Source organism: Jaculus jaculus, chromosome 3 (genome assembly GCF_020740685.1).
Source record: "Jaculus jaculus isolate mJacJac1 chromosome 3, mJacJac1.mat.Y.cur, whole genome shotgun sequence".
Taxonomy (NCBI): domain Eukaryota; kingdom Metazoa; phylum Chordata; class Mammalia; order Rodentia; family Dipodidae; genus Jaculus; species Jaculus jaculus.
The window spans coordinates 153078155-153366512 of NC_059104.1; the positions used below are offsets into that span (position 1 = coordinate 153078155).

Below are 288358 nucleotides of genomic sequence, written 5' to 3' on the forward strand. Positions count from 1 at the left end.
CTGCAGTGCTGCTAAGCCACCTTTGAGCCCCTCCCTATGTGGCCAACCTCTCCTGTGACCCCCCCCCACACCAAACCCCGGTTTCCCCAGAGAAAACATAGTCTCTGGCTAGGATTTCTCACCTACTTTATGTTTTCAAACCAAAGAGGACACAGGCCAAGCTGAGATATGATGAGGGCTTGCCTTAGCTCAGCAGAGGAGGTGCAGAGAGTGGGTCCAGCTAAAGGAAGGGAATGGTAAGGGAGGGCCGGGGTGGAATCTGACGGTGCTGGGCCTGGAGCAGCCCCACCCTCAGAGCTCACCCTCTTTAGTGAGAACAAGAGCACAGAGGAAAAGCCACAGCTTGGAACAGCTGCTTTCCCTGTCTCTCTCTGGGCTTCAGTAGCTGTCAACAGCTGGCAGAAGGTGATTCTAGAGGATCTCCAATTCCAAACATTTAACCCACATAATCAGGCAGCCTCTCTGATGAGCAGGCCCAAATGCTGTGTGGAGTTTCTGGTGAGCTAAGACTGGACAGTGCCAATCAAATAAAATGTCACATGGTTTCTACAAAGACTGGCCCTTTGGTCCTGGACACTGAGGAATTTGTGACAGTAGAGAATCCTCCAGGCTCCTGTTTATTTGTGTCCCAGCTTCTCTTGTGTGTCCCTGCAGAATCTGATTTGGGCTGGTGGCAATCCCTCTTGTTGCTGCTGGAGTAAATCACGCCTCCAGTTGGCTAGATCCCGCCTCAGGGTTTCCGCCACAACAGGGCTAAAGTTTGGATATAAGGCTCCATTACAGCCTTAATATGAGTGAGGAATTTACAAGACCTTTGTCCATCTAGGTTGTATCTGCCATTATGTTATACATTTGAATTGAGATTGGGAATCTAATATAAACTATTCTTGTTACAAATAGCAATGATGACATGACATGTTAATATTATTATTTTATGAAGGATAGCTAGATTTTCAAAACAAAAGAATACTGAAAGAACAATGTCATTTTCCATTTGTTGGAAATCCCTTTCATGTCAGCCTAGGAAATGCTCTCATCAGCTTCTGCACGTTTCCCTCACAGTAGCCTTGTACTTGACTAGAGAGAATCATAAGTGATACGGGCCATGTGGGGGCGGCTCAAAGATGGCCCCTAAAACTGCCACAGCCAGTGTCTGCAGCTGTACCCCCCCACAAGACTGACATAAAAAAACAAACAAATGAAAAAATACATACACTCCTGAGTGTGCAGAGATGAGAGCATATCATGTCTTCCTAGTGGTAGAATCTTGACTTTCCTGACCCCTTGAAAGAGCCAAAGATGCCCTGGGAATTCCTGACCTTTTTGAGTGAAATCCAGCCTCTCAGTGGACAGATATACAGGCATCCGCGTCCATCCCGCCCAGGGTGAACTCACCAGTGTGTTTGCAGGAACATCCCTTCTTGGGTGGGGAGGAGGGACTCCCCCACTGCCCCGGGGACCAGGGGCACAGAAAATGTTCCCTGGAGGACAGTCTACCCGCCTGAATAATCGAGTCCAGAGGGGCCCCTGGGTGCTGAGGCCAGAGTGGGACTGGTTACGATCAGTGTGTCCTGGCCACTGCTGCCTGGCCAGCATTTCTCCTCAGTGTGTGCGCTGCCGGATGCCTCTGAGTTCACAGCTAACCCAGCTCTGCTGTCCTTCCCCAGGGAGCCCAGCAAGACCAACCTGGTCTCGTACTTCCAGACAGACCTGAGCGGCTACCTCCCGCAGAGTGTGGTGGACTCCTTCTTCCCACGCAGCATGGCCGGGTTTTATGCAAACCTTCAGAAGGCAGTGAGGACATTCCATGGATAAGGCTGTCACCTAATGGCAAGGAACACGCATGACCCGGCGGGAACTCTGGTTGTTGGATGTGGGAGGACGTGGAGCTACTGTGGCCCTTGGGATGCCAACGTTGAACAGCAAGCCTGAGCGTGCCAACCCGGACAGCAAGCCCCCTTCCTCACTTCCCCCCTCAGCTTTGGCATGGGAGGAGCTGTCCATTGCCTGTGGTGCTCACACACCGCCGTCAGGGCAGACTCAGCTGTGGCCGCCTGACGAGAACTCTGCTCAGGCTCTGTGGTCCCAAGCCCCATGTGCTGTCCTGGAGAACCACCACCCCCGGTTCTGGTCACCAAGTCCCGCTGCCTCTGGCCTCTAGAGCTCTCAGCCCTTTGCCGCAGACACTTGTATGCATTTTTTCTGATCCTGTTTTTATACTTTTTTTTTTTTACACTGTACATGATTTTTCCTCTTACAAAGATGTCATACTGGGACATAATGTTTTTTAAATCATAGAATAATCCTTATGGAAAAAGCACTTTGAATCATCCATCTGAATTGTATTCTTAACCTTTCCCCGCTTGTATTAACTTTCGTGTCCCATGAAACCAGAATGAATCTGTCCCAGGCACATTGCATCCTTAGGGGTGGGAGTTCTTTTTGTAGTGGTTATACATGGAACCATCTGCTCCTTCATGCCCGCGGGCCTCTGGAGAGGAAACCTCCATTGCCTTGGGCATCTGGGTTATGGGGCGAATGGAGAACTGCTCTGGCTTCGAGACCTTATCATGTCGTGTTACCATTGGAAAGGATGGGAGAGTAGGCCTCCCCCTTGGGTATCATCCAGGGTGAACTTCCATGTCTGCCCTTCCAAGATTCAGACCTTCATTGGGGGTCTTACCAAGTGGCCCTGATGCAGTCCACTCTCCCAACTGCCCTCCTCCCCCAGCCACACACAAATTGTTGATGGACTGTGTAATCCTGTAGTGACCATCATCAGGGCCTGGGAGAATAGCTTCATTGCCTGAAGAAGCTTGGTGGAAAGTGGCACAATTTCTTTCTCCTCTTTCTAATCAAAGGTAAACCGCCAGAGTGGTCCTCTAGCATTCCCCAATTCCCTGGCAATGTCTGTAATGTGAGCCACACCTCAGCTAGCAGCCCGTGTGTGTGTGTGTGTGTGTGTGTGTGTGTGTGTTCCCAAAAGCCCTTCATGTGGCAGCTTATTCCAGTCACACTGCCCATGCAGGAAACATTCCACAGCTCCCTCCACCCTTGCGTGATAGCATATTTCTCCACCTTGGTGGCCTGGGGTGACTCCTGAGCGTGCTAAGATGTGAGCTTTACAACACAGCAGCTCAGTGTTGAGCGGGAAAATGCTCACTGTATCAACTACCAATCCTAGCCACGCCACAGCGAGCTTCCTTGTCTCAGCGAGAAATCCTCCGCACGCTCCACATTTGCTTCCATCTTGTTCATTTACCTAGGAGGGACTCAGCAGGGCCTTACTCTGCTAAGCACGCTTCTGTGTCCACTCCTAGGAAGAGATGATGTCTTTCCTGAGTCTAGCCGACCTTGCAGTGTCATCCAGGGTGAACATCCATGTCTGCCCTTCCAAAATTCAGACCTTCAGTGGGTGGTCTTACCAAGACAGGGCCACCTGTTCAGCCCTGTCTAGATTGGTGCCACTTGTACAGCGCCTGTCGAGATGGCTGGAAGACCAGCTGCTGTCAAGTCCCTTGGACCCATAGGATGCACTGTGGCTGTTCTGTTGTCACAGACATATTCTGGTACAGGTTAATCTGGTGTAAACCCTAGATAAAGAGTCAAAAAAATTATGTCTGCTTTGGCTTAACAGAAAATCTAGAGGTCTGGGTACTGATCCCTGCGTGATGTGCTCCTTGAGCTTGGCACAAACAAGATATTCTTAGTAAGGTACTGCAAAGCATTGAGCCAGGGATGCCTGGAGAGGTCCAGTGATGGAGGACTTGGGGATCCAATATGGGTCCCCCAAAATTTGCAAATCCCATGTTTGGGTTCTGTAAGTTTAAATTAGGAGTTAGTAAGTTTATTTTGGGATAAATTGCAACTTATGGGGTCTTAGGGAAGTTGTAATTTAGGAAGAGGCTAGAGCAGAGTCACAAGCAAGTGGGAAGCAAGAAATACACACTCATGTGGAAAACAGCATAGTCTGAGATTCACAAGAGAAACTGAGGGCTTTTAGGAAAGATTAGAGCCACCACCACATGAGTTCATAAAGCTAATTCAATAGATATTGAAGGTTGTAGGAAAGACTGGAGTAGAGCCATGCACATAGACCCTAGAGCTTAGGTGTGTATGTAGAGAGATTTAGAAGAAACAAAGCGTTTGCCTGTGCTTCCTTGCTGCAGTGAGGTTTGCATTGCTGGCAGAAATCATCCGACCAAGAGCAGCTTTGGGGGGAAAAGGAATTTATTTTGACTTACAGACTCAAGGAGAAGTTTCATGACGGCAGGGGAATACGATGGCATGAGCAGAGGATGGACATCACTTCATGGCCAACATCAGGTGGACAACAGCAGGACATTGTGCCAAAGGGAGATTGTGGCATGGGGAAACTGGCTATAACACCCATAAGCCCACCCCCAACAATGCATTCCCTCCAGAAGGCATTAATTCCCAAATCTCCATCAGCCTTAACCTAGCATTCAGAACACCTAAGTTTATGGGGGACACCTGAATCAAATCAGCACATTCCCCATGGAAGGACATTAAGAGGAAAGACAGTGGGAGATTAAAGGAAAATAGCAGAGGGAAAACATCAAAGCAGAGAGTTAAATATAGATGAGAAATGAGTAGTAAAGAGAGTTACACCCATGGCTACCCTGAGTTTAGAGAAGTTCCACAGGTAATAGGCCCAGAGTTAAAGAAGGCACCCACGTGGTAGATCTGGAGTGTAAGGGAAATATGTATGTGGTAGATTCAGAGACCAGAGGAAATTGTACGTGTTTTTAAAGTGAGAAGTTATCCCAAGGTATAAAATTGAGACAGAGAATTATACAGACCAAGAAATAGTACTATGCTCTCCCTCAGCCTTTATAGCAATTGAAAATGCATTCTTTCATCAGGCTCAAGTATGTGAAGGGAAAGCTCTACTGGTTTGTAGATTTGGAGGACAGACCCCAGAGGACAGCCCACCCAGCTACAATGCTAAGCTGTGCAAGCAGCAGGGACTATAGCCAGTTGTAGATGTCAAGGAGGGTTGGCATGGGGGGCAGTAGATCTTGGTTTTCTCTGGGTCTCAATTTCAAATGGAAACTGTCTAAAAGAAGCTAGCTTTCTTCTATTTATCCTTCGCTAATGTGAATTCTTCACAGAGAATGGTCCAGCCATGATGTTTTGGAAGATGGCTGGGAATATTGTTTCAGCGGCTCTGGTTTTATCTCCCATGTGAATGTTGTTTCCAAAGACGTTGGCTGAGGAGGGGAAGCCTCAGATATGAGTCCTGGTGTGACTGAGCCCAATGAGTGGACTTTTGATTTAGGACATTTAGCAGCGATTTCTGCCCCACAGGCCTGCTCCACCCAAAGACAGGAATCTCAGAACTGGGGTGTCCTCTGTGGCCCTTCCTCAACTGGAGGTGGGGGATGTAAGAACATGAAGTAGTTACCTTGAGTCCCCCTGCTGTCTGTGACCAAGAGTTCTCCCCCTAAATATTTACCTGTGGGCACCCTTCAAACAGACAGGAAGAGCAGCGGGTGGCCATGGGGTCACCTGACAAATCGGAGTTCCAGTCCCCGTGCCACCCTCGGTCACACCCACTCACTTTCACGGTGTCTCATCTCCCAACGTGTGTCTCGGGCCCATTCAGGTTACGCCTGTTCTTGTCTTTACCCTCCTTTCTCCTTCACAGAGCTGGTCCAGATCCATCCCTTGGCTGCCAGTAGCTGGTTACAGGAAGCGGTACTATGCACGAGGGTGAAACTCTGCAGGCCAGAATATGCCCTCTGTGCTGCGGGGTTCCTTACAGCCCTGCGGAGGGGTCTGGTTGGGGGAGCATGGATGGTTTACTGAGTCACACTTCTCATTGTGAGACTTAATTCTCCTTCAGTGTTTGTATTAAATCTACAAGGTTGACAGACATGGTATCTCACTTCTTTGTCTACTTGCTTGTCTACTGAGGACAGAGTTCAGAACAGGATGGAAAAGGAAACAGGACAACACAAATAACCCGCCTGTGACTCCTCAGAACAAGTGGAACATAGAGACAAGCTAGAGTCACCAAAAGGCTTTACATGAAGAGGAAGAACCTAGCTGGGGTTTCTGATTCTACCATCAGAACCCATTCGGGTTACACTAATGAGCTCCCACTGGGAATGGCCTGGGAGGAAATGCCCTTTGCTATTTGGCCTGTGGTCCTTGCCTGACCTTCCTCCTACATCATTTCTTCATGGGAGCAGGGTCTGGGAAGGAGCTGAAACCCTGGCCCACACCTTGTTAGACTACTCTGGCTGTGACTAATTCAGAATCATACTGACTTGTCTGCCTTGAGTTTGGTGACCAAATATGCAGAGATGGCTAAGTCAGTATCCCATCGTGCTAGCACGTCCTTGGTCTTCTTCTTTCTGATGTGCTGCAATCAAAAGCACCTGGACTTGAGCTGGAGAGATGGCTGAGTAATTAAGGTACTTGCCTGCAAAGCCAGAGGACCCAGGTTCAGTTCCCCAGGACCCACATAAAGCCAGATGCACAAGGTGGTGCATGTCTGGAGTTCGTTTACAGTGGCTAGAAGCCCTGGCCCATTCTGTCTCCCTCTTTTCCTTTCTCTCTCTCTCTCTCTCTCTCTCTATCTATCTATCTATATATTAAAAAGCTCTTGGGCTTGTCTACAAAATCACAGAAGGACTAATTCAATCTGAACGTACTCCAGCTGCTCGAGTCGTTTACTGCACAGTGCCCTGTAGTACGTAGGCACAGAATCCCCCACTCAAGATTGCTGTTTATCATCAAGCATAGCACCTCACATGTGACAGGTATATGGTAGCAATTTTTATGATATGTTCACGACCTTATCCTGGTTCACCTGTGCGCATGCTTATCCAGACCTTGACATTCATCTGGATGCCTCTGCTTATGGCCGGTGTCACCTGACACCATCCTTGCTTTAGATCCCATCTCCAAGCCAACCAAAACCAGTTTTGCAAGTGTTCTGTGTGGCAGACTGTACTTCCAAAAATTGCCCTGGCAGTATTTCCCTGCCCTTTAAACCGGGGCAGGTTGGTGCCATCTCTTGTTAAAGACTACAGTGAAAGCATAATCTGAGACTTCTGAGGCAGAGCACAGAAAAGGTGCAGCTTCCGCCTCCTCTGGAACGCCGCACACGGCAGCCATAGATGCCATGGGACAGAAGCACAGGCCACGGTGACACATACCTAGCCACCAGTCAATAGCGATACCCAGGGGTGTGAGTAGTGACTCCACCCAGGCCTAAAGTGCTCCAGCTGATGCCAAGTGGGGCAGCAGAAAGGAGCTGTCCTCTGAGCTCTGCCCACACTGCAGATTCATGAGAAAAACAAAGCCGCTGCCACAGGGTGGATCTTGTGAGATTGTACAAAGCAGGACACAGGCTTCATGGCAAACTGTAATATGTAGAATTTATTCGGGCACCAAAACATAGTCACTAAGCTCTCTATATACAGTCTACAGTTTGCATCACCCTCCCCAGTATTGTCCCTTTCCTGATGTGTAGGACAGCCCTCTTGGTGGGAAGTTGTACTAGAAGGTCCAGGTCTATCAGCCATTGGAAGCACACTGAGTTTTGCCCAGCCAGGGTGAGGTGGGCAGCAGAGACCCTGAGAATCAGCAGCTATGGGAAGTTCGTGCTGTTGCTTGGTCTGTAGGGTTGGCGGCCTGCCTAGGAATCCCCAGCGGTGGTTGTCTTCTTGGGTTGGAGGCCTTTCCTCCTGATGACGATGGCGACAGGTCCATCTGGTAATGCTTTGATGACATTCCAGGCTTCAAAACGGGTGAGGCCTTGCATAGCAGTGCCCGCCAGCTGCAAGATTTCGTCACCTGGCTGGACTGTCTCGCTCTGTTCCGCCCCTGAAAGGAAGAGGAAGAAGATGATGGTCGCAGGCCTCACAGGTGACAAGGGAACAATGAGCGGTTCCTTCTCCCTTTGCTCTTTAAGGAGCCAGGACTTCTCGGAAAAGACCAACACACCCATCTCTGGAGCCGTTCTAAGGTGAAGGGCCTCACATGATGGGAGCTTGGAGCTTCCACACTAGGCTAAGCTCTCTGTGACCTTGGAAAGCCTAGCCCCGTGTAGCTCTAAGCCAGAGCCTGGTTAAACAGTTCCTAGAGGACTCTGAGCCCGTTGATCCCACCCTGTTCACAATGGTTCTTCCTGATGTCATCAGTACTCAGTGTGAAGGGGAACGAGCTGCCGAGATGATCATGAAGCAATCTTCACAAGGTCTTCGTCTCTGACCAGCTTGGAGAACACTTCTCTGACCACTAAGGACATAATCCTGTAAGGCTCCCACTCTACCAAAGCTGCATGCAGAAACCATGCCTTAAAGCACAAACGAGCCTGTGCTTCCACAGGGTGGATGACGGGAGCACAGGGGACAGCCAGGATACACCAGTACGTCAAGAACAGAGAACAGATTGTCTACCAGGAGATGGTCATCCTGCCTCATCCGCCTGAACCCAGAAGTCATTGCAGGGGAAGAGGTGACTGAATGGCTAGCCTGAAAACTAGTTCCAGGGGAGATGGCAGCAGGCACTGTGGTCACTCAAACCTCATCAAAACAGAAATCCAGAGGCTACAGAGAAAACAGCATGAATTCAAATTCCTATTTTTCTCACCAAAGTTCAGGGAACACTTCAGAAGGGGGGAGGGAAGACTGCAAGGGCCTCGGGGTAGGTGGGAATAGCCGGAGGCACCATGCCTCCCTCTCCAGAGACTGAGGCCTCATGGTCCCCCCAGTGCGTCCCAATAACTCTACCAAAGAGAAGCCACAGCAGAGCTGGGGTGGGGGTGAGAGGGTCTAAGAGTACAATTCTTTTAAATTAAAAAAAAATCAACTAAGTCGGGCATGGTGGTACACGCTTTTAATCCCAGCACTCAGGAGGCAGAGGTAGGAGGATTTCCATGAGTTCGAGGCCACCCTGAGACTACATACTGAATTCCAGGTCAGCCTGAGCTACAGTGAAACCCTACCTTGAAAAAACAACAAAAAAAAAATCAACTAATAATAGTAATAACAACAATAATAAAAACTAGCCAGCATGGGGGTGCACACACACCTTTATTCCCAGCACTCTAGGGGCAGAGGCAAGATTGCTATGAATTCAAGGCCAGCCTGGGACTACAGAGTGAGTTCCAGGTCAGCCTGGGCTAGAGTGAGACCCTGCCTAGGGAAAAAATAAGAACAAGAGAACAAGATCTGTTTGTACAGAGGGAACATCTCTCACCCACTTCATACAATGACGATCTTCTCCGTAGCGAATGAGCCTAAATCGTGCATCGGACGAGCTCTGCACCAAGCGCTGTGCTCATGCGCCGATGCTCTGCGCTGGCGACAGCAGCACTCTGGGCCATGCGTGCACCGCGACCATTCCATTCCCGTGTGTGTGACAATCAGAGATGCAGAAAGTCACTCAGAGACTGAGAGCTGCTCAGTGGTAGGCCTGGGTTTGAACCCAGCCTTTCTGGCCACGGTGTCCGCCATCCTGTGGTGGGCGCCACACTGCCTAGAGGCTGGAGGCTCATCCCCATGTGAGCAAATGGGTCCAGGACGAAGGAGCCTGCCTGCATTCACGCCACTGCACGGGCGGACCTCACGCTGGAATCCAAGTCTTCCAGCTTTGCATCCCATGTTCATTCTAAATCAACCCTCAAGAACTAAAGCCATCTTTCTAAGAATTAACAGTTAACACGGAGATGTGTGGGGCAGGGATGACGGACTTCCTCGGTCTACCCACTGGGTTCCACGGCTGCTGTGCACCTTCCTCTAACAGTCAGATGGTCACAAGGGACCACGAGGATAAAGGACAGAGCTGGGAGGCCCTTTGGGTCACAGTGCTAAGATGTCCCCACCCAGACATACTCCCACACTCTTGACCTCTTTTACTGAATAAGGAGCCTCTGGCTGGAAAGCAGTAGTCACCCAGCTACTTAGAGGGAGAGCAGGGTTAGACCCCAGGGCTTGACTCTTGCCTAGTTCTTTGTCTCCATCCTTTGATCCCTAGCCCAAGTGCTTCCAATTGAGGAACAGCAAGGAATAAGGTGGATTCTTGAAATGGCTATAGGCCATAAATAATTTTTCATATACACACACAAAAAATTCACACAGTAGCTGGATATGGGGGCATACGCCTTTAATCCCAGCACTTGGGAGATGGAGGTAGGAGGATCACCATGAGTCCAACGCCACTCTGAGAATACATAGGGAATTACAGAGCAGCTTGGGCTAGAGTGAAACTCTACCTCAAAAAAAAAAAAAAAAAATCCCCACAGGAGGGACTATCTTGTGCCTCAATCCATGATGAAAAAGGCATTAAAATGGAAAATAAAAGCGGGAGTTGATGAGTCCTGGACTAAGGTAAAACCAGCCAGGCTGAGTCAGGCAAGTGTAATGTCACTCTCCAATTTTTCTGATTTTATTTTAAACTTTGATATTTTCTTCATTATGGATTCTTTTGGAGATGACACAGAGTCTGTAGCCCATGCTATCCATAAATCCGCTAGGTCACAAAGGAGTGCCTTGAACCATGATCCTCCTTGACTACCTCCTGAGGGCTGAGAGTAAGCTCTACCACCACATCCAGATCATCGTGGATTTTTAAGATTGATTTTGAATTTTAGGAATAGTTCATTGGAATGGCATTGGTCTGATCCAATGCATCTTCTGGCACCCCTTCAACTCATGTCTCAGGCCAGTGCCTCACCTTCCTTACCCTAATCTGGGCCCTGCCAAGCTGAACCAAGCCCAGGGCTCAGTCGCATATAAGAATCCAGTAACAAGCGGGACTAAGGGCACATCTGAGTAAGGGAGACAAGAGTGAAAAAGGAGAACTGAGTCCTCTCAAGTGGGCACGGGGTTGTGGGAAACCAGCATGACCCAGAAGATTTTCAGAAGTTGTACAGGACCTCAACAAATTGTCACAACTGGAGAGAATACAGACATCCAAGATGCATACCCCACCTTTGAAAAGTCTGTTGATGGTGAGTGGCTTGTCTCCATGCAGAGAGCCCTTCCCTCCCTCCAGGCTGAAGCCCAGGCCAGCAGAGGTCTTCTCCAGGGTCACTGTGCAGATGATGACATCAGCTGCAAGGGAGACACAAGGAGTTAGTGACCACTCCTCCCTCAGACCCCTGCCCTGGTTCATACTGCCTGCTTAGCCATGTCCACATGGAAACCCAGCCTCACACTCATGCAGTATTACTGGAGAGGTGTTGGGGCCACGGATCACCGAGCACCACCACCAACTTTGGATCCAAATGTCCACAGGTAGTATGACCCACGGGGCTTGTCTGAGTTGGGAGAACTTACTAGATTCTACAGAAGCATCTCCGGCTGTGGAAACTGATGCTGCAGAATCTGTGGAGGAATCCAGGTCATGTGTGGTCTCTGGAGTAGACCTCCTGGTGACGATCACAGCTTGCCTCGGGTCTCGAGCTTGGCGGAGGATGGCCAGGGCATCGTTGTGGGTGGCCCCTTTGAGTGACTTGCCATTGATGGAAAGAACCTCGTTGCCCTTCTGAATGGTGCCTTCCTGAGAGGCCAGCCCATTTGGAAACACTCTGTGAACCTGAGCAAGACAAGGGGTCAGGATCTACAAAACGAAATCAGGGTTGCAACTGTGCTGGGGGAGGAGCCTCAACCAGACTGTTCACCAACCCAAGGAGTTTGGGTCCAAGACAACAGACACTTGCCCCAGCTCGGAGCTGCTAGCCCCTGGCCTGCATTCATGCCTACCTGCTCTACCCAGAGCAGGGATCAGCAGCAATGACAAATCCTTATCTGCAGGGACAGCTTTTGCCTTACTTGCCCTAGATTACATTTCTAAAAGTGATTTCCTGGTAGCACTAATTCCACGGCATATTAATGGGTGATGCCGAAGAACAGGTTTCTAAAATCAAAGAAACTTGGGGAATAGTGGATTAAACAAAAGCTTTGAAGGATTAGAGAGATGGCCTGGTGGGTAAGGTGCTAGCTGGGCAAGCAGAAGGACCTGAGGGCAGATCATCCCCAGCAACCATGTAGAACACCCAGCATTGTGGGGCAAGCCTGCAATCCTAGCGCTGGGGAATCCCTGGAGCTCACTGGCTAGCTAGTCTAATTGAATCAGTGAGCTCCAGGTTCAGCAAAAGACTCTGTGTGGGACTGCAGAGATGGCTTAGTGGTTAAGGTACTTGCCTGCAAAGCCTAAGGGCCCAGGTTCAATTTCCTAGTACCTACATAAGCCAGATGCACGAGGGGAGCACATACATTTAGAGTTCCTTTACAGTGGCTGGGGGCCCTGGCATGCCCATTTTCTCTCTCTCTCTCTCTCTCAAAAAAAAAAAAAAAAAAAAAATATATATATATATATATATAAATATATATATATATATTTTTTTTTTTTTTAAGACCCCATGTTAAGGAATACCAGTAGAAAGCAATCAAGAAAGACTCCTAACACCGACCTCTGGCCTTCACACACACATGCACACATGCAAACACACACATATGAACATGTGTACACATCCGCATGCAAAAAAAAAGGGTCTACTTGACTAAAGACATTAGAAACTCTACAGCCAGCATACATCCCAGATCAGGCAACGTAACAATATTGTGACGCCAGTGTTTCAGTGAAGCCTTCCCAGCTTCTTCCTCAGGAAGCACTTAAGGTACACGAGCCTAGGCTGCCATGACATTTAAAAATACTTATTTACTTGAGAGGGAGAGAGAGAAAGTGGCGGGCGCGGGGGAGGAAGAGTGAATATACGCACGCACCATTTTGTACATCTGGCCTTATGTGGGTAACTGGGGAATCAAACCCTGGCTGTGAGACTTTTGCAAGCAAGCATCTTTAACCACTGGGAAATCCCTCCAGCCCTGCCTAGGCATTGTTGAGGCTCCTCCCCTAGACGTTCCTGTTCTTTAGCACATCTCATCCCTTCCTGTATGGGCCACGGGATTTGCACAATCTCGGGTTCCGTCTCCTTAGTGACAAGGATGGTGATGAAGAGCACTACAAGACAACCCACGGGCCACCGCCGGAACCTGCTCTGTGCTCCTCTACTTCTGTGATGGGAACAAGGCTCTACGTCTCTCTAATTTATTTTAGTCTTAGAAAAATTCTGACTTCTACTTACTTTTTAAAAATGTTTTATTTTTATTGATTTGTTTATTTGATGGATAAAGAGGTAGGGGGAGAGAGAGAGAGGGAGGGAGAGAGAGAGAAAGGGTGCGCCAGGGCCTCCAGCCACTGCAAACGAACTCCAGATGCGTTCGCCCCTTTGTGCATCTGGCTAACGTGGGTCCTGGGGAATCAAACTTGGGTCCTTTGGCTTATCAGGCAAATGCCTTAACCACTAAGCCATCCCTCCAGCCCACTTCTGCTTAAGTTTGTGGTACTGGGAATTGAACCTAGGGCCTTGCATATGCTAGGCATGTGCTCTACCACTGAGCTACAAATTCCCAGCCCTTCAAAAAATTAGTCCGAGGCAGGGTCTTGATAAGTTTACCAGGCTGACCTTGAACATGACCTTGAACAGACATGCACTTCAGGCCCAGTAGAAAAAACTTCTGTCATGTGACCAGACATGGTTAGAATCTCTGGGCCATAAGACACAAGCAGGAAGCAGAGCTTCCACTGTGAACTATGAGTCCCTCCTCTACAAAGGAAGCAGAAATGCTGTATACTCCTCAACACGAGGTACGGGACATTAATGTAGGCCACAGGTCACTGAAGGCCAAGCACGCAGTGTGGTCAGGGCGAGGGCTCTGTTAGTTCCCCTTTAAGGCATCTGGAGAGGAATAGGAAGGGGCCACTGGGACACCGGGCAGAGACTGGGCCCTGCGTGTGGCTGCAGAGTTTGGGTGTGGTGGCTCCAACGCAGTGAAAAGAAACTGCAGCCCAGGGACCGAGCAGGCTCAGAAAGCTCGGCCTGCAGCTGTGTTACTCTGTTCCTCAAACTGGAAGTGAACTACATCGTCATGAGCCCTTTGGTAACTCTGCTACAGGCTTAGAAACAGACACCAGTACTTAGTTGATTTATAGGCTCTTTTGAGGTAGAGAGTTCATAAAGAGATCAAGAGTGCTCATTCAGGGCTGACTCGGGCCTCAGGTGACCAACAGCAGTGTGCCAAGTTACCATTGCCGGCAGGGGGTGGGGGGGAAGGCTGTGGTTAAGTTCAATGCAGGCTGATACCAGGAGCGGGACATTTTGTTGTCAGCTGGCCAAAAGCATTTGGAAGAGCCCAGCACAGCCACCCTGAGACAGATTCGCTGCAGGTAACAGCATTGCACTAGCTTTAGTAGCATAGAACTGATAGGCCACACACAGCCTGGGCTCTGAAGATCTGGGTAGGGGCCTGGTGACTGAAAGCCACGGGCAGCGGACAGTGGCCAACACTGATCAGATTGCTTAGGCCAGAATGATGGGACTCACAGGGCAATATACCTGGGATACAGTTCTGTTGCCCTCCTCATACTTCCTCAGGCTCCAGTAGGTCCTGGATGAGTGAGTGCTGGGCCATGAGCTCTGCAGCGCCTGGCTGAGCCCTGCGGAGCTGTCTGTGAGCAGCCGCAGTGACTCTTCTTCCTCTCCTCCGCATCCCATGATTCCTAGCCGGCCAGCAGGTCAGCTTCTCAACTGCCCAAGTGAACATCCTGACCCTCCAAGTGGACAAGAGCAAAGCAGCTCTCCTTTACAGGACTCTGCCTTCCCAGCATCCCTTTCCCGCCAGGTGAACTAAGCTATATTGCACTGCAGCCAGGTCTTCCTTCTGCCCTGGTGTGCAGCCGTCCAAACGTTCCCTGTGGCCATCGGTCATTCCTGTATGAGTCCCAGTAACCACCAGTGCTGTAACTCCAAAGGAAGAGATGTGACCATGGAACCAAAGTTGGTCTCGATTTTTAAAGTGTTTTCCAAGCATCTTCAAAACTACAGTCACTAGGGCTTCATCTTTGCCAAATTCTGATCAGGATGTTTTGGTGTGGATTGCACGCACACGCACACACACACACACACACACACACACACACACAATTTTTTGAGCTTGTTTTGGTGCACGGATATTGGATTTATTAAAAGAAGGCTAATGCTGATGGTTAACTCTGGGTCTGATGGGAGACCGCACTGTGGTTTTTGGAGGGTACAGTCCTAAAGACTGCCCTTTAAATTCCTGTTCTGACCCCCTGTCCAGCAGCCTGGTATGACACTTTCCTCAGTTCCCCTGCACAAGGCCCCTTTCCTGGCAAGTTTGCCTCCTACTTCCCACTCATCCACTCTGGCTCCCATATGCCCCATCACTGAATCTCTTACCGTGATCATCTTGTTCTCAAGATCCGCTCCTCCTGCCAAGCTGAACCCAAGGCCAGCACCTTCCTCCTTGTGTAAGACAGTTACGTGAATGCTGTCTAATTGCTGTGGGAGAAAATGCATACAAACATTTTACTGAGGCAGTGTGAGCAGTTTAACCAGTGCTTTCTTAAATACCAGCCCTGGGCCAGTTCCACCACCTCCCCAGGCCTCAGTTTCTGTTTTGTCATACTGAGAAGACGGTGCTGACAGGAGTTAAAGGAAGTACGCCCACAAGGCCTGCACTGTTCCGAGTCTGTAAACACTTTGACAAAGAGGACAGAGAGAGACAACAAAACAGAGGAAGGACTACCCTGAAGGAGGAGGGTTCTCAGTGGAATGGGGGTGGAAGACAGGGAACAAGAGGGAACATGATGGGAACATGCCAAATTACAGTATATTCATTTGTTAATGTTCCTAATAAAAACTGAAAAGGAGGAGGAGGAGGAGGAGGAGAGATGATGTGTGTACAGCAGCAGCAAGCCCAGCTCGTTTCCTCTCTTGCTCACCCATCACGCCCACGCTCACATACACTGGGATGTGGGCTACAAAGTGAACTAGAACCTGCCGCAGGCTGGGTGGCACAGCTCTCCCTTAGCACTGCAGGAGGGCGGGCTGCAGGGTTTGGGTCCAGGGCCCAGGAGCCAGGGTCATTTCTCAGGGATGAGCTGCTTCCTCCTGCTTCTCCTTCACGGGGTACAGCCACAGCGGCAGGGGGGGCCCAGCTGCCCTCTTGCTCTGCGTGCATGCACACCCATGTGCACACACACCAATATGCACAACACCTCCCAGCCAGGAGCCAGGACAATCTCCCTGCACTTTCCAAAGGCAGAAAGTCCCATTCTATTCTACAATCTAGGACTGGAGAGGTGGTTTAGCAGTTTAGGTGCTTGTCTGCAATGCCTAAGGACCCATGTTCAACTCTCCAGATTCCACGTAAGCCAGGCGCACAAAAGTGAGGCAAGTGCAAGGGTTGCACATGTCCACTAGGTGGCGCAAGCATCTGGAGCTGTGGCTGAGGCCCTGGCATGCCAACTCTCTCTCTCTCTCTTTAAGATAAAAAAGAAAAAGAAAAAAAACTTTTAAAAGCTAGGGTCTAGGGCTATAATGTCCACAGGAGCCAGGTAGATCACTAAAGTGGGCAAGATGGGCAGACGTGAGTGATAGAAATGCAGAGGGCCAAACACACCTGCTCACAAGGATCGGATGCCAGAGGAAGGCAGACTCCATGCTACCCAATCACTGTCTTTAAAGAAAAAGTCAGAAATCCAGGTTTTGATGTAGAAAGTTTTTCATATCTAAAATTTGATCACTCTCAAAAAACATCATTGTTCAAATGAAGGAAAATATCTCACGGCTCCACTTGACTTGTGGGCCACCATTTTGTACGTGGGTGCTGAGAAACACGCTGAAGGGTTCATTTGCTCAGCCCCTGACTTGGAGTGGGCTCTGTGATCCTTTCATGGGCAGGATCAAAATGCGTGGCTCAGCAGTGGCTCACACTCTGAGGTAATTCAGGTTATTTGCCCTGTAGGCAGCCACCATGTTAGAAAATAAATGCGCTACCATACCAGTAACACCCTAGGCAGAACAGCTCTGTGTTTACAAGATTTTGCCTCTGTTATTTCATTTCAGCTGAATAAAGCCCTGGAGGCTGATGAACTGCCCCAGCTACAGAGGATGTATGAAAGGCACACAGGAGGAACCAAGGCAAGGAAGATAATGGGTTAGTCAGTCTTGACCACACCCTTGACCTTGGAAGGGCAGCTGTGAGGCTTCCTATTAAAAAAAAATAAAAAAGAGGTTCCTCCCTTCCAGCTTGCATAACTCCATTGCAGGGGTCCTGTGTGGACCCTGGGGAGCCATGAGGGACAGTGTGCAGGAGCCCACACTCTTGCCTGTGCCTCCAACTCTGCTCAGACACTTCCTCTTTGCACACCTTCGACTGTACTCAGGAACCACCTGGGAAGTGGGACTTTCAGAATGACGTGGCCAGAGCATGGAGCCTTTGGGAGCTCACCCCTAGCTGTGCAGCAAAGGTAGTGAAAGCTGAGGCTTTGCTTACAACGGCCAGCATGCTTCTCAATGGACGCTCATGCCAGATCAGAAGCTGTGGGCTCAACAGTGAACATGAGCTTGAAACACAGAAGCAAGGCTCTGTGACCTTGAAACTTATCATTCTCGTTTGTAAAATGGCAAAAAGATGCACAAAATCCTCATATCAAAAGGGTTTCTGGCTGGTGAGATTGCTTAGTGGTTAAGGTGCTTGCTTGCAAAGCCAAAAGACCCAGGTTCAATTTCATAGGACCCACGTAAGCCAGATGCAGAAGGTGGTTGCACATGCATCTGGAGTTCATTTGCAGTGGCTGGAGGCCCTGCCACACTCATTCTCTCTCTCTGTTTCTATCTTAAATAAATAAATAAATAATAATAATAATAAAGTGTTTCACATGCTGCAAAGCTTCCTTCAAGGAGAGATCCTTACTGTGGCTAGGTGACACAGTGCCCTCCTGCTATGGACAGGTCAGAAAGACTTGGCTTTCCTCTACTGTAAGCATGACAAAGCCTGGGCCTGGTGTCAGCTCTGAGAGCTGCCTTCTCAAGCCTCGAGGCCAGTGGGCTTCTTGAGTCCTTCCCCTCTGGCCCAATCAAGGTGGCCACCCAGCCCACAGAAAGCCCGTGTCACGGGAGATGTGCACACGGAAGCCTACCTTCAACGTCGCTTCATCCAGAACTCGCACTTCCTCGATGAGCTTTTTCAGTTCTTCTGAGCTCAGCAGGGAGATAACTGATTGGCCAGGTTGACAGGAACAGTGGTCTCTGTCCTCTGCTTCTCTGGGCTCGGTGAGGCCTTCTGAGTACTCTCTCAGCTCTGAAAGGCTTTTCCAGGCAGAAGCAGCAAAGTGTGAGAAACAGGACTCCCGAGAGTGGGCATCTGCCCTGTCTACTCTATTCCATGTGGTGCTTCACGCTTACCTCATTCCAGTACTTGATAGGCTCATCCCTTTTCCATAGGAACAAACACTAAACAGGAGCAGAGCTCACTCAAAAGGAAAGACCGAGCCCTAGCCCTGCAGCAGAAGCCCCTAAGGGACCCCTCTACTGATGACTCACAGGCCCATGAATCAGGTCTTGTTCACCTCTTAATTTCAGCTAACATGGAAACCAGGGTGAGCATGGATGGAACAAGTCCATGGTCAGTGCCCGAGCTGGGGACGGGACCAGGTATTCTACTTCCCTGCTGAGCCACTGGGCCAGCTTCCAGAGCACAACGGGCTCCTACTGGGAAGCAACATGGACTCCCAAGGAAGCACCTCTTGACCTCATCCTTTTCCCTAAGTCAAGAGCAAACCTTGCATATATGGGTCAGCCTTGCACATCCCCATGGGCTGGCCCTGAGTCCTACTTCCCATCTCTCCCAAGGCCAGAGGCTGCGGAACTCCTTGAGAACACTGGAAGGCAGGGGTGTATTGCACGTGTATACATGTGTGCAAATGCACACAAGGAGATGGAAAGATCTTTTAACTGGTTTATCTGAGCGATGTCTAAGCGATATATTGGATTCTAAAAGAGAAAACCGAGAAAGAGAAACAGTGGCTGCAGACACTCACTTGAGAGAGAACCCTGTGTCAGTGGCAGCCACTTCAGTGGGGCCCTCTGCAGCTGAGTCAGCGTGGGAAGGTGGCTTTGGAGATGCCCTCCCTTTGGAGACGCAGGTGATCTGGCCACAGGAGACCGAAGATGGAAGGCACAGCAGGGATTTCATGACAGCTGACGACACCTGGCTGCTTATGGAGTAGAGCTTACTGGTCTTTTCATCCAGCAGCTTCGTCTCACAAGACTTGGTCCTGGTCAAGGGGAAGCTCCGTGCCCGCTGGCCTGGCATCTTGACGGCTGGGCCCAGACTGTCCTCAGTCTGTGTGGTCAGCAGCCTCACGAGAGGGTCCAGGTCTGAAGAGAGGGCTTTCTGGCCTGGTGGAGGGGACTCAGACACACCTGGGTCACCGGCCTCTGAGGTGGCAGGGACACCCGTCGAGAGCTGCTCTCTATTTCCTTGCCTGGGCTTAGCAGAGACTGGTGCCTCTCGCCCCAGGAGGCCAGAAAACTGTCCTCCCTCTTGCTTCACTGGAGGCGTTGGGGCTCCTCCAGAGCTGGGCTGTAGGCTCAGTCTCTGGGCTCCTCTGTCAGGCAGTTGGGAGGCTCCCAGGTTTTCAAAGGAGCTGATTCTCTGCTTGATGGAAGAGGAGGAGGAGACCCGTGAGTGTGGCTCCAAGGCCTCCCTGGAAGTGGGTGTCGACTGGGTGGATGGGGCTGCTTCGGGCAATCTTCTTGAGTCTGGGACACGATTCCTCAAACCTTTCAAGCTTTGGCGAAACCAGGCTGGCTTGGGGGCCACAGGGGGCCCCTTCTTCACAGCACTGCTGTCTAATGACTTGTAAACTTTGGGAGCACCGTTACCAGCATCCAGCTTTGAAAGGGCCACCTCTGGGTGTCCCCGTGTCCTGTCTTCTTCACCCAGGCTGATGTTAGGCCGAAGTGGCATGTGGCCATGGTTCTCACTCATGATGGGGCTAAATAAGTTTTTGATGCAGTCTGAAATTCTAACCCAAGGGTCTTCAGCTGTGGTATCAAAGCTATTGTCCATCCGCGCCTGCCTCTTCAGCAGCGGGTGCTTTACTGGGGATACTTGGGTCACTGGGGACAGAAACACAGCCAGACATGTGCATTATGTCTTGCCGGGATAGTTCTTCCTAAAGTCTAGTTGCAAAGCTCAAGGGCTCTGGGGCAAAAGCAGTGGACACTGAGTTGAACCAGCTCCAGATGCTTTTACCCGACTGAGGTGCCAAGAGGCAGGCCTGGAGAGCAGGAGGGGGGTTCCCTTCCTGGCATCCTAACATCTTTTCACTGTGAGTATTTTCAGGCAGTATCTGTTCCAGGATCTGGCAACTTACATGTGAGGAATCCAACATTCAAGAAGGGTGAGAGGGCTGGAGAGATGGCTTAGCGGTTAAGCACTTGCCTGTGAAGCCTAAGGACCTTGGTTCGAGGCTCGACTCTCTAGGACCCACGTTAGCCAGATGCACAAGGGGGTGCAAGCATCTGGAGTTCGTTTGCAGAGGCTGGAAGCCCTGGTGCGCCCATTCTCTCTGTCTACCTGCCTATTTCTGTATCTCTCTCTCTCTCTCAAATAAATAAATAAAAATAAAATATTTAAAAAAAAAAAAGAAGGGTGAGAGGTGTCACTGATTGCAGAGCTGAACAAGATACCACATTTCCTCAATGCCCCCACTCCCGTTCCCTTTTCACTGTCCAGATAAACCAAAGCCATTCTCTTGTGTCTTAACCTTTGCCACTCTACAAGTCACATGTTTGTCACCATATTTGTTTTAGATGATTCATGTCATGTGAAAACGAGGTGAGTGAGGATGTCTACAGATGGGGTGCATCCTGCCTGTGTGCTCCATCTCACCCCATAAGCATTTCACACATCTCTGCACCTGTCTGCCCATGACATCCTGAAGGTGGGTGAATGTGTTCCTTTGCCCTCACTCAGGTCATTCATCAGCTTGCTTAACAAAGGAGTGTTTGTCCAGTTGAAAGAACTGATTAAAATAAAACTCCAGATAGAGAAGAGCTATGTGACATTAATTCTGGACTTTGACTGCACACTGGAAACTGAAGGGTACACTTCGCAGTTCTGTGTTGATATATCTGGGGTGTGGCCCAAGCACTGGGAATGCAGTGTGCCACACAGCATGCTCCACTGTGCCATGTCTGGGGGCAGCCCAGGAGAGAAACCAGCATTGAATTTTCATCTACTTTCATAAATGCAGGAGACTGTCCTCAACTCCCTTTCCTAGGGACGGGTGTAGCTGGGCCTTGAACCCTGGCAGCTAAGAGGCCAAGTCACTCTGTAGCTCCCTGTGTTCCCCATATGTTACCTTTTAAAACTAAGCTGCTTGGATTCCATGATTTTTAGAGGGGGGCTGCTTTATATAAGAATGTACCCACACTTACGGGGCACTCAACTCTCCTTTTTCTAATCTCACTGCCCAGCCTCAAGGAAAGCACTGATCTCAGACACCAAAGACAAGCTGTGCATGATTCTGAGTGAGGACCAGTGACCCCAGGACCTCAGCAGGTGAGCCTGGCCCTCCCAGTGCATCCATGCAATTCTAGATTCAGCAGCAAGGAGCTTCTACACTAAGAACTGAGAGCCAAAGGTTTGGTAGGCAAGCCCTTCTTTATCAAGGGGAAGGGCCACCATACTCCCTGGTCATGTGCTCCTTTAGAATGATTAAGGGAAGGGAGGATGAAGGTGTGGAGCCTCCATTGGTAGGGCACAAGCTGTGAGATAAAAATGTGCTAGATCTTTCCATTCATAATGTCACTTAACTCTCCAGGGGCCTGTAGTGTTCTTAGGCATATGGCTTGTAGCACCCACATTTATTTCTCTGTCATAATTGGTGGCTTCTGAAAGCAGGAATAGGCTGTTTCACCTCTTCTTTCCTCCTCTCCCCCAGCAGGAAGCACTGCCTTACATGCCCACCACTCAGTGCATCTAGTATGCACCTGCACCGAGTCATGCACTGGAGTTCTATGGGATCTTCTATGCCTTGCTGACCAGTAAATGAGGCCTGCAAACGCAAGGCAAGTGGCTCAGATCATAGTTAATGATGGTTAAGTATAGGATTTCCTGGCTCCACATGCCCCCTCTTTTCTTTTTAATATTTATATTAATTAATTAATTTATTTATTTATTTGGCAGAGAAAGAGGGAGAGAGAGAGAAAGAATGAGTGCACCCGGGCCTCCAGCCACTGCCAATGAAGTCCAGACACATGCACCCTCGCCTTGTGCATCTGGCTAACGTGGGTCCTGGGGAACTGAACCTGGATCTTTTGGCTTTGCGGGCAAAGGCCTTCACTGATAAGCCATCCGTCCAGGCCATCCTCCCCTCTTTGTAGCAGCTGCTAGGTACTCAAGCCACATCTTTGCACTGACATGTGTATCACACAGACCTTTGCCATCTGCGTCCTGAAGGAAGTGACCACCAACGAACCCTACTGGGACTTTCTCCACACTGCTCCTCAGACCTGGGAGTGCTGACTAGGGTCCCGCATGCTGACACCCTAGAGGCAGCTGCACAGGGGAGCTGGATTAAATCCACCCGGACAGTCAGGACCGGCCTGCGTGCTCACTGCCACCCCTGCAGCATGGCTGCTCTCCCCGGGAAGTGCCTTGCTGAGCAGCACCTCCACTGCCCTCCCACCTCCGCGCCTAGGACTCCTGACCATCCATCAGGCCAAGTTACCGGCTGTATCAGTGCAAGACCCTGACCTCAGACCAAAGTCCAGTCCTACCTGATCCTGGCCCTGTCTCTGTCAGTTCCTGACAGTGGCTCACCTGGGCTGGCTCTCCTCCTTGGAGCGCCCTCAGAAGGGGTCACAGTCTGTCTGCTAACTGCTGGTCCCGGGCAGCAGGCGGCAGCGCAGGGGGTCTTCCCCGCTGTGTCTTCCTGTGGCAGCGGGGTTGGCAGCAGCTCTCTGGCTTCCTGTGGTGTAAACAGGAAGTGAGACTGTGTCAAAACTGTAGCCTCCCGCTGTGAGAAGGTAAGGCACACTTTCACTAGGACTTGAGCGTGAATATGGAGACACTTCTGTGGGAAAGCCACTGGCGCCTTAGAAAGAGGGTCCTTTCCTTCACTGGGCTGTTTTGGCACATTCAGTCCAAGGGCATCCCTGGCCTCCAGCGATCTGGTGTGCCAAATATATAGGCTCAAGCTGCAGACACGGGAAGTTCCTGCCTCTCTGTGATGGGGCACGAGGCTAGGTTGTGGAAGATGCTGGCATTACTTGGTTCATAACAGCATGCTGGCCAACTACCTACGTCAAAAAGGTACAGAGGGGACAAAGAAACTGCTTTGTAGTGTTCTTTAAGTTAAAAGCCTTAGACCGCTCAGGAAGATCATGTTCATTGCTTTCTACATGGTGGGTTTGTTTTTTTTTCCTGCTTTTTGTTTGAGATAGGGTCTCACGTAGCACAGGCTTGTCTTGAGCTTCCTATGTAGCTGAAGACGACCTTGAACTCCCGATCCTGCTGCCTTTGCCTACAGAGTGTTGAGATTATAGATGCGATACCACCACGCCTGGTTTATGAAGTGCTGGGGATCAAGCCCAGGGCTTTTCCACCTAGGCAAGCACTCTGCTAACCCTCCTCCCCACGGTCTTTGTTAAACATAGCGAGCATGCTGCAAAGATGACAAATACTCAGCAAGTGTGCCCTGCAGCACCTAGGGTGACAGCCCCAATTGACTGCAGAATTGTTTCCCTGTGAAGAAGGAAGCAGTCCCAGAGCCCCTCCTAAGATAGCCCAGGGAGGAGACGGACCCGGCACCAGAAATCTCTGTGACTGATCCTCGGGCAGAGCTAACCACACCGCATGAGTGACACGCGGGACCAAAGGCTGCACCGGGCACACGCTCTGCCCTGGAAGGCGGAAGGCTTTGCAAGAGAAGAGATTCGTTTCTGGTTCTAGAAAGCAAAGTAAGAATTTTGCAGGCAATCAGGCGTGATGCCCTCCAGAAGGGAAGAATGCAAAGTCAGACCTCAGCAAAACGATGCCTAGAATATGTGTGTAAGACAGGTATTTTGCTTGGCTGGAGGAGCCCTCGTTTTCTGTTCCTTCCAGAATCAAGTTATGAAGGGCTGAGTGACAAGGCTGCTGGCTTCCCTGTAGAGGAAGGAAAAGAAGCAGCAACACATCCATCATTAGGTCCAAAAGAGAAACGCCAGCTATCCCGGGTCTCAGATTTAAACCCACGTGGACGGCAGGCATTCTTTGCAAAGGAAAGGTCAGTAAAGGCTAGAAAGGTGTTCACAAGGCATTGCTTCATCCCCAGGCCCTGTTGGAGGACTGAGATTTAAGAGAATATTTTTGCAATATTGAGGGCTCAGTCAATCCAAAGAGTCCTTCTGGCTTCTTTTATTTATTTATTTATTTATTTATTTATTTATTTATTTATTTATTTGAGAGCGACGGACACAGAGAGAAAGACAGATAGAGGGAGAGAGAATGGGTGCGCCAGGGCTTCCAGCCTCTGCAAACGAACTCCAGACGCGTGCGCCCCCTTGTGCATCTGGCTAACGTGGGACCTGGGGAACCGAGCCTCGAACCGGGGTCCTTAGGCTTCACAGGCAAGCGCTTAACCGCTAAGCCATCTCTCCAGCCCTCCTCCTGGCTTCTTGAACTAGTCCTTTGAGACAATGAGGTTTGGCTGTGCCATGAGATGCTTAAAATATGAACCCAGAGCTCTCTAAATTTTGTTTCACCCAATGAGGAGCTCTAGAAGGTGACATTTATAGTCATGAGCTGTTGGGCACATTTGCAGACAGCCACCTCTGATACCAACCATTGTCATCTTGGGAAAGACACGGTGTGTTTTATTGTTTAATCTATGTATCTGGCGTTATATTCCCTTTGTGAGAAGTCTTTAAAATTCGTGCCTGAAATTGCTTTGATCTCATACAATTTTTTTTTTCTCAGAGAAATGTTTCCTGGCCCTATACCGGGTGGATGATGGATGGAAACAAAGAGTAAATGACCCAGATTTGGCAGAGGGGAGAGAAAGGGTCGTTCTCTAATGCAGGCAATGTTTGGAGAGGATCTGTAAAAGTGGGTAGAATTGGTATTTTGTTTAGGAAAAGATCTGAAATGTCATTTTGGTCGACGAAGTAAGGTCTCTTTCAGTTAAAGGGAAAGACTTTGGGAATGTGATTCATAGCTACTTGAGAAGGGTCTGTGACTCTGGAAAGAAAACAGTACAGAGCAAGGGGAGAGAGGAAGACAGTGAGGAAGAAAGGACAGGAAGATGAAGAGAGAAAGACAGAGGCTGTACAAGAGGCCACAGAGGAACGGCCAAGGACATGCTAGAAGAATGATGTAATCAATTGCTTCCTGTTTTCTGCAGGGATATAATCCTGCCTTTATAACACCAACCCCCAGAACAAGTCTGTTGTGTTAGTTGTGTGCTTTCAGAAATAAGTTCTAGAAGGGTCTGCTGGCCATGTGAGACAACGCAAAGGCCAAAGAACAGCTATGGATTGGCCTTTGTGCCAATGGGGACAGAGTTGCTGGTGGAGGAGGGAAAAAGGACATGGATGCTGACGAGCTAGGACAAGGTGCCCATGTTGGGGAATGCTGCATCTGAGAATGCGTGTGTGTACAAGTACATGCATGTTTACAGCCGTGTGTGAAGGCACGCGTGTGTGTGTGCATGATTGTGTGCGTTCACACACACGTTCCTTGCCTGGCCTTCCCTGCAGAAAACTTGCTTTCTCCTCTGGCCACCTTACTGGGTAGCGCTCCTGGCCCAGCATGTGGCCCCGCCTGGTCAGGTCACCTGCTCTCTCCTTTCCTGGGTATCCAGGAGGAAGGCAAAAAGCCTGAACTCTTACCCACCCACTTCTTACTGGTCTTTCTGGGTTCAGTGTTGGCCCTAAAGAGAATGAAGTCCTTGCTGAAAGGAGGGGAGGAGCCACACACGCCTCTGGGAAGCCAGTCAGTATTGTTAGGCTGCCCTGTCTGTCAGCTGTTTGTGATGCTGCACCTCCTTCCCAGTAACCTGACTTTCTCCTGCTCCCCTGCACAGACTCAGGCCCTCCCTGCTCCTACCAGCTCATTCAGGAGGGAGCCACTAAGTGACAACCAAGGGCACTTGGGCCTTATGTGAGAGGCCAGGTCACTCCGATGCACCCCCACCTAAGAAAGGCAAAGCGAACAAGGAGAAAGGGGCTAGATTTTTCCACAGCGACCTGTCTTCACTTTCAAAAAGGCGCTTCATTTTTGGCTCCTTTTAATTACTTAAGTGATAACGTCCCCACAAGCAGAGCACCTGAGGCTGCTGAGCTCAGCCGCCTCACCGTCTGCTGATCTTTCATGACACAAGACAAATGAGCCCCATGGACAGAACCTTCTTGGACATCAGCAACCACCAAGCAGGACCGGGACTTTACTTCCAGGCCTACCGAGCTTCACACCTCTGTCCACAGTGTGCCTAAGAAGCGTGAAGGGATGGAGCTCCTCCCGCCACATCAAGGGAGATCTACAGACAGACTGATGGGCCTGGATAGCCACGCGCCACCGCCACCACGCCCATCCTCATACCTGACCGCAGGTGGGCAAGATGGGCCGGGAGGAGTCTGTAGCATTCTCTTTCTCTTCCGGACTCTTCTGAGGCTCGCTGTCACTTTTAAAGTATTTTCTGGGTGGAGGCTTAGGCTTGGAGGATGTTGGCTTTCTCACCAAAATCTCAAAGGATTTTTTCACTCTCAGTGGCGGGTGGCTGACCCTGTCCAGGTTCTCGGGGAGGGGCGGGCTGTCCTGGAGCGGCCTGGGTGGAACCCCAGGACCCGGGCTTTGCTCCTGTGCTAGGGCCAGGCAGGGACTGCGCCTGCCGCCTTCGCGCTCCGAGGGCCGCGGCTCGGCGCCAACGCTGCAGGGACTGCTGCCCGGCGAGCCAGACATGTAGCTGCTGTCGCTGCTCGAACGGACCATGACCTTCTGGGCTCTGCGGTGCGGAGGGGCCGAGTGCTTCTCACGTTCCTTCTCCAAGGTGGGCCGCCCATGCCAGCTGCTCTCCAGCCTTTTGACGCCTACGTGGGAACCACAGGGGGGACCCTTCAGCGGAGACGGGACACGGCTGGCCTTGCCCATCACTGCTGAAGGTGGTGAGACCCTATAGGAGACAGGCAGTTTCCTTAGCTGGGCACCGAGGTAGGGAAAAGGGTAAGTGACTGTATTCGAACCCAGGATGGTGAAGAGGGTAAACCCACTTCCTCCTTCTTCCCCGGCCTAAGTGGGGCGCGCCTGCCTCCGGGTGGACTGGCTTGGCAGGCTTTCTGGGGACCTGTGCGGTAATGGATGCAGCCAGAACCTTCACCTCCGTTTAAACCGACCAATCACGGACCCGGGATGGGCGGGAAAAGTCCGACTCCCACTGGGGCAGGTGGATTTTCCAGCTCTGGAATCCCATCCTCACCCTGAGGAGGCTGTTGTCTCTGCTTCCTTTTCTTCTTACTTTACATTAAGCTTTCGTCTTTTAAAGCCTTTCCTGCCTTTTAACTCTTTAATCAGTAGAGAAAATGAACTCCACGCCCCCACATGGTATCAGCGGCACCCCGCAGGCCCTTCTGTCTGCTGCTCTGAGGAGGCGTTTTTTTTGGATACGGAACTTGGCAGTCATCCAGGCTTTTTGAGCCAGCAAGTGATGGACACAGAAGTGCATTACTTGAAGCACCCATTATGTGAGAACTTGGTACCCCAGCTGCCAGGAGACTGGTGGCAGAAGCTTTCAGCTGGGAGACTCTCCAGGGACTAGCAGCTGCAGTTAGCTGACCTGCTCAGGGCATAGCTCAGTGTGAGGCTGTGGTGGAGGGGGATTACCCAGGACCAGCATTCCTGCCGGCTCCGGCCAATTTGAGTGGGCCGTGGTAGCTGCGCAGTCCCAAGGCTGGCTGTTCCACTTGTCCCTCCACCAATCCTTGCTCCTGCCCGGCCCTCCATAAATGAAGTGCCTCACATCGCTGGGACGAACTTCCCAACCAGGCACAGTTATGGGAAGAAGGGATTTACTGAAGCTTACAGATAGAGGGGAAGTTCCATAATGGCAGGAGAAGCTGGCCCACTTTCACAGGCCCAGGTAGAGAGAGAGGAAGACAAAACAAAAAGGCAAAAGCAACCACCACCAGCACAAGCAAGCAAGCTTCAGGAACTCCAGGCAAAGCTCAAGCACTCTGCACTCTTTACACTGGCATTGCTGATCTGCCCCTAGCAACACACACCTTAGGGCTGGACCCCAGGATCCACACAGTGGTCCCCTCCTAGAGCCAAGTGGCTAGAGATCTAAACTACAAGCTTTAATAAACTTCTGAAAGTACTGGAGGGGGGTATCCATTCAAACTATCACACCTCCTAAGAAAATATTGTGTGCTAAACTCTATCGCTGTTACCTTCAAGAGACATTCAGCCTCTAATGCTCCAATTCTGCATCTGTGAAAGGAGACAGTAATTCTCAGGTTGCTAGGTGTCGTGATTTGAATGGAGAAAAAGTCCCCCATAGCCTCATGGGTTTGTGATTAACCCCCTGCAGACGGAACCTTTGGGAGGTAGAACCTTGCTGGAAGAGGTGTGTCACTGGGGGAAGTGGGCCTCAAGGTGTTATAATCCAGCCAACTCTTGCCAGTGCTAGTGAGCTCACTGCTGTTGCTTTTCTCTGCTGCTGTGGTAAGATATGATGCCCTGGTTATCTCTTCACTGCCATGATGAACTTTCCTGTCAAAACTGTAAATAAACCCCTTCCTTCTACCAGCTGCTTCTGGTCGAGCATTTCACCCCAGCAATGAGAAGGTTACTACTGCACTTGGCTTTGAGGGTCCATAGCAAAGGAAGAATATGTCGAAGTGAAGGAGAATAGGAGAAAGCTAGCTTCTTTTAGGTGGTTTCAGTTAGAAATTGAGGCCCAGAGAAAACCAGGAGATGCCACCCCACATGCCACCTTGTCCTGGTACAAGAATGGAACCCTTGGCAGGAATGGAACTCGTGTCTGATCTACAGAGCCCCCTGATGTCCACAGTCCAGCCCACTACCTAGATAGATGGCCCAGGTGGGCGGGCCCTGGGGTCCACCCTGCAAATCTACAAACCAGTGGGGTTTTTCTTCCCTTTTATGTACCTGGATCCAGTGAAAGAATATATTTCAATCAACTATAAATGCTACTCCAGCTCTTCCTTTACTCTCCCTGGATCCTCCCTCTGCCTTCCTGTCCTAATTCAGGGCCACAGGGATGCACGTGATTCTGGCCCGTACCTCCACCCAACCAGGCTGCATGGGGGGATGGGAGAGCAGAATACTGTTTCATGATCTGGAGGAACTTTTCTGCTTACCTCTGCTTTATAGTTTGGGGTAACCGCTCACTTTAATTACATGTATGGCTTTTCTCTGGTTTCTAAATCTACCACGTGTGTATTTCCCTTACACCCCAGATCTACCACCTGGATGCTTTCCCTAGCTCTAGGCCTGCTACCTGTGTCTCTAAATTCAGGGTAACCATGGGCACAACTCTCTTCCTTAAGATGTCTCATCTGGATTCCTTACTCTCTGCTTTTATATTTTCCCTCTGCTATTCTTTTAAGGTTTCACTATAACCCAGGCTGACCTGGCATTTACTATGTAGTCTCAGGGTGGCCTCGAACTCATGGCGATCCTCCTACTTCTGCCTCCCAAGTGCTGGGATTAAAGGGGTGCACCACCACACCCATTCTTCCTTAAGGCCCACCATTTGCTCTCGTCACATCCTCCCATGGGTAACCAGTCATAAGGGAGATACTGTGTGTGTTTCTTCGAAGTCTCCCTATACAAGCTCCTAGATTCTATCCTCCATGTGCTCATGGCTCTGTCCCTAAAAACCTCAAATTTTCTTTACTGCTAAACTACACAGTGTTTTCCACATGACAGTGTGTTTCTTACTTCCCACATATTCATGAGTCTGCTCTAGCTTTCTTCCTAAATCCCAACCTCCCTTGAATAAACTCCACAATTTGTGATTTCTCCCTAAATTAACTTAATAATTCACAATTTATCCTTCATGAGTTTCATTTTTATCAAGTATTTGTTAAAATAGAACAGGCATGTATCTGGAGTTCATTTGCAGTGGCTAGAGGCCCTGGCATGCCCATATTCTCTCTCTCTCTCTCTCTCTCTCGCTCGTTTCTCTGTCTCTCTCTCTCTCACACACACACAAATAAATAAAGAAATAAAGAACAGGACCCAGAATTGGAATTCATAAATTTGGGGGCTCCCCCAAACCCAAAAATCCTGCATCAGAAGCACTTTGAACCAGCATCTGTGCTAATGCTGTGTGCTGTTGTATTCTATGGGAATTCTGCGGTGACTTGGCCAAAGGCTGGGACAGAGCAGCCTTGTCAGCCAGATCCTTGAGGACTTCTTCCACGTATAGTGGGAGGTCTTTGAGGAGGGAGTCTTGCTTATTCCTAAAACAATGTGCGTAAGAGTTAGCTGTGATGATTAATAAAATAATACATGAACTGAGATCAATTACTAATTCTCAATATGCTTTTATGACAGAATAGGAATTGCAAATTGAAGGCCTGCAGGGGCAGTGTGTAGGCAAGGAATGGAGGTTACTGCTGAGTACCTGCCATCTTCAAAGCAACCGAAATGCTGAAATTTTGAAAATCTTGTGTCTTCCATACAAAGCAAAAATGTAAGCCAAATCTAACTGGTAGGTCCGACCACCACCTAGAATCATGCCTGTTGTGACTGCTCTCTCCTTTTCCAGAGCTAGAGGGGGCGAATGACTGAAGTCTGATCGTTCTCAGAAGGTGAATAATATGTTTCTGGATCAAGTTCACCACTCCCCTTACCTTCCAAGCTCCACTGGTGTCTCTCCTTTCCAAACTTTAGGCTCTCCATAGCTTGAGCCACAGCTTCCTTGAGTTGCTGCTCAGAAACCTGAAAAATAGCAACCAGTCTCTCCAGTAAACAGTACGAACACCTGCATCAGGCTCCCAGGGCTGTCCTGCATCAGGTTCCCTGGGTGTCCCTACATCAGGCTCCCGGGGCTGTTCCCGCATTAGGCACCCAGGGCTGCCCTGCATCAGGTTCCCTGGGTGTCCCTACATCAGGCTCCCAGGGCTGCATCAGGCTCCCAGGGATGTCCCTGCATCAGGTTCCCTGGGCTGTCCCTGCCAAAGGACCCAGGTTCAATTCCCCAGGACTGACATAAGCCAGATGCACATGGTGACACATGCTCCTGGAGTTCATTTGCAGTGGCTGAAGGCCCTGGCATGCCCATTGTCTCTCTCTCTCTGTGTGTGCCTCTTTTTCTCTAAAATAAATAAAATAAGATATTTTTAAAGGTCTTTTATGTTTTTAAGACTAATATAAGAATTAAGGGCTGGAGAGATGGCATAGTGGTTAAGGTGCTTGCCTGTGAAGCCTAAGAACCTATGTTTGACTCTCCAGGTCCCACATAAGCCAGACACACAAGGTGATGCAAGGTCGTATATGTGCACAAAGTGGAGTGTGTGTCTGGAGTTCAATTGCAGTGGCTGGAGGCCTTGGGGTGCCAATTCTCTCTCTCATGAAAAATTAATTAGAAAAATCAAAAAGTGTGTCTTAGGAGACATAATTGGGTGAAAATACAACTCTCATAATGGGAAAAAGTATTTGAAAATCATATATCTGATAAAAAGTTAAAATTCAGAATTATATGAAGAACTGCTACAATTCAACAATGAAAACAAAAACTTGATTAAAAACTTAGCAAAGGTCCAGGCACAGCGTCGCATGCCTTTAATCCCAGCTCTTGGGAGGCCTAGGTAGGAGGCTCAAGGCTACCCTGGGAGCTACATAGTGAAGTCCAGGTCAGCCTGGGCTAGAGCCAGACCCTACTTTGGAAAAAAAAAATTTTAACACCAACTTAGCGAAGGACTTAAACGGACATTGCTGCACAGGGATATACAATTTCAGCACCATTAACCAGCGGGGGTGCAACTGTCAGTCACGGAGAACCACCACCTCATGCCCACCAGCACAACAACTATAGCACAAACCAACCAGCAAACATGTTGGCAAGGGTGATGAGAAGGTAGAACCCTGGTGCACTAGTGATGAAAACATACGGCGCAGCCTCTGTGGACCACAGGCGTCAATACTCCTCGAAGCCTTAAGAGTTGACTTAGCAGGTGACCGAGCAGGTCCACAGTTGCACATATACACAAAATAACTGAAAATGGAGCCATGTGTGGCAGCTCGTGTCTGTAATCCCAGCACTTGGTAAAACGCAGACGGGGGACTCGCTTGCAGAATGAGCCAGTGCCACAAGCTTGAGCTGTCTAGTGAGCTCCAGACCAGTCTGAGAGAGTGTGACACTCTGACTCAACACACAGACAAACAAACAAAACTATCTCAAAACAAAGTCTGCACCCATTTGTTTTAGCATTGCCATAATAGTCAAAAAGTAGAAGCAGGGCTGGAGAGATGGCTTAGCGGTTAAGCGCTTGCCTGTGAAGCCTAAGGACCCTGGTTCGAGGCTCGGTTCCCCAGGTCCCACGTTAGCCAGATGCACAAGGGGGCGCACGCGTCTGGAGTTCGTTTGCAGAGGCTGGAAGCCCTGGCGCGCCCATTCTCTCTCTCTCCCTCTATCTGTCTTTCTCTCTGTGTCTGTCGCTCTCAAATAAACAAATTAAAAAATTTAAAAAAAAAAATTAAAGAAAAGTAGAAGCAGCCTACAGTTGAGTGCATAATTAAAGGTGGCAAATGGTGCACAACAGGGTATTAGCTGACCTTAGGAAGAAGAGGAATTCTGAGAGAGGCCCTAACATGGATATACTCTGAGGACGGTATGCTAAATGGAATCCAGTCATATCAGAGGCATAAACGTGGTACAGTTTTACTTCTGTGAGGCATGTGAGGTAGTCAAACCATAGGAATGGAAAGCAGAAGGGGATTACAAGGGCTGGGAGCAAGAAATAGGAAGGTGGTTAGTGGGTAGAGGTTAAGTTTTGTGAGGCAACACAGGGCTGTCGTGATTGTACAACTGTGAGTGTTTCTCAACTGCACACACAGGAGTGTAAGTTTTAGCCTGGTGTGGTGGTGCACGCCTGTAAGTCCAGCACTGGGGATGCTGAGGCAGGAGGACGGTGAGCTCCACACCGCCCTGAGCTATCTGCTTAGACCTTGTCTCAAAAGAAAAGTCAGGTTTTATGATGTGTGCATTTAACCACATTAGAGGAATAAGTGAGAGAAAGTACTAAGTGTAATGGCGGACGGAAGGGCAACTCAACACATCTCATCGACAGCCTTGCTAGTTCAAGAGCATGCGCTCATGTCAGACTTACGGAACCAAGGCTTCTGAGACATCAAGTGAACTGCCCAAGGTCATCGTAGGTAGCAGTCTGTGTGGGATGTTCTGTGCTCAACCAGGTTGTCCCTGCACCTGCTGCCCTCTGGTCTGGCTCCCTCACCTCAGCGTCTGAGCCCTGATGATGTCATCTCCAGGCCCCTAGATCTTGTGAGCTGTGTGTGTCCACCCCATGTGTCCAACTCCCCACAGCCAGGGCCACAGAGTCACCCGCATCCCGAGCCTTTTCTGCAGTTCCCGCTGTAGCCCTCACACCACAAGAGGCACCCACAAAGGAATGGCGACTCCTTTGTTCCATCCATTTCTACAAGATTCCATCTAGTCATTTATTTGCTTTAAATAAGAGGTCTGTTTTTTTTTTTTTTCCTTTTTTTCTGTGTGTTTGATCTCAGTGCCCATGCGTGGAATAGAGGCGACTGAATCTCACCCCTATGTGCTGATTTTCTATATGATTCTGCTCTGTTTTGGAACGGATGTATTTACAAGCCTTGGCTTTTATCAGTTTATTACACTTCACCATTGGTCAGGTCCCTTTTTGTTTCTAAGCCCATTTCTTGTGAGTTGGTAGGGAACAACACACCAACTTCAGAGAGTTGCATAACTACTCAATGCATCTGTGTGTAAGTCACATCATGAGCAAACACGCCTGGCACACACTAAGAAAGAAAGAAATAGTGGGGGTGACAATCACCAAGTTCTCGAAAGCTGCCTCACCTGTGCCATAGTGTCGACTCTCAAGCCTAGCTCCAACCTCGACCTCTTGGCCACAGAACACTGCCGGCCTCCTGTGTGAATGCCTACTGGGTGTCTCTACCTGTGCACCCCCAGACGCCGCAGCCCCACCATTCACTTCTGTCCCAAGCTACATCCTTCTTTTATCTCCCATTCCAGGGGTGGTGTTACGGCCATCCCATCTAAAAATGCTCAAATCATTTTGGAATTATCTCTCTTAGCCCAGAGCGAGCCAGCCAGCCAGCAGCAACCATTGATTCTTTCCAAGTTGTTCTTCCTTCTTCTCTGCTCTCTTCCCATCTCTTTCATTTAGTTCAGGGCCTCCCCATCTGCTCCTTTCCTCTAACACATTCTGCCCTCCACCCACTCTACCGTTTCAAAGGTTGAAACAACAAATCCTGAACACAGTACATCTATAGCTACTGACCTGTAGTTTCTCACTATACCCAGAATACAACACACTTTCTTTAGTTACGACTTTAAGTTCCATTACTGACTCAAAGGTGTCACCAATCAACCTCAATTCTCACTCACTCTCAAACCCTAGATCACAGTTCCCCAAACTTACCACTCTCCTGTCATAACTACCTCTCAAAATTGAACTTTGTGTTTCCACTCTGCCTGGAGAAAATGAACCAGTGGCATTCCTTGATTGAGTGAACCTTCCTTTCCTTTATGGAGACTGTGTGAGTTTTTCAGGACTGTGTGTGGAAAACTTGCCTCTCTCTGCACCCTCAGTGCTGAGCTCCAGATCACCCCACCGTGGGTACCCACCAGGTGCATGTGTGAATGGAACTCAGGCTTCTGCTAACTTTCTACCTTGTTTCTATGGGAACTTGGAATTCAGCTGCAAGACTTCTCCAGATCTGATGCCAGTTGCTTCTGATGTCTGGAGTTTGCTGGTGGACCTCTACTGAAGAGATTTGTTCCCACAGAAAGTGAGGACACGTTCTGGGGAAGTCAGGTTTAATCCTAGCCAATGACATTTCCATTTCCTCCCTTTTTGTGTTCTGACTTTGGTAGTGAACGTGTGAGCCTGGGCAGAGAGGTATTACCTGTGGGTCCGGATGCCGGCTGACAATGATGGGCACTGGGCCAGGCTCACAGTGGCTCAGGATGGTATAGACTTCATTGAGGGTCATGCAGTGCACGGGTGAATCGTTGATTTCCACGATCTCGTCACCACACCTGCAAAGGCACCGACGGGAAGCTGTCAGCAAGCTGAGGAATGCGCCAGCTGGAGAATCACCTCCCTGGAACCCACTCCTGGCCAGGCCATTCATGAGATCTAAAACTCATCACAGTAAGTAAACTTCTGTCATCACCTACCCCAAACCGAGGGCAGGGCAGACAGCAGCACCCTCCCCTAACCCTGTGGGACCACCAAGAGGCTAATGTTTCACACCAGAGTAGTTCACCATGGACATATACCTAATCAAGACTGAGGGTGTGGGAGGCTGGGATGGCTCAGTGGGTAAGAACACTTGTTCTACAGCCATGAGTGCCTGAGAAGGCCAGAGTTCAACTCCCAGCACTTACATAAAAATCAGAGCGCGATCCCACGTGCCTAGAATACTAATCCTGGAGATGCAGTAGCGTGTGTTGAGGGGAGGGGTAATGACCAGAAAGTCACTAGGACTGGCTGGCCAACTGGTCTGACAGAAAAGACCAATTCCAGGCTCAGTGAGAGACTTCATTTGTAGGGATGAAAGCAGAAGAACCATAGAGAAGAACGTGTGATGCTCTCCTCTGGCCTCCGCACATGTGCACACGGGGCATGTGCATGTGTTACACATGCATACATTACACCCACTCTGCACCACACACATTACACACATACACATGGCCGGGGGTGTGGTCTAACCCATCTAACTGATCCTCCATGACAACTGTTAGCCATCACTTCCTCTCGCCGGGCCTCGGTGCTCCCATAAGTAGAGCGTTTGAGAGGAAGGGCTGGGTGACGTGTGCTAAAAGGCAAAGAAGAAATAACTGGCAGAGAGTATAGCTTGTCAAGAAAAAAATAAGGAGAAGAGAGGATGGAACTCATTTCAATTGGATTTTTTTTATATGAGAGACAGCAAGAGAGAGAGAGAGAGAGACAAAAAGAGAGAGAGAGAGAGAGAAAACTGGAGTACCAGGTCCTCCAGGCATTGTAGTCAAACTCCAGATGTGTGAGCCACCTTGTGCACATGTGTGACCTTGTGCATCTGGCTTACATGGGATCTGGGGTGTTGAACATGGGTCCTTAAGTTTTGCAGGCAAGCGCTTTAACCACTAAACCATCTCTCCGGCCCTCACTTTAATTTTTTAAAAATCTTTTTAAAATTTATTTGTATTTATTTTGATGTTTTTCACAATTTTTATTAACATTTTCCATGATTATAAAAAATATCCCATGGTAATACCCTTCCTCCCCCCCATACTTTCCCCTTTGAAATTCCATTCTCTATCATATTACCTCCCCATCTCAATCATTGTAGTTCTCACTTTAATTTTAAAGTAGGACATGAGTTCCTGGCAACTGCTGTGCTGTATACAAGTGCCACCCAAAGGTCCTTGGACTGAAGGCTGAATCACTGATTGGTGCTATTGGGAGGAGGTAAAAATTTTAGTAGCTCAGCTTATTGGGAGCTCTTCTTGTTACAGGGGACATGCTTTTTTTAGGGACAGTGGGACTCTCCCCTTTCATTTCTACTTGGCATCCCAGCCATGAGGTAAGCTCAGCAGGGCAATCAGACATGGATGGATCTCCAGAACTGTGAGCTTTCATTCTTGTAAGTTCATTAGCTCAGACATTTGTTAGAGTAACAGAAGCAAGCTAAACAGAAAAGGAACTAAAGTAGAAAGGTGGGGTTTTATTGACACAAGGAGGAATTGTACCATCCATCCCCCCATCACCTCACACATGGAGAAACTGAGGCACAAAAGCTGAAATAAATTTCCTGCTGTAACCTATAACAGGGATGGACTAATTTTTTTATAAAGGGCCTATGATATATATCTCAGATTTGCAGGCCATGCCAATTCTATCACAAATGCTCAAGTCTGCCATTGCAGGTTACTGCTGTAGCCATACACATCACGTGGGTCCAAGCGCATTGCTTTGTTCCAGTGAAACTTCATTGAAAACAGCAGGTTGCGGATGAAGTTTGCTGGTTATCAGCGGGGCTCATGTGGGAACTTGTGTCTCCTGATACCGCTGCGCCTGCCGTGGTCCACTGCTTCCTGCTGCACTTCTGCAGAACTGGACCCTCCCCTTGCCAAGAAGTTTCCCGTGTGATCACGTGATAGCTTTAACTGAAAGCCACCGACACGCAGTTGCGTATGACAGGGAAAGTGGAAGCTTCCTAGACAGCCCCTGCCCCACTGCCGACCATGGTTAGAGGGTAGCAGGATTAAAACCATCACCTCCTCCCTGCGACTGGATCACTAGACCCCACAGCTTGGCCCCAGCCCTGCAGTTGAACAGCTTGAACATACTATAGCTGGAACCCCTGTTGCCGCAGCTGGGTTCCCAGGCCTGCAGTTGAGGTCCAAGGACCAGCGCAGCAGACCAACACGGCAGCAGTCGCGTCTTACTACAGTCACAATGCCGATCTGCTTCGAGCTCGGAACCTCTGTCAAGACACTGCCTGAGGCTGGCTTACCTTCCTCACACTGCGATTCCGGAGAAACTGAAAAGCAGAGGCAAACCTGCCTGGCTGAGTAAAGCTGAGTCCCAGGGAAAGGTGTTTTGCACTGTATGCAAATGGTGAGTGAGTCTAAACGACCGGAGCACGTTAAATTGAGAGAAAATGTTTCTACCCAAATGAGATTACTTATTGAACTTAGAAGTTCTTTGTAAAGAAATGCGCCTGGAGTGTCTGAAGTTATTTTGGGCATGCCAGCATGGAACTCTACAATTACATCTGTCTTTATTAGAGAGCTGTTTCCTTCAGGTTTTCTGTTGCAGACTGGTACTCGCTGAGGCTGTGCTCCCTCTGCTCCTCCTCCTCCTCCTTCTTTTTTCTCATTCTCTTTCTCTCTCGTGTATGTCTGCTGTGTATGAGGATGCACATACCCCAGGTATATACTACTGAGGCCACAAGAAGGCATCCAAACTTCCTGTATTTCTCTTCTGCCGTATTCCCCTGAAACAGAGTTTCACACTGAACCTGCAGCCCCCTGCTCTTCAGTCACTCTGGCTGAACAGGGGCCCCAGAAACCCTCCTGTTTCGGCCCCTCCCAGTGGCGGCCACGTTCAGCTTTTTATGTCGTTTATGTAGGGGAAGACACAGAATCTTAGAGATCCCATCCCAGACATTCTGTTGGGCAACTAAGCTATGCTGAGATCATTCAAAACGTTCTCTTATCCCCACATCAGCCTCAGACGTTCTAAGGGATACCTCCCCTGTTGGAAGCCCGAGGTCCATTCAGAAACCAAAGCACGACCCACCGCAACCGTCCATCCAGGTGTGCCACGGATCCCGGAGACAGCGTGTGCACGAAGATCCCCGAGATGCACTGGAAGTAAGGGATGCTGCACAGACCGATTCCCAGGCCAACGCCAGCCTCTGCAAGACAGAGCCAGGGTGAGGGTGGGGAGACATGAGCTTTCCCAGCCAGGCACAAGCCTGTTAGCTATCCCAGATACCTGACATCACAGGCCAGTCCGTATCCCCCTATCATGAGAGCGTACATCCCATCCTGTGGGGGGGGGGGTCCACTGTGCACCAGTGCTGCTTAGTGTCCAAGCAATGACTGAGGCAGACAAGGCATCATAAGGTTACATGGGGAAAGATTGGAAAAGAAGGAGAGATAGGAGGAAGGAGGGAGGAGGGGAGAGGGAAGGAGGGATCAGACAGTGATAAGTATTTTGCAGAGAATTAGTAATGAAAGGATGGCCAATTCGGGCCTCAGTGTTGACAACATTTAGGTTCAAACTATGGATGGCAAGGAGCCAAGATGCGGAGATGGAGCAGCAGAGACGGCCTGCGCAGAGGTGAGAACGGCGCGCCATGTCACAGGTCCAGGAAGACCAGTGTGGACAAAACGCCTGAATGCAGTCAGACACGGGGAAGCAGGAAGAGGTGACGAAGGGACCAAGAGCCAGATTTAACTGGCCTTGAAAGCATGCCCTTGTCAGTGAACCCAGTGAACCGGTACTGTTTTAACTGAGAGGAATGAGGAAGTGGCAGGGTCTAACTTCCCTCTTTACAAATATGCTTGAATGTCCTGAGGAGAAAAAACTATAGATAATCAAGAAAGGAAAAACAGTTAAAGGCACTTGCTTGCAAAACCTGATGGCCTAAGTATGATTTTCCAGTACCTATGTAATGCCAGATGCACAAAGTGGTGCATATGTCTAGAGTTTATGTAGAGTGGTATGAGGCCCTGGCATGCCCACTTTTTCTCTCTCTCAAACAAATGCATATTTAAGTAAAGAGAGTAAACACAGCAGCCAGTGGATAAGCACTGTGGGCGGAGAGAATTACAGTTTAGACTCCTGTGCAGAGAGAGAGAGAGAGAGGGAGAGGGAGAAAGTGAGAGAAATATGTGTGGGACATATTTTGAGGGGACAAAATGAAGGGATTTGACTTATGACATATTTCAGAGGTATTTTCATCTTGAGCAATGTTGTACTTAGGTTCACATTGTTGGTAGAAATCAACCAACCAAGAGCAGCTTATGGGAAAAGGCTTTATTTTGGCTTATAGTCTTGAGGGGAAGCTTAATGATGGCTGGGGAAAACGATGGCATGAGCAGAGAGTGGACATCACCCCCTGGCCCATATCAGGTGGACAACAGGAACAGGAGAGTGTGCCAAACATCAGCAAGAGGAAACTGGTTTTAACACCCGTAAGCCCGCCCCAACAATACACTGTCTCCTGGAGGTGTTAATTCCCAAATCTCCATCAGCTGGGAATCTAGCATTCAGAACACCTAAGTTTACAGGGGACACCTGAATCAAACCGCCATAAGTAGCTAGGGGTAACGATGCCATTACCAAGCAGGAGATTGGACAGAGCGAGGCTGGGAGGATGAGGATGAGGCGTTGAGCGCTGCTGCATGCATGCTCCCACGATGCCCGCGAGGGACTTGGATAAAGGTGGACAGGCGGTTGCATGAAGCCCCATGCAGGCAGCGGGATGGAAATTATAAATTTGTACCAGAGGACGAGGATGTTAGAGTTGCGGAGACCCCCCCCCCCCTGCAGGATGTGAGGGGGTAGGCAAGGGGCTTGTCAGCCTGGAAAGAAGAATCAACAGGCGAGAAGGTACTAGAAGGAGAGGCCAGGGGAAGGAAGGGGGAGCTAGCTTCTTGCACTGTGTTTCAGGCACACTGGATTACAGGGCACTTTGGTAAAGTTTCCCCTTTTGATGTTGGTTCTCCCAACTGGCCCCTGAGAGATGGATGCTTTGAGCCATTGCTGGTAACACTGTCCTATGCATGAAGAGCACGGACTGTGGCATGTTCAGGAACAGAGGGCAGAGCCCGTCCTGCCATCCAGATCTCTTAACCAAAGCAGAAGCTCTGCAGCCTACCAGGCACCCATGGCCCCAAGCACGTATGTGAAATGTGAGTCCCTTGGCAGCCGTCTCTGGAGGCTGAGGCTAAGGAGCTGCTATGAGAGGAAAGCAAATGTAAACCTCTGAGAGGTCATTCAGAGCCAGGGGTCAGAGGAAAACTACCCCAACGCCACGCTTCGCCCAAACTCCACACCTGCTCCCCAAGCTCACTGCAGGAGCCCTGCGGGCAGTGTGTCATCATAAACCACCTAGTGTTTGTGCCAAGCTCCATGCCAGGCCAGGAGGACACAGAAGTTTCTGAGGGCTCGGGGGTTTACAGCCCATCAGGGGAGCTATGAGGAGTGCCAAGGCAGGGATGCCCTGCCCATCCCTGTGCTCCATGTCCACAGCGCATCTCTGCTCCTCAGGGCTGACCATCTCCAAGTCGTTCCTGAGCCTCTGCTTTGAAACCCAGGAGACATTGTTTGAAACAGGAATGGGTACCCTCCCGCCCCCCACTTAGAAATTCTTAAATAGCACCCAATTGTAATTAGAAGAGACTTCGGTTGCCAAGTCACACAAGACATCTCTCTGTTTCTCCCCTCTCTCTTTCTATCTCTCCAGGCTCCAAGTTATCACCACTCCTTTGCTCACCTTGCTCCTTGGCTCAGCCGTGCTGACCAGCACCCCATCCCTAGAATACATGCTGACTATGCTGGAGCCCAGCTCTGTGCCAAGCTGCAAGTCTCTCGCTTTCCAGTCTCAGCTCAGCTGCCCATTGGCAGAGAGGGCCTCTCAAGCTCTCAGGAATAAACTGTCCACCTGGAGTCACAAAGCACAGGGCAATGGACCCTCAAGTGTCGGAGCTAACAAGAACCTCTGTTCTCCTGCACAGGGAAGGACACGGGCCCAGAGAGGGTTAGTGAGCTGCCCGAAGTCTCAGCACACTGACCACACAGCCATGGCTCCTGGACCCTTGCCTCACTGCATGCATGTGCATACATACCTCTGGTGTTTGTTCTTGGTGTTTTATTTATTTAGTTTTTTTTTTTTTTTTTTTTTCTAGCCCAGGCTGCCTGACAGTCATTCTGTAGTCCCAGGCTGGCCTCGAACTTGCAGCAATCCTCCTATCTCCGCCTCCTGAGTGCTGGGATTAATGGCGTGCCCCACCCCACCTGGTTTACTTTGTTTTCCTTTAACCACCGCATCAGAGAGCATTGCCTAGGTCTGGATGTCATGGCTCGAGCTTCTAGAAATAGGACGAGACCTGGCTGCCGGGTTCGGCCCAATTACAGGCGTAGCATCTGCTAGTTGACAAGCCCCTGCCCTGTGCTGCTTCCAGACAAGGCAGCAGCTCTGCCAGTGGAAGGTGAGCCCAGCAGGAGGGTGGCAAAGGCTCGTGGGGCACTCCTACCTTTCTTCAGAGAAACCTCCACCATGATTCTGTAGTTGGGTTTGGTGGTGTTGGCAGGGGACGCTGGCCTTTCCAAGGAGAAGAGGCTGCTGTCCTGGGCGCCACACGTGCTGGAACTCAGGGAGCGGCAGAGCGGGGGTGACAGGTGGCTGCCCAGGGCAGGGGGTGCTGTGAGGCGGGTGCGCACGGTCAGGGTCAGCAGGCCCTTCTTGGCTTGCTGAGAAGAAAGAAGGACAGCATCTATGGCAACTCCAGGACAGAGGACAAAGGATGGGTTATAAGGAACACAAACAAAGTACTTCCTAAGGGAATGCAGGCATGTGTGTGTGAGTGTAGTATCTGAATATATAATATATGACATATAGCACATACATATACATACATCCACATTACACATACTATACTATAGGCAACATGTCTGTGTGGGCCACAGACTCTTTTTTATTTTTTGTTTATTTTTATTTATTTGAGAGCGACAGAGAGAGAAAGAGGCAGATATATAGAGAGAATGGGCACGCCAGGGCCTCCAGCCACTGCAAACGAACTCCAGATGCATGCATCCCTCGTGCATCTGGCTTACATGGGTCCTGGGGAATTGAGCCTCGAACCAGTGTCCTCAGGCTTCACAGGCAAGCGCTTAACCACCAAGCCATCTCTCCAGCCCCAGACTCTTTTTTAAAAATATATTTTATTAAGTAGAAACTTTGAATGGGCACATCATGTATTGGTACCAACATTTCCCTCCTCCCTGCCCCTATTCCACCGAGGAACTTCCTCAGTGGGGTTGCTGGTGTTCACGGTGGGGTTGTGGGTTTTGAGTGTGAGAGCAGCAGTCAGTCATTGTGAGGGAGGGCAACGCCTCTGGAGATTCCCTCCCACCCTGTGGCTCTGACAATCTTTCTGCCCCTCTTCCACATTTCCCTGAGCCTTGGTGGGCGTGTTTTAAGTCCGCCTTAGTGGTGTGCTCTTGGCAGCTTCTGGATTTCTGCTTTGGTGCAGTTTGAGTGTTCCGTGTCTGTCTCCTTCACCCTGGCCCAGGTCCACATAGACTCTCAAAGTAAACTGACTAGATAGAGACTCAAAACATCTTTTAGCAATGGCTTAAAAATTCAAGATGTTGGGGCCGGAGAGATGGCTTAGCATTTAAGGCACTTGCCTGTGAAGCCTAAGGACACAGGTTCAGTTCCCCAGTATCCACATAAACCAAATGCAAAAGGTGACACATGTGTCTGGAGTTCATTTGCAGTGGCTTGAGCTGCTGGCACGCCCATTTAAAAAAAAAAATTCAAAGTGTCTATAAATCTATTAGTGTAAAGGTCTGAATTTTTAAAGATAGGTTTATAACTCTAAGGTAGTTAAATGTTCTCTAATAGCAGCTCTGATTACATTATTGTTGTCTGAGAAAGTTCTTTTTGTCTGTGTGTGGGTACATGTGTGCAGACGCACATGAATACTCACTAGTATGCATGCATGGTGTGCATGTGTGTGTGGAGGCCAAAGGAGAACACCAGGTATCTTCCTGAATTGTTCTCCACCTTAAGTTTTGTTTTTCTTTTGCAGCAAGGTCTCTCACTGGCCCAGGAGCTCAGATTTGACCACACTAACTAGCCAGGTTGCCCTGGGGCTCTCCCTGTCCCTACCTCCCCAGTGCTGGGATGACAGGTGCCCCCTGTCGTGCCAAGCATTTATTGTTTGTTTGTTTGTTTTTTTGAGGTAGGGTCTCTCTCTAGCCCAGGATGACCTGGAATTCACTATGGAGTCTCAGGATGGCCTTGAACTCATGGCGATCCTCCTACCTCTGCGTCCTGAGTGGAGTGCTGGGATTAAAGGCGTGCGCCACCACACTCGGGTGGTGCCAAGCATTTTACATGGGTGCTTGGGAATGGAACTCAGCTCCTCACGCTTGTGCAACAAGCACTTCACCCAGTGATCCATCTCCCTAGCTCCGGAAATTTGTCTTTCATGCTCTGTTCAAGACCGGCCTCAGCTAAGCATCCTATGAGACCTCTCACTTTCAGTTTTGTGGGTTTGGGTGAAGGAGGTGATTCTGAGCCTTGGTCTGAAGGCTACTAAGTGTGACCAGATGCTGATAAGGTACACTCACCTTGAACTTTTGCAAAGCATCCTGGTGTGTTAGTCCAGCCATTGATTCACCATTGAGTTCCAAAATTTCATCACCTGTTGAGAAAGGGAGGAACAGTCACTAAGAATAGTGCTGTCCCACCAGGGGTGACTGGATCCCCCACCTTCCCAGCCTATCTTTTTAGCCAAACGACATTAACAGCTTCCTCCATGGGTTTCATGACCTCCTCAGCTGTAAGTTTTAGATTGTTTTCAGTACCAGGCACGAATTCCCTTCTGTGGAGCAGGCCTCAAACACAATCAGAGAGCAGTTGGTTTCCCCCATAACAGAAATGCCACTGTTGTACCAGTTGGCACATTTTGCCTAGCTGACCAGCAGCCATATAGCATGCAGGGCCCACTGCTGGTTAAGACCATTGATGACTTTACTTCCCCAGCAGGCTGTGTAGCACTATCTAGCATTGTGACAGATAGTCAAGAGGGAGAAGGCTTCCAGCTCAGCTCCCACTTGATTTCTCAGTGTCCTGTAGCCCAGGCATGTGGAGTCTTCAGACATAGAGCCCTTTTCTAATTCTAGTAAGAGCCTTGGAAATAGCCTGTAACATTTTGGTGGCATCAACTGACCAGCAACTCACTGCAATGTATTCCACCCCTCTGCCCAACCTTTCTCATAGTACCCAAAGCTCTGGAGTAACACTTCCTCCCATATTATTCCCCTAGGAGGCTTTCTCTGCCATCGAACATCTTCCAGGCTGAGGTCAGGATCTGACCTCCTAGACCCTCTTGGCTTCACCTCTACCCTCTCATCATCGTTGCTCCACGAGATAGTTTCTGTTGCAACACACTCTATGTTTTCCGCAGCGGTCTGTGCAGTTAAATGCCTGTCCATGCCATGTTCTCAACTGGAGCACACTTCTCTTGCCTGTGTCATTCATGTCTTCCTTATCACCTTGGTGTTCACAACACCCCTCACCCTGGTGGTGATCGGTGACCTGTGAAAGTCCCACACTGGCCAGGCTGACTGCTTTTTGAGGAAGAGGAATTTGTCATGATAGAGTTTATGTGCACAAGGCTGATTCTGGACAAGGTCTACAGTCTATGGCCATACCACCCTTAACACACCCGATCTCTTCTGGGTAAGCTCTACAAAGTGCTCAATGATGTGGACTGCATATGACATTTCCAGAATGCTATTCAGGCTCTGTTTGTTTGCAAAGTCCCATAGCACATGGTAAAAAAAGATTAACTTTTTTTATTGACTTCCATAAATATAAACATATATAATATATAAATGTACCATGATCATAACCCCCTCCCACCACTTTTTCCCCCTCCCCAAATTGCTGCTTCATTGAATCTCATCTTCTTTCCTACTAGTCTCTCTACTATTTTTGATGTCATCATTTTTCCTCCTATGATGAAGGTCTGTGTAGATAGTAATGGATATTTTAACTTCAGGATTTTTTTTTCTTCATAATGCTATACTCCTCAGAGAATCAATTTTCTGTTTATCCAGGAGACCATTTTTATACAGTTGGAAAACCACTATCTGCTTTTCATTTGGTATACTGCATATCCTGCATATGCAAGCAGGAGGGCTCCCTCTCTCTCCCTCTCTGTCTCTCTCTCTTTCTCTCTATCTCTCTAGCACTATTTTATTTTATTTTATTTATTTATTTATTTATTTATTTTTGGTTTTTCGAGGTAGGGTCTCGCTCTAGCCCAGGCTGACCTGGAATTCACTATGGAGTCTCAGGGTGGCCTCGAACTTATGGCAATCCTCCTACCTCTGCCTCCCGAGTGCTGGGATTAAAGGTGTGCGCCACCACGCCCGGCTACTAGCACTATTTTAATGCTGACTACTGCACTGATGGCTCCTAATGAGTCTGGTGCCATCTAACTACACTTCCGGTGTGTTCAATGCGTTCTTCTTCTTAGTCTCCAATTGCGTTTCAGATTTTCAAACTTCTTCATCTTCAGTATCCTGCACCAGTGTGCACTCAGGTGTAAAGAAACTGCATTTACTTGAACTATAGCTTAATGCCTTCAAGCAAATCTGCAAAGTGGAGAACTTCCAGGTCACTACCTCTTCTCATAGCTGCATATATTCTGCCATCTAATCTGTCCATTGAGCTTTTATCTCAATGTCCATGTTTTAAAAATTCCAGGAGCTACTTTTTTTTCACATTCACCTATTTTTTCATTTATCCTATTATTTCCTTATATCACTTTTATCATTAAAAATGATTTTAAACAACTGGGTATGGTGGCACACACCTTTAATCTCAGCACTCGGGAGGTAGAGGTAGGAGGAGCACCCTGAGCTTGAGGCCACCCTGAGACTCCACAGTGAATTCCAGGTCAGCCTGGGCTAGAATGAAACCCTACCTCAAGAAACCAAAAAAAAAAAAAAAAAAAAAAAAAAAAAAAAGATTTTAAACATCAGAACTCATTAATGTCTTTTATAATTTAAAATGTTTAGTTAGTTAGTTGCAAGCAGAGAGTCAGAGAGAGAGAGAAGGAATGGGCATGCCAGGGCCTCCAGCCACTGTAAACAAGTTCCAGATACATGCCACTTCGTGCATCTGGCTTTATGTGTGTCCTGGGGAACTGAAGCTGGACCTGTGGGCTTTGCAACAAGGGTCTTAACCACTGAGCAACCTCTCCATCTCTTCATTACTGTCTTTTATATTGTTGCACTTCCTTGAGCTTTTGCAGGCCTGTATTCTTCTGTTATCTCTGCTTCGTAGTGGATATTGCCTCATTTTGTGACCTAAATTTCATGGTATTTCTGCTTCCTGATGGGATGTACTTATGCCCCACATATAACTAGTTTCTCTTTTATTCCCACTAGGCACCCCAAGAGTTTCGCTGACTTAGAACTGGTTTGATATTGATTTTTGTGGCTTGAGGGTTCATATACTCTGTAGCGTGGCCTACTTGCCCATATATGACTAAGCTTTGATATTCATTTTCTTGTGAAAAAAAAATGTTTCCCACATTTACAAGTCACAACCAAAGGCGAATTTCCATGTTGCTACCATGAGTCCCGCTGGCCTTTCATGGAAGGCATCTCTGTTACTATTAAGCTTTGCATAACACAAAAGCATGTCCCCTGTCACTATGTGTGCCTTTGAATCTTAGCCCCCGCCCCTTAGAGTCCACCACAGGCCAGCAACCCCTGGGCCTTTGCATCATCAACTGCTAAGGGGTAAATGTGCCCTTGTTTTCTTGTAGCCATCTCCATTGTTTTGAGTTTAGACATCTTGGGTTACTTTTCTGCATGTATTTGTGTGTACTATGTGTGCATACATGTTCATATGTCTATCTATGGATGGATGTGTGAGTGGACATGCATACATATAGAGGCCAGAGGTTGATGTTGGGGTCACGGTCTTCTTCAGTTTTTAGCCAATTTATTTTTTGAGAAAGTCTCTTGCTTAACCTAAAACTCACTGATTTAGCTAGACTAGCTATCTAGAAAGCCCCAAGAATTCCCTGTCTCTGCCTCTCCAGCTCTGGGATTACAGACACATACCACCACCACGTCTAGTGTTCTGTGTAGATTCTAGGGATCCAATCTCAGGTCCTTGTGCTTATGTGGAGAGCACTTTACCCACTGAGCTATCTCTCCTGCCTAACATTTGCTGTTTTATTCTACATGTCTATATGTTGGAAACTGAGGCTACAGCTTAGAGGACTTCTGGAATCAAATAGAACAATGAAAAGGCCCAGTTCTTCATGAGAGACTCCATCTAGGAGTAAAATCACACAGATTAAGAATATTCAAAATATTCCAGGCATAGGGGTGCATCACTGGCTCCAATCCCAATACCCAGAGGCAGGGGATTCATTGCAAGTTTGAGGCCAGCCTAGTTTATATAGTAAGTTGCAGGTCAGCCAGGCTGCACAGTGAGACTCTTTCTAAAAACAAAACCAAAATATGATTAAGTGCATGCCAAGAAAAGGATAAAGAAAAGTTTCACAATGTTCTTAATTCCACAAGGAGCTAATCTTCAAGTTATTAAAACATTAATTCCAAAGGGGCCACATGACCCAGTTCTGGGCTTTTATGTGGTCTCCTTATTTGGCCACTTCTGGTGAACACTGATGGACCTAGGTTTTGCCAAATACAATCATTTTTGGAAGGGGAATGAAAGTAATCTCCAGTAGCTTTGATCTGTGCCACAAAAAAAAGTTTGTTGTAAGCAAACTTTCCCCTATGAGTAAATTCAATAGTCTCACTTATGAAAAACAATTTGGTAATTATTTTTTTTAATATTTTTTTAAATTTTATTTATTTATTTATTTATTTGAGAGTGACAGACACAGAGAGAAGGACAGATAGAGGGAGAGAGAGAGAATAGGCACGCCAGGCTTCCAGCCTCTGCAAACGAACTCCAGACGCGTGCGCCCCCTTGTGCATCTGGCTAATGTGGGACCTGGGGAACCGAGCCTCGAACCGGGATCCTTAGGCTTCACAGGCAAGCGTTTAACCGCTAAGCCGTCTCTCCAGCCCCAATTTGGTAATTATTCAAGGCTAGAACCAGAAATTGGTTGATTAGAATTATTATTTTTATGATTGCTATTAACTAAGGGAGACAAATACCCCAGAAAAGTACAAAAGGTAATGAAACAATGGCAAACTCTCTGGATGCTGACCCCTCCTTTCTTCCTTTCACTCTTCCTGCCTCTTGGCCTAGCTGTTTCTCTAGAATTGTGTCTCATCTCTCTCACCTTCTCCTCTTCCTTTCTTCCTTCCTTCCTTCACTCTTTCAGCTGTTTCCCAAACAACTACACTTAAAAGTCAAGGAAGTTTCCATGGGCCTGCCGGACAGCGCCACCTAGTGCTCTTCTGAGCACATCACCCTCCTTTGGGCAGCTAGCCCCTAAACATTCATTTGTCATCCTTTTCCTCCCCTGTCCAATGCCTCTCCAAGTAATGCATCGTCTTTCTCCTGTTGATTAAGACCAGAAACTTTCATATTTCTCCGACCTGCCCGCCAATTACTTCCTCTGCATTGCCTTTCCTCTTCTGGTCTTGCTTCCTGAATTACACAAAGCCTCCATAGCTGATCCTCCCCTGTGATAAACACTTAGACTCCCACTGCCCACAGGATACAATCCTTACAACTAATGCAGATGGTACATCTTTTAGCCTTTGTGAGCCATGCTGTCTCTGTTACAACGATTCAAAGGGATCAGGGACAGAACATTTTAACCACTTAGAAAACCACTTAGAAACTTCCTTGATTCCTGGACAATATAAAACTAGGCAGTGAGCTCCATTGGGCTTCTGGGCTGTAGTGTGTAGTGGGCTCAGGCTGTTAAGGATGGTTGGGTTGCCAGCCTGATTTATAAACACTTAGCCAGCCAGTGGGCAAACCAGTCCCTGGCCTGCAGTCACCTCTGCTAGTGACTACCCACCCTTGAACTTCATTCTCTTGCCTGATTCCTGGACGTCTCTTGGTGTCAAGCCTATTACCCAATAATCTAAACATGGCCCTGAGATGGAGTTGTGGTATGATGTTTGACCCTCCAGGACAAGAAATCAGGCAGCTCTATTCCCCTGATTCCTCACTTTTGGGATTTCTAGGGACTTCTGTCCCATGGATAGATGAAAGAGCTGAGAGGAGACAGTTGGGGAGAAAGGGCAGGCCAGGGGAAGGGCTGCTAGCTGACAGGCCATTAGTTTTTAAAGAGGGGTCTCATGTGGTTCTTCATGACAACTGAAGGTCGCTGACAAAGTCACACGTGTACTGAAGATGCTGTAGACTGACTGACTGATTAGAACTGGCTTACTGTGAAGAGTTGGAATGTTGCAAGCAGAGAACCCAAATTATCTTAAGCTCTCTTTAGTCTCCTTAATAACTTTTATCACCCATCTCTGTGTTAGAACCAGCATCCTTTGTGTCACTCGAGACCATCTTCTTTAACATATTTACTTAGCATATCATTTGCCTCCAGCAACACAGACAGCTAGGAATCATCCGGCAGCATCATCTGAAAACCGCAGCACAAATGTCCCTGAGGAGGGTGAAGGAAGGCACAGAGAACGAAGGGAAACAACCGCATGAGGACACTGGAAAGAAAGGGATGGCAACAGAGAAGGGCAAAAGAGGGGAGACAGCCTGGCTGCCATCCCAGGCTGGTAGCAGGATGCATGGGGAAGCAATGGAGTTAGGGACGGGTGGGGTGGGGAAGTGGTGATAGGTCCCTCGTGGGAGAAGCCCTCTGGCTACAGACCCCATGGCTCCCAGAAGCAAACTCCCAAAGCTCAAGAAACATTTTACATTCCCAGTGTCTCCCGTGGCCCTGTGATTCAGATTCCGTGTCTGGCTTCTTAACCACATTCTGATGAGGGGAGGGAAACCCACCTTCCTGGAGTCTTCCATCTGCTGCTGCTGCTCCCCCCGCAAAGATGGTTTTGACATAAATCCCAATGGGTCCGTAAATGCTGTCCTTTCCCCCAACAATGCTGAAGCCCAGGCCCTAGGAAGGAAGAGGACACAGGTGGATTTAGGCACAGTCTGGTTATTTCTTGGGTTGATGTTTCCGCAGGCCTGCTTTTGAGGGGCCAGAGCTTGACCAAGGAAGGAGAGTAGCAAACCACCAGCCTGGGCCCTGAGTGTCTGGGGTGTTTTGCAAGCATCTGACACTCCCCACGCAGAGGGGAGGCTGGTTGAACACTCGCAGCCTGGCTTTATCTCTCCAGGTAGCATATGCCTACAATCATTTCCTCCAGTCCCAATTTCCCTCATGTAAAGTGATGATGATGTAACTCAATTCACAGGGTTGTGTTTGAAACTAAGATAAGACACTCGGCAACAATGAAAACATCAACAACAACAATAATACAGCTTCCAACACGGAAAGCATCGGTTCTGCTACCAAAAGGCCCTTTCACTTGCCTTCTGGTGTTGTGTGTCCTCTGCTCACAGACATCACTCCAAACATGTGCTCTCCCCCTGCTGGTCCTCCCTGTCATTGTTCTAGGTTATTCATAGACATTGACAAACACATCCTAGGATTGTGCAGGTGGCGCTGGGGGGGAAAGCTGGAGGGGGGTGCTCAGCAGACAGTCTCTGCTGTGGACAGCAGACAGGCAACAGAGAGAAGGTCCAATGTCGAGGCACCAAGTGAAAGGTCAGAATGGAGTCTACAGAGGAAGAGAAGGGGGAGAGGGCCTGGCTTCCGCTGCCGACCTCTCCCTGGGTGGGCGGAATGGTCGGACACAGAGAGCAGCAAAGGAAAGACCCGCAGCTGCTTCTTCCAGTCTGCTGAGGACAGGGAGCCTATGCTTCCCAGACGGGGGTAGCTCCGGCCTCAGCGAACTGCCCTCTACACTGACAACTTCCAGAAGACGGTGAACACATCTCAGTTTTCAGCGTCTGGCCTCTAGCAGGTGCTGAAGACTGAACACATTGTTGTGGCATAAAACCAGGTCTTTCGATTGCACTCTCAGACATCTCTAGGGTTAAGTAGGAGCCACCAGCTCGGTTCCTGGACAGACTTTTAAGGTGATGGTTGTCATTGCTAGTTGTGGACATGTTAGGTCAGGCCAGTGGCTCTTGGAGCTCATGAGGCGCATCAGCCCTGTAATACAGAGATGGCAGCCTGTCAGCCATCTTCAGGTGCCCCAGGGAGAGAGGTGAGTAAGTGCCAAGGAGGAAGGCCATGTGGGCAAGGTACCAAGGTTCTGGTGAAGGTGCCTGTCATTGCAGGATGACAGGCACAAAAAGACCAGGAGGGCAATTACCTATATGTAGCAGATAATATATGTGTACTAAGAAATTCATACATGAAAAAAAAAATGTCCATGAATCTGGCTTTGAGAGGTAGATGTGCCTTCAGGGGTTTTCCATGTGCCTCATCTTCTCTGGATCCAACCTCTCCCTGAGCCTGCTGAGACCGGATGCCATAAGGGTTAAGAATAAGGTCCAGGTTTCAGGTAGACTGGAATCTTTGTTTGATCAGATGTTCACTAATGGGGGAACTTGGCCAGTCCTGTAACCTCCCACACCTTTGGTCTCTCCACCTGTAAAAGGGTGGTGACAAGAGCAAATGTCTGGCTCTGGAGAGCCGGCTTAATTAACTTGGTTTTGGCTCCATGCCAACACCTGCTGACCCTTCCAGCTCCTCCCCAGCCTGACCTCAGACTCAGCCTCATCCCTCTCTCTCACTTGTCCCGGTAAAGAGGAGGCCTTACATGTGTCGATTTCATCTGTTGGCTGATAGAAGACTTCACGTCTGAGATCATTTCTTCTGGTTTGTATGCCAGGCTTTCCTGTGCCACGTGACACATCCCATTCCCATGCCCGAGCCTCATTAAGCTCATTTACTGAATGTACATTGAATACACACCAAGATAACCTAAACCATAAGGGATCATCTAGTGAGATTTGGTGCTCTGTCCCACTTTCTTTTATTCTGAGTGTTGCAAAAGAACAATTAGCTATCAGTTCTTGTGCTGTTGCGTATGTGTATATGCCTGTCTGTGGTGCATATACGTATGGGCGTGTTCGTGACAGAGTGTGTGTGCGGAGGTCAGAGGACAACCTCGGGGCATCTATCAGCTGTCACCTTCTTACCACGTCTGCCATGTTATGTTGCCACTACAAGTGCCAAGCCACCTGGCTCACAAGCTCTGGGATTCTCCTGACTCCACCCCCACCGTTGCCGTAGGCATGTTGGGGTTCCATGTATGTATTGCTTGTGCCTGAATTTAGCTGGGTTGTAAACATCTGAACTCAGGTCAACAGGCTTTCATCCCCCAAAAATATGGACATTAATTTTTTTAAATAAACCTCCATATAAATTCAAGGTTGTTTTTTTTTTTTTAAGCACTGTGACTTATTAGTCAGAAAGTGTTGTCAGGCATGGTGGCGCACACCTTTAATCCCAGCACTCAGGGAGGCTAAGGTAGGAGGGTTGCTTGTGAGTTTGAGGCCACCCTGAGACTGCATAAGGAGTTCCAGGTCAGCGTGGGCTAGAGCGAGACCCTACCTCAAAAAGCAAAAACAAAACCAAAAAGAAAGTGAGACTGCCCTCAAACACTTAACTCTCATTTTTCACACCTGACTTCTCTTTATTCCCTGCTGGATTCCCAGGAATGGGAAAGAATGGGAGGCTTAGGAAAGATGACCCCTTTAGGAAGATCAAAGGAACAATTAAGTCCTTACCTAACACCACACCACAATGTCACTACATAGATCAAATCAGCCAGCTGATCGTGACTTCAGTAGCTGGCTGGCTAGGGGCGGTTTGAGAAGCTACTGTAGCTGTATCGATTCCAGTTACTTTACACATGTGAGTCTGTGATGACTTGAGTATAACTGCTTGAAAATGTGGTCCCCAGCTGGTGGGGCTGTTTTGGGAGGGTGTGGTACCTTTAGTAGGTGGGACCTACCTGGAGGAAATAAATCACTGGAAGGTTGTTCTAAGGGTTTACAACCCGTATCATTCATATATATATATATATAATATATATATATATATATATACATATGTGATTTTGATTTGAATCCAGCTTTCTTCTAACAGTATCTGAATACAAAGGTGAAATTGGGCTATATAAATCTTTACAAGTGATTTGGATTTATGTATCAGGCAAAATTGACTCCCAGAGAATATCGTGTCAGGCAGGAACTAGGGAACAATCCTGAAGAATGCTGAGACAGTTGGCAGGGAATGGTGTCCCTAGAGAGAAAAATTATTACTTGGCTGAATCAGAATTAGTTTTTGTTAATATTTTATTTATTTATTTATTTGAGAGAGAAAGAGGTAGAGAGAGTGTGTGTGTGTATGTGTGTGAGAGAGAGAGAGAGAAAGAGAGAGAGAGAATGGGCGCACCAGGGCCTCCAGCTACTGCAAACAAACTCCAGACGCGTGCGCCCCCTTGTGCATCTGGCTTATGTGGGTCCTGGAGAATCGAACCAGAGTCCTTTGGCTTCGCAGGCAAACTCCTTAATCACTAAGCCATCTCTCCAGCCCCCAGAATTAGTTTTTCTGAGCTTGAAAGACCCAACTTTCTTGCTTTTGCTTCTGCTGTATCTGGGTGCGCCATGCCCTGTCCCCACCTTCCCTGGAAGCCCCAGCTTCTTGGAAGCTTACCTAGAACTTCTGTGAGGCCACGCTCCTCACTTACCTTCGCCTGGCCCTTCATCAACACAATGTTGGAGATGACGGAAGCCTGCAGGCCCCCAGATGGCTGCCCAAGCTGAGCTGTGCTCAGCGATCGAGTTGGTTTGGAAGCGCCCTGTAATGAGGAACCAGGGTGGGTGGGGATGAATCCCTTGGGATATCAGCCAGGGAGAAGAGCCCAGTCCCCTCTCTCCCAAGGACCCACAGCCAACAGACTAGAATGCGGAGAGTGGGGTGTGCATAGGCCTCTGTTGAGGAGGGCTGGCTGTGGTGGCCTCGGAGGAGCTTTGCTCAGCGCAATACCCCCGCAGACCAGCGGCGAGGGCTCACAAAGGCTTCTGAAGGAAGTAGGTCAGAGGACATGTGTGCCACCTGTGCCTGACTTTATGTTTGTTCTTGCTGTTTAATCAAAGACCGTGCTACCCCACGATAAGTCCCAGAAGCCGAGGCCTTCAGCAGGGTTTGAGATGTCAGCTGGCAAGAATGCCCTCCACAGTTCAGGGCACATTTGCCAAGAATTCTGCTGTGCCATGTGTGAGGAAGTCCATGGAAAGGCAGGGATCTATAGACTCCAAGGGAGAAATGGGGTTGAACAGATGGCTTAGCAGTTAAGGTGCTTGCGTGCAAACCCTAAGGATTCAAGTTCGATTCCCCAGGACCCATGTAAGCCAGATGCACAAGGTGGTGCATGCATCTGGAGTTTGTTAGCAGTGGCTGGAGATCCTGGAACACCCATTCTCTCTCTCAAATCAATAAATACATGATTTTTTTTTTAAAAAAAAAAGAGATAAATGAGGGCTGGAGGGATGGCTTAGTGGTTAAGGCGTTTGCCTGCAAAGCAAAGACCCTGGTTTGATTCCCCAGGACCCATGTAAGCCAGATGCACAAGGTAGCACATGCATCTGGACTTCACTTGCAGTAGCTGGAGGCCCTGGTGCACCCATTCTCTCTCTCTCTTTCTGTCTGTCTCTGCCTCTCTCTCTCGGAGTCTCTCAGATAAATAAAAAACATTTAAAAAAATTCAAACAACAAAAAAGTAGAGAAATGAAACCAGGGGAGGCTGGCGGTGGTAAACTACCCGCTTTGGAGAAGCAAAAGTGACCAAAGAGATGCCCACGGTGTGTCACAGCGCCCCAGCGAGGGGCGGCATGCCCTGGGGAAAGTGCTGACACTTCAGAGGCCCTCCTCTTCCCGGGTTCTTTTCCTGACTCTGCCTCTTATCAGCTGGTGACCTTGGGGAAGTAGTGACTTTGTCCCTAAGGGCCTCAGTTCTTCCGATACAAGATCATAGTTCTAATGATGTCTACTTGTAAGTGTGGCTTTGAGGACAACTATGCGAGCGCTTAGCCTGGGGCCTGGCCCATAGAAAGTGCCTATCAACTTTCCTGTTGCTACCTGCTACTTTAACAGTCTGACTTGGGAAGACTCTGGGGGCTTCCTGCCTGTCCACCGAGCCACCACTCCAGCTGTGAGGGCATCTGGTGGCGGCACGGTCCCCACTCACTAAGATCTGGTGGGACCAGGCATCCAGGCTGCCAACCCTCAAGCAAACACTGTGGCCAAAATGCCTGTATTCACACCATGCTTTCACACCGCCTACCCACTACAGGACCCTGGGAAGGTCACTTGGGCTCTGTGAGCCCCAATTTCCTCACCTGGAAACGCTGCCTATTAAAAGCACTTTACCCCTTTGCATTGTGCTCTCCTTGTCGAAGATTACTTTGGGTGACATGGGAGAATTCACACATGCACACGCACACCCATGACCTCCCTTTCCTGGGTAAACAGCTCTTCCCCTTTCTCTTCTCTCTTCCTCTTGCTGCCCCACAGCTGGTCATATGTGTTTTGGTGGTCTCCCCAAAGGTATCCTCAAAATACCCCAGATCCTGTATCCCTAAGGCCTTCTCAAGGCTGTCCATCCACTGGGCATCCAACTCTCCCTCTCTTCCATCTAGAAGTAACCCATTGTGGGCCATGCCTTCTCTCTACCTCCCTTGGAAGTCCCGATGAGGAGGCCGTGCACGGGTATCAGTGATGATTAACTTTGTGTTGAAACTTGCCTGGACTGTGGGGTGCCAAGATATTTAGTCAAGCATTATTCTTTTTCAAGTATTTTATTTATTAGAGAGATAGGGAGAGGGAAAGAAGGAGAGAGAGCACACATGCATGGACACACCAGGACCTCCAGCCACTGCAAATGAATTCCAGACACATGTGCCATTTTTGATTTGGTTTACTTGGGGAATCGAACCTGGGACCTTAGGCTTTTCAGGCAAGTGCCTTTACTGCTAAGTCATATCTCCAACTCTAGTCAAGCATTATTCTGTATGTGTCCATGAGGGTGCTTTTGAATGAGATTAACATTTAAACCAGTAGGCAAGACTTGGAGGATGGCTCAGCAGGTGAAATACTTGCTTACCTTGTAAGCATGAGTGTGGATCCCCAGAACATGTGTACAAAAATACTCTGGAGTAGTGATAAGAACCTATAATCCCAGAGCTGGGAAAGTGGAGATAGGGAAACCTTAGAACTGACTGGCTTGTTAGTCTAGCTGAGTCAGGGAGAGAGACCCTCACTGTCTCAAAGAATAAAGAGGAGAGAAGTTGAGGAAGACACCTGACATTGCTCTGGTCCCCACACGCACAAACGTGCATATGCACATGCACACACACACCACACAGAAAGGAAAAATAAACAGGGGCTGGAAAGATGGCTTAGTGGTTAAGTGCTTGCTTATGAAGCCTAAGGATCCTGGTTCAAGGCTCGATTCACCAGTACCCACGTAAGCCAGGTGCACAAGGTGCATCTGGTATTCATTTGCAGTGGCTAGAAGCCCAAATAAAATAAAATAAACCAGTAGGTAAAGCACATTGCCCTTGATTGACATGGGTGGGCCTCATCTGAACAACTGAAGACTCGAACAAAACAACATGGCTGACCTACAAGGACAAGAGAATCCTTCCTGCCAGAATGCCTGCAGATGGGCATCAGCTTTGCTCCTGCCTTCATACTCCATCTGAGATGTCCGCTCTTCCTGGGTCTCAAGTCTGTAGGCCACCAGACAGAATCTACAGCACGAACCCTGTGGTTCTGAGTTCCGCACCTGCACTAGAACTAAACCATTAACTCCCTTGGGTCTCCAGCTTGCTAATTCACCTCAAAGATCTTGATATTGGCCAGCTCCAAAATCACATAAGCCAATTTCTTAAAGTCAACTCCTTCCCCTCTTTTCCTCTTCTTCCTCACTCTTTCCTTCCTCCCTTCCTTCCTTCCCTCCTCCTCCTCCTCTCTATCTATGTGTCTCAGTATCCCAAGGAGGATTAGTTCCTCCCAGAAGGGTGAGACGGGGTTTCCAGACATAGAGCTAGGAAAAGAAGGGGCAGGCCATGACAGACAAGGGCACTGGTGTTAGGAGTGGCAGAGGAGGCTCTAAGAAGGGCAGCGCCGGCTGGGAGTCATTGGCAGGCTGGGGTGACATGCAGGTGACATGGTGCTTTGTGTCTGCTTAGCTGCAGACAGGTGTGCTGACGTCCTGGGTGTGTCGACGTCCTGTGGTGAGAAGCACACACACTGGGGAGCTCCCTGGGGTTCAGATCAAATTCGGGTTCCGTAGGTGTGAAGATACATAAGCTCAAGTGGCTGCTCGTCTCACGGGAGCCCCTTTGCTCACTGTAGAATGGGACTCAAGACCCTTCCTAAGTCGTTTTGAGACTGGGTGGAACGTTGGTAAGGAAAGTTCCCAAAGCCTACAGAAATGCCTGCAGCTTTGGGAGTCATAAAGACCCAACTTCAAGATAATTCTGATACTAGCAATATAAGTGTGAGTAAACTCTTTAACTTGTCCAAGCCCCAGTTACATAGTCCACCTACTAGGTTACTGTGCAGATGAAATAAAGTTTTAATATCTTTTTCCATATTTACCTGTTTATGATGGGGGGGATGGAAAGACAGAGAATGGTGGGTCAGGGCCCCCTGCCACTGCCAACTAACTCCAGACACATGTGCCAATTTGTGCATCTGGCTTTACTTATGTACTAGAGAATTGAACACAGGTCAGAAGCTTTGCTAGCAAGTGCCTTTAACTGCTAAGCTATCTCTCCAACCCTAAAATAAAGCTTCAGTTCACAACCTGCACCTGGAGACTTCCTCTTCTCCTAGTTATCATAGGATTGGCAGCATTTGCACATGCCTGGCACAAGGGGGCACTCGATAGTTGAATCTTCCGTAGTAACTTCGGGTGGAGTGATGCTTTTGCCCACTAAGCAAGCCCTCTGTAATCTGTGGACTGAACATTACTGGGAAGGCTTCCCCGGCCACTGCTAGAGTTGGACCCCCGCCCTCCCTCCCAGATCGCCAGGTCTCCCCTCATTCTTACCATAGCTGGACAGTCCAGTTGTTGAGACAGGGACTTCCTGTTGCTACAGAGAGAATATGGCTGTCTGTCCGTGGGAGCTGCAGATTTCTTGGACATTGGAAAATCAATTTCTCCTGTGCAATAGGGATTAACACCTAAACCAAGAATGGAGGGGGGGGGGAGAAAGAAATTACGTGTGTGCTCTTAAATACCAAGCTATAATAGGTATAAAATCAGTTGTCATCAACTGTCATCCCCTCTTTAGGAGCCACTACAGTCTGAAATCATTCAGTGCCTTGGGTGCCTGGTGGGGACATGAGGCTATGGAAAATGTATTTTAACCCTCCCTGATCTCATTCAGTGCAGCCAGGCCAATGGGACCTTTCCAAGCACCAGAGTGGGCTCCAGCCTTGCCTGGGTCCTATTCAGCAAGAGCTGGCAGACATCCCCTGCGTGTCCTGCAGGGAGAAGTGAGGAAACCACACAGCCACATCAATAGAAGCCCTGGCTGCCAGGGAGTTTTCAACCCCAACTAAGGACACAGAGAGGAGGGCAGTGCAGAAGTTCTGAGGGACAGGGACAGGGAGAAGTGACCCAGCACCCCCACAGGGGGATCTGGGGCCTGCATGGGGAAATGCCAGTAACCATGCAGGGGAGACCAAACAGGGAGAGGGTGAGGCCACATCAGACTGCCTCTCACACACTCAGAGAGCTTGGCACAAACACACAACTCTTGTTTTTTTGTGGGGGGGGGCATGGGAAATTTAAAATGTCAGCTTCCTCTTCAGTGTGGGAATCCCAGGCTTCCGATTATCCACACAGAAGCACTCCCAGCTCATCCACAGCACGGAGCTTGAGGGAACCTTCTGAGACATCTGACTGACCCTACCACGTGCCGGAGCAGTGCTTCTATCTGAATTAAGTGCTAGCCACGCAGGCGGCTTGAAATTTTCTGGTTTTATGAAAAAGTAACAAAAGAGCTATCCATGATGATGCATGCCTGTAATCTCGCACTTGGGTGGCAGAGACAGGCACATCACTAGTTCAAGATCCTTCTCAGATGCATATCGAGCTCAAGGCCAAGGAGAGCTACGTGAGTCCCTGTCTCACAATAAAGAAAAAAAAAATCAAGAGAGAGTATGGTGGTTTGATTCAGATGTCCCTCATAAACTTAGGTGTTCTGACTGCTAGGTTCCCAACTAATGGGAGATTTGGGAATTAATGCATCCTGGAGGCAGTGTATTGTTGGTGGTGGGCTTATGGGTGTTAATAGCCAGTGTCCCCTTGCCAGTGTTGGGCACACTCTCCTGTTCCTGTTGTCCACCATCTGTGGGCCAGGGGGTGATGTCCACCCTCTGCTCATGCCATCATTGTCCCCTGCCATCATGCACCTTCCCTGTAAGCCAAAATAAAACTCTTTTACCCACAAGCTGCTCTTGGTTGGGTGATTTCTACCAGCAATGTGAACCTGACTGCCACAGAGAGCAAGAGATTGTTCCAGACGAATCAGACCCATAGAATGAGGGCCTGAGTCAAAGAACCAAAACCAAAACAAAAAGGTAAAAAAAAGTGTGGATGATTTATTATAATATTTTATTCTGTTCAGTACATCTGAGCTATTGTCCTTTCAATAACACCAATGAGACTTTCATGTCCTATTTTTCCTTGCTCTTAGTGTTCAAATGAGTATGTCTTCCAGACTTCCTGGTCTCTCCATGGGGGCAGCCCAGCTCCACAGGCCCAGGGAAGGGTGGGGTTTTCCCATCAGCCATCAGAGTGAGTAGTGGACAGGCTTCTGTGGAAAGTTCCCCTGTCACCCTCCACACACACCCATCAGAAAATGTGGTGATGGTTAAGAGGAAACACAGGCTGGATCAAGGCTTGGGGGTTCTTTCTGGGGGGCATAGGAAAGACCATAGCTTGTTTATAGAATTGAAGGAAGGCAGTGACTAACCCCGGGGAGATTTGAGGATGAGGATGCCTGCAGATGTGAGTGAGATGCCTACGATGGAAGGAAGACAGGGAAGAGGTGCAGAGGAAAGGGGGAGGTTTTGTCCTCCAGGGGTGGCTGGGGAAACTTCTTCCTGCCAGGACAGCCAGTGGCTTCCAGCAGCTGCCTCAGCGAAAGTTGGTGGTCTTTCTGACTTACACGGGCCAATTGCTCCCAGATGGACCAGGAGGGAGACGCAGCCAGAAGAGTTAGAAAGCCCAGCCTGAGCAAAACGGGACGTAGAACCACAGGTCAGAGCTTGGAGGAGAGGCAGGAAATGGGTCCTAATCTGACCCTGCATGGTCTTCGTTGTTGTGGGGGCTTAGCAGGACTGCAGATTCCATATGGGCCGGAGCCACTCATTCTGGCCGCACTGGTGGGTCTAGGGCAACTGCGTGCCAGTGGGCTCTAACGGTGATGCAGCCAGCCTACACTGGTTCTTTAGGGAGCTCAACCCATCTGGTTCTTACTCTTTAGGGAGAAATGAAGGCTCAGAGAATTCTTGAGAAGTGACCAAAGGAGTCTAGGGCATGACCCAGGCTTCCCCAGATTCCGCCCATCGTCTGCACCGGAGGCTGACTTTCTGGAGTTGGTGCCAGAGCAGACCAAGCGCAGAGCCACGGGCAGGCCCGGCGCTGGTGGCTGAGGTGAGGCCCAGCTAGGTTCTGCCCTTCCTGACCCAGACAACTTTTCTGTTTTGGGGTGCTCTGCTCCCTCTGTGGTCTCAGGTATGCACACATAGGAGGCTGGAAGAAGAAGAGTTCTTCAAAGCTCTAGCAGTTTTGGTCCTTCCTCCACTCTACCTGAAAATTACTTCTGGATGCACTCCAGCCAACCGAGAAATGCATCAAAATTATCATCTCCAATGAAGGGAAGTTAAAACCAGTTAAATCTATAGCCCTGAGTGCATTGGCTGCAAGTGCAATTATAAAAGCCAATGTAGAAGCCAGATGGCTTATTCAAAGGGAAGCTATAGGTTTAAGTGAATACACGGGCATCTTAATGAGCTTATAATGTAAGGCCAAGTCAAATTATGAAATGGGAAAGCTAACTGGAAAAGGAACTAAAATGAATCACTATTTTAGCAGCTCCTCATGTCTCATAAGAGGAATACTTTAGAAAATTAATGTCAAGTATTTATTACTTAATAAGATCTAATTGATTAATTGACTAATTTAAACTTAAAGAAAATCTAAAACTGAAGTGGAATTGAGTAAAGCTTACAGACTGCAAAAATGGCTCACAAACAAGATATAGCAAGAGACAAAACAAATAGCAGCTTATCATGGAGACATAAGTGATTGCCATTTGTAACAGAAAGGCAGAACAAACAAAAAAGGTATTTAAAAGGATGGGCAGGAATTCATTATCACAAATGATGCTAGCCATTAGCTGATTATTTATTTGAAAATATACATATATGCTTTGTTCATATAAAACACCAAAAATAAATTACAGATATAGCAAGTTTGTAGGAAAAAAGACAAATCATTTACATATTAGAAGAAACTACAAATAGCGATTTAATAGTTCTTTCACTGTGGGAATAACTTTCACATTAGAAGAAAAAGATCATAAGTTTGATTATATAAAAGTTAAAACATTCTCAACTTAAAAAACAAATTAACAAACTGACAAAAGGGGTATTTTCTTAAAAGAAACATGACTTTGAATTATTAATTTAACCAGAAGCGTTTTGTAAATTAATGATAAGACGAGGATCATCCCAATATAAAAGAAAACAAACTCACCAGAAACAAAATAAGTAACTGAAAAACCCTTTCAGTTTACCTGAAGAGGCCCATTTTCGAGCAGTTTTGTAAGCCAGTGGCTTAGTCACTGTTTAAGCAAGAAGCAGAGGGCACACTCAGGAAGAGTCACTTGCCCAAGGCCCGAAAGGCGCATGGAGGAAAGGATGTCAGCAGAGCCCAGTGAGCTGCAGCCAGGTCATTTGGATGATTTATAGTCACCAGAGGGTCGCATCCTTTCCCAGGGCTGAGTGCCCAACAAAGGACAGGAGAACAACACCCCGTGCCCCTCTCTCACCGCCAGTCTCCCGCTGATGGCTCTCAGTGACTGAACTCAGGCAGACCCCAGAAGGTTGAGAGCCAGGTGACAGTGGCTGAGAGGTCAACCCCCAGGGCACCACCATAGCTGGCTCCATGGGCGTGTAACCTGTGAGGTCGCCGTGGCGTGTAGTCAGAGAGGCCCAGTTTGGCTGAATACAGTTTTGAAAGCCTTAATAATTTTAAATAGGGCTCTCTCTTGTGGTTTCACTTTAGACAGAGCCCCACAAAGTAGGTAATTTGTCCTGGGCATATAGCAAGGCAGAGAAGCGGAAAATGTGGAAGATAGAGAAGCCTGTTTGGCAATTTTCTTTTAAATTATGTCAGTATGAAGAAATCAGTGGTCATGTACAATGCTGAAGGAATATTAGCTGCTGACAACTGGCAGTATGGTCAAAATCCTCAATCTATGCTAGCTTTCTGACCTAAAATTCCATTCCTAGGAAATTATGTTAGCCATAAAAAACTAAAAGTTAAAATAAATGCCTCCAATTGGGACATCGCTGATTTAAGGTTGGTGCATTGTGCTACAAAATGTGAGATTTAGAGATTCAAGAAACTTGGCCAAAGCCATACAGGTAAATACATGTGGGCGCCACATCCAAATTCAAATACACTGGCTTTCAAGTATGCTCACCTTTGTTTTGAGACAGGGTCTCATGTAGCTCAAGCTGACCTCAGACTCATTATATAGTGGAGGTGGGCCTTGAACTCTTGATCCTCCTGCCTCTACCCTCCCCCCATATGGTGGGAGCACAGGTGTTCTTCACCACACTTTAAAAATATTTTATTTTTATTTATTTATTAGAGAGAGAGAGAATGGGTACCCAGGGCCTCCAGCCACTGCAAACAAACTCCAGATGCATGTGTCACCATGTACATCTGGCTTACATGGGATCTGGAGAATCAAACCTGGGTCCCTTAAATTCCCCAATACCCATGTAAAGCCAGATGTACAAGGTGGCATATGCATCTGGAGTTTGTTTGCAGTGGCTAGAGGCCCTCGTGTATCCATTCTCTCTCTTTTCTCTCTTCTTCTTTGTCTCTCATAAATAAAATAAATAAATAGTAATAAAAAGGTAATTGTTTGCCAAAAAAAAAAAAAAAAAAACACCTGGGTCCTTAGGCTTCGCTGGAAAGTGCCTTAACCACTAAGCCAGCTCTCCAGCCCACCCCATTCGTTCCTAATCTTGCACCAGCTCACTTCCTCCTACTTGGTTGTCCCTCTCTGTCCACAGAGAGTGATTGTTTCTAAGAACCCCCATAGAGACCAGACTCAGTGGATGGTCTTCCAGTCTGTGTATAAATACACTGTATTATTTTACACAATATATTCATATTTATACCCACATAAATATACTTCCTTTGCTGGATTGTTGAGGGGATGATGACAAGAAAAAATGTTTTTCACGTATTTTTCATCTATAGATAGGGTGCACCAACTGGGTTTCCCTTTCAGAATCAACACAAGTGAAACAATTTCATTCACAAAGTCAGCAGCATAATTAGTTAGTGAAAACTCAAGAATAATGTAAACATCTAGTAAGAAGCAGTTGGTCAACTAGATTGTATGATCATGCGATGAAATTCCATGTATCCACTACAAATGGTGTTTATAATAGAATTTCAACTGACATATGGTAGAGATGACTGAATACAGGTCATAGAGATTGGATACAGATATGATGCGTGTACAACTTTTCTAGACGCATAGGAATAGGAGGGAAATAACTGAAAATGCTAGCATAGATTCTCTCTAACATTACCATTGGCTGAAATTTTATTGTTTCCTTCTTCATATGTTCCTAGTCTATTTGCAGCAACCCTGAGTCATGGGTCTTCCAGCCTCAGCCCCTATCATGTCACTTGTCTCCCTCGTCTCTTCTTCCCAGACTAGGTCTCCCCAGGATGCCACCCAGCTCCCCCGTCACGGACCACAGAGGGCTCCAGAGGCCAGTGCAGAGCCCGTCTAGCTGGCTGGGACACGCACACTCGTGAAGAACGGTCTCCGAGCGACAAGCAGCAGCCATCGCGGCTTAGCGACGTTGGGCCAGAAGAAAGCCAGTCAGCCTCCCGTCCTCCCCCAGCACTAAGGGGCCTGGAATGCTGGAGCAGCTGAGCCCTGAAGACGCTGCTCTGAGACACTTACTGGTGGAGTTGCTGCGTGTCCTTTGGTGGCAGGCTTTAGGAAACAAGAAGTTGCTACTTTGCGCTTCTAGCTTTCCGGGCTTTTCTTTAGAGGAAATGGTAGAAGATTCCTGTGAAAACAATTCCCACCTTCTTTATTTTGCAAGTTACTATAGACAACAGTACTGAGCACAGTGAGGTTTTGACCCTGACCCTTGTCTGTCTCCTCCCCTCAATGACATGCACTCTAGGGCAGAGATTTAGACTTTAAGTTTTTGTTTTTTTTTTTTTTTTTTTTTGAGGTAGGCTCTTGCTCTAGCCCAGGCTGACCTGGAATTCAGTATGTAATCTGAGGGTGTCCTTGAATTCACAGCGATGCTTTTACCTCTGCCTCCTGCGTGCTAGGATTAGAAGGCGTACACTACCACACCCAGCTGGATCAGGGATTTAGGATTGTTGCCATCCATCCATTCACAGGGAAGTATCCATTCATTCAATGAAAATAATGAATGAATAGATCTTAAGGAAACATTAAAGTAGACTGATGAATATTGAATACCTGTGTCAACAAGGAGGTGTCAGGGCTTCATTAGACATGAGATCCAACTATGGTCAATATAGACCATGAGCTTAACCTTAGAGAAATGGCTTTTTGGTGAAGGGTAACTCACACTATACAAGCAAACAGATACAGATGAAACATAATTGCAGAGGGTGGCTGATGCTGAGGAATAGGGCTAGAGAGCGGCATAAGCAGGAAGCCTTCGGGGATCTGTACTAATGATGAAAAGTGTGTCACATTGTTCTGAAATCGAATGATAGGCACTTACATAAACATTTGTTGAATGCGTATTATATAAATAGTTCTGTAAATATTGAACCATCCATGTATTCCTATACTGGGATTGTCTTATATTTCTGATTTATATTTGTAAAGATCTAATTCAGGACTTCAAAAGTAAATAGCATTCATTTAAGTTTGCTTATGATTCTATTCTATTTCTGCCTTACCACATTGAACAACTTCATTTCTTTCTTCTTCTTCTTCTTTTTTTTTTTTTTGCATGTGTATGTGTGTGGCGTATGTGGCCAGAGGTTGATCTAAGGTGTCTTTCTCAATTGCTCTCCACCTTTCTTTTTTAATAGGGTTTCTCACTGACCCTAGAACATACTGATTTGGCTAGACTAACCACCCAGCAAGCTCCAGGGATCCCCTGTCTGTGTACCCCAGTGCTGGGATGACAGGAATACACCACCACACCTGGTTTTCACATGGATGCTAAGGATCCAAACTCAGGTCCTTATGCTTGTGGGACAAGCACTTTACCCACTGAGCAATCTCCCCATCCCTTCACTTTTTACATTTGTATTTATTTATTTGCAAGAGGGGGAGAGAGACAGACAGAGAGACAAAGAATAGGCATTCCAGGGCCTCTAGCCACTGCAAATGAACTCCAGACTCATGTGCCCCTTTGTGCATCTGGCTTACATGGGTCCTGGGGAATTGAACCTGCGTCCTTTGGCTTCGCAGGCAAGCACCTTAACCACCAAGCCACCTCTCCAGCTCCAAATCCCTTCACTTTCTTTTTTATATAAGAATGAGCTCACAGGCAGGATATTAAACAACATAGTCAGGATGGCAGGGTGAAAGAAAATACATGACACTTCCTTGTAAAAGATGAGAATCTGAAACACTTTCCATGCTCTTTCTTTTTCTCTCCCTGGTACTTCAAATAAGACTGTGAGAGGGTAAACATTGATACTGAGGATAAGGGCATATTTTACTTTGGTTCCTGGGGCTGTTCTGTTTCGTAACTTTATTAGCTACAAAGACCTTGACTTGATTTCTGAATTGCCTTGTTTCATTCTTTAGGCCATAACCCTATGCATAGTACATCCTCAGTGCAAAGACAGGATCTGTCTTCACGTCTCAGCCAGTGTCCCTAACCCACCTTCCCCTCCAGGGAGCTTCCAGGATTGGGAGAATGACCTCACCTGCCCAACTCTTCTCAGCTTTTCCCTGCCACGTGGTTGATGACAGCTAGGGGTCTCATGTGTACTGTGACATACAGAAAGTTCTCCCCAGATCCAGAGTCTGGCTGGCCCCTTTCCACGGCTTCCTGCTCTATCTAGCATCTCTTCCTAATTGTATATTCCTTTAGCGTTTTGATAGTCATTTCTAACAGGTAGAGGAGTTAGTCAAGTGTACTTTGCAAACAATCTGGAGTCAGAAGTCTGCTCACAGTCTTTAGGAAATAAAACCGTCCAGTTCTGACATAAAAGGATCCTGCAGGAAACCACAGATCAATTCCTTTTTATTTCCTGTACAAGTCTGTGCTAAAGTCAGAGACCACAGCCGGGCTGACTCCTGGTGGTCATTTCTCTTCTCAGCACCAGGTGGCGCCAAATTAACCTGAATAAAATTACCTAGCACAGGCAATTCTTTAAAAGGGGGAAAAAAAAAAAGCCACTTTATATACAGGAGACAGTTTAGTTAAACTCTTAAGACAGATTTTCAGAATTTAACATAATGACTTCTTTGAACTCACTTATTCATACAACATAATCTTCAAAAGATACTTCAATAGTTTTAATTACAAGAGTCTGATGTGGTCACATCCTGATTCTAATTTCAAGATTTCTCTCTGGCATTATGTCCTCTTGTTCATGTGCTCCAGTGAGATGAGGCAAGTAGAATGAGAATGTGACTTTAGGAACAGATGAGCAAAGAAGCCAACTGCTTTGCTTGTCCAGGGGTGACCCTTTATCTCAAAGTACCTTTGAGGTGGTGCATGCCTTTAATCCCAGCACTTGGGAAGCAGGGGTAGGAGGATCACCGTGAGTTCGAGGTCACCCTTACAGTACATAGTGAATTCCAGGTCAGCCTGAACTAGAGTGAAACTCTACCTTGAAAAACAAAACAAAAACCCTCAAAGTACCTTTGAGACGCATGACTAGAAATGCACATCCCCCCAAACATTTAGTAAGTAATATGAGAGTACATAAGCAATTGAGATACACACAACACACGGAATACTAAACTCTTTGTAAAAATTATATTTTATTTATTTATTTGAGAGAGAAGGAAAGAAGCACACACACACACACACACACATACACACATGTGAGAAAGAGAGACAGAGAGAGACCCTGGCACACCCATTCTCTCTCTCTCTCTCTCTCTTCCCCTCTCTCTATTCACCTGTTTCTTTTTCTTTCTGTGTCAAATAAATAAAATAATTTTTTTTTAAAAAGAATATGACAGCATCCCTTGGCTCCAGGCATTTGCAGGTGCCTTCCTCCACCTTGCCGTGCCACACACAGCACAGAGCTCCTACTGTCTCTGCTCCCAAGGTGGGGCTCTCCACACCGGGGATTTGTCGCTGAGGTCACGGGCCTAGCAAAGTCACTTCTAACTTGCTTCCTTTGTCCTCATCAGAAACCACAGCATCGAGTAGTCGTTCTGTGGGTGATGAAGCCCACCATTTCCTAGGTAGCTTTGCTTATTCCAACAAGTCCCAGGGGTGACCAAGCAGAGGTTGAGCTCTACCCTCCAGAGAGATCTTCAAAGTGTTTTTCTCCAAACTAGGACCAACTGTATTACTTTGAGGGATAAATGCCCAAATCTAAAAGAAAGAAAAAACAGAAAAGAAAAAAAAAAAAAAAGAAGCCTGAGGCTGGGGAAAGTTGATGAAGTGCTTGCTATGCAAGTATGCAAGCAAGAGGTCCTGAGTTTGGATAGCCAGCACCCACATAAAATCTGGACACAACAGTGAGTTCCTGTAACCCCAGCACTAGGGAGGAGAAGACAGGATTCCTCAGGCTGGCTAGCCAGCTAATCTAACCAAGTCAGTGAGCTCCAGGTTCAGTGACAGCCCCTGTCTCATAAGGTGGAGGGCAGCTGAGAAAATAGAAGAGAGACTGAGGGCTGGCAAGATGGCTCAGTGGTTAAGGCATTTTCTTGAAAGGCCGAATGACCTGAGGTTCAATTCCCCGGTACCCAAGTAAAGCCAGATGTACAAAGTGGCACATGTATCTGCAGCTCATTTGCAGTGGCTAGAGGCCCTGGTGTACCCATTCTTTTTCTTTCCTCTCTCTCTCTTTCCTTATAAAGGAAGGAGGGGAGGGAGGGAAAGAAAGAGTGCCTGTGAAAAACACTTGATGTCGATCTCTGGTGTGTACCACAGAGAAAGAGAGAGAGAGAAGCCCCATAATACCCATGTAATACCAGGGAATGGACCCAGAATGAAGTTGAAAAGTTCTGGGGCATTGCATCCTATAAACAAGATGGTTCTGGAGGCTAAACTTCCCCCCAAGGATGAGAGGCCCCTTGCTAGGCAGGGAGAGTTCATTGCTGCATGGACCCCTGCCTGGAACCAGTAACACAGTTGATTCTTCTGGAGTTGGCTGGCTGCATTCCTTTCCATTTGCTGTGTGCACCGGGTTGCCATGACTGCTCCAGTCTAAGGGAACCACAGAATACAACCCCGCTGTCTTGAATGAGGCTTGTTTCCTATGGTTGTGTTGATCATGCAGCAATGAGCTTTGATCTTTAAGTCGTGAGGATAAATGAGCAGGCCCCAGCAGAATGGCTCTGGGGCGGCCACCTGACCATGTGGGTGATGCTATAGACATCCTGGTGTAGAGGGCGAGAGGGGAGCACAACTGGGACTTTCTCTCTAACGCTCCTGCTCTTCATTCATAACACCAGCATTGTCACCAAGTCCTTGTAATTCTACCTTCTCAAACCTCCTCAGCAGCCACTCTCACTGTTTGTCATAGCTCTCGGTGTTGGCTTCAGATTGGACTATTACAATGACTGAGGATGTCTAGGAAAATTATTCTTAAAAAGAGCATTTCAGGAGGCTGGGGAGGTAGATCAATCAGTGCTCGTCTTACAAGCATGAGGACCTGAATTCAATACCCACTAACCACATAAAAAGCCAGGAGTGGTGGCTTAGGCCACCTACTGCTGGGAAGTCAGGGACAGAAAAATCCCTGGTGCTTGCCGGCCTGAGAGTCTAGTCTAATTGGTGAGCTCCAGGCCAGTGAGAGATGTTGTCTCAAAGGACGTAGACATGTTCAGAGGGTAACACCTAAGTCTGCATGCTGGCTTCTACATGCATGTGCACACAAGTGCATGACCACTCACACACACAAACACACATGGAAGTGTGGGCATGGATTATGTTCTTATACCATGCATGAAGTATTAAATGGTTCATACACCTCCCATGAAGAGCTAAAACTATAAAACTCTGAGAAGAAAATCTTGGGCAATCCATCATAAGCTTCACTAAATGAAGCTCCTTAAATATGATGTGAAACATACCCATGACAAGGGAACAAAGGAGTGACAAGTGGGATCCATCGAAATTTAAAATCTTCCCACTTCAAAGGACACCATGAAAAAAAAAAACTTTAAAAAAACACGACGGATTTGGAGGAAATATTTGCTAATCATAGGTCTGAAGAGTGAATTGTATATGTAGATTATATAAACAACTTTTACAATTCAATCATTAGAGGACAACCAAACTTATGTTTTGAGGTAAGGTCTCACGGTAGTCCAGGCTGATGTGAACTTACTTTGAAGCTCCAGGCTGGCCTGAAACTCACAGTGAACTCCCTGTCCCAGCCTGCCGAGTGGTGAGGTTAAAGACATGAGCCATCATACCCGGCTTCCAATTTGTCAAAGCACACAAGAGATCTGTACAAACACTTTCTCAAAGAAGACACACACAAAGTCCTGGAAGTACAGGAAAAGAAGGTGAGCATCAGTACTTACCAGAGACATACCAATCAAACCACAGCGAGACAACATCTCCACCAGTGACAGGGCTGTCACGCCCCCATGATTCCCACCAGCATAGGAAAGATAGAAAAACTGTGTATGGTCTCACAGTGGTGGCAGAAATGTAAAGTGATGTGGCTATTGTGGGAAACAGCATTGACAATTTCCTAAAAATCTGAATGTGAGATCACACTACAATTCCACTTCTAGGTATATGCCCAGCAAATGAAAATATGTGTACACAAGAAAAAGTATGCAGAACAGGTGTGGTTTGGTGGTTAAAGTGTTTGCCTGCAAAGCCAAAGGACCCAAGTTCAATTCCCCGGGACCCACATTAGCCAGATGCACAAGGGAGCGCATGCGTCTGGAGTTCATCTGTAGTGGCTGGAGGCCCTGGCACACCCATTCTCTCTCTCTTTCTCCCTCTTTCTCTGTCAAATAAATAAATAAAAATATTTTTTTAAAAAGGAAAAAAAGTATGCAGAACATTCAAAGAGACATTAGTCATAATATCCAAAAGTAGAAACAACTCAAGTGCCTACTAGCTGATTCATGGGTGACTGAAATGTGTGCTCATGTGATGGAGGACCACAAGACAACCAGGGAGAACGAAGTGTTAGTGCAGGCTGCAGTATGATGTCAACGATGACTGTCAAAAACGCCATAGGAAGCAAAAGTAGCCAAGGCCAAAGACCACATTGGCCTGACTCCTGCAGAGGTTTGAATGTAAAACGTCCCCCACAGCCTCACGTGTTCATGACTAAACCTCATTCCCAGCAGGTGGAGCCTTGGTGAGGTGAAGCCTTGCCAGAAGTGTATCACTGGGGGACAGACCTTCACCTTCATTAGTCCAGTCCCCCACCGGGTTCAGTTTAGCTCCCTCTTGCTGCTCCCTCCCTGCTGCTGTGACAACATACGACACCTGCCATGCCTTCCCCACCATGATGAAACTTCCCCTGGAAACAGTAGGCTGAAATAAACCCTTATTTCCATAAGCTGCTTCTGGTTGGGTGTTTTGTCCCAGCAATGAGAAGGTAAATGTTACGACTCTGTTTACATGAGACGTGGAGCAGGGATCTCTTTGGAGAGATCACTAGTGGATTCTTGGGAGATGGGTGTGGGGCAGGAATGTGGGCTTTGAGGATTTGATGGCAAAAGGACATAGGTCTCTTTGGGAGGTGGGAAAATGTGGTGACGGCTATAAACTCTGTAAACATACTGAAACGATTTAATATCATACATGAAATAATTAATGTGTCTCAATAAAACCATCAGAAAATGAGCCAGGTAGCAGGGTGTGGTGGTGTATGCCTTTAATCCTAGAACTCAGGAGGCAGAGGTAGGAGGATCACTGTGAGTTCAAGGCCACTCTGAGACTACATAGTGAATTCCAGATCAGCCTGAGCTACAGGGAAATCCTACTTTAAAAAGCCAAAAAGGAAAATAAGTCAGGAGACTGGTGAGATGGCTCAGTGGATACAGTCCTTGCTTCACAAGCATGAGCATCTGAGTTTGGATCCCCAGCACTTACATGAAAGTCAGGCTCACATGTGTACCCACACACATGAACAGGTATACACACATGCACACATACATACACACACAAAAGGAAGAAAGCAAGCAAGCTGGAGAGATGGCTTAGCAGTTAAGGCACTTGCCTGCAAAGCTAAAGGACCCAGGTTCAATTCTCTAGGACCCATATAAGCCAAATGCACAAGGGGTTGCATGCATCTGAAGTTTGTTTGCAGTGGTTGGATGCTCATTCTCTCTCTCTCTCTCTCTCTCTCTCTCTCTCTTTCTCTCTCTCTCCCTTTTGCTCTCAGATAAGTAAATAAAAATTAAAAAATAAAAAATTTAAAAGAAATAAATACTGCTAAGAGACTTTCTGATTGAGCCTATAGTAAGCTCACCTCTGAAAGACTCAAGGCTAAAGCCAAGCTTCCTGGCATGGCATGTAGTTGTCCCCATCCAACACTGCTGAGGCCAGCTCAAGCCTGCTTGCTCCAGCCAGCCACACTACTTAACAGGGGCCTTTGTATGCCTACCTTGCCTGAATGTTCAGACCCTGTCCTTGCTCTTATTCATCCTTCCAGAGCCAATTAGTGTTACTGTCCTTCCCCCCCCCCCACCCCATGGAACAAAAGTGTTTATTTTTGGCTTACAGTCTTGAGAGTATGCTCCATGATGGCATTAGAAGAAGCTAGACATCACCTCTGCCACACCAGGTGGAACATGCAGCATGAGAGTGTGCCAACTAATACTGACAATGAACCTCAAGGTCCACCCCCAGTGACACACCTCCTCCAGCAAGGCTCTACTGCCCAAATTGCCATCCGCTGGGATCAAGCCCTCAGAATACTTGAGTTTACGGGGGATATCTAATTCATACCACCATATAAAACCAATGAAAAATAAGAACATTGCATTCATACAGCACACACTTTATGCTCTTCTTGCCTCAGTGCTGTTTGTTATTTCAAATTACTGTAGAGCCATTGTAGTCCATTATCTTCTTCAGTAGAGGGCAGAATGATATATGACCACCAATGTGCTGCAGCAGTTCATTTATAAGGGCTTGGAGAATATGCCTAGACTTTTCAGGAAGAATGGCCAGTACATTATTCATGAATGTCATATATATGTCTGTATACACACACACTCACACACACACAAAAGTAAACTGTATGGATACATCATGTGTTGGTACCATTATTTCCCTCCTCCCTGTCCCTATTCCACTGAAGGTCCTCCTCAGTGGGATTGCTGGTATTCACCATGGGGTTGTGGGTTATGAGTTGTGAGAGCAGCAGTCAGTCATTGTAGCAATCTTACAATCTCACAATCTTTCTGCCCCCTCTTCTGCAAAATCCACTGAGCCTTGGTGAGTGTGTTTTAAGTCTACTTCAGCGTTGAGCTCTCAGCAGCTTCTGGATTTTCACTTTGGTAAGTGTTGAGTTTCCTCAGTGCCTACTGCCATCTCCCTGGAGGAGGCTCTAAGTCTAGTGGTGTTACTGTCTTTGTAATGCTGTTCACAAACACCTGCTTCCTAAGGTAACCATGCATGTTGTCTACCAGTTAGACCCGGGAAGGCCTAATGTCTTCATGGTTGTCGATGGTTGTTTTAATACTTGTTAGACTCAAACTTCTTTTCTCTTCTTCATATAAATGTGCAAGTTTTATCCAAACACATTAGATAATTCTGGTGTCTAGTTTAAAGAGCATTGCTCATAATAATTTTGAAGGGATTCCCCTAAATTTATAAAAACAACTCCAGAGAACATTATTTAAAAATATGGCAGCTCTTCTTCCTCAGAAAAATTCCAATGTCTGTGTTTCTATTTAGTTAATAGTCATGCCCTTGATGGAGATTTGAATCATAGCAAGTGCAGGAAATCTTTTCAAAGAGCTAATGAAAAACCATATGTGAGACTACCAAGGAACCTGACATTGAGTCAGTCTACAAATAATGCCAACCTATCTCCTTAGGGTGTCTCAACTCTTGTGTATCCATGTTCTAGAAATGTATTATCTAAAACAATTGCACAAAATACATAAAGTTGTTCATTGCCACATTGTAGCAAAACACTGATGGAACATTCAATGATAGAGAAGCAAGCACAGGTGTTAGGGTGCACTTCTCTTTCTAGCAGCATGGTGGGCCACTTACACTTATTCTTCTGCCAAATCTAAGTAATGGTGTTTGATGGAATGAAAATTTATCAATGAAACAACACCCAGAGACTGAAACATAACTAAAAGCCTAGACTATAGCTTTCTGAGAAATATGCAGAGCCTAGGAGCCACTGTGGCTCTAAGATCATATGATGAGCTGACTGAACTTAACTTTGTCATTCACAGCGTTATGGGATGCAGAGAACAAAAGCAGTCTCTGTTCCTGTTTAGGCTTGTGGGGGGGGGGGTTGGCATTAATAGACCTTCTTGCATAAAGAGAAAGACCCCAAGGATTACATCCTTATTTCAAGTGTAAACTAGAATAAACACATGCCAGCCCTCGGGAAATAAGTGAAAATTATCAGTCCAGAAATGGTCCTGAAGAAACGGTGGGGGAGGGGGCAATTTCCCTGAGCATTAATGATTACCAGCTGGTACTCATGGGAGTTGGTAACCCTAATTCACCCCACATGGATGTCTTAACAATCTCAAGACAAGAGTGTAGCTAAAATGGCTCCAGGCTGGTGGTACCCCAAATGCCCAGCAAAAGCTAATTTGAGTCTTCTGTGGAAGAACCAGCAATGGCTGAGGTCACAAGAATTCCCCGAGAGAAAGTGGTTGACACACAAGCCTTCCAAGAGGAACAGAAAACACAAACAGAACTCATTGACATGAGGCATGGAGGAGAAAGCCACAAGGAGACACGCACAACCGAGTCAGGCCCACCAAGACTATACACTGCATAGTGAACATGCCAAGAATGCAAAGGAAATGTGCTCATTAATATTTTAAAGATGCCCAGAATTGACGGAAATATTTGAGACATTGTGACAGTTTCTCTGGAGGTTCAAAAACAGAATCATTAAATTTAAAAAATAAGATGATTAATACTTAAAAGGAAATAGATAACAGAATATTTAGACAGCACTGAGGAGAGGCAAGAGAAATGGGATACATCTATGCACACTGCCGAGATGGCAGCACAGAGACATGGAATATATGAGAGAGAGGTCATAAGTACGTGCCAGACAGAGTTATGAGCCTAACATCTTGTCAGATTTCCAGAAAGAAGAAATCTAAAATAATGAGGAGACATGCTTTATGTGATAACATCTAAGAACCTCCCAGTCTTGATGAAAGACATGAATCCATAAATCTACCCAACTCAATAAATCCTAAAAACAGATAAACAGAAATTAAAGCTTATCTAGAAAGTTCTGAGTAAAACAGAAAAGCGCCCAAACATTTAGATCTTACAAGTGGCAGGCAGAGAGAAATTACAGACTGTCTCCCAACAGGAAACAATTAACCTTTAAGCTCATTTCTCAACAGCAATTGTGTAAGTCAGACAGCAGGAAACAATTCATTCTGTGTGCACACATTCATCCCAAATATACACAAACCATATATGTGTGTTCTTGGTGTGAATGTGTACTTGAAAACAAAAGAATAAAAAGTAGATTAAAACATAAATATATAAGACAAAGGGTAACCGAAATAAAGCTGGTGCCACTTTATAAATAGAGTTTCAAAAAAAAAAAAAATAAGGTGGTTAAGCTGTTGAGTGATCACAGGCATAAATCATTAAAGCAGCATAACACTTCCTTCTCAACTTGCTCACACCTAAAAAGAAAATGGAGCACGAGACCTGTAGCAACCCTGCCCAGTGCCCAGAAATTGATAGATCAGCAGGTTGGAAGGTGGCTCCGTGGCTAACAGCTCTGACCACATAAGCATGAGGGCCTCTGTCCAGAGTCCACAAGTTCACCTCCCCAGAACCCACCCCAAAACTGGATGTTATTGCACATGGTTGCAACCTCCATCCAGAGACTGGAGAATATGAGAGCTCACTAACCAGCCTATGTTCTCCTTTGGCTTCCTTGGGAATGGAGCACAGGCATCTGCACAGATATGTGTGCATACCACATATCAAACACACTACACATATATACATGCACACTCACGCATGTACACACACACAAACAAAAGAAGATGGAATTGGTGGATTAAGCATACAGAAATCACTAAGATCAACAGCAGAACACAGTGTCTCTTTAATCACATGTAGAGTCATCAAATAATTCTCCACAATGACAAGGAACTGGAATGACACACATCACATCTTCAGACAGCACAATCAGTTATGAGGTTGTTAAAAAGGAAAAATAAAAAAGTTAAGTGGGGGAAGGAAAGTTAGGTGGAGAGAGAGGGGAAACAGATGAATTGTTGCAGGAAGAAGGGATGGAGGGAGGAGAGGCAGGGTGTGGCTGGACAGGATAGGCCTATGGAGACTTCCATGGTCATGCAGCTCTCTGTACCCGGGTTGAAGTGGAGTTAGGGATGTAATAACATAGCCCAGATCTGAACCTACATTGCAGTACTGTCAGATTTGCAATTTTCCTGTTGCATGACAGTCAATGAGATGTACCTGTAGAAACTGGGTGGAGAGTACATGGGTCTTCCCTGTTACCCTGACAACTTCCTGAAAATCTATAGTTATTTCATAAGGCAGAATGAGGTGTTTTTTAATGATAACTGGAAAATATATGTACATCTAATAATTAAGAAGTGTACTTCTAAGTAACTCAGGGCTCTTAGAAGGAATCATACTGGAAATCTAAACATTTAGTATAGAATGATAAGTCAAGTCTTATAGAATGCAGCTGAAGATGCAATAGTAGGAAGGGGCATGATCTCAAAAGCATGTGTTTTAAAGACGAAAAGCTGAAAATACTGAGATAATTATCAAGTATAGAATATAGGAAATAATACTTTTTTATGAAATAAAGCTGAGCATATAACAAGGGGATTAAACAACTTAGAATTGGTTCTGCAAAAAGCTTTTAAAATGCTGGTGATATTCCACCAAGATTATTTGAGGAAAAAAAAAGAGAGAGAGAGAGAGAAGCCAGGCATGGTGGCTCACGCCTTTAATCTCAGCACCTGGGAGGCAGAGGGAGGTAGGAGGATCATTGTGCGCTCAAGGCCACCCTGAGACTACAGAGTGAATTCCAGGTCAGCTTGGGCTAGAGCAAGACCTACCTTGAAAAAACAAGAGAGATAACAGAAAAATGAAGGAACATAGCTACAGATGCAGTTTGAAGATTGGAAAGATAACAAGAAAACAACTTTATAGGATATAGTTAGGCAATTAGATGGAACTAGAAAATTACAAGAAGAAATGCACTTTATCAAAATCAACTGAAGAAAAATCAAGAAACTTACGTGGACCTGTATAAATGAAAGAAACTAAGTAGCAGGTGGTATAAACTGTAAGTTTTACAACTCATTCCAGAAATACGTAATTCTTGAATGTCAGTAATGAAGGGTTACATGACATATTTTATAGGGCTTGTTAGAGTTTGGCTATAAAATATCCCCCAACAGCACATATGTAGAAGCCTTGTGGATTCAATCATTCTACCCTGGTGGACTCAGTCATTAGGAGTTAATTGGATCCTGAGGGTTCTGACCACATCAATGAATTCCTCCATCAATGGATTCATAGTATGAAGACATTATTGGTGAGGGGCAGAAAGGAGGAGGAGGGGACTACTTGGAGGAAGTAGGTAACCACATGTGTGTCCCGGAAAGATGCATCTTGTAGTGAGGCCCTTCCTGCCTTTCTCTCTGCTTCCTGGTTGCCAGGAGATGAGAAGCTCTGCCCCACCTTGCCCATTTCCCATGATCCTCTGCTTCTTTATAGCCCAGATAGGATGGAGTCAGCAGCCAACCGTGGAGTGAAATGTCTAGAACCATGAGTCAAAATCTTTTCCTTTAAACTGCTCCTCTTAAGTATCTGCCACAGTGAGAAGAACATAAAGAGCTAGAAAATTTAGAAACCTGGTAAGCTAGAAAATCTTCATAACCATCAGTAAAAAGAGATGAGCAATTGCTTGACCTTGGAATCAGTATAGGAAAGACAAAACCAGAGTAATCCCACAAGTGAGAACAAAATCACAAATAAAACAGTAGGTAACTACATCCAGAGATCCAAAGAGATGTGAAAAGACGATGTAATATAATGAATGGATTAGTTTTTTCATGTCTGTTAGTCACTTTGAGTTGCTGTGACAAATCCTTGAAATAATTTAAAAGAAGGATAGTCTTGTTTTGGCTCATGGTTTCAAAGGTCTCATTCTATGATTGGCTAGCTCCACTGATTTGTACATCATGGCAACACACTGTTATGGAAGAGGAGTCTGCTCACCTCCTGGCAGTCAGTAACCACGTGCACATCCGAGGCGAGATATAGATCACACGGATGCATCATTGACTTACTGCCTTCAATGAGACCCTGAAATTGAAAGCTTGCATGCCTTCTAGTAACATCAAATAGTCAATCAGAACAGTTGGCAACCAAGACTCTTAACCCATGAGGTTTTTGTGGGGATACTTCATGTCCAAACCATAACAACTGTATTCTGGAAATGGCTGAACTTCAAAGGCAGAGAAGGGAAAAGCTGTAGAAGAAAGGGGCAGTGTAAAAAACATGAAAAGAAATCCATATAAAGATACAACATGCACTTGGGGAGCTGAAGGAATGTGGATGGGGAGTTTGAGGCCATCTGAGCTATAGAGTGAGAATCAAACTTTTAAATTGAAAGGCAAATAAACAAGCTTAAAAGCAAGCAGAAGGCTGGGGAGAGCTCAGTAAAGTGCTTGCCTTATAAGCCTTATAAGCATGAGGACCTGTATACACTTAATACCAGAACTGGGGAAGCATAGACAGGAAGATTCCTGAGGCTCACTGGCCAGTTAGTCTAGTCTACTTGGCAAGTACCAGGCCAATGAGAAATCCTGTCTAATAAGAAGAAAAGATGGCCAGTGCCTGTGGAACAACACAAGCCTATCTTCTGGGGTGTGTATGCACACATACACACATACATACGCATGCACACCAAGAAGAAAGGAATAGAACATTAACTATAAAAAATTAATTCAGATGATGTTTGGTTTATTATCTAAAAGAGGCCAGAGGAAAACAGCCCATTTTAAGTAAAGGAAGAAGGAACATTGCCAACCCATAATCCTTTATCTGAGAAAATTATTCTTCAGAAATGCAGAGTAATTAACATCCCCAGAAAGTCACTACAAGAAGTCACCAGCAAAACTGTAGCTTAAGGAGGTTCTCTTAACAGAAGAAAAATGAATGAAAGAAGGACTTTGGAAAATGAGGAAGGAAAAAGATATGTGAGAAGCCATATGTGGATAACTATAATGGACCTTTCTTTTCCTCTTGAGTTCCTTCAATTATATTTGTAGTGAAGAAAAAAATTTAACACTTCTATGGGTCTAAATATATACAGAAGACATATTTAAGACAATAAGCAAGAGAGGGGAAAGAGTAATAAAAAGAGGTATGTTTTATATACTGCACTTGAACTAATAAAATGAGTGCTGGTACACTGTGATTGGTTATGTATACAGAAGATCATACACAGAGCAATAATTAAAAGGATAAAAAGAGTTGAACTCAAAACAATTAGATAAATCAAAATGAAACTCAAAGTACAATTTGCTATAACTCATTATACTGAAGAAAAAAAGAAAGGAAAAGAAAGGAAAAGAAAGTCCAGCTATACCACTTCTGAGCATGTACCCAAAAGGCTCTGAGTCAACACTTCAGAGTCAGGTGCACATCCATGTTCATAGCTGTGCAGTTCCAAATAGTAATATATGGAATCAGGGTAAATGCCCACCAACAGAGGAACAGATCAAGAAAATGTGACATATGCATGAAGTTTTATTCAACGTTAAAGAAAGAAATGATATCATTACAGGAAAATGGATGTAACTGGAGATCATCACGTTAAGCAAAATAAGTCAGACTCCGAAAGACACATATTGTATGCTTTCTCTTATTTGTGATCTCTGTGATCCTATATGTATGTATGTGTATATATGTGTGTACATATGTGTATATATACATACATACACACATATATACATACAAATATACATATACATATATATATGATGGAAGTAGAAGTGAGATTATCCGGAATACAGAAATAAACTGTCTATTATGGGGGAGGAGGATATAGGAATTTAATACAGTCAAAGTACATGATGTGTTTGAATCAAGATCTGTGAAACAAACATTGAAAGAACAGAAGAGAGAACTAAGTAAGCCCCAGGTATAGCTGAAAACTTCAAAATCCCTATCTCAGCAAATGATGTAGCAACCAGACAGAAAATCCCTGTGGACACAGAGGAAGCCAGCACACTGTGAACCAACATGTCAGCATCTGGCTGACAGCGACAGAACCAGCAGTGGTACCAACATACGCATCAAGTTCCCCCAGGACATGTGTCAATAGAGACCATATCCTTGACCATAGATAAACCTTATCATCAAATTAAGAAAAAAAATAGAGAGAATGACTTCTCCTACCACATTGAAACTCAACTGAAAATGAATAACTGATAATATCAACAAAATCTCCAAATGCTTGGTAACTGAGCAATGCATTTCTAAATCAACCACAGGTTGAAAACATGTCTCGAGGGAAACAATGATACATTGAACCTAATGATGAGCAATAGAAAACACATACATATTTATGGAACATGTAAAACTTTTGCAATAAAGTGCTCAGAGGACGGTTTATAGCATTAACTACACATATGAGAGAAATAAGTAAGCTAGTTCTACCTCAAGACAGAGAGAAAACAGACTGAAATCAAACCAAAGCAAGTGAAACAAAGGAAATAATGAGGACAAGAAGAAAAATCAATAAAACATTTAAAAAAACCAATGAAATAAATAAAAATAGAAAAATAGAGACAATCAATATTTAGCAAGACTGATGAAAAAAAAGAAAGAAAAAATATTCTAAGTCCCAACATCTGTAGTATGTCATGACCCTTCCTATAGACCTCAAAGGGACAGTAAGGAGAACTCAAAGTTCCATACATGTCAACTTGACAACTACATGAAATGTATGAATTCCACTGCAATTCAACAAACATGAAGAAGCTGACTGGAATAGTCTTATATCTACTAAAAACATTTTAATTAGTCATTTTAAAACTCCTAAACAAGAAATCTCTAGGGCCAGATGGCTTTCCTGGAGAATTCTACCAAACATTTAAAAATGAATTACCAGAAAAACAGGGAAAATATATCTCATCTCATTTTGATAGTGTTACCCTACTATCAAAACTAGCACAATTCCAAAGAAAACCCTACAGATCCATGTTACTTAGAACCACTAATCCTTTGTAAGATGTTAGCAAATACAATCCATCAATATATAAATATACAATGCATCAATATATGAAAAGAACTGTACATGATAACTAAGGGGGGTTATTCCAGGGACTCCCAAAGGGTTCAATATCCAACAACTAATCCATGTCATCCACCTAATCCCTATCCTCAGACTCAAGAAGTTAAACCACAAGATATCAGTGCACAAAGAGCTGATAAAAATTAAGCACTTTCACCATGATTTAAAACTTCCCCATATATTGGGACCAGAGAAAAGCACCCTCAATCTCATCTTAGAATCTACTAAAAAAAATCTACAGTGAGGAATCATGAAAACTGAATGCTTTCCCTCTATGGTTGTGAACTAGGCAAGAACGTCCCAATGTCAACACTTTTCTACACAGTGTTGAAAATGTTCACCACTGTAGAAAGAAAAACAAAGGAAATAAAAGGCATGCATATCAGAAAAGAAGAAAAGAAACTCCTTGTTTATAGATGAAGTGGTTGTATACAATAGTTCACAGAATACAGAATGAGCAAGTAAAAATCATCATATTTTCATGTACTAACAGTGAGTAGATCGATAGCATGCCATTTATAATACTCAAAAAGGAGAAATATTTCTGCATAAATAAAACAGAACATGTACAGGACTTGCATACTACAAACTAAAAAAAATACTACAAAGACGAATACTTACAGACATCCACATGCTCATAAACTGGAAGTCAGCAGAGGAAGAGTTCATTCTTCCCAACTGAATACACGGATTCCACGTGATCTCTACCAGAATCTCACCAGACTCTGTACACATGGGAACACAGGGACAACGAGAGCTCAGGGGACTTTGAAAACGCAGGAAGAGCCAGGCTACCCAGGTTTGCATAAGACATAGGAGCACAGGCTGAAAGTAAGAGGCTAAAAATAGCATAAAAACATTAACCAGAAATAAGTAGAACTAAGCCACCATCATTCAGGCATGCAAACACACTGAACAAAGTACACATAAAAGCAGGAAGATGGGATTGGAAAGATGGTTTAGTGGTTAAGGTGTGCCTGCAAAGCCAAAGAACCTTAGTTCAACTCCCCAGGACCCACATAAGCCAGATGCATAAGGGGGCGTATGCATCTGGAGTTCGTTTGTAGTGGCCCCTGGCATGCCCTCTCTCTCTCTCTCTCTTTCTCTCTCTCTCTCTGTCTCTCTCTCTCTCATTCTCTCGAGGAAAGAAAGAAAGAAAGAAAGAAAGAAAGAAAGAAAGAAAGAAAGAAAGAAGGAAGGAAAGAAAGAAAAGCAGGAAGATGACACACTCAAGTGAAAGGAAGATCGTGACATCATGAGAGGAGCAGGGATGGGTGACAAAAGGTAGGGACAGCCCAGGACCTGAAAGTGAATGGCCAGGTTTGTTTCTTAAACTCAACAATTGGCATACACATGAATAGGACAGTTTTATATTCTAGAGTATGTATGCATTTTGTAAATTTATTTTCTATAATCACTATTTAATAAAATATTTTTAAAGATCATCAGATTAGCCAGGCGTGGTGGCACACGCCTTTAATCCCAGCACTCAGGAGGCAGAGGTAGGAGGGTAGCTGTGAGTTTGAGGCCACCTTGAGACTTCATAGTGAATTCCAAGTCAGCCTGGGTTAGAGTAAGACTCTATCTTGCAAAACAAACAAGCAAACAAACTAACAAACAAACAAACAAACAAAAATATTAAAATTATAAGAAGATTATGATCCATTCATGCAATGCATAGATTTTTGTAGAACCTTAAACATTTTTGTGCACTCTCCTGAACTGGTCATAGAAGATCAAATCAGTAGTTAGCTCTTCCTTCCTGCAGCTAGCACTCAGAATTGATTCTTTGGTGGAAACTACGAAAGTATTTTATTGTTGCTCCCAGTACAGGCGGTGGAAAGCAACATGTTAGGATTAAGAGGACTACGGAAAAAAGGTTCATGACAGATAAGTCGAGTTTGGATTATGGTTTAGAGCTCAACTGTTCTCCAAAATCCCACGTATGGAAGGTTTGGTCCCCAGCGCAGCACTGTTCAGAGGTGAGGACTTTGGGGGTGATTGGATTATGATTGTGTGCATCAATGGATCAATGCACAAATCCATGGAATTGTAGGGAGGAGCACATTACAAAATCAATCTCTCTCTTTCTCTGTCTCCTCCCTGTCTGCTATGGGGTGGGCAGTCTCCACGACACCTTCCCACCACCTACCATGATGTCCTGCCTCACCACGGGCCAACAGCAGTGGAGGAACTACAGGCTGAACCCTCTGAAATCACGACCCGCAACACCCCTGTCCTCCTTGAAGCTGATTAGGATTCGCTCGAGCACTTTGTCACCGTCATGGATGGCTGACTAACACACTGGGCCTTGGAGGGTGACTGTAAGGCTGGGGTTCGTGAGGAAGAGTGAGGAAGGTGTTCCAGGCAGAAGTGACAGGAAGGTCAGAGGCTTGGAGGCAGCAGACAGGGGTGAGTGCAGAGACAGGGGCCGCCCAGCTCGGCTGTCCCATATGCGCGAAGGACAGTACTTAGCCATGGAGCTGGAAAGGTGGATGCCTTGCCAACAGTCCCCAGTATCTCTGTATTGTCCTTCTATCCAAGCAAGCTCTTTACTAGCCAACTGGTGTCTGACCAGAACCAGTGAGGTTCAAATTGCCAACTAATAAAAACAGCTTCTAGAAGGATATTTCCGAATATCTTCAAGCATTGGAAACAGCAAGCAGAGATCACCTGGAATTTGGGAGATCTTTAGCAAGTGGACATGAGTTGTACCTGTGGGCAGTCCCTCCACTCTTCCTGCACATGGACCACCCTAGTCTCCCTGCCCATCCTTCCACACACTCGAGGGACACAGTGGCTCCGTGGGAGTTCTGGAACCCCAAGCTTTCCTCCCAGTGGCTGCTCTCAGCACCCACAAGCGGTTCTTCTGTGGCAGGAAGAGGCAAGCCACCAGAGAATCACGTTTCCTGCTGGCCAAGGAAGCTTAGGCCTCAAAACCACAGGCTGAGCTTCTCCCAGGCAGCTCAGTGAAGGAACTGGTGTGCCATGCAGGCCTTGACTGCCCCCTGTCTCCACCCACAGCACATGCCAGACATGTACTCTGACCTCATCACTGCTGAGTCACACTACATGACTGGTGACTTTGCCTAACCGATAGTTTGAATTTGAAAAGAAGGGCAGGATGTTCCACACTGTGGATCAAAGCATTTTGCATCCATGCAGGAGGGCAGCTGCAGAGGGACGGGACCTCCCACACGTCTGGTCCCATGGGCTGGTGCCCTTCTTCCTGTCTGACTACCACTGACTCCAGACCCCAACTAGTGGGATGCCCAAGGTACTATGCAAAGGAAGCCTATGTGTCACCTCAAAAAGAAAGTCATGTCAATAGATTCTCTTCTCTGCCTCAAGGATGGCCTCATTGAGCTGATGTATGCAACCATTCATTCCCTGCATAAATATTTACAGGGTGATGACTCTGTCAGTTCCTTGTCTCCTCAAGTTTTATAGCCCACACTTTCTTAAAAAGAGTTCAAACTCCACAGTGAGGACATAAGACTTCTCGACTATGTGGTGATAAGTTAATACCTAGCTAGAGGGGAAAGTTAGATGCACATGTGGCATCAGATGTCACCAGGAGAGCTGATGAACCAACCTCATCTCTCTGCTGGGCCTACGCTATCCAGAGCACATCACAGCTTGGGCACATGCAGACTAGGCTGGACGTTAGCTTGTTGAGGGAGGAAAGTGAACAGAGAACTTCAGGTGTCCACATGCAGACAGGAAAGGCCTTTGTGATGATGGACAGTAGGGTGAGAGAGGATCATGACCAAGAGCTCAGAACTTCCAGGGCAGAGCTCTGATGATAAGCGCACATAACTAATTGAACTTGGCCATGCAAGTTCCTATGGAGGTGTATTTGTCAAGGTGGAAAAGACAACATATATTTTATTTTATATATTTTATTTTTAAATTATTTATTTATTTGAGAGAAAGAGAGGCAGATAAAGAGAGAGAGAATGGGCACCCCATGGCCCATAGCCACTACAAATAGCTACAGATACACGTGCCACCTTGTGCATCTTATATTACATGGGTACTTTGGAATCAAACTTGAGTCCTTTGGCTTTACTGATAAGTGCCTTAACTGCTAAGTCATCTCTTCAGCCCCAAGAACACTTATTGTAAACATTTTAATGTAAATAGTTTGACATGTGACGGGTAGATATCATTTGTGCTCTTAGCCCATCTTAAAGGTAAGCTTGCCTTAGGCAGAAAGGAAGTGCACTCAGTAAGGAAGAAATGAAGAATGATAACGGGTAAACATGAGCCTTGACACAAATGAATTCTCACTATGCAGAAAAATGATATGTTCAGAGATGTAAATATATGCAGATTAAATGCATGGAAACAATATGAAAAAGAGTGGGTGAGTGTGACTGGAATTTTGTGTTTCATATTCCTAGTATTGTCTGAGAATGGACAAAAAGTATTAATTTAAAAGAGACCATTGTGTTAACAACATACTTTTATAGTTTAATAATAAAAATAATTTTGGAATAACTATAGCAAGATAATCCCAAAGGAAATGGAGTAGTGAAACATTAATTTGAAAGAGGGCAAGACAGAAAACAGAATATAAAAACCTTGAGATAAGGGCTGGGAGATGGATCAGTATGGAAAACACCTGCCACTTAACTTTGAGTACCTGAGTTCAGATCCCCAGGCCCCAAGTAAAAGTTGGAAGCTGTGGCAGGTTTCTGTAATCCCAGAAAGCTTAGAGGAGAATTTCTGGGAAGCCCAAAAAGGAACAATGAACAACAGATACTGAAAGACCCTGCCTCAAAATGAGGAGCAAGGTGAGAACTGACTCAAAAGTTGACCTCTGACCTCCACATGCATCCATGGCACACATGTGTCCACACACAAACACAAAGACACATACACAGATGTACACATGCACACATGTACATACATATACGTAAGTAAATAAATATTTTTAAGATGGAATAACTAGAAACAAATGATAAACAATAGATGTAGATATAAACACATCTGAAATTACATTAAATATGAAGACAAATAGTGAGCCAAAAGCATAATATGGAAGAAAAATAAAAATTCTGAGCTGCTTACATAAACTGTACTTAAATATGTGAACACAGGTTGAAGGTAAAAGTGGGAGAAGAATATACCATATAAGCACTACTCAACAATTAGTAGGAGAAGCTATATGAATAGCAGATATAATTTTATCAAAAATCATAACTAGACAGAAGAGGGCTACTTAAATCTCTAAGAGCATTAACCCACTAGGAGAATACAAAATGTTACACAAATCAGTGCACAGAAAAATGAAGTGTCAAAACACACAAAGCAAAAACTGGCAAAACTGGGGCTGGAGAGGTGGCTCAGCAGTTAAGACACTTGCCTGCAAAGCCTAACAACCCAGGTCCCCTAGCGCCCACATAAAGCCAGAAGCACAGTGTCATGTTCTGGAGTTCATTTCCACCAGCTAGAGGACCTGGAGGGTCAGTTTTCTCTTTCTCTCCTCTCTATCTCTGCCAGCAAATGAAATTTCTAAAAAGTTTTAAGAGGTTGACAATACTGAAGGGATTAAATGTAACAAACCTATACTCATAATGGGAGACTTCCAGCACTGAGCTGAGAAAGGCAATGGTGTCCAAACTTAATTCATAGACAAACGCTGCATCTGACAAAACACATGTAAACATATGAGCATGGACCATATGCTGTGTCTCAACAAATTTCCAATGATTAAGACCATTCACAATATAGTCTCTCTTTCTCTATTCCTTTTTCTTAATTATTCTTATAGACTGATTAATCTAAAAGATAAAACAGAGAGAAAAATTTCAATTACCTGCAAATTAAGCTACACATTCTTTCCTCATTTTTTGGTTTGGTTTGGTTCAGTCTTGGTTTTGGTTTTGGAGACAAGATCTCACAGTATATCCCTGACTGGCCGGATACTTGCTGTATGAACCAGACTGTCCTCAAACTTGCAGTATTCCTTCTGTTGCAGCCCCCAATGATGAGATTACAAGCATGTACCACCATTCCTAACTTTTTAAATAACTGATTAATTGCTGGGAATTAAATTCAGGGCCTCTCACATGTTAGGCAAGTATTCTACCACTGAGCTATATCCTCAAAACTTTTTTCACTTTTATTTTGTGCACCAGGTAGGCCTTGAACTTGCTATCCTCTTGCCTCAGGCTCCAGAGTAGCTAGGATTATAAAACCAAGCCAACAGTCTAGGCTTATAACTGCCCATTTTTAAGTAAGCCACAGGTCATATAAGAAACCATAATAGAAAAAAAAAATAGGAAAATAGGGCTGAAGATATAGCTCAGTTGTTCACATGTCTAAAATAGGCATTGATCACTAGCACTGGGGAAAAAAACAGAGATGGAGAGAGGGACAGGGAAGAGGCAAGGAGGGATTGAGAAAGAAGTGTATAACACTACTAAACTTAGAGGGAAATACATAATATTTAATGAATTTACTAGAAAAGATAAAAAACAGTGATCTAGGTTTCCATCTCAAAAAGTTCAATAAAACAGATAGATCACAAGATCTAAAAGAATGTAGGAGAAAGGAAGTAATAAGAATAATAGCCAGCATTCCTTAGTGAGTAGATATCATAGGACACAGAAGAGTAAAAAATCAGCTCTACGAGAAGAAAAAATGATACATTTAATGACAGATTATGAGAGAAAGTGAAATAAGACTTAAAATATCAGTATTAATAACAGTATTAAAAAATGAAAAATGAGGGGCTGGAGGGATTGCTTAGTGGTTAAGGCACTTGCCTGCAAAGCCAAAGGACCCAGGTTCAATTCCCCAGGCCCCACGTAAACCAGATACATAAGGTGGTAGGCACATGTGTCTCTGGCACACCAATTCATTCTCTCTCCCTCTTTTACCCTCTCTCTCCCCCTCCCTCTCTTTCAGCCTCTTTCACTGTCTCTCAAATAAATAAATAAAAAGTATTTTAAAAAACGAAAAATGAGGGCTGGAGAGATTGCTTAGTGGTTAAAGCATCTGCCTGTGAAGCCTGAACCAGGTTTGATTCCCCAGTACCCATGTAAGCCAGATGTACACGGTAGCACATGGAGTTCATCTGCAGTGGCTAGAGGCCCTGGTGTGCCCATTCTCTCTCTCTCATAAGTAAAACTACTTTGGAAAAATGAAAAAATGGGCATCACTATAGGTTCTGTCAATGTTCAAAAGGTAGTTCATGTGCATGTGTACACATGTGTATACACACACACACACACACACACACACACACACACACACACACATTCACACAAGACCAAGTTCTGAACAAGGTAACTGGATTGCATCAAACTCAATATACAAGTAGTGATAGTACCCTAGTGTGTTCGTTACTGTACTCATTGCTGTAACTAACTACCTGACAAGAAGCAGGCTAAGGAATGAAAGACTTACAGTTTCAAGGGGAATCAGTCCATCACTGGGGGAAGGTATGGTGGCAGGATCAGGAGGCTGGCTAGTCACATTGCATCCACAGTCAAGAAGTAGAGCATGCACAGGAAGTAGGGACAAGCTACAAAACTTTTAAGTCCCGCCCTGAATGACCCACTTCCTCCAGCAAGGCTCCACCTCCTAAAGGTTCTACAATCTTCCTAACCAGTGCCACAAGCTGAGGACCAAGAGTTCAAACACAGTCACCTATGGAAGACATTCCACACTGAGACCATAACACCCACACCTGGTATTTGCAAAACATTGCTTGTGGAGGGACTGGGGAGAAGGACGTGCAGGCACCATTTCATGTAATTTCATGTATTACATCAGCAATATTTCACAAAAATATAATAATATTTTATGAACAATGCTATGCTAAAAACACTTGAAGATTCAGACAGAACAAAAGTGCAGATCTTAGGTACACAGAAAGTTGAGGTAGAGCGAGAGGTCAGGCCTCAGAAACTATATTGAGAGAGACTCTCTCAATATAAATTGTTCAAAAGGGCTGGAATGTGATTCTGAGTAGCCTGTTTACTTAGCATGCATCTGACCCTGGGTTCTGTCCCCAGCACTTCACACATACAATTCCCCTGACAGCACACACAAAATGTGTATTACCAAATGAATACCAAAAGAAAAAACCTATAGTCCTATGTCTAACAAATAGATTTAATGGTGATTTGAAACCCTTAGACAAAGAAATATCTATGCTTAAACATCTTATAGTTGAAGTCTGTCAAACATTTTCATTGAAAAATACAGCACTGATATTAGCTTAATTAATCCTGAAGAAGTGGTAAATACTTTAATATGAGAAATCAGATTAGGCCATTATAAGGAAGTTCTAAAATTTTAATTTCTCAGAAATATAAATGGCAATATTCAAAATATTAACAGATCAAATCTTGAGCTATGTTAATAAGATCATTTATATATATACATATACATATATATATAATTAAGTTGAGCTTACTCCAGGAATGCAAAACAATTTTTACATTCCAAACTTCAGTCTTCAGGCAAGGTAATATAAGCCTGTCATCCAGCACTTAAATGTTACATTCACAGTTACAAAATTCTTCCACTTTGTCCCCGCCCCGTGAATTGCTGACTTTTTTATGCTAATGTGACCATTTATTTATGACAAAGCGTAGCAAGTCACACACTTTTCAATGTATGAAACACCACAAATGCCATCTGTTTTATTTGCAGGGTCCTGTAAGAGTCTTCAAACATCCTGTTAGCTTCTCAAGAGTAATAGAATATTAAAGAGTGCTTGCCTTGTCTGTACAATACTCTGTGTTCAATATTCAGCACAATAAAATAATAGTATCATAACTTTTAAGCATGCATGCATGTTCATGTGTGTGAAGGTGCATATGTTTGAGTGTGATGCACGTGTGTTCATGTGAATGTGGAGGCCAGAGGGCAGCCTGGGTGTCGTTCATCAGGAACGCCATCTACCTGATTTCTTAAATTAAAATAATTAAAATTTTTATTTATTCATTTATTTGACAGAGAAAGAGGGAGAGGGAGGGTGAGAGAGAGAGACAGAGAGAAAGAGAGAGGGAGATTGGGCACACCAGGGCCTTTAGCCACTGTAAACTAACTCCAGACACGTGCGCCCCTGTGCCTCTGGCGAATGTGGGTTCTGGGGAATTGAACCTGGGCCTTTTGGCTTTGCAGGCAAATGCCTTAAACGCCAAGCCACCATCTACCTTTTTTTTCCCTCAATTTTTATTAACATTTTCCATGATTATAAAAAACAACCCATGGTAATACCCTCCCTCCCCCCCTTGCTGGCTTTTATAAAGTTATTTGCTCTACATTTACTGACATAATCATATGGACATATTAATTTTTGTACTCACTTTTGGTTGGCATGATGAATTATATTATTTGACTTTTTTTTCTGTTCTTGTGATAAAATCTCATGTAGCCCAGGCCAGACTGAGAATGACTTTGGACTCCTGTTCCTCCTGCCTTCACACTCAAGTGTGTTTCTGTTTGTTTTATCATTGTTTGTTGTTTTGAGTTGTTTTCTTTCATTTCATTTTTTTTTAATTTTTTTAAATTTTTATTTATTTGAGAGAGACAGACACAGAGAGAAAGACAGATAGAGGGAGAGAGAGAGAATGGGCGCGCCAGGGCTTCCAGCCTCTGCAAACGAACTCCAGACGCGTGCGCCCCCTTGTGCATCTGGCTAACGTGGGACCTGGGGAACCAAGCCTCGAACCGGGGTTCTTAGGCTTCACAGGCAAGCGCTTCAACTGCTAAGCCATCTCTCCAGCCCCATTTCATTTTTTAAGGTAGGCCCTCATTATGTAACCCAGGCTGACCTTGAGTTCATGATTCTCCTGCAGCCACTTCCTGAGTCTTGATGACAGTTGAGTGTTACTACTGGTGGTGGTTTGAGTCAGGTGTCCCCCATAAACTTAAGTGTTCTGAATGCTAGGTTCCCGGCTGATGGAGATTTGGGAAATAATGCCTCCTGGAGGCAGCTTGTTGGGGGCGGGCTTATGGGTGTTATAGCCAGCTTCCCCATGCCAGGGTTTGGCACACTCTCCTGTTGCTATTGTCCACCTTATGTTGGCCAGGGGGTGATGTCCACCCTCTGCTCATGCTGTTGATTTCCCTGCTATCATGGAGCTTCCCCCTCAAGCCTGTAAACCAAAATAAATCTCTTTTTTTCCTGCAGGCTGCTCTTGGTTGGGTGATTTCTACCAGCGATGCAAACCTGAGTGCAGCACTCCCCTGTTGCAGTAACCTTCTCGCTGGCACTCAGCACCCGACCCAAAGCAGCTTGTGGGAGGAAGAGGTTTATTATGGCTTATAGACTCGAGGAGAAACTGCAGGGAAAAGATGGTAGAGCGGAAGGTGGACATCACTTCCTGGCCAACATCAGGTGGACAAGAGCAGCAGGCGAGTGTGCCAAACACTGGCAAGAGGAAGCTGGTTGTAACACCTATGAGCTCGCCCCCAACAATACACCACCTCCAGAAGGTGTCAATTCCCAAGTTGCCAGAACAGGATTTTATGGGGGACTCCTGACTCAACCACCACCACCGACGACGAAGGCAAGTCTCCTGGGAAACAACTGAAACATTCCTGAAAGAAAGTTTCCCAATGAAATCCGGAGAAAGATAGACTATCACTGATGATGATTTTCACCAATAAAACCAAGGCAGTCTTGGGTAAACTGTCTTTCTTTATGAGTTTTCTAATCTATCGTATCCTGGTATAGCAACAGAAAACTGTCTATCCAGTAGCCTGGAAACCTCTCACTGAGATAGTTTCCCTTCCATTCATCCTCTGTGGGCAACCCTTCTTTAAGGACATGGGATAAGTAGTAGCTTGGAGGAAAGGACAGGTGACAAGATTGATTATAGTTATTTCTGTGTTCTCCAGACTGCTGAGTTACCTGAGGGTTTAGCCTGAGTTTTGTTTTTAATCCCCAGATAACAGCTCAAAATAAGTGCAATTCCAATATTTGAAGAGACTTAAAATCAAAGGACGGGGGTGTGGGGAGGGAGAGGGAAGACTCCCTGCGCTGGCTGAGCTTCCATTCATTGGCTTTAACACTCTGCTGAAAAAGCATTTAAAAATACTCTTTCTGGGGCTGGAGAGATGGCTCAGCAGTTCAAGGCACTTGCTTACAAAGCCTGACAGACCTGGTTCAATTCCCCAGTACCCATGTAAAGCCTAATGCACAAAGTGGTGCATGTGTCTAGAGTTCATTTGCAGTGGCAGGACGCCATAGCAGTCTCATTCTCTCTTTCCTTTCTCTCTCTCTGTTTCTCATAAATAAATAAATAAGTACTCTCTCCATTTGAAAACTTATTTTCTCCTTTTGAAGTTAGAGGTCTGCTAAACTGTTTCTTAGTTGGGAAGCCTGGCTTTCAACATCATGCCATTTTAGGAGGATCACTGTGAGTTCAAGGCCAGCCTGAGACTACATACTGAGTTCCAGGTCAACCTGGCCTAGAGCAAGACCCTACCTCAAAAAAAAAAAAAAAAAAAGCACTATCCTGCCATTTGAGTCTAGAAACTCCCTGGAGAAAATGCCTCTCTGAACCCCAGTACCCCATAGAAGCCAACATTCATCTGCTCCCTTCGAACTCCACCCACCCCTGCCAGCTTTGGCATGCCCTCAGGCAGAATGGACTCAGTCCTGGGTGTGCTTGGCACACCCATCCAATGAGGCTTTTTAAGTTGTCTGTTTATGCAACTTCCTCTTCTCCAATTTTCACATTAGGCGTTTCTAGAGCAAGGGCTGACATCACAGGGCTTCTTCCAGATGTTGTTTTGAAATCAGTGTAACCAAGGCATTGCTGGAAGCTGAGGAGTCCGTCTGGGCCAACTGAGTCATGCCTGCGAGCAGGGCAGTTCTGAGGAAGGGAAGCAGGGAGGAAGGGAGCCCGGAGCAGGGACTAAAGCGTCTCCGCCAGAAGGAAGACGTGGGTGGCTGTAAGTTGCTCTGAGAAGCTTCCAGAAAGGGTATTGGGACCAGCTGTGGCCTTTAACCTCTCTGGTCTATCACCTTTGATGAAGAGGCGGGCTGAGACAACTGAAACCTTCAATAGATTACAATGTGTTATTGGTTTCATTTTTTTGTTTTTGTTTTTGTTTTATGAGGCAGAGTCTCACTGTAGCCCAGGATGAACTAGAATTCACTCTGTATCCCAGGCTGTCCTCAAAACTCATGGCATTCCTCTTACCTCGGCGTCCCCAGTGTCTTTAAGACTCACCTAAGCTCCTTTAAATGGAACCAGGTCTCAGGTCTTCATCCAAACAAGCGCTCCACATTTTACCCTTGACTCAAACCTGACTCAGCTCTCAGGTCGCCCCATCCTCTACCCAAGCACACTTCTCATACCCGCATCTCTCCCCACGTTCCACTATCTGGACTTCTGTCTACAGCTTCCACTTTCCATATCATCTGTGCTGGAGCACTCCTCTTCAAATGGAAGTGCAGCCACAAGTTCCCTGGCATTTCCATACCCCGTCCTGACCATAACAATGGTCTGGTCTGTGCCTGTCTCCATCATTAGCCTGCGAAGACCATTAAAGCTATAACCGTTGCACACTTCCTGACATATTGAAGGAACTCAATAAACATTGTCGAATTCATGGACTACTTAGTGACTCAGCATTGGTGTCCTCATCATTAAGAACTGAAGTGTTAGTATCTCTCAAGCAATTACTGTGTGTAATGTGGTAATGCTACTGAATTTTACTATGTAAATGCCTACAGCATCATCTTTATGAAATCTATGACATATATACCACTGTCAATTTAATAGGTGAGGAAGCTGAGGCACAGAGAGGGAAAGTGGATTGTCCACGACCACCTAGGCAGTAAATGAGCCTCTTAGATTCTAACTGGAATGATCAGACAAGTTAGCTGAGAATGGGGTGGGGCTGCCTCCTAGGGTTTTGGGAGATGAAGAATAATGAGCTAGGAACTGTGAAGTTTCATAAACTATACAGTCTCAAGTACAAAGGAATAAAAGAGGGAAAGAAAAGAGATGAAATGTGTCTTTGGCCCCTTCCACTCCCCTCTCGTTCGCACTCCTTGTCACTGGCTTTCCCAGCTTGTTGGACAGGTGCGCCAACAGAACCCCAGACACACCCACCTGTGCCCAGTGACCAAGGCCCAAGCCCTCAAGCATGCTCAGCTCCCTCTCTTTGCTTCCTCCTCCTGGAGTCCTTTTCTGCCCCCCCCCCCATACTTCCACATACTAAAATGGTAACTGCTTTTCCTGGTCATGTTTACAGCCTGCTGTTTCCTTGCTAGGGCATGCCACTTCCTTCCCAGGTTGATCTGGTCAAAATACGCCGTTGACATTGACCCCTCTCATTCCCTTACTCCTTCAAACTCTATCCTCCCATTGACAAGTCCTTCTGATTTTTACCTGAACCTTAAACCCCTGCCCTCGCCATTCTCCATGTCTCTCCCACTGACCCCTCATCTGAAGCACATAACTCCAGGCTGGGGTTATCGTTTTGGCCCCTTACAGGTCCTCCAAGAGCCACAGTGGGCATTTAAAACAAAGCTGATTGTGTCACTCCCCTGCCTTCTTAAAATAAAGTCCCAAGGTCTTGCCATAGTCCTTCCCCAGGCCTCTGGCTGTACCTCACCTTTATATTCTTTATATACTTTTCTCTTTCCCGTCTGCTGACTGCGTCCTGTGCTTTTTCATTATGCATGTCTGTGTGCATATGCCCATGCAATGTGTGCATATCTATGTGTCCAAGTGCTCATGTGTATTTAGATTCATGTACATATGAGTATGGGGGGTGTATTTGAGGCCATAGGAGGAGCCCAGGCGTGGGTCCTCAGGAACATCATCCACTTTTTTTCCTTTTTGGAAGGACCTCTCACTGGCCTGGAGCTTGCCAAGTAGACTAGACTGACTGGCAGGATAGCATCCAAGACCCGCCTCTCTCTGCTTCCCCAGCTCTGGGATCACAAGTGTGTGCCTCCACGCCCAGTATCTGGGTTCTGGGGATCAAATTCAGGTCCTCAAGCTTGCAAGGCAAGCACTTTGCTCGCTGGGCCATCTCCCCAGCTGCTCGAGACAGTCTGATGCTTCTCAAGCATATTCTTTTCTTTTTGGTTTTTACGTTTCACTACGTATCCCAGGCTGGCCTAGAACTTGAAGCTGTCCTCTTACCTTAGCCTTCAGGGCGCTTTGAACATACTTATTTCTGGCCTGTCTCTACATACTGTGCCTACAAAGCCCTTCCTCCAATGGTCATAGGACTCACTCCTCCACTATTTTCAGAACCTTGATCAAAAGCATAGACATAGAAAGCCTTTCAAACGTGGTGGCTACCCTCCTTCATGATGGGCCACCTTTTATTTTGTTGTGTCTACATCATGCATTAAATTGCTAATGTATGCCTCTCCAAACCAGACGAAAGCTGTATGAGGGTAGGAGGTGATCTTGTTTGCACAATTCATAGAGCCATTCCCAGTCCAAATGGGCACTTAGGAATAAATGTTGCCTGAAAGAAGGAAAGAAATCTAGCATCCCCAGTGACATGCTTTCCTTTTTCATGGACCCTCTGCAGTCTCCCATCCCTCTTGGGTGTAGTTTTTCCTCTGTTTTAAGAAGGTTCTATGCAGGCAGTGTCTGCCCCCACCCACAATGCCTAGCACAAGGTAAGTGCTCAAGAAATTCCTATGCAGGGGCTGGAGAGATGACTTAGTGTTTAAGGTGCTTGCCTGCAAAGCCTACAGACCCAGGTTCAACTCCCCAGAACCCACATAAGCCATGTGCAGAAGGTGACGCAGGCACACAAGGCCATGCATGTGCACAAGATGGCATACACATCCGGAACTTGATTTCAGTGGCTAGAGGCCCTGGTGTGCTCATTCTCTCCCTCCCCCTTCACTCTCTCATAAAAAAAAAATTAAAAAAGAAATACCTATGCAATTAAATAGAAGCAAGACTCCATTCTAGGAGTCTGTGAGAACAATGTTGGAATCTGACTTATCTGAGCTCTCATCTGGATATACTCAGATTTTTATTAATAAGTCTGGCTTTCAGCTGGTTGAATATTTTTCTCCTTATTCATGGCAAGCTTGGAGTCTGGCTAGCTTCCCCCAAACCAATAAGAATGGCTTCACCTTCTACCCTATCAGGTGAGTTCAGGAGGCATCCGTACAAGTGGTACCGCGGGCAAGGCAGCAGGCTGCACCAGGCAGGACACTGCAGCTGCCGCTTGTGCACTTAGCCATTGCTCTTATATTGAGGCTACTCTCCCTTTCGGTTAGAGAAGCTTCTCTTTTCAGATGGTGGTGACCACTGGGGTGACTCAAAAGTCACCATAGTGCTGAAAAGAAGTGCCAGTGGAGTGCTCGGCACTAAGTGGGGCATCTCTATCACACCCTGCAAAGCTCAGGGACCATTGTGGGAGAGGTGGCAGAAAGAATGTCAAGTCCCAAGAAAAGGAAGGCGTGCTTACAATGCTGTCTTCCTGACACGCAGTGGGCTTGATAGTCATGGCACAGCGGCTGACGCTGCCTACCCGAGACTTGCATAGCACAGAGATGGCAGCGAGACTAGTTGGAGTGAAGAAGGGATTCCGTTGAGAAGAGGTCGGAGGGGAAGAAGGAAAGGTGGTGAGAGGGGATTATGATCACGGTATATGGTCGATATTTATGGAAGTCGTCAATAGATAGTTACACAAGATGCTGCTTGTGTCTGAGGGTTGTTGGGACCGCCACCTCCACCTGCTTTGTAGTGTTGCCTGATGTGCTTGTTATTATAAGTGAATTCCCTCCTGAAGGAGGTCAGTTGTAGAAACCTGCCTGACCTGTCCAAGGCCCTGGCATGGCTTACCTATTTGTTCTTCAATCATGCGGCTGCCTCGGCATCTCGGCAACAGGCTAGGGAAGAAGCCTTTGGAGGTGGGTCCGACTCCGTGTGCTCAGTACTGACTTCGAGGTCCTGTTCTGTTTGGACCCTTGAGAAGTCCCTGCTTCAGTACAAGTGCAACGGAGCAGCACTTCTGAGGGAGCGGCCGGTACGTAAAGTCCTTCAGCCAGCCTGCACGCTCTCACCGCCCCAGATTTCTATCACCGGGCGCTGACAGACATTGAAATGTGATCCCTTTCAGGCAGGCATTCTGAACTTTTCGCATCCCCAAACACTTAGGGGGCACTTGGCTGAGGGCACCTGGAAAGTATTCACAGTTGGCATTCTGGAAGCGAGCTCTCCATCCTGGGCTCTTTCTCCTGTCTCCCCAAGGCCTCCTCTGCACCCAGGCTCCCTGTTTGTCTAAGTCTACAGGACAGGTGTCATCTGACCACCTACACTATGCCCAGAAGCACTTGTCAGGAGATGGGAACTTTCTAATGTATTGACTATCGCACCTGACATTTTTTTTTTAATCAGGGATCTAGGCTCAGTGTATCTTCAACTGACATCAGTGAATCTCCTAGAGAAGAGTGACTACTGAGCCTGATTTGCTACCATACCGAGTGCTGTGAGTTCCAGAATGCCTTGACTCAACTTCCCCCCCTGCTTATTGTTCATGATAACACCTTGCTTTCCTAATCTCTGAATAAATGGATAAAGTCACAGTGTAAGACACCAACCGTGGGCTCTTCTAGCTGTATAAACCCTGGGCGTACCTTCATGAAGAACATCCTTCTACAGTTCTTGCCTCGATCACTGCTGGCTGCTTGGAGTTGAGCTGTGTCTGAGGCCAGTGCCAGATCAGGAATACTGCTGATCCTGGCCTCCGAAGTGTCGGCGAGCTGCGCAGAGGAGTGGAGGAACCTGTCCTTGCCCTGGCCCAGTGATACTTCGAGGGGATCCAGGGACTTCTCATCAGGACTAGAGCTGTCATCACTGGTCTTGGCATTACAGAGCATCAGGGAGCGGGAGATGGAGCGAAATCTTGTGGATTTTCGGCTCTTTCCAGAGCGGCTATGGGGATCCATCCTCAGAGAGGAAGCCAAGCCGCGCTTCTTCCTCTCCTGTTCTCCCGGCCTGGGCTGCTGGGCAGCAGAGGAGCCCAACTTAGCTGCCACGGCCGGAGTCCCTGGAGGGGAGAGGACATGGGAAGAAGCAGTGTGATTTGCTGCTGAGCAGTGGGGCTAGACACAAATCCTGGAACAGAGCCCTGGGGGCCTGGGAGGCAGGTCCCATGGGTCCTTGGGTCTGCCAGGGTGTAGGCCAAATGCTCTGCAGTGGATGGACTCAGTTAGCTTAAGTGGTTAACATTCCCTCCACTCCCAAGCTCTCCAGTTCTGGGATCAGGGACACCTAACCCAAACTCTTGTCCAAACTGGCATCATACAGACAGGGAAACTGAGGCATAGACAGATGAAGGGTAAACCCAAGGCAGTAGCAAAAAAGAAAAAAAAAAGTAGTCATTAGGTTCTGTGGCGATGACATGGGTAAGTGCTTCTCTCAACAGCGTGAGGACCTGAGTTTAGTCCCCAATATCCACATAAAAATATTAAGCATGTGAGCTGGGTGTGGTGGTCCATACCCTTAATCCCAGAACTCTGGAGGCAAAGGCAGGAGGATTGACATGAAATTGTGGCCAGCTTGGTGCTACAGAGGGAGATACAGATCAGCCTGGAGTATGATCCTACTTGGAACAAAACAAATAAAAATAAATAAATAAAGGAAAAAATGCTAAGTGTGGTGGTGTATTCTTATAATCCCAGAGCTGGAGAGGCAGATGCAGGAAGATCATGGAGACTCATTGGCCAATCAGCCTAGCCTAGTTGATGAGCTTCAAGCCAATGAGAGACCTTGTCTCAAAAAAGGTGGACAGCCCCTATGAAAAACAATGCCTAAGCCAGTCTTCTGACCTCCACATATATGTGTGTATGCACACCCAAACAGTAATACACACACACAGACACACACAGAATATCAGAGTATCAAGGAGGGTTTGGGGGCTGGAGAGATAGCTCAGCGGTTAAGCGCTTGCCTGTGAAGCCTTAGGACCCCGGTTCAAGGCTCGATTCCCTAGGACCCACGTTAGCCAGATGCACAAGGGGGCTCACGCGTCTGGAGTTCGTTTGCAGTGGCTGGAAGCCCTGGCACGCCCATTCTCTCTCTCTCTCTCTTTCTGTCTCTCTCAAATAAATAAATAAAAATAAACAAAAAATATTTTTAAAAAGGAGGGTTGGAGGATAGCAGAGAGCATGGAATTTATGAAGCTTTTAAACTTTTAAAATTGGAAACTAATCTTTAAACAAAACTCCAAAATCCAAGTGTCGTACCATACACCTTTAAGCCCAGCACTCAGGAGGCTGAGGTAGGAGGATCACTGTGAGATTGAGGCCAACCTCGAGGTACAGAGTGAATTCCAGGTCAGCCTGAGCTACAGTGAGACCTTTCCTTGAAATACAAAAGGAAAAAAAGAAAAAACAGAAATTCCAATCTATAGACCAGAATGAAGGAACAGGAAGAAGAGCATGCTGATCTGGCCCCCTTTAGCTCCCCCTGGCACTTCCCGTTGCAAATACACAGGAACACGGAAGCAAGAGAGCCCACCCCAGGAACCACAGATGTCTTCCGCCCTCCATTCCCCGAAGAAAAGTCCAAGACTGAGAGGGTTGCGGGTCTCACCCTGCCCGAGCCCAAGGGAGTGCAGAGATTCCAAAGCACGGCCACTGCCTGCCACGCACGGGCTTGGCATATGGCTGGCTCTTGCCCAACATGGACGCTCTTCTGCAGACTCCAAATGACGCCCTGGCCGGCGTGACGGGCAGCTCTGTGAACCGCTGCTCCTTCAGCCATCCCCACTGGCTCACATGTTCCCAGCCTCATCGCTCCAGGCTCCATCCCACATCGGGCCCCAGCTTTGCCAAGAGGTGCCTCCCACAGGTCAGGCTTCTATGAGGCAGGTGGCAAAGGAGCCTGGGCTGCAGCCAGACAAGTTCTGACTCTGTCCCAAGCCACAAAACAAAACCTGTGGCCAGAACAGCAAGTTGTGGGATGCTCTTGGCACCTTATCTGTGTTTGTGTGAGCAGAATGGAACCAGAGAAGCAGCAGCAGGCTCCTAACATTTCATGACGTTGGAACCGCTTTATGGGGGCTTCGCAAGAGAATGCCCTCTTACAAGAAGACTGCTTCTGCTCCTAGCTCCCTCATGCTTACAGATTTCTGTGCTAATAGTCAAAGGAATGATGGCTTGAAAGCGTCTATGTATCAGGCACTATGCTGAATGCTTCGGTAGACATTAACTCAGCGTTGGCCCATTTTATGAGGCACCCTCTTACCAATATCCCAAAGTCACGTATCTCATGTCCTTCAAGCTCAAATGATAGGAAAGTCCCCAGCACAAACGGATCCTCTCTGTTCTGAGTTCCGTGCTGGCGGCAGGTTTCTGAGCCCTGCAGGCCACACTCACTCCTGAGCAGATGGATACAAGGAAACTGCCGGGCACTGCCAGGCACAAGCTGGAGCCTTCAGGAGAGGGGCCTGAGCTGCCATGCACAGCTAAGGACCCCCCAGCTACAGGAGGCCACTTCCTCTTCAAGTTCAGCACACCTGAACTTAGGCTGTGCCCACAGCCTTGCAACCTTTGGCCAGTTGCCTAGGAAACTCCTTATCAGCCTTCACACGGCCCATCCCCCTGAGACCCTAGATCACCTGATCCCCTCCCCCCCACCGCCATTGCCTATGTGCTGGAATAAATGTCCGCATACTTTAACTAGGCATCAGAAATGAACCTGGTATGTCCAATCCCCTTAGGACCCTTCTCCCCATGCTCAGATGCTTATAAACCCATTTCCCTAACAATAAGCCAAGAGAGCTGTTCACCCACCCTGTTGCCTGGGAACCTTCATGGTGGGGGGAACCGCGGCCAGACTCTGGAGGACACAGGAACCCACAGGAAACCTTTGTGGTCACCAGCTAGGGCCTCCAGACTTGGCCAACCAACAGCCACACTGTATTTCCAATATTATCGTAGTGACACATCTTCAATGACAGCTATCTCACTGCCAGGCATCATTCCAACCCCTTTATCACTTAGTCCTCATACGACCTCCTGTAGATGCCAGAAACATCCTTGCTTCACAGAAAGATGACCTTGCACAGGGCAGTTAAAGAGCCTCTTCAGAATCAGGAAGGCACACAGCCTAACTCTGGAACCTGGTCCCCATGCTGGCTCTACGCAGTCCCTGAAGGCTACTTGGCTCGCCTCAGCCTTGGTCTCTTCCTCTATAACGGGCCCTTATGAGCTGCCCATGACCGCACTCATTCACTCTCTTCTGTCTTTAGAAATTATATGTCTGGCCAGGCATGATGGTACACACCTGTAATCCAGTACTTGGGAGGTACAAGAAAGGATTCAAGGCCAACCTCAGCTAAATAGTGAATCTGAGTCAAGCCTGAGCGACATAAGACCCTTACTCAAAATAAAGCAAAACCTGGGCACGCTGGTGCACGCACTTAATCCTAGAATTTAGGAGACAGAGGTAGGAAGAGCGCTGCGAGTTTGAGGCCAGCCTGAGAGTACAGAGTGAATTCCAGGTTAGCTTAGGCTAGAGTGAGACCCTACCTCGAAAGCAAAAGCCAAATAACAACAAAACAGCGCAGCAGGAGAGACTGTGTGTTGACACGATGTGCTCCTTTCTGACCAGCCTCCCTGACGTCCCCATCATACCCCCGGACAAACACTCCGTGTTCTGTACTTCCTGTCCCCAAATTCTATGGCTCTTCCAGCTTCAGCACCAAGGTCTCTTTCCTTTCTGTAAGGCCATAGAAACACACTTGTATGAGTCCTCCATTCGCGTGTCCAGAGCCTCAAGCCAGAGTTCGGAGACCGTGATACACTCTGTTGAAACGTGTTTCACTGAGATGATTCAATATCAGTAGTCTGGTAGAGTTTGGTCTCTTCCTCATCAGTTGTTTTTTCTTGCAGATGTCTGCTTTCCAATCCAAGTAGTCCATGATGATCCCTGACCACTGTTTCCAATGCCCACTTTATTTTCTGCTAGCTCCTATACCAGAGCTAATAGTTTTCAATGTCAGCATCATTATGTGCAATGCCGTAGGGTAAACCTCTTTCCATTCACATTAGCCTAGATGTAATGTAGTGTGCGTGCGTTATATGCTATGGTGATATATGTATATGTGATGTGTAGGTGTGCATGGTATGAGTATGTGTTATGTTTGGTGTCTGAAGGGTATGTGTGGTGGAGGATAGGGGATGTGTGTGTGTGTGTTATGTGTGTGGTGTGTGTAAGTATATGGCGTGTGGTGTGCATAGCAGGGGTCTGGCGTGGTGTATGTGTGTGGAGTGTGTGGTATGTGTAGTGGGAGTGTGGTGTGTGCATGTGTCTGGCTTGTGTGTAGTTTGGGTGGTATGTATGGAGTGTCAGTGTGTACCATATGTGTGTGGCTTGGGTGGTATCGTGTGTGTTCAGTGTGTGTGGTTCATGTGTATCATAGCTAGCACTAATGCATTAGCCATTTAAAAATTTGAAAGAGGGGCTGGGGATATGGCTAAGCCATTAAAGGCATTTTCTTGCAAAGCCTAATGGCCTGGGTTAGATTCCCCAGTGCCCATATAAAGCCATAAACACAGAGTGGCACATGTGTCTGGAGTTCATTTGCAGTGGCAGGAGGCTAGGGTGTGCCCATACTCACTGTCTGTCTCATAAATAAGTAAAATACTTCTAAAATATACTTTAGAAAATTAAAAGAAGCCAGGCATGGTAGCACATGCCTTTAATCCCAACACTTGGGAAGCAGAGGTATGTTGGGTCCTGAAAGGCCCAGGCGTGAGGCGTAGTGGAACTTCTGAGCCTAGCTAAAGCTTGGCGACCTAAGGGCTTCTTGCCTGTCACCTCCGCGTTGAAATTACCATTTCAATAGTTACAGTTTACTATTGGCTCTTACCTCTCCCCATCCTCCCCCCACCATCCTAAAATCCCCACCTTCATCCCCAACATGATATAGGCAACTGCTTTTAACAGTAAAGAGAGTTCCTACTTCCACAAGACTCCTGACTCAGTGTGGTTTTTCTCCGGTGACTAGGAGAGGTCTGGGTTGTCCAACGCTCATCTCCTCCTCAACCCCTTGGGAGGAGCCAGCAGGCCTGGTCCTTCCCTTGGCACTACCTGCTGGGGAAGGAGCCCGGCAGAGGTAGGAGGATTGCCATGAGTTCAAGGCCACCCTGAGACTACATAGTGAATCCCAGGTCAGCCTGGGCCAGAGTGAGACCCTGCCTCGAAAACCCAAAAAACAAAAAACAAACAAACAAAAAATTTAAAAATAATCACTTTTGTGTTAAAATCCTTTCTAGTGTTTTCTGGTGCCAGAGAGGGAGGGCGGAAGTATGAGCCTCACCGTGTGGAGAGCATGGCCGGAGAGTGAGTGCCAGGAAAGGCCTAGAAGTGGGGAGCGGAGAAAAGACAACGCGGGGGGGGGGGGGACGGGACACAGACACCAGGAGTGAATGATGCAGTCCCACGAGCCCCTGGATCCAGCCATTCCTGAGTCCCTTCTCTCTGCTCAGTTCCGTGGGTCAGTAGATGTAGCCATGGGTTTAACAATCCGCCACCCTAGTGTCGCGGTTCCTCATCCTGCTGCTGCTTTACGGCCCAGGTCAGGAAAATCTTCCAAAGGCCAAGCAGCCTTAGAACTTGTTTCCTAAGCTACTCCAGTGCCAAGAAGGAGCCCATCACCCCAGCCCAAACTCCACTCTGCTTCTGCCTGTCCCCTCATAGCAGCCTCTTTGGACGTGGTGGTTCTATCCAGCACTGCCATTCTCCAGGGAATCTGGGACACTCCCTTTCCCATCCTTTTGTGCCCTCTCCCAACCCACAAGTGTTCCAGCCAGTCACTCACTGGACATTTTCCAGAACAAAGGACCTCTGGGGCCAAGGTGCAGTGCTGTGTGCCTCCCTCAGGGGTGGAGATGTTGGCTGCAGACGGGAGAGCGGAGGGCTTGGATCCCTCGGTGGAAACTGCTAACTCTCAAGGGCCCATTTTCAGAGCGGCCAGTGAGTACTGTCAGCCTTTAAAAATCAAGCTTTTCCAGAGGGAGTGGCCGCTTCCATGGCTGGGCTGTCACGGACGGTGGGATGAGGGGAGCAAGGCAGAGCAGCAAGGCATCCCCCTCACTTAGCAGCAGGGACCACGTTCAAGGTGCGCCTTGCCAGCACGGAAAATGTCAGAAGGAAGCAACAGTTGCATAGGCGAAAGTGGAAGAAGCCGGAGTTGGCATTCCCGCACAGCCGACCTTCCCTCCAGGCCTGGCACCAAGGAGGGAGAGGAAAGAGGGAGGAATTGAAAGCGCAGAACAATAGTCACGGGGCCCAGCTTAGCTTTGGTAATTGTGCGGAGGACACTGAAACCAGCCATTGCTTCCTGGGGAACCAAGTATTAGCAGTGCTGGGGACGGGCCATGCCACCCTCCTCACCAGTTCCCTCTGAACAGTCACAACCAATGGCTTTCCCCTTGTGTAGTCCCCAGCCCCGGGAACCCTCGCCCAAGACTTGCTAGGTTTTCCCTGCCCCTGGTGGGTCCTGGGCAAGACACCCTGAGGCCCCTCTGCAAGCTCCGCAGCATACAGAAGAGCTCCTGCATGGCCCCCCCTAAGGGCTTCCTGTGCCAGAGGAAACATTAAAAGACTTAGGGGCTGGAGAGCTGGCTCAGCGGTTAAGGCACTTGCCTGCAAAGCCTAAGGATCAAGGTTCCACTCCCCAGTACCCACATAAATCCAGACACACTAGGTGATCCATGTGTCTGGAGTTTGTTTGTAGTGGCTAGAGGCCCTCATCCATCCTCTCTCTCTCTCTCTCTCTCTCTCTCTCTCTCTCTCTCTCTCTCTCTCTCTCTCTCTCCCTCTTCCTCTCAAATAAATAAATAAAATATTTTTAAAAGGCTTTTACATCCTGGAGGCATTCCCTCCCAAGCACCCCATGAGGGTTTGGTCTTCATGTTATGCTTTCCAGAGAACACAGGAGCTGAGTGGGGTCTCCCCATCTGGCCAGACGTGAGTAGGTCGTCCTTGAAAAACGGAAGAGGGCTACTGTCCTGGTCACAGTTATTCGGGACACCTGACCACTAAAAGTGATAGTGCCTTCCTTGAAAGACCTTGGTGAGGACCTGGAGAGATGGCTCAGTGGGTAAGAGTGCTTGCCAGGCCAGCGTGAGGGATGAGCGGGCACGAGCCCACTGCCGAAGTCCATCCCCCAGCGTCCGCGTAGCAGAAGTGCTGGGGCTTGGAGAAGGAAAGAAAAAAAAGGCAAGCTCTGGAGGCCGTGATGGGCTCTGTGTCTCCAGGAAACACAGGGCTGGGATGGAGGCGGACACCAACGTTCTTGAGTACCTGTGCACACACCACATACATAGGGTGGAGGCATCCGCACACACATACACATGCACATGCCACACACATATCATATGCCACACCATGCATACTACACACTCACACACAAAGACAAAACAGAAAAAAATATTAATGGCCTTGGAGAAACTTCCAGACTGTGGGCCGGGGGGCGGGGTCTGGAAGTCTTCTTCCCTTCCTTTTATTCCTTCTTTCTTCCTTCCTCTCTCTGAGCCTCCTTCTTTCCCTTCCTTCCTCCATGTCTCCATTCCTCCAGCTGTTCCTTAGCTTGCCTCCCTCCCTTCCTTCCCACCTTTCCTCCTTCTCTCCCTCCCTTTGTCTGTCCCTTCCTTCTCCCTTCCCACAGCCCTCCCCTGACCAGCCCAAGGAACTGCTGCCTGGGCTCCTGTGCTCAGCAAAGCACAGCACCAGAGCCAAGGCAGTGCCTTCCCATCTGGGTGGAAAAAAACCAAAACCAAAACGCTGTCCACTGGAGACCTGGAGGGTAAATTACCACGTGGTGAAAGGGAACACTTTGATAAAATGTGTTTTACATTTCTGCATTCTCCAACCGTATCCTATATCAAAGGCAGTTTTTAAAGCCTGGTCACTCCAGCCCAGGGGGGGCTCAAAACTTTTTGTTTTGAACTGAGGAGTGACTCAGCAAGAAGAAATAAAGGGAAGAAGTGAACATCCCTTTCCTCAAAGAAGATCTTTAATAGAACTAACTCCCTGAGAGCCGTAGCGGAGCCTAGCACTGTGTCTTTAGCATGTAAACAGGACTAGAAAGACATATGGCACCCCTGGGCCTCAGTTTCCCCATTGGCCAAATGATGAGGTTGTGTGGGAGAGTTATACTTGTTTTTCTTCCTTGGCACTGTTACCTCCTGGCAGAGCGAGACTGGACTATCTATCTCATTCATTTTGTGTCCCCCCAGTGCTTGGCTGGGGCTTGGCACAATGCAGCAGAGTGCCAAGAGTCACCATGGGAGAAACATTGTGCTCCTCTCAAATGTCCTTAAGATACCATCTTGGGCACCTCACACCCATGCTCTACTCTCAGCATCCTGGGAGGTGGTCTCAAGACACAGGCACTTTCAGGGGTGGGCATGGATCAGATATCTCAAAACCACGTGGGCCCTCAGACGAGGGCTACACCCAAGCATGCATTACCAAGGCGGTACCAAGAGTACGGAGTATGGGCTGGAGAGATGGCTTAGCAGTTAAAGCACTTGCCTGCGAAACCTAAGAGCTCAGATTCGATCTCATAGTACCCATGTAAGCCAGCTGCACAAGGTGGAGCATGCATCTGGAGTTCATGTGCAGTGGCTGGAGGCCCTGGTGTGTCCATTATCTCTCCCCCACCCCCTCTCTTTTTTTTCTCTCTCTCTACCTCTCTCTCAAATAAATAAATTAATGAAAATAAAATATTTTTAAAAAGAAAAGCATGCCATTCCAAAAGGATCTAGAAAGATCCAGGGAAGATTGTCCAGCCTTTATTGCTGTGGTGGGGCTGGCTACAACTCACTCATTGTGAAGTCCCTGCATGTACAGTAGAGCTTTCTCCAGAACTGGCATCGCACTGTGAGTAGGTGCAGGACCGATGCCCCAAGGCCTGACACGGAGCCGGCTTTATTCTCAAGGATATTGATGCCTCCGCAAACCTAAGCAAGGTACGTCACACCCATGGCTTAATCAACTGGATATGACTAACTAACTTTAAAAAAAAAAAAAAAAAAAGACTCCGCAAGGCACTTGTTTGCCTGGCACATAGAATGGACTGAAAAAAGTAATATTGTAAAATAGTAGAAACCAAAGGCCTTGCTAACTATGGCCCCTCTTACTTAGATATCTGAAATGACAGGAAAGAGAAGGATAAATGAGGGGGAAAAAATCAAGAGTATCAACAGACTCAGTGTACCTCAATGAGAGAATTGGTTAAGTCGATCATGGTGGAATGCTATATAGCCAGTAAGAGGAATGAAATGGATCTACATGCATAAGTATGGACAAAGCAAAGCGGCATCATAAAATAGTCATACAAGGGCTGGAGAGATGGCTTAGCAGTTAAGCGCTTGCCTGTGAAGCCTAAAGACCCCGATTCGAGGCTCGATTCCCCAGGTCCCACGTTAGCCAGATGCACAAGGGGCGCACGTGTCTGGAGTTCGTTTGCAGAGGCTGGAAGCCCTGGCATGCCCATTCTCTCTCTCTCTCGCTCTCTGTGTCTCTTTCTCTGTCACACTCAAATAAATAAATAAATAATAAAATAGTCATACAAAACTGAGTTTTGTTTGTAAAAATTAAGCTTACAAATAAATAATAAACGAGTAATCATGTTTGGAAGGTCAGCAATGTGGTAGAAGACAGGATTTATTTTTGTATGCAATAGTTTTCTCTACTTTATTTCTTATTACCGAAATCATATATCTCAATTATGATCAAAAAATAAGTTTTCTTTCTATTTAAAAAAAAAACACCAAATCTAGTAACTCTGAAATAATTTTCTCAAATTCTGAAGTGTGTCTTAGAAATGTTGATTGGGATTTCCTCAGAATTTAGGACAAATTTTCAGAGAAAGCACTTCTTTGTAATTTCTTTTTTATGAGAGAGAGAGAATTGGCATACCAGGTCCTCCAGTCACTGCAAATCCAACTCCAGACACGTGTGCCACTTTGTGCATATGTGTAACTTTGCTCACTTGTATCATCTTGTGCATTTGACTTATGTGGGATCTGGAGAGTCGAACTAGGTCCTTGGGCTTTGCAGGCAAGCACCTTAACTGTTAAGCCATCTCTCCGGTCCAGAAAGCACTTTTAGAAATATTTTGTTCTCATGTTTGTTCTGATTTTCTCTTCAGGCCTTCAATTACATTTTATATTCTCATTTATATAGATCTAACTAAAATGTTACCAGACATTCTTGCTATTAATTTGAGTAATTAATATTATCTACTTTCTACTTGGTCATTCCTCACATAAGGTTATAGCATTTCCATATTATATTTCATAAGTGGCCATCTTACTGATCTCCCATTAATTCTTTCAATTATTCAATGGCTTGTCTTGAATTTTCAATCATGTGGTCTTTGGAAGTTAAAACTATTTGTACTACCTATTTCATTTTATTTTATGATTCTACTGACTAGAGTTTCCAGAATATTTGTAAGTAATTGTGGCAATGCAGGCTTTCTGTGTCTTTTTTCCAGATGTGAGTGGAAATTTCTCTACCACTTTCTGGTAAGCAACTAATAAATGGAGACAAAATCATTTTATAATATTAAGGAAACACACTCTACTAATTTTAACCTGGAGCACATCTTCATCAAGAAAGGGCCATTGTTTATGAAATGCCTTCCAGCTCTCTGGCTCTCTTCTGTATCTTTCCCCTTTTCGTTTGCCAACGTGAAGAAATAGATTAGTGGCTTTCTTGAAACAGAGCCCCCTGACTTTTGCCATTTTCAGTCCCATTAAATTAGCATCACCTCCTTAATGAGAAGACTGGATTTAGCTGGCTGATACTGTATTTAGGAGTTTTGAATCTATTTCCACAAATAGAAAGTGTCTATTGTCTCAGTTTGCATGTCTTAAATTACCCATTTTATCCAGATTTTCAGACCCACTAGGGTGGAGTCACCCATACCACACTCACAGTGTTGATTTTTTCCCCCACTGGAGTTCAGCGTGGGCGCCTGGCCCCTTGGCACCAGCAGCGCGTGCGTCTCCAAAGACTCCCTCTCCCTGCCGTCTGCTAGGGCCTTTCTGAGGTCCAGTGTCAGAAGCCAGGAGAACACCTACTCCCCCACTTCCATGACTTTCTCCCTTTTTGCTTCTTACATTTGTCTTTTTCTGATACCATGTCTTGTAGGGGTTGCTGTCCGTGTCCCCCAATCCATCCTTCCTCCTTTAGAAGTGTGGCAGTGAGTGGGTCAAGGAGTGGTGACGAGCTTGGCTGTACAGACCCGTGGCCAGTCTCAGCCAAGCTAGTGACTGGCTCTGACCTTGAAAGTCAACTGAATCTTAGTGACCCTGTTTTGTCACCTGTGGGGGGGAAAAACAAAAAAACAAAAACCTGTGGGCACGATTGTGGAAAATGAAACACATGGCCGGTGTCACCAGGATGGTCGTGATTGTCGCTGTGATTTAAAGCCAGAAACTTTCCTGTGGATGTCTCCTTAGCCATAACCCATGAATCTTGAGTGTTGATGTTCTGGCTTTTTTCTTGGTTTGTTTGCTTTCATTTTTGCGTTGAACCCTGGTCCTCTTGCTTGCTAGTCAAGCACTCTGCCATTGAGCTGCCGCCCACGTCCTCTTACTACTGGGCTCTTATTTTGTAGTATGTGGGGAACCTGTGGGGGGTGCATGTGTCTTACAGTCAGATTGTTGCTCTCCACCTTATTTTTGTTTTATTTTTATTTATTTATTTGAAAGAGGGAAAGAGAGAGAGAAAGAGAGAATGTGTGTGCCAGGGCTTCCAGCCACTACGAATAAACTCCAGACACTTGCATCCCCTTGTGCACCTGGTTTACCTGGATACTGGGGAATCAAACCAAGGTCCTTTGGCTTTGTAGGTAAGAGCCTTAACTGCTAAGCCATCTCTCCAGAGCCCCCCCCCCCCCACACTTTATTTTTTGAGACAGGTTCAGGTTTCTCATGGAACTAGCTCACCATTTCAGCTAGTCCGGTGGGTGGGCTTGCACAGGTATCCCAGTCTCCACTTTCCAAGGGCTGGGATTACAGCCTAGCATTTGCATGGGTTCTGGGGATCAGAACTCTGCTCCTCTTGTTTTCATGGCAAGTACTTTCTGACTGGTCCATCTGCCTAGTTTCAGCTGCTGTTGCTTTAGAAGTGGTCTGTAAATGCAGCTCTGATCTCCAGTTTAATCTCCACTCATTAGAACACGACCTATGTCACTGTCTATCTCGTGGGGGCAATTTTCCCAGTTTGAATATTTTTGTTGGAAAATTTCAGCTTAGTTGCATGGTGGCCACAAGATATGTCATAGACATTCATTTGATGGCATTTGTTTAGTTTTTATATTTATTTATTTATTTGAGATATAGACAAGACACACACACCCACACACACAGAGGAGGAGAGAGAGAGAGAGAGAGAGAGAAAAAATGAATGGGTATGACAGGGCCTCCTACCACTGCAACCAAAGTCCAGACACATGTGCCACTCTGTGCATCTGGCTTTATGTGGGCACTAGGAAAATAAACCCAGGCCTGTAGGCTTTGCAAGCAAGCACCTCTAACCACTGAGCAATCTTCCCAGCCTCTTGATGGTGTTTATAAAGGTTGACTTTGTAAGATCATGTATAAAGTAACTGATTTTTTTCAGTGAACTGTGAGCTATTACATACACACAGTGGCACTGAAGTGTTACCTGCCCCCCCCCACACACATACATTTTAGTATCCATTTTTGGCAGTTAGTTCGATATGAGGGAAGCTCTTGCCTAGATATTGCCTGGGTAAATGTGACAGTCCCCTGCCTCCTTCAGCAACTGCTGCCACTATTGTCTGACCTTGGTGGCTTGACTGGACTTGGCCATAGCCATTCTTTGAGGATGAAGAGAAGGAAGGAGAAGCCAGGCATGCTCATCTTCCCCAACCCTTACTTACGATGGCTCATAGCTCTACTAATCCATTTAGGAGAAGTAAGAACTGACAAAGAGAGGCACTCACAGCTGGCTGGGGTGAGGGCCCTGTCTTGGACAGCAGAGAAGGCCACTGTGTCCAGAGAGAAGTCAGACTCCATGGGACCTGTGCCCCCACCATCCTACCTGATGGTCCAGAGTGCTGCATTTTAAGCTTCTGGGATCCTCATTCAAAGTATAGACTTACATTCCACACCCTGGTACATACCACTTAAATATACGTAAGATATATATGTATATAAATGTTTACAACTATGAAAATAAACATAGAAAGCTAAAACAAAACTGCCATGAAGCAAAGCCCTTACTATGGTGTAATAAAGTAAAAACATGAAAAAGCACATCTTTAATCCCAGCACTCAGGAGGCAGAGGTAGGAGGATTGCTGTGAGTTCAAGGCCACCCTGCGACTACATAGTGAATTTCAGGTTAGGCTAGGCTACAGTGAGACCCTACCTTGAAAAACATGAAAAAAAACTATAAACAAAACAAAAACAACAGTTCATATAAAAGATGATATAAGAACCTAGTGCAGCCCAGCACTCCGAAGGCTGAGGTAGGAGGAGCGCCATGACTTCGAGGCCAGCCTGGGTCTATGTAGTGAATTCCTGGGGAGCCTGGGCTAGAGCGAGATCCTATCCCAACAGCAGCAACAGCAACAAAAAGGAATGACCAAAAAAGAACGTGGGCTGGAGAGATGGCTTGGCAGTTAAGGAGCTTGCCTGCAAAGCCAAAGGACACAGGATTGATTCCCCAGGACTTACATAAGCCAGATGTACAAGGTGGCACGTGCATCTGGAGTTTGTTTGCAGTGGCTAGAGGCCCTGATACACCCATTCTCTCCCTCTCTCTCTCTCTCAAATAAATAAGTAAAATAAAAGTATTTTTTAAAAATAAACTAATAATTTTGGTCCTATTATTTTTATATTTAAAAAATGAGCCAGGCGTGGTGGCACATGCCTTTAATCTCAGCACTTGGGAGGCAGAGGTAAGAGGATCACAGTGAGTTCAAGGCCACCCTGATACTACTGGATGACTTCCAGTTCAGCCTGGGCTAGAGAGAGACACTACCTTAAAAAAAAAAAAATCTCAACCAACTCACTGATTTCTAATCTATTTGCTAGTCATGTTAGAAATCCACTAGCTTGAAGTTTTCTTTGATGCTCCCAGAAGGTTCCTGTGTGACACACTGGCTTCTCTGATCCTCCCCATGCATCCTTGAGTCTCATAGCATTTGCTGACATGAATGGGTCCCTGCTGGGCTTCTCTGTGTGTGTGTTCATATATGAGAGTGCGGGTGTATGCGCAAGTGCATTGTACATGTGTTCACATGCATGTGGTGGCCAGAGGACAACCTTGAGTGGATAGCCTTGAATGCCATCCTCAGGGGAGAAGGTCTCTCACTGGCCTGGAACTTGTCTAATTAGGGTAGAGTTCCTGGCCAGCAAGCCCTAGAGACATACCTGTCTCACCTCACCTCTCTAGTGTGACATTTTTGGTTTTTTTTGAGGTAGAGTCTCACTCTAGCCCAAGCTGACTTGGATGTAGTCTCAGGGTGGCTTTGAACTCACGGCAATCCTCCTACCTCTGCCTACCAAGTGCTGGGATTAAAGGTGTGCGTCACCACGCCCGGCTCTAGCATGACTTCTTTTCACACGGGTTCTGAAGAGGGAACTCAGGTCCCCATGTTTGCTCAGCAAGCACTTTACGCACTGAGCCATCTCCTCAATCCCGCTCTGGGCTTTTCTACATGCAAAGCGTTTGAAATGTGAGGGCTCCTACATACTCACAGTTAGCCTGGCCAGGTAAGAGAAGCCTTGGGCAGAGGAAGGGCATGCTGGCCCCCTGCATGCCAGCAGAGAGGAGTGCCCGTGGCTCTGCTGACTGACGATCATGGTGACTGGCCTCACACGAATGTCCATTACATAAGTGCCTCTGGTCCCATGGCGTAAGACTTAGGCAGACTCCCACTCTGCACGGACCTCCATAGACAGCTTGCTCACCGTCGAGAGGGACTCGCAGCTGAGAAGCTGCTTCCATCCGCTCCCGTCCTTTACCATCTGCCCGTGTGGCAGGCCCCGCGGCTCCCAACAGCCCTGCCCCTCACCCCCGGGAGGCCAGCTCACACACAGGCTGTGCTCAGCACCCCCATCTGCTCTGAGCTCTCTCAGGCAGGGCCCTCTGCATGCTTATGGCAGATACCAGGCAACCTCGTCCAGTTACAAAATTGACACTGGTGGATCCTGGTTCCGATAAAAATCCAAAGAAAGCTTGGAGTTCATTCCCAAGTCAAAGCTGCCTTCCCTCTTAGAGGTGCTACTTGTTTACTTTTTATTTTTATATTTAGTTATTTGAGAGCGAGAGAGACAGAGAGGGGGAGAAAGAGAAACTGAGTGAGAGAATGGGCACACCAGGGCATCTAGCCAGTCACTGCAAACAATCTCCAGATGCATGCACCACCTTGTACATCTGGCTTACATGGGTCCTGGGGAATTGAACCTGGGTCCTTTGGCTTTTCAGGCAAGTACCTTAACTTCTAAGCCATCTCTCCAGCCCCAGTTGTTTATGTTTAATGCCCGTGGATATTTGTCGCCATGTACCAGAGCATGAGTCATGTTTTTGTATGAAAAGCATCTTGTATGGAAGGGCTGGGAGGTGGCTCAGCTGGTAAAGTGCGTGCCGCAGAAGCACCTAATTTGGGATCCCTGGCACCCATATAAAATGCTGGGCATGGTAGCACCCACTTGTAATCTTAGTGCTGGCGAGGCCAAGACAAGAGGATGCCTGGGGCCCACTGTTTAGACAGTCTAGCTGGGTTGGCAAGCTCTGGGTTCAGTGGAAGGAAGACCCTTGTCTCGAAAAATAAAGTGAAGAGTGACAAGAACCACACCTGCCATCAACCTCTGTTTACCACACACATGTGCACACACACAAGCACCCACACTCAGACGTACCCTCACGCCACACTCACATGGAAAAAACACAAATAAATAAAGAACATGTAAAATGTAGTTCAAACTCGAATGGGCAATGCAGATGTAAGAAAAGTCTTGCTCCTGCTGAAGTTACTGTTAATGTTCTGAAATTCACTGTGATTCAGGTATTTATGTTGTACAGAATAAAGACATGGTTCTTTACAGCCTCCAGAGGACCACTGATGTACAAGTGGATGCTATTCCCAGAGAGAAGAAGTTTGTATAAATGCTTGAATGACAGGCCACAGTTGAAGTGACTGGTGTATCTCCCCAAGGACCTCACCCATGAGCGGAGGCTTGGAAGCTGAACGAGGCTCGCAGGCAATGAGACCTTCTGCACTGGGGTCCAAGAAGATCAGTTAGTGGCAGTGGTACCCTGGGGGTGGCAGGCAGGGCCTCATAGCCAGTTCAGGTGAGCAGGTGTCAGAATCTGGGGGTTCCCTCATGAATAAAGCCCCTCTGTGCTATAAGTGGGTTCAATTCAAAGTACCCTCACTTTCCCACGCTCTTGAACCCAGAAGGTTGGGATCTGGAAAAGACAGGAAGGACTGACAAGAAGGTCGCAAGTTTCTTGCCTGATTTTTGCTAAAATAATTATGCCTCAACTGTTTAAATAAACCTATTCCTGGAATACTCTAATTCTGAAATGGCTTGTGGATGAAAAGACTGAGGGATTAGGAAGATGGCTCCGTGGGTCAGCCTGGGGTTCAGTTCCCAAGCCAGACACAAAAAGTAGCACAAGCATCTGGCATTTGTTCTCAGTGACAAAAGGTGGTGACAAGCCCATACACACGTGCACACGTGTAAATAAATAAATGTTTTTTAAAAAGAAAAGAGGGGCTGGAGAGATGGCTCAGCAACTAAGGGTGCTTGCTTGCAAAATCTGTCAGTATAGGTTCAATTCCCCAGTACCCACATAAAGTCAGACACAAGTAAAACATGCATGTGGAGTTCATGTGTTCATAACTAATAAATAAAATATTTTTAAAAATCAAACTAGAACTTGGGTGTAGTGGCACACGCCTTTAATCCCAGCACTCAAGAGGCAGAGGTGGGAGGATCACCAAGAGTTCGAGGCCACCCTGAGACTCCATAGTGAGTTCCAGGAGGTAAGCCTTGGCTAGAGTGAGACTCTACCTTGAAAAACAAAACCAAATGAAGAAAAAAGAAATAAAAACAGATGAAGAAGAAAAAAATTCAAGCTGAAAATAAAAAGGAATAAAAGTACTGCTTTGAAGAATTGTTATGCAATTTAAAAAAAAATTTTTTTTTTAGCCCTGTGGATATGACCGGGAAGATGGTGCAATGGGTAATAGCATTTGAGCCCCAGCGTCCATGGAAAACGTCAGACATGGGAGTGGCTGCCTGTAACACCTGTAACACTATTGCTGAGGGGGCCACAGAGCTGAGAGAAGAGGAGGTCAGTGCCCTCCCCTGGCTGCTACATGCACACATGCACACATCACACACACACACACACACACACATACACACACACCAAAACACATGGCCTGCTGTGTCTCAGGGCAGTTGCTGTGTCTCAGAGCATGATATCTGGAGTCAGAGGCTGGGCTCCAGGCCCTGAACTCACCCCTTTCTATCAAGCGAATCCTGTTCCTTGGATGGCTGAGCTCTGCTCTGCAGCTACAGTGAGGTACAGTAGCTACAGGCCCTGGGGTGTGCAGAGTGCCGGGGAGAAGTTTGGGAAATAAAATGCCATTGTGGAATGAATGAATAGTAGGGACTTTCTTTCATCGGAGACGGATCACAAATAAACACGGGGGAAGACACCAGCTCGTGGGCAAGGGAGGAGCCTTGGCTAGGGTCAGAGTGTCGGGCACCAAGGAACTGTGGTACAGAAAAGGACAGAGGGGAGGAAGAGGACCAACCCTCTTCTCCTTCCAGGGAGCTGGCGTGACTCCAGCTGGCCTTATTTCACACAGTTGTCACTTTGGGGAAGCTCAGGCTGAAAGCGATGACTTTGCCCTTCAAGGGAAAAAGAGAGATAGATCCTCCCTTGTGACCTCAGGGAACTTGCTTCTATTCCCCGTCAAGAGGAAGCGAAGGAATACCAACCACGGCACAGAAGGAGCTCACAACCCGAGCAGAAACCTGTCTAAAGTCAGGGGAGGGACTGACAGGCAAGGCAAGCACTCTTCTCACTATCAAATGCATCAAAGATGCCCACTCACGGTACCCATCTGGCCAGGGCGAAGGGAGCGGCTTCTCAGCCTCCTTTTCTGTCTCATCTGCTCCCATGCCCTCGGCAGGGACACGAGGCTTTCGAAGGCACAAGTCCCAGGGCCAGGCACTCACCCTGCAAAACCACAGCCACGGTGTCTGCCCACCCACCCATTTGAGGAAGCCACAGCTTCCTGTCCCCACTGTTCAGCACAGTGACACAGGGGCCCATGCCCAGTGACTCTTGCTTCAGTTCCTTCCCTGACAGCAATGGTCATCTCCACTAGCAGGCCCTAGCAACCAAGAGTCACTTGGCTTGATCCAGGAAGGCCAGCTTCCTCTGGCAGAAAACAGCCACCAGACCCGTGTGCTGACTGAGGGACTTGCACTCACCTGGTATGCAGCGACAACCTCAAACAGTCCCTCAAGATGTCACCTCCCTTGCTTCTCTCCCCATCTTCCCAGCAGGGACCACAGACCACGTACTCTAGACTTCCTAGGCTCTGGGTCTGGATCGGACTGCGTGGAAAACACACTCCGTTCTCATATTAAGAATGGCCACTAAGTCGCCTCCCAGCTTGGACGGATGGGATGCTGTGTCACATGGCACCTCACCACCTGCTCTGGACAGGTGACTCACGGTAAGTGTGTCCAACCTGGCACAGATTTGCTCAAAATCTCCCAGCCAGAGCCATCTGACTTCTCCACGTGAAAAGGCCTGATCCAAACAGGGACTGGCCAGGGCTGGGAGGCTGAGCCTCAGAACAAGTCCACCATCTGGGCTGGAAGGAAGCATCTCAGAAGAAAGCCTTCCAGAGACCGAGCCCAGTGAAGAGCCCACTTTGGTGCTGATGTCCACACACAGCAGAAATAGGACTGTGAGGCAAAGGGATAAAGATAGGTAAGTGCTGGGGACTTTCCATTGCATACCAGGCCTGGCGGCCATATACCTTTGATCCCAGCTACTCAGGAGGCTAAAGTGGGAGAATCATGGGTTCAAAGCCAGCTTAGGCAACTTATCCAGACCTTGCCTCAATGTCACATTTTTAAAGGGCTGAGGGTGTAGCTCAGTGGTAGAGCACTTGCTTACCATGTGTGAGACTTTGGAGTTGTTCCTCAGCACCACAGAAACCAAACACACGAGGAAAAAATGTCAAAAACACACACAACCCAAGAACTATTGTAACCACATTACGGATGAACCAAGTCATGGCTTCAGAGTTCATTGAGCACCATTTATTTCACCCTGTCCTATGCTCGGTGTCCTTGAGTGGGTCTCATCATTCACTCAGCGAAGCCAAGCAATATCCCCAAGGGCACCAGGTAGCAAGCTATGAAGTCAGGAGTTTACTCAACATCCACCTGATTCTGCAGCCCAGGCTCTCTCCTCTGTGACAGACAGTCCTTCAAAGAAAAGCTGACGGAAGGAAACATCAGGCCTTGGTCCTGCCCTCCCAGAGGCTAGGCAAGCACGCCAGGGGCCCATGGGTGCTCCAGGTGATTCTGAGCATGCTCCAGTTCAACGCCAATGACCCAAGTCACATGGAGCACATTGAGAGCCACACTTTCAAGAATGGGACCTTTCTGTGTGTCCCACAGCACTTACTATCTAATATCCAGCATGTCTTTTGCCCATCTGTCCCATTGGGGAGCCTGATCTCAGGGTGACATCTAACCCATCTGCACCCCCAGATCATCCCACACACCTCTCCTAAGCACAGCCTCCATGTGCCAGGCTGGGACCTTATGCAGCCTCTCTGGTGAAGAACTGTGTGTCTTCTGATGATTTCCACCAAATGTCTCAGGCTCTGGGTGTTTTAAGGAGGGTGTGGGTGCAACCTGGGGGATGCCCCTGACATTCCATGCAAGGCCCTGAAAGTCTGGCCACTGATGGGGAGCCAGGGTGGCCACAAGGGAGGTGCCAGGAGGGCATTCTGCAAATAAGGCTGTCTCTGTTGGCAGGCACAGGGACAGTACCCCATTGTGAGGCAGGAATTTCTGAAGCGCTAAGGACGGGGGTGCCAGGCAGCACTGCCTGCTTTGTGCACACCTACGGCCTCCTTTCAAGTTTCCTGTGTGTCTGGGGCTCCAATGGACATCCCTCGCCATGGCTGTCCCCTGCTGGCAGAAAGGCCGGGAGGCTACTGTGCCCCTCCTGCTCCAGGTCTACGCGGTCTCCATTGCCTGAGCACGGCTCCACGCCCCACCTCGCCTTCTCTTTTCAGATGAGCCATTCTCTGTCGCTCAGGTGAACTGTCTCAGGACCCTGGCCCAACCCCTATCCAAACACGGTGCTCTGCACCCCAAGATGGAAACTCCTCAAGCTCCCTTTTACAGAAGAGGAGCCTTCCGCCCTGCCCATAAATGAGGTGAGAGGAGGCATCTGCTCATTGTCCTGCACACGTGTGACGTGGGAAAGAAGCATGTTCTCTTTTCACTGTTACTGTACTTTTTTATTCACATGAAAACTTCCTCAGGATTCTCTCTGCTATACTCGTGTGTGTATGTGTCATACATGCATGCATACATGTATGCACACATGCCTCAATTCTCAACTATATAAGGACAGCTGCTATTCTTTTAGATAGTTCTCCTTATATTAGGTCTCTGACAGATAAGCCATTTGATTTGTGCATGTCTACAACACGATGAAGCAGGTTCTGTGCTTAGACCCATCTCCCAGCTGAAAAGTCCAAAGCTCGGAGAATAAGTAACTTGCTCCTTGGGATTCAGAGGTGCTGTGTGGCAGTGAGAGGCCTGAGCCCTCGGCCTTGGCCACGGATGATGGCTCAGGAGAGGTGGCAAGAGGAGGGTGTCCTGAGGGAAGGCTGCTCACCTGTTGACCCTGAGAGTTCCTGACTGGCTGTGTGTATACATACTTACATATACACATGACAGCGTGTGTATGAGCAGCATGGTGTGCCAAGACCTTCTGCTACCACAGACAAACCCCAGACACATGTGTCACTTTGTGAGCCTGGCTTTACGTGGGTACTGGGGAATCAGACTGTGCTAACAAGCACCTTTGACCACTAAGCCATGTGTCTAGTCAAGTTTTAACCTAATAGCAAATAACTGAAGGAGAATGACTTCCTGCATGGGGGCCCTGAATTGAATTAAATAAAGAAGAAAGTAAACCCAGCGCCAGCCTCATCCCTCTGAGCTTCCTGTCTGTGGACACCATGTGAGCCGAGCACCGCTGTCAACCCGCTGAGCTTCCTGACTCTGGAAGCCACGTGAGCCGCAGCCTCGAGCTCCCAGCGTTGTGGATGGTATCCCCTCAAACTGTGAGCCAAACAACCCTCCCTTCTTCAAGTAGTCTTTGTCAGGTATTTTGCCAGAGCATCAAGAAAGCAACTAGTACAAGAACCATCTCCTACTCGGATCAAACAGAAGCCAAGACAAGAGGCTTACAGTGAGAGCGGTGCTGAGGCCACAGCTTCTGCGCCAGCCAGCTCTGCAGGCATGGGGAGCTCTCTCCTCCTTCCCACCTCAGTTTTCATGTCTATGAAATGAACACCAGAGGCTCCCCAGTCTTCCAGAGCTTAGCAGAGGCATAGACACCAAGCCATCTAGCATTCTTTTAAAATTTAGAGAAATTTGGGTTTATAATCATATTGCATTATCACATGCAGAATATAACCAAACTAATTTCAACAAGAAATGTGATTCCATGCAAGGGAGATAATAAGTTTCCTAACAAGCTGGCACCGACAACTTACTGAGAATGTTGACATCAGGCCTTCAGCATTTAGCTGCTTGTCCAGGAAGAGCATGCGCAAAGTTGTGGGGTTAGGAGCCCTTGGTCCCTGCACTCTACCTTGGGCTTCCTCACCTCTTTTCACCTCCTCCCAGAGCCCACAATGAGTGCAGATTCACAGTACAGGCCTCAGCTTCAAATGAAAATTCTTGCTTCTTCCCCAGAGCCATGCTGGGCTCCACCTGGCTTGCCTATTCTTGGAACTCGTCTTTTTAAAGTTTAATCTGTTCCCAATGCACTGTGCAGATGTACCAAGCCTTTAACCCACTGCCACATGTGTGCATGCCATGCGTACATCCCAGCTCCAGATTCGTGTGAACTACTCTGCAAGTCCCTTAACGGCAAACATTTTCCCAACCATTACCAGCTTTGTCTGGGATCTAATTGGTGTTTCAGAAGTAACATCATCATGGCTCAGGATGTGGCTCAGTGGTAAGCACTTGCCTAGCATGCACAGGGCTCTAGGTTCAAACATTAGCACGACAGGTAAATAAATAGAAGTAAATACAAAATCAAACAAAACCAAATGCCAGCTGGGCATGGTGGCACACGTCTTTAATCTCAGCACTTGGGAGGCAGAGATAGGAGGACTGCTGTGAGTTCAAGATCACCCTGGGACTACATGGTGAATTCTAGGTCGGCCTGGGTTAGAGTGAGACCTTATCTTTTTAAAAAAAAAAAAAAAAGGCTGGAGAGATGGCTTAGCAGTTAAGGCATTCCCTGGGAAGCCAAAGGACCCAGGTTCAATTCCCCAGGACCCATGTAAGCTAGATGCACAAGGGGCACGTGTGTCTGGAGTTCGTTTGCAGTGGCTACAGGCCCTGGCATACCCATTCTCTCTCTGTCTCTCTTCTCCATCTCTCTCTTCTCTCTCTCTCTCTCCTTGCAAATAAATTAAAAAATTTAAAAAAAAACAAAACAAAAAGTCTATGATGACTGAGTCTCAAGTTCACTGTGATTTAAGTAAAAATTAACAAGACAGAAGTGACGCTATCAAACAGTACTCTTGATTTCTCACTAATGAAGCCTACTTCTTCCCCAAAGTTCCATCATTGTCCATGAGATCCAACTGACCAGAGCAAAAGCTCCAAGTATCAAAGAGTGAAGACCATGGGCTCTTGAAGCCAGGACTCCTGGGTCCTTCCGCCTTGCCCATTTTGCTGGCTGGGTGCATTATCACAGGGAGGTGAAGAAATGCCTTGAAGGATGGGAAAACAGTTCAGCAGTTAAAGGTACTTGCTTGGAAAGCATATAAGCCCAGGTTTGATTCTCCAGTAACTGTTAAGCCAGATGCACAAAGTGGCACATGCATCTGGAGTTACAACAAGATGCCCCGGTATGCCCATGTGCTCGCTTGCTCTCTCCCTGCTCTTTCTCTCCCTGCCTCTCTCCCTGTCTGTCTTTCTCTGCAAATGCATAATAAATAATATTTAAAATACATAAATAAATGCATGTGAAGAAAAAAATAATAAAAAAATTTAAAGCTGAGTATGGTGGTTCAGCCTTATAATCCCAGCACTCAGAAGGCTAAAGTAGGAGGAACATTGTGAATTTGAGGCCATCCTGGGCTATAGAGTGAGTTCTAGGCCAGCCTGAGTCTCAAACTAGAGCCCAGTTAAGCCTCAAACTCATGGCAATCCTCTTGCCTCAGCTTCCCCATGAGCTACCACTAGCAAAAATAAAAATAATAATAATAATAATAATAATAATAATAGGGCTGGAGAGATGGCTTAAGAGTAGGCATTTGCCTGAAAGCCTAAGGACCCGGGTTTGATTACCCAGTACCCACATAAAGCCAGATGCACAAAGTGGCACATGTGTGTGGAGTTGGTTTTCAGAGGCTGTAGGCACTGGCACACCTGTATTCCTCTCTCTCTGCCTGTATCTCTCATAAATAAATAAATAAAATATTTTAAAAGTATTTTTTCAGAGTGGTTTTATGTTTATAGAAAAAATGAACAGAGGGCTGGAGAGATGGCTTAGTGGATAAGGTACTTGCCTATGAACTCTAAGGACCCGGGTTCAATTCCTCAGTAGTTATGTAAGCCAGATGTACAAGGTGGTGCATGCATCAGGAATTTGTTTACAGTGGCTAGAGGCCCTGTTGCGGTGTGCCCATTCTCTCTCTCTCTCTCAAATAAGTAAATATATAAATAAAAGAAAAGAAAAATTGCACAGGTACTACAGGTTCCCATAGATAGTTTTTCACACATGATTTTCTCTATTATATGCATGTTACATTTTACAACTTATAAAGCTTGCGTTCGTGATTATTAACTAGCATTCATGGCTGACACGGTGTATGTCAGCCATGTTGTATGGTATAGTTCTATGGGTTTTGACAAATGCATGGGGTCACTATTACGGTGCATTGTAGGAGAACTTGTTTATTGCCTCAAGATGCCCTGTGTTGTGCCTAGACATGCTCTCAAAAGCTTTGCATTGCTTCCTAAAAAATCTGTGGTAGTTTGAATGGATGTCCCCCAACAGAGTCAACAGAATTTTGATAAAACTTCTCGGATGTCCAGCTGCCTGCCTGGAAGTGGTGTCACCATGGGCGGATCCCAGGGTCCAGCCCTAAGGTGTGTTTGGGGGTGGATCTGGATTCCAGTCTAAGGTATGCAGAGTGCTTGAGTTCTGCCTGAGGGTCCTGACATGTGCTTGCCTTGTGGTGCTGGTGATGGTATCTCTCTGTCTCTAGAACGGTGAAAGCTTCTTCTGCCATCGTGGAACTTCCCCTGAATCTAGAACCATTGCCTGTCCGTGCAGTCTAGTCTCCTCGGCCTGTGTGCTGCTTCTCCAACAAGCCCAGTTCATGTTGCTGTGGCAGCTCCCTCTCCCAAGGTTTCTCCTTCATGCTCCAACATCCTAACTATGCAGCCTATCCCTTCCACCCAGCCTCAGCCAGCCCCTGTAGTCCCAGCAGCTCATCCTTGTGTAGTTCCTCCAGGGACCTTGCCACCATTGGAGGGGAGGGTGCCCTAATAGCCTGTTTGGATCTTCCACCCCATCCAGAGTATGAGAACCCAGACAGGGTCCTCACTGGCCTTTTCATGTGGGGCTCCCACAATATGCATGGCCCACATAAGGATCCAATAAACATTTACTGAATGAGTCAATGAATAGCTGAATGAATAAATAAATGAGTGGTGCCACAGAATGACTTTCTGCATTTGTTTGTGTTTTAGCACTTACAAAAGACTCTTACAGAAGTTCCCTTCATCCAGTTCACGTGATTAGACTCAGGTTTAAACGGCACTTGCAAACGTAACTCACACTTCACTCCTAGGCCTCGGACTGGGTAACGTTCTCTGAAAGGGGAAAATGGAGTTTAGTTTCAAGACCAGGAATAGCTTTTGGGGTTGGACCAGCAGAATCCCTGGGTTTAATTCACAGCTTTGTCCTCAAAGGAAGAACTCTCAGTGATGCCGAACCTTGGGGACGATGACAGCATCATTCACTGTGCAGAATTTGCTGCAGCCCAGAGCAGTGCTGAGCTCAGTCAACCCAGTACCTAGCCTCTGGGCTGGGCCACAGTTCCTGCTTGAGGGCAAGGAGGGGCCGGAGCCCAGGGGAAGGACGAGACCCAGTGTGATCTGACAACAAAGCCTGCGCGGTCCTGTCCTTGCAACAAGAGCGGACTAGGTAGGCATGGCCAAACCGAGAGGCCGGGCATCCCTGTCTGCCCCAATGCCTCCCTCCAAGGACTGGCTTAGAAAGGGTTAACACAAAGCTGGCGGCGGGTGTGGTCTGAGCCTGGGTAGTGCTATTTTAAGACCGAGCACCAGCACCCCCGCCAGCCTCTCCACCTGGCAGCAGGAGAAAGCCAGGTACTGATGGCTGACACACCAGGTGAGGAGCCGGGGAGCTGTTCCACCCAGCGAGGCACTAGCGGCGACTGGTACCCTCCTGGGTCCCTCCTGCTCCAAGGCGAGGGGCACAGCTGACGTCCCACACCAGGGCTGGGCCCTGGGGAACGGTTAACAGACTGGGCAGGGTGGAATCCAAGGAGGGCCGTGCCTAGCCGTGCCAGGCGGTAACTGGCCCCACTCCTCCGGTCTTCCTGCCCACACAGTTATCCGAGGAACGCTGCCTCCTGCCTCGCATTAGAGAGCAACGTTTGAAAGATGAAGAAACCCTTCTTTCTTTTCCTAATTTGTTATTGTCGTGACAGGACTGATTCAATATGTAAAAATGTTAAAACGCCTGCACAAGGTCGCAGGCATGTCTCCTACAGATGTTCCTTGCCTCTTCCACCTCCCCACGCAGGCTCGCTTCGCCCTTTCCACAGAGGGGCTGGCCAGCCTCTGCCTCCCAGCAGACTCTCTGGAGCTTGGCCTCAGAGTTGGCTCCTCCAGGAAGCACTCCCTGACTCCACCTCCCAACTCTGGCGCTAAATTAGGAACTGCCTGAGAATGTTCTCAAAGTGCCTCGTGCTGACCTCAGTCATCTGTATGTATGTCTGCCTTAGCCAATAATTCCCCAGGTCATGAATGCATATTTCTCTATGGAGCCCTGGCATCCAGCACAAGACTGGCATAAAGTGTATGGTAAGTAGCTATTGCAGGAAGGCATGAGAGGAGAAAGAAAAAGAGGAGAAAAGGAAGGAAGAAGGGAGGTTAAAGGAAAGCAGGAAAAGGTGCTGTGGTCAGACAGATGCGTGGACATGGAGACAAACGCACAGCCATTGTAGATACACTGATGGTTAAGCAATCAGCAGACAGGCACAGTGTAAATCCCCTGGCCAGGAGAACCAGGATGGACAGTGAAGACAGAAGTGACCCCGGAGTCCAGTGGCCTGTGTTCTCTGCCTCTGTTCACTGACTGTGTGATCTGCCACAAGCCTTTCCCCCCCAGAGCTCCAGATTTCTCATTTATAAATGGGATTTTATAAAACCTAAAGAGGGCTAGAGACATGGCTTAGTGGCTAAGGCACCCATTCTCATTCTCTCTCTCTCCTTCTGCCTCTAATAAATTAATAAAATAAAAACAAATAAATAGGTATAAAACCTGAAGAATGTCTCACTGCCTGGCACACAGTGGTGACTCAAATACCAGCTTGGCTTCCATCAACCCCATTCGGCCACGCCACTCTCTGAAAGAGAGAGAACAGGACAGAGTGGTGCCGGAGCCACGGAGCCCCGCGTCTGATGGCCCTCTCCCTCTCTGTCTTGCAACATCACAGCAGTTCGAACAGTTGGCAGCCCTGGCACCACCACTGCTGCTCTGTGGGCATCTCCCCCATGAAAAGAACTTAAGGCATCCAGGAACCAGGCCAGGCTGGGCTGCAACAGGAAACACAAGGTAACCCCACAGAATACTCAACACCTGCCACCTACCCAGGACCCACTGTGGCACTCAGGAGGCCTTGGGGACACAGCTGTATATATGGAGCCTCCATACACTTCTCCTCAACACCTGGCTCTGTTCCCATGAAGTCCTTTGCTCCATCTCCCCTCCCCTGGCCTGTCCTCACACCACTGACAGGACCCACAGCTGTGACGCTCACCCCACTCCCAGTGACAGCCTAGATCACTCTCAGCATCTTGCTTCCTTTTTGCTGGTTAATTACTGTCTTCCCAGTTGCTGCTCTTAACGCCAGAACCCAGTCTGCACTTGAACCTACTGTGAGGTCTATCTATACTTGGAGGCCTCATAGGAAAGGGTTCTTTCTCCATGGCTGAGGAACATTGAAGCAGGTACTACATTTAAATAGGCTGTTGGAGTTAGGGACACATACCATCAGTAAAAACAAAGCAATTAGATGGGGCACAAGAGAGCTCCTGGTGATGACAATTCTTTTCTTTTCTCTATCCTTCCTTTCTTCCATCCTTTCTTCTTTCCCTCCTTATTTTCCTTCTTTCTTCCTTCCTTCCTTTCTATCTTTTTCTTTCTCTCTTCCTTCCTTCCTTTCTTTCTTTCTTTTTCTTTCTTTCTGAAACAAAATCTCATCTAGCCTGAGCTGAACTTAAACTCACTATGTAGCAGTGGATAACCTTGAACTCCCTCCTGCCTCCATCACTCAAGAGCTCAGATTACAGGCATGGGCCACCATGCCTAGTTCAAGCAGTGGTAGGGGACTGAACCCAGAGATTCATGCATGGTAGATAAGCATTCTATCCTTAGCCCAGTATTCTATATGTTAGTGGGAATGTGTCTCATACCACTGTGTATTTTGAATACTATGCAAAATTCCTTAAATGTTGCACTTAAAATGTGTGTGTTTTACTGCATATAAATCTTACTTTGAAGAAAAGCGGCAAATAAATATTGTTTGACCTTGAATTAGTTCTACACATTCCAGAGTATATGGCTGGCACATGCAGAAACGCACACAAAAAAATAGATGAGGGCTGGAGAGATGGCTTAGCGGTTAAGCGCTTGCCTGTGAAGCCTAAGGACCCCGGTTCGAGGCTCGGTTCCCCAGGTCCCACGTTAGCCAGATGCACAAGGGGACGCACGCGTCTGGAGTTCGTTTGCAGAGGCTGGAAGCCCTGGCGCGCCCATTCTCTCTGTCTCCCTCTATCTGTTTTTCTCTCTGTGTCTGTCGCTCTCAAATAAAAAAAAAAAAAATAGATGCATGCAACAAGAGAAGGACCATGAGAATGGCAGGCACAATAAGGGGACGATAGTAAAAGAGAGCTTAGGGCTGGAGAAGATGGCTTAGCAGTTCAGGAATTTGCCTGCAAAGCCAAAAGACTCCAGTTCGATTCCCCAGTACCCACATAAGCCAGAGGCACATGGAGGCACATGCATCTGGAGTTTGTTTGCAGTGGCTGGAGGCCCTGGTGCACCTATCCTCTCTCTCACACACTCTTTCTCTACCTCTTTCTGAGTCTAGATAGTAAATACATGTACAGTTATACAGTTCTTCCTACTTTTCAATAAAAACTTTACAATCCTATTTTGGAAAGACAATATTGAATGCAAGTTACAAAGTCAATATGGAAATAGTAAAAATTAACCCTGGCACAAACTGTATAGGTTCCTGAAGGTTCATGGTTTGGGAATTTTGTAGGGACTGAGATGCTATTTTTAAAAAACATTTTATTTATTTACTTGAGACAGAGTGAGAGAGAGAGAGAAAGAGTGAGAATTGGCTCACCAGGGCCTCCAGCCACTGCAAATGAACTCCAGATGCATGCACCACCTTGTGCATCTGGCTTATGTGAGACGTGGAGAATCGAACCTGGGTCCTTAGGCTTCACAGGCATATACCTTAACCACTAAGCCATCTCTCCAGCCCTAAGATGCTATTTTTACCTAACATCCAGTAAAGGCAACTACAAACAAGTCTCTGTGTGTGCACGTGCACATGCATGTGCATGTGTACATGTGTGTAGTTCAAACCTCAGTCTGTTCCTTGGCCATCTGAGGAAATTCTCAGTGCCTGGAGTTGGCTCCCTTGCCAGACAAGGGCCTTGGCTTCATGCAGTGAAAAAGGGTGAGGTGTCCCCTGCCCAGGGCGACCCTAGCTCTGGGCCTGAGAACAGAGATAGCTGGCTGGTAACACAGAGAATCTTGCCGCGCTACCAGAGAGCTCTTCCTCCTGCAAGTGGTTGAGTTAAGCCTAAAGATCTGTAGTGGTTTTCCTGGCTCATCCTGTTCTATGAGATCCAGCCTTGTCTGCCTAGGACTACTTTCTCCATCCTTGTCCCTGGCTTATGTTGTTGACCTTGTAGTTGTTTGAGATATGATCTCCCAAACTCACAGCAGTCCTCCTGCCTCACATCCTGGGAGAATAGGCATGCACCATCACTCCTTCCACAAAGGTTTCACACAGGCTGGTCTATAACTCTTGATCATCCTGCCTTAGCCTCTAAAGCAATTTGTCTGCTTACACATGCCTTCACCGTAGACCCTGCCACTGATTTAACAGAAAGGAGCTCAAACAGGACCTCCTCTCAGAAGCCCACCCTGATCTACCAGACTAGGATGGTTTGGTTTCCCCAACTGATGCCTCCTGTAGCCCTCTGCCTTCACGGTTTTCTGTGTCCACTGTTTATTTAACATGTGCATTTAGACCCCCTAGAGCATAGCACAGTGCCTGGAACATCAATGCTCTCCACAAGTAATGGGCTGAAAATTAATTCCAAGTGTTTAGGAAAGCAATTTCACTCTTTGTGTAGTGAAAAATAAATGGAAGTCAGGGGACAAATTAGAACAAAGTATAATGACACATATGTATGAAAATGCCATAATGAAACCCATTATTTTTATGCTAGCTTTAAAAATTAATAAAAACATTAAAATCTGCGTATATAATGAAGTCTGCACTCAAATGTATTGTATTTAGGAAAACTGCAATGGAAAAATTTGCCTGTAACTTATGTCCTGTTTGTTCTTAACTTATGCTGTTACTCTGTATTTATAGCTTACTACTTCATATCCAAATTAATTCATGTCCACAAATCTATTATTTTCTGGCTTTCCTAACACAGCTTTCCAAATAGACTAATGTTTTTAAATAATGTAAATTACAATAAAATAAGCATTATAAATTCTATGAAAGAAAAGAGAAGAAAGATATAGAATCATCAGGAGAAGGTCAAAGAAGGAGAATTAAAAGATACCCAGCTACACCCATGCGTGTCCCGTGCAACACGCGGAAGCTCTCAACCATCAAAGGCATACACAGTGCTCATATGGCTGCGCTTCCTCCCTGGGAGAAGGGTCAGGTGGGGGGAGTTGGGCAGCAGAAGGCTCCAGCCCCATGCCCTCCTGTTTTCAATCGCAGGCAGAGCCTTGCAGACCTAGCTATTCCCTCCAAGTCACACGAATCCTTGGGGATCTTGGTTCCGAGTCTCCAACAGTACACTTATCCAAGACCACTCTGCTGTGGAGGAATTCAACTGGACAGGTGGCTATATACTTAATAATCTTCTGGGCAACTGAACTCAGAAAAAAAGCCAGATACTCAGGTTTGCTGAGTGGCCATCACCCAGAGAAACCTATGGCCCTAGGCAAAGGTCTTCACATCCACAGGTAGCAAACAGCTGCTCATGACAGACCACTCCCAAGTTCTTCTCCTGCCATTGCCTGGGGTCCATGCCTGAGATTAATACCCTGACCCCAGAGACAGTCCAAGTGTCATAGTTGGTCACAGCAGGGGAGCCAAGTCCCACAGGAGCCGCTAAATCAGGCAGACACCCTAACAGTTCAGTCTTCTGTGTGCCCTGCTCTGCCCCCTTTGCTTTCAGGCAACTTGCCACTCCCACATCCCTGCCCCAGAGCCCGTTGTTAGGGAAACATCACCAAAGGCGATGCAGAGACAGGAAGCAAATGAAAGCTGAGACAATGATTCCAAGTACCTACTACATACCACATTAGGCTCTGCTGGGGCAGATTCCCTTGCATAAGAAGACATCCATGCCGTCCACCTCCCAGGAGAGGCAGTCTCCTTGGAGGCCGGCTTCCTGCTAAAGAGGGACGCTGAAGCTGTCTGTCATCCCCAAGGCCTGGCCACCCAGGAAAGCTGCTCACTAGGGTCACGGTATTGCACACACGCTGCCCAGGGCACTTTGCAAGCTTGATTTCATTGATTGCTGACCCCCCCCCACCCCCACCACACACACACACCCACACCCGGCCAGGTGAGGTAGGAATTTATGGTCACTGTTTTGCAAAGGAGGGAACTGAGACGTAGCAACACCGAACACCTTAAAGACGAAGTATCCCGATGCTCTTAGAACCCGAATTCCAGAGCCTCAGCGCCCCAGATACCCTGCTCTGCCCGTCCTCTGGGCTCAGAGGAGGTTCCAATGGAACTTAACCACATGATTCCAAGGGTTTTAGCCATATCTTCCTGGGGCTAGAAAAGTCAGAATTTGCCTTTGACTTGCCTCGTTCTCCCTTTTAAAGAAAACCATGTGTTTGTTCCCTATGCCAAAGTTAAAGCAGAACGGAAGTTTCGCCAGTGCCGACTTTCACAGTTGGGCAGAAGGATTAACCTCCTGCGCCCCGTGCCGGCTGCTTCGGTTTCCGGAGCACACGCGCGAGGCTGTCATAGGAATGACCTCATCTCATGGGCCGTACCTGGAGGAAGGCAGGGACTCCAGCCAGGGTGCCGCAGCCCCTCTGGGCTCAGGGGAGCCGAGACTCAGGGGTCCCCATCTGCTCTAGTGTTCCGCCCCAGCTGTCTTCTGTCCTACCTCCGTCAGAAAGGGAGATGCGGGGTCTCTGCATCGGATACCATGCCAGCAACTCCCACAGAGGAGCGGGGACACATTCATCCCCTCAGGGAGTCTGGTGAGCTGCCCTTCTCCCCTCTGCTGGGTGCATGATTAAGAGGACCCCAGCCAGCCCCCCCCTCCCCCCCCGCAAGGACAGACAGACCTGCATCACACGTGCGCACACACAGTCACACACAGGCGGCACAGTGCAGCCGAAAACATTCTCTCCCACCCCCCCCCACCCCTCTGGGAGGATGTCCAAAAGGCTCAGCCCCCAACATGTCCCCAGAGACGCGTGAAGATGCTGTACTTACCGGGGAAGACACTCTTCTGCAAACTCATAGGTCCAGGCGGTGAGGACCAGGGGCATCCAGCCGAGCAGCGAAGTCCCCGCAGACCACGCGCAAGACTCGTGGGGGATCTGCAGCCTCTGGGGCTGGGAGTATTTGAATGGGAGCTAAAACTACAAAGTGACTCTCGTTAGAACTGTTTTTCCCCCCGGCAGGGAGGGAGGAAGGGGAAAAAAAAAATCCCTTTCCCACTGCCAGAAAATCTTTAACGTTTCACAACGGTCGTTTCCAACTCCTGCCTCTGTGAGAAGCAAATGTGTATAAAGGCAATGTTATTTCACTGGATCAAGCCCTCAGATCATAAGCCTTTTCCCGGACCACAAACAGAAATGCAAAACCTCAAACTTTTCCTTTGGACTTGGAGACAACTGGGAGAGGGCAGAGCCCAGCGCTTTCTGAGGTCCGAGGTATGGAAAATGTGCTCCAACGGTGGGACGTCTCAGTGCCCCCGCCCCTGGATTTTTTAGTAAGTTCTGATGTGTTTATGTACTTACAGGGGACAAACACAGCACCCCGAATCCTTGCCCCACGTTACAGTGATTCATTTTCTCCCTCACACACACACACACACCGCACACAAACACAGAGCCTGTTCAATGCAAGTGAAAACGCCTTTCATAAAGTGTGTACAGGCCTGGGCAGAGAGGCCCATGGTGAATGCAGCCTGTGTCCCCAGAAGGGCCAAGGGGCCCTGGGGAAGGTGGAGGCTGGCTTTAATCAAGACAAACAGAAGGGGCTGGCATTCCCGCCAGTGTCAGGACAAGCAGGGAAGGTGATCAGAGGACCTCAAGCTCCTCCTCCGCTTTCGCAGTCTCCTCTACCCAATTTCCCTTGCTTGCCTTCTCAAACCAGGAGGTTTTATTTTTGGACTTGGACAAGATGGACTATGATTTGAAATGACCAATTCGACTGCTGGGTTAAATAACTCCTTGCCTCACCAAGAAGACTAAAGCATACATAATAAGTTGCAAACAGAACTAAAAAGTGGAAAAGATGGAAACCTCCTCTGTGGGGGGGAAGAATGTGAGGCTTTCTGGGCTTAGCAAGGTGAGACAGGATTGAAGAAGTGAGGCTCTGTTTGACAGGGAGACAGACGCTCATTAGAGACAACATGAGACAGTCCCTGACCCAACTCCCGAGGTGCCTGGTACCTACCAAGTAGTCTGGGTTTTCCTGTGAAGGGTTCCTGTGTGTTTGCCCCAATACCTTGGGCCATTAACTACTAACCAAGAGTCCCATTACTCTGTTCAATGCACCCCTGGGTCATTGTGACCCCAGACACAAATATCCCTTAGAGCTTGGCTTCATAAACACTTTCTAGTCATGACCCCTTTCCACCCAAGGGAAAAAAAAAGTAGTTATTTCAATATTTGAAATTTTCTACACACACATATCATTTTGATCATATTTGGCCCTCATTACCTGCCCTGCCCCCATCCCACTCCTGCTGAAGCTTTCTTCTCACCTAGTTCCCCTTCCATCTTCCAGTAGCAGAGGGCGAGGCACTGGGCTTAACTAGAGTTAACTAGGGCTGCACTGGGTGGAGGGTTGTTGACCAGATCATGGACAACTTGCCATTGCCGACACCACCGAAGAGAGTGTCTCCTTTGTCCAGCAACCTTTAACTGCCAACAGCTCCTTAGGGAGGGGTGGGGGTCTCGTCCTCCATGATGGAACATTGATGGGCTGTCTTATTCAGGTAATCTTGTGCAGGTAACCACACCTGCCGAAAGTTCACGAGTGCAGTGGCCCTGAAGTCAGCATTCCACGCACCCCTCCCTCCCCATCCTCGGGTCCTCACACTCCTCCCATCTGCTCTGTGTCGATGTCCCTGAGCCTTGGAGGAGATGACAGAGCTGTCCTATTTGGCTCTGGACACCACCAGTCACTCTCAGAACTCTGACCAATTATAAATACATTCATTTTAAGACAATTCTTTGGAATATAAATTTATGATTTTATCCTTTTTTTAAATGAGGAACTGGAGAGAAGTGGTTAAGGTACTTGCATGTGAAGCTTAAGGACCCAGGTTGGGCTCCTCAGTCAGTCCACATAAGCTGGATGCACAAGGTGGCACATATGTCTGGAGTTTGTTTGCGATGGCTAGTGGCCCTGGCGTACCCAGTCTCTCCCTCTCCCTCTCCCCCTCTGTCATAAATAAAGAGATAGAGTCTACTAAATTAGTTAAAAAATGAAAGCATAAGCTGGAGAGAAGGCTCAGTGGTTAAGGGCACTTCCAGTGCAGGCATGAGTGCCGGAGGTGGCCTCAAAGTCCACTCGAGTTTGGTCTGTAGGACTCATATAAACAGCTGGGTGTGGCCACACTCATCTGTAACCCAAGCTCCGTAGAGGAGCAGAGACTTGAAATTGCTGGAGTGCACACACAAAAATTAAAAATGAAAATAAAAAAACCCAGCAAGCTCCACGACCACAAGGAGACTACAACTCAAACAAGAGCAGGCGGAAGGGTGATGGAGCAGGACACCCGATGTTCTGCTCTGACTGCTGCAGGTGGCAGCTTGGAGCCACGTGGCCACATACATACACACGCACGCACCACACACAGTACACTACACACAGTCAAGTAGAAAGAATGGACGTGAATTTGCAAGTTAATGAGATGGATGTGCTTGTTTTTTTTAAATGAGCCCAATTTTTTTAATATGTATTTTTTATTTATTTATTTATTTATTTGACAGACAAAGAGGGAGAGAGAGGCAATAGGTGTACCAGGGCCTCCAGCCACTGCAAACAAACTCCAGACGTGTGAGCCTCCTTGTGCAACTAGCTAATATGGGTCCTGGGGAATCAAACTTGGGACCTTTGGCTCTACAGGCAAATGCCTTAATTGCTAAGCCATTCCTCCATCCCTGCTTGTTTGTTTTTACATAAAAATTAAACAGGAAGCCGGGCGTGGTGGCGCATGCCTTTAATCCCAGCACTCGGGAGGCAGAAGTAGAAGGACCTCTGTGAGTTTGAGGCCACGCTGAGAATACAGAGTGAAATTCAGGTAAGCCAGGACTAGAGTGAGACCCTATGTCGAAAAAAAAAAAAAATCATTAAATTGGCTAAATATTTGACTTTGTGGACATAGAGCCTCTTCAGTGCTCTTCAGAGTTTAAACAGTGTCTTGATCTTATGACTACTAATGCTGAGAGCACCTCTTCACTCCACACACGTACATGAATGCAACAGAATGGCAGAAATACATCTAGGGCCATTGCAGAAATTGTTGGAAATTGTTTTCCTAAATCCAAGCCAAAATTCATGCAGTGGCTGTTTTTCAAATGAAGCTCAAGTCAGCAACTCAAACAATAACTTTTTCTTTTTTTTATTATTTATTTATTTATTTATTTATTTATTTGAGAGCGACAGACACAGAGAGAAAGACAGGTAGAGGGAGAGAGAGAGAGAATGGGCGCGCCAGGGCTTCCAGCCTCTGCAAACGAACTCCAGACACGTGCGCCCCCTTGTGCATCTGGCTAACGTGGGACCTGGGGAACCGAGCCTTGAACCGGGGTCCTTAGGCTTCACAGGCGAGCGGTTAGCCGCTAAGCCATCTCTCCAGCCCACAAACAATAACTTTTAAAATCAAACTTTCTAAGACAATGCAAAGATACACTCACTTGACACATGTTGAGGAGTGATGGTAGGAAGATATTCAAAATCTGTTTCAGTAAGAACAGAAAACTGTGTCCAGTAAGAATGCTGCCATTAATAACAGTCATGAATCTGAGCTGAGGTGTTTCAGACAGCATTTGTTGGTGTTGTGTGGTATGTCAGCATGCAGCGTGCAAAAAGTGTGTGTGTGTGCGTGTGTGTGCGTGTGTGTGTGTGTGTGTGTGTTCAAAACCAAAAGGCTGCAGTGGAGTTGTACAAAGCAACATGGGCGAGCACTGCCAGACACACTTTGGATCCATTGTATATTTGATTTTAAATTACTTTTGGTTGTTGCACATTCAAAAACCTTTTTACTGTTGACATATTTTTCATGACCCTCATATTTGATTATGTGACCCTCATATGCAACCTCAGATGATTTTGCCACAGGGCACAGTGTAAGTTGTCAGAAAAGTGTCTTCCATCAGCACCTGAAGCGAGACAGCTCCCTGCAAAGTCATGGTCACCAGAGGTGAGGGTGGGGACCCAAAACAGGCTCTTCTTGATGTCAGCTCTGCTTCATTCTGATTAACTATTGAACTCTCCAGGCTCTGAGTCTATGCTGTGTCTTGGAAGTCAGGAGAGTCCCTCACTGCCTTGTGTTTCCATGGTCCCCAATTTCAGCAGTGTTGGGAATAGGCCAGATAAGCCAGCGAGTGCTAGGGAGACACACTGAGGTTTATGGCCACAGAAATGGCCTGCAGGATTCTGCTAAGTGAACAAGACAATGTACTGTTGACTCACCCACACGAAACATAATTTGGAGAAGAAACACTGAGTTGACTTTGTTTTCTGCATTCGTACGGTGGGCATGCTCATACACGTGTGGATGCAAGGGTGGGTGTACTCGAATGTGTGTGGAGGCCAGAGATTGCTATCCGATGTTTTCCTGAATCACTCTCCACCTTATCCATTGAGACATGGCCTCCCACTTGAATCCAGAGTTTGCTGATTTCACTAGTCTAGCTAAATAGCTTGCCCCGAGGAATCCCATTTCTCAGCCTCCCAGGGCTGGGATGACAGAAGGGCTGCCTCTCCCTCCCACATTCACATGGGTGCTAAGGGTCCAAACTCAGGACTTATGTTTGGGGTGCTTTACAGACTAAGCCTTCACCCTAGACCTATGAGGTGCTTTTTATTTTCATGAATATTCCTTTGGCACTTTCTACAGCCTGTAACATTAAACCTACAATTCAGTAGATATCAATTGTCTCCTATTCATACCCCCTGTAGGATGGTAGAAAAAAAATGATTAAAAACATGATTTGGCAGAGGTGATAGAGATGACTCGTCTCATGCTAGGCAGTCAGCTTTCTTGTCACACTGATGGGTTTTGGTTCTCCATGGTATTTTTTTCCATCTGTAGAAATCAGATTCTGTAGCCAAGAGTGAGAGCAGAATGGATCAAGAGGGATAAACACAGACATTTGGAAGACTTTTTGATGGGTGAAACCTCTGCTTTTAGCCAAAGAACAGTGGAAGCTTCTCCCTAGGGTCCATGACCTTCATCTCTACCATATCTGCCAGATCCACAGGACATATTACAGAGGAAATGACAGATTAGATACGAGTGATTCTCTCACTGCTACCCCTAGAATCTCCTCCAGGGAGATGGCAGTAGACACTGAGGAGACTCAACACTTATCAAAGCAGAAAATCAGAGGCTGCTGCTGAGATCTCAACAAGAATGGAAACTCCACACCCTCCAAGGCTCAGGGAATGAAGTGGGAAGAATATAAGAGCCATAGGGTGGGAAGGTATACTCTGAGGCATTGTATCCCCGCCTCCCCCCCCCGCCCAGAGACTGACTGGTTCATTTATGACCCCACAGTGATTATCAAAGTGTGATAGAGGGAACATAATAGTGTAACCCAAAGGAAAAATGACCAATTTACAATATGTTCATATACTGAAGTTCTTAAGAAAAGCAGTATTTGGGTTGAGAGTGGAAGATGCTCAATAGGAGGGTACTTGTCTGGCATGAAGGAGACCTTGGATTCAGTGATCAACACAATGAAAAAGTCAAATTGATGCCATTGCAATTCCAATGGAGACTCTTAAATCAGTAGTGAAAACTATAATCATGGCTTTTTGATGCTATGGATCAAACCTTTGACAAAGACTCATTATTTGATGTGATGGAGAAGTTCTAGTTCTGATCTCAGAAACCTCTGAAGGTGTGATGTGGTGTTACAGTAAGGGAGATTTAGGCTTCAAACTGAATAAAGTTACTAATCAGCTGTTCTCACAAAAAATAGTTATCCTGACAGATCATCCAGATAGGCCCAACTAATCATGAGAGTCTTTTAAATTGGGAAAGGGACTCAGCCAGGCTCTCAGCACTCAAGAAGTTGAGGTAGGAAAATAGCAAAACCCTGTCTGAAGGAAACCATGGGAAAGGGAGAGGGGCCAGAAGCAAGGTCAGGGTCACAAGGAGCATTGAAAGTAGCTACCTTGAAGGCCTTAAAGACTGGAACACAGTGGATTCCAGGGGCTGGAAAAGCTAAAGAATAAGTCCCTTCCTGCCTTTGGAGAGGAGGCTGTTCTGGTGGTACTTTGATGTTAGCCCAGTGACAACCACTTTGGACTTCTGAGCTCCGAAGCTGTAAGACGATATTTTTTTTGTGCTGCTTACAGCCACTAAGTCTGTGTGGAAATGAGTAGATTTGCATTTGTTTTCATTTTATTTCTTTGATACATAAAACATGGCTTCACTCCAAAGATAAAAGCCTGGAGGACTCAAACAAAACACCAGAGTCATGTCATAAATTGTGTGGAATCATATCAGGGAAGGGTTTGTTCTTCTCCAAAAGGAGATCAAGGTCTGCACAGAGGGATGGAGAACAGGGTTCAGAGACCCAGGGGAAGGAGGCCAGACGTCAAAGTCCCAGGTTGGAGCCCGAAAAGGATTCTATGCCCCCTCTTGGCACCAAGAGTCAGGGATAGATTACCAGGAGGTAAGGATCTGGGTCCTTTGTTCTGCCTGACATTCTGGAAGACAGGGCCTCAGGTGACGGTCTTGTCTGACATTGCACTGAGTACCTGTGATGCTGAGATGGACTCTGTGGCTCTCTTCTGGGGCTTCTATCATGAGCAGGATATAAATGGAAGTTCTCTCAGACTCTAAGACTGACTCAAATCTGCTCTGTGTGTACCTGCCCAGTGCCATGAAGTTACACAGCCACCAGGCAAGGGGATTCTGAACTGACAAGAGTAGTCATCCAAAAAGACTGAAGGGCTGGAGAAGCCATTAAGGCATTTTCCTGCAAGGCCTAAGGACCCATGTTTTACTCTCCAGATCCCACGTAAGCCAGACACACAAAGGTGAAGCAAGCACAAGGTCACACGTGCCCACTAGGTGGTGCAAGCATCTTTAATTCCATTTCAGTGGCTGAGGCCCTGGCATGCCAATTCTGTCTATCTGTCTGTCTCTTTCTTGCTTGCTCTTGCTATCTCTAAAAAATAAAAAAATTACAGAAGAGACTGAGATTAAAATCAGCCAGGAATGTATTTGTTGTGAATTTACCAATATTAATATTCCATCATCTTTAGAAATGGAGGTTTAAAAGTTACATTCAGCTACTGAGAAGAGAGGCTGTGTGCTTATACATGTGTTTGTTGCTGTTGCTGTTTGTAATCATGCCGAGGTGTGATCGAAGGTTATTTCTGGTTAATGAGATTATTTCGTTTTTTAAAAAACAACTTAATAATTTATTCAGGATAATATGTCTTTGACACCAACAAAAGACAGTATGGTTTTCCTCTCAGACATAATCTTCAAACATCAGTCATAACCAGAACATACTACTCATGTGTGTCAAACACATGTGTGTGTGTGTGTGTGTGTGTGTGTGTGTGTGTGTGTGTGTATGTGTGTGTGTTTGCATGTATGGGAGAGAGATGAGAGAGATGCTCATTCCTAGGAGGCCAGAGCTATGTGGATATGTATACTGACCTTTGTTTTGTTCATTGACCATCCCAGGAACTGTGGCATCCATACCACTGAGGAAATATTTTCATGACTGAATGAGTTCCTCAACCAGTACTCTTGTCTTTAAGCTAACCTGGAAACAGGCTTTGGCACTGATGAAGTTTTCATCTTAAGTCTGCATGCTTCTGGGGCCATCGGCTTGCCGGATTTCCCTTCTCTGAGAAGGTTCCATTCTCATTCTGTTGGCTGCTGAGGCATCTAGGGGCTACACTGGGAGGTGCTAACGAGTCCCCGTGTGTTCCCAGGTTAATAGTTCAGAAGTTTGTACCGCCCGTGAGCAGTGAGCAAACAGTTTTGAATCCCCCATGCTTGAGGTTCCCAGGCACTTGTGTGTCACATGGAAGCCCTTGATTCTGACTCCTGAGTTCCAGGACACTTGAAGCTCCAGGTGGAAGGCCCCAAGTCAGCAATCTTCCTGGCACAGTTTCTTTGTCTTGGCACAGCCCCCCAACTGAGTGAGCGGGGAAGGGTCAACAGCACGACCTCAACCATCACCACAAATTAAATGAAAGGAGCTAGAATGAGGGTGTGATGTGAGTCTCTGCTTGTCACCTTAGCGGGAATCAGGATCACTGTTTTGGAAACGTCTATGAGGGTTTTCTAGATGATGTGTTCGTTGAAGTGGGAGGCCCCATCCTAACCGTGACAAAAACCGTTCCACAGGGTGGGAGTCCTGCGCTGAGCAAAAAGGAGAAAACAGGTGGAGCGGCGGCATCCACTGTGCTCCACTGTAGACGGGATGGTACCAGCTGCCACAAGCTTCTGCGGCCGTGCCTTTCCCGCCATGATGGACTGTAACCTGGAACTGTAAGCCGGAAAAAAAAACCCTTCCTTCCTTAAACTGAGTTTTATATGGCATATTGTTCCACCAAATGGAAAAGGTAGCCACACATTTAGGGACATTCTCACCGTACAGTTTCCACTCTTTCTGCATGATCATCTAGAAATATAAACCTAGGTCTGTGCTAGGTTTATCCTTCCCCTGTGCTGAGGCAACCAAGCATATACCTTGCAGTCACACCCAACAACCTACAGCCACCTGGGGGGTGGGGGCAGAACCTTGCCACCCACGTGTTCTACTCTTTGTCCCATCCTCACTTTGACTGCTCACGGTGCCTCACCCTAGCAACGCTCTCCCTACCCCTGCCCCAAGTCTCCTTATTTAGCAGTCTCTGGGCTGTACTTATTTCAAACAATCTGGTACCCCTCCTTAAATGGCCCTCATCCCCACAGCCCATAGGACCATGGACATAGACATCCCCATTTGTGAAAGGGTCCTCAGCCTCACTTTGAGCCAATTCTTACCAGGCAGCCGAGATATGGAGGAGGGAGGCTCAAAAGGCTTGGGTGGTAAGTGTCCCTTCCCATGGATCGCACAACTCAAACATAGGATCTGACACACTAAGAGAGAGATTCCCGAATCTCCTGAGTTCCCTGATCTAGCCCTCCCTGTTTAGACTGCTTCCTGTGACAGTTGAATGGTCTGTCTGTCCCCTGCAGATCCAGAGCCTCTCCTAGCCCCCACCCTTGACATATATGCCACCTAGTTTATCCTCTTGGAGTCTGTACAGGGCTCCATTCTTCATAAGCCTTGAGCTGTTGCTCCTATAAAATTATGAAATTATAAAGCAATTAAAATATCATAAATTGACACAATGATTGAGCCTCATTTTCTCTCTGCCTTGGTCAGAGCCTGTTCTAGCCCCCAGCCCTGACATACATGCTTAGCAGCCTCTTACTTGGAGTCTGGTCTGGGCAAGTATCCTGCTCCACTCTTCCTAAGCCTCAAGCTTATGCTCCTACCAGATTCCAGCTCAGGCTCTTCCCCGCAGCACATGACCCAAACCAGATCCAAGTCAATGCTCCCTGCTACACAGTGGGTTCATGGCAGCCAGAGAACTTGTTCTCATCACCCACTCGCTTCTATTGCCTGGGCTCCTGGGCTCCTCTCTGATATGATCAAATCACACGTAGCACTTGAGAGAAGGCCAAGCCATGCCAAGGTCATGAGCCTCTAGGAAGTGGTCCATTGTCCATGATGTCCACGTACCAGGCAGCCTCCCAGCTTCACCTGGTTCTGTCCCCGTAAGACACCAATAGAGACTAACCCTTGGCCACTTCCCACACATTCTCACAGACAGAGCTGCAGGGCCACACGGAGTGACAAGTGACAGGCTGCATGACAAAGACTAGTTTTCAGCCACATAGATAAGCATTAACCCATTTATCTTCAACCTGTGGATAGTAAAAGCACCTAGGAATCAATGTTCTCATGGGTAGTAATGATTTTTCTCATTGCTATGACAAAATACCTGACAAGAAGAAACTTAAGGAAGGAAGGGTTCAGATTCAGAACACTGTCCATCATGGCTGAGAGGCATGCTGGCTGGAGTATGAGGCAGGTGGTCACACTGTGTCCATAGTCGGGAAGAAGAAGGGAGAGAGGAATGGTGGTGCTCAGCTCGCTTTCTCCTTTTTATTCAGTCCAGCACCCCAAACCATGAAATGTGTCACCTATTTTCAGGGTGAATCTTTCCACCTTATTTAAACCTCTTTTGAAATGGCTTCACAGACAGGCCCATAGCTTTGTTTCCTAGGTGATTCTGCATCCTGTTGAGTTGGCAAACAAGAGTCACCATCACATCATTCCAGCAGCGCACTGGCCTTCTCTCACGTGCTCCATGTGATTTGATAACATCAGAGTGGAGCACAGAAGCCCAGACAGTGGGATCCCGCAAGTGGGGTCAGGCTGTGGTGAAGGAAGAAGTGACTGGGACTTGATTTGGATTGTGCACTGTGAGGAAGCAGTCGGAGCTGGAATCTGGTAGGAGCTGCAGGTCAAGGCTGAGGAAGAGTGGAGCAGGATACTTGGTGGAGACCATCCTTACAGCTAGAGGCCGCTAAGCTTAGATAGCCTGTGTGCCGGGGCTGAGAGCCACAACACACTTATGACCTAGACAGAGAGAATATGAGAGGCAATCATTATACCAATTGATGACATGTTGATTGATTTATAATACTTAAACACTGAGTTAAGCACCAAGTCTTAGGTTCTAACACAAGTTCTTTGATCTGGGGAATTTCAGAACCTCAACTTGAAGGGGGAATATCATCAAATTCTGTGTGTCCACAAGAAACCTCAGAAGCTGTTCAACTGTTAATCTCCTAATAATGAGACCAGTGCTCTCTCACAATGAAGATATGACCCACAGTCTTCCTCAGTAAGGCTCACACCTAATAATGAGGCCAGTGCTCTCTCACAATGAAGGGATGACCCACGATCTTCCTCAGTAAGGCTTACACGTAATAATGAGGCCAGAGCTCTCAAAATGAAGGGATGACCCATGGTCTTCCTCAAAAGCCTCACAACTAATAATGAGGCCAGAGCTCTCTCATAATGAAAGGATGACCCACGGTCTTCCTAAGTAAGACGCACACCTAATAATGAGGCCAGTGCTCTCTTACAATGAACGGCTGACCCACGGTCTTCCTCAGTAAGCCTCACAACTAATAATGAGGTCAGTGCTCTCTCACAATGATGGGATGACCCACGATCTTCCTCAAAAGCTTCACACCTAATAATGAGGCCAGAGCTCTCTCACAATGAAGGGATCACCCACGATCTTCCTCAGTAAAGCTCACACCTAATAATGAGGCCAGAGCTCTCTCACAGTGAAGGGATCACCCACGATCTTCCTCAGTAAGGTTCACACCTAATAATGAGGCCAGAGCTCTCTCACAGTGAAGGGATGGCCCACGGTCTTCCTCAGTAAGTGTCACACCTAATAATGAGGCCAGTGCTCTCTCACAATGATGGGATGACCCACAGTCTTCCTCAGTAAGGCTCACACCTAATAATGAGGCCAGAGCTCTCTCACAGTGAAGGGATCACCCACGATCTTCCTCAGTAAGGTTCACACCTAATAATGAGGCCAGAGCTCTCTCACAGTGAAGGGATGGCCCACGGTCTTCCTCAGTAAGTGTCACACCTAATAATGAGGCCAGTGCTCTCTCACAATGATGGGATGACCCACAGTCTTCCTCAGTAAGCCTCACACCTAATAATGACGCCAGAGCTCTCACAATGATGGGATGACCCATGGTCTTCCTCAGTAAGTGTCACACCTAATAATGAGGCCAGTGCTCTCTAACAATGATGGGATGACCCACAGTCTTCCTCAGTAAGCCTCACACCTAATAATGAGGCCAGTGCTCTCTAACAATGATGGGATGACCCATGGTCTTCCTCAGTAAGGCTCACACCTAATAATGTGGCCAGAGCTCTCTCACAATGAAGGGATGACCCACAGTCTTCCTCAGTAAGCATCATAGTTTCATCCTTGGATTCTGTGGAAGCTCAGAGGTTGGGATCTTTCCAGGAATAATAAATACCGGAAGTAGAAGTTATGTGTGGCTTTGTAGCCGGCTCCACAGTGCTGGGCAGAACATCCTACCTGACACAATTTATGGGAGAAATGGGTTCTTTTCAGCTTACAAAGTCCAGGGGAAGTCCATCTATGGTGTAAGTAGCAGCTCACTTCCATACATCCCAGCAACTGCAGCAAGTCAACACCAAAAACAGCAAGCAGGAGCCACCGGTTCTCAAACTGCTCTCCACACACCTTTGGGCTAGAATCAAATCTGCCCCCAGTGAGACAGCCCCTGTAGCAGGACTCTGCTTGATAGGGCTGAACTTACAAACTCAATTTTAATAAAACACCCGAGTCTTTGAGATCATCCATCTACACTACCATACTGAAAGTACCACATGCAGTATTCTTACAAAATGACCAGAAAAATGGTGATAACGGCTTCTCAGCCGATAACTAAACAGGTGTCATCCCAGAGACTATAAAGATCTCTGGTACCTAGGATGAGCTTTGTTGAGCTCTGTCATGGATCCTGAGATGTTACAGAAGAAGGATATCAGATGGATCTCAACCACGTGGCTCAGGAGAACCAACCTCTTTTCAGTATATTACATGGAATACCAAGACCTGAAATAGACCAATATGAAATGATACAAGTCAAATGCACAGTGATAGAGCCACGTTTGCTCTGGCCACTTCCCTCCCCACTTGCTCCACCTTAACAGCCCCTCCCCAAATCACTGCTGACTGCTTGGGAACACCCTTGTGCTAAAGAAGCCCTGTCACCACATGTGTGGGGACACAGAGGCCTAAAGAAGACATTACTGGCTCAAAGACAAGGAACCATGGAAACAGTGACAGTCCTAAAGACCCCTGCCCACCACTCCTCTGCCTAAATCCAATCAATATCCTGCATTCGATCAGCACCACTTGACATTGGTCTGTTTCAGCTATTACTGCTCCATGTAGGATATGGTTTGAGAAAAGATATTGATCTTTTCAAGCCACATGGTTCAGATCTTCCTGAAGTCCTTCCTCTGTGACCTCTGACTCTGATTCTGTGATGATGCTGGTGGCTGAAGTGGGACCAGGCTACACTGTGCTGTCCATCAAGAGTAGAAAGATGAGCCAGGTGTGGTGGCACACACCTTTAATCCCAGCACTTGGGAGGTAGAGGTAGGAGAATCACTATGAGTTCAAGGGCACCCTGAGACTACATAGTGAATTTCAGGTCAGCCTAGGCTACAAAGAGAAAAAAATAGAAAGACGACGGGACTGGAGAGATGGCTCCATGGTTAAGGTGCATGCCTGCAAAGCATAAGGACCTGGATTTGATTCCTTAGTATGCACATAAAGTCAGATGCACAGTAGTGAATGAATTTGGAATTTGCTTGCAGTGTTTATAGGCCCTGGTATAGCCTCTCTCTCTCTGTCTCTCTGTCTCTCTCTCTCTCTCTCTCTCCTTGCAAATAAATCATAGTTTTAAAAGAGTAAAATGATGAGCTCCAAAATTCCCAGGCCAGTGGCTCCCTCAACCACAGAGCTCTCGAGCAGGGAACATTTCAGCAAACTGCAAAGATGGATACAACGTACTTTTTCCACCTTTCATATATTTCACTATGAAAACATGTTCATGAATAGTGTTGCAGTCAGGTTTGCATTGCTTGTAGAAATCACCCGACCAAGAGCAGCTTGTGGAAAAAAATGAGGTTTATTTTGGCTTACAGGCTGGTAAGCTCCATGATGGCAGGGGAAAAAAATGGCATGAGCAGAGGGTGGACATCATCCCCTGGCCAACATCAGGTGGACAATAGCAACAGAAGAGTATGCCAAACCCTGGCAAGGAGAGGCTGGCTATAATACCCATAAGCCCACCTCCAACAACACACTCCCTCCAGGAGGCATTAATTCCCAAATCTCCATCAGCTGGGGACCTAGCATTCAGAACACCTAAGTTTATGGGGGACATCTGACTCCAACCACCACAAATACCTTACATTTTTAACTTACAGAAGATTTTCTGAAGACCCAAAGACTTTATAGTCTCATTTTAGTCTAGAAACCTTTTAAGGATTTTGAGCAAATGTTTTCTATTATGTGTGTATGTTTCACATTGTATATATATATATATATATATGTCTGTGCACATACATAAATACTTTTCATTATTTACCCATGGCCAATACACAGAATTCCAAAAATACTCAGCTAACTACGTATGAGTCCCCAAGAGCAAATCAGAAGCAAGTGCAGATCACAGGGAGAAATTTGCCAGAAGATCTGTGATTAGTAGTTCAATGTAGCAAGGAGTTCCTGACACCTGCCCCAGGCTAGACAAGATGCCACAAGACTCCAGAAGTGTACCCCTTACCCACCCTCCTGAACCAGTCTTGTCTGTCCTCACACGAGTGACTCACGTTAGCTGTTGGTAGAAGGGAATACTGTAGAGTGTCAGCCAGCCCCTGGCCTCTCTACCCCTATTCTCTCCCCATGAGCTTTCATTGCCCTGGTTCCAGCATCATTCTTTTCCTCCAGCTTCCTACTGATGTGAGACCAATCCCTATTGGGCCATTTCAAAAGACTTCCAGGCCCCTGGCTTTCTTCTCTGCATATCAGCTTGTCTTCTTTCTCCAAGGATGAAGCATTCTGGCTCTTATTCTGACCCTTTCAATATGAGAGACCAGCTGATGGCCCTCCTGACTAATTCCACATGATGACATGATATGCTAGACACAGCCTGCCGGGACGTGGTATGTAATGGAACGTAACAATGACATGGGCATGGGAGGCTGGAGGGGATGCTCATGTCGATGCCAGTGATGACGATGGTGGTGGTGATGGTGAAAACAGCTACAGTTTCCAAAATGTTTAACTCTGTTGCAGACAGTGTTCTAATCACTTCATATTAATTGCCTCTCTTGATTAAGGCAGACTATGTTTAGCATCACACTTTAGAACGTCACGGAAGCGTGCACGTCTCCCCCATGCTCCACCAGATGGCAGGGAAGAATCCAACAAGGCTATCACATGATTCCAGAGAGGCCATCACATGATCCTAGTGTGGCTATCACATGATCCCAGTGGCCCTTTCTGGCTGGGGACCATGGCAAGTCAGGGCACCTGTACGTAGGCAATAAGATGACAGCAGTAGTAGCCCACAAAGGGAGGCTTGCAGGAATTAGGGGTCTGGAGAACGTCAGGTGGGATTCGGTAGTGAACTGGAAACCCAGCACAGGGCAAAAGGCTTACCTTGGAGCATCCTGCCTTTGTTCTCCCTCATGGTGGGTAGAAGGTTACTAAACCCACTATTTGAGGTTCCAGAAAGTTGCTCTTCCTATTTTGGGTGTGTGTGTGTGTGTGTGTCTGTGTGTGTGTGTAGCTGGGGAAAGCTGGAGGAAATGGTGATGTGCCTGGAATGCTGAGATGAAGATGGCTACAGAATTCTAAGCCTGGCAACAAAAGTCAATTGTCTGAAATTCAATTGTCTGAAATCCACCCCTCCAGAGGAACTGGGTGGACATGGATGTTTGCCAACCAGAAAGGGGCCCATGGTCAACCCCAGACCAGGTCTCCTCTCTGGGCCCATGGTCAACTCCAGGCCGCATCTCCTCTCTGAGGCAGTCTAGAGTGTAGAGTGGTCACCACAGATGAGCACTCAGTTCACAAAGGAAACCCAAGAGTCAAGTTTTAAAGAACAGATGGCGGCCTTGAATGCAAAGAGAAGAATGAGAAAACAGCAGAGAGCTAGGAACACAGTGGGGATGTGGAATGGATGTTAGGCATGAGACAGGAAAGATAGGCATTCCAACAAAAAGCCAGACTAGGTTCCATGGTGGAAATGGCATTAAGGTATTCCTACTCCTGCCAGGACAGATGCCCAACTCCTCACAGGCGAATTCACACATCTCCCATCCTTGGAAAAGTCACAGAGCCAGCAAACATCAGCAGAGAGGCTGTTGGATCATGAGGCATCCCTACCATGAGCACTCTGCAGGCTCAGCTTGTTTCCTTCAGCATGTGCAGTGGACACAGTCCCTGTGTAGACTCAGCTCTCACTGGTGTTGCTCACCCTATGGTGAGAGGCTCAGCAGAGCGCACAGCACCACTGTTCCTCTAACATTATTATTATATTATTATTATATTAGCATTATTCACTTCTCCATGTTCTTCTGTTGTTCCATCTACGCCTTCCTCTCCTTCTGCCCCTGAAATTCTAGTATCCTAGGATGTCCCAGTCCTTGAGTTGTGCAGTCATCCATCTCCATCTGGTCCTTGTCCTGCACTGATGAGGAGCCGAGTCAGGGAGTGGCCTGTCTGGAGCCCCGGGACAGAGCTCTCTCTCCTCACTAGGGTCTCCTGTTGACATCTTGCTCTTCCTTCTACTGCTACCACTTTTCCACCAGCCATTTTTCTTCCATACTAGTCCCTAAGAGATTGGAACCCACACCCCACTCTCATCCAGGGGACAGTGGTGAAGCTTCCCATCCACCAAACAGCAGAGAAGTTGCTACAGCCCCCAGTCACAGTATTGGATAGGCGAAGACTATGCTGCATTCCCTCCATGTCCCTCCTCTCCATGAGCCCTTTCTGTTCTGTTTTTTGTTTTCTTTTTAAAAAAAATATTATTTATTTATTTATTTATGAGAGAAAGAGGCAGATGCAGAGAGAGAATGGGTGTGTCAGGGTCTCTAGCCCCTGCAAACAAACTCCAGATACATGCGCCACCTTGTGCATCTGACTTATGTGGGTACTGGGGAATCAAACCTGGGTCCATAGGCTTCACAGGAAAGAACCTTAACTGCTAAGCCATCTCTCCAGCCCCTAAGCCCTCTTTGGGAATAATTTATACAATCAAAGCTCAGATGTCCTTTGTGTTGACCTCATGTGGCAATTACCTTCATGTTGCTGCCACAAAGCACCTGACCAAGAGCAGCTAATTGAGAGAAAACTGCTTTGGCTTAAAGTCTTGAGGGGAAGCTCCAAGATGGCAGGGGAAAGGCATGGCATGAGCAGAGGCTGAACATCACCTCTTTCACAGGAGTTGGGACACAACAGCAGGAGAATGAGCCAACTAACACTGGCAAACCGGAAGGTTAATGAACCTCAAGGTCCACTCCAGTGACACACCTCCTTTAGCAAGGCTCCAACTCCCAAATTTCTACCAGCTGTGGATCACACATTCAGAACACATGAGTTTATGGGGGACACCTAATGCAAACTACCACACCTTAGTGTGCAGGTGTACTCTAATCAGAAAGAACAAGATGAATTTAGTATCCACCAAGTAACAATTAAATGGCTGGGGGGCTGTTTTCTTTGAAAGCTTTCTAATGTAGAGTAATGGAGGAGACAGGGTTGGGGAGAGAGCTCAGCTCTGGGATACATAGCAGCCCATGACAAGGCACAGACACACCCTAAATCAGGTGAGACTGACTCTGTATGGGTGAGTTGATTCAGTGATGATCAGTGGAAGCGCTGGGAAAGGGTGATAAGTGTGCTTGAGCCTGCAGGAACCAATAAGCACTGAGTTCAAGAGACTACAATCTGGTGTGTGGAGACAATGTCTGCGACCTTCTGTTTTCTCTTCCATCACTACAGCCCCACCACCCAAGCTGTCCCAATCTCTTCTCACTGCCTCAGTGTTCAACCCAGTGAGTCCAACATGGAATGCAGTCCAACGTAATTCGAAGTTAGATGTTGAGGATACCTACTGACTTTTTCTGTTCCTTGATGCTTTCTACTCAAAGACCTCATACAGTGTAGCCAGGGTCACAATACCTCTTGCATGGCAACAGCACTTCACAGAAGAGACCAAAGAGATGGAAATGAAGGATATTCCAATCCCGCAAGGCATGGTGGCACTCATCTGCAATTCCAGAACTTGGAAAGTAGAGGCATGGGGAATCAGGAGTTCAGGGCTAGCCTAGGCTACATGAAAAAGAAGCAAAGGGAAGGAGGGAAAAACAAAGAGGGAAGAGGAGAAGGAAAGAAAGAAAGATTGAAAGCCCCCATTCAGAAGTCCAGGGAAAGAAAGGGAGGCCCATTTGCACATTTAGTTTTCTCAGGCTCGGGACAAAACAAATAAACCTCAAGAACCTTTGGCAAATTTGTTTGGCCTCCCAACTCCCTTGGAGGAAAAACTATCTTTCAGCATCCCAGTGAATTAAATAGCTTGTTTCTAGGGTTCTAAGGAGAAATGTTTTGGAGAAAGCATTTGGACATAACAAAAACTAAGGATCCGTTCAATGACTTCACCCATTTCCCCAACCTAGCGCTGATTTGCAAGCCCAGAGTTGATTTCCCATCATTTGAAATCCCTGTGTATTTGAACGGAAATATAATCCACGTGTTCATGATTCACTTGCCCTTTATATAACCAAATGTTGGGCTGTGGCCGTTTGATGTCCAAGAGACCATCTGAAGAGTCTTTGCAGCCAGAAGTCAGGAGTTGCCAAGAAAATTAAGAGGAGAAAAACCTTGGCCAGCCTCCTCCATAATCTGAATTCGTCGGCAGGGAAGAGAATGGAATAGATGCAGTGTGAGAGCCTGAGGCTTGCCTTCTGCCAGCCTGAGAGCCCAGCAGCGTCCTTCACCTCAACGTCCAGGCACATGACGCCGCACAAGCCACATCAACCGGCGGGCGGTGCTTAGCACTCATTGTTGTAACCCACTTAACGTACATCATCCTTGTAACCCACTGTCATCAACGTACATAGATTATTCCCAATTCTGACCTGATGAAGATGGCTCGCATGCAAACCCCTGTGGGTAACTTCTGCTTAGCATTCCCCAAGGATAAACTTTCGAAACCAGAACTGCTAGATCAAAGGGGAGACATGACACAATAAACTGCAATTCAGAAAGAGATGAATTGCACTCAGTGGTCTTCCTGCAAGCGGTGAGCTTTTCTTTCCCACCAAACCTGTCCCGGTGCCAGCACTAGCAATGACACAACTCAACAGAATATTTGAAGCCACTTTTTCCCCCACATAGTATAGGAAAATATTCATAATGTGTTTCAGATTGCATTATTTACCATAAACTGTATACAAGCAAAAGCTCATTTAAAAAAAAAACAAAACGACATAGGTGTGATGTTTATTGTATTAGTCAGTCTTTCCAAGGGGTGACTCAGGAATCCAGGCTGTCTCCACCTTTTCAGTGTGACTACCCAGTGGTCCTTGGCAGAGGGTGAGAGAGCATGTAGATGAATGCCTTGGCCTGGTAGTGACGCATGTCGCTTGCACTCGTGACCTGGGCCCTGAAACTTAATCTTTGATCGCGCCCAAGGGCAGCTTAAAGCAGCTATGTGGAGCAGGTAGGTAACCAGGGAGCAGTCAATGTCTCCACCACATCTGGTCAACAAAGATTCCTTTTCTCCTCCTCCTCCTCCTGGACCAAACACCAGCACTTACTCCGCCCCATGGAAGACAGAACAAAGTGTCCAACTGGTTGCTGGGAATCAACTCCAGCTAATGTAGTGAACGCTCCATCAAGTGCCATGTGACTCCTTCTGGCCTATGGACTATTGCTGTAGAAGAGTGGGCTGCAAACCTTTTTCATAAAGGACCAGAGCGTACACATGATAGACACGCAGATGGCAAGGACCCCGCTCTTCCACCGAAGGCTAAAACACAGCCAGTTGGCCAAAGGCTCTGATGAGCTTGGCTGTATTCCCATCCAGTGTCACAGTCCCAGGCAGCAGGCTGCCCACTGGCTGCTGGCCTGTCAATCATTCATGTTAAAAGGTCAAGTCACCTGCCTTCTCTGTGCCTGGTATTCAGTGGTGGAGCACACAGGACAGAAGCCACATCCACAGCCATTCACAGAGGGGCAAAATGGGAGATGCTTGTGACCATGGTTCCCCAGAAGCTCTGAACTCCTCCTGGAGAGCCAGAGTGAAGACTTTTGACCTAGAGGCCCCATGTCCCCTACTGAGGCCTCCACCCTGCTCTCTGCTGTTTCCTACTGCTCTCCAAGGACGCATCTGAGAAGGCTCTTCCTTCTCCGATGTCCGCGTCTGATGTAGGCTGGGTCTATCTTGAGGATGCAAAAATTCCTCAGCTTCTTTGTCACCTAGAGATTACTGGCATCTCAAGGGTGGTTATGGGTCTCAAATAATCACCAGCTTTTTACAGTCAGAATCTCAGCAAAAAGGAGAGCTGTCTTATTTTATTTCTTGTTGGCAGTGTGACTCTCAAAAGCTACTAATCAGTTCCAAGAGCCACACCCATTGTTCCTTTGAGACTCCCCAATCTGCTTTCTCCCTCTCTCTCTCTCTCTCTCTGCCTCTCTCTTTCCCACAGTGATGGTACTTATCAACTTGGAGCAATAGGTCTGAAGCCTTCATCTAATTTTGCTCTGAGATGTTATAGCCAGAAGGAAATTTTAAGAATAAATATGAGACCGTCACCCATCTTTTCTGATTTTGTTTTTTTTTGGCTCTGATTCCGACTGCACATTTATACTTGTTACTTCTCTTATTGTTGTGACAAAATAATTGACAAACACAACGTAAGGAAGGACGGAAGGGTTATATTGGCTCGTGGTTTGAGGGGACAGTCCATCGTGGCAGGAGGGCATAGTGGCAGGACCACAAGGTACCTGATCGCATTGCGTCCACTGTCAGGAAGCAGAGAGACCAATGCTGGTACTCAACTCAGCTCCCTGTTATTCAGTCGAGGACCCAGCACAAAGAATAGTCCACTCACATTCAGGAGGGCTTCCTGCCTCAGGCAAAGCTCTCTGGAAACCCGCTCACCGGCACACCTAGAGGTGTGTCTCCTAGGTGATCCCAGATCTCACCAAAATTAGCCATCACAGTTTGGCACCCCTAGTCTAATATTTGCCTTGGACTGCTCAGAGTCCTTCTTAATCCCACTTCTGATCATTCACCCTCTAGAGACAGTTAGCTTTTCCACCTTCATCTCTGGCTTTTCTCCATTCCCTTTTATGACTCTTGGACACTCGCCAATTATTTTCTCCACTCATCTTTTCCTTACAACATCTTGTAAAACTGTCAAGAACAACCGGCGGACACGACCAACATACTGTTCCCAACCTCTCCCCCTGGAGCTACAAGGTCTTCAGAAAACAAATACGCCTTCTGGGTCCTCATAGGCTGCTCTCACTAGTGTTTTACTGTGGGTGGCAAGGAGTGCTGGATTTTCCACTTCTGAATCAGTTTCTTCATTGCTATTGGCACTGATATGTCAGTGCTATACCATGCAGCTTTTTGTTACAAAGGGACACCACTTCTGCTACTAATTCCTAATTGAGGGAAGCATGGGCATATTACTGTGTCCATCTTACAACACAGAGACAGAATGCCTGAGAGGGTGATGAGTAAAGGACAGAGGTTACTCAGGCTCCTGATTTTGGAGGCTGGGAAGTCCAAGAGCCTGCTGCACCGAGGTCCTCATGCTGCCTCAACTAATGGTCAGAGAGAGAAGGCTGACGGGCACACACAGAACAGAGAAGCATGGGCGCCCTCGTGTGTAACAGCACATCCATGGTAGTGACTGGGTCCCCTGAAAGCAAGCGCTTGGATGTAGCTCAATGATAGAGCTCTTCCCACTTCCCTAGCATGTCTGAGGCTTCTAGGGCCTACCTGAAGCACTGCAAAATAATAATAACAATAATAGTAAATCTATCCCAGTGAGAGTGGTATTACTGACCCAACACAGTACTTAAAGGTCCAATTACTTCTCAATACTGTTACCCTGGGAATAAAATTTCAAAGTGAGTTCCAAGGTGGGGGTGGGGACAAATCATATTCACATAGTGCTGCAGGCAGGTTCGCATTGCTGGTAGAAATCATCCAACCAAGAGCAGTTTGTGGGAAAAAGAGGTTTTCTTTGGCTTACAGGCTTGAAGGGGAAGCTCCATGATGGCAGGGAAAATGATGGCATGAGCAGAGCGTGGACATCACCCCCAGGCCAACATAAGGTGGACAATAGCAACAGAAGAGTGTGCCAAATACTGGCATGGGGAAACTGGTTTTAACACCCATAAGCCCGCCCCAACAATACACTCCCTCCAGGAGGTGTTAATTCCCAAATCTCCATCAGCTGGGAACCTAACATTCAGAACACCTAAGTTTATGGGGAACACCTGAATCAAACCAGCACACATAGCAATCACAAATTCCCCCCAGTATCCAATGGCTTAACACAAGATGCTTGCATGTCCACGGAAAATCCAAGTGTAGCAGCTGTCTGTGGCTTATCAAACACACACTAAGGAACCACCGTGAAAAGTAGCAAGGTTCACCATGTGCCACAGTGAGTGTTCTTTCCCTTTTAATCAGAAGGACACTGCAAATACTGGAGTCAGCAGATTACTGAGTGGCTTTGGGTATGGTCCTTAACCTCGACCCTCTGAAATCTGAAGTCGGCATCTCTGAACAGAAGGGGCTTTGAGGTTGGGCACTGGTATGCCCATGGGGGTTCTCTTCCCCCTGCAGGTGTGGCCTTCTCTCTGCAAAGCTTCCCAGTTCCAGCAGCACCCCAGGCTATCTCCCCTACCTCCTGTCCTCCCATGTCTGTTTCTTCCTTGTGGCATTTGGATGTGGGGTATTATCTGAAAATACACTAGTGTGCTTCTCTCCTTTGTCCTACTGCTTCCTTCCTTCTGCTAGACAGCCTGAGTCCTACCTGCTGGGAGTTGGGGGGGGAGGGCAGGCAGCAGAGTCCCCTGAGGCAGGAAGGTGAAGGGAGTCACTCAACTGCTGATCTAGCCATAGGACACTTGGCATCTTCAGCCACCCAGGGGCTAAATTTGTTCAAGAAACCAATTTCCCAGCTGGTTTCCTTATCCCCGCTCTTCCCTGGCTTCTCAGAAAACGGGCCTATATGCTCAATGGTATAATGTATTCCATAATCTAGAGAAAATACCTTTGGTCTGGAAGGGAGATCTTAGCCCAAGATGGTAGTTGTTAGAACAATGCAAAAGGAATTCTAGGGTCATGTAATTTTGGTCACTCTATGTGTGAGAGAGCCCTCTGGGGACCATATGAAAGGAAATGACCCAAGTTGCTCCTCTTGCTGCTAAACAGGTTTATAAAAGTCAGCAGTTGAGGTGAGCCAGGATTTCAGAACACCCACGGCGGCCGGCTGGGCCGCTGCTCCAGCTCCACGAGGGAGGAAGGGGCAGTGTCCCTCCACAAAGGGGCCACTGGGCAGTATTGATCAGCCTCCTCTGGCTTTGCAGACAAACGCCTTAACCACTCAGCAATCTCCTCAGCCCCTCTTCACCACTTTTAAAGGGGTCGGTCCCAGCCCTGACAGGTCTCCTCTGTGTCTTCCTATTGCGAGCTCCTGGGACCTGTCCCCTGGCCCCCTCCCTCTCTGGACTCAGTCATGTACAGGGCAGCAAAGCCAAGAATTTGATGTCCCTAGAGCAGCTCTACAGATGTTACATGGACGAGCAGTCTCCTGGCCAGCTCACCCTTCAAGAGGGGCGCTGTGAGCCACACCCAGTCTCTCAGGTTCCACAGGGGAACCGAGTCCCACTTGATTGCGCTGGTTACCTGCTCAGTAAGATGTTATTAATGACTCTTTTCTTCCCTGTTTCAGGTCACCTCTCAAGGGGCTTTCCTCCACCCCTGGTCTGGGAGAACTCTCACTTCCCCGATCTGCAGCCTCAACTAGCAGCTTCTCACTGTGGTTGAATGCCCTTAACCCATAGCACTGCCCCTTTGAAGGAAGACAGGAAAGAACATAAACCCAGAAGTCTCTTCTGCTGCCCTCTTACCCTCCCTCCCCCCCAGAGAAAGAGGCCAGACCTCATCCTGGGGCCACCAGCCCTCCAGCAAGCCAGCCAGCATCCTGCTGTGGCAGCTCTGGGCCCTGGCAGCTCAGCGTAAGGGTGGTGCTGCTTCCTGCCCGTCTGTTTGGGAGCGCATTCAGGAGACATGAGCAGATGTTTGGCGGATGGCCAACCTTGTTCCCATCGGCCAACAATAATACAGTGCAGAGACGACACGAGGCGGGAAGGAGGAGAGGACTTGCCCAGCAGCAAGGACAGCCATGGGAGGCACCCTCTGTGCCCCTCTGAGGCAGGCGGGAGACAGGGCATTCATGTGTGACTCCATGTGCTCTGAGTTAAAGCATGGTATGCACAGTGCCAGGATTCTGGGGTGGAACCCTAAGTGGCTCAGCCTGAGCTGGTCAGCTACCCAGACAGAGCCCACACCCCAGTACCTGCCGAAGCCTCCAGGAGCTGTGGAGGTCTGGTCTCTCGGCAAAGGCAGAAGTGAAGCTGAGCTATTAAAATAAGGCCCACAGTCTGTCCCTGGACACAGGAGACATCTCCAATATCCTTTCTAGCAAAGCCAGAGGTTTACCTAGCATTGCTCAGCACAGGGCTACGGAGAGCTTCCTCCCACTGTCAGAGCTGGCGTGTGAGATGAAGTCCAGGTGCCACCCATCTGAGCTCGAGGGATGGGAAGGGAAAAGGAGTGCCCAGGTGAGCCAAGACAGCCTGTTTATTCTTTCTTTTAATGTGCCGTTTAAAGATTCAAGATGTTTAATTGGCAAGAGGACTAAGGATGTAGCTCAGTTGATAGGGACTCTGCAGAGCATGCACCAGTCCCCTGAGTACAATCCCTAAGCTATGAAAAGCTGAATAGACAAATATTATATACATTCAAGATATACAGTGTGATGGCTTGATAGACATGCTTATACATTCACCTCCCAGGCTCTAGAACCATCTTTTGAGGGAGTGTGTAATATGCTCACGTGTGTGCAGGTACGTGTGTGTGTATGTGTGAGCGTGTGTGTACAGGTACTCATGTGCCAGTGTGCACATGCACATAGACGCCAAAAGACAGCCTCAAGTGCCATTCCTCAGTTGCTGTCCACTTTATTTGAGATAGGATCTCTCATTGGTCTAGAACTCACCTAATTAGGCAAGAGTGGTTGGCCCACGGGCCCCAGGGATTCACCTGTCTCCACCGCTCCAGCATTCAGATGTCTAGTGTTTAGTGTGTGTGTGTGTGTGTGTGTGTGTGTGTGTGTGTGTGCACGTGTGATTTCTGAGGAACAACTCAGGTCCTTATGCTTAAAGAGTAAGCACCTTACCAATTGAGCTCTTTCCAGCCCAATTTTATCTCTTAAGAGAACAAATAGCCAATAAGTATACTGAATGATGCTCAGCATCTTCCGTCATCAGAGACTCGCCCTGGCTAGCATGACTACAAATGCACGGGGGTGCGGGAAAGGATCAAGCAAGTGAGGATGTGGGGGAAAGGGACCCATAATTATACTCTGCATATGAGAATGTAAATTAGTGCAGCTACTATAGAAATCAGTTTAGAGGTTGCTCAAAAAAACAAAACAAAACAAAAAAAAAACCACACCTTAAAAGTAGAGGCCAGAGAAATGGCTTGGTCAGTAAAGCGCTTGCTGCCCAAGTTTGGATCCACAGCCCCCACGTAAACATAAAAGCCAGACATGGGGAGGGGGAGATAAGTGGATCTCCAGGAACTGCTGGCTAGCTAGTTGAACTCTGTGCTCAGTGAAAGACTGTCTCAAACATAAGGTGGGGAGTTGTCAAGGGGGACCTCCCCTCCCCATATCAACTTCTGGTCTCCACATTCACAAGCATACCTATATATGTACACTGGCACACACACACATAACACACACAGGCAAGCATACACACATGCATATCCACAAATGCACATGCATAAAACACCTTGAAAATAGAACCACTACCTTATGATCCAGCTATAGCCCACCATTTCTGGGTATGTACCCAAAGGAAGCTAGGCAACCTAGAATAGAGATACCTGCACAATGTTTTTTTGTTGTTTTGTTTTGTTTTGTTTTGTTTTGTTTTTTGCTGGACTATTCATAGTAGCCAAGTCTTGGAATTAGCTAAGATGCATATTGGTAGTCCAATCGTAAAAGAAAATATGCCAGCCTGAGCCGACCAAGGAGAGCTTGAGTGGTGAGAAATAAGAGAGTCTTGGTTAGACTAAAGGCTGTTCAGATCTTGAGCCACATACTTCTCTTGAAAGGCATGAGTGTCCCCTCCCAAACTTTGGGGTTGCTACTAGGAAGAGAGCTGAGACGAATGTGAAGAGGTTTGTTTAATAGTATGCTGTACTGTAAATCTGAAGGTTTGCAGCAGATTTAAGTTCCAACTCATTATAATTTTGATTATAATTGTGAAATTCTCAAAATGCAAATGAATCAAGTTTTAATATACTTTATAATGGGTGGATGAGGCTGTCCATCATACCATTTATTTGGATTCTCAGGCATGGTTTGGCAGTGTAAGAACTCTGTATCATTAACATATTCAACAAAAATTAAATGTATGGAAACAAAAAGAAAACATGCCAAAGGAAGGAGGATCACTGTAAGCTCAAAATCAGCCGGGATTACATAGTGGAGCCCTGTCTCACAAAATCAAAACAAAGAATAAATGGAGGAAGGGAAGGAGAAAGGAAGAAGGTAGAAAGAAGAGAAAGAAAAAAAATAATGTAAATATACACACAATTCAAACATAAGGGGGAATGAACTGGACATGATTACATAAGCTTGCAATCTCAACATTTGAGCAGCTGAGGTAGAGGGATTAATATGAGTTAAAGGCCAGCCTGGGATACATAGCAAGATTCTATGTCAGAAAAGAAAATGAAGAGGGCTGGAGAGAGGGCTCAATGGTTAAGATGCTTGCCTGCAATGCCTGAAAGTGCCCACATAAAGCCAGATGCACAAAGTGGCACATGCATCTGGTGTTCATTTGTGGTAGCTAGAGGCCCTGGCTCTCCATTCTCTCTTGCTCTCTACCTCTCTCTCTCTCTCTCTCTCTCTCTCTCCCTCTCTCCTTGAAAATAAAGAAATAGACAATAGTTTGAAAGTAGGAATAAAATTATTTTATTTGCAGGAAGATAATTGGAGATCATCACATTAAGTGAAATAGAAGAGAGACAGAAGACAAATACCAAGTGCTTTCTTTCATGTGAGGAAACGTTAAAAAATAAAAGACCTGGAAGTTGAAGAGAGACTGTTTTGAGACTGGAAGGAGGATGGAGAGCAGGGAAGAGAAGGAAACACAGAAGAAGCATGTGGACATGATCAGCGTATAATAAATGCGTGCATCTCTCAGTGAAGCCCACTGATTTAGACAATTATCCAATTAACATATGTTAATAATCACAGTAAAAAGAAAGTTCATTCTTTTCATCATAATTCAAGGAATTGCATGATTGATTAAATATTGTCAGAATTATTTTCCAAAATTTTCCATTAATGTTTTAAAAATCAGCCACATAGCAAGTGTTTTGAATTATATAAACAGCCACGAGTAGTCTAAGACTCACCAACATTTGCACAATGCTTTGTAGAATCTCAGACAAACCACTAACAAAAATTTAAAAGAATATTTTGATTTCATAATGAGTTGGTCTGCTCAGCTGCAGAGCACAGAGGAGAAGTTAAATGTTGGAATTTATTCCTTGCCAAATGAAAATCCTGCATTGCGGCAATCTGGTTTTGCATTTAGAAAGCAGCTATTAGAACTTAATTATGAGGCATCACACACACACACACAAAAGTTCAGCTATTATGCAAGAAGACAAAATGGCTCAGTGGGTAGGAACACTTGCCGTCCATACATGAAGGCTTCAGGAGTCCTGACCTACCCTCTGTTTGATTCCTTGGTGCCGCATAAATAGCTAGATGTGGCCACACATGCCTATACCCCCAATCCTGTGGGGAACATAGACAGGGGACTCTTTGGGGCTCAGCAGTCAGTCAGTTGAACTGGGAATCCTAGCTCTGAGTTCACTGACAGACTTTGTCTCCAAGAAACAAGCAGATGGGTGATATAGGAATAATACCTAACTTTCCCCCCTGGCCTCTTTGCATATCTCACAGCATACACCACACACACACACACACACACACACACACACACACACACACACACACACGAGAAAGTAACAGATAACAAATAACTATTGAACAACTATGAGAATAGCTTTTCCTTCATTGTGGATTTCACAAATGAAAGACGTTTTCAAATACACAGAACCCTTCCACATTTTCATAGCGTCCTTGCTCGGTAGCTATGCCAATTTCCTCCGAATTGTCCCAGCGGTGGTTCTGAGGTGCGACACGGGCCCAGAGCTTGCTCCTTGCTAAGTGCAAGTGTGCAGCCCTTGGGTCGTCTTTGTCCTCCCATACCCTGTGGACTCGCCTTGCCCTCCTCAAAGCCAACTTTTAGATTCCACCGACACGGGAGATACTACATGAATCGCCCCTCTGTGCCTGATCTTAGTACACGGTGCTCATTCATGTTGTCACAAAAGTCTCTGATCTCATCATGTATTCATGGCATGAGGGGTGCCCGGGTCCCTGTCCTCCATGGTCCCACCTCCACTCCCTGATGCCTGAGAGTGGGTGGTACGTGACCTGCAGGCTTGAGTGTCCCTGTCCCTTTTTGATGATACCGAGCTCTGGTTACACTCAGACAACTTAGTGTGGGCACCAATCACCTTCTAGATGTGTGGTCTTGGTGGTGGTTGGGGGTCATAAGACCTCCTTCAGCTTCCATTCATAGCTTAAAATAGTATCTATTCCCATCATCTCACTATGTAGGCTGGACAAGGTCATGCACATTAAGCACTCAGCATCTTGCCTTACCCCCCCCATGTCCCCTAGCAGGACACACTTAGCAGGTACCAGCGTAGAACTTGAATACACACCTAGAGTCATACTGTGGAATTTACCTCAGCATTGCCCATTTCTTACTGATTATGGCTAGAGAGATGGCTTAGTGATAAAGGTGTTGTCTGTGAAGCCTAAGGATCCAGGTTTGATTCTCTAGTACTTAGGTAAGCCAGATGCACAAGGTGGTGCAGATATCTGGGTTCGTTAGTAGTGCCTGGAGGCCCTAGAGCACCCATTCTCTCTCTATCTGCCCCTTTCTTTCTCTCTCTCTAATAAATAAATAAACATAAAAATATAATCTTGCTGATTGGTTTTACTCAATAAAAACTGCATTAGATACATGAAAGGCAACACAGTTCATTGGCTAAGTGTTCTGGGCCAGGGTCCCGAGCGCCCGACTCCCTCCTCACCAGCCATGTAACCCTGGATACGCTCACCTCTCTCGTGTGCTTCCTCCCCTGAAAAATTGAAATCATGATGACGGTGCCTAACTCACAAACTGTGAAGGTTACACTGAATTTGTCACGAATGGTAAAAGTGTAGAAAAGGGTCTGACACACAGAAAGTGCTCAATAAATGTTAGCCATTCCAATGATGGCAGTGATGATCTAACGCCCTTGGAATACCTTGTCCCACCGTCAGAAGGGGGCTTACCGTCAGGCACAGTAAACGGAGAAGGAAACATACCGTGGTACAGCAGAGTGAACGTGCAGTGCTGGAGAAAGTACCGAGTCTCGTGCAATGCCAGGCATGCTCCTCATCTGGCTAAGCTTCCACTCACCATCAAATGCAAGCGAAGGACCAGCAGTGCTGGCTACGCACTCTGCTGACCATGGCAGCTACGGGATTGGGGGTCATGCACGTAGGCATGCAGCTTCTGCATGTGAGGACTTCGTGGGGACTCAGAGGAGGAGGAAACATGTAAAACCTGGAATGAGGTGGCAGCATGCATGATCAGCAGAGGTCAGCCCAAGAGCCCGGGAGACACTGAGGGTTGCTCATGATGGGGGGCAAGGCAGGATGCAGAATGCTTGATGAGCCGAACCTTGTCCAGTCTGCACAGCAAGAGATGAGTGACCTCCCGAGGCCACCTTGCTGAGAGGTGACCAGTGTCCACACTGAGTTCTCTCTGTGGACCCACGGTCTCCTTCCACCTCTCCGCCACATCGCCTCAACTCATTTTCTCTTCTGAACAACTCCGACAGGAAGTTGGGTTTTGGTAGAGAAAACTGAGGCTAGGTGAGGACAGGAAGAACACCAGAGCTAGGAAGTAGTGATCTGGGCTTAGAATTGCACATCAGAGGCTAGCGACATGGCTTAGCAGTTAAGGCACTTGCTTGTGAAGCCTAAGGACCCAGGTTCGATTCCCCAGTACCCACATAAGCCAGATACCCAAGGTGGTACATGCACCTGGAGTTCATGTGCAGTGATTGCAGGCTCTGGTGTGCTCATTCTCCCACTCTCTCTCTCTCTCTCTTTGTGTTTCTCTCTCTATCTCTCTCTCCTCTCTCCAATAAATAAATAAATAAAAGTGCTTTTTAAAAAAATTAAAATAAAGATTTTTTAAAAGAACTGTGGATCATGTGGAGTCCTAAGCCTAGGGCTGAGGCAGCAGTGCACGGGGACGACTCCAGGCACCCCTAAGGGCCTCGCTCTCACCTGTACCTACCTCTGGAACACTGAATGTCCCTCAGAACAGTTCTTACATGTAATCATTATACACCAATTCTTTTATACTTTAATTTTTTTTCTTTTAAAAGAAGAAAAAAATGATCTAATAGCCCTATTATGATGCATTTATGATCCCTCTCTCCCCCTTAAAACACCCATTCTGAAAACTGGAAACTCCCTGAATAATTTGATTTTAAACTCAACGATGGAGTGGTTTCTACCCTTGACTTGTTAATGTTATTAATGTTGCCATCTTGTGGCCACTTTCAGAAACTGCATGAGCAAATCCCTGGGAGAAAAACCTGGTTGGCTTGTCTTCAACCCCAGTCCCACTTCTTCAAGGTGCTTAGCTGGTTATAGTTAATCACCCTCCACCTCCCAGGATGCACACCTCTGAGGCCGTGTCCAAGTCCAAGGGCCTCTCTAGTTTCTGATTTTTCTCCACATGTCTGGCTGGCTGAGTTCAAACTTCATCTCATTGCCCCTGCTGCTTCCATGACAAGCTTTCTAGAAGCAAAATCATGCTTCTCCTGAGAAGCCTTTCAAAGGCTGGCCATTACTGTCAAGATAAATTCAAATTCCACCACTCGATGCAGGAAGCCAAGCGCGATCTTGGAGCTGTTGTTCTGTACAACACAGGGCACGCAGTCCTGGCCCGCCGGTCCTGGCCCCCTCAGCGCAGAGAGGCGTCTTTGGTTGTCACAAGTGGAGAGGTGCTACTGTCCAGGAATGCTACCAAACGGCGCACGGAACAATCCCGCAACAAAAGTTGGCCTGGCCCAAGCAAGTCAAGGATGCTGAGATTCGAAATCACTGGTGCAGCAGCCGGGCGTGGTGGCGCACGCCGTTAGTGCTAGGATCGGCCCTCAGGAGGCAGAGGGAGGAGGAGCGCCGAGAGCTCCAGGCCGTCCTGAGAACACATAGTGAATTCCAGGTCAGCCTGGGCTAGAACGAGAACCTACCTCGAAAACAACAACAACAAAGAACCCATTGGTCTGGAAGGACAGCCTAGAGGTCAGGCCCCAGTTCTGCTGTTTGGGGTCAAAAGACTTTGGAAAAGTGCATCACCTCTCCAAGCTTGCAAAGGCACGAAGTCATTCATTAATTGATTCGCTCAACAAGATATTTCTCAGGAAATGAGGATGCAGCAATAAATATACCTGTCACCACCCCAGATAGTGGTGAAATGCCCCCGGCCAGTGGGGAGTTGAACAAGGACTCAAGGAGAAGCTAACCTGGGTGAAAAAAATGCAAACAGATACAAGAAGGAGACCATGCTAGATGTTTGTCACGGCCTCGAGAGTTTGTTCTTACATGTAGGTGTATGTAGGGTTGTAGGGGGAAGGGGATGTGGTCAGGGCAAAGATCACAGAGTTACTGGTTAAACTGCAATGCCTTTGTTTCTTCATCAGCTACCGGCAGGATGGGGGAGTGTTTAGCCAGGTGTATGATCCCATTGTTTCTGGTAGTTGAATATTAGGTGAGAAAGTAGAAACTTAACTTGCTGTATGGCAGTCTTTGTTAACGTGGCCGAGGTTTGGTTCATAGCTCCCAACAGTGACACAGAAAAGAGCGTAATGTGGGAAGAGGTTTCACAGAGAACACTGAGGCACGGGTGACAGCGGCAAGCGTCGGGCTCTCGCTCAGTCGTGCTCTCCGTAGCATCCCAACTATGATGAGATGCACAGGGCTATTGGTTTGGATTTCTTTTTCTCCAGTGCAGAGGACTGAACCTATGCCTTTCTGCCTGCTAGGCAAGAACTCCACCGCTGAGCTGTGCCTCCAGCCAGCGATTTTCTTTTCATTTCTCTTTATGTGCAGTCACCATCACCCAGGCAGCACCGGGAACACATGTGCACACTTGGATGGTGGCAGTAAATGGTGGTGTTAAAAAGTTAAAAGCCCTGGGTGGTTCAACCGAGAAACCACTGAAGAGTCCCTTGAAGAAGAATTAGGAATTCAGAAGCTGCCTGAACATTTTTCTCTTTATGGTAAAAGAACGCCTTCATGTTAGAAGTGAAAAAGCCTTCGTGCTGGGAGAATGGTTCATGGTGGGAGTAAGAATACCCTAGAGGTGGCTGCTGTGCTTGCTAATGGCTCTCTTACTGTAGAACATCTTCCGGGGGGGGGGGGGAGCGGGGCAGCTGGTCCTGCCTGGCTTTGCTCTGGAGTACCACAGACACCCATCCCTCCTCTCCCAAGCCACCAGTTCTCAACCCAGGATCCACCTTAAAATAAATTAGCAAGTTTTTGGAAACACTGATACTAGGGCTCCACTCTAAGCAACCTAAATGATATCTCTGAAGATAAGCCACAGGTATCCACATTTTTCAAGCCCTCCCCCAGAAACTCAGATTTAACAATGTGATCTGCCTGGGAACTGGGTAGTCCCAAAGGCTCCTCGGATGTTCAAGTGCCACAGCCAGATGGCAACTGCTAAGAAAAGTCTTCTCTGCCCACACCCTCTACCCAGAGAACCACTGCTGCCTCCTCTACCTCCTAATTCTGTGAAGCTCCCCTTGGCTCCCCTCGAACCATCTGCAGAGCACTGACAAAGCCAGATGACCAGGCTGCTGCCCGAGCTAATCAACACTGCCCTATAATTAGTAACTGTGACGGCTCCCCAAGGTGACTCCAACACACAGCCAGGGGTGCACCTTCAGCCTGAATCCCACAATGCTTGGTGGCAATGCTACCTCCCTGAAGAGGGTCAAACTGCTCAGGTCCAGCCAAGTGCCATCATTTAAAATCCACTGTGGGGGGCTGGAAAGATGGCTTAGTGGTTAAGGTGCCAAAGCCAAAGGGCACAAGGTGGAACATGCAGCTAGAGTTCATTTGCAATGGCCAGAGGTCCTGGCATGCCCATTCCCTCTCTCTTTCTTTCTCTCTCTCTCTCCCTCCCTTTCTCTTTATCGCTCAAATAAATAAAAATAAGGCTAGAGAGATGGCTTAACCTTTAAGGCATTTGCCTGCAAAGCTAGAGGACCCAAGTTCAACTCACTGAGACCTACGTAAAGCCAGATGCACAAGGTAGCACATGCGTCCAGAGTTCATTTGCAGTGGCTGGAGGCCCTGATGTGCCCATTTTCTATCTGCCTCTTCCTCCTTCTCTCTCTCTCTCTCAAATAAATAAATAAATAAAAATTAAAATCCCACTGTGGGATATCAGCCCAGAAAAGCAATAAATGGCCTGTCTCCATCTCATTTGACTTAAGTCTGCTATGGCCAGTGAACCAGAAACAAATTGCAACCCAAGTTTGCTAAGCTTAATTGGCTTTAAAGCCACACGTGTTATACCAAAGGAAGGGCAGCGTGTGCAGCAATGGCTCAGGGAATTCTAAAACCAATCGTCTTCATTTTGTATGGGTTTGAGTCAAGCATCCATTTCTCAGAAAGTAGTCAGGCTGATAAGCTGACTCAGCAAGTGATGAGTCAGCATTGGCAGGAGGCTGGTAGAGCCCAAAGTGAAGGATCGCTGGAGGATGGTTTGTCAAGCCGTGCTTTTCCTGGCTTCACTTTATAGCATGATGACCCTTAGCAACTGCTCCTCCTATGGGCCCTGTCGTGAGATGGAGAGCCAGTGGACACTAGTCTGGTTAAAGATCTTCCACTGGGTTGGCACCATGCTGTCTGTCTAGACTCTGGTGGCACCACTGTTCTTACAAATCATGACTTTGATTGAATAATATTTCTGGCATCAAAGTCCCACTTTGGTCACGGTTTATTTGAAATTTGCAGTATTCCCAGATCTTATAAAATTGTGTGTGTGGCCACGGGCATGTGCATGCGTGTTCTCTTATGTAGCCTCCCCGGTGTTTTGACTAGCATCATTTAGATTTTGCTGCTTGCTATTTGATTCGTTTTCTTGTTGCGTGCATTGATCAAGTCGTAAGAGTTGCAGAGAGAATGTCAAGTTTAGTGTGGCAAGGTAGGAAAAGTTGTCACTGTAGACATATTCCCTGTTCTGTGTATGTGACATTGAAAGTGAAAATGAAGCTGCTTGATAGTTTAAAATTGTGTTTGACCTTAAGCTGTTTTACAAAGCATAGAAATAAATGGATGACTGCCATTTGAAAAACCTGATGTGTTGCCTTCCAGAGGATCACAAAGGACAGGGTTATTCTAAAATTATATAAAGAACTGCTAAGCAAGTTGTTTTAAAGATAAAGTCACTTACATGTCATCAGGATTGTCCCTTAATGGTCAGTGTTCAGTGGAAAGCACTAGAGGTCATGAATAGAGGTCAAGGAATATTTATTTCACAGAAAGTCAGATAACTGATGGCACTAAACTGAATATTCAATGACACTATAATCTTTCTTGGGTAGAAAGCACAGCTGTTCTTATCAACAAAAAGAACACTGTCTACATGAACCTATGCAAAAATATAGATTTCATGCAGGTATTAGTGACTCTGAAGGACTTTGAAAAGGAAAATCATGGATGAGAAGGTGTTGAAACTATAAAAGTTGGTTTTGAAAATAAATGGCACAAAGCTTTTAATGGGGCAGGATGACACTACAAACTATGAGAAACATGAGACTTTAATGGATACGTAATAAAACCTAATCCTATTCTCACTTGGAAACTTGGGCTGGAGAGATGGCTTAGTGGTTAGGGCACTTGCCTGTGAAAGCTCAGGACCCAGGTTCAATTCTCCAGATCCCATGTAACCCAGATGTACAAGGTGGTGCATGCATCTGGAGTTCACTTGCAGTGGCTAGAGGCCATGGCATGTTGTTCTCGCTCTCTCTCTAATAAATTAATAAAAATAAGATTTTTTTTAAATAAGGAAACTTTTTTTAACAAATGAGAAAACTTGGGCCAGGGATATAGCTCAGTAAAGATGCTTGTTTGCAAAGTCTGCTGGCCCTGGTTCAAGTCCCCAGTACCCGTGTAAAGACAGATGCACAACATGCCACATGTGTCTGGGGTTGTAGCAGGAAGATGCCCTGGCACACCCTTTCTGTCTCACAAATGCATAAATAAATATATTTTAAAAATTAAAATGGGGTGCTAGAGAGATGGCTCAGCTGTTAGGGTGCTGACTTACAAAGCCTAATGGCCAGAGTCTGATTCCCCAGTACCCACGTAAAGCTAAATGCAGAGTGGTACATGCGTCTGGAGTCATTTGCTACAGTTGTAGGCCCTATTGTGCTCATTCTCTCTATTTCTTCTCTCTCTCTCTTCTTGCAAATAAATATTTGAAAAAAATGAATACAGGGAGTCAAATATGTAATTAGCGGCAAAGTTGGAAAATTCTAACAAAATAGACACCATTTTGGCATTAAAATAATATATATTTAAAATGCATGCATAGTTTAATGGTGGCAAGTATATGTGGCATGCATTGCTACTGTCTAGCCTGCTCTCTTCCACACACTAAGGCCAGGAGGATGGTGAACTGCTGTAGAATAAACTGCTTATAGCATACTTACACGAGTTTAGAATACTTATGTATTGATTGTCATGTACTGGGATAGTGAATTAATTTTTCAACCTGGAAATCAAGTAGTATGCACTGATTTAGGTAGAAAAGCTTGGTATTTTGAATGTCTACTTACATTGGCTTCTTTTAAAATATTTATTAATGTGAATGGAATATAACAATTCCTTTTCATTTCCCAAGTTTATTCTGTGTGTTGATATTATTTCTAAATTTTGAATGACTGCGTTTGATCTCTAAATAAATGAGTTCAGAGGAAAAAATCAAATACCCACCATGCCCTACTTCCTGTCTCTCGACACATGGACGTGGAGCGGCCTACTGAAGACATACCTGCATCTACGGGGCTGGCGCCATCTTTCCTCTCATAATGTTTTGCACAGGAAAGGCGATCAAGGAAGAATGGGCAGCTGAGAAAACTAATGGAAAGATGCACACTCAGGCTCTGGGAAATAACACATCACACGGATGACAAAATAAATGGGTCATTTTCAAAAACTAGCCAGAGGAAAAGGGATTCTATGGTTTGAGGGTCATTGTAAGATCACTGGTTAGGTTAGGTAGAGAACTGAGCTCCTAAATCAGAGGTTGAGCCAAACATGGGATGCTTACTAGGGGAAATTTTCAATTTCCAAAGAAGGTCACAGCTTGTAACTATAGTCTCCACGTGGAAGAGAGCAGAGGTAGAAACGGCAGTTCCAAAACTTCTGTATTCTTCTGGCAGCTTTATTACATAGACATCGTTGTGGAAAGTAACACAGTCCTTCTAGGAGTAACACCATCTTTAAGTTCCAAGAGTTCTGCACCTTACCTATAAACACCTTGAGACACAAGCAGAATTGTTAAGTTTCTTTTACAGTTACAGCTGATGAGAGAATGGCCCTGAGAGAACACATATGGGCCTGGCATGTCACTGCGTGTTGAGACCCATGGCCTGCTCCACCGCACTGGTGTCCTCTGCCGGTGGTCTGGGCAAGTCCAGCATAGTGGATGAGCTGTCCCTGGGATTCCCTGTCACCAGCATCCAGTAGTTCTTGGGTTTTTCAGCTCTGTGTGAATCCAGATGTGTGTGAGCTGCAACCTCAATTTCCTTTCCAAAGTAGGTCCTGGGCAACAAAGATGGATTTTGGTTGGAAATTGAGTCACAACTCTCTCTAAGAGCAAATCTCACCACAAAAGCAGGCTGCAACAGAGCATCATGAGCCATGCCTTTAGTCCCAGCACAAGAGAGGCTGAGGTAGGGGGATCTGTGTGAGTTCAAGGTCAGCCTAGGGCTACAGAGTGAGCTCTATGTCAGCCCAGGTTAGAGTAAGACCCTGCCTCAAAACAAACAAAGATCCAAACAAACATAGAAAGCAGACTGCTATAGGAAACCTTTATAGGATCCCACCAGGGCATTGGGGTGTCCCTAAAATGTGGTGTATTGTCAGGAATGTTTCTCCCAGTTTGTAGGATTGTCTGGTAAAATCCTTCTGTGGGGAGGACTTCCAGGAGAGTTTTTACATCATCATTTTACACAGCACGATTTCAACATCAAAGAGCCTTTTGTGTGTGTGGACTTGGACTTAAAGTTGAACACCTTTGCTTATGCTCACGTATCTTAGCCCACCTTATGACTTTGCAATACAATACCTTAAGAAAAGATGGCGGTGGGCCACCAGGGCCCGGTTTGTGTGGCGATGATAGATGACAAGTTTTTCATTTGCCTTTAAAGGTTAAAAAAAGAAAGTGAGTTTAGCATCCTGTCCAGTTTCCTCTGAGCCAAAAAAATCTAGACATACATGATGTATTAATTTCAATTTATATATATATATATATCCCCACATATACATACGTATATGTATGTGTGTATGAATGACTTGGAATCCAAACCACAATGGATTAGATAAAATATGTAATGATAAATATCCACATGGTGAAATCATTACTTGAACTCATATTAGAGTTTTTCATTTATTTTTGCTTTTATATTTTTCTAGGCAGGGTCCCACTGTAGCACAGGCTGACCTGGAACTCACCATATAGTTCCAGGTTGGCCTCAAACTCACAGTGATCCTCCTACCTCTGCCTCCAAGTGCTTGGATTAAAGGCGTACGCCATCACACCTATCCTATACTGGAGATCACATCCCTGGCCTAGAACTCTCAATCCTCTTGCCTTAGCCTCCTGAGTGCTGGGATTCCAGATGTAAGTCACCACACACAGCCAGATAAACCTAACTTTAAAATCCTGACTCATGTAAAAAGAACACTGCAGCAGGATGGCAGCCCCTGGCATGAGTACTTGCCAAGTGCCCATAGCTGTGAGCTAGCCTTCTTGGTGAGTGAAACCCGCTTCATAGGTCTCTGCCTCCGGCGCAGTTACTGTGATTGTAGTGGGTTTGGACAGACCCAAGACCCTGCTAGTCATGACCGGACAAAGTATGAGTGCTGTCTAAGCCAAATACTGCCAACCTGCCGCCGGGCTCCCCCACCACCCTTCCCTGACTGCGCTAGCCTGGCTCCTGTCTGTCTTCCCCTGCTTGAGAGAGGAGCTTGCTGACGTGCTCAGTCATGAAGTCACACTCCAGAGCAAGACAGAGGGTCGCTGGGAAAGCGCTTGCTTACCATGCAAGCACGAGGAGCAGAGTTCGGATACCCATGACCCACGTAAAGCAGGGCGCAGCCGCGCACAGCCGTAACCCCAGTGCTCTACAGTGAGCTGGGGGGCAAAGACAGGAGGACCCTGGGTAGCTCCTGGTCCAGCTAGCCCAGTGAACTCAGCACCAAGACGCAAAGCTACTCTGTCTCAAAGTGGAAGGAGAGGGACTGACTGACAGTTGTCTTCTGATCTCCACATGCACACCATGACATGTGCGTGCTCACACTTACACACACATACACACACTAAAAAAGTATAATCACCCTTTGCTTCCTGTTAACATTCAAGACCCAGCAATGCCCTATGTCTTGGGACTATCTCCTACCCCCCCCCCGACCAAATTCTCTCCGAATCTTTCCCTGCACCCCACTTCTTTCTATGCATTTTCCTTCATCCCAACAGCTGAGGCACCAAGCTTACTCAGCTGCAAGTGGCATGTGACGTAGCTCGGGGGTCTCCATTTGGCACATGTGTGAGCTTGGCTGAGTGAGGGTCAGAGACCTGCCTGGGTCCTGAGGAGAGTCAACAATGGAGTAAAAGAACTGGGAGCCTGGACCATTGTTCCCTCCGCAGACTACCAGCCCCACCGTACCACGACGCACACCCTCCACACAGAATGCCCTCCACAGCGGACATCCGGGAGTTTTCACAAAACTGCCTAAGAAGGTAACGTGAATAACCTTAATGCACGCATTTAAACTGAGCTTGTTTAAATAGGGGAAATGAAGGTCATGCTCATGCCCACCACTGTCCCAGGAGAGCCAAGCTAGACAGAGATGGCTGCAGAGAAGAAAGCTGCCAAGCCCACTGTGTCAGGAACAGAGCGCTTTTTCTCCATCCTGGGACACCGAGAAAGGACCTCAAGAAGCCTAGGGCCCCATGCTAAATCTCCAAAGAGACAGGCCCCACTGGGTGGGGCAGATACACAGTAGCCTGTGACTGTGCCCCTCTAGTAGAAAATAGCTATATTAAAGGGAACTTGTAGCAGGTCGTAAAGCCCCGCAACAGGCCAGGAGTTACCCCACAGGAAATAGAGGTAAACTCCCATTCATTCACCCCCACAGTCACCCACTGGGAGGAACCAGGGAACAGAGGTAAGTCCCCACCCACTCTGCAAGTTACTGATAGACTTGAGCTAATTGGAACAAGAGTTACAGGAAATTTAACCTGTGCAGCTGCTTGGTTATACCACGTACGCTTCTGTGACTGGCTTGCTTGCACCTGCTATAGATGAAAGGTATAAAAGGCCCTGAATGCCTAAACCCAGGGCTGATGCCATTACAGAGAAATCTGGGGGTCAGACCACTAGTGCTGTGGTCGAAAAGAAGCTAAAAGTTGAATTGATTCACTGAGCTACTGTAAGAGTTCATCGCTGAGGAGCTAAACTTATCTTTGTCAGCAGATGGGGGAAATCCCAAAGAGGGAACTGTCCAGAAGGGGCCCAGAGGGGCAATAGAAGGAAAGACAGTTTAGGCTAAAACAAAGTAAAATGGAGTTCACCATTGGGGTGGCCTGACTACAGAAACGATTAATAGGCAAATTGCCATGCCCTGATTACTCACTTACCCCTCCCCTTGGCTATGAAAGCTATAAAATGGAAATCAAGTCTCAGCTGGGGAGCAGAACTGCTTTGGGGGGCTCCGTGGCCCCTGGGTAATAAGCTCCTTTACTTTCACTCATAAATCTTCCTGTCCTCTGTCCAAGAGGCTCTGAGTCTCAACCTGTCCAAGCATTCCCACAACATCCCCTTCCTGGACAATGGGGAGGACCCTGGCCAATCCTGTTAAGCCACTAAAGTCATGCTCTCCAAGTGACTTCCCATAAGCAAAGCGGCTGGCGTGAGAAGCAGAGAGCCTTCTCTGTGCCCACAGGGACCTGAGAGGTACCTGATGCTCCAGCCCAGCCCAGGCCAAGGTCTACGACAACAGACTGTGCGCATCACCCTGCCATGCTCTTCCCTAAGATTTCCCAAGCTCTTTAGCAATGACAGCTTAACCCAGTGTGGCTCCAGCCTATAATCCCAGCGCCCAGGAGGCTAATGAGGAGGATGGAGAGTTCCAGGTTAGCCTGGGCTATGGAGTGAGAAAGGGGAAGAGACTGACGGAGAAGGAAGAAAGGAAAGAAGGAAGGAGGAAGGGAGCTTGGGAAGAAAGGGAGAGAGGGAAGGAGAAAAGTGGGAGAGAGAGAGAGGGAGGAAGGAGGAGGGAGGGAAGGGGGAAGGAACGGAAGAGAAAAAGAAGGAAAGAAAGAAGGAAGGAAGGTGTTGTATAGCACATTCTTCCAAACCGAAGAGAGAAAAGAGGCTCTGGATAGTCAGAAAGTCAAGTCTTGGAGACCTGAGAATTAAGAAGTCACTCAGTCACTCCCCAAGTTTATGTTAGCTAGAAACTGAAATATCCCTTCCTGGAGGGTGGGGCAGGAAGTAAGTTCCAGAGACTCAGGAGGTCAACAAGTCTGGGAAAGGGTCGCAAGGCCCCACCCTGAGGCTATATGAAGGGGAAACAACTGCTTGGAGGAGATTCTCCATTGGCACTACCTGCAAGTAGAGGGCCAGAGACCCCCGAGCTTAGGTGAATTGCCCCCTGAGATCTCTCCTCGGGCAGCCATGTTTGAGTCATCTACTGCTTCCCTAGGCAGCCCCTCACTTTGCTCTGTAAGTAACTGCAATAAATTCACTGGTTCACCAAAACTGATTTGGGTGTCATCATCCTTTGCTCTGTCATCTGTGCCTTATTTGGGATGAAAATGTGACTTCATCTCTCTCCAGGGGAAACATTTCTCGTGACAGAAGTAGAGAAGGTTCTGCGTGAGAACGAAAATACTTAGTAGCAGAGGCCAGTTAAAAAGGAGACATAAAGGGAAGAGAAAGGAAGGGAGGAGGGTACTTAATAGGTTGATATTGTATATATGTAAGTACAATGGTTGTGATGGGGAGGTAATATGATGGAGAATGGAATTTCAAATTTTTTTATAATCATGGAAAATGCTAATAAAAATTTAAAAACTAAAAATTAAAAAAAAAAAAAAGAAGTAGAGAAGGAAGGGAGGGGAGGAGGGAAGACGTAACAGGCGTGCCAGGACCAAGAATAGGTAGAGACACAGTGCGGAAGCCTGGGCTCTCACACACATGGCCCTGAGCCTGTTTGGGGAAGTACATGGGGCTGCAGGGTCTTGTGCACAGCTTCCAGGTGATTGTAACGTGCACTGAGGTGGAGAGCTAGGACTGCAGGATGATGCGGCAGAGAGATCTGGTGCTCTCCACTTCTGGGTGATTTAGAGCTGAGAGAGAAAGAGAAGGTCCCCAAGCGCTTGGAGCTATAGTGAGTCAGCCTCTGCTTTACAGCCGGGAAGGAACCACTTCCCTTAGTCTCATCGTCCACGGGACCCAGTCTTCCAGATGAAGCGGCACTCACCCGCACTGGGAAGCCTTCATACTCCAGGCGCAGCTGGGGGTCCAGGAAGGCAGCCTGCCAGCAGTTCAGATGAGAGACCTCGTCCACCAGGTTTACTTCCTGGAGCCAAGACCTCTTTGATGACTTCAGAAGGGTCCTGTGGTCACTTGTTAAATAGAGCTGGAAATGGCAGCAAGCACTGGACTGAGTCAAAGTTGCTGAAGCCCTGGGGAAAGGCTGTCATGGAGCCGGACAGCAAGCAGGGCCGCTTTCAAATGTTCCTTATGTAAGAAAGCTTATCTTTCTTCTGCCTTAGAAATACCGAGCTGGACGATAGCCCCTTCCCCTCTCCGTCCCTCCTTTTCCTGTCTCCTTCCCACTCCCCGTCTCCTGCTCCTCCTCAGTGGACCTAGGTCTGCGTCATACTTATTATGAATAATGTTGAAGAAACTGGAAGCCTGAAGTGCAGCCAAATGCTAACATGCAGAGAAACGGGCACAACATGAGCTGAAATAGCAAAGCAGATCTTCCTCAAACCACTAACTTGTGTTTGTGTAGAAAGACAGTAAGACCAAGAGCTGATCGAGAAGGACCACTACCAGCAGGGGTTGTTTTTTCTTTAAATAAATGTCCCCCAAGTGCTTGTTGTTTCAAAGGCATGACACAAAAATGATGAGAGGTTAAGAAGACAAAAAAAAAATTGTCACCATCTGAAGATAAGATGGATGTCTCTGTGGAAATCAAAAGCACTAGCAAAAAAACAGAATGAGTAAACGAGCTCATCAAAGGTGAATATAAAAATAATGCTTTCTGGGCTTAGCGGTTAAGGGCTTGCCTGTGAAGCCTAAGGACCCCAGTTTTAGGCTTGATTTCCCAGGACCCATGTTAGCCAGATGCACAAGGGGGTGCATGCGTCTGGAGTTCATTTGCAGTGGCTGGAGGCCCTGGCGTGCCTATTCCCTCTCTCTCTCTGCCTCTTTCTCTCTCTCTGTTGCTCTGAAATAAATTTAAAAAATGAACAAAAAAATAAAAAATAATAATAACTGTTTCGTTGTATTGTTATAAGAAAAAATGGTTCTTAATTCTATTGGGCTATCCTTACTTTATGTAAACAAAGGCCTCCATGCAATGAGACCCTCACCTCCTCAAGGTTCAATCGCCTCCCAAAACAGCCCCACCATTTGGAGACCATTGTTGAAACACTGGATCTTGTGAGGGACATTTCACATCCTAACTGGAACAAGGGTATGTAGTCCTGCTCTGCCACTTACTAGCTAAGTGACCTAAGGCAAATCCTCTTAAATTCTTTGTCCCCAGGGTCCCCATGTCAGAGACTCATTTGCGAAGTTAAATGCGTTAATACATGTGCCCGTGTGACACTGCGGTGAGAAGACAGGCTTGCACTTAATGAGTGACACACGTGTGCAAAAGGGTTAAACAATTTACGGAAGTTCCCACCATGTAACTGGCGAGTAAAATTCAAAGCCAAGTTTATTGGTTCTATATATTTTGTTGTTGTTGTTATTTTGATTTCTTTCTCTTCTTTGGAGACAGTATCTCACTCTATAGCCTAGGCCAGCCTCAAACTCACAGCGTTCTCTTGCCTCAGCTTCCCCACATTCTAGGATTAGATTACAACTGTGCACAACCAATTCTGGTCTAAGATCAAAGTCTCGAGATTCCTGGCTTCTGACAATCTGAGCATCTCATATTGTCCTTCCCCCTTGGGAGGTAAACGTTTGATAATTAAAGGTATAAATTAAAGAGTTAGATATGGTAGCTCATGCCTGCAGTCCCAGATAGTCCAGGAGGATTGCTTGAGCCCAGGAATTCGAGATCAGTCTGGACAATATAATAAAACCCAAAGAGGAAAAAAAAAAAAGTTAACACATAGTATACCTTGCTAGGATTGGTGAGATCAGGTTGGTGACATTTGAGGAGTTTCAGATATTCATAAGTGGATCATTCAGTTTATAGGTGAAAGTGCTATAAGCTCCTGCTTTTTATTTATTTATTATTTATATATTTTCAAGCAGAGGGAGAGTATGGGTTCACCAGGGCCTCTAGCCAGTGCAGACGAACTTCATGTGCATGTGCCACTTTGTACATCTGGCCTTCCGTGGATATTGGGGGATTGGTCCCTGGTCATTAGGCTTTGCAGACAAAAGCCTTACCACTGGGCCATCTCTCCAGCCCCTAAACTTTTTGACAGTGGTATTACAGAAGACTTTTCTCCCTTACTCTTTAGCTTTTTGTATGTGTGTGTGTGTGTGTGTGTGATTGTGTGCTCACATGTATGCACATGCATATTGAGGACAGCGTTGTCACTTCTCAGGAACACTCCAGTTCTTAATGTCTTAGTTCTACCAGACTATCCTTACTTTATCTAAACAAAGGCCTCCATGCAATGAGACCTCACCTCCTCAAGGTTCTATTGCCTCCCAACACAGCCCCACCATTTGGAGACCAGAGTTGAAACACTGGATCATGTGAGGGACATTTCACATCCTATCTGTAACAACAAGGCAGGGTTTCTCACTGGCTTGTAGCTAATTAGGCTAGACTAGCTGTCCAGCAAGCCCCGGGACCCGCCTATCTCCACCTCCCCAGGGATTACAGGTGCCCGCCACTCTGCCCAGCATTTTTACATCTGAGGATCAAATCCAGCTCTTCATGCTTGTGAGGCAAGCAGTGTGCTCCCTGAGCTATGTATGGCCCCTTTTAGCTTTTAAGGGCGTATTTGCTTTCTTTTTTGTAATCCACAGCTGCCTATGCAAAGCCACTGGCTAAAACCTCGGTGACATCAGAGATGGAGTCTGTAGAGAGCCACAGCCAGTAGAAGCCACTGCCGTAGGCACAGCCGTGTCTACCTCCAGTTGAGCCACAGAGACCAGGGTGGGACACAGCTCCTCCTTAGGTCCTCCTCTTGGACTGCCTGTATGGGCCTGACCTTGTACAAAAGATAGCACAACTGGGCATGGTGTCACACACCTTTAACCCCAGCACTTGGGAGGCAGAGGGAAAAGGATCACTGGTGAGTTTGAGGCTATCCTGAGACCACATGGTGAATTCCAGGTCAACCTAGGCCAGAGAGAGATCCTACCTATAAAAAACAAAACACACACACACACACACACACACACACACGCACACACACACAGAGTCTACAACTGCCTTATTCCTACATTGTCTGACTTTGTCCCCCACGCTGGTTAGGTGCTACGACAGTGTCTCCACCAGAGCCTGCAGACCACCTGATCCCAGCTTTCACTCTATTCTTTATGTCTTTCTTTCTAATTGTCAAGTCACCCCAGTAAGTCAAAACCATGCTGGTCACACAGCCGGTGCCCAAACAGGGACCCTGGGACCCCTTACCCAGAAGCCTGAAGGGAAACTTCAAAAGGTTTAGTCTTGAGCTGGAGAATTGGCTTAGCAGTTAAGGCATTTGCCTGCAAAACCAAAGGATCCCAGTTCAGCTCTCCAGGACCCACGTAAGCCAGATTCACAAGGGGGAACATGCATCTGGAATTCATTTGCAGTGGCTGGAGGCCCTGGAGCACCAATTCTCTCTCCCTTTCTCTTTCTCTCTGCCTCTTTGTCTTCCTCTCTCAAATAAATAAATTAATAAATAAGTAAAAGATTCAGCATTGAGGACACTCCCTGGGGATGAGCACACATTACATTGTAAGGTAATTTGAGGGGAGCACATTTTAGAGTTGGGTATAAAATATGTGACATGCCCTATCATAGGATAAAGAGCGTATATTCAAACTTTCAAAGACATTCTAAAAAAAAGCATAGGCGCCAATGTTCTACTTAAACAGCGACACCGCTTCTTGGATTATGTACAAGAGATATGTCCTCGGTTGGCTGATGAAAAAAGCTTAACTTGGAAAAAAGAGAGGACTTGAGGGGTGGATGAGCAGTTAAGGTGCCTGCCTGAGAAGCCTATGGATTCACGTCCAACTCTCCAGGTCCCGTGCAAGCCACATGCACAGTGATGCACGCGGGCAAAGTTGCGTGTGCCACAAGGGGAACACATGTCCGCAATTCAATTTCAGTGGCTGAAGGCCTTAGTGCACCCATACTCTCTTCTTCTTCTTCCTCTCTCTCCCTCTTGCATTAAAAAAAAAGACAGTCTGTTGGGGCTTGCCTCAAAAAAAAAAAAAGAAAAGAAAAGAAAAATTGAGAGCTTGTTATAAAATTCTAAATATTTAAATTTTGTGGCCACTTTAATTTTTCAGGAGGCCCCATCTGCAGAGTCTCTTAGCCATTATTCCATCTTTGAAAGCAGAAATGAATGACTGGTTCAGAGTAGACATGCAAGGAAAGACTCACCATTCGGTTCTCAAGTCCTCCTGTTATCGCAAGGCGAAAGTCCTGTCCGTATCTGAGGACTTGACCACTGGTATCTCTACCTACACTGTTAATGGAGGCCAAATACAACATAAACACTCCACATTGGAATCATCCTGGGGCTCTATATTTTATGCACGATTTTTGGCAATCTTTTTCCTTAATATACGTCCACACACCATAACTAAATAAAAGTACTTTTCTGTTTTGTTTTGTTTTTCTCCAAGGTAAAGTCCCAATAACCTCAGACAATGTCAAGGGAAGCTGATGAGGGGCTGGGGAGATGGCTCAGCGGGTAACAGAAGCGTGAGAATCTGAGTTAGTCTCCCAGCATCCACATTAAATGCTGGGGATGGCCATGCATGCCTGTAGCTCCAACACTGAAAAGGGCGGAGACAGAGGGAACCCAAGATTCCTGCTCAGCCAGTCTAATTTAGAAACCGTGAGCTCCTGGTTCAGTGAGAGACTCTGTCTTAGGGAAATAAGATAGAAGAGTAATAGAGATGGACTCTGAACATCCTCCTCTGACCTCCACACATGTGCACAGGAGACCCACATCTGCAGACCCACATGTTCATGCTACACACAAGGAAGAGCAAGAAGCTAATGAAAACCACATGAGTAGAACCCATTAATTTGTTCAACACTTTTTGCAAATTCGTTGAATACCATCTAAAAGGCATTTTACTTATGCATTTACCAATTTCTTTATTTGGGTAGTACAAATTTTTACTTTTTAAAACAAAAAACAGAGTTTCACATGGAAGCCAAGGCTAGCCTTGAATTCACTGCGTAGCCCTCAAACCTCCAGTTTGCATTAATCTTCCTGTCTCAGCCTCCTAGTACTGACATTATGAACATAAGCTACCTCATGCAACTAGAAAAGTTCCTTTGTTTCGGCCTTAACATCCAACTGGTATGCTATTCCCTGCCCCATACCGCAGACCACAGCCAGCTGCTTTGTGAGCCTTTGGCCAGAGCCTGACATGCTAACACGCGCTAGGGACTTCTGGCCAAGTGCCTTAGTGTCTTTAGATAAAGCCAAGATGGTACCTGTAGATGTTCAATAAAAATCGTCCCTCTTTGGGGAATGGAGGCTGTCATCAATTTTCAGCTGTTTTAATATGAATCATCTGTGCTCAAGAGAAACCTGAACTAAGGACTTAAAGGATGGGCTCTATTGTTGTCTAAGCCCCGAACTTGTAAACCAGCCAGCAAAGGGGAAGCTTTCACTGTGATCATGCCTCTGCTTAATCATTAAGCATTCATTGCTCATTTTCAAAACCTCAAGTAGGTTTTACATGGACAGCTTTACAAGAGCAAGCCCTGTCCAGTGCCACCTTTCATTAAACGGCATAGTCTTGTAAAACTCACGTAGAGCATGAACCACAAAAACACTCGACAAATCCAGCGCCCTGAGCCATCAGTCAGTCAACCCGTTGCTTATGGGCAGAATGTGAGCTCAATATGGAAGCCTGCTCCTTGAAATTCCCTTGATCTGATCATCATGAAACAACCATTCTGACGGAATGCCAATGGCCAATTATCCTACTGTCTAGGGCAAAGAAGATTGTAAAGGTCCCTTAACAATAATTCTCAAGTAAGCAAGAGGAGACTTCAGAAAATGATCACATAACCTTTGCCTGCAGAGCATTTGTATGTGTGTGCGTGCGCACGCACACACACACACACATATGCAAGTGTGCAACCCAGAGGTTGGTTTCTGGTGTCATTCCCTGGGCCTTTTTTCTTAAAAAAAAAAAAAAAAAAAAAAAAACAACTTATTGAATCCAGAGAGATGGCCCTGCAGTTAATGTGCTAGACTGCAAAGCCTAATAACCCGCGCTTGATTCTCCATGACCCACATTAAACCAGATGCACAGGTGGTGCACATGCCTCTGGAGTCCAGTTGCAGCAGCTGGAGGCCCTGTTGTCCCCATCTCTGTGTCTCTCTGCCAGGCGTGGTGGCGCACGCCTTTAATCCCAGCACTCGGGAGGCAGAGGTGGGAGGATCGCCTTGAATTGGAGGCCAGCCTGAGACTACACAGTGAATTCCAGGTCATATTGGGCTAGGATGAAATCCTACCTCAAAAAAAAAAAATTATTTATTTTTTACTTGAAAGAAGAGAGAAAGAGAGAAACAGGCAGAGGGTGAGTATGGGTGCACCAGGGCCTCCTGACACCTGCAAAGGAACTCCAGATGCACGCCCCACTGTGCAGGCAAGTGCTCTCAACCACTGAGCCATCTCCCTACTCTTTTCTCTGTCAATGAGACAGGCTCTCTCATTCAGTATGGAACTCACCAATTAGACTAGACTGGCTGGCTAGTGAGCCCCAGGGGCCCACCTGTCTCTGCTATACCAGCACCCCGGGATTATAAGCAAGTGCCACCCAGCCTCTTTTGTTTTAAGGAGTGCTAGGGATCTGAACTCAAGTGCTCATGTTTACGAAGTCAACACTTTATTGAACGAGCCAGCTCCCCAGCTCCCTGGCACGTGTTCTTTAAACGACAGTTATGACCAGGTACTGTGATGTTTTAACAGCCAAATAATTCTACCTCAAAATGGTAAAGGTGTTTCTGGCCACAGGGACCTTGGACTTGGCTGCGCTCAGGCCACAGGGCACCTCTAACTCATCAGTCAGCTGGGCATTGATTTCATCTGGAGTCATGCACAGGCTCACGTCTCCATCCTGATACACACCAACTTCTTCCACTGGGGGATGATCAGGATTCACCAACATCACTTTGTCACCAAAGTGAACATAGCCATCTTCAGATACTGAGAGCTGCATCTACAATTTTAATTGAATTATTAAATTTAATTGAATGTGAACCATTCAATTCCTTGGCCTCTGGAGTACAGCTTTCCTTCTCAGCTAAGCACCCCTTCCAATAAGGACTTCCCCAGGTCCTTAAGGGGTTTCCTCTCCCCTCCTCTCCAGCATCAAGTGAACAACATCAAGTGAAGCTGGCGGAAACTTCATGCCTTGATTCCATTATTAACCTGTTCATTGTTTCTGGAAAATTTCTTGAGCACCAACTGAAAGGCATTTTACATATGCACATATTAATCCATTCATTTCTTTATTTGGAAAATGCAAATAATCATAATTAAAAGCAGACATCTTTTATGTTTCTAAAGTCTTAAAGAATTGTCAACATCATGGTTTTGGTTTTCAGATTAAAAAAAAAAACTTTCCAAAAACTTCACTATTTTCCAAATGGTAATGCATTTATGGGATTTTTTTTTTTTTTTTTTTTTTTTTGCTTAACTCATACTTAATTCAATAGAATTTTATAAACAATGTTGGAACTTAAAAATACCTGTTTCAAAAGATTCTTTTTCAGTGCTCTGTTTCTCTGAATGAGCAGTCTCCCCAAGTCTCTCTTCTCTAAGAAGTCTTTCATGCGCTCCTGATTAAAGAGAGAGAGAGAGAAAAAAATTAATTTAAGAGTCAAAAGATCTACTGAGTAGCAGGTTCTGGGGTTGAGAAGAAAAAGACACCAGTCACAATCAAAAGTAGCATTTGGAGGCCATCAGTGTTCCCTCATGAGGCCCCACTGACTGTGAGATGAGAGGAAAGCCCAGGCCCTCTTCCCAAACACACACGTTCCAGAACCTTCAGTGCCCCTGAGAATGCCACAAAGCAGTGAGAACAAGCTTAGGGAAGGGTGGCGGTTCCATCAGATCCTCCCTCCCCTCCGGCCCTGGCCCGCAGCCTCGTCTGGGAGGCTGCCAGACCTAGAGAGGGGGTGCTCAGCGCGGGGCAAGCAAGACCCTGGGGTGGGGTGGGGGAGAGAAGACAGGGACACCAGATTCGGGGACGTTAGGAAAGAGAGCAGGGTACCCAGAGATGACAAGTGAGCTGTCGGGGGTTTCCAGAGGGGTTGAATGGGGCCGGGGTTGGGGGGGAGGCTGCGTGGAGCAGAGAGCCCGCGGCGGGGTCTGGCTGCCCGGCCATGCCCTGCGCACCTCTTCCAGGTAGGCATCCTCGTTCCAGTTGCCCATCCGGACGCCAGGACCATACAGATTACGTGCCATGGTCCGCTCCGCTCTCCAGACAACCTTCCCCGGCCCCAGCACAATCCTGCGTGAGCGTGCCCCGTTGCCAGGACAACCAGGCCGCAGGCAGTTGGTCAAGGTCCCTCTGGTGGCCAATGAGTGACAATACGCGAATGTGCTGGGCCTGCCAGGGTCTGTCCCCCAATCCGGCCCATCCCCCCCTCCGCTGCCACCAAGTTGGCCAGAATAGATATGAATGCACTCCCCCCCACACACACACGCAATTCTAAACTTAGTAACACACAATAAGATTTTTTTTTGTAACGTGTGAACTTTGTAGGTGACAATGTTGTGTCTCAATTTCAAAAGGTTGGACGGCCTGAGTAGATAACGGTTATTTCAAAACAATTCAGGGAAGCCCCGAGCCAGGACCCTCTGGTTTGAAGAAAACTTGAAACTTTTTTTTTTTTTTTTCATTTTCGTTTGATTGCTTAGTTGACATAGTTTGGTTTCAGATTCTCTTCAATTTTATTTTTATTTATTATCAAGCAGAGAGAGAGTTCGAGAAGAGGCAGAGAGAGAGTTGAGAAGAGGCAGAGAGAGGATGGGCTCACAAGGCCTCCCGCCACTGCAAGTGAAACTCCGGATGCATCAGTCACTTTGTACAGCTGCCTTGACTGGGTACTGTGGAACGGAACCAGGGTTACTAGGCTTTGCAGGCAATAGCCTTAACTGCTGAGCCATCTCTCCAGCCCTGGTTTTGGATTTTTGAGACTGTCTCCATCCGTATCCCAGACTGACCTCAAACTCACTATGTTGTTCAGACAGGCCTGGAACTGGCCATTTTCCTGCCTCTGCCTCTAAGTGTGGGAATCACAGGTGTGCACACCTCACTGGGCCTAAAACTTACTTTTCTTTTTATTAGAATCTAAATGAAAACTGTTATAAGCAGCAGAGTAACCTTGTTGAGGCGCAGCAGAGAAGCTGTCAAATGGAAGTGTGGCTCACCTGTAACCCATTTTCCTAATCACTGTCAACTGAATAAAAATGTGGCCCAGGCCCTTATGTTTAGTACACAATACTTGATAGTCAACACTAATTCACTATGCTACTGGCTTAATACTAACTGTGGATTCTTTGATCATTGCCATGGGATATATCCTTCCCTCATAGTAAAACACGTACTGTGGAACAGGATGCCTGGTAACACTTGCAGAAGCATACAACACCTCTCAGTTGCGTCATTTTCTCTTGTGATGTTTATTTTTATTTACTTGAGAGAGTGTGTGAGAGAAAAACACACAGACTGTGGGAATGACAAAGTCTGTTGCTGCTGCAGACAAACTTCCGATGCTTGTCCCAATTGTGTACCTGGTTGAACGTGGGTCCTGGGGAATGGAACCCAGCCAGCAGATATTTGCAAACGAGTGCCTTTGACTGCTGAGACATCTCCCAGCGCTCTTGCGCTGTTTTGTGCATCATCACCCAAAGCATACCAAATCCACTGCTAGTATTGTCACTAAAAACAGCTGTGGTGTGATGGGCCTGCAAACACAGTGAAGGATGACTTTTACAAAATTGGAAAGCAGTAATGGTTATTCCTCAGCAATCAATCATGTCATGAACAAAGGAATGGAAAACATTAAAAGACCTGCTTTGCTGAGGGTAATACCACCAACCAAAATATGAGGAAGGCCTAAACTTGCAAGGGCCTGAATTTAAGATCCAGCGTCTAATGTGTACACAGTGAGGAAATTGCCTAACGGTCCCTTCCTCAGAAAGAGTCCGTATTGAAGCTGGGTGTGGTGGCACACAGTAAGTAATCTCAGCACTCAGCAAGTGAAAGCAAGAGGGTCATGAGTTTAAGACCATCCTCAAGCCCAGTGAGTTTGAAGCCAGTCTGGACTAAGTAAAACCCTATCTCAAAAATAGACAGCTTGGCTGGAGGGATGGCTTAGCAGTCAGGTGTTTGCCTGCAAAGCCAAAGAACCCTGGTTTGATTCCCCAGGACCCATGTTAGCCAGATGCACAAGAGGGCACATGGGTCTGGAGTTCATTTGCAGTGGCTGCAGGCCCTGGCGCGCCCATTCTCTCTCGCTCGCTCACTCGCTCGTACTCTCTCTCTCTCTCTCTACCTGCCTCTTTCTCTCTCTGTCACTCTCAAATAAATAAAAATGAACAAAAAAATTTTTCAAGTGTTTATTTTATATATACAATTTTATAAAATTGTTAATTTATATCCCTCAAAAACCTTTAGACCCTCAAGATTAAAGCTGAGGTTTATTCTTCATTATTGCACCCCAATAGTTTACTAATTACTTATTTAAAAACCAGCTACCACTCCTTCCACTTCATAGTTATAATTTTGACATAAAGCAGTGACATACTATGAAACCAATGTAATATTGCTATCATTATTTGATGAGACATGAAAAGCTGTAATTGGAGTGTTTTGTTGCTTGTGAAATATGGAACAGAAAAAAAAAGTCAAAGAATCATTTTCAGAAAAAGAGAAGTGGAACAAAGTTTAGGCACTAGGAAAGAGAAACACAAGTTACCATCCTAGGAGCTTGAACTCCTGAAGAATCGGCAAACAGATTACAGAAGTCCTCATTAGATGAGAAAGGCAAATCGTCCCAGGGTGGCACCAAGAAAGCCGAGTAAGAGTCTTCTCTGACACACACGCTCCTTGTCTCTGGACTTCAGCATCTGCATCAGGGGAAACAGGCGGAGGCTGCTCCCTGCTGACTCTCTGGGAGGTACAGCGTTAGTAGATGTAGTAGAAGGGGGAAGGGGCTCAGAGGTCAGCTATACTGAAGGTCTGGAATAAGTAGAATTCTCCACTGCGTGCCTTCTCAGAACCTTGAGCGTGACAGCATACCTCATAAGCATACAAAACAATGGCAAAACATACAGTACATCTCACGTTAATATCAACATGGAATCCATTTCTCCAAGAGCATCTTGTGAGATCAGTCTGTTTAAAATTATTTATGTAGGGCTGGAGAGATGGCTTAGCGGTTAAGCACTTGCCTGTGAAGCCTAAGGACCCCGGTTCGAGGCTCAAGTTCCCAGGACCCACGTTAGCCAGATGCACAAGGGGGCGCACGAGTCTGGAGTTTGTTTGCAGTGGCTGGAAAACCTGGTGTGCCCATTTTCTCTCTCGCGCTCTTTCTCTCTCTCTCCCGCCTTTCTCTGTCTGTGGCTCTTAAATGAATAAAAATAAACAAAAAAATAATAACCATGAGGAAGGCCTAATAACTCTACCTCAAGACAACAAACAGAAAAGTAAGCATTTCCAGGCAGAGAAGCAGGGTGAGAATAACCATGGGGTGTTGGCCTTATCTTTCCATCTTATTTTTTGAGACAGGCTCCTCCTGGTTGTTTTTGACACTGTGTGTGTACCCATTTAGCGAGCTTCCAGATTCTCCTGGATCCACCTCCATTGCAAAGGTGTAGTTGGCTACTAGGAACACAGACACATGCACTTTGTGTCTGGCTTTAATGTAGGTGCTAAGAAATTGATCTCAGGGTGATAGGCCCGCAAGCAAGTCCCTTTAACCACTGAGCTGTCTCCCTAGCAGCCCGAGATCAGTCTTTTAGTTAAAACTAACTATATCAGTCAGTATTTCCTTGCTATAGCAAATAGCTAAGAGGTACAGTTGTGTTTATTTATTTATTTAAGAGAGAAAGCTGGTTGTTATGGTGCACACCTTTCATCCCAGCACTTGGGAGGCAGAGGTAGGAGGATCGCCGTGAGTTCAAGGTCACCCTGAGATTACATAGTGAATTCCAGGTCAGCCTGGGCTAGAGTGAGACCCTACCTTGAAAAAAAATAAATAGAGAGAGAGGGAGAGAGAGAAAGAAATGGTGCACCAGGGCATCAAGCCACTATAAATGAACTCCAGATGCAGTGCCACCTTGTGCATCCGGCTTCACCTGGGCACTGGGGAATCAAACCTGGATTCTTTAGCTTTGCAGGTAAGTGCCTTAACTGCTAAGCCAGCCACCTCAATTGTTTTGTGTTTTGCTTTGTTTTGAGACGTACAACTGGCTATGTTGTCCAGATGGGCTAGAAACTTATTATCCTCCAACCTCAGTCCACTCAAGCCCTGGGATAACAGGACTGTGCTTCCATGCCTTGTTCCATGAGAGACACGATTTTCAAGAAGGAAAGATATAGTTGGGATCACAGTTTCAAGGTTTTGTGCCATACCATCTAGGGCATGATGGGCAGAGCTGCCTACCTCATGGCAGGTGCAGGGAGGCTGGACAAAGTCATCTTCTCAGGGCTCTTCTCCAGTGGCCTACTTCACCTAAGCAGGCCCACCTCCCACTTCCCGCCACCTCCCAAACTAGCTCCGCCACCCGGGAACCTACGCTTTCGGCACAGGAGCCTGGAGGGACAGTTTGTATTCAAACCATAACACTGACTCGGTGATTTTGAGGCTTAAAGGACATAATAAGACTAAAAACAATTAGGATTTGGGCATGAAGGTGGAAGAATAGAGGTAGACACCACCAGGCCTTTAATCTCAGTACTCAGGAGGCAGAGGTAGGAGAACTGAGACTACATAGAGGATTCCAGGTCAGCCTGGGCCTCAAGAAACTCTACCTCAAGACAACAAACAGAAAAGTAAACACTTCCAGGCAGAGAAGCAGGGTGAGGCCAGGCACAGAAGCAACGAAAAACCAGAAAAGTATGCAGGGTAATGAAAAGGGAGTGAGGAGGACAGGGTAAGGGGCCTCTAGCGTCACAGCAAGAATTACAGTCTTTCCTGTAGGTAGGGCGGGCCATGGAAAGCCACTCAGAGGAAACCAAAGGGCAGAGTCCAGCTGGAGAAGTTTTCCGTGGCTACAGGCTATCATGCAAATCTAAGGCTGACTGGCTAGGATAGAGGCCAGAAAGCCCCACTAGAAGACAGCGCAGGGAAAGTGAGTGCTACACACCCGGAGCAGTGGAGAAAGAGAAAGAGAAAGAGGGAGAGAGGAACGAGAAGTGAATGAAGTTAATGCTGGTAGATTATGGGAAAACAGCAATGCAATGAGAGAACCCATCCAGTTGTTCATTCAGAGGAGACCCTGTGAGGCACACCCTGTGCTCCATCCTGGGGAAACACAAATAAAAGAATCCCGTCCCTGGAGAGTCCAGAGGAGGAGGCAGCTCTGCACACATGATGACAGGTGGGGGGCGTTGGGCCAAAGCATCAGTACAGGGAAGGCTGCTCTAGCAGGACGCTGACAAGTGTTTTCCCACTAAATACCCCTGTGGTACAGTAGGCAGGATGTCAGAAGTGGCCCTATTCTAACAGGATGACAAAGTTCTCTTTGAAATGTACTACTTTTGATCCGGCGTGGTGGTGCATGCCTTTAACCCCAGCACTCGGGAGGCAGAAGTAGGAGAATCACCATGAGTTCGAGGCCACCCTGAGACCACATAGTGAATTGCAGGTCAGCACTGGGCTACAGCAAGACCCTACCTTGTAAAACAAAACAAAAACAAAACTACTTTTGGAGCTGGACAAATGACCTAGCAGTTAAGGTGCTAGCCTGCCAACATGAAGTACCCAGGTTCAGTTCACCAGGACCCACTTAAGCCAGATGCACAAGGTGGTGCATGCATCCGGAGTTCATTTGCAGCAGCTGAAGGCCCTGGCACACCCATATTCTCTCTCTCTCTCAAATACATAAAATAAAAGAAAAAGAAAAAGAAATAGAAAACAATACGTATTACTTTATTTATGTGCAAGCAGAGAGAAAAGAGAGAGAGATAATGGGCATACCAGGGCCTCCAGCCCCTGCAAATGAATTCTGGATGCATGTGCCACTTTGTTCATCTGGCTTTACATGGATACTGAGGATTTGAACCCAGATCGTTAAGCTTTGAAGGCAAGTGCCTTGCTGGCTGAGCTATCTCTCCAACCCAACAAAAACATTTTTTAGTGTCCTGTCTTACCAGGGCATCCATGCCTACCCTCATGGAACACACAATGCTGAAAATGGTCTCCCAAGTCTTTATGATTCCATCTCATTTTCCCTTCTGTTTGCTTCAGATTCTCTGGGGGAGAATGCTTTGTGTATACCCTGTATTTCTCCCAAACCTGAAGTGGTCTGGAGCTCAGCACTCACTCCCAGAATATGACCAGTGGGACTAAGTTTTCTTGGACATTCTGGGTTGACTTTGGCAATCTTGAGGTCAGCCTTCATTCCCTCATTGCTGCAGATCATTAGATACTCTGTTCTCATGTACTTGGAAATCCTGACAGCAGAAGAGATGTCCTACTCATTTCACATACTCATTGCACACCAGGGCCTCCTCATTGACTTCTCAAGAAGTTGATACTCAGTTTTTCTAAAAACACTCTGATGGCTTTGGAAATGCCAGAGTTTGGGAGCAGGGCTGGAAGGAGCCAAATGTCCTCTCCTATGAGAGCAGAAAGAAACTGTTTCCCACCTGTGAGGCAGATTCTGCACAAGCACCCATCACACAGGGATGGGGACCAAGAGTTGTCATCCAGTGATTGGGACAGAAGTCTGCTGGAGGTCCCAGATATCCTGGGCTTTCAGCGTCAAGGTAGAACAATTTCTAAGCTCCAAAACTGGGAGATCCTTAAGCTACTGAGGATGGCATGTGTGAATGTCTGGCCCCATAGACTCAGGTGTTTCAGTAATTGAGCTTGCAGGGCTGGAGAGATGGCTCAGTGGTTGAAGGCACTTGCTAGCAAAGCCTTTTGATTCCTCAGTACCCATGTCAAGCCAAATGCACAAAGTGATGCATTCATCTGGAGTTTGTTTTTAGTGCCACAAGGCCTGGGTGTACTCATTCATTCATTTTGTGTGTGTGTGTGTGTGTGTGTGTGTGTGTGTGTGTGAGCACGCGTGCCACTTTCTCTATCAAATATATATATAATGTTTTTTTGGGGGGTGGAGGTAGAGGTAGTGTCTCACTCTAGCCCAGGCTGACCTGGAATTCACTATGGAGTCTCAAGGTGGCCTTGAAGTCATGGCAATCCTCCTACCTCTGCCTCCCGAGTACTGGGATTAAAGGCATGCACCACCACGCCTGGCTTTATATATAATTTTTTAATACTGAGTTTGTAATGTGAGCCCCTAGCAGACAGATCCCTGCTATGGGGAGATGAGTGGGGCATGTAACTGGGATAGGTTTTTAGAGCCCAGGCTTAAGGTGTGTTTTGGGGAACAGATCTGAAGTCCATCCCAAAGTGTGAAGAGAGCAGTTTGGTTGTTTGTACTGGCTGGTGGTGCTGGCTTCTTACTGGTGTCTTTCTGCTTGAATCTATAGACGGGAGCCAGCTTCTTCTGCCATTGATGGGGCTTCCCCTGGATTTTGTAAACCTGTAAGAAACCCCCTTCCTCCCATAAGCAGTGTCTAGATGAATGTTTGTCCAACAATGAGGAGCTAACTGCAACAGCATGCTTTACTTCCCTAGAAATTTGTTTCAAATTTCTTTTTTCACTTTTAAATATTTTATTTATTTATTTGAAAATAGAAAGGGAGAGAGAGATTGAGACAATGGGCACACCTGGGCCTCTTGCCACTGCAAACAAACTCCAGAGGCATGGGCCACTTTGTGCATCTGGCTTTGTGTGGGTACTGGGGAATTGAACCCAGGATGTCAGACTTTGCAAGCAAGTGCCTTTAACCACCAAGCCATCTCTCCAGCCCTACTTTTTTTTTTTTTATTTTGGTTTTTCGAGGTAGGGTCTCACTCTGGTCCAGGCTGACCTGGAATTAACTATGTAGTCTCAGGGTGGCCTCCAACTCTTGGAGATCCTCCTACCCCTGCCTCCCAAGTGCTGGTATTAAAGGCGTGCGCCACCACGCCTGGCTTACATTTTCTTTTTTAAAGCAGGTGAACACTTTTCTTCAAATAAAAACAAGACAAAACTCAATTACATGCTCACAATAAATAGATTAAAAGGATGGTCTTATGGCTGACTTAAATAGTGAGTTAGGGCAGAAACTTGAGCCTTGCCACAACAGAAGGGCCTCAGAACCTATAGAACACTGTGGACACATGAGTCCAGCCTGCTCCCCTGGCTCTAAAGGTGAGGAAAGTGGAGCCCACAGAGTGGGGCCGAGCTCTGGAGAGTCATACACTCCTCCACATGAACGACGGGGGCTAAGGTCAAAGTCACTCACACCTCAGCCAGGGCTCCCCAGTGAACCTCAGCTGTGTCACTGAGCACTGTTTGCCACCAACCCACTCACCGTGTCCCCCTGGTTGAAAAAAATATATCTAGTCCTTATGGTTTCATAAAAATGTAACTGGATCATCTATGTGTGAAATGATCTCTCTCTCTCTCTCTCTCTCTCTCTCTCTCTCTTTCTCTCTCTCACACACACACACACACATGCATTGCTAGGTGTATATGTGTATTGTGTGCACTCATGTGGGTATATATGCATGCACATGCTGGAGAGATGGCTTAGCAGTTAAGGTGTTTGCCTGCAAAGCCAAAGGATCCCAGTTCAATTATCCAGGACCCACATAAGCCAGATACACAAGGGGGGACACGCAATGCATCTGGAGTTCGTTTGCTGTGGCTGGAGGCTCTGGCACACCCATTCTCTCTCTCTCTCTCTCTCTCTCTCTCTCTCTCTCTCTCCCTCTCTCTCTCTCTCTTTCCCTCTCCCTCTGCCTCTTTCTGTGTCATAAATAAATAAATAAATAAATAAATAAATAAATATTTTAAAAAGTATGCCCTGGAAAGAACAGGGTATTTTTTTTAAATACATATAACTAGATGGGGCTGGTAGATTGCTCAGTGGGTAAAATGCTTGCCATGCAAGCATGAGAACCTGAGTTCAGGCCCCTAGCAACCATGTGGGAGAGAGAAAGAGGGAGAGAGACAGAGAGTTAGAGAGAGAATAGGCACACTAGGGCCTCCAGCTACTGAAAATGAACTCCATATGCATGCACCACCTTGTACATATGGCTTACATGGATCCTGAGGAATCAAACCTGAGTCTTGTCATTGCAGGCAAGTGCCTTGACTACTAAGCCATCTCTCCAGCCTGGCATATGATTTTCTACTTTTCATTTTTGTTTTGTTTGTTTGTTGTCCTTTGAGGTGGGGTCTCACTCTAGCTCAGGCGGATATGGAATTCACTATGTAGCCTCAGGGTGGTCTCAAACTCATGGTGATGCTCTTACCTCTGCCTCCCAAGTATGTGGTGGCACATGCCTGCATATAGTTTTTATTTCAGCACAGAGACAAGTGGATTCACAGAGCTTACTGGCTAGCCAGTCTAGCCGAATCAGTGAACTCTGGGTACAGTAAGTGACCTTGTCTCAACGAGTAAGATGGAGAACAGCTAGGGAGGACACCCAATGTTGGCCCCTGGCCAAAACATGTGCATGCATGTATACCCACATGAGTGCACACAATACACATATACATCTAGGAATGCGTGTGTGTGTGTGTGAGATCATTTCACACATAGATGATCGGATTCAGAACAAGCCCGTAAGGATGGATGTTTGGCTTCATGTGTATAACGATTTGCAATTTGAATTTGAAAACACTGGTAACTCCTGTGCCAGCAATGGTGTCGCTCACGCGCCTGTGGTGGAGTGAGGCGAGTTCCTGGAACTCTAGAAACTGCGGGTGGATGTTCTCTGAAGTGTGCAGCGCTGCGACTTATTTCCCCCAGACCGTCAGCGTTTCCACTTCCCTTGATCTGATGGGAAAGGATAGGGTGTACCTTCACTTCACAGACAAGCAAAGGGAAGTACAAGAGAGTTCTGGGAAACTCCCAAGTTAGCATGGGAGCCAGAACAGAAACCCCTCATGGGGGTGTGTGAGAAGACAAGGAAGGAAGAGAGAACACAGGAAAATATGACGTCTGTGACCATAGCCGTTCACAGGCCTCGGACACCGCGGTAGGCACTTGTCCTTCTGGCTTGTCAGTAGAAGAGCTTCAGAACCATTCTACCCTGTATGGCTGTGTCTGGACTTCGGCACATGTGTAAATTTGGCATTCTCAATTCAAGGGGTAGAACTCACCACTTACCGGCTGTGTGGCCTTGGGGAAAATTACAGTTTCCCTGTAGTGAAATAAGTCCTACTAAAATCCACTTCATATGTTTATGGTGACCTGTAAGAAGATGTGTGTCACATGTTGGCAGCTCCTGCGTAATCATGTGGAGGAGGGTCCTCCAGGACACCCTTGAGGAACACCCGGGCTTGCTCTCACTCTGTCTTTGTGATGATAAGCAGAAATATTGATTGTGCATGAGGAGGACAATGTCTTTTCTAATTAGTCTTTAGAAGAAAATTTGATTCCATAACTGAGCAAGTGTGCCCTCGTGTGGCAAGTCCTTGATACAGCTTTTTTATCCCTAACGAGAAAACCAATGCAGTCACGGTGTGGCCTCTCCCGACTCCTCTGTTCAGAAGACCCCAGTTTACCAGTGGGTCTCTGGTTCCAAAGGAAAGTGTTTCCTAGGTTTCTAAAGCAATGGGGCAGCATCAGCTCACCATGATGAGATTTGAAATGAAAATTCAGCGGGAGAGCAAAAGTTTATTAGGTCATTGTTTACCTGTGACAGTCTCGGGTTTCCTCCCCTGTAAGTAGGGTTTCCTCTCCTGTAAGTAACACACACCATATTCCGAATTTTTTTTTTTTTCGAGGTAGGGTCTCACTCTAGCCCAGGATGACCTGTAATTCACTCTGTAATCCCAGGGTGACCTTGAACTCATGGCAATCCTCCTACCTCTGCCTCCAGAGAGCTGGGTTTAAAGGCGTGCACCACCATGCCCGGCTGATATTCTGAATTTTTGTAGTTTCCCTGAACACTGCTCTCATTGCCCTGTGGTTTCTTCTATCTGAACTTTGTTAATCAAAACCTTGTTCTCTGTATGTTCTTTTTTTAAAAAAAAAAAATTTGTTTATTTTTATTTATTTATTTGACAGCAACAGAGAAAGAGGCAGAGAGAGAGAGAGAGAGATAATGGGCGCGCCAGGGCCTCCAGCCACTGCAAAAGAACACCAGACACATACGCCCCCTTGTGCATCTGGGTAACATGGGACCTGGGGGACCAAGCCTCGAACTGGGGTCCTTAGGCTTCACAGGCAAGCGCTTAACCGCTAAGCCATCTCTCCAGCCCTGGTTTTTGTTTTTTTTTTTAACTTACATGTAAGCACCAGGTATAGGACAGCTTCGAGTTCCATTCTTTTGGGCACCATGCATCATTTGTTTGTTTGAGAAACGAGATTTCTCATTGGTCTGGAGGTCGCCAAGCTTACTAGACTGGCTATCCAGTGAGCCTCACATATCCAATTGTTCCTGATTCCCCAGTGCTATGGTTACTGCGCATACCATTACACCTATTTGTTGTTGTTGTTTTTTATGTAGATTCTGGAACCCAAACACAGTTCCTCAGGCATGCAAGGCAAGCACTTTACTGACTTGAGTCATTTCCCCAGGTGCCCTCCCTGGAATTTAACTCATCAATCAAGCCCATCTTCAAAGGCCAGCCCCCCTCAACATCTCCAGATGGGGTTCAGTTAGTTGCAGCCCATCCACACTGGCTTGGTATTTTCTCTGCAAATCCTTGTTCTGATCAGTTTTCCTTAGCAAGGAGCAAGGCTGACTGACGTGAGCTCCGTGTGCAGCACAGGACTCTCTTGTCCCACTGATACGGCTCAGAGCGGCGCCAATCCACACCAGGTGCTCAAGAGCACATGGCGCACTGGCAAACCGTCTGATCAACTTTGCAGCACTCGGGGACCATCTGTAGTATCACGTGTGCTCTCTTCTCACACTTATAGCACAGCTGCCCCCTCACCAGACACCGAAACCGTGTTTATATATGGGTTTGGTGATCTCCTGCCTGCTCGGCTTTGAATCCCTGCCCACCTAAGCCCCATGTGTGAGCCTTGAAATGTCAGTCATTGAGTCAGGATCTGTCACAATAGGCAGGTCTTGACTTTCCCAGCACCATCGCTTGATTGACAGGATTCCATGTGCTTCTCCTAATACTCATGCGGGCAGGCAGGTCCCCTGTGAACCGCTATCTCTGCGCTCATCCTGCAGTGTTTCCGGACATTCTTGCCCCTTCAAGTCTCTCCTTCCTACTCCAGTGAAAGCCCTGTTCTTACTGCTTCAAGACCCTGTGGAACTCCAACAGCAGACTTAACCTAGCTCTGAAATTCACTGATTCCTTCCTTACCTTGGAGCACAATGAAATGGTTCTTAATATCATTTTATCAGACTTCAAAGATTGAAAAAGCATGACTTAATGAATATAGACTTTTAGGATTCTTTTATGTGCTTCCTTGGGATCTGACGTCCAATACTGTTTAGATGCCACATCCCTTCATCCCAGCCCAAATCTCATTTGTGGAAAAGAATATCTTCCTTGTGGCTCCCAGCTTCTTCTCACTTATCTCCCTCCAAGATTCAGGTTAGGGCAGTCTGACCTCATTTCCTGCTCCCATTGGCTCTGCCTGTTCACACGCTATCTGCCCATGAGCATCAGCGGGGATCAGAGCTGAGTCTACTTCCATTTGGTAAGGACATGTCCAGAATGTTCACAAAACAGCCTGGGGCTGGAGAGATGGCTTAGCAGTTAAGCGCTTGCCTGTGAAGCCTAAGGACCCCAGTTCGAGGCTCTATTCCCCAGGACCCATATGAGCCAGATGTTCAAGTGGGCGCATGCATCTGGAGTTAGTTCACAGTGGCTGGAGACCCTGACAAGCCCATTCTCTCTCCCTCTTTCTCTTTTGTCTATCGCTATCAAATAAATTAATAAATAAATAATAAGAAAAAAAAGACCTCTGCCTCTTTCTCTGTCTGTCTTTTGCTCTCAAATAAATAAATAAAAACAAACAACAACAACAAAAACAAACCCAGCCTGAATTTTATGATGCCTACCAGACCCAGGGACACGCTGTGCTCTTATTTCTCACTTAGTGACTTGTCCAGAAATTCAGAGTTCATCACTACACTCCTTTCCTGGCAGTCCTTGTTAGGAACATGGAGTAATGTCCCCTGTCACAGAATATGGTGGAAAACCCAACACTGCCTGCAAGTGTCTCCATGCTTTCTATTCTCTGGTCTCTGTCCAAAGGCTGGCCAGCCCCAGTGGAGAGCGCTTAGGACTGGGGGCTGACTGGCCTGTGAAGGAAGTTAGAGCAGCTAAACAGGGCTGGGCATGACAGGGTGTGAACCCTGCCCGAGGTCATGACCACAGTGACTTGTCTGAAAAGCACCCCATACTCACTCCTTCTGCACCCGCAACAAAAGGTGGGATCACCTTGATGTGGAATGGTCTTGACTTGCCTCTGCTCAGCTTCCTCTCCCTAAAGGTCCCTACTGTCTTCAAAGTAGCTACCAGCGGGCTGGAGAGATGGCTTAGCGGTTAAGCGCTTGCCTGTGAAGCCTAAGGACCCCGGTTCGAGGCTCGGTTCCCCAGGTCCCACGTTAGCCAGATGCACAAGGGGGCGCACGCGTCTGGAGTTCGTTTGCGGAGGCTGGAGGCCCTGGCGCGCCCATTCTCTCTCTCTCTCCCTCTATCTGTCTTTCTCTCTGTGTCTGTCGCTCTCAAATAAAATTAAAAAATAAATAAATAAATAAATAAATAAATAAATAAATAAATAAATAAATAAATAAAGTAGCTACCAGCTCTTCCACTGGCCCGCTCACTGCATCCAAGTGAGGAGTGAGTGCCACAGATTTCCAGTTCCCTCTGGCTGGCAGAGGAATGAAGAACTCGGGGAGGAAGTCAGCTGAGAGCTCCTGCTGGTGGGTGCCCCCTGGTGGCATTTGATTAAACATCGCAGTCCCCATTTTCCATGTTGACCTCTAACAGCTACCTTCTCTATGGTGCGTCACAACCTCATGCTCGTTACTTCATTAGGAGCCTGCCTGTCCTGGACTGGTGGCAAAGAACTTGAAAGCTGGCTCTGCCACTTACCAGCTGGGTGAGTCTGAGTAGATGTTTTTTCCTCTTCCCTGTTCCTGTTTTCTGGTCTGTAAATAGAAATGTTAACACTGACGACTTTGCTCCCTCATTTCCACCACTAAGTGAGTTGACACATGTGGCTGGATTTGAGCAGTGCTTGGCTCACCCTGAGTGGTCCTTAAGTGGTCCCCTAGCTACAGTCCTGAAGTGGGACTGACCAGCCGGCCTTTCGCTAACGCTCCATTATTCTCTACCATTAGGGTGTTCCACGCTTGTAGACGTAGGTTCCTTGCTGTATTCAACCCAAAGGATGGAATTCTTCTCTTCCAAATCAGTGCCCAACTTAAGGATCTAGCAGTGGGCTCATTTCTGGCCCCATCACCTGTCTTGACATTGAAACCCCGGGTCTTGGTAGCATTTGGAAACTAAGCCAGTGTCCCTGTGATGTTTGCCTACCAAGGACACAAGCCAGAAGCAACTGAAAATAATATCGAATTGTTGTGACCCAGTTCTCTGATTGAATTTATGTAACACTGCATACATCAGCTCCCTTTTGACTTCCTTCAAGAGATCTTGCACAGGAATTGGCCTAGAAAACTTGAACTTGGCCTCATCCCAACACCTTCCTCTCACCCAGCTGTAACCCAGTGACTCAGGTGCCAAGATCATAGGCAGTTTTCCTGATCCTCTCCCTGTGTGAGAATATTCTGAGCCCCACTACTGTTTGTGCTGAACAAACCCAGACTTCTTGGCATGTTTCTCCTAACAGTTTGGCTGGCATTTGGTAGAGCTATTCTTTGGCTCACTTCAGGGGTGTGATGAGACCCAGTGGCCTTGAGATGCCAGCCTCAGCACAGTGCTCCACCCGGCATTTGCTACCCCAAGTGTTCCCCTTACAGCTTCACCTTTGGTCGCAGGAGGGAGCTGTGGCATGGCCTATGACAACATGGGGAGGTCAGTTGGTCAGGCACATACTTCAGATTCCTGGAAGGTGTCCAACCATTGTCCTCACACTGAGCGTTGTGTGTGGGGGGTGAGCGTGGACATTGCTCAATCAGCAGCATCGCACAACATCCCTGCCAGAGGGACCAGAAACACTCGCAGAGAGCTGGGGACAGTTCCAAGGGATCTGCTAGAGGACCAGCAGGTCCTGGCTTGTCAGTGTGAGTGTGTTAATAATATATGTCCCCACTAGCTCTTGAGTTGCTGTAGCCAAGAACTGCCCACATATTCCCAGCTTGCCCTCTGAGACCACACCAAATGTCACATTACCACTGTCACTAGCAACACTGTTTAAAAAGTTAAATAGCAGAGGCTGGAGAGATGGCTTAGCAGTCAAAGCTAAGGACCCAGGTTCAATTCCCCAGGACCCACATAAGACAGATGCATAAAATGGTACATGTGTCTGGAATTTGTTTACAGTGGCTGGAGGCCCTGGCATGCCCATTCTCTCTGTATCTGCCTCTTTTGCTAGCTCTCTCTCTCTCCCTCTCATATAAATAGATGAATAAAATATAAAATTTAAAGGGCAAATAAAGGCTGGGGAGATGACCTGCTGGTGCAGAACGAGGACCTGCTGGTGCTGGTGCTGGTGACAGGATCTGCCATGGGATTACCGACAGGGTGCCCCAAGGAGGTCCTGGGACCACCCTCACCAACAACATAGTCAAGGGCCTAAGGGGCAGACCCTCACCTCTGATGTCATCCTCAAGAAGATGGGTGTTAGCATCAGTGTGATAAGAGCCAGCATTGCCAGCATGAGGCTATAGAATTCTCTTCAAATTGGGATGGCTTAGCAGTTAAGGCACTAGCCTGCAAAGCTAAAGGACCCAGGTTAGATTCCCCAGGACCCACATAAGCCAGATGCACAGGGCGGCACATGCGTCTGGAGTTTGTTTGCAGTGGCTGGAGGCCCTGGTGCACCCATCCTCTACCTGTTTCTCTCTCTCTCTCTCATATATAAATAAAAACATATTTTAAAAAGTTTTAAGGGCTGGAAAGATGGCTTAGCAGTTATGCACTTGCCTGTGAAGCCTAAGGACTCTGGTTCAAGGCTCAGTTCCCCAGGACCCACGTAAGCCAGATGCACAAAGGGGCGCACACGTCTGGAGTTTGTTTACAGTGCCTGGAGGCCCTGATGCATCCAATCTCTCTCTCTCTCTCTCTCTCTCTCTCTCTCTTTCTGTCACTACCAAATAAATAATTTTAAGAAAATTTAAAGAATTCTCTCCAAATCTTTGGCAGATCTGAATTTCTGAATTATGGCAGGTGATTCAGGCTTAGTGGTGCATTGGGACCTTGTGGTACACTGAAGAACTTAGACATTGCCTGGTATGCAGTGTCATTCACCATCCATCATCCTTGGTTTTGTTTGTTTATTCCATTGGGCTTTTAAACATTCTCACATTTAATTTTTTTGTTTTATCAAGGTATGGTCTCACACTAACCCACACCCACTCTGTAGTTTATGTTATTTTAAATACTTTTCATACGTGTATAATTGTCATACATGTACATAATGTATTTTGATCATGATCCCCTTTTGCTCCCCTCCTCCATGTCTCTTCCATTGAATGCCTTCTTCTTTCCAACTAGTCCATCTTCGGTCTTCATGTCCTTTTGTTTGCTTGTGTTTTTGGCCTTTCTCCATCATCCAACATGTTAATGAGCTCAATATGGGGCAGGTAACAATAGCTATTGTGAGGTCATGAATGCGATGGCCACTTCCTGTCCAGAAGACAGTGTTCCAAAGCACTCTTCTCTCTCCTCTGGCTGTTAAATCCTCCTTTTTTTCCCCACCTCTTCATCAGTGTTTCCAGAGCCTTAGTGGATGTGATAAACATGTCTCATTTGGCAGTGAGCACTTAACCGTTACTTGGACTCAGCACCTTGACGAGCATTGAGTCTCCCCAGTAGTCTCTGCCATCTGTTAAAGAAAACCAAAAAGAAGCAGCAGCTTCTCTGACCAAAAGCAACAGCATGAATCTATGAGTTCAAACATAAATACTTAGAGGACAATTTGATGATCCTAAAATATCCATTTAACCAAGTAACGATAGCAGTTCTCCACTAGGGTCTATGACCTTCCAAGCCAAGGGCTCTGACTACGTTTATAGAACCCAGCAGGAGCACCCCCACTGCGGAGCAGACGCCAGATCCAATCAGGGAGAGCAGTTGGTTACTCTCATAGCAGACATGCCACTATGGCACTGGTGGTCACACCTTGCCTGGCTGGCTGATGATGCAGCTGGCGGAGTCCCCTGCTGGTTCTGATGACTTTTCTTCCTCAGCAGCCTGCATGGCACTTTCCAGCACTATGAATACTAGACAGTAGGGAGAAGGCTTCCCAGTCAGATTCACCTTCATTTTTTCAGTGTCCTGCAGCAGACACATGTGGCTTCTTTAGAGATAGGACCTTACCATATAGCTCTGGTGGGCATGTTGATTTTTTTTTTTTTTTTTTTTGAGACAAGCTCACATCTGACCTTGGCTGGATGGCCTTGACATCACTGTGTAATGGAGGCTGGACCTTGAACACCTGATGCTCTCCTTTCCATCTCCTTAATGCTGGAACTACCAGTGTGTACCACTGAGCCCAGCCCAGCCTTGATGTTGATCCTTGCCTAACCCTTAATGATCATTCAGTCAGTGAAACTAGTGGCCTGGGTCAGGTGCAGATGACTGGACTCGGTGCACACTGCAAGGATCTTGAGATCCTGAGAAAGTCTGTGTGTCATTCCCTTGAAGTAGACTGGCTACTGCCAACAGGAACCCATAAGAATCTTCTATCAGCTGATGGTTTTTCTGGGAACCATTTTTATTTATGTATCTTTTATTTATTTGAGAGAACGAGAGTCAATAGAGCACGAGGGCCTCTAGCCGCTGTAAATGAACTGCAGATGCATGTGCCACCTTGTGCATCTGGCTTACGTGGGAACCAGGGAATTGAACCTGGGTCCTTGGGCTTTGCAGCGATGTGCCTTAAACACTGTCATCTCTCCAGCCCTCTGGGAACCACTTTTAATAACTGTTTATTTTTGACACTTCCAAATGTGTATAATGTGTTTTGATCATCTTCACCTATTACTCTCTCTTATACCCCTCCCACTCCCACTGAATCCCTACTGCTTTCCAACTAGGCCTCTCCTTACGTTCATGGCTTTTATTTTAATACACACTGAGTTTAATCAGAGTTACTTACATGAGCATATGTGGGGTTGTTATTAGTCAATAACCAGGAGCCATTTGACTAGGTGGATTTGAACTTCTCATGCTACAAACTAATACATCTCAACTTCTTTACTATAATTGAATCTCTCTCACTAAACACAACACACACTACATTGGGTTTTTTTTTCTGGTTTATAGAGTGATAGATCCAAACATATAAAATCAAATCTAGGGGCTGGTCCAATAGTATCCAAAAGTTGTCCCTTCCTAAGGAACAGAGAGGACCAAGCAATTCTAGTCTATGAATTGAATGAGTATTTGGGACTATGCCTAGGAATGAGATGTCTTTGTCAGGAATCCACACAGATGATTAGATGGGGGCTTGTGCTTATGAAGGGTGCTTTTGAGATATTGGCTGACCAAGTGTCTACTTATCTCTAACACACTGTGTGCATTTTAACAATTCCTCAGTTCCATGTAACTGGGTCATCAGAACCCCTTTTCCTAATGAACTATGATGTTATGAAAAAACAACTCACAACACTAAGCTTGCTTGAACCATACATTCTTGCTTTTAACATCTTTAGCAGATATCTTATACAAAATCGAGTAAAATTATTGTTTGATTTATATTACATGCTTATAAAAAATTTTAAAATAATGAAAATCTAAAGTGGTAACCTGACTTGCATGCATGTTTCATTTGTATTTGAGAAGGCCTATCTTGCTTTCTGGTATTTAGGGTTCTATCTCTGATGGGAAAGGAAAAATGAGAGAGATAGGTAATATTTCCATGTCCAGAAGTCAATTTTAGTATCAATTTTTGTTTTAGAGGAAAGATTAAAGCTTAGAATAAGGGCTGCAGAGATGGCTTAGCATTTAAGGCACTTGCCTGCAAAGCCAAAGAGCCCAAATTTTATTCCCCAGGACCTACATATGCCAGATGCATAAGGTGGCACATGCATCTGGAGTTCATTTACAGTGGCTGAAAGCCCTGACACATCCATTCTTTCTCTCTCTTTCAAATAAATAAATAAATAAAATAAGAAAACTTAGAATAAGTAAAATAGAACTGCCTTGTTGAAGCCAATCAATTAGAAAAAAAGTATTTATTTATTTATTTATTTTTGAGGTAGGGTATTGCTCTAGCCCAGGCTGACATGGAATTCACTGTAGTCTCAGGGTGGCCTTGAACTCTCTGTTATTCTCCTACCTCTGCCTCCTGAGTTCTGGGATTAAAGGCATGCATTACCACACCTGGCTATTTTATTTATTTGAGTGAGAGAAAGAGGCAGAGAGAGAGAGAAAATGGGTATGCTAGAGCCTTCAGCCACTGCAAACTAACCCGACACATGCACCACCTGGAGAATCAAACCGGGGTCTTTTGGCTTTGCAGGCAAGCACCTTAACCATAAGCCATCTCTCCACACTCCCAAAAAATATTTTCAAATGTATATAGCTGGGTGTGGTGTTATACACCTATAATCTCAGTACCTGGGAGGCAGAGGCAGGAAAATTAATAGTTTGCTGACAGCCTGAGTTGCATAGAAAAACTCCATCTCAAGAAAACAAATGAGAGGGAGAGAGGGAAAGGAAGAGGATCCTGCAGTCATTGAAGCATATAGGTAGGCAAAGAAAGAGAAATGAAGCAGGCTTCCAATTCCTTGTCCAGCAGATCAATAAAACTCTGATTCGGAGTCGGGCGTGGTGCACACCTTTAATCCCAGCACTTGGGAGGCAGAGGTAGGAGGATCACAGTGAGTTTGAAGCCACGCTGAGAATACAGAGTGAATTCCAGGTCAGCCAGGGCTAGAGAAAGACCCTGCACTGAAAAACCAAAAGAAAAAAAAAAAATCTCTGATTTGGAAAAGTGTACAGCTGGGAATGGTGGCGTATACCTTTAATCCCACCAGAGGAAGGCAGAGATAGGAGAATTGCTACGATTTCAAGGCTAACCTAGGACTACAGAGTGAGGTCCAGGTCAACCTGGGCTACAGTGAGACACTACCTTCAAAAAAATAAAAATAAAAAACTGAATTTCCCTTGTATCTGTATGCCAAACATCACACAGTTCTTTAAAAAATGAAATAAGCTGGGCATGGTGGCACACACCTTTAACCCCAGCACTCGGGAGGCAGAGGTAGGAGGATCGCCGTGAGTTCAAGGCCACCCTGAGAATACATAGTGAATTCCAGGTCTCCCAAGTGCTGGGATTAAAGGCGTGCGCCACCACGCCCGGCTCTGGAATAATTTAAATATAGATTGAGGACAAAATAATTATCATAAATTTGGTTACAAAATAAATGCCAATGATAAATAACTCTTGGAAAAACAAAAAAACATCTGCATCGTTTACTTTCGTGTCACTGTGACAGAATGTCTGACAAAAACAGCTTACAGGGGGACAAGATTTGTTGTGACTCAGTTTCCGAGGCCTTTCAGTCCAGCACGGCAAAGGGAGACATGCCAGAGCAGTGTGGTCCGTGTCAGCAGAGGCGTCTGCTTGCACAACGGCAGACCAAGAAACGACGAGCAGGCCAGGAGCACGGGCTGGTATAAGCCACGAGATCCACTCTAGTGCCCTCCTTCTGCCAGCTGGCTCCTAGAGGTTCCACCAGCTGCAAAGCAGTCCTTTTGAACCTGAGCCTGTGAAGCATTCAGAGCCTGAGCCTGTCAGGGGACATCATGGAAGAGAGAGCAGAACAAAGGTGTGAGTCAGAGAATCGGGGGGGGGGGGGGGGGGGGGGCGGGGAGGATGCTGTGGAACGCTGTCTTGCAGACAGGACATGGCCATTGCACACATGAACTCAGAGCACAGTCTTGTGCCCAAGACCTGCAAAAGTTTGAACCTGTCAACATCTGGTCACGGGGGAAAAGCTGGCACTTAATGGCTGCTGGACGCGCAGGAGACATTTTCTTCAGTGGTGTAGCCACTGGTAAGTTGCCCATGTTCCAGGAAATAACCTTCATCCATGTTTCTGTGAAGAACTCTAACTAACCTCAGTGGGTCATCGTCTCCCCCGCCCCGCACAAAAAATAGAACTCAAAGTAGAAAGACAATTAGTTAGGAGTAATAAAGGATTCAGTGAGAGGAGGACAAGAGAAGGCAATAAATAGGGGTGGATGTGACCAAAATACATTATACATGTGTATAAAATATTATCAAAGACATTAAAAGTTATTAATAAAAAATGAGTCTGGGCCTGGAGAGGTTGCTCAGTGGTTACCAGATGCACAAAGAGGCTCATGCATCTGGAGCTAGTGTGCAGCCGCTAGAGGCCCTGGTGTGTCCATTCTGCCTGTCTCTCTCTCCTCTCTCTCTCTCCCTCTGCTTGCAAATCAACTAATTAATTAATTTTAAAATGAGTCTGTGAGGGACATTTCAGATTCAATATCAAAAAATAATAAGAAACATTGTTTTATCAAAATCCCAGACGGCACCAAAATCCTGGGATGTACGAAGCAGAAAGGTAGAAAAAGTCAATGGGAGTTTTTCCCTCTTATAATAATGCTCACTGAAAGTTGCAAACTGTTTCAAATACTAATGTCTTGTTTACTATCCAGAGATCTATGATGTAAAGATGATCCTATTTATAGGCGCCAAAACCAAATGGAGAGAAGTCAATTACCTATAAATAAAAGGGGGAAAAAAGCTTTCAGTATTATGACAGACTCTAACAGGAAGACGGAAGGATGGGGCAGGGTTTCTCCACAGGTTTAATAAAGTAGTGTTTTAAATGAGGATTTGGAACACGTAGTTAATAACCATGATTTAATGTGCAGTTAGCCTCTCTGGCTTTCCACTTCCTCATCTGTAAAAGGGAACAAGCCTCTTTTCCTGATGTCATGGCATCAGGGTTAAGAATGTTCATCAAACAGCCCTGTAGCCTGGGGCCACTTGATCAGCCTCTACAAGTTTGGGAGCACAGTTTCTAAGAACTGAGAATTTTGGATTCCAGCCAAGGAATGGACCAAAATTTCCCTTGGCTCTCGGTCACAGAAGTGACCTGTGCTTCTCCAGTTCCAGCAGGGAGGAGTGCCTGGGAGGGGCCTGGGTCAGTGTGGGAAGTCTGGCAGGAAGAAGGCGACTTTGCCACACCAGTGATAGCACAGCCCTTGGGACTGGTCCTCGGTGGTGGACCGCTCCTCTCTCCCCTGGCTAGCACGTCCCCTTTGGGGTAAAGGATGGGGCAGGGCTCCTGCTGTTGGAGATAAGTCCTTGATGACTCTCTGCAGCCTCCCATTTGGGAGATAAATTTCCTATTTAGGAGGAAGCCAGGCACCCCCTGTCCCAGTGGGAGTTGCTGCGTCTCCCACCCCAGGCAATGGTGGGAAGTGACGACGCCCACCTGTCCCCAGCCCTGGGGGATTCCAGCATTTGAAAGTTCAGAGCTGGAAAGATAAACATCAGTACGGATCCCTCACTCCCTCATTGTTCTTCTTTAGCAACTGAAAAGGAGCTGAGGAAACTCATCTGCAAGGATTGTTAAGGGAATCCGCGCTTAAATGACGCTCGGGACTCCTCCCTTCCCTCCTCTCTGACACCCCCATCCACCCATTCACTGAAGGAAAACACACATGCATGCCCGTGCGTCATTAAATAGTAGGTTGGAGCCGGAGACTCTGTTTTCTCTCTAACAGGCTGGTACTTACAATGAGTTACCAAGGAGCTCTGTAAGCCTGGTTACCTGATCCATAAAAGCGAATGTTTCCATTTGTCCTTCCTGGCTCAGTGTTGTTCAACAAAAGAGCATGTTGACCTTGAATCTGTTTATACCCTACAAAGTGCATATCACTGAAGAATATCATCCTTAGCACTCAAAGAATCCTTCCTGTCTTACCTACTAACGCAACCCAACTCCTAATGTTTTTTCCCAAATGTGGAGGGTGTTCTCTCTCTTCCTCTACAAGTCCTCCTTCAAACTATTTTCTCAGCAAAAAGCATCTTGGGGATGGCGCGGTGGCTTAGTGGTTCGGGTGCTGGCCTGTGAAGCCTAAGGACGCATGTTTGACCCTCCAGATCGCACATAAGCCAGATGCACAAGGTGACGCATCTGGGTAAGGCCTCGCATGTGCACAAGGTGGCCACATGTCTGGAGTTCAATTGTAGTGGCTGAAGGTACTGGTCCACCGGTTCGGTTCTCTAGCTCTCGCTCGCTCACTCGCTCTCTCCCCGGCACTCACATAAAAAAAAAAAAAGAAAGGTTCTACCTTCTCCCTCTCTTCTGCCATCAAACACTTCCCCTCCACCCTCCAAGAAGCCAGAACCCCATTCTGATGTCTCTTTGCAGAATTAGACTCTTTCTGGGTTTTCTGGGTCCCTGAGCTCTTTTGTTCTCTGATTTTTAACTCCACCTTACATTAAAGTTCTTTATACACCAGGGTGTGCCTTCTCCCAAGGGACCAACTGTGAGCAATTGTCAGGCCAGCTCTGAACGTTCAGTGCCTGACACCTACTCTGGGCCAGGGAGGTGCAGTGGTGACAGTAAAAAAAAAAAAAAAGAGGAGAAGGGGACAGCAAACTGGTTGTCCATGCCAAGCAAGTAAGTTTGTATGCATGGATTCATTTGAGGAAAATTTATACCTCATTATTTCCCAAAAGAGATGAACACAGCTCCAAGAACAGCTAGAGTAAAAACAGAACAGTATGTCTCACGGCACCTGGGATGCGTTGTTTACTACAAGTGGATGCTGGGTTTATCTCTGGTTTTCCTGGATGAAAGGGGAATGTGCTGGCTCAGATACTTTTCATTGTACAACAACTTTGGAATCAGACTGGAAAGAGAGATTTTTCCTGGCACTGTCTTCAAGGAGAAATTCATCAAGTGGGTCTTTATGTAACAGACATGAGGTAACACAAGAGGAGCGTTTCTAACCGGGCTTTTGTAAAAAGGACACAAACCTCTTCAGATGGACAGTTCTTACGTTTGACTGCACTTCAGAGAGGAGATGTTCCTGCCAGAAACGGAGAGGACAAGGCAACAGGGGGCTGGGAAGGTAGCTCAGTGATACAGTACTTGCCTAGCATATGTAAGGACCCAAGTTCAATTCCCAGAGCCACCAGAAGAAAAAAAAAAATGAGTGAATTTAATCTCAGCCCTCAAAGATTACACGTGGATCTACTGATGACAAATAGACTAAAGGAAGAGCATGTGGGACGTTGGGCCATGAACCTGAACCACCTCCTTGAGAGGCAGTACAGAGGGTCACCACCCTCTGAAGAAGGCAAGTTGCTGTGTCCACGCAGACAGGGTCTGCTTGCTCTAGAGGGCCTGGAGTGCCTGACATCGGGGCATCCACCGTTTAACAGGAACACGTGCTTGGGCTTGTGTGGCCTTCAGAGGACACGCAGACAAATGTTGCTGCCTCGCAGATGTTGTGACAGACAGTGAAAAGAATTAGGGGAATGACGTAATTCATGACAGTGACATCTACTAAGACAACAGACGAGGGAACTCGATTCCTGCCTTGGGTGGGGCTGGATGTGGAAAGCTTGGAGCATCTGTCTGTGACTTCCAGAGGCCAAAAGGTGGGAGCTAGCTTACTACGTTTATGATGGCCTGGAGAGAGAAAGCTGTGCTGGCGGGCTCACTTCGGTGGATCCCACAGGTAAGATCCTTCACTTCTGAGCTGGCTGCTGTCTCTGCATAGAAGGTCGGCCCTTGCCTTCAGGCCTTAAACCTGTCGAAGACTAGCAATGCCTGCTGCAAGAGCCCCGGGGCTTTAGCTTGGAACTTATGTCTAAAGACAGCTGCTCCTCTCTTGAAGCCTTCCTCTTCCTCTCCGCTGGTGCTGAGGCAGCGTCTGAGATGTCGGCTCTGTCCCTTCACTCACATGACTGGAAGCGTGGCCTTCTTCTCTGAAGCTATTTCTGGTTGAGAAAAGGGCTATTTATTTTCTTTTTAACTTTTCTTTTATTGACAACTTCCATAATTAGAGAAAAGGGCTATTCTGTCAGCGCATGTGACTCTAGTTCAACCTGCGACCAAGTGGCTACACAATCACCTCAGGCCACCGCAGACCCCACGAGGCTGGCAGACAGCTTCTGTTGTCCCCATCGGTCATGCCACAGGAAAAGAACGGAGAGAGAGAGGGAGAGAGAGAAAGAGAGAGAGGAATCACAAGATCAGTCAGAGGAGGGAGCAGCCGTGGAAGCCATTCTGTACATCAAGAGCCATTTTGCGTTAACCTCCCCATGATCAAAGAGGGTTGTTCCCATTTTAAAACATCCACAAACCCCTGTCTCACGGCAGGCAGTTCTCTTCGGCTGCCCTGTCTGCTGCTCCTTGCAGGGCGCTCACTCGATCTGCCTTTATCTAGCCTGACCTGCATGAGTTCTTTCACCTCCTTCAACTCCAGCTGATTGCTCACCATTTACGACATCAACAAGGATGCCCAAGCGGGAAAAGCAACTCTGTCCCTTGGGTCTCTAAAGCACATGCCGACAGAACCTGACAGGGGAATCCTGAGATCCAGTGTCATAACTGTGCTCAGTGACATCCAGCTGATGAGATTGAAGCTGTATTGCAAATGGAGTCATCCAGAGGTGAGGACACGGGGGCTAATGGGTGAAGACTCAAATGACACAGGTTTGGGCGGGGGCTTGGGAGATTACTCAGTGATTAAGGTGCTTACCCACAAAGCCTAGCAACACAGATTTGATTCCCCAGTCCCCACATAAAGCCAGCTACACACAATAACAAGAGGCCTTGGCATGACATTTCTCTCTCTCTGTCTCTGTCTCTGTCTCTGTCTCTGTCTCGCTCTCTCTCTCTGTCTTTTCTCTGCTTGCAAATAAATAAATAAGATAAGCTTGGTCTTTCCTCACAGAAAGTGGCTATATATATTCAACCTGGACCTATCCTTCTTGTCATTGTTATTACTACTATTCTCAGAAATGATAAGAAAGATGTCATGAATTGAATTGCCCAGCAGCCAAGTACAAAATCGCAGTGTGTGTTTGTCAGCGGAAAGTATGTATGTTTTAATTCCTCAATATACCATGATTGGCATGAAGTTTAAAATCAGTTATTCTTCCCAATGGCCTCCCATGAGGAAGTTTAAGAGACCCAAGATGTCCAAAGCAGATGTCTCTCCCTCATTTTTCTTGTCCTCAAGCCCACTGCTGTGAGATAGCCCCTCCCCAGCTGTCAGACACTGAGGTCCTGTAGTTCACCCACTCAGCCCTGAAGGCGGACCAAGTCATCACCACTGTGGCTCACATCCATTGGTAGCTGCCTTTCCTCCCTGCCTGGCCACTCAAAGCCTTCCTCTTGGCCTTAAGTTTCCCCCACTGGGAGACTGTGCCTCTTGGAGGCACACGATGCTGTATCTTGGTCTCTGAACTCCTCTGAAGTGTCTTCCTGACAGAGCCATTGGGACCATTCCCTTCAGTAAGTTCAGTCACTCTCTTCCCACCACCCTATCAACCTCCCGTCCCTACGATGGCTAGCCCATCCTTCAAAGACCAAAACCTTTTAGATGAAAGCTTTCCTTGAAGTCTTAGTTGACTTGTCCATGAAGTAAATCCTGATAAAGGGAATGAGAGTAAGGCAAGTGCATGGGAAATAGTCCCAGGACATCTAAGGAGAAAGTTTGGAATCATCACTGAGGGCAAATGGTGCTCAAGCCAATAAGAACTCTGTTGACCATGCAGATAGAAATCTCCCACAGGTGAGAGGGTGGGAACTATGTTTTTTTTTTTTTCTTCAAGATATGCTATCATATAGTTCAGGCTCAAATTCACTAAAAAGTCAAGAATGATCATGACGTGTGTGTGTGTGTGGTTAAAAATAAATATTTTAAAAAATAATAATAAAAAGAGTGGCCTTGAGCTTCTGAACCTCCTGCCTCTAATTCCCTCGTGCAGGGATTATATACAGGAGCATCTGCCACACCTGCCTTATGGAGCTCAGAGCTTCATGGGTGCTAGGCAGACACTCTCTCAACTGAGTGATATGCCCAGCCATGGAAGCTGGTTGTTTATCCACCAACTCTCCGGTGTCATTGGGTGAAAACGGGAAGAGGAGCAGGGAAGATGGGCTCAGGTGACCAAGAAAATCCTGCAGACAACACCGACACAGCTCCTGGTGGCTGGAAGTCACACAGGAGTGGAGGGAGGGAGTATCAAGAGGGTGTAGATGGGCCGCGAGCCCCAAGGGCAAGAAGCCCAGGCCTTGCGGGCAGGGGCGTTGAATGCAGGAGAGAATACCTTCATAGAGAGATAAAACGCAAGGGCAGAAGCTGCCTAAATAAAGCTAACACCTAAGTTTTTCAATATTCTTTGAAAATCCATCCTGCTATACAATACTCATCTTGAGCATCTGCCTACCACTCGTAAGCACTTCCCACCTGAGTCTTGACTCTGCCTCCACAATAGCCCTGCACGGGCACCACATCCAGCCCAGGGAGTGCGGGTAACCCAGGGCCAAGGGGAAGCAGAGCCCAAGAAGCCACCTGCCCCACCCAAGGTCAGCCAGAAAGGGACGGTGCAAGCCACATGCACCCTCGGTGTGTCCGCCTGCTGCAAACCTTTGGGATGACTGGGGAAACAGGCCAGGAAGCCACCCAGATAGCAAACTCAGGAAGGGTCCCTGTCACCACCAAGTGAAATCCCCCAGGCGGAATTCAAGACGGGGGGGGAGGGGGCGACTAGAAAAACCTTTTACAAGCATTTTCAATGAAACCCAGAATCGTCCAACCTGCTCTCTACCTCAGACACGCTCTCACACATTCTGCCTCATTTCATCTGCACCCGCTGTGTTTTATTGATAAACAAATGAGGTTTGAACAGTTGAAGGGAATCACTGGAGGCCCTAGTTAATCTGCAACAAAGCTAAGTTTCAAGGCCAGCTGCAGCCTTGCATCCAGCTGTCGTGCAGAAACAAGCCACTGCAATTCGTACCATGGAAAGTTATAACCTCATTTGAGGGAGTTTTGCATTTTTTAAGGGATGGGCTGCTATCTTTAGGTAAATCATTAGGTATAGGCGAAATGAATTCCTTTGTATGCTTTTGCTTTCTGTCCTCCCTTGGCTTTCTGGCTTCATTCTTCGCTTTCCTCCTCTGTTTCTCTTTTTGTCTAAAAGAGGCAGGGTCTCTGAGAAGCTGAACTTACTTTCTGCTTTCTCTCTCGGGGGCCCGGGGCTCATCTGGTCCTCATGTAACTATAATTACCGGCACGTTTGTGTGGCTCAGGGTGGAGGGAGGCGACAGTTCCACGAGGGGCTGGGACAGGAACGGCCTTGATCTGGGCTGCAGCCTGGTTCTAATTTTAGCAGCCACAGAGCATTGGACTTCCTGGAGGAATCAGATTGCCCTGCTCTCCCGGCACAGCGCTGACACCAAACATGTGGAGGAGATTCAGACCGCGGTAGTGCCAAAGCAGGTTACACCTCCAGCTCAACGGGCCCAGCCTCCATCTATGAAACAGGGATGTGCCATTGTCAGAGCTTAGTAGCTCCTTTCTTGTAAAACTCAAAGTTTATAGACAAAGTAGAGGGAGAAGGGGGAACAGAACCACCCACCAAGGAAGGATCAGATGAGCCAAGAATCCAGGTCCTCTGTCTCAAGTTCTGTGATGTTATCCCCAAAGGCTTTGGCCATAGCTGGGAATACACTGTAATAGGTCCTTGTCAGGTTCTGACCATTCTGAAATATTTCTAAGTAACTTCCCCTACTAATTCTTCATTTTCTAATAAAGTAAAATTGATATGCAGTGAAAGCACAGATCTCAGATATGTCACAATAAATTTGACACATGTAAACATCCTACCAAAAGAAGGAACACTTCCATCAACCCCAGAACTTCTACCACACCGCATCTTCCGGTCAGTCCCATAGACAACCTCCATTCTCTTTCTTATCAGTAAACTTCAGTTTTGTTGGCTCTTTAAGTGAATGGGCTCACAGTACCTGAGCAACAGATAGAAGGATAAGCTGGCTAAGCCCCTTGCACGTTCTTCTCTTGGGAGGATCCACTCTCCGTTCTCCTAAGCAAGCTGTTTCTTATGGCTTAGCTTAATCCTGAGTTGAGGATGTGAGAAATTTCAAACAAGGCCTCAGTGACCAAGGCTACATTTGTCAAGTTAGAAAATATCCAATCTTGTTTCCTGCCGCAGGAGAGGCATGTTCTCCTGAGAGTTCTTTTGTCCACCCTTCAGAATCCCCAGAGTGGCAGCTGCAGACCCGTTAGTTGCATAAGAATGAGTCTTATTCCAACAGTTAGCCTGGATATGCTTTGTACATTAGAATGCAAGCTTACTTCTTCATGAACCGCCCACCCAGCCCCTCTGGCGCTTTTAAATGGTTGGTCGATAGTACCAATAACTCAATGAGAAAGATATTCATGTATGTTTCATTTTGTGTTCTTGCTGGGCAGTGATTTCCTATATCTATCCTGAAAATTTTGGCTCCTGTTATTGGTTTGTCTGATTGCTGTGTATATATTTCATGTAACTTTAATTCTGTTTTGAGTCATGTGTGCGCTTGGCAACCCCACTGTCCCCAGTGGAAAGAGCATATGCTTTACCAGGCCATACCCCAGGAGGCCTGTCTCTCTTGCCTGGGGTCCCCTGAGACACCAGTCCATTTTGTCTTCACTCTCTCTCATGTACCTCATGCCATCATCTCACAGAAGCCTCAAGAGCTTCTTAAAGAACTCATTGTGTCTAAATCTTCAGCCTTAAGCTTAGCAAAGACAGTTCCATAAAATAATCAATAAGCTAAACTGATTCTGTCTAGGGATGAGCAAGAGACAGACTGGCTACCCACCTTCCCGTAACCAGGGTTCCTCCTCCCCAGCTCTGACCCACTATTCACACTCCTCTGGACCCCATGATCAATACTTTCCATTTACCTAATAAATCTTGATCCCAGGGTGAGAGATGGCGAGACCAGACGAAAGACAATCACTGTATTGGTCATTTCCTTGTCGCTGTGACAAAATCTCTGACAAAAGCAACTTAAGGAAGGAAGGGTTTATTTTGGGGGGATACAGCCCTCCTGGCAGGGAGGGCATGGTGGTGGGAACATGAGTCAGAATGGAGGCTGTCTATGGGACTGGCTGGTCACACTGGGTCGGCGGACAAGTAGAGAGATAAAAGAGGGTGCCAAGTCTGCAACCCCTGCTCATGGGCTGGTGCTGCTCATGTTCAGGGTGGGTCCTTCCTCCTCAGGTAAGTCTTTCTGGAAATTCCCTCACAGGCACATCCAGGGGTGTGTTTCTAAGGTGATTCTAAAGCCAGTCAAGTTGACACGCCTGACCATCACAATCACTCACTGAATTTTTCCAGTGTCGTTTAACTGTGAGTTGTCCTACAGCAGCCCTTCACTGTTCATCTCTCTGGATTCCCACCTTCAAGAAAAATGTTTTCTCCCCAATTCCTTTTCAAACACCTTGTCATTCCTCCGTGCCTGAGGTTTGCTCTGGATACTCAATTCACTGGTCTTTATTATCACAAAACAAAGAAATACTCCAGTCCCAAAAGGCCTTCTATCTTTTTCATAATATGTAATGCTGTGTAGTCAGAACCCTATGGTCAAAGCATATGGCATGCAAGTTCCCCTGAGCCTTCACCCAGTTCCCAGGGTCATTGACACCTTTCTCCTGAGTCCTCGTGAGTTATTTCATTGCCCCAAGTCACAGAAGCAGGTGTCTCCTCTCCCTTCTCATCTTGTCTTTTCTTTTTTGTTTAATTTAATTTATTTATTTGAGAGAGCAAGAAAGGGAAAGAAGCAGACATACACACACACACACACACACACAGAGAGAGAGAGAGAGAGAGAGAATGGGTGTGCCAAGACTTCCAGCCACTGCAAACAAACTCCAGACACATGTGCATCTGGCTTGCATGGGTCCTGGGGGATCAAACCAAGGTCCTTTGGCTTTGCAGGCAAATACCTTAACCATTAATCCATCCCTCCAACTCCTTTTCTTTTAAACTTTTTTAAACTGACAACTTCCATAATTATAGACAATAAAACCATGACAATTCCCTCCCCTCTCCCACTTTCCCCTTCACAAATCCACTATCCATCATATCCCTTCCCCCTCTCAATTAATCTCTCATTTATTTTGATGTCATCTTTTCCTCCTATGATGAGGGTCTTGTGCAGGTAGTCCCAGGAGCTATGAGGTCATGGATATTCAGGCTATTTTATGTCTGGAAGATTGCATTGTCTTTGACTCTCACATTCTGTCCACAATGGAGCCTGAGCCGTGGAAGGTGCTAGAGATGCTTCAGTGCTGAGCACTCCTCTGTCACTTCTCAGCACTGTGGTGTCTTTTGGGTCATCCCAGTGATCACCGCCATCTGAAAAGAGAAGTTTCTCAAACCAAAAGTGAGAGTAGCATTAAGATGTGGGTATGAACTTTAAGAAAAGTGCTTACTGGGCAGTTCAGTGAGAATACTGTATGCATTTAGCCAGACACCAGCAAGTGTTACAGCCCTAGGGCTCATGACTTCCCCTGTCATAAGCTTTTGACTACATTTTTCAGTACCAGGCATATATTCCTTCCCAAGGAGTGATTCTCCAGCCCAATTAGAGAGTGGTTGATCTCATCCATAAGAGAAATGTCACCACTGAACTGAACCCATTGGCTCATCTGGCCTGGCTGGCCAAACTTAAGGCTTGCAGTGTCCACTGCTGCCTATCTCTGCTGATGACTTCTGTCTCCCACAGGGCTGCAAGCAGCATAGCTTTTCTCTAGCTTTCTGTCAGCTGGTCTACTAGGGAGAAGTTTCCTCTTACCTTTGTCCATCTTGGAACTCTGGTCTTAGATCACAAGAGATCTGCAGTTGCCCCATTAAGCACATGACATTTATCTATAAGCAGAATTTTAGCCTGAGAGATGTTGCCTATAATCTCATGTGCTTGGGGTGCTTGGTCCCCAGTTAAGAGCAGTTGGGGAGGTGGAGCTTTGCTGGAGGAGGTGTGTTGTTGGGGGCTGGCTTAGGAAGGTTACAGCCAGCTCCCCTTTGCCAGAGCTGACTCACACTCTTGCTGCTGTTGCCCACCTGCTGTGGCAGCGGTGAGGTCCAGCCTCTGCTCATGCCATGCTTTCCCCTGCCATCATGGAACTTTCCTTTGAGACTGTAAGCCAAAAGAAAAAATAAATTCTTCCCATCAACTGATTTTGGCTGGGTGCTTTGTTCTAGCAATGAGAAAGGAACTATAACAGCCTCACAAATCTTGTACAGTCAAAAGCCAAGTGGATAATCACCCCTAGCATAAGAAATACTGGGCTGGGGTCCGGAACCACATGAGGCAAGAACTCTCATGCACCTCACTATACCCCCAAAGCAGCTGGCACTGTACCTCCAATAGCACCTGAAACTCTGCCCAGTTGGTCTTAGCATCCCATGGCCCATTGCCATAGCAGACCAAAAAATACAGCTAATATGGACTACGCATGGGTCATAAGGGGTAGAGTACACACCAGAAGAGGCCTAACCAACCTCATGCTTTAAAAAAATTATTTATTTATTTAAGAGAGGTAGAAAGATGGGGGGAGAGAGAGAGGTGAAAGATGGAGAGAGAGAATGGGCACACCAGGGCTTTTAGCCACTGCCAACGAACTCCAGGTGCATGTGTCACCTTGTGCATCTGGTTTACATGGGTCCTAGGGAACCAAACTAAGGTCCTTTGACTTTTCAGGCAAATGCCTTAACCACTAAGCCATCTCTCCAGCCCCAACTTCCTTGTGCTTTTTTTTTGTTTTAAAGAACCACCTTGGGGAAAATGACTTTCTGGCTCATACAACAAGCAGACCACAAGGCATGTTCTGAGTTGGTTTGACCCCATGGGAGAAGCCATCACTGAAACACGCTGGAATTATACTTGATATATTCAGATGATCTAGAGATGAATGGAACCCTCTGGAAGCAAACAAAAACAAACATATGAGGACATGTATATAAGAGTATGTGAGCATATGTGTGCACATCCATGTGTGTACATGGAGAGGAAGATGATCAGGAAGGAAAGACTGGATTGGGAAGCAGCCAGTCAGCAAAAGATTAAGGTGCTTGGATTCATTTCATTTGGGGAAACAAATGTAAAAACAACATGGCAACAAGGAAGCAGCAGCAAGAATGAGAAAATACAATCTCCCTTAGTCATATGGCTTTGACATGCAACCATATAAAAGTACCACATTCCCTTCTAGGCATTTTCACACACAGATATTTTTACATGTTGGTGTCACAGTGCAAAGGTCAGTCAATAATGTGTTTGCTCAACGTATGATGAGCATGTTCCCACACTGGTGAGCTAAGACTGGGACACCATCACTTTCTGAATGAGTCCATGATGGCTGGAGATTTGTTCTGCCCAGCCCCAGTTTTATACAGGTTGGAATGCTTTCTTCTGATGAATTATTTGCCTACGATAAATTCTCAGGAATGTGTGTCAAAGGTCATACACTATTTTCAATTGGACACATACTGTTGAAAAGATCAAGTCCAAAAGAGTCCCAGCTAATGGCATTACCATCTGCAATGCAGAAAAGTCGCCACTTCAAAAGCTCTCCTCCATGATGAAAATTTTCATGTTAATAAGGCTGAAAGCTTATGTGCAAGGATACAGACGGGTCCTCCGGTCTTCAAACTCACAGGTGTGACATCTGACACACGAACAAATGAGGAGACTCCCTTTAAGAAAAAGAATATAAAGTCATCAAAATAAATTAGTATGGGAGAGCTTTTCCAGCCGCCCTCCTCATGCTCACTGCCATCAAGGCCACCATAGAAAGCCATGGGCAGCTCATCAAGCTCACCAGGCCTACCTAAGTGCCAGGCAGGACCGGCTAGCGGGGCCAGTGCGCACAGGTGCATGTGGGATTTCTGGATCACACAAACCACCCCATCGCCCACGTGTGAAAGGCCCTGTGTGAAGAGGATAGGCTCATCTTTTCGGAGTCAGAGGGCATGGAGACCGCACTGGATTTGTTGTTGTGTCCTGGATCCACCAGCTGGCCCTCAAGATGACCTGTGACTATTAAATAAAGTCTTTGTATTCTGGTCAAAGGAAGGGCAGGACTCCTTACAATCTGCTCCTCAAGACACAAAATGGCCTGGATGTCCATAACCTCACAGTGCCTGACACTACCTACACAAGACCATCCTAATAGGAGGAAAAGATGATAACAGCAAAATAAGAGAGAATGATTGAGAGGGGGTAAGGGATATGATGGAGAGGGATACGATGGAGAGTGGAATTTCAAAGGGGAAAGTGGAGGGAGGGAGGGAATTACCATGGGATATTGTTTACAATCATGGAAGTTGTCAATAAAAAAAGAGAGAGAAAGAAAATATGGGAGAAATCAAAATAAATGTTAAAAGAAACGTAAAAGCCACAGATTAAAGAAATAGGTAAGAATCATGACTTTAAAAAAAATATTTTGTTTATTTATTTGGGAGAGACAGAAAGAGAGACAGAATGGACATGCACCAGGGTCTTTAACCACTACAAACTAACTCCAGAGACATATGCCACCTTGTGCATCTGGCTTTATGCGAGTACAGGGGAATCAAACTGGGATCCTTAGGCTTTGCAGGCAAACACCTTAACTGCTAAGTCCTCTCTCCAACCCCAAGAACCATGACTTTTAATAATTAACTGCATGACATCTCCCCATATCACATTTCCCTTACATTTGTGATTGCATACTGATGGACCTCTTCACAGGATAACAATTTTCAGCATTATCTTCTAGAGCCAGGATAGAGCATTATCTATCTTCTCCCTGGCATGTTTGGCAACATTTACTTATGACTCTTGATAGGTTATAAAAGTTTCTTTCAGTCTTCTCTTTTCACATGGCAGTGACCACTGGAATGACTCAGAAGGCACCAGAGTGCTGAGAAGAAGCGACGGAGGAGTGCTCAGCACTGAAACTTCTCTACTGCTCCTTCCAAGGCTCGGTGTCCATTGTGGAAGAGGTGGTGGTAAGAATGTAAGAGCCAAAGGAAGGGCAGGACTCCTTACAACATGCTCCTCCAGACACAAAATGGCCTGGATATCCATGACCTCACAGTGCCTGACACTACCTACACAAGACCCTCATAATAGGAGGAAAAGATCATGACATGAAAATAAAAGAGAGACTAACGGATAACGGGAGGGGGTATGATGGAGAGTGGATTTGTGAAGGGGAAAGTAGGGTGGGGGGAGAGGGAATTATCATGGTTTTGTTACTTGTATTTATGAAAGTTGTCAATCAAAAAGTTTTAAAAGAAATTTCTTTCAGCTTTAAAATTCATCATTATTATTTTAAAAATTCACCATTATTGTGTGGTCAATCTTCATTGCCAACTTGACCGGATTGAGAAGCACCTGTAACTGTTCACATCTCTAGGAGGTGCGTGCAGCTGTGCCCACAGAGGGTTAGCTGAGGAGAGGAGAACTGCCCCGAGTGTGGGTGGACCACCCCACGGGCTGAGGCCGTGGACCGAATGAAGAAAGGGGGAAATAGAAAGGCATGTGAGTGCTGGCATTGCCTGCTCTCTCTTCCCACTCAGTCCAGACGCGAGTGTCTCAGCCACACAACCGCGCTCCGTGAACTCTGCCCTGCCTTCCTTTCCACGAGCAACCACGCTCTCACAAACCAGGAGCCTTCCTTACCACGAGGGACTAGGCTCTTCCACACCAGGAGCCAAAATATTTCCTTTGGGCTGCAGGTATGGCTTAGCGGTTAAAGGCACTTGCTGCAAAGTCTGACAGCCAGGGTTCAAATCACCAGTACCCACATAAATCCAGAAACACAAAATAGTGCATGATTTTGGAGTCGGTTTGCAGTGGCTAGAGGCCCTGGTGTGGCCATATTCAATCTCTCTCTCTTTCTTTCGTAAATAAAATATTTTCTGAAAAGAAAATGTATATCCTTCTTTCCTTAAGTTACTTCTGTAAGACATTTGGCCACAGCAATGAGGAAAGTAACTAGTACAATCACTAATGTCCCATAGAACTGTGGGATTTTTAATTTAAGCAAATGTTAGTCAAGTGTCTTTTCTATATTAAATAATACCTATTTGTAAGTCAATGGTTCTTTTTTTCAATTTTTTTTGTTTGTTTTTATTTACTTATTTGAGAGTGACAGACACAGAGAGAAAGACAGGGCAGTGGGCACGCCAGGGCTTCCAGCCACTGCAAACGAACTCCAGACGCGTGCGCCACCTTGTGCATCTGGCTAACATGGGTCCTGGGGAATCAAGGCTTGAACCATGGTCCTTAGGCTTCACAGGCAAGCACTTAACCGCTAAGCCATCTCTCCAGCCCAAGTCAATGTTTCTTTTATCACCAAAGTTGAACAATTTTTTCTTGATTTGGGCAGATCTTTTAGAGTTTATATTATGGCTTTTTATTTATATTTATATATCATAATAGTTAATTATATTTATATTATTATATAGATGAATGTTTTTCAAATCTCATTTGTCTCCTAGTGCTCATATACTCCCAGCACTGGCCACTGTGGGGCATGTTCATGGGGTACAACCTGCCAGCCTGTGCCTCAATACCAAGTGGCATGGGCAAGCCAGACAATGGGTGGCAGGAGGGCTCCTGAAAGCCATTCTTTTTTTAAAAAATATTTAATTTTTATTTATTTATTTGAGAGAGAGAGAGAGAAAGAAGAGAATGAATACTCCAGGGCTTATAGCCACTGCAAACGAACTCCAGATGCATGTGCCACCTTGTGCATCTGGCTTATGTGAGTGCTGGGAATCAAACCTAGGTCCTTTGGCATTGCAGGCAAGCACCTTAACCACTAAGTCATCTCTCCTGCCACCTGAAAGCCATTCTTACATGAGAAGGCAGAGCAACAATTTAAGTCGGCATGGAAATAATTGTGTCTCACCTAACCCAGACTAGATGTATCTCTAGGTCAATTCCAAATCTCAGACATACTTTTGGTCACACAAATTTGAACACAGGGGAAAATAATAGAGGGGGAAGTCAGAGTGCAAAGGCATAAAGATATTAATCAAATTAGGATTCAAAATTCTTATGTATTCAAGTTGCCTAAAAATGTATAATCATGTGAATACATTGCTGGGGCCCCTCCCATGTCTTTTTTCCTTATTTTTTATTTATTAATTTATTTGAGTGTGACAGATAAAGAGAGAAAGAGGCAGAGAGAGAGAAAGAGAGACAGAGAGAGAGAGAGAAAATGGGCGTGCCAGGGCTTCCAGCCACTGCAAAAGAGCTCCAGAGGCATGCGCCCCCTTGTGCATCTGGCTAACATGAGTCCTGGGGAATGGAGCCTCAAACTGGGGTCCTTAAGCTTCACAGGCAAGTGTTTAACTACTAAGCCATCTCTCCAGCTGCCCCCCCCCCAGGTCTTTGAAAGAGATCTATGTGAGGGACTTCATCTTTATCTTTCTATGTTTGTCACTGGAATTAACTCAGACATCACTGTGATATAGTGAGAGTCTTTAATTACCTTAATTGTAATGAGGTGTTGCATAGGTGTCTTTTTCTAATTACAATTGAGAAATGATTTTTGCATTCCAAGTCATTATCATCCCCTTCTGGAGATGATTAAGAGAAAGCTGAGCCACAACTATTACCTTCCTCTCCCTCTCTGGACTGTATTAAAGAGAAAACCATGAGAGAGGAAGAGAGGAAGAATCTGAAGGGTCACTGGAATCTGAAGCTTCATGTTGCATCATTCTGGGGTTTCCCACTCCCAACAGCAAATGATATGCATTCCAAGAAAACCGCTAAAAGTGGATTAAAAACAGAAAGGACTAATTGCTTATGCAGAGTGGTGATATTATGACTCCGTGCTTATTAGAATAAGGAAAGAGGTTTGGACAGAAGTGGTGGATGGACAATGGGGTGGCAGGGGGACATTTGAATCCCCATAATTCTAAGGGCCAAGCATGTATGAATTTTCCATAAAATGCTGAATACAATAAAAGTAGCTAGGGCAGAGCCTTCTTGAAGTCATTCAGCCAAAAGTGACAGGTAGCAGGTAAGAGGTACTCAGTGACAAGAGCTCTGGAATCATCATCGAGGTGAGAGTAGGGACAGAAAAAAGAGATCATGAGACCAGACCATAGACACTAATGACAGTTTAAGTCTAGCTTGATGAGCCAGAGAGCTTAGTCAAGCTCACGTAAATAAACGTCAGTAAGGAGTTACTTACAGGAGCATGGGCAACCATGAGCTGCTGTAGCACCGAGGAAAATGTCTTTCACTCTCTCTTAGTAACTGCCTCACCATTCTCTGGTAAGGGCTTGGGACCTTGTGAGGCCCTGCCCTCCAGTCACTGTTAACTATAAATTCTTAGAGAACGGCAGGCCCTCCGTGGTGGACCATCAATGGGCCCAGTCTTACGTGGGTGTCCTGTGGGCGATCATAACTTCCAAGAGCTCCAGGGGGCAATAGCCAAGTTATGCCCAGAGGATAGCACTCCGCAACAATGGGTATTCCACCAGGAAATTCCACAGAATTGTGAAGAAGGTCTTCCAAAGAACTTTCCATGAGCTGCCCAACTGGACCCCCAGAAAAGTCAACCATCTGAGTACCCATTACCCAGACAACCACAATGGAGAAATCAGCCACCCTCACAGATGGGACTTTAGCAACACCCACCGTCCACACTGAGGAGGAAGGAGTGGAGCAGACAGAAGAGAGGAGAGTGTGAGAAGGCAAACCCGGCCTCCTGTCTTCCAGGCTCTCGGCTGAGGACTCTGAATAAGTGGGAGATAAGCATTGAATTCACCATGATGCTGTTTTAATCCACATGTCAGACCAAGGAAGAGGAATGGGGAAGTTATCATAGAACAATTGAAGGCAAAAAAAAAAAAAAGAGAGAGAGAGAGAGAGAGAGAGAGAGAGACCTGATATTCGATAAAAATGCCAAAAATATTCATTGGAGAAAAGACAGCCTCTTCAGCAAATGGTGTTGGGAAAACTGGATATATATCTGTAGAAGGATGAAAATAGATTCTTCTCTCTTGCCATGCACAAGAATTAAGTCCAAATGGATTAAAGACCTTACCATCAGACCTGAAACTCTGAAACTGCTAGAGGAAAAAGTAGGGGAAACCCTTCAACATACTGGTCTTGGCAAAGACTTTCTGAATACAACCCCAATTGCTCAGGCAAGAAAACCACAGATTAATCACTGGGACCTCATGAAATTACAAAGATTTTGCACTGCAAAGGACACAGTGAAAAAAGCAAAGAGGCAACATACAGAATGGGAAAAAATCTTCACCAGCTATATATCTGATAGAGGATAAATATCTAGAATATACAAAGAACTCAAAAAGTTAAATAATAAGGAATCAAACAAGCCAATCAAAAAATGGGCTATGGAGCTAAATAGAGCATTCTTAAAGGAAGAAATATGAGTGGCATGTAAGCATCTAAAAAAATGTTCTTCATCACTAGTCATCAGGGAAATGCCGATTAAAACTACATTGAGATTCCATCTCACTCCTGTCAGATTGGCCACCATCATGAAAACAAATAATCATAAATGTTGGCGGGGATGCGGAAAAAGAAGAACCCTTCTATACTGCTGGTGGGAATGCAATCTGGTCCAGCCATTGTGGAAATCAGTGTGGAGGTTCCTAAAACAGCTAAAGATTGATCTACCATATGACCCAGTTATAGCACTCCTAGGCATATATCCGAAGGAATCATCTCATTTCCTTAGAAGTATGTGTTCAACCATGTTTATTGCTGCTCAATTTATAATAGCTGGGAAATGGAACCAGCCTAGATGTCCCTCAACTGATGAGTGGATAATGAAGATGTGGCACATTTATACAATGGAGTTCTACTCAGCGGTAAAGAAAAATGAAGTCACGAAATTTGCAGAAAAATGGATGGACCTGGAAAGGATTATACTAAGTGAGGTAACCCAGGCCCAGAAAGCCAAGCACCACATGTTATCCCTAATATGCGGATCCTAGCTACAGATGATTGGGCTTCTGCGTGAGAATGAAAAAAACTCAGCAGCAGAGGCCAGTAAGTTTAAAAGGAGACATAAAGGGAAGAGAAAGGAAGGGAGGAGGGTACTTAATAGGTTGGTATTGTATATATGTAAGTACAATGATTGAGATGGGGAGGTAATATGATGGAGAATGGAATTTCAAAGGGGAAAGTGGGGGCGGGGGGAGGGAATTACCATGGGATATATTTTTTTAAACAGAAAACTTTTTATTTTATTTTATTTTATTTATTTATTTATTTGAGAGCGACAGACACAGAGAGAAAGACAAATAGAGGGGGAGAGAGAGAATGGGCGCACCAGGGCTTCCAGCCTCTGCAAACGAACTCCAGACGCATGCGCCCCCTTGTGCATCTGGCTAACGTGGGACCTGGGGAACCGAGCCTCGAACCAGGGTCCTTAGGCTTCACAGGCAAGCACTTAACCGCTAAGCCATCTCTCCAGCCCGACCATGGGATATTTTTTTACAACCATGGAAAATGCTAATAAAAATTAAAAAAATAAAAAATTTTAAAAAGAGAGAGAGAGGTTACAGAAAAACGTATTTGAACAAGTTCAGGTTGTTCAATAAATTAAACTATTCACACGCTTGAAGAGCTAAGCAGGCAGGAGGTGTGCTGTGAGACCAGAGCCACCCTTCCCTGGTTCCGCTGTTTTCTCCCCTCCCCACACATGCGCAAGCTTGGAGCTGCCACTGTGATCTTTGGCCTAAGGAATTCCCCAGCCCTCCTCCCCAAACCTCTGCTCTGTTTATCAGAAAGACAGTCATGGGAAATCATGCTTAAGGAGAATGAGTGTTTTTAACTTGTACGATGCAAAAAAAAAAAAGAGAGAGAGAGAGAGAGAGAGAGAGAAAACTTCTGAGCATAAGGTAAATTCAGTTTTTTGCCCTAGTTTTCCTACGCTTGCTATTCTTTCAGTCCCTAACCAGTCAGTGGCATGTGGTCTGGTCAAATGACAGAAACCGGCCATTGGCATGTGGATGTCCTACCTGTCAGAAGCCAAAGCGAAACTTTTACCTGTCAGGGTCACACCTTCCCCACTCTCACAGCAGGGGCGTGGCTTCTCCAGGGTTTGGGATTAGCTAGAGCAGCTCCGGATCTCAGACCCCACAAAACCCTCTAATCCCACGTGGGATTCGTGCATAACCCGGTTCTCGCAGCCACCTGAAGGACTGTCATACCAACTTCTCATTTCTAGGACCATCCTGTTAGTGTTCCTGCCACTGAGTAGAAGCTAGGAAAATATTAAATGAGAGACAATAAAGGAGTGTATTGTGCAATCAGAAATCCTGGATAGTGGCATTCTAAAAGTCGTCTATGATGGTCACTGATGAACCTCACTTCACCTTCAAATTAAAAATTAGAAAAAAGGGAGGGGCTACAGAAATGGCTCAGTGGTTGAGACATTTGCTTGTAGAGCTTGATGGCCAGGGTTCAGCTCCCCAGTGCCCATGTAAAAGTTCCAGATGCACAAAGTGGCCCATGTGGCTAGAGTTCATTTGCAGTGGCAAGGGGCTTGGATGTGCACCCATTTTCTCTCTCTCTCTTTCCCCCTCCCTCCCTTCTTCCTTCCCTCTCTCCTTGAAAATATATAAAAAAATAAATTTTAAAGAAAATAGAAAAAAGCAGCCAGGCATCCTGATATCATCATATAGGTGAGAAGTTGAGGCAAAAGGATTGCCAGCTCCAGGCCCACATGGACTACATAGAAAGATCCTGTCTCAACACCAATAAAAAGAAAAAGAAAATACAATATTCTGCTGCTAAAGTCACTTTCATTTGTGAAGAAGGAAACGGCTGTTCTGTTTATGGGAACATGTTGCTGGGTCTTCTTCAACTGTGAGAAGAGACTGACTAGTGGAGCTGAGCTGTGGAGAATAATAATGCTGATAGACAGTTGGGTCCTGTTCCCTCTGGATCAGTAGAAGGGAACTACAGGGTTCCCCAAGCCTTGGAGGGGAGACCATATGGAGACACCATAGATCCCAGCTATAGCGAAGCGATGACAAATCCAGAAAGAAGAAGGGTCCCGAGGAGGTCCAAGGAAGGGCTGGGGCAATTTACTGCCTCTGCTGGGTTGTTCAGTCCTTAGGACTTTACTAACTTGACACACTTGTAAGTGATTTGAGGAACACAGAGGAGTTGAGCCATGCTTTCAAAGAAGTCATGGCAATGCTAATTACAGGGTAGTTGGCCAAAGGAAGGGTGAGAATACACCGCAAGCAGGAATCCAAGATCATGGGAGCACAGATCCCAGGGCCCTGACCCAGGCTCCTGTGTGAGAATGGGGAGTTTTCAGACTCACTCCCTACTGTGAGGATAGAAGGGTCCCCACTGTTTTCTCTGAGCAGAGGCTGGTGGTACCCTATTCTTAATGTCAGTAAACATCTGCTAACCTTCAAGTGCCATTCCTTGAATTGTTTTTGTTGAAATTGTTTTTTCTGGTCAGTGGAACCTTCTAGACATCATTGCAGCAGGATGGAAAAACAGGAAAATGAGTACCCAGCTTTCACCTACACTAGAAAGCAGGTCATGGCTGATGGGAACCAGCACTTGACTCCTCCAGCTCCCTTTGTCCCTGGCAGAGGGGCTGGTACTGGGCTGGGCCATCACATTGGTTAGCAGATTCCCCTGCTGGGTGAAGCTCTCATCCTTTTGGTGACAGCTGACACAGTGAAGCATTTTACACCGTCTGTTTTCCCCTCCCTGTCTCCCTGTCTCACACCTCTTACCTCTCTGATGAAACCCCTGCACTAGCGTCTTGGTTTTGGAACCTACTGCTGGCTATGTCCAAACGAAGATGAGCTACTCCACGAAAGAGCGAGCCTGCCCAGCTGAAGGGCTGGGAACATTCGGGTGACCCTTCGTCCTTCCCCCTTCCATGAGAACATCACTAGGGACTCTGACACCGACCTGCATTGGATGTTCCACAGGCACTGCCATTTCCATTCCCAAAGGCAAGTCTGTTTCCACTTGCACATGGCCTTAAGCAAATAACCTTAAGCATCCTTTCTTGCTGGGTGAACCATCGCTTCCACTCCCACAAATCCACTAGAGAAGCCAAAAGGAATCCATATTTTTAAATTTTTCTTTTTTAAAAAATATTTTAGGGCTGGAGAGATGGCTTAGCGGTTAAGCGCTTGCCTGTGAAGCCTAAGGACCCCGGTTCGAGGCTCGGTTCCCCAGGTCCCACGTTAGCCAGATGCACAAGGGGGCGCACGCGTCTGGAGTTCGTTTGCAGAGGCTGGAAGCCCTGGCGCGCCCATTCTCTCTCTCTTCCTCTATCTGTCTTTCTCTCTGTGTCTGTCGCTCTCAAATAAATAAATAAAAAATTTTAAAAAAAATATTTTAAAACATTATTTATTTATATTTATTTGAGAAAGAGAGAGAGAGAATGGGCACACTAGGATGTCCAGCCACTGCAAACGAACTCCAAATGCATGCACCCCCTTGTGCATCTGGCTAACGTGGGTCCTGGGGAATTGAACCTGGGTCCTTTGGCTTTGCAAGCTAATGCCTTAACCACTAAGCCATCCCTCCAGCCCAAATTTTCTTTTTTAAAAAATATAATTTATTTGAGAGAGAGAGAGAGAGAGAATGGGCACTCCAGAGCCTCCTATCGCTACAAACTCCAGATGCATGCACCCCCTTGTGCATCTGGCTTATGTGGGTCCTGGGGAATTGAACTGGGGTCCTTTGATTTTGTAGGCAAATGCCTTAACCACTAATCCATCTCTCCAGCCCTAGATTTTCTTTTTGCATCTATATGTTTGTAGGTGTACGTGTGTTTGTGGGTGTATGTGTGTGCATGCATGTAGAGGCCAAAGGTCGATGCTGATCAATGTCTTATTCAGTTGCTTTCCACCTTTTTTCTGAGCCAGTCTCACAAAACCTAGAGCTCACAGATGCATCCAGACTCACTCACCAGCAAGCCCCAGTGACTCCTCGTCTACAGCTCCCTAGTGCCAGAATCACGGGCACTCGCTTCATGCCCAGCTTTTATGCATGGGTTCTCATGTTTGCACATTAGACACTTACCTTACCGACCAAAACTCTTCCAGCCCCAATTCTATATGTTTAATTGTGGGTAAAATTTGGTCCTAAGAGGGAGGACAAACATGGTGGCAGTGTAAGAAGAAGAGCTTGGCCACCTCATATTGGAAAAATGTCTTGCAGAAAGACCTGCTGCCTTTACCCTGGCCTCTTGGTTCTCCAACCAACCTTGTACTCTACACCTTTCTAGGACTACCTGTGGTGATGAGGAAAGCCTTAGATGCTAAGCAGCCCTAAACACTGGCCAGTGCCTAGTTGGGGCTCCACAGAACCAGCACTGATTGGTAACCCTGTCATCCAAGGGCTTCCTCCACAACGTGCCATCTGGCAGCCATTCAACCTACTCCGCACTCCTTGGGCCAAACCCTCCCACTCCGCCTCACTCTCCCTTTCCTGAGGAAACTGAATCCATCTGCATGAACCCCCTTCTACTTCAGACGTGCTATCCTTGCCAGTCTCCTCCCCACCCCTCCTGGCTCAAAGAAGAGCCTCCTTCACCAATGCCAAACCTTCTGAATGCTACCCCTCTGTCCTTCCTTCCCATTCCTTCACACACACACACACACACACACACACACACACACACACACACTCTATATCTCAGGGAAAACCAACCTGCCATCTCCTATCTCTTCAGCTCGCTCACTCTCTACCCGGGACCTCTGACATCAGGCCCCTCTGCTTCCCCTGGACCAGATTTCCTTCCTTATCCTGCCAGATACCCAGCCCATTCACTCACCAGGAATTTCCAGCCCTGCATCAGTGCCAAGGAAGCCACTTGCAGTCATTGCTCTGACACCCTTAAAGAGTCTCACTAGAGGTAAGGCAGATGAGTGTACACATTGGCCCACAGATATTTTGTCCCTCACAACTCCTGAGGCCAAATCAACATCTTAACCATTAGTGCCTCCCATTCCTTTCACTCCCGTTGTCCACTGCTCCAGGGAATGTACTTCTGAGGGTCTGCCCAGTCCTCTCTCCCAGACATCAAAGGGTTATCACTCACTTGGCATGAAGGCACTCTATGTCCCTTTCAGTCACTACAGGGATGGAGAAGCCAGAGAGCCCATGACACCCAAGGCTGGCATGGCTCTACTCGTCACCCCGTCAGACTCCCCTGACATTATCCACCAGCCAATCCATGGCCACTGGACTTCACGGACACCTTCCTCCCTCCTAGCACCTTCGGTTCCCTTAATGAGAGAGTTGCTTTGTTTTGTCCATATCAATCAGAAAAAATGACGCGCACATGATAGCAAATCATATGGCACAAACATATCAAAAGTAATACCTATCAATCCACCTCCCCACTCAGCTCTAGCACCGACGCCCCGCAATTCCTATGACTTCTCAGAAGAGGAGGTGGTCTGACACTGGGATCCATTTAGAAAGAGGTCTGAACCGATTCTGCTTTTGTTTGCAGTGCATGGCGAGCCTTTCCCTTCCTCCTCCCTCCACTCCCGTGGTTGTAGCAGGAACACGGCCCATGTCAGAGGGCTTATAACTAAGAGCACCATATGAAAGGGTGACGGGGCATCTGACGAAGTCTGAACAAACTTACAGAGGAGAGGAGGGATTTGTAAGGCTGTGAGCAAAAGCTACGGAGATCCCAGCACTCGGGAGGCAGAGGTAGGAGGATCGCCATGAGTTCAAGGCCACCCTGAGACTACAGAGTTAATTCCAGGTCAGCCTGGACCAGAGTGAGACCCTACCTCGAAAAACAAAAAAACAAAAAAAACAAAAACAAAAAAAAAAAGCTACGGAGGCACTTTCAGATGAAAGCGAGGAGCTAATAATGCCCTTGTGTCTCCTCATAGACACTACGCAGTGCTGACACTCCTCAAATGGAAAACCAAGAGCTTACTAGATGTTTAGCCAATGCTTCTGTTTAATATTTATTTATTTGAGAGGTAGAGTGGTCACGCCAGGGCGTCGTCTTGCCACTGCAAACAAACTCTAGAAGCCTGTGCTGCCTTGTGCACCTGGATGTACATGGGTACTAGGGAGTCAAATCCAGGCCATCAGGCTTTGCAAGCAAACACCTTTACCTGATGAGCCATCTCTTCAGGCTGGCACTGATGGCAAGGGACTTTGGCCACCTATTAAGGACTGAGGGCAATAACAGGGTGCTTCAACCTGAGTTTGAAAATTTTGAATAAGAAGAAAACAGTCCCACCTAGAATTAATAACCACAAATCCCCCCCCCCAACTTGAGACTCTGAGTTTGGATCCCAGCAACCTTGTTATCCCAGTGCCAGGAAAGCAGAGATGGGGATTCTCTGGGGCTCAATAGCTAGCTCAGTAGTCTAACCAAATTGATGAGCTGTGGGGTCAGAAAAAGACCCTGCCTTAAAGGGTAAGGTGGAGAGTGACTGAAGAGGACCCCCAATATTGACCTCTGGCCCCCACATATACTTACACACACACACCTCCACGCCCATTCATGCACTGCACAGTATCTCTTTGTGAAAAGAAATACGTCAGTGCCACCCTACACCAGGAAAAGCAGCATGGCCAGCAAGGCAGTCTGATGTCAGCTCTGATGAGCATAAACTGAAGTCCTGACAGAGGCTCACCAGACTCACATGTTTGGGCTCACGGCTTGGCTGCATTTCCTGACTCCCTTGCAGCTCAGTGGAGCCACATGACTGGTTCCTCCCAGTGACAGGTGATCAGTAAAGAAGCAGTTAATCAGGTCACAAAGTGGCTTTGATATTCACGACCTCACAGTGGCTGACACTACCTACATAGGATCCGCAAAAATAGGAGGGAAACAAAATAGAAGCAAAACTAATGGGAATGGAGGGATTCAGCAGTGGGGGGAGGGATTTGGGAGAAGGGAAAGGGAGGGTGGTGGGAAGGGACTGCGATCATGGTATATTGCTATATGAATGAAAGTTGCCAATAAAAAGGTTTTCTAAAAAGAAGAAGCAGTTAAAGGGCTGGAGAGATGGTTTAGTGGTCAAGACACTTGCCTGAGAAGCCTAAGGACCCATAGTTGACTCTCCAGGTCCACATATGCCAGACCCGCAGTGACGCAAGTGCATAAGGTCGCACATGCGCACAAGGTGGCCCACGAGTCTTCGACTGCAGCAGCTGGAGGCCCTGTGCTTGAGAGCCACTTCTCCCTCCTGCTCTTTTGCTCTCTTGCATTAAAAAAAAAAAAGGCCAGTCTGTTGGACCTGCCTCAAAAAATAAAATTAAAAAAAAAAAAAAAGAAAGAGCTGAACACCCATGAGCCTTCTCTGTTCTCTGGCTTCTCCAACCGTGGTAACTTGGAGCCAAGTTCTAGAGGTGACAGGGTGAAGGAAGTCTGACCTCAGGGTCAAGGGAAGCTTCCCCGCAAGAACGGAGAGGTCAGTGATCCCCATATCAGAACCCAAAACTGGCTGCCGAAGACTCACCTCCCTGCGGCACCCTCCTTGCCTCTTCCTGCCCAGCCAGCGCCTGGCTTCTGCGCTGGCACCTCACCCGAGGCTGAACAGAGGCACAGCCACAGGCCGGGCAAAGACTGTGACCACAGCGCGACAGTATCAGTGCCTGCATCCCTCATCTGCACAGCCATGTCTTCACCCCGCTCTACTCAGACTTTCCAGGAACTTCTAGCTGCTAGAAACTAGGAATCCTCGCAGGATTAATTCACCATCCAGAAAGCCTTTGGAGAAAGAACAGGGGCCAGGAAGAAATTCTGAATTCTGCCACTGGCTGGCCGGGTGGCCTCTAGCGAGCTAACCTCTCTGAGCTCCGTTTCCTCATCTATAAAATGAGACCCGTCACTGAATCAGATAGAAATAAATATCTAGGATGTAAGACACAGAAAATCAAACTCAAGGGCTGGAAAGATTGCTAAGCGGTTAAGCACTTGCCTACAAAATGTAACCACTGGGGTTTGATTCCCCATTACCCACATAGAGCCAGGTGCCCAAAGCGGTGCATACATCTAGAGTTCCTTGGAGGTGACTGGAGGCCCTGGCCTGCCCATTCTCTTTGCCTGTCAATGCTTGCAAATAAATGAAAAATAAAAATGTAAAAAAAAAATCAATTATGAGTGGGTAGTGCAAAGATTCCTAATAAACACTCTCATCCCTGGCTACTCAAAAAAAAAAAAAAAAAATCAAACTCAACATGAGCAAAATGAAGTTAAATAGAGCTAATTGACTATAGAGCTGGACAGGCCAAGGTTTACCTTCAGGCATAGTTTGATCAAGCCCTCACAGATGAACCACATTAGCAGAGTCCATGCACTTCTCCCTGTTTCCCTCTGCTGCTTCCTTTCAGCTTTCAACCTCCCTTTACCTGAGCAGTTCCTCTGTCCCCAGGGCTCAAAGCAGAGGCCAAACAGAGAATTTGTGTGCCATCATTTCTAACTCCACCCTCACTGGCCTAACCTTAGGTCACATGCCTACTACTAGCTCTGTCCCTATAGGGCAGGAGAGTAAATTCCCAATTGTGATCACTGGTCTAGTTGTCTACTTGACAGGATTTAGAATCACCATCTCTGGGCACGTCTGTGAGGCATTTTCTAGATTAGGTTAAATGGAGGTGAGAAGACCTGCCTTAAATGTAGATGGTGTCATTCCATGGGCCAGGCTCCCAGACTGGGAAAAAAAAAAAAAAAAAGGAGAAAGTTAGCTTAGCACCAGCATTTCTCTCTCCCTGCCTCCTGACTGAAAGTACAATGGGACCCGCTGCCTCAAGCTCCTGTCTCCATGCGTTCCCTGCCCCAAACAGTGAAGCAAAACTAACCCTTCCTTCCTCGAGTTACTTCTGTCAGGCACTTTGTCACAACAACAAGGCAAGAAGCTAATATTTCATACCTTCCATACATGGGCACTTGACTTGACTTTTTTGTGTGTGTGAAAGAGATCTAAAACAAATTATCTGTTAGATCCATTTTATCTAAGAAAGGACCCTAAAGCTTGGAAGCTTAAAATAGCCACATGATTACCTCATAGGCTCTGCCTGTTGAGACTCTGGGAGTGGGTGTGACTCAGGGTTTCTCCAAGGTGGCAGCCAAGTGTCAGATGGGGCTGAGGTCATCTTGGGACTTCTCTGGGGCTGAGGGGTTGGCTTCCAAGCTAGTCCACATGGTGACCAGTAAGCCTCCGCTCCCCGTGGTTCCCAGGCATTCTCCACGGTCCCCAGCTCAATGTGGCTGGCACCTTCCATCCCTGCCTGCATGGGCCTCTGCTCAGGCTTGCTGTCCTTGAGGCAGTTGTCTGGTCCCAGAGAGAATAATGAAAGGTGAGGTAAACCCGAGACACACCATGATTCAGAAGTCACATCCTGTCAGCTCTGTCACATGCTATTGGTCACACTGGCCAGCCCCAGTATGTGAGACAAGGACGTAAGAGTCTCATCACTCGTAGGTGGTGAGGACCACGGGGGGTCACTGTGGAGACTGACGACCACATCATATTGAGAGGATGAGGGACACCAGGGTGAAGTCCAATCCATGTTTGATGGAAACTGTCCCAGGTTACAATCTAAAAGGCTGGGGCTGGAGGGATGGCTTAGCCATTAAGGCGTTTGCCTGCAAAGCCAAAGGACCCAGGTTAGATTCTTCAGGACCCACGTTAGCCAGAGGCACCAGGGGGCGCCCATATCTGGAGTTCGGTTGCAGTAGCTGGAGGCCCTGGTGTACCTACTCTCTTTCTCTCTCTCTCTTTCTCCCTCCCTCCCTCTTTCTCTGTCAGATAAATAAAAATGAAATATTTAAATTTTAAAAAAAAACTAAAACTAAAAGTCTGGATCCTGGAAATTCCTGTCAGTCTGGAGAAAACGAGGGTGAAGTGATTGGCCAAGCGTTCACTGATTACAGGAGGAGGAAGGTAAGTTTCTCATAGGACACTGGGGCCCATCCTTTGTGCTCCCATTGCCCAGCAGGAGGCTAAGGACCACGCAGAGGGAGTGGACAGTCTATGGTCACAGTGAGGTGGGACAGAGTTCAAAGATCTTGGCCCTTCTGTTCCCCAGTCCTGGGCCCTCAACTCATACCTCCAAATTTTCCACCACCATGAGCCCTGGCCGCTCCTCGGAGAGCAAGTGGTCCACAGCAGTTCTGTGGATAATTGCCTAGGAACTCACCTCGTCGTTCCTTTCCCTTTGACCTTCTAGCCAAGCAGCTGCAGCCCAGACAGAGGAGTTCCAGGCCTAGCAAGCAGCAGACCAAAGATAAGCTTCGTACAACAAAGTAAAGCTCAGAGCCGAAAGATTCCGTTCAAACCTGTGTTCCTACTCAAATGAGCTAGACTACTCTGAGCTCCGCATCTGTAAAATGAGTGCACACCCACAATTCCTTTCCAGTCTCACTGGGTCTCTCACTCTTCCACTATCTGAGTGAAATAACTTGGATCCCCCAGGACTCCCTCCCCTACCTAGGCCATGAGAAGCAACCAGATCTCTCCCAAAGAGTTCCTCACCTAGGCCCCTTCTCTGTTGATTGTATTGAGCACCTGCTATGCGTCAGGGAATTCTCAAACGCTGGAAAAGATAAAGGAATATAACATATTCACAGGCTCTTCTTTCTCACATTCTCTCTCTTCTCATGGGAAGCCCAGCTTTCCCCAACAGGATTATGCTGAGCCACTGTGCGGGACCTCCGTCTATTGACCCTGCCCTCAGGATGTGTTGTAAGAGCTTTTCTCTCTCAGCCTCATCTCCCCAAAGTGTTCCTTCACTCATGTGAGGTGATAGAAGCTGTAGGAATGTGTAGTGTGTGGAGGCAGAGCTCTTGGCCCCAGACTGCTTTCTGGTGAGCTCATGTCTCCCAAACAGAAAGAAATCAGCTCTGCCCAATGCTACAGAGACTGAACTGAACATGTGACAAGGCACAGTGGTCTCCTTACTCCTGCAATTAAGGCTGTTGATGTCCGAGAGCCAAGTAGCATGGGGTCTCCTTTGTTCTAAGGAGTCCAGTGTTCTGTTTCTTTTTGTCTAGGATAAGAGATTTGGCTGTCGTTGGAAAGACAGAGACCGACAGGAGCTCCCAGGCCTGCCTTGGCTTTGGGCCTCATCCAGTAACTCTGATTTCTTTGCCCTGTGCTTGAGTAGATGTGAACATTGCCAACAAACACACAACAGTGTGTCCTCTGCCAAAACCTGGATTTCACAGTGTTTAATAAGGGGGAGAATTATATTTAGGAAAAGGAAAATTTATTTTTCATGCAAAATGAGTCCTGTAAGCGTGGAGACCTGTGCTTTATGCCACAAAGGAGGAAAGATGCGCTTGTAGTGGAGGGGACAAAAGCCACTTCATGAACAAGTGCAGGCGGAAGAGGGCACAGATGGATGTGCAAATGTCCAGTGGCAGGGTCCGGTTGAGAGGCAGGTGGCTGGGTAAAGGACTTGCCTCATGGGTCCTTGAGGGCTGAGGAGAGAGCTCAGTGTATAATGTGTTTGACTCACAAGCATGAAGACCTGAGTTTGATCCCCAGTACCCACATAACAACCTGAGCTGAGCATAGTGGTCTGCACCTGCAATCTGGGCACTGGGGAGGCAGAGAAGGGAAGGCCTCTCCGGTTCACTGGCCAGTTAGTCTGGCCCCACTGGTGAACTCCAGGCCCCTAAAAGATCCTGTCTCACAGAAAGGGGCAGCAGATCTGAGGATGACATCAAGGTCTGGCCTACGCACACACACATACACACACACATGTTCCTGCACACATGTATGCTCAAACACACACACATACACACACACACAAATGTGTTCCTGCACACATGTATGCTCAAACACACACACATACACACACACACAAATGTGTTCCTGCACACATGTATGCTCAAACACACACACACACACACACACACACACACATATATATATGTGCAAAAATTATTACATAACTTAATTGATCTTGCTCGTGTCTATCCTTGGCAATGAAGATCTAGATTTGAGCCTATGTTTTTTTAAAATTTTTTTGTTTATTTTTACTTATTTATTTGAGAGTAACAGACAGAGAGAGATAGAGGCAGATATATATAGAGAAAGAATGGGCGCGCCAGGGCCTCCAGCCACTGCAAACAAGCTCCAGATGCGTGCGCCCCCTTGTGCATCTGGCTAACGTGGGTCCTGGAGAATCGAGCCTCAAACCAGGGTCCTTAAGCTTCACAGGCAAGCGCTTAACCGCTAAGCCATCTCTCCAGCCCGGGCCTATGTTTAATACTGCTACCTCCCCAATTCCAACCGAAAATGACTCAGAAGTTGCTGTCGGCTGGGGCCCGCCCCATTGGTGGTGACCGAGTGTGAAGTGTGAGGTGTGAGTGGGAGACTCCTGCCAGTCTCACTTTTCCAGGTTACCCTCTTCATGCCATCTCCAGAGACAGCCAGCTCTGTTTTCTTTTTATTTTTCTTTCTTTTCTTTCCTTTCCTTTTCTTTTTTTTTTTTTTTTTTTTTTTTTTTTTTGAGGCAGGGTCTCTAGCCCAAGCTGACCTGGAGCTTACTCTATAAGCCCAGGCTGGCCTCAAACTCAAAGCAATCCTCCTACTCTGCCTACTGAGTGCTGGTGTGAAAACTTGGCTCTGAGACTTCTTTCTGCCCGGCTGGCCTCACTGTCTGTCCCCTGGTTCTCTTCCCTCTGCAGGCATCTCTGTCCTGGGACCTCTTCCCCACCTGTCCTCTCTCTTTATGGATCCTCCTTGCTCGGTCCTCCGGCTGTGTAGAGGAGGCATTCCTCCTTGAACTTGTAGCCCTAACCTTGTCTCTCCAGACTTCTGCAACCCTGTTTTTATTCCCCTGAGCCTGATTCCCATCTTCCACTGGGCTGCCAGGGTCCTTCTTTTCAAACCTAAGTTAGGTCATGGTGCTTGTCTCGTCGGATTCAACAACGGCTCCCAGCCAACTCAGGACAAGAATTCTTATAACAAGACCCCACCTGCTCCCTCTGTGACCTCATCTTCTCTTATAACTCCCCCCTACATTCCATTCCAGCCATAATGCCCTTCCCAGTGTTCCTTGAACATTCCAAACTCTCTCCCTCCTCAGGCCCTTTGCGTACGTTGTGCCCTCTTGAATATACAGTGCCTAGACCCCACTTCTCTTCCCCAGGTGTGCATGCATTTTAGTCTCTGCTTCCCTTCTCATTCTGCTCAGATGTTACCTTGTCGTAAAGGTCTTCCACGATCCCCACTTAAAATGATGTCCCTTCCTCCTCCATTCTCTAGCCCTTTACCCTGGTTTGAGTTCTTCCACTTAACACATTTCTACCTGACATGTTTGTTTCTTCTGTGTCCATCCACTTCCCCTCTCCAATGTGAGGTCTGCCTGTTGTCCAAGCCCTGAGGCTATGGCCTGGATATGTAGTGAATGTTCAATAAGTGTGCACAAGTAAACCAAGAAATCAATCAATGAATGCATACCAATAACTTTAGACATTTTTTTTGCATGATAGATTATAGGCAGGACCAAATCAGGATGAACATGTGATCAGTGCTAAGTGATAAAATTCCTAGGTGCTAAGTGGATAAAACCCACAGAAGAGCCACATGGCATGCCCAGCCTTGGATCAGTGCGGATGGAGGAGGAGAGGGAGGGCCATCCTTGGAGTCTCGGCCTCTGAACAATCATAGGAAGCACCTGGTTCTCCACAGTGAGGTTACCCAGCTACCACAGTGGCTGCTGACACGTGCTGCGCAGATCCCCCGATGGCATGAAGGGCTGAGCCCCAGCTGCTGGATGTGCTGCTACTGGCTGGACCACTTTGGAAAGAGACTCAGCTGAGGAGGGACACTATGCCAAGGGCCACCCCTTCCTAAGGTGGCACACACGCAGGGACTGTCAGGTGCAGGGTAATGAAGGACGTTCATCTCAGCTTGAAGGACTGTCTTGGCTTTCACACCATTGCAGGGGTCTTCTCTAAATGGCTTCACAAAACCAATCTTTGTCCTTCCTGATCTCCCACCAACATGCATCCCAAGAGCATTTCCAGAAACACCCCTGCCTGCTAGCCAGAGCTCAGACTATGCCCAGGACACTCACCTGCCACCACATCTCAGAGAGACCGGTGTTGGGGTAAGATGTGGGGAGAGGCCATGGTGTTCTGGCCAGGGAACACACAGAGAAAACTGACTATATTTAATCACTGGAAATGTATATATAATTACACATGTAGATATACATATATAGCATATGGATGAGTCTCAAACTATATTTTTGAAAACAGGAAAATGAGCCAGGACTATAATCCCAGCACACTGAGAGGCTGAGGCTGGAAGATCAGGAGTTTAAGCCTAGCCTTAGCAACACAGTCTGTCTCAACAGCCAGGGAAGAAAGAGAAACAAGAAGAAGAGGAGAAAAGGGAGAGAAGGAGGAGAGGGAGGAAACGAAGAAGAAAAGTAAAAGAAAAAATAGAAAAAAAAGAGAGACGAAACACATGATACAGTAGGGCTTGGCCAGGTGGGGTGGTGCACGCCTTTAACCCCAGCAGTTGGGAGGGTCACAGTGGGATTGACATGAGCTGGAGGCTACCCTGAGGTGATGGAGTGAGTTCCAAGTCAGCCTGGGCTAGAGTGAGAACCCACCTTGAGAAACCAAAATAGTCATAATAATAATTAATAATAACATAGTAGGGATAATTTTTAAAATGCACATGATAGGTGCTCATTCAGCAAAAGAACCCACATAAAAATGCCAGATGTGGGCTGGATAGATTGCTCAGTGGTTAAGCACTTGCATGTGAAGCCTAAGGACCCTGGTCCGAGGCTGGATTCCCCAGGACCCATATAAGCCAGATGCCCAAGGGCGTGCAATCATCTAGAGTTCCTTTACAGGGACTGGAGGCCCTGGTGCATCCATTCTCTCTCTCTCTCTCTCTCTCTCTGTCTCTGTTTCTGTCTCTGTCTCTCTTTCTCTCTTTGTCTGTTTGTCACTGTCAAATAAATAAATAAAAATAAAATAAAATAAATGCCAGATGGGATGTCAAATGCTTGTGATTCCAGCATGAGGGAGACAAGAGATAGGAGGCTCCTGGGGGCTCATTGGAAAGCCAGTCCAATTAGCTCCAGGCCAATGAGGCACCCTGTCTCAACAAAAGGTGGGTGACATTCCTGAGGCACAATATCCATGGTTCTCCTCTGGCCACACTCATACACACACAGAGACACACAGACACACACACCTAAACATGTATAAAAAGTACCACCTGGTTTAATCGTTGTAGAAAACACTCTGTTAACATGTAATGTGGACCTTTTAGTATGTGTAATTTAGATGAGCATGATGGTGCACACACTGGAAGCCGAGGCAGAAGGATCATGAGCTTGGAGTCAGCCTTGGCTACATGGTGAATTCAAGCCCAACAGGACTACCTAATGAGATCCCGTCTCAAAAATACACATGTGGCCGGGCGTGGTGGCGCACGCCTTTAATCCCAGCACTGGGGAGGCAGAGGTAGGAGGATTGCCGTGAGTTCAAGGCCACCCTGAGACTCCATAGTGAATTCCAGGTCAGCCTGGGCTGGAGTAAGACCCTACCTGGAAAAACAAAAAACAAAAAGCAAACAAACAAAAAAAAAAACACATGTGGACATGAGTGCGTGTGTTTTCTTTACTTCTGTGAATTAAGTAAATAAGATGAGCCACAGTTTATTGAAGAATGCATGTTACAGAGTTACATTTAGCACTGAGAGATTGGAAAGAACCAACCCCCCACTCCCATGGAAGGGTGCCTGAAAGGACCATTTTAGAGCCACATGAAGGAATGCCATGCACTAGGGAAAGTGTATTTCCAAAAGATGGAACCAGAAGTGTGGGAACTATTGGGCAGAGGAGGAACAGAAGATAGTTGGCGAGGGGTGAGGGAAAACTATGAGAAAAGCACAATTATATGTGTGTGTGTGTGTGTGTGTGTGTGTGTGTGTGTGTGTGTGTGTGTGTCATAAGAAAGTCTATTATTATTATTATTATTATTATTATTATTATTATTATTTTGGTTTTTGTGGTAGGATCTCACTCTAGCCCAGGCTGACCTGGAATTCACTCTGTAGTCTCAGGGTGGCCTTGAACTCACAGCAATCCTCCTACCTCTGCCTCCCAAGTGCTGGGGTTAAAGATGTGAGCCATGTCCATCTGTAAAATATTTTTAAAAGCTAATAAAAGTTGTAATGACTTATGAAATTGACTACCTTTAATAGTGTGTTGAGGAGGCTGCCCAGCTCAGTCTGCAATGTGCTTCTGACATTGTGTATGTACCTACATGCTTATTTTATGCTGAGAAAGAAACCAGATCACAACATAAAATAGAGTGGCCCCATTTTAGATATATACTATGTACATATGCTATAAATAATTTTAAAAACTGGGAGATGTTCATTCCTTAAATTATTGTCATCTTTGGATTGGCAGAAATTGCTTAAATGTTCTTATTTTTACCCTTATCTAACCTATATTCTTAGGAAGTCTGACTACTTAGAAAAGAGAAGGGGGCTGGAGAGATTGCTCAGTGGTTAAGGTACTTACTGCAGAGGCTAATGACCTGAGTTTGATTCCCCAGTACCCACGTAAAGCAAGGTGCACAAAATGGTGCATGCATCTGGAGTTCATTTGCAGCGGCCTTGTCTTTCTATCTCTCTCTGCTCGCAAATAAATTGTGTGTGTGTGTGTGTGTGTGTGTGTGTGTGTGTTTGTGTTTAAATAGAAGGTGTTCAGTGGAAAGGAGATAGGGAATGAGGTACAAAAGAAAGTAATAGGAGGGGATTATGATCCATTATGTAAATGTATGAAAATTGTCAACAAAATATTTAAGTCCATGACTGATTCCAGGAGTAAGGACTGCAACATGAACAATTTCCTGAACCCAAGGATTTATGTGAGTCACAGGAAGGAAACTGAGGCAGCAGTATACATAAAGAAACAACCATGGGCTGGAGAGATGGCTTAGCGGTTAAGCGCTTGCCTGTGAAGCCTAAGGACCCCAGTTCGAGGCTCGGTTCCCCAGGTCCCACGTTAGCCAGATGCACAAGGGGGCGCATGTGTCTGGAGTTCGTTTGCAGAGGCTGGAAGCCCTGGCGCGCCCATTCTCTCTCTCTCCCTCTATCTGTCTTTCTCTCTGTGTGTCTGTCTCTCTCAAATAAATAAAAAATAATTTTTTAAAACAAGAAAAAAAAAAAGAAACAACCTTATGGTCAGAGAAGTTAGCTGTAACCTAAGCTCACGTGGGTTAAAGGCCTTGTGCTGTAGCATCTGGCTGGGTCTGGGATGGTTTCCAGCAGATTCAGAAGGCCACTTCCATAGCCCAGGCCCTCCAAGGGAGTCTTTCTTCCCTGCAGCTCTCCGGCACACCACCTGTGACCCAACAGTGGCTCTGTTCATCTCCCGCAGCCTTGGAGCCTCCTTGTTGGTCCCTGGTATCCCCACCACTGCAGGGCCTTTCTCAGGTTGAGCTCTATTCTAGGCCTCGGTGCTTCCCATCCTGAGCATGCCTCCCAGTGACCCGCTGATACTTCATAGGCTCCATCTCCTGCTGGGGAATGCTAGCCCACGGTTCGATTCTGCTCTTCCTAGCTACATATGAGTCATAATAGAAAACTGGAGCCCACAGTGACTGCCAGTGTGCACCAGTCAAAGAGGTGAAGGAGCAGTCCACTTTTTAAGGCTGTGAGTCTGTTACAAGAGTGGAAAAGGAACAAGTCAGACACAAGTAGGTGGGGGGGGGTCCCACGTGCCCCTCTTTGCCAGAGCTCTTCCACTTTCAGTACAGCAAGTCTTGCATTTTTGTGTCCCAGGAAAACAAGAACAGGAATTTTGAGGAAAAAAAAAAATAGTGTCATTCATTTGGCAGCCAGATAAAAACTTAGCGTCAGTATTTCAAGACTGTCTACAGTAAGTAGAGCTTTTCCTCTAAGCACCATCGTGACTCCAGTCTCCAGCAATCAAAGAACTTTGTGGAGTTCCTTATACTACCTGTCAAACCATTGATCACTTCCTCGCCGCATTCCCTGCCGGAGGTACGAGGCTGCTCACGCACTCTTGCTTCACTTCTAGCTCTGCCTTGCTTCCATAATAGACGTTCAGTTCTACAGCTAGTACTGGTTTCCTTTCGTGTTCATTACAAAAGATAAAGGGCAAATTTGTATTCAAAGCATCAGGTAAAACAGACAAGAGATATGGACATATGTTGGGCACCAACCTTACCTAAAGCTTGCTTTATTTTTATTTTTATTAGCCTTACTCTCATTCTCTCTCACACATGGACTCTCTTTCCTTTCTCACTCTTAATTAGATTAAAAACAGCTACATTGCCCAGGTGTGGTTGCACACATTTGTACTTCCAGCATGCAGGAGCCTGAGACAGAAGGATGGAGAGGTCAAGGCCAGCCTTCGCTACATAGTTAGACTTTGTCAAGAAAAAAAGAGTGGGGAGGGAGGGAAGGGGGGAGGAAGGGAAGGGGGGAAGGAACAAGGAAGGGAAGAAAGGTTGGAGAGACAGCTTAGTTGGTCAAAGGCTTGTTGCACAAGCGTGACGACCCAAGTTCAGATCCCTAGAACCCATATAAAAGCTAGATACAAGAGCAGAAGTCTCTCATCCAAGTCCTAGAGATGAAGATGAGATAGGAATTCTGAAAACTCAGGCCAGCTAGCCTGGCTGTGAACAAAAAAGACCCCGCCTCAAACGAGGTGGAAAGGGAAGGCTGACCTACACATGAACTATTACATGTATAAACCTGCAGTCACACACACATACATACACACCGAAAAAGGAAAGAAGGAAGGAAAGAATGAAGGAAGGAGGGAAGGGAGAAAAGGAGGGAGGGAAGAAAGGAAGGAAAGAAGGAAAGGAGGAAGGGAGGGAGGGAAGGAGGAAAAGGTCACATGAGGTCTAGGTGCAAAGTTCAATGGTAGAGCACCTACTTAACACACTCAAGGCTCTGGGTTCACTCTCCAGCAGTAGAAGAAAGAAAGAAGGAAATAAAGAAAAAAAGAAGGAAAGAAAGTGAAAAAGAGAAAAAGAAGAAAAGAAAAGAGAAATGAAAAGAAAATGAAAGGAAGGAGAGCGAGAGAGAGCTACGTGGCACGGATTCATGCACTTAGCGCTGATAATCACCACACAGGTAAGCTTTAAGTGGCAGGAATAGAATAATACCAGGTCCTTGCTGCCTTGGAGCTGACATTTCTAGTTAGGAAAGACAAGCTGGAAAGCAAATAAAAATGCCTTAGGTTAGGAGGTGTTCAGTGCTATAAGGGAAGGTCAGAGGATGGGAAATACATCCACAGTGAGGGGGCTATTGTAGCTGGGTGGTCTGAGAAGCCCTCTTAGGTCAGGAGACAAAGATCAGAGCCACAAAGAACTGAATGAGTGATCTGTGAGGTTCTTTAGCAGAAGACTATGACTGGCAGAAAGAATGGCAAGCACAAACGCTGTGTGGCAAAAGTCTATTGGCATGCATCCAGTGTACCCCAAATAATCACGTGCTCTGAGGGCTTAATCCCCAGCTTGTGGGAATTATTTGGGAGGTGAAGCCTTATTAGAGGAGGCTGCTGCTGGGGGCAGGCTTAGGGGTGTTATAGTCAGCTCCCCCTTGCCAGAGCTCAGCTCACTCTTTCTGCTCTCTGTCAGCTTCTATGACAAGGTGTGATGCCCAGCTTCTGCTCTGCCATCTTTTCTCTGTCATGCTGAAACTTCCCCTTGAGACTGTATGCTGAAATAAACCCTCCCACCTGTTGCTTTTGGTTGGGTGCTTTGTCCCAGCAACATGAATTTAACCACAATAGCATGTTCCCATACTAAGAAGGCAGTTTGGCTACAGTGAAAGTAAGAGGGAGAATGGATAGGGCCTAAGGTCAAAAAGGTAGGAGAGGGCTGGAGAGATGACTTAGTGGTTAAGCGCTTGCCTGTGAAGCCTACGGACCCCGGTTTGAGGCTCGGTTCCCCAGGTCCCACGTTAGCCAGATGCACAAGGGGGCGCACGCGTCTGGAGTTCGTTTGCAGAGGCTGGAAGCCCTGGCGCGCCCATTCTCTATCTCTCCCTCTATCTGTCTTTCTCTCTGTGTCTGTCTCTCTCAAATAAATAAATAAATAAATATTTAAAAAAAAAAAGGTAGGAGAGTCAGACTAGGGAGGCTACTGGAAACCCTCAAAGTGACAGTGGGTTTTACTCTGAGGAGATGGAACCTGTCAGAGAGTGTTGAACAAAGAGTGGCATGCTCAGCACGAGAGGCCGATGGCTACTGTGTGGACGATGGACGCTGAAAGCAGGACGAGCAGGAAGGATTTGTTGAAGACAGCTCCATGTTGCTAGGATGAACACCCAAGCCAGACACAGTTTATGGGAGGAAGGGGTTTATTTCGAGCTTACAGATCCAGGGGGACATTCCATTAGGGGTGGAAGAAACTGTTTCCATACATTCAAACAGAGAGAAACAGCCAAAAGCAGCAAGCATGAATGGATGGCAAGTAGCAGGGACCCAGGCAGAGCTCAAACCTCTATCTACATCTTTGGGGCTAGAATCAGCTCTTCCCCTAAGCATATTTCATGGATGGGCACCAGCGACGCCTCCTCCAGCCAAGCGACTGGAGACCCAAGTTACAAGCTTTAATAAACACCTGAGTCTATGGGGGACATACATTCAAACTACCACAGGAGTCAGCTAATGGCTTCAATGACTTGGATAGGAAATGCTCTTCCAAAAGACTCATGTATCAGAAGCTTGGCCCCCCCAGCTGGTGGTACTTGTTTGGAAGACTCTGGAAAGTTTAGGGGGCGGGGCCTTGGTGGAGGAAGTTGAGCACTGGGGTCTGTATCTTGTCCACTGGCTGCATGAGATGAGCCCCTTTGCCCCACCAAAATGGTCCTGTCATGATGCTTTGACTCACCATGGCCCGGAAACAATGGAGCCATGTAGCAAAGACTAAGATTGGCACCATGAGCCAAATAAATCATGCCTCCCTTTAACTGTTGTTCTCAGTACTCTGCCACAGTGTTGAGACAGCAACAAACATGGTGGCCAACCAGGAGACACAGGCAGGACAAAGCTGGATTCTGAGCATACTTTGAAGGTATGACAGCAGGATCTGCTGGGTTGATCCATGTTAGGTATGAGGAACAGAAAACAGAGAGCAAGCTTGTGAAATGAAATGGACCGGTGTAGCAGCACGATATGACACAATGCTGTTGACTCCGGTGACCCATCAGGCCCTCATCTGGGAACTGAGAAGGCTGTCTGTGCTTGGTCCTAACTCTTAGAGAATCTCTCCTCTTAGGGAGAGCTTCATCATTGTGACAAGACACAAAGTCCTCAGTGGAAGCAACTAACGCAGAAAGGATTCCACATCAGAGTTTCAGGCCACGATCTGCGGGCTCCAGTGCTGGGGGTCTAAGGGGTATTCGAGCACCCCAGCAGTGGTGGAATGTGACAGAAGCTGCTCATGTCTGGATAAGCAGGCAAAAGAGAAGAGAGAGGAGAGTGGGGAGAGGAAAGAAAAACTGACAAGAGAGAAAGGAGAAAGAGAGAGAGAGAAACAGAGGGGGAAAGAATATAGAGGAAAGAAAGAAAAGAAAAAGGAATAAGAGGTGAGTAGACAAAGGAGAGAAAAAAGAAAGAGAGGAGAGAGGATAAAGAGAGAAAAAAAGTGGAGGAAATGAAAGGTAGGAGAGAGAGGTGCTGGGGGAAAATGTACCCTTCATTTTTTTATGAATGCTACAGCCATTTTGTATCTGGAACAGTATTGCAAAGCACTTTTCCCCTTCTTTTGCGAGAGAGAGAATTGGCAAGCCAGGGCATCCAGCCACTGGAATTGAACTCCAGATACATGTGCCACCTTGTGCACATGTGCAGCCTTGCAGGCTTGCATTGCCTGTGAATCTGCTTATGTGGGATCCGAAGAGTTAAACATGAGTCCTTAGGTTTCATAGGCAATTGTCTTAAATGCTGAGCTATCTTTCTGTAGCCCCAAAATGTACCCTTCAAAGACATACAGCATTGACCTACTTTCTCCAACTAAGCCTGACCTCCTAACAGCCTACTCAGCTACGAATTCCTCAGTGGGTTAGCCCATTGCTGAAGCTCAAGCCCTCATGATCAATCACTTCTCAAAAGTCCATCAGCTGCCAACCAAGTCCTTAACACCTGAGCCTTTAGGAGAAAGTTTTAGGTTCAAATCACAACACTCTTGCTACTGGAATGCTTCCTTAGGAGAGATAACTGTGATAACATCTCACAGAACCACTAAATAGGAATGAGACCAGCTGAATTCCAAACCCCATTCTGCCACTTACCTCAGCAAGTAAGGCTGCAGGAAAGTTATTTAGGTCTTTAACCTTCATTTCTTCAGCTGAAAAGCAGATACAATATAAACATCTCCAGAATATTACAGTGAGGAGTCATCATGGATACAATTGTATATACAAACGTGTGTAGGAGGCATCCAAAAATAGCTGCCGCTGAGAGTTAACAGGTGTTAAGAGTGGAAAGCCAGGCAAAAGGTGTCAACCGGTGCAGTGAGGGATGGCATGTCTGTTATGGGGAAAACACACTAACCTCTGATTGGATTTGAGGTTCAGTCCTTGGGAGGTAATTAATCAAAGCCTATGGCTGGGGAGGTTATGAGCCCTAGAGGGGGGAACTATTAGTATTGTCTGTCTAAGTGGATATATAATACCCACCAAATTGCCCTCTAAGTATGTATGCTGATGAAGTGGAGAGTAACTCAGGAAAACACCTGACATTGACCTCTGGCCCCCACACACACGCACACATGTGCATACATATTCACACACATGTAAATGTGTACACACATGCACATCAAAAAAAAGAGATCATGTTTATTTAATGAAGCAGTAAGACTCACTGAAATTCTAGCTCAGAGAATAGGGGACAGAGGTCAAGTACTGGATATGATTGCACAGTGATCTGCCTTCTCTTGCATATGCCCTCTGGACATAGTTCAAAGTTTCATGAGTTGTGAAATTCCCAGCAAAAGGCAGAATCCATCAGCTCAACAGCCAAATCATAGAAAAGGCAGTGATGGAGCCAGCCCCAGAAATTACTAGAACCCTCAGCTCTCTCTTCCTCTCATGACTTCTTATGTCGGCTTCACTTCCTCGGTTTGACTTTCCCTGGAGATGGCTTGCATGCTTATGGTCCTCTGACCCTGGGACAAACTGGCTTCTCTCCCCAGCTCCCCTTCATTCCAGCTCTCATTCTTCAGACCACAACCATTCCACCAGGAAAAGGTTAGGCAGACAAAAAGAATACAGGTCCATCCCAACTCCCCCTATCACAGCTCATGATGCACAGCCCTGGTCCCTGAAAATGAGGAGCCCAAACTGCTCTTCTGTGGTCCCCAAAGCATAAGGTCTGGGCTGAGGAATACCTGAGCTTGCTCCTTTTTTGTGCAGCCCTTACAAACTTCGGAGTTCTTTCTCAAACCAGATTAAATTTATGCAACTGAATTTATTTTTATGAAATGCTTTGTCTAGAAGGCTGGATTTTAATGTAAGCAAAATGTTTCAGGTTATTATAAGATAACCTAAAGCCATTGCTGTCTGTCAATCACTCTACCAGTCAACTTTCCTTCTCCAATTCTAGATAAATTCAGGGAACATCTCCATCACAAAGAACATTTATGACAATAGGGTGCACCCACGGGCTTATACAACTCTTAACTTTCTTAACCTCAGAAGACAAAAACTTTCAAAAATGGTGACAACGGGAAGGGCTAGAAGACTCAAAGCAGCATGAATCAAACTCCCAAACTGCTTTTCAAGCTGCATTGGGAGAAGAGAGCGAAAGTTGAGTGGTGAAGAGGCACCTGAGGTGTCTCCTCAACACTCCTGCTTGGAAGGGAGTGGAGCTCCTGTGGTGGAGACTTGGTCCCCAGTGGAGTGGAGTGGAGTGAAATCCTTGTGGAGGAGACTTGTTCCCAGTGGAGTGGAGTGGAGGGAAGTTCTTGTGGTGGAAATTTGGTTACCAGTGCAATGCAGTGCAGTGGAACTCCTGTGGAGGAGACTGGGTTCCCAGTGCAGTGCAGTGGAGTGCAGTGGAGTGCAGCTTCTGTGGTGGAGACTGGGTTCCCAGTGAAGTGCAGTGGGTTGAAGCTCTTGTGGCGGAGACTTGGCTCCCCGTACAGTGCAGTGCAGTACAGTGGAGTGAAGCTCCTGTGGAGGAGAGTGGGTTCCCAGTGCAGAGCAGTGGAGTGGAGTGAACTCCTGTGGTAGAAACAGGGTTCCCAGCGCAGCAGTGTTCCGAGGCAGGGCTTCGGGAGAAGATTTGGATCCTGGGGACTCTGCCTTCCTCCATGAGTCAATTCCCGTACTGGATTCCTAATATGATGGTTTTATGGGGGGGGGGCATGGAAAGTAGAAGATGAGACCTAGATGGTGGAAGTGTGTCACCAGGTCTGTGCCCTGGAAAAGCATACCTTGTCCTCAGCCTCTTCCTGTCCCTTCTCTGCTTCCAGTCTGCCATGAATTGAGTAACCCTGATTCCTCCCCCACCGCCACCCCAACTCTTCAACCATGATGTTCTGCCTGACCTCAGATCTAGAAACAATACAGCCAGTAGACCATGAGCTAAAGCTTCTGGAACCCTAAGTCAAAGTAAACCCTTCTCTTACATTGGTTTCTCAGATATTTGCCAACAAAAATCAAAAGACTAAAATAAGTACTATAAATCATGATATAATTACTAAAATCAGTTTCCAAAGGCAATTTTGAAAGAAGATTAAACCTTTTTTTTTTATTTGAGACAGAGTTTCACTAAGTTGACCAGGCTGGACTTGAACTCATTCTGCAGTTCAGGCAGACACCAAATTTGTGATCCTTTTGCTTCTAAACCTTACGAATTAACTGGAATTACAGGCTCATATCATCAGGTCTGGTCTATTTATTTATTTATTTATTTTTATTCATTCATTTATTTATTTATTTGTTTATTGGTAGGGTTTCACTCTAGCTCAGGCTGACCTGGAATTTACTATGTAATCCAGGGTGGCCTCAAACTCATGGCAATCCTCCTACCTCTGTCTCCCAAATGCTGGGATTAAAGGCATGCACCACCACTCCTGGCTTATTTGTTTATTTTTAATTTTATTTATTTTTGGGTTTTTTGAGGTAGGGTCTCACTCTAGCCCAGGCTTACCTGGAATTACTATGTAGTCTCAGGGTGGCCTTCAAACTCATGGTGATCCTCCTACCTCTGCCTCCCAAATGCTGGGATTAAAGGCTTGTGCCACCATGCCTGGCAGGTCTGGTTTATTTTTGAACATAAATAATCATCATGTTCATCATCATCATAATAATAATAATATTTCAATTAAAGAAGAAGTATATATGATTCTGCCTTGTTTCCCAGTTCCAGATACTGTTACCTTTCCACTGAGTGAATCAGTTAACCAATCCAAGAGGAGTTGGTTACCCACCATGGCTGTGTGCCACTGTTGCACTTGTGTGAGCATCACTTCAGGTTGTTTGCTTCTGAGTTGCTTAGACTTCAAGTTGCTCTGACAGATGTTGGCCACTTTCTCCTGGTAGCTCATGAAGTGCCTTCCAGCACTAAATGGGCTAATTGTCTGGAGACTGCCTCTCTTCCAGATTCCAAGACTATGGTCCATACTGATAGCTTATGGTGTCTTCAGTAGTAGGGTCTTACCATAAACTCTGGTGGGTAATCAAGTGGAGCTAGAATTTTTAAAAAGTATCTTATTGTTACTCATTAGAGAGAGGGAGACAGAATGGGTGTATCAGGGCTTCCAGCCATTGCAAACAAACTCCAAATGTATGCACTACCTTGTGCATCTGGCTTATGTGGGTTCTGGGGAATTGGACCTGGGTCCTTAGATTCACAGGCAAATCTCCCAGCTACTAAGCCATCTCTCCAGCCCTGGAGCTAGAATTTTTTAATTTTTTATTTATTTTACTAATTTGAGGGAGGGAGGGAGGGAGGGAGGGAGAGAGAGAGAGAGAGAGAGAGAGAATGGGAGTGCCAGGGCTTCAGCCACTGTAAACCAACTACAGACTCATGTGCTACCATGTGCATCTGGCTTACATGGGTCTTGGAGAATTAAACCTGGGTCCTTTGGCTTTGCAGGCAAGCACCTTAACTGCTAAGCCATTTCTCCAAGCCTAGATTTTTTTTTCAAAGAAGGGGTTCACTGTAGTCCAGGCTGACCTGGAATTCACTATGTAGTCTCCAGGTGGCCTTGAACTCATGGTGATCCTTGTATTTCTGCCTCCCAAGTGCTGGGATTAAAGGAGTGTGCCACCATGCCTGGCTTCAACCCTGGAATTTTTAACATCCTATTTATAAAGGTGATGAAAGTTTAAAGGAATTAAGTCTAGTCTCATTTCAATATTGAATAGGTAGGCGAAAATGGTGATCCCAAAGCCTTGTTAATAGAGATTTCCTGGACAGAAACATCTCCTCAAACATCTCCAATTTTACCTATGAATATTTTTTTAAGAAAAACACCATCCCCTCAACTGTAAGAGTATATTAGCCAAGTTACAAATGCAGTAGGAGTGAATCTTGGAACCATGATGGTCCATGCATTGTTTGAATGTGGGAAGAAAAGTTACCATCCCATTAATTCTACAACACCCAGACCAGTTACCACGCTAGCTAAAACTCTTGACATAGTAAGAAAAGAAGGCAGAAAGCACAATATGCCCTTGATATTCATGACCTCATAAATACTTAACAAAGCTGTCAATAAAAATTTTTTTTTAAAAAAGACAAACATTTTAATAAATTTAAATATTAAAAAGAAGAAGAAGAAATTTGAAGCATAGAAACGTAAGTTAGCAGATAAAACAGTTCAAAACAATGAACTTCCTTCAGGCTGCAACTGGGTTAATGCCCTAAAACATTTAAGCAAAACTAGCTCAAAAGATGATGAATGATAGTTGGAAACTGAGGAAAAAAAATAACATCCTTTAAAAGGTAAACTGCGTTCAACATCTTTCATTAATTTTCGCTAGTATTGAGGCTTTTCATAAGATATGGTTCTTTTGTATGTTTCTTTCAAAATGTTATAGGTGGAAAGTTTGTAAAAAGATCTGGTTTATTAAAATATTTTCACAAACTAGCCTTAAAAAGGGAAAGTGTAGCTGTTTAGATTTTTCATGAAGCCCATTGAGTTTTATAAATGGTTGCATTTGGGGGACATTAACCAGGGTTGATGTACGTGACCTTATTCTAGTGTGTGTGGTGAATGTTAGGACGAAGCCCTTCCGCACTGCGATCCCAGCACATCAGACCTGAAGTCTGCAGTTGTTCCCCAGCACGACCCTATCCACAGCCTTCTTCTCATCTGAAAGTCTCTATCTCTTTATTTTCGCCTGGTAACTGAAACACAAATTGCTTTGGAGAAATTTGAACATAGTGTTTGACTGTTCTGTGATTCGTTTTGGAATTCCTCTCCGTTCTTCTTCAGTGACCTGCTCCCCTTTATTAAATTGATAACTATTTATACTTCTCCCTTGATTTGGTCAAGGTGTTTGATTAGGAAGCTTTCAGTGATATGCGTAACAACAGAACATTAAAAACAAGTCTGTTGCAGGCGTGGTGGCGCACACCTTTAATCCCAGCTCTCAGGAGGATGAGGCAGAATTGCTGTGAATTCGAGGCCAACCTGAGACTGCCAAGCGAATTCCAAATCAGCCTGGGCTAGAGTAAGACCCAGAAAAAAAATATTGACAACCTCTATACATATTCATAACATGCCATGATCATAATCCCCTCCCAACACACTCCTTTGTCCCCCCTTTTCCCTGTCCCCCTCCACTGAATCCCTTCTTCTTTCTAAGTAATAATGGCATATTTGATGTAATTTTCCCCTCCTCTCATGCAACTCTTGTGTAGGTAACGTCAGCTACTGTGAGGTTGTGAATAGCAAGACACTTTATGTCTGAATGATGGCATTTTAAGCACTCTTCTCTCTCCTTAGGCCCTTATATTCTTTCCACTCTCTCTTAGACAATGGTCCCTGACCCTTGAAAGGCATGAAAAAGATGTTTCACTTAGTGTTGAATGCTCCACTGTCACTTCCTCTTAGTACTTGGATGAGTTCTGAGTCACCCCAGTGGTCACCACCATCTAAAAAGAGAAGCTTCTCTAACCAAAAAAGTTATAGTGGCATTAATTTATGGACATAAGCATAAATATTTAGAAGGAAGTGTGTGACCATAGGATATCCTGGGCTTATGATTTCCCCAGCCATAGGCTTTTATCTGGGTTTTCAGTACCAACCCAGATAGTACCAGTCCCAGGCATGAATTTCCTCCCATGAAGCAGGCCTCAAACCAAACAGAGAGCAGTTGGTTTCTCCCATAGCAGACATGCCACCATTGCACCAGATGGCACATTTTGCCTGGATGGCCAGCCATGTAGCTTTCAGGGTCTACTGTGGATTAAGACAATTGATGCCTTTCTCTTCAAACAGGCTACATAACACTTTCCAGCACCATAACAGAGAGTCAAGAGGGAGGAGACTTCCAGTTCGCAGTGTCCTGAAGCCCAAGCATGGGGAGTCTTCAACCACAGAGTCTTACCTCATAGTCACAATGCTGACCCCGTGGCCCTTGTAGCTTGTGCTGCTTCTTAACACTGTCAACTTGGGCTGGGGAGATGGCTCAGTGGTTAGGGTGCTTGCCTGCAAAGCCCAGTAACCCAAGTTCGATTCCCCAATGTCCACATAAAGCCAGATGCACAGAGGAATGCGTGTGTCTGCAAGTAGCTAGTGGCCCTGGTATTCCCATTCTATCTCTCTCTCCCTCTATCTCTCTGCTTGCAAATGAATAAAATATTTTTTTAAATATTGTCAACTTGACAGAATCTAGAATTACATCGTAGACAAACCTCTGGACATGTCTATGAGGGATTTTCTAGATTATGTTAATTGAAGTTGGAGGACCCATACTGTGGGTTAGCGCCATTCCATGAGCTGACATCCTGGACTGGATAAGAAGGTAAAAGCCGGGCGTGGTGGCGCACGCCTTTAATCCCAGCACTCGGGAGGCAGAGGTAGGAGGATCGCTGTGAGTTTGAGGCCACGCTGAGACTCCATAGTGAATTCCAGGTCAGCCTGGACTAGAGTGAGACCCTACCTCAAAAAAAAGAAAGGGGGGGGTGGAGAAAGCTAATTGAGCAGCAGCAGCAGTCATCGCTTCCTGCTTCCTGACTACTGATGAAGCGTGACCCGTTGCTACCACACTACCACACCTTTGTGCTGTCATAGGCTCACTGGATCCCTTCTTACACTACGGGGCAAAACGAACCCTGTCTTCCTTTTCTTGGTTTTTTTTTTTTTTTTTTTTTTGTCACAGCAATAACTTAAGTAAGTGATACGCTCAAGTCCTCCTACCTGCTTGCAGCTTTGTGCGTTTCTGCTCTCCCGCATATTTGTATGGGTGTGAATGCAGTAACATTTCCCTGTGCTTTACTGGACTTTGCTTTGCTGATTTTCTGATACAAGGTGTTGCTAGATAGCCCAGACTAGACTGAAGCTTGTGGTATGGTCCCCTTGCCTCATCCCTGAGAGTGTTGGTATATGCCACCATGCCCGGCTTTGCTTTACTATAGTTTCTAAAAGGCTTGGGAGTGAGGAGAGATCTCTGTCAGTAAAGTACTTGCCTTCCAAGCATGAGGATCTAACTTGGATCCATAGAACTGCTGTTAAAACAGAAATCTGGGCATGGTGACACACGCTTGCAATCCCAGTATTGGGAGGCAGAAGTAGGTGTGCCCCTGGGGTGCCCAGCTGAGCTTAATTGGAAAGCTGCAGGCCAATGAAATACCCTACCTCAGAAAATGCAGACAGAGGATTGTGGAGATGACTTGGGGGGTAAAATGCTCGCCACATATGCATGAAGAGCTGAGTTTGGGTGCCAGAAATAGTGGCACACACTCGTAATCCTGTAACAGGATGCTAGGGGTCCAAGAAAGTCCTTCAATCCCAAACCCTAGGTTGGTTTCTAATTTTAATCAAAGAATTGAATAAAAAGGAAAACTGGCGCACGCCTTTAATCCCAGCACTCGGGAGGCAGAGGTAGGAGGATCGCTGAGTTTGAGGCCACCCTGAGACTACATAGTTAATTCCAAATCAGCCTGGACCAGAGTGAGACCCTACCTCAAAAAAAAAGAAACAGGAAAAGGTGGGGGAAGGCTAATCATTAAATTTTTATATTTTTTGAGGGAAGTACAGAGCCAAGGAAAGATACCCACGTGGCCAGAGATCCCACATGGAGATCCCGGAAAAAACCTCAAAAAGAGAAGAGAAAAAGAAAGTTCAAGGAGCTCCAGACATGTGGGGGGCTGGAGGAGATAAAGGAGCCCATGTGGAGAGGAAGGGTTAGGGGGCCCAGCCAGCCCAGGCCCAGCTGAGGGAAAACTTCACCTACTGCTGGAAGTTCCAAGTGGTCGGACAGCCAGCCCTCCCCTTGGAAAGGTATTTATGACCTTAAGGTGGTGGGATGTCTTCCGGACAGCTGATTGGTTAGGGCTAGGGCTCAGGAAGAGACTAGCCCTGACACCAATTTACAGGCTCTGAACTGGATTAACCACGTGTTTAAATCCTATGAAAGGCATCCTTCCCAGGAGGAATCCTGGTTGTTTGTGGAAAAATAGGTCTACAGAACTAGGCAAGAGATAAGAAGTCAGATCATCTTTGATTTCCAGCAAGTGCAAGCTTTCCTGCCCTTTTTACTTTCAGGGGTCCAGTCACCGTAATTATACCTCCTTCTCAATCCCAACCCTGGGGAGGCAGAGGTAAGGGATTCCTGAAGCTTACAGGCCAGCGATTTTAGACAAATTGATGAGCTCCAGGCTCAGTAAGGGAACTTGTCTCTAAGTAAATAAATAAATGGAGTTGAGGACCTGATATCTGCCTCTTCCCTCTACACACATGCATGTGCACCTGCATACAAAAAATGCATACGCATAGACATGCACACCACAAATACACACACTTACAAAAAAAAAAAAAGAGTGGCTAATGTTCCAGGGGCATACCTCCCAAGGTTACCCTTAGCATATGTACCTGAACACACACGTGAACACACATGCACACACATATATGCACACATGAAAAAAGATGTCAGCAGCCACCTTAAAGCAATAACAGTTCCATTATTACTGTGGCTTTTGGGCCTGTTCCTAGAGCAATTACACTGTGACATGATGTTAACTGCATATTGTCCAAATAGGTAGTTCACCTGCCCTTACAGATTGACCATCAGTAATGAGGATGTCTGCATAACAAAACCACCCCTTTCTCTATTCCTTTACTCAGAAAAGAAACCCAACAGGCAAATTCCTGCTTTGAAACCCTCTGCCCTTCCCATATATGTAGGGAAGCTGGGGATGAGGGGACAAATCCTCAATGCAATCACAGTCCCTTTGACACAGTCTGTTCAGAGACTCTCCAACCCAATGTGAAACAAGCATCTCACCAGCTACTCGGTCTGCAAAGCAGATTTCTGTAAATCGTAATATATTTTCTTCTTGACTGTTGTGACCAAAATAAAAAGAGTATAGGAGAACCAGATTCAATATAAATACTGGTTTATAATTTGGACAACCCTTTTAAAATTGTGTGTGGTGTGTGTGTGTGTGTGTGTGTGTGTGTGTGTGTGTGTGTGTGTTTTGAGATGGGGTCTCTCTATATAGCCCAGCCTCTGTGTCAGCCAATCAAGTGCTGGAATTATAAGCATGCATAAAAAAGGAAAATTGTAACCAGACCCTAAATTCCAGCACCTTGTTGAAATGGAAAATTGCCATCTGGAACCATTCTCTATGGACAGGATTCACAGGGCAAGACTCTTCTGTACCCAAGTAGAGACTGCCGCCTACCTGGAGGCTCCACCCCAGGAAAGCCAGCAGGGACCTCAGATGCCAGTGGCCCCACCCTGTCAAAGGAAGTGAGACATGCCTATGTCCCTGAGGCCATCCCTCCTGTCCTCGCTGAGGCCTCTCTCCATAGGATAGGGAGGGACAAGATGAGGCTGCCAACCTTGGGGAAAGCTGAGGGGATGCTCAGTCTTCACCCGGTAGTGCGTTAGCCAGAATCTCAGGGGCGCTACAGCTCCCTTGGCCCTGAGAAGCTCAGCAAGGCCAGCTGCTCCACACACGGCTCTGGTCCAAGCTCTCACTAGGAACCTGAGAAGTTCCCACCTTGTCCTCTTTGCACAGATTTCCCTCAAAAGCTTATCAGTTTCAGATCACTAACAGCCAGTGTTGGCTAAGGACTGCCCATTCCATGTCATTGTGTCCAGTGCCTCCCATGGACCTTTAAAGATGTCCCCCGCTGGTCGCTTCCTTCTCTGTGCCCAGGAAGTGTGTGTGTGTGTGTGTGTGTGTGTGTGTTCACATGCTGCATCAATCTTTCCCTGGGCCTTCTGGGTGTGGTCATGGGAAACCCAGCAAGAGGATGGAAGGGAGGGAATAGTTAGGGAGCTGTTCTGTGGGTTTCTCTCGCTGTGACTCTGAATGGTATGTCTGTCTCCTGTGACCCAAATCACTGACTGCTCTTCTCAGAAACCTTCACAAGACCCTTTCCCTCCAGATTCTCATTGCTGACCCCTCTCTTGTCCCTTTGAGCTACACTAGCTTGTGGCTTCACTGCTTCTCTAACCCTCTTTAACTGCTCCCTTGAAGGAATTCATAAACTATCTAGTTGTGAGTGTGACACTTGTTTCCTGTGGAATGATGCCACGTAACATATTTCTCAATGAAAATACCTGCAGGGGTGTTTATCTGTGGGCTTTATGTAAAGAGCAAAGAAGATAGTGATGCCCACTCCTTAACTGAAAATTCTAGAAAATGTGGGGCATGAGTAGCATCCACACCTGTAATGCAAGCACTTGGGAGGAGGAAACAGGAAGATCAGAAGTTCAAGGTCAGCCTCAGATACATAGCAAGTTTGAGGTCAGCTTAAGCTACATGAGACCCTGTCGAAAGAAAGAAAGAAAGAAAGAAAGAAAGAAAGAAAGAAAGAAAGAAAGAAAGAAAGAAAGAAAGAAAGAAAGAAAGAAAGATGGAAGGAAGGAAGGAAAGGGGGAAAGAGAGAGAAAGAAAAAAAGAGAAAAAGAAAAATAGAAAAAGTTTTAGAAAATGTCTGGGCATGTTGATTCTCTTCTTTGGATCTTCTCTGTCCCTCAGAGGCACATATGTTAAAGGCTTGGTCCTTGGCCCATAGCACATGGGATATTGTAGAAACTTGAAAAGGTGGGGCCCAGTAAGAAGTCTTCAGGTCCCAAGAAGCATGCCTTTGAGGGGATAATGGGATCCAGAGCCTGAGGTGAGTAGCTTTATTCTTCCACTGGAATAATTACCCTAAACCAACTGTGCCAACTTATCACATGCTGACCCTTCGAAGCTGTGAGCCAAGATAACCTTTTTCTCTTTAGTGAAAGGCAGAAAGCTTTGTGTGATTTGAAGAGAAACCAGCGTACCTCCTTCCTCTTTAGAAGGAGCTGATGATCTCAGATACTTGTTAGGTTGGTGGAAAGCCGGTCAATGTTCATGCCCATGTCCAACCGTCACACCAGCTTCTCCTTCCCGGGCCACTGGAGAGAAGCTGGGCCCAGCGCAGCAGGAGGAATAAGAAAGGACCCATCTGCATGGCTGCATGTGTCCCACATCTCAGACAGCCCCTTCTTGCCCTGGGGAACTCACAGATGCTTGGTTTTCAGTGTCTTTTCACATTGTTTCCTTTCTGTGGGCTCCACATGCTCACTGTCTAAACAGAAGCCAGTGATACCAGAGATGGGCCCTCGGAAGCTGCTGCAGGATCCCTCCAGCCTGAGCCCACGGGTGACTGGGACAGCAACTACAAGGACAGGCAGACTCCCGACCCTGCCTTTCCACAAGCTCACCTCGCTACGGGGTAAGCACACGCCTGTCCTCCTGCACTAACTCCTCCTAGGGACTTACAAAGCATCTCTGCCTAGGGCCGATCCAAACATGCCCAGGGACAAATCCTGCTCTTCCATGGAATTCTTTCTAGAAGGTAGAAGTTCACACGGGATCTTCCTATCAGGAACACATGGAGTTCTGTTACCTTGCAGGTGAGCGCTGGAACCTAACAGAAGCTTACAGAAGCTAACAGAAGGTAGTATTAGAAAGAAGGAATTTACAGCATGTAAATGCGCGTGTGCGCACACACACACACACACACACACACACACATATATGTATATAATCTTTATTTATTAGAGAGAGAGAATGGGTGCACCAAGGCTTCCAGCCACTACAAACTCCAGATGCATGTGCCACCTTGTGCATCTGCCATATGTGGGTACTAGGGAATTGAACCTGGTCCTTTGGCTTTGCAGGCAAGCGCCTTAACAGCTAATCCATCCTTCCAGCCCCATAACATTTATTTTGAGGGAATTGTGGTACTAGACAGGAAGAGGCCTCAATTCTAGGCTGGCTGTTCTACAACCCTCCTGGTAGCTTTTGAGAAGTGACTTGCCTTTTGGAGGTGTCAATGTGCCCTTCTGTAACAAGAACATCTCTTAGTGCTTCCAGTCTTAGCAATAAAAGCCCTAATGTGATTGCTAAGGAGAATTAGAGTCTTCTCTTTTTGGGGACTTAAGAGTGGGGAAATGGAGGGTAGTGGGCAGGAATTATGATCACGGGATGTTACTTGTATTTATAGGCTTTATCAATAAAAAGTGGTGACACACACCTTCAATCCCAGCATTCAGAAGGCAGAAGTAAGAGGATTTCTGTGAGTTCAAGGACAGCCTGGAACTACAGAATGAGCAAAAATGAGATCCTACTTGAAAAAACAAAAGAAAAGAAAAAAAGTGTAAAGGGCACATGGCTCTGGATAAAGTGCTTTCTGATCAAGCATAAGGACTTCATCTGTGGCCTTCACATGCATGCATGCACATGTCCCCACATACAGCCAGTCACATATATACCAACATGCATACATGCATGCACATACAAAATAAATAAATGAAGAGCCTTAGAAAGTGTGGTATGTCTTTAATCTCAACACTTTTGAGGACTGACGTAAGAGGATCACTAAGAGCTCAAGGCCAGCCTGAGCTACAGAGTGAGTTCCATATCAGCCTGTACTAAAGGGAGACTCTTCTTCAAAAACAGAATTTAAAAAAAAAGGTCTGGAGGGATGGCTTAGCGGTTAAGGTATTTTGCCTGCAAAGCCAAAGGACCCAGGTTTGATTCCCCATGACCCATGTTAGCCAGATGCACAAGGTGGTACATGTGTCTCGAGTTTGTTTGCAGTGGCTAGAGGCCCTGGCACACCCATACACTCTCTCTCTCTCTCTCTCTCTCTCCTTTCCTCCCTCCCTCCCTCCGTCTCTCTCTCTTTTTCCTCTATTTCTATCTCTCTCTCAAATAAATGAATAAAAATAAAATATTTTTAAAAACCCAGAAAACAAAAGGAGTCGTGAAGTATGCAGTCTTAGAGTATAAGTACTCTAACCTCATCCCATGATGGACCTAGAGTTCAGGTAATGGGGATGGAGAGATTTCTCGGTGGTTAAAGGCGCTTGTTTGCAAAGCCTGATGGTACAGGTTCCATTACCCAGTACCCACATAAAGGCAGATGCACAAAATGGCACATGTATCTAGAGGCCCCAGTGTGCCCATTTCCTATCTCTCTCTCTCATCCTCTGTCTCATCCTCTCTCTCTCTCTTTCTCTCATTGCAAAGAAATAAATGACTAATGTATAAAAAGTTCAGGAAAGACAATTTTATAGTCTACCCTTTCCCTTCAGAGAAAAAATTAGTATGGGGAATTGCTGGAAGTTTGTCCCATAGACTGTTCTCCCACCATCTGTTAATTCCTCATGGTCTAGTTGGCTCTTGATTCTCAGAGAAATTTTGTGAGCTTTTTTTAAAAAATATTTTACATCAAGCTTCCTGTGAACTATATTCCACAGGCTCCAGATTAGTCATGGGGTCTGTGCTCTGCGTGAATGCTGAGAAGCTCTCTCCAATGGGTGTGTTCAGGATGCCGGGTCGGATGCAACAAGGGAGAAGATAGGACTTTCCTCTTGCAGAAAACATGGCATCACTGCAGGCTGGAAAGGCAGGGCTCTTTCAGGCCAAGGATGGGCGAACTTCCCTCCTTTCTCAGGAAATGGGTGAAGCTCGATTCAAAATTATCCCTCAGACGTTTTGTGCTGTGAAGGAAATGTCTTCTGATAGCACAAAGCTATTGGTTTCCTGTTGTGAACTGTGAATTTCTGGCTTGCCCAAGAATGGACAGGAAGGGAAAGGGTGGTTGTCTCTTATTTAATGAGACTGCCAATTGAAGGATTTCCAGGACACTCCAAATGGCCAGAAGGGAGATTGAAGGTCGGGAAGAGGTCACAGCAACAAGGGAGGCAGAATGCAGAGACTAGCTATGTAGTACCTTAGTTCTATGAACATTTGCTGAGTGATCCTATATATTGGGTATTTTCTATGATAATCAGGTAGACCAGATGGCTATCCAGCAGTGGAAAATGGTACAAAAATAATTTTTGAGTAATAAGCTGTGATGGCACTATGCCTAGAGCACTGTGGGAACTTGGATTTTGGACTGATATGTACATGTTTTTGTCTGTTTCCCTTCTTTATAATGAAGTTAGGAATCAAGCATAGAGCTTGGGGCTAGAGAGAGGGCTCAACGGTTAAGGCACTCACCTGCAAAGCCTAACAACCTGGTTCTGATTGCCCAGTATCCATGTAAAACCAGATGCAAAGTGTGACATCCATCTGGAGTTCATTTGCAGCAACTAGAGGTCTTGGTGTGCCCATTCTCTCCCTCTCCTCCCCACCCCTTCTCTCCTCTGCTTGCAAATAAATAAACAAATTTAAAAATTAAAAAAGAGGGCTGGGGCTGGAGGGATTGCTTAGTGGTTAAGGTGTTTGCCTGAAAAGCCAAAGGACCCAGGTTTGATTCCCCAGGACCCACATTAGCCAGATGTACAAGGTGGTGTATGCATCTGGAGTTCGCCTGCAGTGGCTGGAGGCCCTGGCGTGCCCATTCTCTCTTTCTTTCTCTCTCTCTTTCACTCTGTCAAAAATTAGTAAATAAAAATACAATGTTTAAAAAGAAGGAGGCTGGAGAGATGGCTCAGCAGTTAAGGTGCTTGCCTACAAAGCCTAACAACTTATGTTTAATTCCTTGGTACCCATGTAAAGCCAGATACACAAAGTGGCACACGTGTCTGGAGTTTATTTGCAGTGGCTTGAGGCCCTGGCATGCCTATTCCTTATCTATCTCTCTTCCTTCTTCTTTCTCTCTCTCTCTCTGTCTCTCTCTCTCTCCTTACAAATAAATAAATTAAATAATTGCTATTTGTTAGAGGGGATGTAGAAAGAATTGGCGGCCAGGGCCTCGACCACTGAAATTGAACTCCAGATGCGCGTGCCACCTAGTGGGAATGTGCCACCTTGTGCTTGCCTCACTTTTGTGCATCTAGTTTTTGTGGGATCTGGAGAGCTGAACATGGGTCCTTAGACTTCACAAGCCAGCCCCTTAACCACTAAGTCATCTCTCCAGCCTAATTAAATATTAAAAAAAAAATAAAAAGGAACAAGAAAAGAGTAGTGCTTGCAAGCCGGGTGTGGTGGCACTTGGCACATCTGACCATATGTGGGTACTAGAGAAGCGAACCCAGACTGTCTGGCTTTTCAGCAGGTGACTTTAACCTCTAAGCCATCTCTCCTGCTGGAGCTTTATATTTCTAAGATCACAGTAAGTATTGAGCCTAGTTAATGTTCTGAATATTTTCCTCCTACTTTCTCACCTAGTGTCAGGACGACCCTGTGAAGCCTCTGGAATCTGGGCGAGCTGACAATTTACCGAAGGCCCCAATCCACAAGTTACAGAGACAGATATTAGCATCACTCATTCCATCCCTCCCCTCCATCCCGGACTCCCTTCCTAACTGTCTTTGGGGTGAAAGGGTTCATTACATGCCCCGAGTCTGACGCTGAGTATGCGCAGGGTGTGCCAACCCATGCTGCCAGCTCCGCTGGTGGCCGTCACTGTCTTCAGTGCTCCCTCCGGGGTGCGTCAGGACCGTCTGATCCTGCAGCCCTGCTTCTGCCGCACTGGCCTCCGGAAAGAGACGTGGAAAACCCCAGGCTTCCTTCAGAGACCTTTCCCATGGACCTCCAGAAGCTTGGCTTACTGAAGAGTTTGAGTTCAGTAAATTACAAAGACAAAAAAAAAGAAAGGAAAAAAAAAAAAACATCAGGGCTGGAGAGACGACTCATCAGTTAAAGGTAATTGCTTGGAAAGCCCATCAGCCCATTGGTTCAATTCCCAGCATACATATAAATGCACGTGGCCATTTGTGTGCAGTAGCAGGAGACTCTGGCATGACCCACCTCTCTGTCTCTCTCTGTCTCTCTCTGTCTCTCTGTCTCTCTCTCTCTCTCTCTCTCTCTCTCTCACACACACACACACACAAAATAACTATTTTTTTCAAATGTCCAATAACACAAATTAGGAGTACTCAAAATCCAAAAGAAATCTCTCCCAAAAAGTTAGGGGTTTATTGTTTGCCTGCACACCTTAATTCCTAGGCTGGCACCCCATCTCTGAGTCTACCCTTCTCTTTCTTCGTCCATGTATTTAACCTTTGTTAACTATGCAAAAGGGGGGATTATATTGGCTCGTGCTATGATCTATTGCCCCTCCCCAGCCACCAGTGAGACACAGGAGCCCACAGAAATTAGCAGAGAACAGACCAGAGGCTTTAGGTCCTAATGCCATGGTTACTCTCAAGGAACCTCTTTGTTTTTCTTTGTTTGGATGTTTGTGCATACATCAAATTGTTAATAGGAAGCAAATTTATCAGATCAAGGAAAATTGAGGAGTCTTCAACATTTTTGTGTTTGGTATATATACACACACACAAGTGTCCAAAAGATATTTGTGGGATTTCAGATAGTTTTTACCATGATCCATAATGCTATCCTAGGCACGAGGAATTATCCAGAAAGTAATCGAATGCCCCTGTCTTCAGGGGAGTAGCTTCGTAGTCTACTGGGGACACTATCTGCAGGGGACTTTGCGTGCTGGCCTCTGCACACGTGACCTCAGCTCTCCTCTCCCATCTGTCTCTTCCTCTGTGATAGAGATCAGGGAGCTAATACTTGCTCCTCTGTCCTCCCACCCAGCTAGAAATGTCCATGAGCTTCAGTTTACGTAATACAGTTTTGTAATAAACAAAAGTCTGTGGAGAGGTGTTCTGGGAAAGCTTTGCTTTGACATGAAAAGAACAAATACAGGCACGCTCTTTGCTTCCTGTCTGGAATGTAGGCATGCAGGGGCCATCTTGTGATGAAGGGTGGCCAAGCAGGGGCTGTGGATGAGGGGGCACATGCTGCCCCTGTGCTCCCAACGACAGCTGAGAGTGTATGAACTGCCTGCTTTGCTTTGTGTGCCTTTTTGATTTCCTCCTGTGGGGAACTAACCTAGGGTTTTAAGTGCATTAGGAAAGCTCTTGGTGTTTTGAGAGAGTTGCTACATAGCCTATACTAGCTACGAACTCGTAATTCTCCTGCCTCCGCCTGAGGGGCACTGCAGTGGCAGGCACGCACCACTACACCTAGTCTGGAGTGGGTCTTGTGAGCATTTGGGAAGCCCTTGAAAGAAGGAAGATGGGATTGCTTTCTAGTTTGAAAGGATTAGTCTGCCAGGAAAGCACAGGATGGATGAGAGAAAGGAGGAGGAGGAGGAGGAAGAGAAGGAGAAGGACAAGAACAAGAAGAAGAATAGAGTATAATGAGATTACTGGAAATACAGGTGAGAAATGATGCTAGGCCTGGACTGAGGCTACATACACTACATAAGCACACACACATACTGTACACACACACATACACACACACACACACACACACACACGCAAGCATATACAATCTAGTAAGAGCTAAGGACTGTCATTCATCCAGCGAGATGGGCCATGGGGCACAGGAGGTAGATAAGGGGCCATGGCCGGTGGCTTCGCTCCTGCTGGGATGCCTCTGTCCACCCAGGTTGCTGACATTTGAAAGTGAAGAACAGAGTAGGTGGAAAGTAGAGAACTCTATGGGAAGGGAGTTGGAGAAGACGCCATTCTTATGTCTAGCAAATAGTATTGTATCAGTGTCACTGTCCCGATCTGAATATTGTACTACGATTATGAAGCCTGTCACCATTGGAGGAAGCTAGGTAAAAAGTGCACTGTGTTTTATACGATATTCTAGGAGCTTGGTATGAGTCTATAGTTATCCCAAAATAAAAAACTTAAAATGCTTTGAAAGGTTTTTTATGAGAATCTAGATGATTTTAAAATGTGCAAGACCCTAGGTTCAATCTTTGGCACCACAATAAATAAATAACAGAAGTCAAGCTGATTTTCACAAAGCTAAATACCAAACAGACAATAGAATAATGTGTTATAAATTCTGAGGAAGAACTAAAATAAATGTTCTCAGAATGGGGAAGACAGATGGAAAGTATGAAAAGTGAGCAACAAATCATGCATCTTTAGCTATTTACCATAGTGCTAGAAAGTGTTATGCAGGCTACGGGGAAGCAAAGTCATCCGTAGTTTTAACCAGCAGTGAAGTCTACAAGTTTCGCAACCAGCCAGCCAGGCAAGATGTTCCCGCTGGTGCAATGGCGACAAGTCTGTTATGGAGTAATTAACTGTTCTCAGATTGGATTTAAAGCTTGCTCCACAGGAAGGAATTCATGCCTGGCACTGAAAACCTACTCAAAAGCTTATCTTGAGGGGCATGGTGGTACACACCTTTAATCCCAGCACTTAAGAGGCAGAGGTAGGAGGATTGCTGTGAGCCTGAGACTAAACAATGAAGTCTAGGCTAGCCTGGGCTAGAGCAAGACTATCACAGACATAAAGCCTATGTCTTGGATGGTCATAAATCCCAGGGGGAAGGCTACTATTGGTATTGGGCTAAATGGATATGCTGTCCCCAGCAAGTTGTGTTTTAACTACTTATGTTGATGCCCATAGAGCCGTGCTGCTCTCCCTTCTGATCAGAGAAGCTTCTTTTTGCGAATGGCTGTGACTACTGGAGAAACTCAAAACTCATCGAAGTGCTGAGGAGTGACAGTTAAGTGCTCAGCACACCCACCAAGAGAACACTGCAAAAGAGGCAATGGAAAGAGTACAAGAGCCAGAGGAGGGGAGGCGTGCGTCGGAGCATTGTCCTCTGGACACGAAGAGGTTGTCGCATTCGTGACCTCATAGCTGCTGTTGTTACCTGTACAATGCTGATTCTATCAACCTGCTTCCATCGGGAGATAGAGGAGGGGGTCGGAAGCATCAGGATAGAAGAGGGAGTAGTTGGAATAAAGAAGGGGTTCAGGCAAGCAGGCAGTAATAGATGTGGGGCTATTTTCCCTTCCTTCTTCTGAGCACAGAATGCTCTCCCTTGGGCTTCTAGTCTTTGATTCTTTGTTCCAGAATGAATGGCCTCCACAGGCATATCTGAGGTCACCTGACCCTGAGCCACCAGAGCTGAGGCCTACATGGGCCACCTTCGTGGTCCTGAAGGGTCCCACACTCTGCCGGGCAGCCCATGGGGACTTGAGCAGCCTCCTCATCTGGCTCTGTCTGGTGACTACCTGTGCTAAAAGTCCTAGGCTGGCCCTCCAGAGGGAATGGTCCTGCTTACAGCCTCCATTCCTTCAATCAGTTGTAACTCTCCCTCCTCCCTCACTCCCTGTGATGGTTTGAATGTAAAATATCCCCCTATCGACTCATGTATTTAAATATTTAATCCTTAAATATTTAATTCCCAGCTAGAGGCGCTGTTCTGAAAGGTGGTGGAACCTTTGGGCAGCAAAGCCTTGTTGGAGGAACCTTGTCACTGGGGGCTTGTATTTAGGGAATTCAAAACAATAGTTTATTTACTTATTTGAGAGACAGAGGGGGAGGGAGAGAACGAGCATGCCAGGGCCTCTAGCCTCTGCAAACAAACTCCAGATGCATGCACCACCTTGTGTATCTGGCTTGACGTGGGTACTGGGAAAGAGAGCCAGAGTCGTTAGGCTTTGCAGGCAAGCGTTTAACCACTCATCCATCTCTCCAGCCTGGCATTTGGGTTTTCATAGTCCAGCCCCATTTAGTGTTCTCCCTCTCTCTGTTTCCTCCCTGCTGATATGACAATGTGATGCTGTCTTCTGCTCCTGCCATGCTTACCATACTCTGATGGGCTGAAATGTGGAACGTAAGCTGAAAGAAGCCCTTCTTCCCTTAAGCTGCTTCTAGTTGAGTGTTTTGTCTCAGTAATGAGACGGTAAGTGATACATGCTCAAACCTCCCAATAAATAGGATACTCCTCTGCAGGCAGGGAGATGCTGCTCACCACACCTAGTGGCTTCATATTAGAAATCATTTTCAAGAGCTGGGGAGATGACTTAGCAGTTAAGGTGCTTGCCTGAGAAGCCTGAGGACCAAAGTTCAATTCCCCAGGACCCACACAAGCCAGATGCACAAGGTGGAGCCTATATCTGGAGTTCGTTTGGTGTGGCTGGAGGCCCTGGCATGCCCATTCTCTCCCCCCTGCATATATACATACATATATATATATATATATATATATATATATATATATATATACACATACATATATATATATATATACATACATATATATATATATATTACATACATATGTATGATTTAAAAAAAAATAACTCATTTCAAGCAAGTCCTTTAACTGCTGAGCAATCTCCCCAACTACAAATCATTTCATAACAGCTTGATAGGGTGATTTTTATTGTAAATCATCTCAGATTTTAATTTTTTGGTTGTTTTGTTTTAGATTTTTGAGGTAGGGTCTCGCTCTAGCCCAGGTTGACCTAGAACTCACTATGTACACTCAGGGTGACCTAGAAGTCATGGGGATCCTCCTACCTCTGCCTCCTGAGCTCTCACCATGCCTAGCTACATTTTTTGATGTGTGTGTGTGTGTGTGTGTGTGTGTGTGTGTGTGTGCCAGAGTCTCTTGGTGCTGCAAACAAATGCCAATCTAACTTTTCCAGGATGGCTGGGGAGTTGAGCCCAGGCCAACAAGTTTTGCAAGTAAGCACTTATAACCCCTGAGCCATCTCCCCAGCCCCTCATCTCCAGGATGTTTAACAGGTTAATATTTATTGTGTTGCCCACAGCCAATCTGAGGACCTGTATTTGCAGAAGTCCTGGTGTTGTTGAGCAGAATCCTCAGCCTCAGTGGGACTGTGCTTGGAGGGTGCCCTGTGGAAAGGTGCAGTTCTATAAAGGGCACTGAGCCCTCTCCTCTCAGTGCCCAGTTCCCGAGCCTGGCCAAGAAAGGAAAATGGCTGTGTTTTGGCATGAGGATTTCAGTTCCTTCTAGGCATGAAGAGAAGGAAGCCACCAGCTCCCAGAGGGACCACAGTGAGCAGCATCCAGGGAGGCAGACCCTAGAGTACAAGAGGCCAAGTAGGGGGCTGCCACCCATGGCGTCACTCCTGTACAGACGCTTCTGTCCATGCAGGTTGCTGGCACTTAGAACAAGGAACAAAGTGGGCGGGAAGTAGAGAGCAGCGCACAGATGGAGCTGGAGAGGAAGGCAGGGCTGTAAACATAGAAACCTTACTGTGGATACCTTTATGTTTCAGGCCCCTCTTCTTCTCTCCACTCCCTTGTTCTTTCTTCCTCTCTCTCTCTCTCTCTCTCTCTCTCTCTCACATCCACTTACCCTAGGCTATTTGATTCCATTTCCTCCATTAAAGCTCTCCCTAAGCCCAGCAAACCACTTATCTCGTATTTGGGATTTGCTTTGAAACACTTTGTGGGGAGTGAGTACAGAAGTGTTCGTAATGACTGCGGTTAGGTCATTGTGTTTCAAAAACCGCACACCTAGCCCGTATGGGAATGAACAAAGGCAGCGCTCGGAGCTCTTAAGCTACCAGACAAACCCAAAGCCATAAGACAAACAAAACAGGAGCACAAGCCAAAGAAACATAAAGTCCAAATGTAATGACTTGGCAGTAATAAGAGACCTGCAAACTTCAAAGTCCTAGGGAATAATTAATAAGCAGTCCCCCATCCTAGGGCTGAGCACTGTCTGCACAGCCTCCAGATACAGCCCCCAAAGTACCTCCATGGTAGAGTGGAAAACCACCTTCTTAGACTCATTGCAGTATAAAGTCCTAACCATTCCAGAATGTTCCAACAATCAATTATGCAAACTTAAAAATTGAATTCTTTTGTTCAATTTCAACAATTAAAAATTTTTCAGTCAATATTGACCATCTACAAGAGAGTCCACTCTTTTTAGTTTAAAAAACAATTGTGGGGTTGGGGATATGGCTCAGAGATTAAAAGTGTTTGCCTGCAAAGCCTGCTGGCTTAGGTTCAATTCCCTAGCAACCCACATAATATAGCCAGACATACAAAAATTGGCACAAGTTTCTGGCATTCTGTTCACAATGGCAAAAAAAAAAAAAAAGAAAAAGAAAACCTGGTGGGCCCATACACACACCCATGTGCACACAAATAATTTTAAAAATATATTGTTACAGCCAGGCGTGGTGGTGCACGCCTTTAATCCCAGCACTCGGGAGGTAGAGGTAGGAGGATCGCTGAGAGTTCGAGGCCACCCTGAGACTACATAGTTAATTCCAGGTCAGCCTGGACCAGCATGAGACCCTACCTTGAAAAATCAAAAAAAAAAAAAAAAATATATATATATATATATATATATATATATATACACACACACACACATATATATATATACATGTATATATATATATACATAGTTACAAATGAACAATTTTGACATGTAAATGAAATGTAAATAATTTTAAATAACTTCATATATATATATGATATATATTTTATGTAAATATACATACATATTTGAGGTAGGGTCTCACTCTAACTCAGGCTGACCTGGAATTCACTATGTAGTTTCAGGGTGGCCTCGAACTCAGGGTGATCCTCCTACCTTTGCCTCCTAGGTGCTGTGATCAAAAGCATGTGCCACCATGCCTGGCTCTTCATACATTTATTTTATCATACCTTTAAGGTTATTAAAGCTTTGAACTACACTAAACATTTTGGAACACTGTGTCATACATCATAAGTATGACTGGGTGGGTAGGGATTAGAAAGATAGCTAAGTGAGTAAAGTGCTTGCCTTACAAGCGTGACCTGAGTTCGATCCCCAGCCACAACTGGGCACATGCATTTATAATGCTAGTACCAGAGAAGCAGACAGACAGATCCCTGAGGCTTGCTGGCTTGCCAGTCTAATGTACTTGGCAGAGTGCAGGCCTGTGAGAGACCCTGTCTCAAAAATGATGAACAAGGAAGGAGCTGGAGAAACAGCTCAGTGGTAAAGCGATCGCGGAGCAGACATGAAGACTTGAGTTTGGATCCCCAGTTCCCACCTGAAAGCCAGGCCCATTCGCATGTGCCTGTAGTACCAGTACTGAAGAGACAGAGACTGGAGGATCCCGGTGACTTACTGGCTAGTCTAGCCAAATCTGAGAGGAATCATTCAGCTTTATGTTCAGTGAGAAACCTTGTCTCGAAAATAGGCTGGTGGGCTCTAAAGATGGCTTAGAGGTTAAGGCGCCTGCCTGCAAAGCAAAGGACCCAGGTTCAATAAATTCCCTAGGACCTACGTAAACCAAATTCACAAGTTGGTGCATGTGTCTGGAGTTTATTTGTAGTACCTGGGGGCCCTAGTATTGGCCCCCCTCTCAAATAAATAAATAAATAAATGAATAAATAAATAAATAACAAGCTGGCAAGGGCTGGAGAGATGGCTCAGCAGTTAAAGGGCTTGTTTGCAAAAGCTGACAGCCTGAGTTGATTCCCTTGTATCCACATAAAGCCAAATGCACAAGAGGCACATGTATCTGGAGTTTGTTTGCAGCGGCCCTGAAAAATAAGTGAATAAAATACAAGTGGATAAAAATAAGCTGGAAACCAACTGAAGGACCATGCTCAAATTTGTCCTGTGGCCTCCACATGTAAACACACACACACCACACACACACGTACAGAAATATGTCCAGGTATCCATATAGCATTGGCTTTAGGGAACTGGGAGAAGATCTTTGCAGGGCTGGAATGTTTCCCCGTCAGGCCTGAGAAGCTGCGGCCATACCCCACACCCCAGCCTTCTATCCTAGCTGTGTACGTCCCCACGTGCTCCCTCCACCCCACCCAGCGACTAGACTCTCAGGGGGGTTGGGGACAGTGGAGTATAAGGAACAGGCAACTTTCACCTATTCCCCCCGCCCTTTCTCTTTCTCTCCTTTGAGTATCAAAGGACTTCTATGCTCCTTTTCTACTCAGTGGTAACTTTCAGCCTTCCTTCTCTGCTGCATGAACTCTGTCTAGTATCTATCTGGTATCTATCTAGTAGCTATCTCTATGGTTTTGCCTTACTGGCAAGAAAGATACAACAAAGGAGAAACAGACAATAATTAACAGGAGGAAAACTGGCTCTCCAAAGTGAACACATTTCCCTGTTTCTTCTTTCATATGAATGTTCTTCAAACTATGAAGACAAGTTTTCCATCCTCTTATGCCATTGCTTTCAAAATTCTATGGTGACTCCAGATGCATGCCTTTAGTCAGAACGCTCCAGAGGCAGAGGTAGTTTGGATCACTGTGAGTTCAAAGCCAGCCTGAGACTACAAAGTGAATTCCTGGTCAGCCTAGGCTACAGCAAGACCCTACCTCAAACAAAACAGAATTTTATCGTATATCCTCATCATGAGAGGTGTTGGACCCAGGTGTTGATTTCCAGACCATTCCGACCCAATAGATGGAGGACGGCAACTAGAGTGGTCCTCATAGCCACATGTAGAAAGACTTCAACTTGCTCCCGCCTTCGTCCTTACCCAACAGCTCCTCTGCCACTTGAAGCCCCCACAGCATTATGGTTACTGTGGTGATATGGTTGGAGTTGTTTCCTACAGCTCTTGTGTTAGAAACTCAGTTCCCGCTGTGGTGGTGTTGGAAGGTTGTGGGATCTTTAGGGGGCAGAGCCTAGTAGAATGTCATTAGTGGCCCTTGCCTGCTCATCAAGGTTGCACATTGTTTTCTATTTTAATGCATCCACCACGAGGCTCCAGTTATCCAGCCTTGGGCATTTTGTCATAGTAACACGGACAAGTGTGCTGGTGAGGAGTGCCACCTGTGGAGTCAGAGCAGATTGAGAATTCTGATGCCAGGAGAACAGGGCAGAGTGACGTCTGGAAAGCCATATATAGTAAAGGCTGCAAGGGTCACAGAGAAGAAAAGCAGGATAACAAGCAGAGAGGCTGAAAAATCCTCAGCCAAGGCCCACTAAAACCAGCTCGAGCAGTTGGCATAGGTGCAAAGGCACTCCAGAGTGCACAAGAGTAACTATAGATTAAAATATAATATGCACAGCCTGCCAGTCAGGGGGGCACACACCTTCAACTCCAGCACTCAGTAGGCAGAGAAAGAAGGATCATGAATTTGACGCCACCCTGAGACTACATAGTGAATTCCAGGTCAGACTGGGCTTGAGTGAGACACTAACTCAAAACAAAACAAAACAACAAAAAAACAGGAGGGGAGACATGGCTTTAATGGTTAAGGCACTTGCCTTTAAAGCCTAAGGATCCAGGTCTAATTCTTCAGGTCCCACGTAAGCCAGATGCACAAGGTGGCACATGCATCTGGAGTTCATTTGCAGTGGCTAGGGGCCCTGGTGCACCCATTCACTCTCTCTCTCTAATAAATAAATAAATATTAAAAAGAAACAAACAAACAAAAAGCTATCAGGCTGGGTGAGGTGGCACATGCCTTTGATCTCCGTACTTGGGCAGCTGAAGTAGGAGGATCACCATGGGTTCGAGGCCAGCCTGAGACTACATAATGAATTCCAGGTCAGCCTGGGCTACAGCAAGACCCTACCTCAAAAAAGAAATAATAAATAAATAAGCTATCAGGATTTTTAGGCACAGCAGGCTCCCAACAACATGCTTTATTCCCCATTTGTTCATAAAGTCATCAATCCAATAGACTTGTGTCTAGCAGAGAAATGGGAAATAGACTCTTCCAGAAATGTGGCAGAACTTAAAATTTATCCACTGTTGAGAGAATTTGGGTTCCCCTTTTGTCCTCCCCTTAGTAAAATCACTTCAAGCTATACTTGCATTTCTGCCTCAACCCCTCCCTTTCCCTTTGCTCGAGGTTTCTGGAAGATGATTGACACTGCTTCTGCTTTCGAGCTGCCCTTCCTCTCAGGGGCCTCGGAATTTCCTTCATCTGGGCCTGGAGACTTGAGTCCGATAGAATCCTCGCAGTTCTTCATTCATTCAGCAAGTGTCCTTGATAACAGTACCCTGCCGGTGCCATGGTAGATGCTGGCGAGGTCTAGCCCGGTGTCTGCTTTCTCAAACCTCCGTTTCCTCTGAGAGTCACGTGTTTCGTCCCTTTCCGATTGGAGCTCACTCCTCCTGCTGCAGAAGATGAGAGCAAAGTAGGACTTGGGCAGTTTTGCTTCCTCTTTATCCCATGGCAATTCCACATCACTTCCTCTGAACGAGGTGCCTTTCCCTCTCTTGCTCTTCTTGATCTACACAAAGCCCTAGCAGCCCTTCTGATGAGCTCAGCATGCTCCCCGGGCCTCTGCTCCTGTGAACCTCTGTGCCTGCGTGTGGCCCTTCTTGCAGGTTTTGTTTTCATGTTGAAGCTCTGGGCCTAAGCAGAGCCCAGTGACATCCCTGATGCTCCTCCCTCTCCTCTCCCACCGTACAGTAAACTGGTTGGCGTGTCAGTTTTTGCTACAGTAACAAATGCCACCTTAAAACACTTAAAACAACACCACACAGTGGTTCAATGATTGATCACTCGTAATGACTTAGAATAACACTTAGATAAGGCTTGTCAACCTATTCTGTAGTACTGGGACGTGTGACCTTCCCAGTCCGTGCAGCAGGACAAGAGACTACCCATAGGGGCTCACACGGGTTGGGAAATGGTTCAGAGTGGGATGATATATGTCATACCTACTCACAAGCCATTGACAGAATTTGCTGTGCCCACAAGGTTTGCACGGGGCAAGAGGAACTAGGAAAAAGAGCAATAAGTGAGCACAAGTTCATACCATATGGTGAGTCACAATGCCTGATGACACTTACAGTCTGTAAGCGGTATGGATCCTCTGGAATCCTGACTCTAGTGCTAGACCTATTTCTTTAAAAAGAAGAAGGAGGAGAAGGAGGGGGAAACTTTCTATCAACAACCTCCATACATATACACAATATAGGCTGGAGAGATGGCTTAGCAGTTAAGGCACTTACTGCAAAGCCAAAGGGTCCAGGCTCAATTCCCAGAACCCATGTAAGCCAGATGCACAAAATGGCACATGTGTCTAGAGTTGGTTTGCAACAACTGGAGACCCTGATACACCCATTCTCTCTCCCTCTCTCTCTCTCTCTCTCTCCTTCTTTCTCTCTCCCTCTCTGTCTCTCCCTTTCTCTCTCAAATAAATAAACAAAAATTAAAAATAGAATTTAACATATACATAATATATCATGATCATAATCCCTTCCCACCAGCCTCTTTGACACCCACTTCCCATCCCCTCCCTCTCTACTAAATTTCTTCTTCTTTTCAACTAGGCCCTGTTCTATTTTGATGTCATCATTTTCCCCCTCCTAAGAGGATGTGCAGGTTTTGTGTAGGCAGGATCAGCCACTGTGAGGTCACGAATGCCATGACTTCTTTGTGTCTTGAAGACAGTACTGCAAGTCAGTTTTCCATTTCCCTCAGGTCTTACATTCTTGCCACCACCTCTTCCAACATGGTCCCTGATCCTTGGAGAGTGTGATAGAGATGTCTCACAGTGCTGCGCACCACTGTCTTTTCCCAGCATTTTGGTGAGTTTTGAGTCTCCACAGTGCAGATCACTTTTCTTTTCCTTCTATCCTTTCTTTTTTTTTTTTTATCCTTTCTTTTTCTTTCTGCTTTTTAGACAGGGTCTCATATAACCTAGACTAGCTTCTAACTCAATATGTAAATAAGGATGATTTTAACTCCTGACTCCCTCCGTGTGGTGGTTTGATTCAGGTGTCCCCCCATAAACTTAGGTGTTCTGAATGCCAGGTTCCCAGCTGATAGAGATTTGGGAATTAACACTTCTTGGAGGCAGTGTATTGTTGGGGGTGGGCTTATGGGTGTTATAGTTAGTTTCCTCTTGCTGGTGTTTTGCGCACAGTCCTGTTGCTGTTGTCCACCTGATGTTGGCCAGGAGGTGATGTCCACCCTCTGCTCATACCACTGTTTTTCCCTGCCATCATGGAGCTTCTCCTTGAGTCTGTAAGCCAAAATAAACCTTTTTCCCACAAACTGCTCTTGGTTGGGTATTTTCTGGCAGCAATGTGAACCTGGCTGCAACAGTAAAGTTGGTACTGAGTGTTTCTCTGCTGCTAGACATTTGACTGTATGGATTTTGCCTTTTGGAGCTGATTTTCAGGAGGAATGTGGAAAGATTTGAAACCTTGGCCTAAGAGACACCTTGCAGAACTGCAAGTACAGCTTGAGGGACTATTCTGGTCATAGTTGAAAGACCTGAATGCAGTAAGAACTATGCACTATGAGGTTTGGCTTGTAAGGATGAGAAAGAGCTTTGGTTGGACTGGGCTAGAAGCAGTTTGTGTGAGAAACTTGCTGTTATGCCTGTGTCCTGGGAATTTGTACAGGGTTGCTATGTATAGAAATGGACTGGTGTGAGCAGAAACACAGAAATGAAATCTTTGGGCTGAAACTTCTGCCCATTCAGCTACAATTATATGGGATTACAACCTTTGAGATTGGGCCAGCTGACCTGCACTGAGGCAACAGGAAGAATGTAGACTCCTTTGAAAGGGCCTGACTGCTCAAAGAGTGTCCTTTTCTTCCAAGTCTGCTTTATTCCCCCCTGGATTAGCAAATTGATACTCTACCTGGTATTGTGGAGTATAAGAAATGCAGGGGAGCCGGGCGTGGTGGCGCACGCCTTTAATCCCAGCACTCGGGAGGCAGAGGTAGGAGGATTGCCATGAGTTCAAGGCCACCCTGAGATGACAGAGTTAATTCCAGGTCAGCCTGGACCAGAGTGAGACCCTACCTCGAAAAACAAAACAAAACAAAAAAAAAAAAAAAAAAAAGAAATGCAGGGGAGAGAGGGTCATTTAGTTTGCAATGTAGTCTTGTATTTTGAAAACAGCCATGGGCAGTATGAAGTAGGTTTGCTGGATGCCTGCATGGAGACCCAATGGAGCTGAGAGGATGAGCCATGGGTTGCAGTGGAGACCCAGTGGCGATGCCGGGACCATGAGATGGCTGCTAAGGAGAGCTGCCAGCCCCAGACAGTTTGCCAGGACTGTGAGTAACCTAGCTAGAGGGGTAGAATTGGGACTCCAGAGACTTATTGCTGGTTAGAATTATAGGACTTGGAGATTTGTCACTGGTTAGAGTTGTCGGACTTGGAGCTACAAAGTTTGATGCTTGCCCTCATTTTAAATGTTGTGTTGGTTGAATATTTCTTTGCTATGTCCAATGCTATCTTTTGCTGTGTGTTTATTCTGTGCCATTAAGGGGTTTGGGGGCATTTTTTTGGCATTATGACTCAGTTAAAAGACTTTGAACAATGGGGATGTTTGAACATCATTAGGATTGATTAAAACTATGGGGACTTTTAAAGTTGAATGAATGTATTGCATTTTAAATCATGTAGGGTTATCAGTTTATGGGTGCCAGGGGCAGAATGTGGTGGTTTGATTCCAGTGTTCCCCATAAACTTAAGTGTTCTGAATGCTAGGTTCCCAGCTGTTGGAGATTTGGGAATAAATGCCTCCTGGAGGCAGTGTATTATTGGGGGCAGGCTTATGGATGTAATAGCCAGTTTCCCCTTGCCAGTGTTTGGCACACTCTCCTGTTGCTGTTGTTCATCTGATGTTGGCCAGGAGGTGGTATCCATCCTCTGCTCATGCCATCATTTTCCTCTGCCATCATGGAGCTTCCCCCTCAAGCCTGTAAGTCAAAATAAATCTCATTATTATCCCACAAGTTGCTCTTGGTTGGGTGATTTCTACCAGCAATGCAAACTTGACTTCAACACCCCGACACACACACCCCATGCACCATCAAGCCAGGCATCAATCTCTCCTCCTTTCCTAACTTCCAAGTTCCATGTCCAACAACTTCCTGCCTTTCTACTCTTTGTTTATTAGAATCAGTGGTAAAAAAAAAAAAAAAAAAAAACCTCTAGCTCTATTCCTAACATATGAGCAACCTGAGGAAAATTTGATTTAAGGGCTGGAGAGATGGCTTAGCAGTTATGGTGCTTGCCTACAAAACCAAAAGACCCAGGTTTGATTCTCTAGGACCCACGTAAGCCAGATGCACAAGGTGGCACATGTGTCTGGAATTCATTTGCAGTGGCTAGAGGCTCTGGAACACCCATTCTTTCTCCCTGTCTCTTTCTCTTTCAAACAAATAAATAACTTTGATTTGAACAAGGCAGCTGTGTTGGGGGCAATGAGAAGACAAGAATGTGGGGCCAGAGAGAGAAGGAAGGCAGATGACAAAGAAGTGAAGACTCCAACCAAGGCCTTAAGAGATACAAGGGGGGGCCTCAGAGGCTTCTAAGCGGGTCCCTGCTCCAGCTGCCCCTGCATGCTTTGGGAGCTCTTAGAAATGCTGGCTCAGCCCACCCAGATCTGCATTTGAACTAGATCCCCAGAGAACTCGCAGAAAGACAAGCTCTGAGAAGCCCTGGTTATTGCTTCAGAGTATACGTGTGGGAGAACAGACCAGGGAGAATGGGAACAGCATGCACTTGGTTAACCCCGCATCTTAAGACCATCAACATTTTCTGAAGAGTGCAGAGATGGTGTGGTGATGATGTAATAGGCAGATATTCAGCAGCAAAACACAATGAGCTTACTAAACCTGAAGAGGAACTTCTGAAAAGCTTGCGCCAAGTAAGGAGGGATAAATGGAAATGGCTTATGTAATCCAAATATAAAGTGTGCTACCTATTAGTGATAGTTTCTTTAAAAAAACACTCTACATATTATTTTTATTTATTTATTTATTTATGAGAGAAAGAGGCAGAGAAGGAGAGAGAGAGAGAATGGGCACACCAGGGCCTCCAACCATTGTAAATGAACTCCAGATGCATGCCCCCCCCCATTGTGCATCTGGCTAACGTGGGTCCTGGAGAATCAAACTGGGATCCTTTGGCCTTGCAGGAAAACTTAACTGCTAAGCTGTCTCTCCAGCCCCCAGTCTTAGTTTCTTAATTTGGTATTTGGTCTTAATCAAAGAAAAAATATGGACTCAAGTGCTGTGGCTTACATCTAATCTATAATGCCAGCCCTGGGAAAGTTGAAGCAAAAGGATCATGAGAACCAGCCTGGGATATACTGAGTCCCTTTCTTAAATATGTTATTTATTTATTTGAGAGAGAGAGAATAAGTGAGTGAGTATGGGCACGCCAGGCCTCCTGCCACTGCAAGCAAACTCCAGACACATGCACCACCTTGTGCATCTTGCTTTACGTGAGTACTGGGGAATTGAACCTGGGCTGTCAGATCTTGCAAGCAAGTGCCTTTAACCACTGAACCCTTAGTGAGACCCTTTCTTTAAAAAAATGGTTTTCCAGAGACCTTTTGCATTTTCAGTATTTTATATTTTCTTTCTCCACCCCCTCTTGACTGCCCCCAGAAGTACGGGAAGTATTCTATCCCTTGCCTTCTGGCTGAAGACCGGACCGCAGCATTTGGTGTTATCACTTCCAAGCCTCCAAGCTTCTCATTGACAATTCCCCAGTTTCCTTTCCTTACAGTGTGTTCATGGCTCTTGCCTCCCTTCCTTTCAGGAAGTCTTGCAACTCTCATGACTTGTAAGACAAGGTCAAGGAAGGAGGGGGAATGGTGAGCAAGGCCCTACGCATTGCTTAGTTACTTTTCTCGACCAAATGCTGCACAGAAGCCATGTCAGAGAGGCCGGGTTTGCTTTGGCTCGCAGTTTGAGGGCGTGTAGCTCATCATGGCTGGGAAGGTGCAACAGAGCTCAGTGTAAGTGGGAGCACGCAGGTGGGATTTCCAACATCCGGGCAGGCCAGCGAATGTTGCCCTCGCTCACTCACTTCTTTCTTTTCTTTCTTTCTTTCTTTTTTTTTTTTTTTTGAGATAGGGCTAACCTGGAATTCACTATGTAGTCTCAGGTTGGCCTCAAGCTCACAGTGTTCCTCCTACCTCAGTCTCCTGAATGCTGGGGTTAAAGGTGTGCACTACCTCACACGGCCCCTTTTGCTGGTTTTATTCAACCCATGAGTTAGTGCCACTCACATTTAAAATAGGTTTTCCAAAAAATAAAATAGGTTTTCCCTCCTCAGTTAACTCTCTCTGGAAATGCTGTCACAAACACTCCCAGAGGTGTACCTTCTAGGTGATTCCAAATGAAGTCAAATTGACAATGAAGATGAGCTAACTGGGGCTAGAGAGATTGCTCAGTGGTTAAAGGCGCTTCGTGGCCAAGTCTGACGGCCAGAGTTCAATTCCCCAGTACCCACAGAAAGCCAAATGCACAAGGTGGCACATGTAATTGGAGTTCATTTGCAGTGGCAGGGGGCCCTGGTGCACCCATACTCTCACTAATAAATAAATATTTAAAAAATTAACCATCATGGTATCCACATCTCTAAGCTTTTAATTTTCCTAAGACCCAGTTGCTGTTTTATTATTATTATTATTATTTTGGTTTTTGGAGGTAGGGTCTCACTCTAGCCCAGGCTGACCTGGAATTCAATGGAAGGTGGCCTTGAACTCACGGCTATCCTCCTACCTCTGCCTCCCCAGTGCTGGGATTAAAGGTGTGCACCATCACGTCCAGCTGTTTTTTGTTGTTGTTGCTGTTGTTGTTGTTTGTGTGTGTGTGTGTGTGTGTGTGACTGCCCTTAGTCTCCTAGAAAGGAGACTATGAGCTTTTTATGTCTCTTGTACAACTAGTCCAAACCAGGTTTCTGTGGCCTAGAACCAAGAGACTAAAGTCCTTCTCCAAGGCCTCACCTCTCTCTCCTTAGGTACCAGTCCCATGAATGAACCCATGCAATAGTAATTATAACATGCTATAGTATTCTGGCTTTTATATTTATTGACTGATTGTGACTGTAGACCTCAAGCCCAAGGCCTCAAACCACTGAGCTATTCCTACAACCGTGTATTACTTTAAACTTGCAGAAATGGAGGCAGAGCTATGTGAACCTGGATTATGATGTTAGCACTGGCATTAATCCATCTGCATATGCAATAGCTGCTATATAACCAGTCAAGTGACAGCAGTAAGTGTCGAGATTAGCTGGGGAAGCTGGCATGTACGAGAAGCTCTGCACGCTCAGCATTACCAACCACTCAGTGCATGCCCGTGCTGAAGGGCAACGGCAAGTGAGCCTCCCTCACATTCTCTTTCCAAATATTCCTATGAAAAGCCTGGCGACATGGGAGAACACACACATTCCATTGTTTCTGAAGCTGCTTAGTCCAGGGTGGGGAAGAGACCATCTCTCCAGAATCCGGCTACGTCCATCCTCCATACAGTCTCTCAGGCTGTGGATTTCTGTATGCTATAGCACTGAGTGTAACTACCAGTCTTCAGAGGGAGAGAGAAATTGAGGTCCAGTTTCAGTACAGGAAGCTGTGTGTTCAAGGTCGCTAGGTAATAAACAGCAGAACAAGGGCTAGGGAGATGGCTTAGCGGTTAAGCGCTTGCCTGTTAAGCCTAAGGACCCTGCCCAAGGCTCAGTTCCCCAGGACCCACGTTAGCCAGATGCACAAGGGGACGCACGCGTCTGGAGTTCATTTGCAGTGGCTGGAGGCCCTGGTGCAGCCATTCTCTCTCCCTTTCTCTCTCTCTTTTTCTTTCTCTCTCTCTCTCTCTCTGTCTTTCTCTCTCTCTCTCTCTCTCTGTCTGTCGCTCTCAAATAAATAAATAAAAGTACACAAAAAAAATTTTTAAAAACAGCAGAACTAGGATTTGTATCTGGTTCTGTTAGACACTAAAGACCCTTCTCTTTTTCACCTACGTGATTCTCAAAGTAAATCAGGCACACAAGTTACCTGGGAATCCTGAAGGGTGTGGGGCGACAATTCTGATTCAACATCTGCAGAGTAGGATAGGAACAGAGCCCGTGTTTATTGTGCTTTCTGGAAACGGGGTCTCATGTGGCCCAGCTGGAGGGGTGCTGGATATAGCTGAGGGTGACCTTGAAATCCCTCTGCTACCTGCCGTGCTGGGAAGAGGTGTGTGCCACCACCTTTACAGAGAGCCCACATCCTGGCAGAGAGCCCACATTTCTTTCTTTCTTTCTTTTTTGCAATTTTTTTAAAGATTTATTTATTTGAGAGAGAGAAAGAGGCAGAGAGAGAGAGAGAGAAAATGAGCATGCCAGGGCTCCAGCCACTGCAAAACAAAAACACCAGATGCATGTGCCACCTTGTGCATCTGGCTATGTGGGTCCCAGAGAATTGAATCTGGGTCCTTTGGCTTTGTAGGCAAGTGCCTTAACCACTAAGCTATCCCTCCCCTCCAGCCCTGCAATTTTTTTTTTTTTTAATGAGAAAGTTGATGCATCAGGGCCTCCAGCCAGCACAATCGAACTACAAACACATGGGCCGCCTTGTGTGCATGTGCGACCTTGTAGGACGTGTCACTCTGTGCATCTGGCTTACCTGGGATCTGAAGAGTTGAACATGGCTCCTTAGGCTTCACAGGCAAGTGCCTTAAGTGCTAAGCCATCTCTCCAGCCCAAGAGTCCACATTTCTAATAAGCTCCCTGGTGATGTAAAAGCCAGTAATCTCTAGGCACGCTGCAGGAAACAAAACTTTACAGAACAGTGTGGCCTTGAGCATGCAAGTGCTCTGAGCATTAGGAGGATACTTGACTTTCATAGACCTTGGAATTGGTAGATGTTTGAGCTTATTTTACATAGCTTTTGTGGGGTAGGGAGGCCTCAAGCTAACATCTGGGCCACATAAGCACTTAGTTGTACAAAACAGTTTGGATTTTTAAAATGGAAAGAGAGACTGAAAACTCCAATTTTGATCTGCAGCTTCCCTGGACTTCTTCTACTGGACTGTCCCTCCCTCCAGAGCACCATTGCGTACTGCCCAGCTCATCGCCTTGCCCCAGCTCTCTATGGGCACCTCATTAGCCATCTTCTAGCTGCTGCAGGAACTGTCTGATCTCCCTGCTCCAACCCCACTTGCAGCCTCTCCAAACTTACAATTACAACAATTATATGAAGTTAACTGTGATAAAAGGAACTGTGAGGAACCGATTCATACAATAGAGCACATATCATAAATCCAGGGAGGAAAATGTAACTTTTCAGGAAAAATAAATTTAAAGATTTTTTTTTTGTACAAATTCCAGAAAGGGGGCAGGGGAGGATAAAGAAACTTGGCTTGAGATATTCCTCATCGAGTCAAGGAAACCTAAAATGATTGTTGGCAGTACTTTGCTGGGACGGGGTGTGGTCCCCTTTCTGACAGCTCCAATAAACTGCTCAAGGATGAAAGTGACCTTGAGCTGTGTCTCAAAAGCAAGGAATACGTTCTACAGCTTTCTTTCCTGATGCTAAATGTGAGCTCACCTCTAACCTATCAGGAGCTGCAGTCCTAACCCTATCTACAAACTGCCATTAAAACTTAGCTATCAAATCCTAGGTACATGGTGATGTCACAAACTGGACACATGCATGATCTGTGGCCAGCAAGTCTGCTCCTTAGCCCCTACCCAAGAGTCATACATTCATCTTTGCATGAAAGACATGTGCAAAGATGCTCATAGCAACTTTTTTGTTGTTGTCTTGTGTTTTGTTTGTTTTTTGAGGTAGGGTCTCACTCTATCCCTGGCTGACCTGGAATTCACTACGTAGTCTCATGGCAGCTCTTTTCCCAGTGGAACTGACCTCGAACAACTGGATTAAAAGTAATAGAAGAGAAAAGTGAACAATGTCACATTTATATTGTGCAATGTTAAACAGCGTTGGGAACTATAGTGAAACTCTGTCCTCCAAGGATGATGTGACCATTGTCTTGACTCAGAGCAGCTCTAATCACCCACAGGAGACCCTCAACAAGTTGGACCTATTTGCCTTTCTTCCTTGGGGAGGGGATCATCAGACCCTTACCTGAGAGTGCAGTGACCACTTCCTCCTGCCCCTACCAGCTGAATGGAATCTTGTCCCCCCTGCATGCGGTCCTGGGAGGTACTGGAGTGTACAAGAGGTAGAGGGTGACCTGGGGTGGGGAACTCCAGTAATGCAGCGTTCACAAAGCATCACCCATAGTGAGGCGGGGATTTTGGGGGTGATGCTGCTATGTAACCCCAATAAATTCATTGGCTCAACAAGCTGGACTTGCATGGAATCACTTCTTTAGCCTGTCAATGTCCTATCTGGGGTACATAGGAAGTTATGCAACAGGACTGAGTGAATCTCCAGTACAAGCTGCAGCGTGGGCGAACCTCACAACATACCGAGAGGAGGACAAAAGTGGTTAAAAGGCTTAGAAATGAAGGTGATGGGGCTGCTTGGCGGGGAGGAAGGGGGCACTGGAAGAAAGGCTATCTGGGGGTGTCAGCTGTCCTCAGGTCCCTCATCTGGATCAGGTTCAAGAAGTATATTCTCATCTTCTATATCACTTGCATGTGCATACGTATATATATCAATATATAGTTTCTATATTAAATGTATGTAGTATGTATGTCTATGTATGCAATTATTTACATTTATAAAACATGCAGATTATAGTTGAATTTAAATTTGACTTGACAAAAAAAAAATGGGGTAAGGGCTGGAGAGATTGCTCAGCGGTTAAAGGCACTTGCGTGCAATGCCTGACATCCTGGGTTCATTTCCCAGTACCCACTTAAAAACCAGATGCGCTAGGTGGCACATGCATCTGGAATTTGCTTGCAGTGTCAGAAAGCCCTGGCTCCTACTCATTCTCCCTGTCCTGCTTCTCCGGGCTTCCCAGATCCTCCATCTCTTTCCTCCACAGTGCTGGCCTGGGCCTTCTACTTGCTTCTCAGGCTGTCTCCTCCCTCCTCACCTGCCATCCACCATGGAGTCCAGGGTAAGACCCAACTTCCCTGCATGCACCTGGGTGCCTACGTTTTAAAACTCCCATCCAACTCCGTCCATTCTCTGTGCTCCATGGCTCCCTATGACCAAATCCACATCCAACATATTCTTAGTATCACCATCCCTCCTGTGTTTCTTGTCTGGGTCCCCAGGGGGCAGAGAAATCCCAGACCGCCCGTCTGGCTCATGCCCCTCAGCAAAGCCAACTCTGACTTCCTCAGTTTGCATTGTGAGTCCTTGATCTTGGCCTCGTCGTGTTCTTCTCTTCACTAACTGTGGGCTGGCTGCGCTCCTTGAAAGGAGCTCAAAGGAGAGAAAGATATTCTGTTTTGTTTTTTTTTTTTAATGCATTCACAGGCTCAGAACACATGCCTGTCTACCACTATTGAATACAGAACCTGCTCTGGATTCAGACCCGGGTCATCTGGCCACCATAGCTGATCCCGAACCTAGGACCACACAGAGACTTGCGTGGGGACACAACAGGAGCATTTCCTCCAGTCACACAGCCGAGGAGCTGAGTTACACATGCAATTCACAACAGCTAAGGACACAGGGTCTGGCAGGTCAGCTGGAGCTCCACCGCCGTATTTTTCCTTTCTCTTGTGTAAAGCCTATCCAGGCAAGTCCGCTTTTTTTCAGAAAATCAAGGCTGGACTCACTGCCCAGGCAGTTGCTGGCCTGTTGGCCTGGGCTGGGCGCTTCCCGCCCTCTCTCTGGGTCAGGCTGCAGGGGGAGAAGGAATGAGGCAATGCTGGCAGGGTGGCCGCCCTGGGCGCGCTGAACAAACTACCCTGGCTAGAGGCTGAACATGAGAGGAAGCACTCTCACCAGAAGCGAGTGGTGATTTGCATGCAAACGACAGCAGTCACAACTGCATTTCTGACCCCACACAGTTCATCCTCCTCAGCATGTAATTACAATAGTCATGGGCAAATCAGAAAAAGGCCAATGAAACAGGGTTTAAGAATGCAAACGCTAGAGTGAAAAACAATCATGGGACCAACTTCTGACCCTGTATTCACTGTCTGACCTTGGACCTTGGATAAGTTGCCTAACATCTCCTAGAGTGCACATACATAAAATATTCATGATAACATCATTTCATAAAGGTATGGTACAAATGAGCCTGCATGTAAAGTGCACAGCACCCAGCAAGGAAAATAGTGGTTATTCTGTGGGCTTTGGAAAAGCTGATGGTTTATATTGATTGTCTATTTGACAAGACCTAAAATTAGCCACCCAGCCAGCCTGTGGACATACCTGTATAAGGATGACATCTACCTCTGTGAAGAATTGCCTTGATGAGATGAAGTAAGGTGGGAAGACTGAGCTTCACTAAAGGCAGCACCATTCATTCTATGGGCAGGAGTCAAGGACTGTATAAAAAGTAAAGAGGGGGCTGGGGGAATGGCTTAGTAGTGAAGGTGTTTGCCTGCAAAGCCAAGGGATCCAGGTTCAATTCCCCAGGACCCACGTTAGCCAGATGCACAAGGGGGTTCACATGTCTGGAGTTAGTTTGCAGTGGCTGGAGCCCCTGGCATGCCCATTCTCTCTCCTTCTCCCCTTTCTCTGTCAAATAAATGAAAATATATTTAAAAAAAAAAAGTAAAGAGGGGAAATACAGAGTGAGTTCAGCTTGGGCTAGAGTGAGATCCTACATTAAAATAAAAATGGAGAGAGGTGTTGGAGAGATGGCTCAGTGGCTAAAGGCCCTTGCTTATAGTAATGTCTGATGGCCCTGGTTCATTAATTCCCAAGTCCCCATGTAAAGCCACATGCACAAAGTGGTACACATGTCTAGAGTCTGTTTGCAGTTGCAAGAGGCTCTGGAATTGCTCATACTTTCTCTCTTTCTCCCTTTCTCTCTCTCTCCCCCTCCCCCAAGTAAAAAACTAAGAGGCTCACTGTCCTAAAGCGTATGGAGCTATGGGGGGTGGGGGGACAGCAGGCATTCTCTTCAAACCAGAAGCCCCATCTGTGAAGATGTGACTGAGCCAATCACAGGCCAGCAGTAACGTAGCCAGGCACTACAAGAAGGGATGCAGGGACTATGATGGGAGTTTCCAGGGTAGACCTAGGCTGCACGCGGCTTCTATTGAAAAGTGGCATCTTCGGTATAACCGCCATAGCAGGAGAGGAGATACTTTTTTCTGCTTGTGTTTTGTATGCATGTGGGTGGGGTTCAAATGACTGTGGGTGCACAAGGATGCACACGTCTGTGATGCTGTAGGACCTCAGGTGTGGTTCTTCATGAACACCATCCTTCTCTCATTGCCTGGAGCTCAACTACTAGCTGAGGCTGGCTGGCCAGCAAGTGCCAGAAGGATCTTCTTATCTCAGCCTTCACGCTCTGGGATTACAGGCCCAAAGCACCCCAACACCCAGCATGTACGTGGGTGCTAGGAATCTGAACTCCATGTTTACCAAGGTCAGCACCTTACTGACTGAACTCTCCCCACCACCCCCTGCCAGCAGGAGATGAGTATTGTAGAGTCAATTATATCTTTTCCTGCATGTCTCAGATTGTTGAAACAATGGACCCCAATGAGTTAAAACTCCCCCAGGAATCCCGTGCTGGGTGAAGGGAATGGCTGAAGTCCTGGTACCCCCCAAGAGGAGGAACATGTTTCCCAGGATGTTTTGGCAATTTGTCAGACCATTCTGCAGGACGGACTGGAGCCAAGACAACGATGGATCAGTGATGGGCAGGACCACACCTTGACCTGGACTGCTTAGTTGTACATGCCTCTTGCCTTCTGTTTAAACCTGATGCTCATGTCAGAACCCCAGAGTGGGACTTGGAAGCCACTGGACTTATTTTCTCTGCTACACCATGCAGCCACATTGAATAAATGCCCTCTCTGTGCGTTTCACTCTTATTGTCTCTTTAACCAGCATATTGGGGTCGGGTGGTCAAATCTAGCTTGTGGGGGCTTCCAGGGGCCAGGCTTTGCCTAACAACTTCAGTAATGGAGCATGGATTCGGGAACCATACAGCCAGATTCAAATCCCATTCCCATCCCTTACCGCCTGGGAAGCTGAGAAAGCTACTTGACCTGGCTGGGCCTTGGAATTTTCACTATGAAGCAGGGCTGATGATTGTTGGGCTATCATGAGGATGAAGCAAGTTGGCATGTATATTGACATGTATGTAAATTGATATGTATATGAATACACCACATGGGTGCTGGTTTGGGCAGTAAAGCCTGCGCCAAGGATCCTGAGATACAAGGATTCCTATCCGCCACCTGGCCATTGCTATTGCCATTGTTCTGCCCGTGTAGGGAGAGCACAATTTAAGGGAACAAAGATATGGGTATTTGGTGAGGATTCTAAGCAGAAGTTCTAGAACATGTTACCCAAGGCAAAGTGTGCTTGACACTCCAACCTACCAGCTTCTGTCCACATTTCATGAGCTGATCCTGGACTTGGTGCCTCATGAGGTATCCCTAGGGAAACAGAAAACTACAGGGGAGAAGATATAAGTTTATAGGAGAAGAAAAACATAAACTGTGCTGGAATTATGGGGGATGGGGTGCTTGGGAGGAACGGCTATTGCCTTAAAAAAAAGATTATGCTAGGTGTGGTGGCGCACACGCCTTTAATCCCAGCATTTGGGAGGCAGAGGTAGGAGGATTGCTGTGAGCTCAAGGTTACTCTGAGACTACATAGTGAATTCTAGGTCAGCCTGGCCTAGAACAAAACCCTACCTCAAAAAAAAAAAAAAAAAAAAAAAAGAAGAAGAAGAAGAAGAAGAAAGAGCCCAGCATGGTGATGCATGCCTTTAATCCCAGCACTCAGGAGGCAGAGGTAAGAGGATAGCTGTGAGTCTGAGGCCGCCCTGAGACTACATAAGGAATTCCAGATCAATCTGGGCTAGAGTGAAACCCTACCTCAAAAAAAACAAAAGAAAGAGAGAAGATTAAAGTTCTTACTATCACACTTACCCTCCTAAAGAAATTCCCCAGCACCCTTATTAGACCTTGACTTCAGTCTGTATGCTCAAAACACAGGAATTACTTTGTCCTGTTTTTTTGCACTTTATGGCCATGACCTTTCTGTGAGGCAGTTCATGCTTCCTCTTTAAGCTTGAAGTGCTCCATCTGTAAAATGGGAATTAAAAGCACTTACCTTCCAGAGAGTTTTAAAAATGCATAAATGGGTTTGGGGGTTGCATCACACATAGATGATGGCAATTACATTGTCAGCATTAATGTCCACCACACCAAATATACTGATCCTCATTAGACGGCTTCCCTCAAGAGCCAGGCCCTATAACCCCAGCACTTGGGAGATAGAGGCAGGAAGGTCAGGAGTGCAAGGCTGAGGCTAGTGAGTTCCAGGCCCACCCATGCTACGTGAGACTCCAGCGAACTGGACAAATATTTTAAATTTAAAAACAGGGCTAGAAGAACAAAAAAACTAAAAAAAGAAAAAAGAAAAAACAAACAAACAAATAAAAACAGGGCTGGAGAGATGGCTCAGTGGTTATGCGCTTGTCTTTGAAGCCTAAGGATCCCGGTTTGAGGCTTGATTCCCCAGGACCCACGTTAGCCAGATGCACAAGGGGGCGCACGTGTCTGGAGTTCGTTTGCAGTGGCTGGAGGCCCTGGCGCACCCATTCTCTCTCTCTATCTGCCTCTTTCTCTCTATGCCTGTTGCTCTCAAATAAATAAATGAAAACGAAAAATATTAAAGAGTCAAGATTGTACTTAAAAAAAAAAAAATCCTGTAAGGACTCGATTTCAGCTCCTCCCTGCTGGGTCCCTGGGCTTCATCACTAACTGTATTTGTTCGGAGCTGGCATCCTAGAGTCCCAGGGCAGAAATGGACCCTGGGTCACCTGTAGCAAGTCCCTAAAGAAACTGTCCCAGATTTCTAGGCATAATTAGATTCCTAAAAAAAGGAAAGTGCACACTCATGCTTACCCAGCCTTTTCAACTAACTATTCAAGGGTATGAATAGCACTGCTGGAACTGAGCTAGTCCAGTGACCTCATTTAAAGATGAGGCTCCAACGCCAGGGAAGGACGGCTGGCTCAAGGTCGCGCACGGCGGCAGAGTGAGTCCCTTTACAACGTGTGGCCTCTGACTGCTAGAGAGCACAGAATGCTTGTTCTAGGGGTTCTTGCACCCCCAAAGCAGGTCATTTGGGAGAAAAGGACTTTCTCCTTGGAATTAGAGCTACCTTATCCCCCCATCTAGATTCCGAGCTACCTAAAGAACAAGTTCAATAACTTCTGCACGAATGTCTTGTATTTATTATGTATGTGTCCCTAAGAGCAAAGATTGCTTCCGTACGGAAAAGGCAAGTTTGTTTGTCTATCTGTTTTGGTTCTATGCATGTGTAATGGGGTGGTGGCATAGGAAGTTGGGGGGCATGGCATATGTGTACGCGCCCATAACGCACCCCACGCATTCGCCTGAGGCATACTCCGCTCCTCGGCAATAGCCAGAGAAGTTCAAGTGTACCCCTCCATCATCCTTCCTCCTGTTCTCACTCGAGCCAGAGTCCCTTACTGATCCCAGAGCTTGGCGTTTTTTACAGAAGCTCTAGCAAGTCTCCAGTCTGCCCCCCCCCCAGGACTGGGGCTTCAGGTACTCATGGTCATGCCAAGCTGTGTACATAGGTTGTGGGAAATGAAACTCAAGCAATCTCTGAGGCCTCCTCAGCACCCCCATGCTTCCACCGGAAGTGCTCTTACCTGCTGAGCCATCTCTCCAGCCCTGAGACAGGTAACTTCTTGAAAAGTTGTCCATGGCCAGTCATGGTAGTGTGCACCTGAGGTCCTGTCCCTTGGGAGCCTGAAGCAGAAGGAGTGACTGGACTTCAAGGTCAGCCTGATCTATAAAGTGAGAGTCTGTCTCAAAAGCACAACAAAACACAATTAAAATGATGTTCATTTATTTCTTGAAATCTGTCCAAGTAAATGATCAGAAATTCTGGAGGTGGGCTGGGGAGATGGCTCAGTGGCTAAAGGTGCTTACTTATAAAGCCTGCCAGCCCACATTCAATTCCCTAGATGCACAAAGTGGTACAGACAGCTGGAGTTTGTTTACAATGGCAAGACTATGATCCCTCCCATTCTCTCTCTGTCTCTCCACAAATAAATAAACAAAAACATTTTTAAAAAATACTAGGGGGAACAAGATTAATTCATACAGATATCCACATGAACACTACTTGTAAATTATTCATAAAATAACAACCAAAATGTCTGATGTGATAATAACCAATACATTATACAATATATTATAGTTACCCATGTAGTAGTATTGTAATTTTATTGCAAGAACATTTTACTTAATTCAATTTTGACAAAATAAGAAAATGTTGAGGAAAAAAGGGGTCACAATTTTTTAAACAAATTTCTAAGTATAGTGGGGAGCACCTATAATCTTCGCACTTGGGAGACTGAGGCAGGGCTCATGATTCAAGGCCAGATTGACTACTTAATGAGACTTTGTCTCAAAAAACATGGTCATGGAGCAGGGCATGGGGGCACACGCCTTTAATCCCAGTACTCAGGAGGCAGAGGTAAGAGGATTGCTGTAAGTTCGAGGCCACCCTGAGACTCCATAGTGAATTCCAGGTCAGCCTAAGCCACAGTGAGACCCTACCTTGAAAAACCAATAAAATAAAATAAAATAAAAACATGGTCATGTTAAGTAATATATATGTAGAGAGAGACAAAAATTATTGTAGGGACATATGTTAAAAACAGGAATTGTTCCTAGGTTTCAGGTTGTGGGGGTGTCTTTATTTGTGTCTTTTATTTATTTCTTATTTGTGTGATAATTAAAAAATCTGTCCACAAGGGCTGGGAATACAGCTCAGTGGTAGAATGTTTGCCAAGCATACACAAGGCCCTGGGTTTGATCCACAGCATGGTATAATAATTAATTACCTATAGTGGGTAAACATTTTATGACCTCCAACATTATGACAATTGAGAATCCATTTTAAAAAAAAAAAAAACTTATTTTATTTGAGGGAGAGGAAGAGAAAGATAAGAGAGAGAATGAGTGAGCCAGGGCCTTCAGCTGCTGCAAATGAACTCCAGATGCATGTGCCACCTCATGCAGCTGGCTTACTTGGGTCCTGGGGAACGGAACCTGGGTCTTTTGGCTTTGCAGGCAAGCACCTTAACCACTAAGCAATCTCTCTAGCCCAAGAAGCCGTTTTCAGAAGAGATCTACATCTGATCACAGAAGATTCTGTTATAGAGCCCCATGCAGTGATGCATGCCTTTAATCCCAGCACTGGGGAGGCTGAGGTAAGAGTGTCACCTTGACTTGAACCTGGGGCTACAGAGTGAATTCCAGTTCAGCCTAGACTACAGTGAGATCTACATAGTGGAGGAGGGAAAAAGAGAGAGAGAGAGAGAGGAAAAAGAGAGAAGGAAGGGATGGAGGGAGGAAAAGAAGGAGGGATGGAGGGAGGGAAGGAAGAAGTAAAAGAAAGCAAGAAAATTCCATTGTACTGAGCAAGTACTCCAGAGAAAGGGAAATCTGATTCTGATGTTATGTTTCCCTTCCAGTACCCAGGCACTTTGCACTTTCTTAGGACATTCTGTTGTGGGCATGGAGCTCAGGCATTGCAGGGTGTGTAGCCTCCACCAGCCTAGGTGCTGGAGTGACACAGTGTTGAGATCAGCCTTCCTCCTCTGTCCCTAGCCTGTGTTGGACATGGAGCATGTGGTTAAGTCACTAAGATGTCCAGGATCAACCTCAAGCTTTGCTACCCATTGCAATCACTTTTTAACTCCCCCAGGGGAACCCAGTGTATAGTCACAACCTCAGGCCATGGGCCACTGGATATGTGGTTGCACCATCATCTACAACTTGTCAAAAGTGCAAACATCCAGGCTCCAACCCAGACCTGCTGACTGAGGAACTCTGAGAATGTGGTATAACCCCTCATGTTCATAGTAAGCCTTCCAGATCATTCTGAAGCACAGTCAAGTTTGAAAAATCTCTGGCCTGGACTTTGACAAATGTGGATCATTGTTCCTGAAGCTGGCTAAATTGAAGATAAATTCGTTAACAAAACTAAGTAGCAGTTTAGTTATAATGAGGATATCATAGCTCTTCAAAACTGCTTCTT

The 288358-nt window shown here is 46.5% G+C and overlaps 3 protein-coding genes across 5 annotated transcripts in view; 1 reads left to right on the forward strand and 2 right to left on the reverse strand.

Annotated features, from left to right (window-relative positions):
- The window catches only part of Stard5 (StAR related lipid transfer domain containing 5), a 6033-nt gene extending 3680 nt beyond the window's left edge, over positions 1-2353 (forward strand). Inside the window, exon 4 of the mRNA XM_045145986.1 lies at positions 1668-2353. Coding sequence (XP_045001921.1) covers positions 1668-1815 — 148 coding nt within the window. The 3' untranslated portion in view covers positions 1816-2353. The remainder of the gene's footprint in view (positions 1-1667) is intronic.
- A 5033-nt stretch (positions 2354-7386) lies between these two features.
- Il16 (interleukin 16) lies at positions 7387-130994 on the reverse strand. 2 transcript variants are annotated; one of them, XM_004658240.2, is made up of 19 exons: positions 130786-130994; positions 98049-98461; positions 64704-64812; positions 58520-58653; positions 54149-54259; positions 50379-50493; positions 44024-44097; positions 41920-42136; positions 38453-38570; positions 35070-35202; positions 30782-30869; positions 26505-26992; positions 22746-22893; positions 18952-20035; positions 18052-18220; positions 15305-15406; positions 11319-11577; positions 10971-11093; positions 7387-7860 (listed from the first exon to the last, which is right to left on the reverse strand). In XM_004658240.2, the coding sequence occupies exons 1-19, from the start codon at positions 130811-130813 to the stop codon at positions 7673-7675; spliced, it is 4101 nt and encodes a 1366-aa protein (XP_004658297.2). In that variant the 5' UTR covers positions 130814-130994; the 3' UTR covers positions 7387-7672. The 2 variants fall into 2 exon arrangements, with proteins under 2 accessions (XP_004658297.2, XP_045001718.1); XM_045145783.1 differs by lacking the exons at positions 30782-30869; positions 35070-35202; positions 38453-38570; ... (6 more) ...; positions 98049-98461; positions 130786-130994 and having other exon boundaries at positions 26828-26965.
- Positions 130995-167076: 36082 nt separating this feature from the next.
- Cfap161 (cilia and flagella associated protein 161) lies at positions 167077-183729 on the reverse strand. Of its 2 annotated transcripts, none has more exons than XM_045146235.1 (7): positions 183598-183729; positions 180361-180450; positions 179593-179828; positions 177018-177102; positions 172701-172859; positions 168280-168353; positions 167077-167753 (listed from the first exon to the last, which is right to left on the reverse strand). In XM_045146235.1, exons 1-7 carry the CDS (start codon positions 183598-183600, stop codon positions 167558-167560), a joined length of 843 nt encoding a protein of 280 aa, XP_045002170.1. In that variant the 5' UTR covers positions 183601-183729; the 3' UTR covers positions 167077-167557. The 2 variants fall into 2 exon arrangements, with proteins under 2 accessions (XP_045002170.1, XP_004658298.1); XM_004658241.2 differs by lacking the exon at positions 183598-183729 and adding an exon at positions 181010-181101.
- Positions 183730-288358: the final 104629 nt, after the last annotated feature.

Coding starts and splice junctions, on each gene's coding strand:
- Cfap161 (XM_004658241.2), bottom strand. CDS start 181,078: ATGGCACGTAATCTGTATGGTCCTGGCGTCCGGATGGGCAACTGGAAC. Junction 180,451..181,009: donor AGGATGCCTACCTGGAAGAG/GTGCGCAGGGCA, acceptor CTCTTTAATCAG/GAGCGCATGAAAGACTTCTT. Junction 167,754..168,279: donor CACCGCCATCTTTTCTTAAG/GTATTGTATTGC, acceptor TTTGTTGCCCAG/GACCTACTTTGGAAAGGAAA.
- Il16 (XM_004658240.2), bottom strand. CDS start 130,813: ATGAGTTTGCAGAAGAGTGTCTTCCCCG. Junction 50,494..54,148: donor TGATGAAGGGCCAGGCGAAG/GTAAGTGAGGAG, acceptor CTTCCTTCCTAG/GGCCTGGGCTTCAGCATTGT. Junction 18,221..18,951: donor GACACAGGGTTCTCTCTCAA/GTGAGTGTCTGC, acceptor TGCCTGGAAAAG/CCTTTCAGAGCTGAGAGAGT.